The 255,470-nt window shown below is 43.2% G+C and overlaps 2 protein-coding genes across 6 annotated transcripts; one reads left to right on the forward strand and one right to left on the reverse strand.

Moving 5' to 3' along the window:
• The first annotated feature begins 6,652 nt into the window (after positions 1–6,652).
• On the forward strand, positions 6,653–7,827 carry ANKRD63 (ankyrin repeat domain 63). The gene has a single exon (XM_082275123.1). It carries the CDS (start codon positions 6,831–6,833, stop codon positions 7,770–7,772), a length of 942 nt encoding a protein of 313 aa, XP_082131249.1. The 5' UTR covers positions 6,653–6,830; the 3' UTR covers positions 7,773–7,827.
• A 34,754-nt stretch (positions 7,828–42,581) lies between these two features.
• PAK6 (p21 (RAC1) activated kinase 6) lies at positions 42,582–229,792 on the reverse strand. Of its 5 annotated transcripts, none has more exons than XM_082275195.1 (10): positions 229,739–229,792; positions 133,066–133,186; positions 70,860–71,080; positions 68,681–69,295; positions 59,450–59,914; positions 55,345–55,478; positions 54,981–55,107; positions 52,007–52,132; positions 51,554–51,688; positions 42,582–43,835 (listed from the first exon to the last, which is right to left on the reverse strand). In XM_082275195.1, the coding sequence occupies exons 3-10, from the start codon at positions 71,061–71,063 to the stop codon at positions 43,668–43,670; spliced, it is 1,974 nt and encodes a 657-aa protein (XP_082131321.1). In that variant the 5' UTR covers positions 71,064–71,080; positions 133,066–133,186; positions 229,739–229,792; the 3' UTR covers positions 42,582–43,667. The 5 variants fall into 5 exon arrangements, with proteins under 5 accessions (XP_082131321.1, XP_082131320.1, XP_082131324.1 ...); XM_082275194.1 differs by lacking the exon at positions 229,739–229,792 and adding an exon at positions 159,492–159,634; XM_082275198.1 differs by lacking the exon at positions 133,066–133,186 and having other exon boundaries at positions 229,739–229,758.
• Between the last annotated feature and the right edge of the window lie 25,678 nt (positions 229,793–255,470).

The raw sequence follows: 255,470 nt of genomic DNA on the forward strand, positions 1-255,470 counted from the left end.
ATTAGTGAAAGAAGAAGATTTACCTAGAAGTCAATGGAAATTGGCTAAAGTTCTAGAAGTTCAAAAGGATAAAGACAGACTAGTAAGAAGAGCATTGTTACAAATAGGAGACTCAAAACTTGACAAAAAGGGAAAACGTCTCACTACTCCACTCAAGTTGGAACGTCCTATACAGCAGTTAGTTGCTCTACTTGAAAGTGATAAAAGACACTTGGAAGTTGAGAACCTGATAGAAAATTCCCCAAATTCATGTTCAAATCCTACTATAGAGAACATAGAATTATAGGTAATTTTGGTGGGAGTGTAGCTGGCCAGCTAGAACCTGTCCTAGGTTGCTAATATGACCTACATGTATATACAACTAGACCTGTTATTAACCTCAATACAGTGCATATGCTTATATGTGAGAGACAAAAGCAGAGTTATTTACTGTGATTTCATGTTTGGATGTCACATAACAATTGTATATTGTGTTCACAGAAGCAAAGGAAAAATATGCCTGTAAGATTCATTTGTATGCATGTAAGGTAAGCTCAGACACAGCAGAGTTGAAACCAGAAAGCACAGAGTTAAACTTTATTACCCATAAGGAGTTTGTGGCCAATCACAGCCAATCTCACACTCAGCAACAGTCTTGGCCAATTACAGCCAGCCTTACACCCATTTTTTCTCTGAAGCCTCATGCTTCCAGCCAACCTTCTCATTCCACTACAGAACAAGAGAACTGAATAGACACACAGATCCACAGAGCAGTTTTATAGAAGCAAGTGGCCAAAAATAGGTAATTAACAGTTATACATGTTCCTATTGTTAGTAATGTGATTAGAGCTGTATACTGAACTAGTTATGTGTTCACTTGTAGTTCCACCAAACTCGAACACGAAATCAAACAAACAAACTGTCAAACTTCAAAAGTTATATCGAATTCAAACTATCAAACAAACCCAAACAACTCTAACAACTCAAAACCAAACCCAAGCAAACAAACTCAAACAGCAAACAGCAATAGAGAGAGAAATATATCCACCATTTGTTATACTGTATTCAGCACATGTTGTACATGGACTGTCTGCTGCAAAAGTGTCACTGTTATCTATGAAGAAAAGTTGAAGTTAATAAAGAAGAAATCTTAAGCGTTTGGTGTGCTCTTTAAATCTACCGCTTTCCATAGAACGGTATTAGAGGAATTTATAGAGTAACAGACAGTCTGGTTAGACTGAAGTCAGAGAGATCCAATTCTTCTAATGCCACAGCGCATAAGGCACTTTGTAGTGCTGCGCCTGCCACACTGCTGGTGTAAGGGATAGCTGGTCACGGGTAGGTATTTATTATGGTCTAGCCATCCAAGGAAGCCTAAGGTAATAAACTATATCCCTTCAGGTAGCCTGACAAATATCTGTATATCATGTTCGATAGGTTTTAGGAAGGGCCAGATTTACCATCAGAAACAGTAGACCTGTGCCTATAGATAGCAAGGACAAAAGGCATAATTTCTCTATAGTTATGAGCCACATTTTATAACCGGAACAGTTTTATGTGAGTTTATTTACACTTTGTCCTAATGTTCAAAGCCATGCTACGACCGGTAAGACTAGGACACTTTCTGCATAAAAGAGGTGGCCCTATCAAAGTTGATTTCTTTAGGTGCCAAAGGTTGTGTACCTCCAACCTCCAGGGATGGTGGGTCGGCTCTGGTGTTGAAACATCTGCTTTGCAGTTTTACGTAGATAACTGTGTTATATTGTTACAATATTTCTAACTGTACGGTATTGCCTTGATCTGTACATCCCCCGCACTGGCGTGCGCAGCCTATGGCATTAGGATGTGCACCTCAAACCAAAGCTCAAACACATGTGCGTGTGTATATGTGTATATATATATATATATATATATATATATAAATATATACACACTTTTATAAATAAACATAAACTAAAATGTAATAATAAATGTAAACTAAAATATAATCTATGGGGAAACTTCTCTAAAGGGGGAATCTATGGAGACCCTGCTCTAAAGGGGGACCTATGGGGACCCTGGCCTGATCTAAAGGGGATCTATGAGGACCATGCTCTAAAGGGGGATCTATGGGGATCCTGCTCTAAAGGGGGATCTATGGCATATGGCAGGCCAGGGCAGGTTCCCCATAGATCCTCCTTTACAGCAGGCCAGGGTGAGATGAGGTCCCCCATGTAGATCCTCCCTTACAGCAGGCCAGGATGAGGTGAGGTCCCATATAGATCCCCCTTACAGCAGGCCAGGGTGAGGTGAGGTCCCCCATATAGATCCCCCCTTACAGCAGGCCAGGGAGAGGTGAGGTCCCCCATATAGATCCCCCCTTACAGCAGGCCAGGGTGAAACGAGGTCCCCCATATAGATCCCACCTTACAGCAGGCCAGGGTGAGGTGAGGTCCGGGTACCTCACCTCACCCTGGCCTGCTGTAAGGGGGGATCTATATGGGGGACGGGACCTCACCTCACCCTGGCCTGCTGTAAGGGGGGATCTATATGGGGGACGGGACCTCACCCTGGCCTGCTGTAAGGGGGATCTATATGGGGGACCTCACCTCACCCTGGCCTGCTGTAAGGGGGGATCTATATGGCTGGCACTGACTTCTCAGTCACTAGTACTGTACAGTCAGTACTACTACTCTAACTCTTACCTTTTTTTCACCTGTCCCCAGGCATTGAGGCAAGGTTTTCCTGCAGCACCACAGACCGACATCACCACATTTCAGGCTCTCTGGCCTCTCCCCCTCCTTCTTCTGCTGTTTCTCTGCTGGCCTGGTTTTCTCCCGTGCTGCGCTGGGCGGCCACTGCAAGTCCCTCCCCCAGACAGTCCCTCACCAAGTGATCACACCGCACCGCACGCCTGTCTCCCCCACCACTCCACAGTGGGTGGCACCGGCTGGATCGGATTCGTCTGGAGCTGAGCGGCTGAGCCACCAAGCCGAGGCCAGCCAGTGAGCTAGGGGCAGAGCAGACTCAGCGGCGGGCCGGCGGCCATAGCGGGCACAAGGGTAATTAAGGTGTGCCTGGGCACACCCCGTTCGCATGCCTATGGGGTTATATGTGTATATTATATATGAAGAAGTGAGGGAGAAGGGTTATATGTGTATATTATATATGAAGGGGAGAGGGAGAAGGGTTATATGTGTATATTATATATGAAGGGGAGAGGGAGAAGGGTTATATGCAGTGGTGGGATTCAAAAATTTTAGTAACCAGTTCCGACTTTCCCAGCAGAATGACCAGCGTGCCCCCTTTCAATGCACAGTGACCAGCGTGCCCCCTTTCAAAGCACAGTGACCAGCGTGCCCCCTTTCAATGCACAGTGACCAGCGTGCCCCCCTTTCAATGCAGAGAGACCAGCGTGCCCCCTTTCAATGCACAGTGACCACAGCATTGCCCCCAATCATTGCAGAGTGCCACAGCATTTCCCCCAATCATTGCAGAGTGCCAGCCACAGCATTGCCCCCAATCACTGCAGAGATCCACATTATTGCCCCCAATCATTGCAGAGTGCCACAGCATTGCCCCCAATGATTGCAGAGTTCCACAGCATTGCCCCCAATGATTGCAGAGTGCCAGCCACAGCATTGCCCCCAATGATTGCAGAGTGCCAGCCACAGCATTGCCCCCAATGATTGCAGAGTGCCAGCCACAGCATTGCCCCTAATGATGGCAGAGTGCCAGCCACAGCATTGCCCCCAATGATGGCAGAGTGCCAGCCACAGCATTGCCCCTAATGATTGCAGAGTGCCAGCCACAGCATTGCCCCCAATGATTGCAGAGTGCCAGCCACAGCATTGCCCCCAATGATTGCAGAGTGCCAGCCACAGCATTTCCCCTAATGATTGCAGAGGGCCAGCCACAGCATTGCCCCTAATGATTGCAGAGTGCCAGCCACAGCATTGCCCTCAATGATTGCAGAGTGCCAGCCACAGCATTGCCCCTAATGATTACAGAGTGCCAGCCACAGCATTGCCCCCAATGATTGCAGAGTGCCAGCCACAGCATTTCCCCTAATGATTGCAGAGTGCCAGCCACAGCATTGCCCCCAATGATTGCAGAGTGCCAGCCACAGCATTTCCCTTAATGATTGCAGAGTGCCAGCCACAGCATTGACCCCAATGATTGCCGAGTGCCAGCCACAGCATTGCCCTCAATGATTGCAGAGTGCCAGCCACAGCATTGCCCTCAATTATTGCAGAGTGCCAGCCACAGCATTGCCCCCAATGCCCAATGATTGCAGAGTGCCAGCCACAGCACTGCCCCCAATGATTGCAGAGTGCCAGCCACAGCATTGCCCCCAATGATTGCAGAGTGCCAGCCACAGCATTGCCCCCAATGATTGCAGAGTGCCAGCCACAGCATTGCCCCTAATGATTGCAGAGTGCCAGCCACAGCATTGCCCCCAATGATTGCAGAGTGCCAGCCACAGCATTGCCCCCAACCATTGCAGAGTGCCAGCCACAGCATTGCCCCCAATCATTGCAGAGTGCCAGCCACAGCATTGCCCCTAATGATTGCAGAGTGCCAGCCACAGCATTGCCCTCAATGATTGCAGAGTGCCAGCCACAGCATTGCTCCCAATGATTGCAGAGTGCCAGCCACAGCATTGCCCCCAATGCCCAATGATTGCAGAGTGCCAGCCACAGCATTGCCCCCAATGATTGCTGAGTGCCTATATGAATAAGAGAGGGAGAAGGGTTATATATATATATATATATGTATATATATATATTATATAAAAAGGGGAGAGGGAGAACGGTTATATGTGTATATTATATATGGAGAAGAGAGGGAGAAGGGTTATATGTGTATATTATATATGAAGGGGAGAGGGAGAATGGTTATATGTGTATATTATATATGAAGAAGAGAGGGAGAAGGGTTATATGTGTATATTATATATGAAGAAGAGAGGGAGAAGGGTTATATGTGTATATTATATATGAAGAAGAGAGGGAGAAGGGTTATATGTGTATATTATATATGAAGGAGAGAGGGAAAAGGGTTTTATATATACAGTATATATATTATATATGAAGGGGAGAGGGAGAAGGGTTATATTATATATATATATATATATATATATATATATATATATATATGAAGGAGAGAGGGAGAAGGGTTATATATATATATATATATATATTATAGATGAAGGGGAGAGGGCGAAGGGTTATAATATATATATATATATATATATATATATGAAGAAGAGAGGGAGAAGGGTTATATGTGTAAATTATATATGAAGGAGAGAGGGAGAAGGGTTATATGTATATATTATATATGAAGAAGAGAGGGAGAAGGGTTATATGTGTATATTATATATGAAGGAGAGAGGGAGAAGGGTTATATGTGTATATTATATATGAAGAAGAGAGGGAGAAGGGTTATATGTGTATATTATATATGAAGGAGAGAGGGAGAAGGGTTATATGTGTATATTATATATGAAGGAGAGAGGGAAAAGGGTTTTATATATACAGTATATATATTATATATGAAGGGGAGAGGGAGAAGGGTTATATTATATATATATATATATATATATATATATATATATATATGAAGGAGAGAGGGAGAAGGGTTATATATATATATATATATATATATTATAGATGAAGGGGAGAGGGCGAAGGGTTATAATATATATATATATATATATATATATATGAAGAAGAGAGGGAGAAGGGTTATATGTGTAAATTATATATGAAGGAGAGAGGGAGAAGGGTTATATGTATATATTATATATGAAGAAGAGAGGGAGAAGGGTTATATGTGTATATTATATATGAAGGAGAGAGGGAGAAGGGTTATATGTGTATATTATATATGAAGAAGAGAGGGAGAAGGGTTATATGTGTATATTATATATGAAGGAGAGAGGGAGAAGGGTTATATGTGTATATTATATATAAAGAAGAGAGGGAGAAGGGTTATACTGTGTATATTATATATGAAGGGGAGAGGGAGAAGGGATAGATATATATATATATATATATGAAGAAGAGAGGGAGAAGGGTTATACTGTATATCTTATATACAGTATGAAGGAGAGAGGGAGAAGGGTTATATGTATATATTATATATGAAGGGGAGAGGGAGAAGGGATAGATATATATATATATATATATATATATATATATATATATATGAAGAAGAGAGGGAGAAGGGTTATACTGTATATCTTATATACAGTATGAAGGAGAGAGGGAGAAGGGTTATATGTATATATTATATATGAAGGGGAGAGGGAGAAGGGATATATATATATATATATATATATATATATATATATATATATATATATATATATATATATATATATATATATATATATATATATATATATATATATATATATGTATATATATATATATATATATATGAAGAAGAGAGGAAGAAGGGTTATATGTGTATATTATATATGAAGAAGAGAGGGAAGAAGGATTATACTGTATATATTATATATGAAGAAGAGAGGGAGAAGGGTTATATGTGTATATTATATATGAAGGAGAGAGGGAGAAGGGTTATATATGTATATATTATATATGAAGAAGAGAGGGAGAAGGGTTATCCTGTATATATTATATACAGTATGAAGGAGAAAGCTTGGTGTATGGACCCTCAGCTCTCAGTCCTCGGTTGATCCTGGCACACCCTGTCATTGTCCCCCTCCCGGTGGTGTCCCCGCTCTGACACCGGAGGGAGTCTCCCGTAGCCAGCAGCATCACGGCTGTGGTCACCATGGTAACGGGGGCGGTATAAATGTCGGTGTTCCCGTTGATCTGGCACACACATCGCTCAGCATGCTCCGTCCCCGGGATCTCCGGCGTAGTTCGGGCACTCAGACATTCCTGGATGCCATGTACGGGGGGAAGGTACACCTGGCCCGCTTTGTACTGGATGCATTGGATCGGAGGATAGTGAACACCCCCGCGGGGGAGCAGGCGCGGACCCCTCTAATGCACGCCGTGTGTCTGCGGGAATCCGAGCTCCGGAGCCGCTTCGTCCGCCTGTTGCTGGATAAAGGCGCTGATGTGAACGGACAGGACGAGGCGGGGAGGACGGCGCTCAGCCTGGCCTGTGAATTAGGACACCTGGATGCAGTGAAGCTGTTAGTACAGCACAGTGCGGACCCGGAGATCGCGGACCGGGCAGGGAACCGGGCTCTTATGTATGCCGCCTCCTGCGGGCACAGCGCCGAGCTCATCTTCCTTCTCCGCTCCTATAAGAGGTTCGGGCTCCGGCTGGACGCCACTAACCGGGCCGGGGTGTCCGCTCTGGATGCCGCCCGGGTCTCCGGTCATTGGGAATGTGAGAGAGCGCTGAGCGCACACAGCCCGGAGCCCCGCAGGGGAGGAGACGAGCTCCGCAGTCCCAAGCCGCGGTCCCGACAAATGCTGGAGCGCTTCGCCCGACCCTTCTCACACCGCCGGGAGGAGAGGGATGTCATCTTCCTCCGCTCCTCCAGCAGCTGTTCCTCCGCTCCTCCCGGTACACAGGACGGCTGGGGACAAAAGGAGGAGCTCAGAGTTCCTGAGCCCGGAATACAGAGAGCACATAGCTGGGATGGACCGGTCCGCGGGGGCTCACCTACCGCACCCTGCAGCCGCAGCCTACTCCGCCGGGTAACCTCACCCGACTTCTGCCAGGGACTCACCGACCACACCCTGAACATGAGGAGGGACAGCATCTGCAGCCGTAGCCTGCTCATCCTTCCCAGCAACAGGCAGGCCCTGGCCTTGTGACCCTATGGGGCCCTGAATATTTTCATCTTACTGTGGCCCCATGGGGACCTGTGTTGAGAACACTGCAGGCTCCCTGAGATGGACTGACTACAGCCTCACTGTAACTTGTGATGGACAGATTGCAGCAACCTTCATGTGGCCCCATGGACACCTTGTGATGGTCACTTTTTAAAGCCTCTATTTAACCTCTAATGAGAACACTACAGACTTATTGGACCTTGTGATGGGCAAATTGCAACCTCTCCATGGCGACCTATGATGGGCACACCACAGCCTCCTTGTAACTTGTGATGGGCAAATTTCAACCTTCATGTGGCCCCATAAACACCTGTGAGGGTCACACTAAAGCCTCTATTTAACCTCTAATGAGAACACTGCAGACTTATTGGAACTTGTGATGGGCAAATTGCAACCTCTCCATGGCGACCTTTGATGGGCACACCACAGCCTCCTTGTAACTTGTGATGGGCAAATGTCAACCTTCATGTGGCCCCATGGACACCTGTGATGGTCACACTAAAGCCTCTATTTAACCTCTAATGAGAACACTACAGCCTCATTGGAACTTGTGATGGACAAATTGCAACCTCTCCATGGTGACCTTTGATGGGCACACCACAGCCTCCTTGTAATTTGTGATGGCCAATTTCCCACCTTCCTGTGGCCCCATGGACACCTATCATGGGTATACTACAGCCTCAATTGAACTTTTAATGAGAACACTGCAGCCTCATTGAAACTTGTTCTGGGCACACTGCAGCCTCCTTGTAACTTGTAATAGGCACACTGCAGCCTCCCTGTGGCCCCATAATGACTTTTGATGGGCACACTGTAGTTTCCCCTGTATCTTGTGATGGACATACTACATCCCTGTGGTCCCATAGTGACCCATGATGGCACTCTGCAACCTCCCTGTTATGGACATACTACGGCCTCCCTTTGGCCCCCATAGTGACTTATGGAGGTCACCAAACACAGGGGGGGGGGTTCTCCCTACCAATGGGAAGTGTGTTTGCATTGTGGGGCCCCAGTGTCTTGTACAACTATGATGCTCATTGGCTGCACTGATACTGCTGATGAACTGAGAGGAAGATCTGCAGCAATACCAGGAGGACTTTTAGAGAATAAGTAAGAGGTGTCATTGGAGATACAGGACTGACAGTTCTGGTTCTGCCATGATGTCATTAAACGATAAGTGACAAGGACAATAATGTGTCACTTGACAGGCAGATGCTGGGACATTGCGCACTTCATCATCCGGGGGTAGACGGATCTCTCAGCAGGGACTGTCAGGGGGGATGGTAATTATCTGCACATCACCTTTAGATGACTGATGAACAATTTGTTTTGTCCTTTACCTAGAACATAGGTTGATGTATAAATATTAGTCTTAGTCATTTTTGCAATAATCTTTGTAAAACCAATCATATTTTACTAGAATTTAGTGCAAATATTTGGCTGATTTCCAAAATGCATCATTTTAATAAAACTGCAAAATTAGCGAGTAAACAATAGTAGTTGGATTCTATGAGGATGGAATATTTAATTGAACCATGGATCTTAAAGCTGATTTCAGAAAACTTTCAATAAATGGGTGACAGGTTCTCCCCTAAACATCTAAGGCTGACAAGATGGGTTCAGTTCATCAGACTATGGATTTGGGTGTCAGGCTGAATCAAATGAAATGTGTGGCCCTAAAGAGGACCTTATTTATTTATTAGAGGTATTTATACAGCACTGACAATGTACATAGCGCATTACATTTTATACAGTCACATCAGTCCTGTAAAGAGCTTACAATCTAAAGCTGGCCATACACACATAGATCTTTGTCATTCATCCTGTGGGAATCTCCCTCTGGGGCTATTTTATTCTGACAGCCATCAAAATACCCGAACAGTACCTGCATCTAAATGGATGAAGGTGCTTTTCAGCTGACAATTTTCCTTCGCCTCCTTCAATTTTTCAATCAGATGCCAACAGGTCTGCCCAGGGAGCAAACACATCAAGATCCGGCCAAAATTTGCACCATGTATGGTCAGCTTTAGATCCTTATCTCACATGAACATATGAAGAAGAGACAGAAGCCAACTAACCTACCAGCATACACAGGAAAAATGAGACAAAAGCCAACTAAACTTACCAGCATGTCCATGGAGTGTAGGAGGAAACCATGCAAGCACAGGGAGAACATGCAAACTCCATGCAGCTGGTGACTTGGTTGGGATTCAAACCGATAACCCCAGTGCTCCAAGACAATGTTATACCACATAGCATGCCTTTGTACTCAAAGACCAAACTGATGAGACCTATAGACTTTAGATGGTTGGGCAATGCAGACAATTTAGGTTAGATTTGATGGAAATCAGCAAACAATAACTGTGAGCTGTCATTCTTGGGGTAAGGGATCCCTAAAATCTCCTGTTTGGATGTTGGTAGCAGCAGATAATCCATGTTGTGTTCCCCCAGATCAGTCCAATGTCTGGGTTTTATGACTCCCCATCCCTTTACATAGATGCTGACAAGCGTGCTCAGTTTACACAAGCAATAGGTGGAATTAAAAGTGTGATCATGTATTCTAGGGCTAGGGTGACCTTAACATTTTTTTTTTCTTTTCAAAATAAAAAATCAAAGTGTAGCAGAAAAAGTTACATTGCCTGTTGACATCATTACTGAACACAATGTAGTCACCATAAAGTAATACATAAAGCAATATTCTTAAAGGCTCCATTCACCTCTGATTGCGGGAGGAATTCCCACGATTCTGCCCGTGCTTGCAAATCGCTTTGTGACGCCATTACTTATCACGCCGCGATTTAGCCATGATTGTCACTATGTCATTGCGGCAACACATGGTGCGGTTGCCCAAAAGTAGATCATGTTTCTTTTTGATCGACAAGTGTCGTGCATTGTGATTGTAGCATGATTTACCGTGCGACAATCATAGCAAAATTGCGACACAATTGGGGTGCCATTTAGAAGTAATGACATCACAAACGCATCTTCCATTTTGCATCGATTTGAAATTGGGTGTCAAAAGATCTTTAGGCTACATTCACACTTGAGCTGAGCACTTTTAGGCATTTTTTAAAGTGTTTTTTCTTTTTTTGGCGTTTTTGAGTGTTTTTTTTTTTTAGCAGATTTGTAAATAATATAGGGTTTTTTTTCAGGTGTTTTTGTGTGTTTTTTTTTTTAAGCAGATTTGTAAATAATATAGGGTTTTTTTTCAGGTGTTTTTGTGTGTTTTTTTTTTTTAAGCAGATTTGTAAATAATATAGGGTTTTTTTCAGGTGTTTTTGTGTGTGTTTTTTTTAGCAGATTTGTAAATAATATAGGGTTTTTTTCAGGTGTTTTTGTGTGTTTTTTTTAGCAGATTTGTAAATAATATAGGTTTTTTTTTCAGGTGTTTTTGTGTGTTTATTTTGAGCAGATTTGTAAATAATATAGGGTTTTTTTCGGGCGTTTTGAGTGGTTTTTTTTTTAGCAGATTTGTAAATAATATAGGGTTTTTTTCAGGTGTTTTTGTGTGTTTATTTTGAGCAGATTTGTAAATAATATAGGGTTTTTTCAGGCGTTTTTGAGTGTTTTTTTTTTTTAGCAGATTTGTAAATAATATAGGGTTTTTTCAGGCGTTTTTGTGTGTTTTTCTCGAGCAGATTTGTAAATAATATAGGGTTTTTTGCAGGTGTTTTTGTGTGTTTATTTTGAGCAGATTTGTAAATAATATAGGGTTTTTTTCAGGCGTTTTTGTGTTTATTTTAAGCAGATTTGTAAATAATATAGGGTTTTTTTCAGGCGTTTTTATGTGTTTTTTTGAGCAGATTTGTAAATAATATAGGGTTTTTTTCAGGCGTTTTTATGTGTTTTTTGAGCAGATTTGTAAATATTATTCGTTTTTTTTTTTCAGGCGTTTTTCATTTAGGGTTTTTTGCTGTGGCCAATATAAACCTGTTTAAGGTGTGGAGTGATGCTAAATAAGCGGAGGGGAGCTGCTGTTTGAGCTGAAAACGCCGGAAAAAATGCTCATTTCACACAGTTCAAGTGTTTTCCATTGAAGCCTATGGGGACAAAAATGCTAAAATCTGCCTGAAAAGTAGTCCATCCACTTTCTAAGCGACAGGCGTTTTGCTACAGGCCACAAAACACTTAAATGTAAACAGGGGCCATTGAAATTAATAGGATTTTAGCGTCAAGCTTTGAGCTAAAAAAAAACTTTGAGCTGAAAAGTTGAAAAAAAAAGTGTGAATGGTGTCCTTAAGATAGAAGACAGTGATTGTGATCATGCTGCTAGGGAGAGGATCTGTCATTGAACATCGTATAACTGACATGAGCTGTGAATACATTTACAAATTTAATTATAGAAGATATTTATAGGACATCAGAGATATTAATATACAGTATATCAGCAGCACATATGGATTTTTGTATCATGTTTATTATGTCACAAATGTAATCCCCCTCTTCTGATCAGCTGTGAGTGAAATTCTATCATTTCCAGTCCTTTCAATCCGTAATCCTGCTTACAGCATGCAGATTTTAGGGTTGAAAGCAGACCTATGATTAACCTATAACAGTACTAAAAATTATAAGCTATGATATACTTGACAAAGCTGACATTTAGTTAATGAATGACATTGCTGTCAGTCGAACACAGTCAGAATTCTTTCACCCCATGCACTGTAGGCACACCCTTACCCACAGTACACAGGGCAGTACCAGTGCCAGTCTGGATTTGTTTATGGCTATTTTAATACTTACTAATAGAAAGCTGTCACTGTTTTCAAAGCTGATTCTGGAGACCCTCAGTGCAGCACTTTGAAATCAGGTGAACATATGGATATATATATATATATATATATATATATATATATATATATACATGTATATTTTTTTTAAATAAACATATGTATATATATATTTTTTATTTTATTTATTTATTTAAAAAAAAATACATATATGTAAAAAAAAAAAAAAATATATATATATATATATATATATATATATATCTCCATAGAGTTTAAATCTCATGACAAGCACTGAAAAGAACATGCACCATCATTTTAGGCACTCTATGAACTACTTCTTTTTGGTACTTTCATCCCAGCAAGACTGTTAACAAAGCTTTATGTTAACACTATGGGGGGGTCTATGTATAAAATATTCACTGTGCAGATGTCTCCAGCATTCGCACGGACACAACAATATATTATTGTACTGTTTATAATATGCTTATCTTCTGTGACCGTCAGCTCCTTCTAGGGGCCATAATGCTATATTTTTCTGAAATCCCTCAAAAAAAATAAAAATGAATAAAAATATGGCCACTAGATGGAGCTGAAGTACATAGGAGATAATTATATTACAAAATTCATTGTGCCAGTGTAGATGGTAAAGACATCCACACGTCAACTTTTGTACACATAGACCCCTTAGAATTGGCCTTTTTTAAAGTGAATCAGGGCCTTCAATGATCCCAGAGTAGAGTAATCTGACTCATCCCTGCTCACAAAGCAGGTGAATAATTGTGACATTGAGCTAGTGTCCAGAATCCCAGCATGTAGTTGTATTGTTCTACATATGACAGACACCCAAATGGATTTTGGGTGTTTCCTATATACTAACTATTATTGTGCAGCACTAGAAATCTCCTGCCTTCTTTAAACACAAGGCCTTATATACCAGTATAGCACAAAGAGGAATAGTGTACAGTTACTCATTTCTATCCTAGTTGGGCTCTGAAGAAGACCTGTCAGCCATATTTATTAGCTGAAATCAAAAGTCCTACCTGATAGTGGCTTCATGAGGCGTTTAATGCCTTTTTAAGCCAAAAGGTCTCTCCTATGTTCCTTCTCTAATTTAGCTTTACTTTGTTTCTAGGGACCCAAGTTCCTTGACCTTGTGTTGAGTCCTTACCTCTGGCCACCTTCCCAGTCCAGTAAGAGTACTTCAGTGGCTATTAGCTATGCTGGTATTGGACAAGGTGCACATAGAGGGGCTCATGCCAAGTCAGAGAAGTCTGACCCAGTATCAAAGTAAAGCTCAGGAGTCCATTTAAAAAGCAGTGGTATGTCTCCACCACAGGCTATAGTGCTGCTTACAAGAAAATACCTGGCACATTTTATAAAGCACAATGGTGTGCCTTAGAAATGTACTTAGGGCTCTGCAGGTTTTGGAATTCTGGAGTCAGGGGAGGGCTATTAAAATTAATGAGTAAAAAAAAAGGAAGGGAGAGCCTGGTCATGTGACCTGTCAAAGTAAACTAACTGGATCTCCTCTTATCAAAGTAGTTGATATTGCATTTCCTTACGCTGTGCTGCAATACATGTTTGACAGCAAAGTGCATTGGGAGTGACACCACATTGCTCAAAATGCATGTTACTGTGTATTGTGTTATTGTAATATCGTAAATGGGCCCTTGTGTAGGATTTGCATGTGTAAGGTCTGTATCTTCAGTATCTCACAAAAGTGAGTACACCCCTCACATTTTTGTAATAATTTTATTATATCTTTTCCTGTGATAAAACTGAAGAAATTACACTTTGCTACAATGTAAAGTAGTGAGTGTACAACAGTGTAAATTTGCTGTACCCTCAAAATAACTCAACACACAGCCATTCATGTCTAAACCGCTGGCAACAAAAGTGAGTACACCCCTAAGTGAAAATGTCCAAATTGGGCCCATTTAGCCATTTTCCCTAACTGGTGTCATGTGACTTGTTAGTGTTACAAGGTCTCAGGTGTGAATGGGGAGCAGGTGTGGTAAATTTGGTGTTATCGCTCTTATTTTCTCATACTAGTCACTTGAAGTTCAACATGGCACCTCATGGCAAAGAACTCTCTGAGAATCTGAAAAAAATAATTGTTGTTTACGTAAAAATGGCCTAGGCTATAAGAAGATTGCCAAGACCTTGAAACTGAGCAGCAGCATGGTGACCAAGACCACACAGTGGTTTAACAGGACAGGTTCCACTCAGAACAGGCCTCGTCATGGTCAACCAAAGAAGTTGAATGCACGTGCTCAGCATCATATCCAGAAGTTGTCTTTGGAAAATAGAGGTATGAGTGCTGCCAGCATTGCTGCAGAGGTTGAAGGGGTGGTGGGGGGTTTGCCTGTCAGTGCTCGGACCATACTCCGCACACTGCATCAAATCGGTCTGCATGGCTGTCATCCCAGAAGGAAGCCTCATCTAAAGATGATGCACAAGAAAGACCGCAAACAGTTTGCTGAAGACAAGCAGACTAGAGACATGGATTACTGGAACCATGTCCTGTGGTCTGATGAGACCAGGATAAACTTATCTGGTTCAGATGGTGTCAAGCATGTGTGGCGGCAACCAGGTAAGGAATACAAAGACAAGTGTGTCTTGGCTACAGTCAAGCATGGTGGTGGGAGTGTCATGGTCTGTTGCTGCCGGCACTGGGGAGCTAAAGTTCATTGAAGGAACCATGAAAGCCAACATGTACTATGACATACTGAAGCAGAGCATGATCCCCTCCCTTCAGAGACTGGGCCGCAGAGCAGTATTCCAACATGATAACGACCCCAAACACACCTCCAAGACATCCACTGCCTTGCTAAAGAAGTTGAGGGTAAAGGTGATGGACTTCCAAGCGAGTCTCCAGACCTAAACCATATTGAGCATCTGTGGGACATTCTCAAACGGAAGGTGGAGGAGCGCAAGGTCTCTAACATCTGCCAGCTCCGTGATGTCTTTATGGAGGAGTGGAAGATGACTCTAGTGGCAACCTGTGAAGCTCTGGTAAACTCCATGCCCAAGAGGGTTAAGGCAGTGCTGGAAAAAAATGGTGGCCACAAAAACTATTGTCAATTTGGGCCCAATTTGGAGATTTTCACTTAGGTGTGTACTTGTACTTGTGTGTCACTTTTGTTGCCAGCGGTTTAGAGTTTAATGGCTGTGTGTTGAGTTATTTTGAGGGGACAGCAAACTTACACTGTTAGGCCCCTTTCACACAGGCTTTCCGATCAGGACCGCCCGTTCGTTTTTTCAGGCAGACCTGATCGGATTCTCCATGCATCCCCATGGAGCGTCGGATGTCAGCGGTGACATCTCTGTTGACACCTGCCCCTTTCCAATCCGATCCTGTCCGTGAAATCCAGATGGATGGAAACCCTATTTTCCATCCATCTGGAGGATCGGATGAGATAGGATCGAAATGAACACGGACAGGCAGTCCGTTATCATCCGTTCTCCCATAGAGGAGAGCGGGTATCTGACAGGTCTGTCTCTGCAAAGTAAGCGGAGATGGACCTGTCATCCACCTGCTCAGCGGGGATCAGCGGATCGATCCCTGCTGAGCAAAACAGAGTCCGCCGGGTGGAAAGCCCGTGTGAAAGGACCCTTATACAAGCTGTACACACATTACTTAACATTGTAGCAAAGTGCCATTTCTTCAGTGTTGTCATATGAAAAGATATAATAAAATATTTACAAAAATGTGAGGGGTGTACTCACTTTTGTGAGATACTGTATGTAAAGTAATAATATTATATTTTCAATTTTTCTGTAGCGATTTATATAATACATCTGTTTACATTTCTTTGTGTTTTATATAATCAGGCTGCATTTTTTTTTTCTGCCGATTTTTGGATGGTTAGTATAGTGCTTTCGACAGCCGGTTACGAATTTTTGTACAACAAAAACTGAAGGTGCGGGCTATAAAATTTTTATCGTACATGAACACAACATCTCATTTTCATTTATCTGATCATGTGTACGAGGCTTTACTTTTGTTTTCCTGTGTCCCAGAGACAGTTTATAGTGGCCTATTGCCCGCTATCAGCTGATGTCACAGAATCGCTTCAGGCTCTGGAAGGATCCTGACCATATTGTTGGTATCCACCAAGCTGCATGTTTAACAACTGGCTGTGGTGCCTGGTTGAGAGCCAAAGGCAGCTGTGCCCGAGCAGGGGACGGTGACTGACAATCTCCACTCTCTCCTCTGAGAAGACCGAGAACTAAGTAATCAGTGAATGTGGGATGGCTGAAGCATAGAGATGAGTATGAAGGTTTACAAAGACAGAAACGAAAGGCCCATGGGATTTTGAAGAGACACACAACAGATATTAAAAATACATCAATTTTTTACATAAAAGACTACATACAAAAATGCATATACATTTTGTTTTTTACAATATATCAATAATGAGCATCAGTAAAAAGGAATATAAATACATACAGATGGTCACATATATATTTCTGACATTCCAATGCTATTGTCACTAATCAATCTGTGCTGTATAGATCTCAACGCATTTTGCAAATTCAATAGTTCGCTTCTTCAGGAGAAACACAGATATGAATAGTTAATGACATAATCAAAATCCTCTCATATGCCCACTAATGCTTCTCGATGTCCATACGACTGTACCGATGGATAACATTGCATAATAAAAGAAAAATCCTTCCTCCTCTCAAAAGTGCAACTCTTCTCACCAGGAGGTGGGGAGAGAAGGGATATCGAGCCGGAAAGAAAGACAAGTGCAACCTCAGAAAAAAAGGGCCAGAAGGTAGGATCCTAGGACTCGGCAGCCTAGATTGGAAGAGATCTGGCAAAATAACATCACCAAGATGGGCATATGAGAGGATTTTGATTATGTCCTTAACTATTCATATCTGTGTTTCTCCTGATGAAGCGAACTATTGAATTTGTGAAATGCGTTGAGATCTCTACAGCACAGATTGATTAGTGACATATCATTGGAATGTCAGAAATATATATGTGACCATCTGTATTTATATTCCTTTTTACTGATGATCATTATTTATATATTGAAAAAAAAAAATCTGTTCCTTTTGGTATGTTGTCTTTTATGTAATAAATTAATGTAATTTTAAAATCCATTGTGTGTCTCTTCAAAATCCCATGGGCCTTTAGTTTCTGTCTTTGTATACATAATTGGGGATTGAGAAACACTTGGATTCCACATATATCAGCTTGGTTTCTTGGTGAGTATGAAGGTTTGTTTTTATGGACCCCAAACTTCTTCTTTAGGCTGATCACAACCTTACAATTTAAATTGCTTCTTTCAAGTAAAATTAGAATGTATGACATGTGGGCCCTATTCTTGAAGGCAGAGATAACCAAAATATCCAGGAAACCTAACAATTCTACTGTGTTTTATGTAATCCAGTTCAGGTAGATTCCAGGAAGCCTCCACTTGTGTTATTAGGTGGGAATGATCACCTCTTTGTCACAGGTTTCCATGTTGTAGGACTTCCTCCCTCTTGTTCTTATTTCAGTACATTTACCAGTCTTCACTGTATAGGACAAGGATCAAGGATACTGGGCCTACATATTCACATGGCTGGACAGTCGGTGTTTCTTGAACCCCAGATATCTTGAAGGGAGGTGATGTGAATGCAAAAGAAAAAAACTTTTGTTATGTTTGCATGACATATTGTAGACAAACAAATACTAGTAGCTGCCTATGTGTGCTGACTGCTGGGTTGATTGACAACAGGTGCAGAACTGTTCCCTTTGAAAAGTGAACATTTCATCACCTTATTTAGGCTGGCCATACACTATACAATTTTCTTGTTCAACTTTCCTTTAGATTTACCAAAACCATGTAATATAGGGTCAAACCTAAACACTTTCAATTTGTATGCAATCAGGCAGGCCCTTGCACTACATAGTTAAAGGTAAATCTAAAGGAAATTGAATAAGAAAATTGTATAGTGTATGGCCAGCCTTAGTCATATTCACTATGTCTCTGACACCTGTGCACTTTAGGTCTGGTGCTGTAAAAAAAAAAAAAATCCTGCTTGTTGCATCTTTTATGCGCTTTTATCAAAACACGTTATATAAGGTTTAAATTTTAACGCACCAAAAACTCCCATTAAACACAGCGCACAGATGTGAACCTTTCTCCCTACTTTCTAATTTAGACCTTACTCCTTTAGTAAACCAACCCCTATGTCTATAGCATATTCAGATTTGTTTTGAATTTGTTGCCATTGCAAACCAAATGTTGAACTGGAACATTGTTTTGCTGTGAGACAGATTGGGGTGAATTTACTAAAGGCAAATAGATTGTTCACTTTGCAAGTGCAGTTGCACTAATTTTCCCCAAAGTTTTGTTAATGTGTGAATATTTTGTAAAAAAAAAAAAAAAAAAAACACCCAATCAGGTGCAAGGAAATTAAAAAAAAACAGCATTTTTTATGCACATGACTGGATGATGGAAATCAGCAGAACTTTACAACATTCACTGAGTTCTGGGGGAAAGGAGTGAAAAGTCTGGTGCAGCTCTGCATAAAAAAACAATCATCTTTAATTTTTTTTTGTCAAAGCTTAAATAAAAAAGCTGAAGTTAGAAGTTGATTGGCTACCATGCACAGCTGCACCTGGATTTTGCACTCCCCAGTTTTAGTCAACCCACCTCACTGTTTTCATAGGAAAGCAGATATCTGCTTGGTGTGTATTTCGACTTCCTGCCTTGTCCGAAGTTGGTAATTAATCTGTAATTTCATTAGTGCCAGGCTACAAGGCTAATATATTATACAGTCAGACTGACCACATGGGATCTGCTCCGAATGCCCCGTGTGTTGGACTCATACAGCAAACCATAATACAGCTCTCTTATTACTCAGTTATACAGAAGGTTCCCTTTAAGGTTAATTTTTTGTAATCTTAAACAGGATACACACTATAAAATGTTCTGTAGCTTTTTCCTTTAGATTTACCAAAACCATATAATATGAGTAGGGTTGAGCGAACACCTAGATGTCCGTGTTCGACGGGTTCGGCCGAACTTTAAAAAAAAGTCCGGGTCCGTGTCCCGGACTTTTACCGAACTTTTCCCGGACACCGAACCCCATTGAAGTCAATGGGGACCCGAACTTTAAGGCACTAAAATGGCTCTAAAACACCAAAGGAAAGGGCTAGAGTGCTGCAAATGGCAGCAAAACGTAATTAAGAGCATGGCAAGTGCTCTGCAAACAAATGTGGATAGGGAAATAACTTAAAACAACAAAAAAAAACAGAAAAATAAAACAATGTTCTTCTTCATCTCTGAAGGACGAGGCCCATATGGAGTAGGAGGGAGGTTGAGGTGGTGGTGGATGTGGCGGTGACTAGACATATGCCGGTTTTCGGTAATTCGATATATCGCGGTATTGCATAGCCACGGTATTGTTATTGTGGCATTTTTAAAATACCGAGTTTCTCTGTCAAGTCTGCCTGACTTGTGAATTGATACATTTCAGTGAGCTGGATGACTCATTCACTCACTCAGCTAACACCTTTCAGCATTAAGTCTCCTAACTATAAACAAAAATGATTACATTTGTATCTTTTCCTTCCCTCTGCCAGGGAGAAAGGAAGTTTAACCTCTTAAAGACTGGATCTTTTTCTGACACTTGCTGTTTGCAAGTTAAAATCAGTTTTTTTTTTGCTAGAAAAGTACTTAGAACCCCCAAACATTTTATATATTTTTTTAGCAGAGACCCTACAGAATAAAATGGCGATTGTTGTAATATTTTATGTCACACTGTATTTGCGCAGCAGTCTTTCAAACGCAATGATTAGACTTTAATGAATAAAAAAAAAAAAAAAAACGTAACAGTAAAGTTATCCCAATTTTTTTTTTTTTTGTTACACAGAGAATCGTGAGAGAATCGTGATCTTTATTCCAAGCTAAAAAATCGTGATTCTCATTTTGGCCAGAATCGTGCAGCTCTAATAAATATATATATACACACACACACGCCTAGCAGCCCACATTACATTATTATATAGCCATCAAGCAGTGTCTGGCCTACCTGGTGATGACTGGTCCTGGCGCTCTGATCCGATGGCCTGGTCTTTAAAGGGGCAAATCCTTGCGATCCAGAAGTGGTTAAACCTGCAGGAGGACCGGTGTTTTTATCTATTAATGACTTTACTATTGCTTTAGGCCTGGTTCACATGTATGCGGGTTGGTGGTTCACATGTATGCGGGTTGGCGGTTCACATGTATGCGGGTTGGCGGCCCACATTTGCACAGGCATAGCAGCCCATTGATTTGAACGGGCTGCTATGCCCTCATTTTCCGCAGAAAAAAGGTGCATGCAGCATTTTTTTTAAATTCAGTGGCCTTGAAATCCATCCTGCTTTTGCACCATGCGACTAACCTGCAGTTCCTGCTCTGGCAAGCTTTCTGCATTTTTTGTATACGTGGGCACGGCATTTAAAAATAAACAGTTTGCGTGTGCAGCAACGGCAGGTAAGTCGCATGGTGCAAAAGAAGGATGGATTTCATGGCCACTGCATTTTTTTAAATTCTGCATGCACCTTTTTTCAGCTGAAAACGCAGGCATAGCAGCTCAAGCCCATTCACATCAATGGGCTGCTATGCCTGTGCAAATGTGGGCCCCCAACCCGCATACATGTGAACCAGGCCTAAAGCAATAGTAAAGTCATTAATAGATAAAAACACCGGTCCTCCTGCAGGTTTAACCAATTAATGACTTTACTATTGCTTTAGGCCTGGTTCACATGTATGCGGGTTGGGGGCCCACATTTGCACAGGCATAGCAGCCCATTGATGTGAATGGGCTTGAGCTGCTATGCCTGCGTTTTCAGCTGAAAAAAGGTGCATGCAGAATTTAAAAAAATGCAGTGGCCATGAAATCCATCCTTCTTTTGCACCATGCGACTTACCTGCCGTTGCTGCACACGCAAACTGTTTATTTTTAAATGCCGTGCCCACGTATACAAAAAATGCAGAAAGCTTGCCAGAGCAGGAACTGCAGGTTAGTCGCATGGTGCAAAAGCAGGATGGATTTCAAGGCCACTGAATTTAAAAAAAATGCTGCATGCACCTTTTTTCTGCGGAAAATGAGGGCATAGCAGCCCATTCAAATCAATGGGCTGCTATGCCTGTGCAAATGTGAACCACCAACCCGCATACATGTGAACCAGGCCTAAAGCAATAGTAAAGTAATTTATAAACAACACCTCCTTCAGGTTTAACCACTTCTTGACCACAAGGATTTGCCCTCTTAAAGAGGTTGTAAACCGAGAAAAAATTTTTTTCTCTTCTTTACATCCTGAAAGAGAAACCCATAATGAGCTAGTATGCATCGCATAGTAGCTCATTATGAAATACTTACCTCAGAACGAGCCCCCGCCGTGCCGTCCGCTTACCTGTATGACGGGCGACATGTATAGTCGCCCGTCTTCCGGGATCGCGGCATCCGGCCATCTGATTGGCCGGAGCCGCGGTGACGTCACTCCCGCGCACGCGCGCGGGAGCCGACGGTCACGGCACGGGGCTCTGAAGGAACGGCACGATCTGCCGTTCCTTCAGAGCGCATGCGCCAGTGACGTCACTGGCTGCATTAAAGGTAAATATCTCCTAAACGGTACATGTTTAGGAGATATTTACAGTACCTATAGGTAAGCCTTAATATAGGCTTACCTATAGGTACAACTTCCTGAGGAGGGTTTACTTCCTCTTTAATGACCAGGCCATCGGATCGGAGCCGAGCGCCAGAACCAGTTATCACCAGTTAGGCCAGACACTGCTTGATGACCTATTTTAGGCCTGGTTCACAGAGTCTGTACTGACTGACTATATAATAATGTGCATAAGTGAACCAAAGCCCCTAAATTCAGCAATGAAATTGAAGTGAGGTGGAAATTTAATAATTTAAATTTAATAATAGAATACCGTGATAATACCGTATACCGTGGCAAAACCTTAATCAATTAATCGCAGCATGAAAATCTGATACCGTCACAAGCCTAGCGGTGACATAGGCGTGCGCACAGGGTGTGCTGGGTGTGCCTGGGCACACCCTAATCACCTAGGGCACATAGCATTGCCAGTGAGGAGATGGGAAAGATCTCCCTGGGACCTGCTCTGCTCTATTTCTCCTTGCCTACAGGTACATGGCCCCGATACATTACTCTCCCTGCTGGCAAACACATGCATGTGTATTTCAACTTTGGGGTGCACACCTTAATGCAATAGGCTGCGCACACCTATGGGCGGTGTAGGTGGAAGCGGCGGTGGAGGAGGACCAGGGCCGGATTAACAGCATCATGGGCTTGGTGCTGAGGATTTTGAAGGGCCTTAAGGGCCGTGCCTTGCCATGCACCCAGAGGAGGAAGGGTGCAGCCATGCATGCCTAATTCAACATGGGATGCTGTCTCTGAAGCCCATAAACACATCCATGCATCGCCAACTGTCCCTCCTTGTCCGGCCTTCACGCTGTGTGGGGAGGTTCTGAGGGTGCTGCCTGGGGAAGCGAGCATAGAAGCCAGACTTCTGTGTTTACAAGTGACAGAAGAGCGGTAACAGTGAATATGGCCAACCCGGGGCCTATATAAAAGGTAGGGGCCTGGAGCTGCAGCTCCAATAGCCCCTACATTAATCTGGCCCTGAGGAGGAGGACGAGGTAGCCAACACTGCTTCTTTTCAAAAATTTTAAATGAGGGTACACCCCAAAAGAGTGAGAAAGAGCAAAAATGGAACAATGGGTGGGTAAGGTCGGTATCCATTGCTATTCTGCATAAGGTACGGAAAAGTCCCGTGGGATCCATGCCTGGTTCATTTTAATGAACGTGAGCTTGTCCACATTGTCTCTGGACAGGCGGCTGCGCTTGTCTGTTATAACGCCCCCAGCCGTGCTAAATACCCGTTCAGATAATACACTGGCTGCAGGGCACGCCAGCACCTCCAAGGCGTAAAGGGCAAGCTCAAGCCATGTGCCCAATTTGGAGACCCAGAAGTTGAAGGGGGCAGACCCGTCATTCACTACATGTAGGCGTGTGCACACATACTGCTCCACCATGTTGGTAAAATGCTGCCTCCTGCTAAGACGTTCCATCTGAGCTGCTGGTGCTGCTGTTTGTTGTGGCGTGCTGACAAAGCTTTTCCACATTTCGGCCATGCTAACCCTGCCTTCTGAGGTGCTGGCGGTGCCCTGGTTGCGTTGGCGACCTCCTCCTCCTCCTCCTCTGCCTTGTGCTTCCACTGTGGCCCCGCTGTCAGATGGGAATGCCAGCAGCATGGCGTCTACCAGCGTGCGCTTGTACTCGCGCATCTTGCGATCGCGCTCCAGTGAGTGAATTAAGGACGGTACGTTGTCCTTGTAACGGGGATCCAGCAGCGTGGCCACCCAGTAATCAGCACAAGTTAGAATGTGGGCAACTCGGCGGTCGTTGTGGAGACACTGCAGCATGTAATCGCTCATGTGTGCCAGGCTGCCCAGAGGCAACGAAAGGCTGTCCTCTGTGGGAGGTGTATCGTCCGTGTCCTCTGTATCCCCCCAGCCACGCACCAGTGATGGCCATGAGCTGGCCTGGGTGCCACCCTGCTGTGAACATGGTTCCATCTCCTCCTCCAGCTCCTCCTCCTCCTCATCCTCCTCATCCTCCAGAACTGTGCCCCTGCTGGACAATTGCGTCCCTGGCGTTTGCGTGTGCAGGAACCCACCCTCGGAGCCCCTTGCGAATGACTGCCCTGAAAGCCTTGGAAATGTTACCTCTTCATCCTCCTCCTCCTCCTCATCCTGTGCCACATCCTCTTCCATCATCGCCCGAATTGTTTTTTCAAGGAGGCATGGAAGTGGGATAGTTAAGCTGAGAACGGTGTCATTGCCACTGGCCATGTTGGTGGAGTACTCAAAACAGCGCAACAAGGCACACAGGTCTCGCATGGAGGCCCAGTTAAATTAAATAGCGGAATAGAAAATATGATCCAAAAAAAGTGTATGTATATCACACGTACACAACCACACTGGGCCCCAATTACTATTGTTTGTACCCCTAAAAGGCTAGATGAGGAGTAGGGGGAGTATGGAACAGGCAGCACCCTCAAACCTTCAGAAGTATGAGATGAACCCCAACAACTTGGAAAGGTGGATCTCTCTCACACGTACCGACACAGACTATCCCGCAATTCAATTGATCCTCAAAGGTTTTTATTGAATAGCGGAATAGGAAATATGATCAAAAAAAGTGTATGTATCTCGCACGTACACAACCACACTAGGCCCCAATTACTATTGTTTGTACCCCTAAAAGGCTAGATGAGGAGTAGGGGGGGTATGGAACAGGCAGCACCCTCAAACCTTCAGAAGTATGAGATGAACCCCAACAACTTGGAAAGGTGGATCTCTCTCACACGTACCGACACAGACTATCCCCCAATTTAACTGATCCCCAAAGGTTTTTGATTAAATAGCGGAATAGAAAATATGATCCAAAAAAAGTGTATGTATATCACACGTACACAACCACACTGGGCCCCAATTACTATTGTTTGTACCCCTAAAAGGCTAGATGAGGAGTAGGGGGAGTATGGAACAGGCAGCACCCTCAAACCTTCAGAAGTATGAGATGAACCCCAACAACTTGGAAAGGTGGATCTCTCTCACACGTACCGACACAGACTATCCCGCAATTCAATTGATCCTCAAAGGTTTTTATTGAATAGCGGAGTAGGAAATATGATCAAAAAAAGTGTATGTATCTCGCACGTACACAACCACACTAGGCCCCAATTACTATTGTTTGTACCCCTAAAAGGCTAGATGAGGAGTAGGGGGGGTATGGAACAGGCAGCACCCTCAAACCTTCAGAAGTATGAGATGAACCCCAACAACTTGGAAAGGTGGATCTCTCTCACACGTACCGACACAGACTATCCCCCAATTTAACTGATCCCCAAAGGTTTTTGATTAAATAGCGGAATAGAAAATATGATCCCAAAAAAGTGTATGTATATCACACGTACACAACCACACTGGGCCCCAATTACTATTGTTTGTACCCCTAAAAGGCTAGATGAGGAGTAGGGGGAGTATGGAACAGGCAGCACCCTCAAACCTTCAGAAGTATGAGATGAACCCCAACAACTTGGAAAGGTGGATCTCTCTCACACGTACCAACACAGACTATCCCCCAATTTAACTGATCCCCAAAGGTTTTTGATTAAATAGCGGAATAGAAAATATGATCCCAAAAAAGTGTATGTATATCACACGTACACAACCACACTAGGCCCCAATTACTATTGTTTGTACCCCTAAAAGGCTAGGAGTAGGGGGAGTATGGAACAGGCAGCACCCTCAAACCTTCAGAAGTATGAGATGAACCCCAACAACTTGGAAAGGTGGATCTCTCTCACACGTACCAACACAGACTATCCCCCAATTTAACTGATCCCCAAAGGTTTTTGATTAAATAGCGGAATAGAAAATATGATCCCAAAAAAGTGTATGTATATCACACGTACACAACCACACTAGGCCCCAATTACTATTGTTTGTACCCCTAAAAGGCTAGGAGTAGGGGGAGTATGGAACAGGCAGCACCCTCAAACCTTCAGAAGTATGAGATGAACCCCAACAACTTGGAAAGGTGGATCTCTCTCACACGTACCAACACAGACTATCCCCCAATTTAACTGATCCCCAGAGGTTTTTGATTAAATAGCGGAATAGAAAATATGATCCCAAAAAAGTGTATGTATATCACACGTACACAACCACACTAGGCCCCAATTACTATTGTTTGTACCCCTAAAAGGCTAGGAGTAGGGGGAGTATGGAACAGGCAGCACCCTCAAACCTTCAGAAGTATGAGATGAACCCCAACAACTTGGAAAGGTGGATCTCTCTCACACGTACCAACACAGACTATCCCCCAATTTAACTGATCCCCAAAGGTTTTTGATTAAATAGCGGAATAGAAAATATGATCCCAAAAAAGTGTATGTATATCACACGTACACAACCACACTAGGCCCCAATTACTATTGTTTGTACCCCTAAAAGGCTAGATGAGGAGTAGGGGGAGTATGGAACAGGCAGCACCCTCAAACCTTCAGTATGAGATTGTGTTCACTGTACCCCACAAAGATTGAGTTCACTGCACCCCACAATGATTGTGTTCACTGCACCCCACAAAGATTGTGTTCACTGCACCTCACAAAGATTGTGTTCACTGTACCCCCCAAAGATTGTGTTCACTGCACCCCACAAAGATTCTGTTCACTGTACCCCACAAAGATTGTGTTCACTGCACCCCAAAAAGATTGTGTTCACTGCACCCCAAAAAGGATGTTGTTCACTGCACCCCAAAAAGGATGTTGTTCACTCCACCCCAAAAAGATTGTGTTCACTGCACCCCACAAAGATTGTGTTCACTGCACCCCAAAAAGATTGTGTTCACTGCACCCCAAAAATGATTTTGTTCACTGCACCCCAAAAAGGATTTTGTTCACTGCACCCCAAAAAGGATGTTGTTCACTCCACCCCAAAAAGATTGTGTTCACTGCACCCCAAAAAGATTGTGTTCACTGCACCCCACAAAGGATTTTGTTCACTGCACCCCAAAAAGATTGTGTTCACTGCACCCCAAAAAGGATGTTGTTCACTGCACCCCAAAAAGGATTTTGTTCACTGCACCCCAAAAAGATTGTGTTCACTGCACCCCACAAAGGATTTTGTTCACTGCACCCCACAAAGATTGTGTTCACTGCACACCAAAAAGGATTGTGTTCACTGCACCCCAAAAAGATTTTGTTCACTGCACCCCAAAAAGATTGTGTTCACTGCAGCCCAAAAAGATTGTGTTCACTGCAGCCCAAAAAGATTGTGTTCACTGCAGCCCAAAAAGATTGTGTTCACTGCAGCCCAAAAAGATTGTGTTCACTGCAGCTCACACACAGAAAAATGGATGTGGATCACTGACACCTGCCTATCTCCAATCCCACACCACACAGCAATATCGATTGTAGTTTGTAGAACACAGTTTCCCTAAAATTCAGCAGACTCTGTCCCTAACAGGATTGAGAAGAGATCGTAGATCAGGATTGAGTGCAGACCCCACCCCCCACACAGCAATATCGATTGTAGTTTGTAGAAGACACTGACCCTATATAATTCAGCAGACTCTATCCCTAAAATGCCTACAACTCGCCCTGCCTAAACACTCCGACCTGTCCCTCAATTCTATCCGGACACAAATGGTTTTTTCCTGCCTATCTTTCCCTAATCAGCAGCCAGCACGTTGATGTGTGCTCTGTCCCTGAATCTAAGCAGCATAATGACGCCGCTGCGGCTGCCTCGAACTTATAAAGACTTGGTCACATGCTTCAGACGGCCAATCACAGCTACTGAGACATTTGCAGGCATGGCTGGGATGGCTTAAGGCACACCAGTTAAACGATTGTTGATTGGCTGTTGAAAGCCCGCCATGAAAAGAGCGCCAAAGCATGCAAAACCCGGAAATAAAACGACCGAACACGGATTTTTACCCGAACATACAGTAAAGTGTCCGTGTCCGTGTTCGGGTACAAAAAATCCAATTATTCGGTACGAACACGAATAATACAGTCCGTGTTCGCTCAACACTAAATATGAGGTCAAGCCCAAAAACTTTCAATTGGTATGCAACCAGGCAGGCCCTACACTATATAGTTGAAGGTAAATCTAAAAGAAATCGAACAACAAAGGTTGTATAATGTGTATCCAGCCTAATTCTGAGGAAACTCCACTAACAATCTTTTTGGGGAAAAGGGGGTCTATGAATGTTATAATGCGTATGGTAACACAGCAATGTGTATAGATAGATATGTAATGCACCAAAGAAATGAATTTTAAAAATAAATAATATACACTAAATGTGTTAACAATGAAATATATAATGTGAAGAGGTACACTATATTGTAGTGGTGCTGATGTAATAGAAGAAAATAATCACAATATTACAAACCAGTGTGTCCGTTGTCACACATAGTAAATTGTTCAAAAATAAACTTAGCTAAGTGTTAAATATGTTTTATGCAGATTCTATTTTTCTTTTTATTGATTATCCCCTTAATCCATATTGTAGTGCTTATGAAGATCACTATTACATCATTGGAAATCGTTTTGATTTTGCTTTCTTCTGTTTAGTAGATGGCTGATAGTATTCTTAAAATCTGACATGTCTGTTCCTTATAGCAGTGTTTCTCAACCATTGGGTCACAGCCTTCTTCATACAACTTGCCTGCTTGGAGGCTGTCGGGAGCCAGTGTCCTGTCAGAATACCGCTACCCATCAGAAAATGTAACGGAAGTGACGTTCTGAGCAAAAAATGCTTACTGCGCATGCACCATGCATTCCAACATGGCCGCTATGCATTCTAATTAGTTACCTAATCTGACAGAACATGAAGGCATCAGTGGACATCTTCTTACCCCCAGGCAAGTCTTCAATTTCACACTTATTTTAGTAGTAAACTCATCTTATATACTGAAATACAGTATTACATTTTTATTATTATAGTATTTTAGTAAATACAGCGACAAGCCTGCAGGCAGAAGGTGGGGATGGCCATCTTGGTACACCCCGCACATATAGTGAAATTGACTATTTCCCTGGCAGTGAAATAGTCTATTTCAGTATATAAGGTGTATTAACTGCTAAAATAAGTGTGAAATTGAAGACTTGCTTGGGTGTAAGAAGATGTCCACTGCCGCCTTTGTGTTCTGTCAGATTAGGAAACCTATTGAAATGCATAACAGCCATGTTGGAATGCATAGCACATGTGCAATAAGCAATTTTGTTCGCAACGTCACTTCCGTTGCATTTTCTGATGGGTAGCAGTATTCTGATATTACACCAGTGATTCTTTTTTTTCTGTATGCCCACACTAAATGCCCCCCCCTCCCTCCGCAATTTCTCTTTTTGCCCTCCCTTTCTTCATTAAGTATGTTACCCCTACACATTTTTGCAAGTATGTGCATTTAGTCTTTTTATTTTGAATTCACTAAATGATGGGTTGATCCTGCCAATCCCCAATCCTCCTCATTGTAAACCAACCAGACAGAGCACTGAAGCAGATCCTTTCTTGTGTGGCCAGTTGGCGCCCCTAACATCGCTGCTGGGAGAAACAGGACGGTGTGCCAACGTTTTATTTATTACTTTTGGGGCAATAAAGATTTCTTTTAAAATTGAATTTGCGTTGGTCTCACAGTGGTTGAGAACCACTGCTTTATAAAATGAGTAATTAGAGATTAAATAGTTCTCTCTCCCCAAAAACCGACCTTTCAGTTCTAGGTGGACACTACAGGCTTGAATCTCTGGCAGCTTCTTATAATATATCTATGGCTAGGCTTGTCTGCGGTGGATCTGTTTTTAGAGGCATTTGACAGGCGATGACATGTTGCCTCCTCAACACCTGTAAATGGGGGGGGGGGGGGGGTAATTTTTGCCCCAGCCCCATGGCCTTTGCAGCTTAATAGGGAGGTAAAAACACAGTTAAACCACCCGTTTTTACGCCAGGCCCCCCAAATGTAAATAACCCCTTATAATTTACAATGGTGAGATTTTCCCAGCAGTGGTTTTATTCTGTTCCCACAAAGCCAACAAAGGTGTTACTGGATACAGGACACATGAGAGGCAGCTTGGATCAGTCAACGAGTTACATAAATATATTATCTGTGTGAACATTGTATCATTCAGTCTATGACTTCAATGTGCTACTTGTAACATTCCAGATTCTCTATAGGGCATCAGTACAATAATGAATTTTAATAATAATCACAGCGGGCAGCACTATCATTGGGATACGCTCTTTTTCTAATGGACCTTGCACATTCTATTATTGAGATTTGGTTCCAGCTGGAAGTTTTCTAGCAGCAGTGGAATGTGGATGAAATCTCCTAATCTTTCATGGACTTCCTGTCTGCGTCTGAAGGCTGCAGAGGTTTATAAAAGACAAATCATTTCTGGAGAATGTCTTCATCCAAGCAGAGGTCTGGCTCAGGAAATAGGAACTGGGGACAGGCAGATTCTAAACATTCAATTTATACAATCAGATAGGACCAGGGGGCCTTGACAGACCATCAAAGCTTTATTAAGAAAACATTTCTGTTCAAAGTGCTTGCTATGGAAATAATAACATTTGACAGCAGCAACTCAGGAACCCTTATACTTTCCAATAAGGCCCAATGAGACAGTAAAGCTGGAGAATTAAAGTATATTTCCTATTCAGTTATAGGTTTGTTATGTGTTCCCATTCACACAGCATACCAAAAAAAAAATGTTTAATATTTATTACCTTTTTTTGATTTTTCTCAGAAGGTGTAATATCTGTTTTTTTAACAGTGTTAGAGTGAGCCTGTCCCAGGTCTGTCCTCATTAACTCACAATGCAAGAAGCCCAACCTCCTTACCTTTAGTCCTTTATTAGGACAGACATCATGTTCATATCTAGTTACAATTAATAATTAATGTCTGTCTGCATAGTACAGACAGAGTTAAAGTGGTTGTAAAGGATGAAGGTTTTTTACCCTCTTGCATTCTATGCATGAAGTTAAAAAACCTTCTGAGCGCTGCTCCCCCCCCCCCCCCACAGCCCTCCTAATACTCCTCTGAGTTTCCTCTCGATCCAATGATGCGTACAAGAGCCTCGACTGTCCTGAGACTTCCTCTCCTCATTGGCTGTCAATCACAGCCAGTGAGCCAATAAGGAGAGAGTGGGGGCGGGTCCAGGCCACAGCTGTATGTGTCATATGGATGCATAAAGCAGCGCTTAGGAGTGAGAACACACCAGTGCACCCAAAGCAGGCAGCTTGCTATTGGGGGCACTGGTCAAGGGGGAGGAGACACTGTTTCTTTAACAGTGTTAGAGTGAGCCTGTCCCAGGTCTGTCCTCATTAACTCATAATGCAAGAAGCCCAACCTCCTTACCTTTAGTCCTTTATTAGGACAGACAGACATGTTCAAATCTAGTTACAATTAATAATTAATGTCTGTCTGCATAGTACAGACAGAGTTAAAGTAGTTGCAAAGGCTGAAGGTTTTTTACCTTCTTGCATTCAATGCAGCTTGCTATTGGGGGCACTGGTCAAGGGGAGAAGACAGGAGCACCAGCAGGGGAACCAATAAAAAGAGGATCTGGGCTGCTCTGTGCAAACCATTGCACCGAGCATGTAAGTATGAAAGTACATAGTTACATAGTTACATAGTAGGTGAGGTTGAATAAAGACAATAGTCCATCCAGTTCAACCTGTGTAGGTGTGTGTGGCCGTAATCATCTCTCATACCCCTGAATGTTCTAATCCTTGAGATGTACGTCTAAGAATCTTTTGAAAGTAGCCATACTTCCCGCAGAAACCACCTCTTGTGGTAGAGAATTCCACACTCTTGTAGCCCTAACAGTAAAGAACCCCCTGCGTTGCCTGAGGTTAAAACACTTCTCCTCTAATCGCATTGTATGCCTTGGAGTCCTTATGCAATGCTTTTGACTGAATAGCTTTTTTTCTATGCTGAGATCACCATTGAGGTATTTATAAATTGCTATCATGTCCCCTCTTAGGCGACTCTTCTGCAAATGTTTGTTTTTGTTCTTTATTTTAATAAGAGCCAAACCTTAAGGCCTCATGCACACAGGGTGTTTTTGCAGCTGCGTTTAGGAGCATCAGACGTTTTTTTTGCAGTTTAAAAACACCCCTCAATGTTATTCTATGGCCTCATGCACACAAGGGCTTTTAGGGGCTCCAAGTAGCATAGGTACACAGGGCGTCCGAAAAAATGAGCTGCAAAGCTCTTTCTGACGCCAGGAAAAAGTGGCGTCAAAAAATGCGCCTTTAGCAGTGTCTCGCATTGACGTTTAGGCGCGTTTAGGCGCGTCGGTGCTAAGCAACATTTTTTAAATAAACACAACTCTCTTCTATTTTCTACTCCCTCTGATTATAGTGACCAATCACATTTTTCATGCTAAAAAAAAAACACCTGACGCTGCTAAAATCCGATATACAGCGTATAGCCGCATTTAGTCAGGCGTTTTTACAGCTCTAAGACTGGTCCTCAGAACGTGTAGGCCCTGGATTTTTTGTGCAGCTTAAAAAATGCCTATGCCACTTGGAGCTCCTAAAAGCCTGTGTGAGGCCATAGAATAACATGGAGGGACGTTTTTAAGCGGCAAAAAAAAAGTCTGACGCTCCTAAAAGCAGCTGGAAAAGCACCCTGTGTGCATGGGGCCTTAGAGCTGTAAAAACGCCTGACGCTGCTAAACGCGGCTAAATGCGGCTAACTGCTGTATATCAGCTTTTAGCAGCGTCAGGCATTTTTTAGCATGAAAAATGTGATTGGTCACTGTAATCAGAGGGAGTGGAAAATAGAAGAGGGTTGTGTTTAGTTAAAAAAACTATGCTAAGTGCTGACGCGCCTAAACGCCAATGCGAAGCACTGCGAAAGTGCCTAGGGGGTGTTTTCTAAATGTGGGGGGGTAGACTTATGGAATCAACACAGGGACCTGTGTTCCTAAATAGGAGAAATGCAGGATCCCTGTGTTCTATACTGACAGAACAGTGGTCTGCCATGTTTACAAGGGCAGACCGCCGTTCTGTCTCCACGGGGAGCGATCGTGGGTTCCCACGCCCCCCACTAGCAGTCCCATGAAGTGACGTGCAGTTGCGTTGTTTCGTGGGACAGAGACGACCTGCCGCAGTATATGTACTGCTGGTGGTTGGCAAGTCGTTAAATGGGGGGGGGGGGGGGAGAGGTTTAGGAGCTCACAGAGGATGTTACAAGGAGGCAGAAATGCACAGTAAGAAATTATTCATGATCAAGGGATTACAGGGCCAATAAGTAGTGGATGCATATGGAATACTTTTGGACACTAAGGATATTTATTAGTGTGGCTTTTAGGGTCACTAAAACTGAGAAAAATTAGCTTAGTGGATGACCTGTCAGACACCTTCCACCCGACATCCTTCAATAGAAAAATCAAAAGGAGCCGGGCAGAATATTGTCCAAGAGCAGTTTGGATATTTTGAAAGCCACTGGGGCCGGCAGTCAAAATTCAATAAACACAACTGGAGATTAATCCACCCATGCTGTATAGATTCATAGAGATTAATGCACCCATGCTGTATAGAATCATGGAGATTAATCCACCCATGCTGCATAGATTCATAGAGATTCATGCACCCATGCTGTATAGAATAATGGAGAGTCATCCACCCATGCTATATAGATTCATGGAGAAAGACCCACCCATGCTGTATAAATTCATAGAGATTCATGCACCCATGCTGTATAGACTCATGGAGAGTCATCCACCCATGCTATATAGATTCATGGAGAAAAACCCACCCATGCTGTATAGATTAATGGAGATTCATCCACCCATGCTATATAGATTCATGGAGAATGACCCACCCATGCTGTATAGAGTCATGGCGATTCATCCACCCATGCTGTATAGATTCACGGAGATTCATCCACTCATGCTATATAGATTCATGGAGATTCATCCACCCATGCTATATAGATTCATGGAGAATGACCCACCATGCTGTATAGACTCATGGAGATTCATCCACCCATGCTGTATAGACTCATGGAGATTCATCCACCCATGCTATATAGATTCATGGAGAAATACCCACCATGCTGTATAGATTCATGGAGATTCATCCACCCATGCTGTATAGATTCATGGAGAATGATCCACCCATGCTATATAGATTCATGGAGAATGATCCACCCATGCTGTATAGATTCATGGAGAATGATCCACCCATGCTGTATAGATTCATGGAGAATGATCCACCCATGCTGTATAAATTCATGGAGATTCATCCACCCATGCTGTATAAATTCATGGAGATTCATCCACCCATGCTGTATATATTCATGGAGAATGACCCACCCATGCTGTATAGACTCGTGGAGATTCAGCCACCCATGCTGTATTGATTCATGGAGATACATTCACCCATGCTGTAAAGATTAGTGGAAATTCATCCACTCCATAGATGCGGGAATCGGTTAGATTCATGTGTATGGCTACCTTTACAGGTTTTCTCCCCCCCCCCCCACCCCCTGTTAGTGGACAGTGAATGGAGAGAAGCAGCACACTGATTAGTTGTCTGTCACTCCGCTCTTTCCTCCTATCCGCATGCTACTTGCACTGCATTACAACATATTGGCTTTATTAGTTGCTTCCCACTTCCCCCATCTAACCTCTGCTGTATAGGGGCTGATACCAAGTCAAACATAGGTTTTTAGACTGTTGGCATTGACAAAAAAAAAAAAAAAAAAAGATTAAGGTTTTAGGTTACAGGCTCTTTTTAGGAAAGGCATATTGGGGCAGAGGAGCAGACCATATTCTTCTATATCTTTAGGAATGTCACGATTCTTTCTTCCTTTTCGTTTTTAACACAGAAATAAGTAGATGTGAAGACATCATTAAAAATGACCCAATTTACCCACAATCTTCTGATTAGTATCCATATGCACAGAGATCAGTGATCTCCAGAAGAGTCGCAGTCTACTGTGTTTGTGAATTATAAATTCCTCTAATTCATTTTAAAAGAAGAGATCATTTGTCCAAAATTTAGGACATAGCAGGACATTGTTCCAATTGTCAAGAATCAAAGTTCTATCAGTTTTAGATTTCTCTAATCAATAGGGATTTCAAAGTTGCTATGTGTTTTCTTCTTTTCTTTATTTTTAACATTTGTCAAGTAGAAACAGAAGGAACAACGGTTTTCTTTTTCTTAAAGAAAAAGGCTGTTCTGGATATTATTGGTATACACAGTGCCATTGTCTTATGGGAGAATCCATCAGCTACACTCAATATCACCAGCAGGTGGTGCTGCTCACACAGTTGTAAATACATTTATATATATATATATATATATATATATATATATATATATATATATATATATATATATATATATATTAGTGGTGGTGAGGGGGTAGGAAAAACACTTAAAAAAAAAAACTCTCAAACAGGCTATTAGGATTGCTAATGCTGAGTTTTTTGTATCTGTAAAGGATTAACCTATAATTTAAATTAGAGACAAAACATCTGAAATCAGCTCCCAGTCTTTTACAGCATTAGGGTTGATTGACAAATAGGATGCTCACCTTGCAAGGGAATGTTCTTTTCACTTGTAAATGTATGTTTGCTTGCATATGATTGGATGATGGCGGTCAGCAGATCTTCACCTCATTCAGTGAGCTAAGGGAAAATTCCCTTGCAAAGTGAACAGACTTTTCACCATTAGTAAATCAGCACAATATGTAGACTTGAGGGGTTTAGGTCTCTATAGGATGTCATTGAGGACAACCTACAACTGCACCATAACCCACATTCAACTAAGTCCTGGGGTGACTGTTTAATATGCTGTTGGGAAACAAAAGACACAAGAAGGCTTTTATTTCTGTCTGTCTGACCTCCCCCCGTCTCCTGCCTTGGGGACAGGTGGTCATAGGGAAACAATGTAATGGAAAATCTAGCCATTAAGCAGAGACAGCAAAAGAAAAAAACTTTTAAGAAATGTGGATAAAGCAAAGAACTCTGAGGTTTTTACTACTGCCTTGTTCACTCTCATGCACCTCACTCTTGTCCTATTGTCACAGTAAAAAAGAATCTTCATAATGGAGTCACAGACATCAGTATGGGGTGGTGTTCTGTGCAAATGTGGCAAAAAAAGAATGTTTTTAGACTATTTCTGGTGCTGTTCTAATGTTTTTTCTTGATTTAAAATGGAAATGACCTGATTCGCCCACTAGATGGTGCTAAGTGTAACATGCATACAACAGAAAAAACAGGCGCTGAGAGCTAATTACCAAAGAAGAAACCCAAAAGGTTAACATATGGCCAAAAATGTGTTAAAAACATAGTGAAAAAATAGCATGGAAAAAAATTTTCATGGAAAAAAAAAACTGTATGAAAGAAATAGCCTTGGGTCCTGAGTCGGGGGTGCAGCTGTCTCATAATAAATCCCAAATAATAGAAGCACTGAACAAAGAAGAGTTTTTCACCAACACAGAAAAATACACCAAGGCTAAACATGATGGAATACAATGTCCCAGTTTAAAGCGGAGTTCTGGCCTCAAATACCTTTTTTAACTAAAAATACCCCTATAATACTAATCCATCGCCCTTTACAGAACCGCTGTTCTCATACTTACAAGGTGTACAGTATTGGGTTTTAGTAAAAATCTTAATTTAAAAAACGCTGTCTGGGCGCGGCCATCTTGGATGTGGGCATCTGAAGCCGCAGTGTAATCTGCTGTGTCCTTCTTCCTGATTCCAGGGAGTGTTCTGGGAGTTCTTCCTGATTCCAGCCTCCTGGGAGTGATGACAAACAGCTCCCAGGATGCAATGCAAAGGCGGAAGTGATGTCGGTGGCCGTGGCCACAGAGGGGGGAGAAGGAGGAAGTGTAATCAAAAATGCCCTGAAAATAAGGTAAGGGACCCCCGAAAAAAATTGAAAAGGTCCAATTGTTGATCAGCATAGCGAGCACTCCAGGAATCACTAAAGTTGCAAAATAGGCCAGAACTCTGCTTTAACCACTTTACCACCGGAGGATTTTGCTGCTTAATGTCCAGGCCACTTTATGCAACTTGGCACTGTGCGACTTTAACTGACAATTGCACGGTCATGCAACGCCGTACCCAAACAAAATTTACGTCCTTTTTTCCCCACAAACAGAGCTTTCTTTTGGTGGTATTTGATCACCTCTGCTCTTTTCATTTTTTGCGATATTAATAAAAAATAGAGAAAATTTTCCGAAAAAAATTGACATTTTCTACTTTGAAAGTTAAAAAATATCCAATATATTCAATTTTTGTCATATATTTAGGCCAACATGTTTTTAGCTACATGTCTTTGACAAAAAAATTCTCAATGAGCATATTTTAACCCCCTTCCTGACCAGGCTATATTTTGCTATTCGGCACTGCGTTATTTTAATGAACAATTGCGCGGTCGTGCAACGCTGTACCCAAATTAAATTTATGTTTTTTTTCCCCCACAAATAGAGCTTTATTTTGGTGGTATTTGATCACCTGTGCGATTTTTAATTTTTGAAAAAAAGAGTGACAATTTTGAAAAAAAAAAACAAATTTTTTTACATTCTGATATAGAACATTCCCAAAAAAAATTTATAAATCAAAATTTTTTAACATTTTAGGCCAATTTGTGTTCTGCTACATATTTTTGGTAAAGAAAATCACAATAAGCTTATTTTGATTGGTTTGCGCAAAAGTTATTGCGTTTACTATCTACGGAAATGATTTGTCATTTTTATTGTTTATTTTTTTTTACTAGTAATGGCGGCGATCTGCAATTTTTTTTGCGGGACTGCGACATTGCGGACAGATCGGACCCCTGACTGACATTTTTGACACTTTTGGGGGGACCAGTGACATTACTACAGTAATCAGTGCTATAAATATGCACTGTTACTGTAAAAATGACACTGACAGGGAAGGGGTTAACACTGTTGGTGATCAAGGGGTTAAATGTATGCCTCGTGCTTACTGACGTGTGTGGGGGGAGGGGTTTGTGTGACACAGACACAGATCGCAGGTTCAGCTATGCAGAATCCTGTAATCTGTCCCTGCCTGTCACATAGGAGATCCGCCTGCTTTGTTTACACAAGCGGGCCGATTTCCTCACTCGATCCCCGACGATCGGGGAAGAGCGGCGGTGATCACCGCCTCTCCTCCCCTGGCCCGGCTCCTGCTGTGTCTGAATACAGCGGGAGCGAGCCTCCGAGAGAGGGGAGAGTCTGGTGACGTAGGTCTACGTCGCCAGACGTTAACGAGCCACTTTGCCGCAGTAGCAGCACAGTGAGCAGTGGGCAAGTGGTTAATGTGATAAAATGATTAAAAACTTGTCCACGGAAGCTCCGATGGGAAGATGGCAAAAAGAAATAACCCCATCCGCAGGTCACCATAAGAAACATGGACAACTGAACAATACCTGCAGGGGTGGCTGGTGCTGTTGCTGATGTATCCAGGAAAGCCTGATGGTAAGGGTCTGTCTGTGATGTAGGTGAAGGATCACACCAGAGAGTGCAAACTGTGACATTGTATTGCAATATGTTTAGCCTTGGTGTATTTTTCTGTGTTGGTGAGCACTAAAACTCCTTCTTGCTAAGTGTAACATGAAATTCTATGACACTTTAGCACCATCCAGTGGCCAAATGGGGTATTTTCTGTTTTAATCAGTGAAAAACTTTAGAACAGCCAGGGGAAGAGACAAATAACATTTGTTTTTTGTTTGTTTGTTTTTGCCCAATTTGCACACAATGAATGTGCATGCATTTTCACTCGACACATTGAAAAATATTTTTTTAAATACACCCCTCGGCATTTGCGAGAAGTTCTGTTCTTTCCCAGTCTATAGGAAACTAAAAAATGTATATCCCAAATCCAGCTATGTATTTTAAAGTAGTGCAAATCCATTCATTTTAATTCTACATTTATAGAAGTATTAGACCACAAAAACAGTACATATAAGTACAATCTTGTGGTGACCACATTGCCACATACATTTCTTTTATTACCAATTGCCTGGTCATGAATACAAATATTTGATAACAAATAGGAAACCTGGCACTCCCAACAAAAGTTGATAAAATACAGGTTAAAAAAAACAAGTATCTTTAATTGCCTTTGTTATTAGCCAAATGTATCTTTTGTGTAACCAGGTCAACCCTGTCATTCTGTCATTCTACAAACCAATCACATTGCAGCGCAACCCAGCTCTGAACCTCAGTATTTGTCCAGGATGAGGGGGGCTCTAAGGGCACACATTAGAAAATGAAACATACAAGCCTCACAAATTGGTCCGTATGGGTGTTGCCCCGGCCTGCCCTAGATGTGGTTGTCCTGCAGCAGACCTCCTCCACATGTTCTGGTCTTGCCCCCGTATAAAGTGCTATTGGATGTCTATTTTCGCTTTTTTTAATGATAAATTACACCTGCTGGTCCCACATACTCCGGAGGTTGGTCTGTTAGGCGTCTTGAATGACTTTGTACACCGTGTTTCTGCCTGGGCCCTGATCCGCATACTACTGTTCTATGCTAGAAAAACTATCTTGTTACATTGGAAAAGTGTTGAACCGCCTACAGTACAGCGGTTCTATGTTATTGTGCGAGGAGATGTAACACTGTATAAACTGATCTATAAGAGTAGAGGGTGTCCTGGCAAGTTCTCTAAAGTTTGGCAACCCTGGCTTGATGTGGATGATTCATTTTGGGCAGATACTCCTCTGCCTTCCAGCTTGACAGCTGAATGAGACCGTGGAGATCCCATGAGAGTCAAATATTATGTGGCCTGACTATGGTGTAATGTCTGTTCCCCCTCGGGGGCTGGACTGTTGAGGGTAGGGGAAGGTGTGTGCGGGTGAGTGTATGTGAGGGAATGTGAGTGTTTGTGTGTCTTTGTCAGTGTCAGCTGCGCCTGGCTGGATGTCTTCCCTGTCTACTTTTAGTGATGGGACCGCTTATGACGCCCTCATAGGCTTGTTCCACTACTGCCGTTTCCGGCTCCTATGATACCCTGTCTTTGTGGTCCCCCCGTCCCCCCCTTCCCCCATTGGCCAGTTGTCGAATTATCTATGCTGCAAAGTCTTCCATTGATTCGTTGTATATAACCTGATCTGTTTTTCTTGACATTGCTTTGAGTTTGTTGTTCTGTATTCAAAAAGAAAATAAAACATTTCCCATACGTACCATATATAGCACCAATATATTGACCAGCACTTTACAGAATGCATGAAACCATTCACACCAGTCCCTACCAATTGTATACAGACTCCATTGCCTGTCTGGTAGGATGCCAACTAGTTTAGGAAGCATTTGGAGCATCTAAAATAATCTTATAATAAATATGGGGGGACATGTAACCTCCATGTTGGGTTTATCCTTGGAGGTATCTTGAATCCCGGAGTGTGGTTCAAGACGAAGAAGGGAATAATGGCTAATTATAAAGTTATTTGCAGACACCTTGCGGTTCCTATTTAAAAAAGCAAAATTTCTCCTTTGAAATACAATGTACTGTTAAAATTGGTTGTTCGCTTACTTAGTTTTTAGTTAAATGCCATACCTAGTGGGTCTTGAAAGAAGGAGAGCTCTTGTTCCTGCGATGCTGTGGGCACACCTAACATACAGGGGCTCCAAGATCTGTGGCAGGACAGGTTGGATCACTCACAATGCTAATTATTCAGCTAGGCTGTAGGGAAGCCAAGCTTGGTATACAGGTATAGCATTTAAACTAGGGATCAGTTTTAGGCACTGACGTCCCTTGACTGCATAGTACATTTTATTACAAAGGTGAACTTCGCTTTTAAGCTGTAATGTTAGGTATGAATTGTAGTTGGAAGAAACATGCGCACTTTAAAATACGCTAAGAGAACAGGCAACTTATAAAGATTTATGAGCAGGGATCCAATATCACTAATGCATTTAGATTTTTATATAATGTGATGCTAAAATAACATGAACCGTGTCATTTTTAATTTATAAATATTATAAATTCTGACAATATTTTATGTTACTCATATAAACAGTGATAAAACAGTTTGTGTGTAATAATTCAGATTCAATACATCACAGCAGTCTGCCAGGCAGGTATGCTTACTTAATACAGTGGCTTACTTAATAAAGCAACACAAAAGGCAACAATGTATATATGATTCCTAGTGAAATCTTACTTAGTTATCAGGTTAAAGCAGCCATTCTCAGTCAGGATTTTGTGGAAACCCAGGGTTCCTCCAGAGGTTGCTAGGCATTCCTTGAGCTGTGATTGACCTTCTGATGGTGCCTGCATAGTCCCGAAGCGAGCTCCTCTTGGCAAAGCCAGCAACATGACACTAGAGATCTTTTTAGCTGTATGTAAGTGGGGCATTCTTTCAACTGGCCATCAATGTAAGGGACATTGTTTAAACTGGCCACCGAGATAAAAGACATTTTCCAACTGGCCACTGGTGTAAGGAACATTCTTTCCTCTGACCACCATTGTAAGGGACACTCTTCCAACTGGCCACCAATGTAAGCGACATTCATTTAACTAGCCATGAATGTAGAGGACATTATTTCAACTGGCCATCAAGGTAAAGGACCTTCTTCCAACTGGCCACCAATGTAAGGAACATTATTTTAACTTGCAACCATAAAAAGGACATTTTTTAATTGACCACCAATGTAAGTAATATTCTTCCAACTGGCCACGAATGTAAAATACATTCTTCCAACTGACCACCAATGTAAGAACATTCAATAAACTTGTTACCAATGTAAGGGAAATTCTTCCAGCTGGCCACCAATGTAGGGGACATTCTTCCCATTGACCACCAACGCAAGGGACATTTCTTCCAACTGGCCACTAATGTAAGGGGCTTTTCTTCCAACTGACCACCAATGTAAGGGCTTTTCTTCCAACTGTCCACCAATGTAAGGGGCATTCTTCCCAATGGCCACCAATGTAACGGCTTTTCTTCCAACTGGCCACCAATGTAAGGGACATTCTTCCCACTGACCACCAATGTAAGGGCTTTTTTTCCAGCTGGCCACCAATGTACGGTGAATTCTTCCCACTGACCACCAATGAAAGGGGCTTTTCTTCCAACTGGCCACCAATGTAAGGGGCATTCTTCCCACTGACCACCAACGTAAGGGCTTTTTTTCCAACTGATCACCAATGTAAGGGGCATTCTTCCCACTGACCACCAATGTAAGGGCTTTTCTTCCAACTGGCCACCAATGTAAGGGGCATTTTTCCCCATCAAACCACAATCAATTGGTTTTAGCAGGGGTTCTGAAATTATTTCAAGGGTTTCACTGGGGTAAAAAAAAGTTGAGAAAGGCTGTTTTAAAGCATCAAAACAATGAAAAATGAGTGGTTATGATGAGTGGCTGCATACTGGTTCTGCTTTATTAGATAAGCCGTAACATGTGGAACAGTTTATAAAAACTCTACTTTGTACAATGTTTTCAAGTATTAAAGTGTGAAATACCAGTGCACTGGACCACTACAGACTTGAATACATTTGTCTACTTCTAAAGCCTAAATGCCACATGGATGTTTACCAAAACAGACCACACACATAACAGCTCCACAATAGGAGCAGACATTATAAGGAAAAGTGCAACAGATTCATATTGTGTTATTTGTGCTGCCGCACAATTGGCACAAATAGGATAATGGTTACTGGCTTTGATTCATCAAGCTACATTTGCACCTATGGTGTGTCCCGGCTGCCTCTCAAACATATTTATCATTTATTATTGCTTGAGGGGCTACTTTTGCATACCTAAAATGCTTATGCGGCTTGATGAATCAGGCCCACTGTCAGAGATGTGTCTTCACAGCTACACATTTCTATATTGTTCAGTTTGCTGTTTAATGCTATAAATATGGAGAAAATCTCTTTTAAAACTAGCCTCTTATGATTTGACAGCTGTCACCATAGTTATTAAATGGAATCAAATGTGGCTTTTCTGTGCATAATGTTTGCAGCTAACATATTTGTTGCTCTTGTATAAAAGTCTGTCAACAGCTATTAGTTCAGCTTGATCTTATTTTGGATTGTCTAAAAATGCTGAAGTAAACAGCACACTGCACATCCCAAAGGTGTTATTACTGATTGTCATATAGATAGTGTATATGTCTGTGTAACCATCCCCCTCTGCTGGTTATGTGAGGAAGTGCGGCCAGTACAATAGCAGCCAGATGCTGTGTTTGGATATAAGAAAATAAGGTGCCTCTGCTCTCGTCCATTGTATGTCTCTCGTTTCCAGTGTAAAAATAAATGCTTTACCATTTGCTGTCAGCAATAAAGTTTACCCATTCCAGCAGTGAAATGGCTAGTAACAATTGTAAACAATCACATTTAACCCTGTAGAACGGAGGGGGGGCTGTGTTCTCCGGTCTCGAAAGTCCAAGCAGCTTTTCCACCATCATTCTGCAATATAATTATTATTTACGTCATTGCATTTACACTTTTGGAAGTCTCGCTCCTGTCTCTGCACACTGGGGAGTCAGCTTTTAGCAGTCACTGAGTCCCTTCATTGCTTAGTAGGCAAAGACAGCGTAATACATTAGAAAATGAAGCGGAGTAATGACTTCCCAAGACTAGCAGGTAGAGTTCCTCTTATGGTATTGCTGGATCAGAGGCACCAGACACTCTGGAAGGCCGGCCTGAAGGAGGAAGAAGTGGTCTAAAAGTTCCTTGGCTGTTGCTCTTTCTGCGGCCTCCCGTTGAAGCATTCGATCCAGGAAATCTCTGAGAACTGGTGAAACCTAGGAGAATAGTAGGAGCAATCAGTGCTTAGAAATGATGTCATCCACTCTTCCTGAAGCATGTTTTAATGTGGCAGTATCTGGATAGCTTCTAAAATAGCGGATAAATAGCCTTTTAAGACAAAATGGTAGATTCTGTGGCACTACAGAGACCATGACAGTCAAGCTGCACATTTGAGGCCCCCACCTTCTCCCTCATATTCTCCTCTCTAGCCTCCCAAGAACTAGCGAGAATACAGATAACGAGAATACAGATAAGCGTGAAGGCCGAGGCCAGGGATGTAATTGCTACAAACAAAAACACAAAAAAAGGGCGCACCGACCTAGCGCATTATCCTCATTACAGGCTTTATTAGTTGAAACATAAAAATGGCTACTCACAAACGTAGGTGAAAATCAATCACATCAAACTCATGCACTTGAGTATCAGAAGTAGTCCATAGTCTCATTAGGATGACGGCTGACGCGTCTCGAGGCATAAGCCTCTTCCTCAGAGCCACTGTGGCATGATCTACTCACAGGTTTAAATACCAGTGCAAGGGCCCAAAGGCCATCCATGTGGTCTATAGAGCTCCTCCCTGTGGGGCGTGGCAGTGGTGATACTCAAGTGCATGAGTTTGATGTGATTGATTTTCACCTATGTTTGTGTGTAGCCATTTTTATGTTTCAACTAATAAAGCCTGTAATGAGGATAATGCGCTAGGTCGGTGCACCCTTTTTTTGTGTTTTTGTTTGCAGTATTGTTGGGACTGCCCCAGTCCTTTAGGGCAGCAAGACCTAAGCCATCCGAGACCCCATTTATAAAGTCCAGTCAGAAAAGCAGTTGGGGAAGCCTCGTTTTCTGAGCGCAGGAGAAAGGTGGTTCATTCTCCACATTTTGTTTGATGTAATTGCTACATACAGATGTATGGGAATCATTGGTAGGGGGAGGATATGCATTGTATTACTGCCAAGCTAGTTAGGGAAATATGTGACGTAACTGCTGTTTCATATATGCGATGTACATGCTTTTTTGCTCACTTAGCAAGCGGGCATGAGCTTTTTGCAAAAAAGATTTGATTCCGAAGCCTGAGTCCAAGAAATTCATTCTGGGTTTCAATTTATTTGCTGCAACATTACCTTCACTTCAGGATACATTTTCCTGCTTAAAGTGGAACTAAAGGCATTTTGGATAGAATAAGCAACTGTTCTAAGTTTTTTTATTTTTACATCTGTGTCCCAGTAAGGAGATTTTACTTCACTTCCTGTCCCATACTCAAAACAGGAAGTGAAAGGACATCCCTGCAAAATGAGGGAGCGCCTGGTTGTCACCAGAACTAGTGTCCCTACTGGAAGATTTCCCCTTCATTCCTGTTCTGCTGACAACTCAAAATGTGGGTTTTCACACTCCGTGATAACGGTAATCAGGACAAATAAAGAGGGTGATACTTCCTAACTAGGGCACAGAAAACAATAAAAACCCAGCAGGTGTTCTATTCCCTCTCCACTCTATCCAAAACTTAAAAAAAAAAAAAAAGCTTTGCCTTTAGTTACTGTATAGTTTAACCACTTCTGGACCGGAAGATTTTCCCCCTTAATGACCAGGCCATTTTTTACGATTCGGCACTGAGTTAATTTAAGGGACAATTGCGCAGTCGTGTGACGCTGTGCTCAAATAAAATGGATGTCCTTTATTTCCCACAAATAGAGATTTCTTTTAGTGGTATTTGATCGCCTCTGCAATTTTTATTTTCTGTGCGTAAACAAAAAAAGAGCGACAATTCTAAAAAAAAAAAAAAAACAATATTTTTCACATTCTGCTATATGACATTCCCAAAAAAATGTGACATTTTAGGCCAATTTGTTTTCTGCTACATATTTTTGGTAAAAAAAAAAAAAAATCACAATAAGCGTATTTTGATTGGTTTGCGCAAAAGTTATCGCGTCTACTAACTACGGGAAAGAATCATTTTTATTGTTTTTTTTTTTTTTTTTTTTTTTTACAAGTAATAGTGGTGATCTGAGATTTTTAGTAGGACTGTGATATTGCGGTGGACAGATCGGACCCCTAACTGACATTTTTGACACTTTTGGGGGGACCAGTGTCATTACTACGGTAATCAATACTAAAAATATGCACTGTTGCTGTAATAATTACACTGGCAGGGACGGGGTTAATACTGTGGGTGATCAAGGGATTGTGAGTCTAGGGGCGTGTTTTCTAACTGTGGGGGGAGGGACTTGTGAAATGATCACAGAGACCTGTGATCCTATATAGAAGGATCACAGGCGCTCTGTGATCCTTCCAGAGAGAAGAACGGTCAGCTGTGTTTACAACAGCTGACCGTCCTTCTCTCTTAGCGGGGAACGATCGTGGGTGTCAGGCGGCAATCGGAGCCACCGGCCCTGTGCATCCGAGTCCCCGTTGCCGAGTGGAGGCGGGAGCGCACCGCCGGCAGCACATGCTCGCCCCCTAGCTGCAGGCGCACGACCGACTTATATCTACGTCGCTTAGTGCAGGAGGGGCTGCCTGCCACTGTATAACTGCGGCGGGCGGTCCTTAAGTGGTTAAACCCAAGAACAAAATTGTAGTATATTGCATCATACCAGCCCTTGGATAAGAGGGCTCTATTAGATTGTTATCCTCAGCCCTTTTTCTTTATTTTCACTTAAAGCGGAGCTCCAGTCGTCCCTGAAGTGAAAATTAAAAGTCAGCAGCTACAAAAACTGAAGCTACTGACTAATAACAAACAGCCACTCACCTGTGCCATGATCCAGTGATGTGCTCATCCCAGTTGCAGTCTCCTTGTGTCCTCCCTCACCAGCATCTTCACTATGGGCACCCGGCTGTGACAGCTTGCAGCTTTATTGTGCATGCCCGAGCGGCACTGCGCTATGTGACTGGTCCCAAAGTCTTCTGGGACCTGTCATGTGTCCCAGATTTCGGGAGGGGGGGGGGGGGTTGGACCTTCTACTTTCGATCGCTTGAGGCGAGCAAAGCAGAAGTGGGAGTGGGTACCTATCAAAATCAGGTACCCGTTTTCCCCCTCCTCCCCAAAAGCTCTATTTCACACTCAGGAGCTGGGGAGGAGGTCTTAAAGTGGAACTCCCGCTTTTGGATGGAGCTCTGCCTAATGATCCTGCCAGTAACACACTTTTTGTCCTAGGGTGACAATGCTCACTGCACTATATCTGTAGACAAGCAGCGTTGTCACCCTAAGCTGCTCACCTGACATGGATTACAAGCACATTCCTCTTTCCCATGATATAAAAGATAGATGTTCTGTAGCCCACATATATAGCTGGGAACAATGCAACTGATAGGAGTAGAGCGCAAGCAGAGAGCATTGAAGCTATTAGCTGGCAAGATTTCTGGCAGGGTGAACATATTTTTTTTTTTTTTTGGTAATTATTGAAAAGGAAACACATTCAATTGCATTTTAAATATATCAAAAGGGACGAAATAAGAAGTTTATTTTAGCGCTTTAGGGCGGGGCTTCTTGAAGCTGAAGGAATACACCGCACAATACAGTACAGTGAGACACACGCTCGCGGCTCCTATCTACCAGCCAGAGCGGTAATTTTATGATTGCCAGATGTCCCTAGTGTCTGGTTAAGACACCAACTAATGTGAGTGTAATTTGGATGATACTTTTAATAAAGTGTTTTACAGAATTACACTATTTTCAATATTCTCTTCCCCCTCTATATTTTGGTACTCCATGATTCTGGAAATTACTCTGAGGATATGAAGAATAATTAAGGCTATTGGTGGTTACCTAGTATTTACCCCCTGGGATAAGATGACTACATTGGATAAATACATTTTATAAGTGTGGCTGCTGGTATCACCAGCTTTATTTCTGGGGAGTCAATTTAGTGAGTCCTGTGTGACACGGATGGTGGGATCCTCACGAATGTGCACTGAACACACCTACTTAATGTGATTTGTTGGCACTGGTTCTTTGCACCATTCCTGCACTGGCACTTTGGCGAAACCTTGGTTGAAGAATTGTGGACTTTTTTTCAAAGATAATATTAAAATATATTCTATTATGGTGATATATTTTGTGTGAATTTTATGAATATGGGGTTATGAAATATGACTTAAATTTTTATATATGTTTATGCACTTTATATAGAATTTTCAGGATGCTGGATAATATTTTTTTATAATTTTCTACACTTTAATTGGCATTTGCACCACAGTTGGAATTAATATATTAATTATTTATTCATTTATAGATTGCAATATGCACTTTTCATAACTGCATGTACCATTTACATTTTTGGTACACAGTTTTCATTATTTACATAGATTCATCGCACGGTGCACTTTTTTACACAATTATTTGGTCTCCAATTTTCCATTATGTATATTTTTTTAGTCAGTTTACACTGCACTACACTTTTTTTTGCACGGTGCACTTTCTTAGTAAATATTTAGTTTAATATTTTTTGGTATATAGAATTTCTAGTTTGAGTGTACAATCAGTGACATCCCATACTGTATCTTTTTTACGTATTTATAATTGGCACCCAGCACTTTCTAATACATTTGATATATATATATATATATATATATATATATATATATATATATATATATATATATATATATATATATAACACAATATTCTCACAGTAAGTGTTACCTACAATTATTTGAAATTGTTATATTGTTTTCTTCTTTTTTTTTTTTTATATTTTCACTTATATTTTCTATCTTTGAAAATAGAATTATCATCCAGGGGAATATTAAGGTCCTGCACTGATTGCCATTTCCATTCATTTTAGCGCTTACACATAAATGATCCTATTCGTAACAACATATCCTTTGTTGCAGGCTGACAATGTTAAGCCAATACCTTTCAATTAGCAGCAATGTTGTCAGCCATGTCCAGTGAACCACCAATCAAGTCTATCAGAAAAATAACCAAGCAGCCAACTATAAGAGTTTGCATGGGAGGAGGACAATGCTGATTGGCAGTTAGTGATTTAGCGCTGTCAGCCTGCAATAGAAAGTGTTGTTACTGTCTGGAATGTGCGGTTTTTATAGTGACATGTATGAGTAAATTTAGATTATTGCATAAACCCAGTCATGACAGATTCTCCTTAAGGTGGAGATCCAGACAAAACTTTTTTGTATAGTTTTAAATAGCATGTGGAAGAGTTAGAACCTTTGCTTCTGATGAGGCTTCTCTCTGGTCTCATAGATAAAACATATAATTATGTCTCATATAATTAAACTCAGCAGACACAGTAATATAAACCAGTCAAAGGTTCAAACTCTTTCCACTTTTTTATTGCGGTGTCCTTGATGGGAGAAGTTTCCCGGACGTTCCATCCTAAAGACAAAAGGGAGTGATGGGAAATCTCACTCGCTGAACACACGAATAAATGGGGCGCTCAGCGGGAAGTTTGCCTGCCAATAAGTGCCCTATAATGCACTGCGCTCTTGCAGTGCATTGATTGCTGATGATTTGCCAAAGCATGCACCTGACCTGTATGCTTTGGGCAATCACAGCACAATGAATTAGCAGAGCCATGATTGGCAAAAGGCAGGGTGCCTTTAGCCAATCATGGCTCAGGGGTTAAGTCCACGCCCCACACTATATAAGGATCCTGCTTACACGGCAGCCATGTATAGTGTGTGACAATGGAGATTAGGCAGGTAGTTAGTGGATAGTGTGTTTAGACAGCTTAGTGCAGTCAGTGTAGTGTACAGGCATACCCCGCTTTTAAAATGTATAGATATGTTGTAATCCTGGGTCCCCTCTCGGTGCTCCCCAAGTTTGGTGTCCCTGTCACTTATGGTTTGGGCCATGTCAAGCAGACCAAGATTTCCCATAGACGCCAATGAGCACTGAAAGCTGGAAATTGGTCTGGGCAGGAAGGGGGGGGGAAAGTGCCCTGTATTTAAGTGGTTAAGGGGAACCCTATGACAGAATAAAAAAAAAATTGTGTGGGGTCCCCCCCCAAAAAAAGTCTATACCAGGCCCTTTGGGTCTAGTATAGATTTTAAGGGGAATTCCACACCAAAATTTTAAAAGATGACGGCATGGGGTCCCCCCCAAAAATGATACCAGACCCTTATCTGAGCTTGCAGCCTGGCAGGCCAGGAAAGGGGGGGAGTGAGCACCCCCCCCCCCCCCTCCTGAACCATACCAGGTGGCTTGCCCTCAACCTGAGGAGGGTGCTTTGGGGTGCCCCCCCAAAGTACCTTGTCTCCATGTTGATGGTGACAAGTGCCTTATGCCAACTACCCTGGGCTGTGGGGGGTCTGTGGGTGGGGGGGCTTATTGGAATCTGAAAGCCCCCTTTAACAAGGGGGCCCCCAGATCCTGGCCCCCACCCCAAAGCACCTTGTACCCATGTTGATGGGAACAAGGGCCTCTTCCCGACAACCCTGGGCTTTGGTTGTCGGAGTCTACGGGTGGGGGGGCTTATCAGAATCTGGAAGCCCCCTTTAACAAGGGGGCCCCCAGATCCTGCCCCCCCAAATCGGTTTTATTTTACTGCTAACTTTAATGGGAAAAAATACATAGGATGAGAATTAGGCTTCTATTTGGAGCATGCTCCATGCTTTATTGTTTTTTTTTTTTTCGCTATACTGTGAATATAGGATTGTGTATATGGAGCGCTTCTATTTGTTTTTTTTTTTTTTTTTTGATGAAACTAGATGGTCTTTTTTTCAACCTAACTATTTAATGCCAACCCAACTGTAAGCCATTTTTTTAGACATTTCCAATATCTATAAAGCTTACAAAAGTGCTATACAAGCCATATTTGTATACCTTTCCATTTCAAACTGCAGCATTGTAATTTTCTGTAAAATTCAATGCTATTTGGAAACCTGTAGGCCTGTTGTACACTGTTGGTGTACAGAACACCTCCAAAAATGTAATTTCTTGCTTGTGTGATTTGCTCACTGATTTTCCCACAAGTCTGCACTAAGATTTAAAGGGTAACTTCACTTTTGTTGAAAATAAACCTTACCCTCTGGGTGATCTATGTACATTGCAAGGATTGTAACAACCTTTTTTGCAAATGCCTACCATTTGTTATTCTGATTAAATCACAGTTTGTTCCTCTGTGCTGAGTGGGTCTAATGGGAGTGGTTTCATAATTATCATTAAGCTGTGCAGCTGCAGAGCACCAATGAGGAAAGCTGCTGCCCCTGCATCCCTTTAGATGTGTTCCTATTAGAAATATCTCACCAAAAATGACATTTTTGTTGCAGGGGATGCCTGAAATCTGACTTGTATGTTAGGCAGACTTCTGGGAAAATTGGTGAGCCAATCACACAAGCAGGAAATGATGTCTCTGGGCTGTGTTCAGTGCACATTCTGTGTGCAGAACAACTCCAGGTAGCCATATTGCATTGTGTTTTCAGAAAGTTACATCTGCTGCAGATGGAAAAGGAAAGGTAATTTTTGATAACATTCAATTACAATATGACTTGTGTAACAATTGTATACGCTTTATTATTTTTCTTTATTGGCTATTTTCTTTCCCCACAAAAGTGGAGTTACCCATTAAGTCAGGTTTTAGGCATCCTCTGCAACAAACATTTTGGTGGGATACTTCCTAAGAGTTATTACTTCTAAAGGGATGCAGACACTAACTTTTCTACACTACAAGCTTGTACACATAGAAGTATGAATTCTAAATAGGTCTTAATATTTCTGATATGACATATGTAAATATATCAGATACAATCAAATGATGTCACTCACTTTGTGAGAGTTCCTCAGTTTTGGAGGTGGGTTGTCCCGCAAACTTTTCATTGCCTGCACAGGAGAGTCACTGAAATATGGAGGTTCGCCATCAACCATCTCAATTACCATAATCCCCAAAGACCAGATATCCACCTGAGGAGCCACAGAGGAAATTAAGGGCTAGTGTACACAGAAGCAAAGCAAACCCAGGAAAAAATGTATAAATGGGAGACAACACACATGTGTTTAGATTTGTATGAAAAAAAAAAAGCAAAGAAACTTGGTACAAAGTAAAATCAGAAAAGCAGCACCATTCCATAAGGATGCCCTTTACATTATTCCTAAAATAACTTCTCTTTCACCAACATCAACCTACTTATCCTACAAACAATTGATACTACTTCAATTTCTAACATCTAGGAACCTATCTGCTTGAACACCCCAAGATAGTTAAGTCTTATATGAATTTACCTCTGTGCCATATGCAGACCTCAATATGACCTCTGGTGCCATCCAATATGGAGTACCCACCAATGACTTCCTTTTAGGAACATCTTTGCTAATTTGAGCACAGAACCCAAAGTCAGAAAGCTTCACCTAGAAACAAGAAAACATTTTCTCAGTATTAGGACTGTGCTCCAAAATTTTTTTTGGCGTTTAAAAAAAACAAGAAAATGTGTTAAATTTGAACTCCTGTAGGGATCTGTATTACACGTGTACATTGGTCCAGTTTGACATGATGTAAATATTCAGACCTGATGGTCTGCTGGGGAAGCTAAAAGATTACTGTAGTTGTCTGTGTAGTCGTAGGGGCACCGACGTCACAATCTTCAACTTGTTCAACTAAAGAACAAGTTGTATTCATTGAAAGAGGCCAAGGTGTTTTATGAATGCAACGGGGCTGACTATCAACCCCCCCTGTGTTCTGTGAGCAGAGGAGAAACCACTTGTGCAGAGCACACATTGGACCTGAAAACTTCGGCTATCGCTAGTAGTGCTTACTACCTACAGAGATTTTCAGCTTCCATGGAAGCCCATCAGGTATGAGATATGCATACTTACATAATGGACCAATGTAAGTATGTAATTCCGATCATTCAAAGCCCAATTGAGCTTTCAGTTGAAATCATATAAATACAGAAGGACCCATACTGTGTGGAATTAGTGGTCTCCTTGCAGGGGTTCGACACACTCCCTACTGAGTCAAAACTAGAGCTGTCCAATCAACAGGGAGCTAAAGGTGTGATTCAATATGACTGAGCCAAAACTAGAGCTGTCCAATCAACAGGGAGCTAAAGGTGTGATTCAATATGACTGAGCCAAAACTAGAGCTGTCCAATCAACAGGGAGCTAAAGGTGTGATTCAATATGACTGAGCCAAAACTAGAGCTGTCCAATCAACAGGGAGCTAAAGGTGTGATTCAATAGGACTGATGCATGTATGATAATGCTGGACAGATAGAAATTAAAGTAGGTTCTGATGGGTCTACCCTAAAGTGACTTTTTTCTTCAAAGATACAGATCTATGGTTGAAATATAGCATAGGTGGAAGCCAAATGAGAGGAAGTAGAGAGGAGACATTGTTGGAAGTGGCAGCAGAGGAGGAGTGAGCGTGGGAGCAGGAGTCCTAAAGGGACCAACATCAAGGGATCACCTAGATACTTTGGAATAAGCCAAGATTGATGGAACATCATTCCAACACCACAACTGTAAGGCTTATATTATTGCCTTTAAAGTGAGAGTTCTTGGAGCATAGAGGTGTCATGAGGAGGTGAAAGCACACTGATTATCTGTATATATGTACGAAAATAGCCCTTTATTTGGAAAATATTGATTAAATTTGGCACATCACCGTTGAAGAACAAACAATTATTCAATTTTGTTTCATCATTTTAATACTCTTGTACAATGGACTACAATATGTGAAGCACTGCACAGTTTTATAAATTGTACACATGATTTATATTATTCCAGCGACTTATTTATATAGTATTTGGTTTTGTGATACACTTCAAGAGCCTGCGCAACACCAACCTATAAATTGTATAGGTGGACCCTGTTATGGTCCTAGACTGATTCCTCTCTGATAGCGACATATGAAGTGCTTCCAGATGGTACATTTTTGGATGTGTACTGAGAAGAGCCTGGTAGAAAAGTTTGTTACACTTGAAGAACTTTTTGGAACATTTACGGGTTAAAAGCATCAAATACAGCCAACGCGTTTTGGGGAAAAAGCCTCCCCCTCTTCAGGGCTTGAGTAGTCAATGTTAATAAAAGTATTACATAATGCATTAGGGGACCTGTGTTAAGCTTGATGAAGAGTAACATCTCCTGACAGAACTAAAGGCAGCTTGCTTTTAACCATTAAATGTTTCAAAAAGCCTTTCGGAGAGGGTCCTCCTCTGCACTATGCTGGAAGTGGATGGGATTTTGTACTCAGTCCATGGCTCCTTTCCAAACAAAAACAACTTTATAATCCTTTTGTTTAAAAAATACACAGGCATATACTTCCCTAATTTACGCTGAAAGTTAAAATTTACTATAAACGATCTCCAGTATCCAGCATACAAATATGGCAAAGAATTAGTGAAAATCCTTCCTGGGTGTAATTCTATGTCCCATGTATTTATCTCCCTTCTTACCCAAAACATCTGTTTCATCTTACCTAAAACAACATCAGTTATAACATGTACTGTATAATGCAGAGTTGTATAAAGTACTCGAAACCCATACTTGAGTAAAAGTACAAGTGTTCGATCAAAAAGTGATTTGAGTAAAAGTGGAAGTGCTCAATCAATAAGTGACTTGAGTAGAAGTGGAAGTGCTCGATCAAAAAGTGACTTGAGTAGAAGTGGAAGTGCTCGATCAAAAAGTGACTTGAGTAGAAGTACTAAAGTATTCAACATTTTTTGTACATAAGTATTGCAAGTAGTTTTTTTTTAATTTTGCTACTCAAGTACTGAAAGTAAAAGTACCAGTAGTTTTGAAAAAAAATTGCTACTCAAGTACTGAAAGTAAAAGTACAAGTACTGTGTTATGTAGTTATTAAAGAAAGAAGTCAAAAGTTTGACCATCATAATGTTTTTTATTATTTCAAATGCAGCTTTTATTTATACATACAGTAGCATTTATTTTCGTATGCGCTGATAATACACATGTTTTGAGCTTCATGAAACCTGCCATCTACTGTTCTGGCAGTGGTAATTTTTATAATAGTAACAAGTAACTATGCAGCACAAAAAAAAAATTATCGGAGTAGAAGTATTGAAATCATCGAAAAAATGTAGTGAAGTAAAAGTGGAAGTAGGAGAAAAAAATTCTACTCTAGGAAAGTACAGATACCGCCTTTCGGTACTTAAGTACAGTAGTGAAGTAGTTCTACTTAGTTACTATACATCTCTGGTATAATGTAATCCTAAAGCTGAAAAATGCAATGGCTGCTTACCCGTCCATCCAGTGTAAGAAGGATGGAGTCACTCTTGATGTCTCGGTGGATGACCCCCTGGGAGTGCAGGTACTCAAGAGCTTGCAGTACAGACTTACAGACAGTAGCAATTTGCTCCTCATTCAGCCTAGAATGGGGAAAAAAGGCGTAAGACCTCATTTAGATGTACAAGTTTATTTAGGTGAAAAAATAAAATCAGATTGGTAACCAAAGGCTAACGACTCTCTTTTCCCTTCCTCTTTTCTCACATTTAATTTAGCCAGACAAGTATCTATCCTTAATACATTTCCAGATAAAAGCTCCCATTCAGGTCCTTGTTCAGACTTCAAACACCATGACAGTAAATGTGTGAGCTTTCACATACCTGGTCTGTGACACAATGTCTGTCAGAGCACCACCTTGCACATACTCCATCATGACCCATAGTTCTTCTCCTACAAGGTAGCTCTTGTACATTTCCACAACATTGGAATGCTGATAGTCCCTCATGATTACAACCTGTGTACCAGACAAGGAACAAAATTAGGACTCCGACTCTAGGTCAAAACATATCCATAATAACATAGTAGCTGTACCGTATGGCAATCACAATAAGGAGAAACACAGAATTTATGTAGAATTAGTCTACATAAAATTAAACTAAACAAATCATTTTGGTAACTTTGCCAAGGTTTCCCAATAAAAGGAAATACAAGGAATAGTATTGATTCCTTGTATTTCCTTTTACAGAGTTGTTCAAATCAATAAATACACTTTGCATTTCAGCAATGTCAGTGTAATGTTAAAATGTCATTGACCTCATCTGAAAAGAACTGTCATTTTTTTTTTATGTTTTAGCTTTGTCCCACATGGAAGAAAAATATATTTAAAATATATTATTAAAAAAATTCATTTTTTCTCCCAAATATATTGGAAATATATTTGAAATGCTACAATTTTGGCCATATTCAATATATTTCTAAAAATTATTCCCTAAATATATTGGAAATATATTTTTCTTCCATATGGGGTGGATTAAGCCTATTGTGTTAAACCAATGGCATTGCTGGATGCCAACAGCAGTGCAAGCTATAGGTGAAAAGCTGGTATATGTAGACCCAGGTACTTCAACAACTCGACAAGACAAAGCAACTTTATTGTGTTTGATGGTCACATGACTGCAATTTAGGGAGCAACTGTAACGTCTTTAGAGGAGCCTTTTCTCAACCAGAGGTTGCTAGGGGTTCCTTGAGCTCAGATCAGTAACCGCTGACTTCAATCTATTTAGCTGTAAGGGAGAAAATTATTCCCAATGACCACATACACTATATTATTAAAAGTATTGGGACACCTGCCTTTACACACACATGAACTTGAATGGCAACCCAGCCTTAGTCCATAGGGTTCAATATTGTTTTAGCCCACCCTTTGCAGCTATAACAGCCTCAACTCTTCTGGGAAGGCTGTCCACAAGGTTTAGGAGTGTGTCTATGGGAATGTTTGACCATTCTTCCAGAAGCACATTTGTGAGGTCAGGCACAGATTTTGGACAAGAAGGCCTGGCTCGCAGTCTCAGCTCTAATTCATCCCAAAGGTGTTCTATTTGGTTGAGGTCAGGACTCTGTGCAGGCTAGTCAAGTTCCTCAACCCCAAACTCGCTCATCTATGTCTTTATGGACCTTGCTTTGTGCACTGGTGCGCAGTCATGTTGGAACAGGAAGGGGCCATCCCAAAACTGTTCCCACAAAGTTGGGAACACAAAATTATCTAAAATCTCTTGGTATGCTGATGCCTTAAGAGTTCCCACTGGAATTATGGGACCAAGTGAAAACACAACCCAACACCAAAATCCCCCCTCCACCAAATGATTTGGACAAGTGCACAAAGCAAGGTCCATAAAGACATGGATAAGCGAGTTTGGGATGGAGGAACTTGATTTGACTTGACCTCAACCCAATAGAACAATTTTTGGATGAATTAGAGCGTAGAGAGTGCGAAGTCAGGCCTTCCTGTCCACATCAGTGCCTAACCTCACAAATGTGCCTCTGGAAGAATGGTCAAATATTCCCAAAGACACACTCCTAAACCTTGTGGAAAGCCTTCCCAGAAGAGTTGAAGCTGTTGTAGCTGCAAAGGTGCAAAGGATGGGTCAACTCAATATGAAACCCTACACACCAAGACTGAGATACCATTGAAGCTCATGTGCGTGTAAAGGCAGGCATCCCAATACTTTTGATAATATAGTGTGTGTATAGTGGTAGGACTAAGGGGGCATTGACGGATAGAATAAAAGAACATGTTTACAACATAAATATATAATACAAACAGCTTCATTTATCCAATCATTTCAGACAAGCCCAACCCCTGAAAAACAACCCCACACCATAATCCCCCTCCAGCAAATGAGTTGGACCAGTGCACAAAGCAAGGTCCATAAAGACATGGATGAGTGAGTTTTGGGTGGAGAAACCTGACTGGCCTGCACAGAATCTTGACTGCAACCCGATAGAACACTTTGGGATGAATTAGAGTAGGGACTGCTAACCAGGCCTTCTCGTCCACATCAGTGTATTACCTCACAAATGCACTTCTGGAAGAATGGTCAAACATTCCCATAGACACACTCCTAAACCTTGTGGACAGCCTTCCCAGAAGAGTTGAAGCTGGTATAGCTGCAAAGGATGGGCCAACTCAATACTGAACCCTACGGATAAGACTGGGATGCCATTAAAGTTCATGTGCGTGTAAAGACAGGTGCCCCAATACTTTTGACAATATAGTGTATGTAAGGAGCATTCTACCCAGTGACTGTCTATCACACTAATGGGCCATGAGCTGTAGATATATTATTTTGGTATTTTTTTGCTGAACCAGGAAAGTTATTCAAGGGTTCCTCCAAGCTGAAAACGTTGAGAAAGGCTAATCTATAGACTGAGCAGAGGCCAACAAACATTGAATGTGTGCTTAATCATTCAAGTAATGATTAAGCACACAGTCAGCGTGTGAAACGCGTCTACCTTGTCACGATTGTCATATTTGGATGTCCAGTCAATAAATCTGGATTTTGACTCAACCTGGAGTGCTGCCAATTCCTTTTCCTTTATCAAGTTTTCACGGAGGCGAGCCGGGGCATGCACTGGTGTGAGTCATCAGGCAATCACACCACCTTGAGCAGTGAGTTCTTGTCTTTTCAATAACAAACATTGAAAATGAAGAAAAAAAATTCATTCGATGTAAACAAATATATTCAGAAAAGAGATCTATTTACTAGGCATGTTTGCACCTAGTAGGTCATTATGGCATTCCAATCATGTAATGCAAGCAGAGAGAAATGTATCAACAAATATGGACATGTAAATTTATTTTGGCAAAGTTCAGCAAGGTAACTTGAAATATGAACCAAACATTAAAGGCCAGCAAGAAGAACATGACACCATATCTCTGTCCCAACAATTTGTGGGATCATTTTAACAGTTTAGAGAATGGACCTATGCAATACTGTACAATTGTGAATGTCCAAAAAAATGTTTGTTAATATTTTGAGAAGATACAAAGTATATATACATCAGTAATATTTGCTTTGGCATATGTTTATTTGCCTGATTACAAGGTGGCCACCTATCTAAATGGTATGTAGGAGGAGTGTTTTTAGAGCAGGCTTTTTCAACCAGGGTGCCCACCTACCAATAGGTGGTTTGCCACAGAATGTCTCTAGGAGCCGTGAGCCTCTAGAAATCCTTTGCCCTTGCAGAGCTCAGGCTGCTGTCCTTTTTCCCTATATCAACTGTTAGAATTGTGAAATTTGATGGCACTTGAACACTAAACAAGAATGAAAGGAAAAGGGGAACAGTAATAAGCCCCCTTTTCCTCATGGGAGAGTGGCTGAGGAAAATAGGAAAATAGTTCATGAGGTAATATTTCCCTCCTTTTTCCCTCAGGTAAAAAGGGAGGGATTTTCAAGGTATCCAGAGGGAATAGCTGTAGTGGGCGTGGCGTTGCAGGGGTCAGAGCCCCTATAGGAATAGGTATAGTGTAGAAGCTTCTAGAGCCCTCTGAGACCTTATATAAGGTGGAGCTCCCCTCAGAGGGGCTCATTCGCCTCAGAAGATTCAGCAGTGTGAGTTCCCCACCCCCCCCCCCTCCCTTGTCGCGGCTGTATATTTAAGTGGAAGTTGATGGTTTTAAATGTGATTTTATTTATCCAGCCTGAGCCGTGGTGGCTAGGCTGTTGAGTGTGTTAATGTTTTATTATATATTTATTTATTGAAAGTTTTTAAAAACCAGTAATAAACGGCCGCAGCCTATATTTTTCCAAATAACACAGGTGTCTGCTTTTTATTTAAGTTAAGTGTTAATTTATATTGGATCCTGCCTACTGTCCCATAGAAATACTAAATTCTACAGCGTTCTCTAAGTACCACATAGCTGTTTAATACATATAAAATGCCTGAATCCACCACATACCCACATTGCACATTGCAAACACTCACCTCATTAAACAGTAATTCCCTACGTTGCTGCTTTCTGAGATCCATCATTTTAACAGCTACTTGACGCCCACTGTGCTTTTCTCTAGCAATGCAAACCACTCCGGTAGATCCTTCGCCGATTTTCATATAATCCTCTAACAGCAAACGTGGATCTCCCTTGTCTACCACCATGCGAAGTGCTGTTTTGAATTGTTCATGAGTCACTACTGTAGAGTCCTGATTAGCTAATGGGTTCTTGTTGAAGGAATCCTGACACAAATGGAGGTTGGAGGAGCTGGTCTGGATAGGACGGCTGCGAGGAGAACCTGCTGGAGAAGGTCTACTAGGTCGGAGAGGGGAGACCCGCTCTGATGGTGTCCCTGAAATAACCCTAGAAAAGTCTGGAGATAAATGGTCCGGTGGAAGGGAGGCCGCTTTAGTCAAAATCCCCCGAGCCGTCAATATGTGCCTCTGGTAGCCCTCATTCTGAAAGAAACAAACAACATCTTTTCAGTGGCTTATCATTTTAATACTATTTATTTAAATTAATATTTAATATAAAATAAAATCTAGTAGCATTTAAAGGTTGATTCCTCAGATGAAATACCCTTTCAAAGGAATTCGTTTGTAGATTTTGTATTGGCAGATTACTAGCTTACAACTATGTAAAGAAACCTTTTATGAAAAAATGCATGGGCTGCCACTGCTGACCATTGTTTCTGGAAAAGCTAGCTGTCTGCATTCCACGCTGATGCTTTTATTTCAGTTTTTTAATGACACTCATATGGAACAGGTATGAAGCATTTTGACGTTTTAATTTGTTCGTTTTTTTTTTTTTTTTTTTGCGACATACTTAATGTAATTAAGTTGCAATATTGGCAGCCAGGTAAGTAGCATTTTAAAAAGATCAGCAATAGAACCTTCTAGTTAAAATGTGTACTATAAACTTCTCACAGATTTTCCAAAAGTTGACAATAAGATTAAATACTAATTTTTTGCAGCGTAAGATAGGTAGGATATTTTCTCATTAATGACGATCTTAAAAATCATCAAAAATGAATCACATTTACCTTGATCAAAACATTTCCCTTAGAAACAATTTGTTATATATTCTGCATATGCAGGAGTGCCCGAATCCTCTCTTATACTCCACATGGTTGGCATGGCACAAAATAGACACGTTTCATTCTGATTTCTGAATAGTCATCTCTTTTCGCTTTTTTTTCTCATTTTTCTTCTTTTGGAATAACTCGATTTTCCAGAGTCTTCTGGACTGGACTTCCTTCCCTTAGACAATGGTACCTTGAAGGTCTTCACTACATAAAATTCTTAGTAGATGTTGACCATAAACAACTATTTTCTTCCAATGCAACCCTAGAAAAATGTCCATGCCTAACAACTGGCTCCTCGTTTTAAAAGTAAAATCTTATATTTCCACTGCCATTTGGAAATTATCTCGAAAGCGAAAATTTGTTGGACAAGCTCTTAGAATATTCTAAACCATATAAAATAGCCATATATCATTTCTTTTAGCAACTGCTAGAATATACCTCCACTATGGCCAGCCTTACCAAATGGTCAAGAATTTCCCCCAGCATCAAGCTGATATTTTTTTTAAATCATTATGTTATCTTGGGGAACGGATAAAGCCACAATGTACTGCGAGATGATGCTTTGGCTTTTCCACCACTCATATCTCTGCATCACTGATACCTCATCGGCCTCAGCTCCTCCTTTTGCTACCTGAAATGCAGCCATTTATATGCGAACCTGTTCCATGCTTTCTGGGCGTGCTGCAAGATGAAAGGACTTTGGAACTCTGTAGTTCACTACACTACCACACATTTAGTAAACTACTTATCTCTAACTCCCGAATGGGAACTTTTTGTCCCAATTAACCTCACAGGTCTCAAAAATCTTCTTAAGTGGGGTACACGCTAGTAGAAAATCTGCCGAAAATTCCCATCCGAGGTAAAATCGTCCGATTTTCGCATAGTGTGTACACAACTTTCAGCAGCCGATGCCGACATTTTCAATGAAAAAAAACGGAGGGACAAACACCAAAATTTTTTTTGTCCGTCCCCAGACGACTGATATTCGTTTAATGTGTATGCAGTACGTCCGTGAAAAATCGGAATACGAAAGACCGCGCATGATCTGAAGTTGCTGACAACCCGGAAGTCTAGGAACAAATGTGCCAAAAAAAAAGAAAAATCGGACGAGAAATTTTGTGAACATTTATGCACTGTCAACTAAAAACGGTTATGAATGCTGAGAAGACAGAGAAAAATCGGAGGATATTTCGTCCGATTTTTGTCAAGTGTGTATGGCCCTTTATAGTCATATCCCTTGTAGCAAGAAGAGCTGAAACCCCCCACCATTTCTTTGTTGATAGACAAACTATGTTATATTTCTGCATGGATGGGTGAAGGCCTCTTTAAGTCAAAACTATACTTCATACTATATTAACTGGGGCCTCCCCCCTTTTCTTTCACCTGCTAGTTGTTGACCCGACCGCTATCCATCTATATACTTATTATGGCTTATCCTTAGACCCAGTACCATCAGTCTGTTTTCAAACTATACTGACAAATGTTTTACTGGCATTTTTGTTTTGTCTCGCAGCCTAAAATTGGCAGTCACTCATATTGTTAACTGCACTCTTGAATTAAAATGAGAAATAGAAAAAAAAATGAATCACGTTAAGCGGATTTCCAGCACGTAATATCAGTCAGGATAAAAAATACCAGCAAGTCAAAAAAAAACTCTGATATTGTACATCAATACTATTTTTGAAAATTGTTATTTATTAAACAAGCCTGCAAGGTCCAAGGTCCCCAACAATGTAAATAATTGTCATGAAGGACTTTTTGAAGCCTTGAGGCCTTATCTGTCTGGTTTTGGATTCATAACACAGCTGGAGCTTCTGCTGTGCAGGCTTGTACAATGGCTGACTTGACATAATTCAAGGTGCTGTGTATTTTGTGAAATTTATTTTTAATTAGCACAGTTTTCCCAGCATCCTGACCAGAAATAGCTGGTACAGATGAGGGCCATTCTTACCTGCCTGAACTAGAATAGTGTAGACACCTGCCTGTCTATACTGGAAGAGGTGAGGCCCAATAGAATGTCTTCCCTTAGGATAGGTCTTTACGGTGCAAAAAGCAACATTTTTCATAATGTCAACTGCTGTGAAATACCATGCGTGAAAACATTCCTCAAAAGTTATTTGCTGTAATGTCCTGATAAGTTTTTCACTGAAAGGACCTTTCTGTCAAGCTTACACAAAGGAATAGTAGTAAAGGCTGAATAGCAGGATAATACATTTACATACATTTAATATTGGTTTTCCATGTGTTTTGGTATATTTTTACGCACATTTTGACTGGAAAATGCATGACATACATGTATCTGGTACCACATCAAAATGCAAGTTCCCCGAAAAAATCCACCATGTTCACACCAACATGCTGTGTTGAGATACAAGGCTCTGCCTGCTAAAATGTGGTGCACCAAATTCTAGCAGGCAGAGCCTTGTATCTCAACACAGCATGTTGGTGTGAATATGGTGGATTTTTTGGTACCAGACACATGTATGTCATGCAAGAAGTGCACTAGATAACCTCCATTCTACTGAGCAACTTGTAATAACATCAGTGACAGAGAATGTAAGCAGATTGAGGTTCATTTTATTTTTGCCCAAAAAGAAGAAAACTGATAGGCAAGGGTCAGTTCTCTTATAGACATCATTTATGTTTTCAAGTTGAACTCCAGCCTTACCTTCAGACTTGCACAGTGGTACTGGCTCATCCCATTAACTGAAATTGCAGGGCCAAAGCTCATTTGGCACTACTTCTCATGGGGATCACAGGAGTGCAGTTTGTTCTGCACTATTGTGACCCATATTCAGCCTACAGGGGGCAAAGCCTGCTGTCAGCTGACGTCACTAAGTTGGTCCTGACTCTGGAGAGATCCCAACCTTAATGTCAGAATCCACACATATGCCCAACTTGCAGCTGGCTGAACCTCTTTACGCTCTGCTGAGAGTCTTAGCCAGCCGCTCCCGCTTCCTCCAGAGCCCAGCGCTCCAGTGAGCACTGGAGGGGCAGAGCAGAGAGCCGGTGTCTGAGAATCTACCTCTCTTCTTGGCTGGAGGACATCCAGAATCATCTAGCTTATTTTCTCCCCAGCCTGGCTGTCTCTGGTCTGCCCCTTTCAATCATTGTAATTACATTTTTTTTTAATCGTGAAGGCTCAGTGTGATATGTGGGCTTGTTGCTTGAGAAGAAACAAAAACCCATAAATAAATCAAACTGCAGAGGTGCATTTGGGAATGTGTGGTGTGTCTAGAAACAGATCAAGGTCACCATGTTAAATAAATATCAAAATTTCTTCATTTCACCAAGGATGCGTTTCATGGCTTAAATAGTCACTTCCTCAGTTTAAAGGTGATATACAGCTGTTGTTTTCTTATTCTTCACAGGAACATGTCCAAAAGCCCCTCCAAACAGACATGTTCCAGTGAAGCACTATCTATGTATCACCTCTACACAGGGGGAGACTAAGGGGGGAGGGGAGTAAGGAAGATATATACAGATACTATATGACAACTGACATGTATATTAACATAGGTACAACCATCCGAGGACTTGTGGTCACTGATGATGCGGCTTTCTCTCATCCTGGCGAGCAGCACATGGCGTTAGAGGCCGATCCGGGGTTTTCACTGGAATACTCTGGTGGCATTTTCCTGAAATCTTAATCTATCTAGTTTTTGTGTGCTCTGGTGACCATGGATTCGGTTTCTGCAGGTCCCGACCCAGACGCTCCCCAGGGATCTCTGGTTTCTTTAACATGTTTATGTTGACATCAGGCTTGACTCAATGTGATGCACCTGCTCCTGAGGAAGTGGAACGTATTCCACGAAATGTGTAGAGCTTGCTTGTGATGCATCTTTTATTTTCATACCTTTGGATCCTTCATGTTTATGGACTATAGTGCTCCATTTCAGTTTACAACCAGTCAGCCTCTATGTATTAACGTATTTGGTCTGTCATTATACCACTTTTATTGTACCATTTTAGCTATGACATGATGTCATTTAACGTATGTTGATCAATACAATTAAAATTGTTTCTGTACGATTATGCGATACCCGCCTTGAATTATTTTATGGATTTGTCTGCTTCTGTACCATTATTTTTGCACACCTCATCTAAAGTCCCAAACGTCCCCCCCTCCTTTACCCCATTTTTATCTTTATTTACAACTGGCTTAATAATATATTAATATATAACTTTCTGATTTATATGGTTGTACCTATGTTAATACACATGCCAGTTGTCATATAGTATCTGTATATATATATATATATATTCCTTACTCCCCTCCCCTCTTAGGCTCAAATAATAGGGATGGAAACATGTTTTCCCAACTGGATAGTGCTTCATTTAAAGTCCCAACATTCTTTCAATTGATTGTCTTCTTATCAATCAATTTTTTACAACGTTTTCTACACAGGGGGAAGTGGCACATTTGAGCCAAAAAGTGAAATTTAAAAAGAAAATTCAACACGATCCTGATCCGCTTCTAGACACACCACACCATATATAGCTACGGGCACCTCTGCCGTTCGATCTTTGGACAGGACTTTTGTCCCTTCTCAGCCAGCCAAATATCCCCATGTTGGTCCCTTCAAGAATCTAAGACCAGGACATAAGGCATTGAAAGTAACCAGCCCTATCCTGCATGGATACAGAAATATTCTCCACTTGTGCACTAGGTAGCTGGCATGTTTTACTTGTTAGAGTCAATGCAACCTCATCATACTGAATGTAAGTTATGATTTTGAATATTTTTATATATCCGATTCCTACCCGAACCCTGAGGACCACCACTACACAAAAACTATCACATATGGACGATACCCAAGGTGATCTTTATGCAAAAACAGCCTAAAACAGTATTAGTGGGAAGGGGGGCTCTAAAGCCCAGTCCTTAGTATAAGTCTCATGATAGGTAGACGGTGATGTATGACAGCCAGGCACTTAGGCAGCTTTCAAAGAGTAGAGACAAACTCTATAAACTAAAAAAAGAAATCGCCTCTAAGTGCAGTAGCAATTTTTTTTAACAAGACAGATTAAAAGCACTCTCAATGTAAATGGTGTAAAAGGCTCATCAGATTAAACAGACCACTCAGGGTGTCCAATATTCATGGCTTCAGCAGGGTACCTGATCCTCCATGCCATCCTGGAGCACTGGGACTCAATCTCTGGCAAGAAGTCCGCTCGGTTTTCAGAACCAGTGTGAAATGCAAAGTGACGTCACACGGCGGGGATCCCAATGCTGCAGGACGGCATGGAGGATCAGGAATTCTGCTGAAGCTGCAGACGTTGAGCACATTGAGTGGTCTATTTAATCTGATGAGTCTTTTAAACCATTTTTATTGTGCATGTTTTTAATCCCTCTTGCTTTTAATAAATTATTGCACTTAAAAGCCCCCCCCCCCTTTTTTTTTTTTGCAAAAACAGCCTGCCTAAGAACATCTACTCCTCCAAACTGACATCCATCCATCAAGGGTTTTTGATATTTGCATAGCCCCCCCCCCCCCCAAAAAGCCAGCCTACTGCTTACCCAGGGTGCTGAGATGTTTTCAGGAAGCCAAGTACAGCACCCTGGTGGCCCCTCCCACCAGAAATTATCTGCTTGCATTGCATAGAGATGATGTTGCTGGGTATAAAAAGGGTATTTTATTTGAAATTTTCTAGGTAAGGCAAATTTAAGGAGATTACATTTCAGCTTTAATAAGTCATGAGTAACTAACCAGTCCTAAAGGTCTCCGGACTCTGCAGAGAGACAGTAAGGCTGGCCATACATTACACAATTTTCCTTTAGATTTACCAAAACTATATAATATGAGGTCAAACCCAAACACTTTCAATTTGTATGCAGTCAGTCAGGCCCTTGCACTACAGAGTTGAAGGCAAATCTAAAGGAAATTGAATTAGAAAATTGCATAAGGAAATTGAATTAGAAAATTGCATAATGCTGGGCCAGCCTAAGGCAGCCACACACAGAAGACAATGAGTAATGTGCCACTTCACAGAATATTTACTGGATGTCCCTGTACACAGATATGAATCAGAGGAAGCAGAGATTGTCATGGATCATTTTTATCTTCTTACTCGTACCCACTTCTACGCCCCTTTTTTTTTTTTGCGTCCAATTTCTTTTCTATATACAGCAAATAAACTATTGTATATTACTTCTATACACTGACAATTAAATATTTTGGTCAAAATCTTAACATTATAACAATCATTGGCTTATATTCACAACTTTCCTCTTAAAACATTGCCCTGGAGGATGATTGTTGTAAATCATAGCAAAATATATTTGTCATTTTGAAGACACCAGCAAGTGACCATTAATTGTAGCTAAGAAAACCCTAAAACATGTTGACACAGAAAAATAATTTTTAAGTCTTGGCGTACATTCTTGTTGATAGCCGCAAGAAGGTGGGCTGATTTACTCAAAACAAGCTTAAGGCTAGGTGCACACTTCACGCACGCTCCTGCTATACATAAAAACGTGCAGCCTTTTTGCAGACACACAGTAGTGCCATTAATTCTTAATTGGATCCCCACGCATCTTGCTAATGCGCACACCAAATCACGTTGTAACTAAGTACCTTGTGTTTTGGTGCGGCATGATTCCTAAAAAAGGGTCATGCACTTTCAATACTTTTTTTACACAGAGGGCAGTCCCATCATCAAAATGAATGAGCTGCACAATAATATTTCACAAAAATGTGTCCCACCATTGCACCCGCACCATAGGAAAAAAAATGTAATATATATTGCTGTATACCAGTCCTTAGATGTGGTGGCTACATTAGAGTTCTGTTTCTTAGGTTAAAGGAGAAGTAAAAGCTATTTTGGCTGTACTTCTTTTATGGACCACAGGAGTGCAGTTCATTCTGGAACGGCAGCTGGCTTAGCCTCTCAGTGTGCCGCTAAGAACCTGCGCCAACCGATTCTGCCCACTTTACAGCACAGCACTCCAGTGAGTGCTGGAGGGGCAGAGCAGAGAGCCAATCACTGGCTGTCTGGAGGCTAAAGACAGAGAGAGAGGCGATCAGCAGTCTTTAATTGCTCAGTTCACAGTCTTAGAGGCAGCGAGGAACAGCTGCAGCTGGGAACAGTGCATCCATCTTGGTGAGTATGACTGTTTTTTTTTTTTAAGCCATAGTTCTCTTTTAATTTGACCTGGCAGTCCTGCCATTAACAGAATGTGCTGACAATGTTCACTCACCTTACTGTATCTATGGGAAGCAGCATTTTCACCCTAGAACAGGACTATAGAACACTTACCCCTCTCCCCATCTCCATACCATAGGGGGAGGTGTTCTTTAGTCCTCAGAGATAGCTGGGAACTGTGTAATTAATAACATTCAGCATGTGTAGAGAGCATAAGTATATATTTTTTTCGTATCCAAAATATTTAACAAAACGCTTTTAATAGTATGTTTAACAGACCAAAAGGGAACAAAAAAGGCAAGTTCAGTAGTGAGTAGTACAGGACCCGTTCTAATAGGAGCGACACAAGTCGCTCCGACTTAGAAAAAGGGTCCTGTACTACTTTGGGGCAACCTGGGAGCAACTTGCATAGACTTCCATTATGTGAAGTCCCTGCAAGTCGCGCCGAAGTCGGTGCACGCGACTTCACAGGTCGTCCCCCGAAGTCGGATCGCCTCAGTGTGAACCGGCTTTTAGAGTTGCACTTTTTAAAAGATAAATAAACTGAGTATTTCAAACTAGGCATAGAATGAGAACATGCAGGAGAGATCAACGTGTAAACAGCATGTCAAAATCATCTGTAGGACCCGGGGCTTTTGGCAGCCTGAATTATATGCAAATCTTGGCTTTTCCTGTAAACATTGAGTGTACCTCCACCCAGTTCTGCTCCAGAGCCTCGTTATTGGTTCTCTAATGAGAATTTTTGGCCTCACTAACCAACAAGAAGACTTAGAAGGTAGAAGGGGATAAGCTAGCCCTTTACTGGAAAAGTCAAAACTTGTAAATAGATTCAGCTTCCTCATATTTTTTGACCTATTAATTGATTTTACATTCAGTTTTCTGTATAGGTAACCTATGCTGATGAATGTTCCATCATCTGCTCAGTTTGAATTGCCCAAGTTTATTACAGGTAAAATATAAACAGAAGTATAAGAAGTAAGAAAAACAATCAAACCTTTATCTTTTGTGCTGGAATGGGTTCTTCTGTTGTCTTCCCATCAACTGAGGATGTGAAACCACTGTGTAGATGTTCAAGTTTTGAAATGTTCTCTGCGGGTTTTGGCACAGTTCCTTCTTCTAGGAGTGTTTCGTGGGATAACTGTCTCCTTGTTGTTGTATGTATACGTGTGGTCTCATCAAAGCTATGACCTCCACTAATGGTTTTGTGAAGACTGCCAGGTGTTGTTTTGGCCTGGGAAATATGATCCACTGTATCCTGAAAGTCTCCAGGATCTAGAGACTTTGCTTTACAAACAGGACCATTAGGTTTGGATGGGCTGTCCTCTGTTGGTTTATAATCTGGCCACATAGTCTGCCGCCTGATAGCCTTAGAGTTACCATTGCAGTTGACATAATTTCCATACTTGTCTGATATGTTCTGCTCTGTAATAATATACTGTCCATTGTTTAGCCTTTCCTCACTTAGAACTCCCAAAGACTGAGCTCTCCTTCTCGTCAAAGGGCTTCGTCCTCTGAGGGTGTTGGAACTACTTGCAGAAAGTTTTTGAATATCATTCAATATCCCGGAGATATAGCCTTCCAAACAGATGGTACTACCACGGACAACAGTCTGTTTAAAATAAGATAGACATTTTTAGAACTATTATTATTATTATTATTATTATTATTATTATTAATAACAATTTACAAAAAGAGGGCCCATAATACTGTACACTGCATATCAACACACAACTGCCACCTATTTGTGAATTGCAGGAGGCATTGGGACAGTTGTTTGCATCAGTCTAATGCAGTGGATTTCTGTCTGCAATTTAGCCTGTCTGCTATGTGCAGGAGTCATTTCTGATAGACTGTGCCGACTCCAAGGGATTGAGGGGAGCAGGAGCTCCAGCTCAAAGCAGGTATTTGACAGCCTCAGTTGTGATTGTTTCCCTGTGAGACTGTGTGAGGGTGGTGTGTTAATTTCCTCCACTCTGGTCTCAGATTACACTGAGCTTTACACTGATGTGGGTGACATCAGATCCCCACCCCCTGCCCTGTAAGCTCAGAAAAGCTCTGTAAATTATAGGCTTTGAACAGCTGTAGAGAAGAGAGAGCTGCAGATAAATAAGTACAACTTATGTAGGAAGATTTGTTTTATTTCTGTTTATCACCTGAGGCTAGTCACTTCATTGGGTATATGTAAGGGTTTACAGCCACTTTAACCAAGTTGCTCTTTGCCAGATTTCACCTGATTCTAAGACACTGGCTAATCAGTGGATATTCATAAAGTACCTGAAACAATACAATCCTTAAAGGGATTGTAAAGGCAGAATGTTTTTTTGTTTTTTTTTTAATCTTAATGCATTCTATGCATTAAGATAAAAAAAAAAACCTTCTGTGTGCACCATCCCCATTAGCCCCTCTAATACTTACCTGAGCCCATATATGTCCATTTAATCATATTAGTCCCTGCAGCCCCAGAAAATTACAGCTGTTGGAAGTATGGGGAAGAATTTTAAGTGCAATCAGCAGTACAAGGGACACTTCTTGTTGAATGTAAATACTGTCCCTTGTGCTGATTGTGCATGTGCGCAAATCTGAATTTTTTATCCTATACAACTGACAGTCAAAATTATTATTTTCACAAAAGAGCCCAGTCATCTGCCCTGTGTGGGTAGCATGATATACATTGCTATATCTGTAAATAAATGCACTCAAGGTTACAAAAGCAAAGTTTTGGTTGGATTTAGTTCGTGTTTTTCTTTTTTTTTTGTTTTTTTTTTTTTTAAGATTAGGAACGGTTTTAGGAACTGTCTTCCATCCTGGACTAGGAATAGGAACGGTCTTCCATCCTGGGTTTTAGTAGTTAAAAAATGTGTCTAGTATGATAATTTTCCCAAAAAGTCATTCTTTTCCTTTTTGTGTAAAAGCTATTTTGAGTACACATCATCTTTTATGATCCTTAGAGCTTTCCAAACAAATGTTGAGAAAATTATAAATTATGGATCTTTTTAAGCTAATTTCCCTAAGAGCGTTAGCTTCACTTTAGCTGAGCCATGGCATAGCAGTTAATGATGTGTTCAGATTTCCAGGTAACAAACATAATAATTTAGCTCCTGTACAAACCTAGTACACACTGTTTATGAAGGCTGTGATAAGTGATGCTGGAAAATGCTATTCCCACAACTCACCTTCATAGGCTTTAGCTGCACTGGAGTGATCCTGGAAGGGTCCACTACAGGTTTGGGACGTCGAAGGGTGTCCAGTACATTTTGCCATTGTGGAGGTAATCCAACAAACTTCCCTTCCTTGGCATCAAAGGATGTATGTACACGATGCTGAAAGTTCAGAGGAGCAGAGATCTCCGGTCGTTTCTTTTTCTTTTTTCGAAACATGGCCTCAGAATGAAACGCTAAAGAAAAAAACACATATAGCTTGTGAGGAAACATTGAAACGCTAAAGCATATAACACATATATGAGGAAACATTCTTCTAAAATTATACATAGCGTGTATCTGAGCAGTTAAAATCAAAATCCGGCTTGAATTATTGTTGAAAACTAAGGGTAAATTTAAAGGGTGGTGATAAATGGGGAGTACTCGGATTGGGCGGGTGTGGAAAGTGGGGTCCCCCAAGGTTCTGTCCTGGGACCAATCCTGTTTAATTTTTTCATAAATGATCTAGAGGAGGGGATATCTAGTACAATCTCAGTATTTGCAGATGATACTAAAGTAAGCTTGCCAATATCTTCTATGCAGGATGTGGAAACCTTACAAGTGGACCTGAACAAATAACGGGGTGGGCAACTACATGGCAGATGAGGTTTAATGTTGAAAAATGTAAAGTAATGCACTTGGGCGTCAGAAACACGAAAGCAAGCTACTCACTGGGGGGAAATCCTCTGGGTGAATCTACGATGGAAAAGGACTTGGGGGTACTGGTGGACAACAGGCTTGGCAGTGGCATGCAATGCCAAGCCGCTGTAAGCAAAGCCAACAGAATACTGGGATGTATAAAAAAGGGGATTCACTCCAGAAATAAAGAGAATATTCTCCCACTCTACAAGACTCTGGTCCGGCCACATCTGGAGTATGCTGTCCAGTTCTGGGCACCGGTCCTCAGGAAGGATGTGCTGGAACTGGAGAAAGTCCAGAGAAGGGCAACAAAAATAATAAGGGGAATGGAGGACATCAGCTATGAGGAAAGACTACAAGCATTGAACTTATTCTCTCTGGAGAAGAGACGATTGAGAGGGGATATGATATCAATGTACAAATACTGTCAATAAGACACGTGGCCACTCACTAAAACTAGAGGAAAAATGGTTTAACCTTAACATACGTAAGGGGTTCCTCACTGTCAGAGCAGTAAGGATGTGGAATTCTCTTCCACAAGCAGTCGTATCAGCAGGGAGCATCGAATAGTTTCAAAAAACTATTAGATGGGCACCTTAAAGACCACAACATACAGGGGTATTCAATGTATGGTTAACAGCAAACACACACACACACACACATCATAGGTTGAACTGGATGGACTGATGTCTTTTTTCAACCTCACTAACTATGTAACTATGTAAAGGTAGCTAGAGTGTGCAATAACAATTCGTCACAATACTTTATTTGGGAAGAGATAAATTATCTGGGACAAACAAAAGCAGAAGAATGTTAACGTGTTTCAATCTAACCCATGGTTTAGAATGAAAGGTCAATACACACCATAATGTGTTTGATGAGCACAGGTGAACTGATGTACATAGGCATGCTGCATTTAATTACTCTTAAGGCTCCTTTCACACACTCCGTCCGTTGGACGGAGTCCGTTTTTCTCAGCGGGGGATCGAGCCGCCGATCCCCCGCTGAGCAGCAGGAGGACAGCTGTGTCTCCGCGCTGTGTGCAGAGACACAGCTGTCAGTTCCCCATGCATCTCTATGGGGGAAATCGGATGGGAACGGACCGTCAGTCTGTTCTCACCCGATCCCATCCGATCCGCTGGACGGATGGAAAATAGGGTTTCCATCCGTCCAGATTTGACGGATCGGATCGGGTCGGATGTCAGCGGACATGTCTCTGCTGACATCCGATGCCCCATAGGAATGCATGGGGGACCATTCAGATCTGCCAAAAAAACGGACAGGCGGATCTGAACGGTCCGCCTGTGTGAAAGGGGCCTTAACATTAGCTTTTCTCCTGACTCCCTGGAAGCTGCACAAGGTCTAAGACAGGGGTAGGTAACCTTAGCACTCCAGCTGTGGGGAAACTGCAAATCGTATGAGGAATTGCAAGACTGACAGACCAGAGGCAAGGGCGTGATGGGATTTGTAGTTTCCCACTGCTGGAGCGTTGAGATTGCCTACCCCTAATCTATAGCATAACAGAGAATCAAAACTTGTGCTGGCCTGCTCTGATGTCTGTGCATTTGTGGGCATTGCATTGACATGCGTTAAAGGTGCTCCATCATACTGAAAACAGTGGGGCTTTCTCTACTTTTTAGCATCACATATAAACCCAATTCACCATTGTGAACTGCTTCCATTAACACACCTTATTTTTCACAGGTCTTTGTGTGGCATGTGTTGAAAAAAATGTGCCAACCTATCTGGTGGGAATGAACCCTAAAATGAAGATGTGCTCTACAGTCCTGGTAAAATACTTATAAAGACTGGCCATAGTGAAGAGCTCACTTCACTTTGCTCTGTGGCACAACTTTAGCAGAAGGTTTCAGTGCTAAATGAGATACAGCCTGGAGCCAGAGAAATGCAAGTCAGAACACTGCTGGTTTCTTATATCTATTGGGTAAGATATCACTACCAAAACTCCCTGTTTAGTCCAGCTGCTATCTTATTACAAAACCACGTTCTGATGTTACCCAACATACAATTGGTACCTCCGCCTTGTTAGACACCTGAAAGTACTCAGCTGCACTTGTTGGAATTTGTCCATGTAGGTGTAGCACCCTCCTAGGTAAGTGCTAGGAAAACACATTTGGTGGCTCTGTTCTGCTTATCAGGAGAGACAGACCAGTTAGTTTAGCCTGTCCCATGTTTCCAGGTGTGATTTTTTGGGTCTAAGGGAGTCTCCCCACTGTATCCAATAAGGGAGCTTGTTGGACAGTGGAGGAAACCTAACCAAGAGTGCACCAGGGTTTATGGCTGTCCAAGTGGGTGGGCATTGCTGCAATGCATCCTGGGATTGGTTATAAATCTGGAGGGAGCATGTGACAGGGTGTCTTTTGGCGGGAGCAAAGTCCCAGGAGGAGGTGGGCGGCTGTCACTCCTCCTGCTGATGCGAGGAAGGTGGTTCAGGCCTATTGAACCAGGTGTGGAGCTGGGCTGCAGAGAATCCAGTGTGCTGACCAGTTCGGCAGAAGACTTTGGGAAAAACAGTATTGTGAGTACTGAGGGATCTGCTCAAGGGTCTGCCTAGGAAAGGAGACCACTCCAGAGAAGTCAGGGGATCAAGGAGCCAGCTCACACAGAGTGTTACAGGAAAGGGGGTGCCAAGTAGTTAACCCTGAAGATTAGGAACAAAGGGGGTGCCAGGAAGGGCCCTGAAATTGTTCAGCAGTACAGTCTACCTCAGAGTACAGCTTACCTCAGGATACAGTTTACCTCAGGAAGCTTTATCACTTCATTCACAGCCAAGGGCAAAGTGAAGCAACGGCCTATCCGTGACTAGCTCTATTCAGCATTACTCAGCGTTATACAGTGTTAATCAGAGCTATTCAGCTCTATGCAAGCTGTCCCAGCCTATTGTGCAAAGTTCTTTAAGTTAAAGTTCCAAATAAAACCGAAAAACCAAAGATACTGGACTGCTTCTTGTCTGAGGTAAAACACTTGGAGAGAAAAGCCAGACTGTTCTGTTGTTGCTAATGGTAACCCAGGGAAACCCACACACAGTAGCTGAGTAGTGCTACATAGGTTAGGTTCTTATCCTTACCCTTCTTTGGAAAGAGTGAAAAAGGAAAATCACATGTTCTTCTCCTACATTTACAGTACTTTGTTTAGTTTTGTTATATTAAAACCTGATACAGTACTAGAGTTGTAAATTCATTTATTCATTAATCTACACTCAGTGCCCCATAATGACAAAGTGAAAACAGAATGTTAGAAATGTCTGTAAATGTATTAAAAAACTGAAATATCACACGTACTTAAGTATTCAGACCCTTTACTTTGTTGAAGCACCTTTGCCAGCAATTACAGCCTCAAGTCTTTTTGGATATGATGCAACAAGCTTTGATCTCCTGGATTGGGGGATTTTCTGCCATTCTTCTTGGCAAATCCACTCAAGCTCAGCCAGGATGGATGGAGACTGTTAGCGGACAGCCATTTTCGAGTCTCTCTAGAGATGTTCAATAGGGTTCAAGTCAAGGCTCTGGTTGGGCCACTCTAGGACATTCTCTACGCACTCCTGTGTTGTCTTGGCCGTGTGCTTAAGATCATTGTCATGTTGGAAGGTGAACCTTCAGCCCAGTCTGGGGTTCGGAGGAGCACTGTGGAACAGGTTTTCAACTAGGATATCTCTGTACTTTGCTCCATTCAGCTTTCCCTCAACCCTGACCAGTCTCCCAGTCCCTGCTGCTGAAAAACACCCCCACAGCATGATGCTGCCACCACCATGCTTTACTGTGGGAGTGGTATTGGGCAGGTGATGAGCAGTGCTTGGTTTCCTCCAGACAAAGTTTAGATCTGAGGCCAAACAGTTCAATCTTGGTGTCATCAGACCAGAGGATCTTGTTCCTTACAGTCTGAGAGCCCTTCACATGCTTTTTTTGCAAACACAAAGTGGAATTCCACCTAGCCACTCTACCATAAGCCCAGATCGGTGTAGGGCTGCAGTGATGGTTGTCCTTCTGGAACTTTGTCCCATCTCCACACAGGATCTCTGGAGCTCAGTTAGAGCAACCATTGGGTTCTTGGTCACCTCTCTTACTAAGGCCCTTCTCCCCTGATTGCTCAATTTGGCCAGGCGACCAGCTCTTGGAAGAGTCCTGCTTGTGCCTGTAATCCTGTCTCTGCGCTCTGCCAGCAGATCCTTTAACTTTGTGGCTTTTGCTCTAGAACAGGGATTCTCAAACTACAGCCCTCCAGCTGTTGCGGAACTACACATCCCATGAGGCATTGTAAAACATTCACAGACATGACTAGGCATGATGGGAATTGTAGTTCCAGAACAAATGGAGGGCCATAGTTTGAAGACCCCTGCTCTAGAACAACCTGCATTGTCAGCTGTGAGCAGAGATGTATAGTAACGAAGTAGAACTACTTAAGTACTGTACTTAAGTACCGAAATGCGGTATCTGTACTTTCCTAGAGTAGAATTTTTTTCTCCTACTTCTACTTTTACTTCACGACATTTTTTCGATGATTTCGATACTTCTACTCAAGTATTTTTTTTTTGTGCTGCATAGTTACTCGTTACTTTTAAAAAGATTACCACTGCCAGAACAGTAGATGGCAGGTTGCATAAAGCTCAAAAAAATGTGTATAATGTCATTTGTAAATCAGCGCATACGAAAATAAAGGCTGTGTATAATAAAAGCTGCAATACCAAATCTTTCCAATAAAAAGAAAATATGAAACAAACAAATAAATGGTGCTACAGCGCTTAAAGTGCATCAAGAAACTACTAACAAACACAGGTTAATCATTTGAATAAATCATTTGAAATAATAAAAACAATATGATGTTCAAACTTTTGACTTATTTCTTTAATAACTACATAACACAGTACTTGTACTTCTACTTTCAGTACTTGAGTAGAATTTTTTTTTCAAAACTACTGGTACTTTTTACTTTTAGTACTTAAGTAGCAATTTTTTTGAAAAAACTACTTGCAATACTTAAGTAAAAAAAATGTTGAATACTTTAGTACTTCTACTTAAGTAACTTTTTCTGCGAGCACTTCCACTTCTACTCAAGTAATTTTTTGATCGAGCACTTGTACTTTTACTCAAGTAGAAATTTCGAGTACTTTATACAAGTCTGGCTGTGAGGCCTTTTATAATAGAGGTGTGTGCCTTTCCAAATCATGTCCAATGTAATTTACCACAGGTGGACTCCAATCAAGGCGTACAAACATCTCAGCAATGATCAAAAGCAATGGGAGGCACCAGAGCTAAATTTCATAGATCACTACCTAATCTTTCAAGATTACTACCTACATTCTCTGGGAGACATTTGCACATCTATGGTCAGTCTAAGAAGGGAAGGGTAAGAAGAGAGAAAAGAGCTTCATCTAGATTTTTTGAAGAATGAGAAATGATCTGAAGAATGGAAGATCACTTTGCGTGTTGTTTCAACAATATGCATGCGCAAAAACAACTACTGTACACAGATGCCCAGTGCAGTATACTAATATCCTAGTGACAATTACTGTAGTCAGTATGAAGCTCTACTATAGAGACATTGCTTAACCACTTGCCGACCGCTCACTCGAGCTCTACTGCGGCAAAGTGGTTAGTTCCCATCCAGCGACGTAGACCTACATCGCTGGACTCCTCCCCTTGTGGGCGGCACACGCGCGCCGCCGGAGGCTCGCTCCCGCTGTATTCGGTCACAGCGGGAGTCGGGCCAGGAGAGGAGCGGCGGTGATCACCGCCGCTCTTCCCCGATCATCGGGGAATCGAGTTTGGAGATCCGCTCGCTTGTGTAAACAGAGCGGGTGGATCCCCTAAGTGACAGATTGCAGGGTTCAGCATAGCTGAACCTGCGATCTGTCCCTGTGGCACTCAGTCACCTCCCCCCACACACGTTAGTAAGCACCAGGCATACATTAACCCCTCTCCCTCCAATAAAATTAACCCCCTTCCCTGCCAGTGTCATTTTTACAGTAACAGTGAAAATTTATAGCACTGATTACTGTAGTAATGTCACTGGTACCCCCAAAAGTGTCAAAAATGTCAGTCAAGGGTCCGATCTGTCCGCCACAATGTCGCAGTCCCGCAAAAAAAAAAAAAAAAAAAATCGCAGATCGTCGCCATTACTCGTTAAAAAAAAAAAAAACACCAAAAATGACAGAAATCTTTCCCTTAGTTAGTAAACGCAATAACTTTTGCGCAAACCAATCAAAATACGCTTATTGTGATTTTTTTTTTTACCAAACATATGTAGCAGAAAACAAATTGGCCAAAAATTAAAAAAAGTTTACGCTCTTTTTTTGTTTATAGCGCAAAAATTAAAAATCGCACAGGTGATCAAATACCACCAAAAGACAGCTCTGTTTGTGGGAAAAAAAGGACGTAAATTTCGTTTGGGTACAGCGTCGCACGACCGCGCAATTGTCAGTTAAAGTTGCACAGTGCCGAATCGCAAAAAGTGGCCTGGACGTAAGACAGCAAAATCCTCCGGTGGTAAAGTGGTTAAAACCCTCTCCTTATAATTACATAAAAGAAAAAACTAGGTAGAATTTTTAAATAAAAAACAAATATTTTTACAAAGTGGAGATCTTGAAATCCCAACTCTGCCTCTCCACCTTTTCCAATCAGAGAACAATTTGCATTCATGAGAAAAGGAAAAAAGATCTTTGAATGGCACCCATGTCAAATAAGTGACCCCCTATGTTCACAATGCAGCAGGGCACGGGGTTCAGAAGCTAGTGGAGATCATTCTAGTAGCTAAGCCTACTACAGTGATTACCAGTTCCCGGGGGAATCCCACAGGTATGGAATATGCAGAGTTACATTGGTCCAAACTGAATCAATGTAAAAATATCCATACCTGGAATTCTTCTTTAATAATTTGTGACCCGGGACTTTCAATTTACAGGAAAATACAAAAAACACTTTCTAACAGCCTACTGACCTTGAGTCTAATTGTTTCAAATCTGAGTACTAATGATACTCGCATGCTATTCTTATGATATAATCCTATAAAAGGCAAAACATGAGTTGGTTATAGGTAAAAAGTTATTCGCCCAATGCTCCAAACACAGAACCCAGTAATTTGTTGCTAAGACATAATGAGTATTAATTAAACATCATACACAATTCATATCCATGAATACATTGTTAAAACAATGCATCACAAAAACATTCTAATACTTTAATGAACCCCACATTGTAAAAGTGTATTTATAGTGATAATAATTGCTTAATATTTACCATTAATGGTCAAAATATTCAAGGCATGAAAGTCCAGCAATAACCTAACCAGTCCTCCAGCTAGAAGCTCTTATTATTCATTGGTATTTATGTAGAATCTGCATATCTCACAATACTTTACAACAGAGTATAGCAGCCATGCAATAATAACAGTACAGAATCGGGACCCCCAAGTCCTCTGTGGACTCCATACACCTCCTCCTAGGTAATGGAGATTGTGAGAAGGAGGGGTGTTTGTAGTTCAAACCTGGAAAACGGGCGAGGGGGACAACTCTAATTCTCCATAGATACAGTACAAGTGAGTGTTGTCACCTCATACCAGGAAGTGTGTTACTGACCGGGTCACCAAGTGAAAATAAAAATAAATAAATGCATAAATAAATAAAAAAGAATGAATACAGCCACTACATCTAAGGAATAGTAAGCAGCAATAAAATAAATGTATGTTTTTGGATTTAAATATGCTTTAACCCTCACCCTGCCTGAACTGTTAACCCCTTAAAGTGGTATTAAACCCTCATTTTTTTGAGCAGCTGATTTAATCACCTACTTCATTGTCAGCTTCTACAGCTTTTAATTGTTGCCCATGTTCCAGTTTAGACATAGGACATGATCACTGCCCCAGGTTTCCTTTTCAGGGTGGCTCCTTTCTCCTGTAGTATCCTATGTAGTCACCCTTGTATGCAGGTAGTCGACTTGAGTCTGCCTATACTGTATGCATCAATAGAAACACACAGCCCTGTAACCAAGGATGGCAAGTCATTCCCTTGCTCCTCCCTCCGCCAAGCTAAGAGACTGACTGGAGTTTGCAATGTCCGCTTGTTAGCTGCTTTATGTATGGTTGGTTCAGCTGTGGTTAGAGAAAATAGAATTGTGAGCTTCCAGGGTCAGATTAGAAACTCTAAACATGGCTAAATGCATGTATATGCATCTAGAAACAGCTAAACCAGTTTTTCCTGCGTTTCGATCTTCCTGTTTTAAAGCTGATCTGGGAATTATAAACATTGTTAATTCTTCCAAGATCACTTCACCTGCATGTAGAAAAGCTAAATGCAGTAGTGCCAGTGTGAATGAGACCAATGACCTAAAATCTTCTGATTTGTGACCATTTCTTAAAGGGTAACTCCCATTTTGTGGGGAAAAAAATAGCATATAAAGAAAAAATAATATAGCGTATACAATTGTGACACAAATCATATTGTAATTAAGTGTTATTAAAAATTACCTTTCCTATTCAATCTGCAACTGCTGTAATTTTCTGAAAATGCAATGCAATATGGCTACCTGGAGCTGTTCTGTACACAGAATGTATACTGACCACACATCAGAAACATCATTTCCTGCTTGTGTGATTGGCTCACCAATTTTCCCAGAAGTCTGCCTAAGATACAAGTCAGATTTAAGGCATCCCCTGCAACAAAAATGTCATTTTTGGTGAGATACTCCCAATAGGAACACGTCTAAAGGGATGCAGGCCCAGCAGCTTTCCTCATTAGTGCTCTGCAGCTGCACAGCTGAATGATAATTATGAAACCACTCCCATTAGACCCACTCAGCACAGAGGAGCAAACAGGAATTTCTTCAGAATAAAAAATGGTAGGAATCTTCAACACAGTTTGTTTTAATCCTTGCACTGTACATAAATCATCCAGAGGGGAATGTTTTTTTCTCAACAAAAGTGGAGTTACGCTTTAAAGTGGAAGTTCACACTAATACTAAAATCTCTAAATCTACAGGTATCCACGGACCTATAAAGAAGAAATCCCTATACATACCTTTTCTGAAGCCGCTCCGGTCAAGTCTCCAGCAGTGGAAGCTCTGCAGAAGAGACAGCAGACAACTGCTGGGAAATGCCAGGGAAGTGACGTCACCCATAGAGTTACTAGGAGGCTTCTATTGTCGGTTGCCTCCTCTGCAACTGCCATCACACAGAAGCCGCAGCTGACAGCTCAGCATGAGACTGGACCAGAGTGGCTTCAGAAAAGTATTTATAGTGATATCTTCATTACAGGATTAGATAGGTGAGTCTTAGATTGTAGATGCCAGCAGATTTAGGCTGGGTTCACACTGTATGCGGACGCGGCTCACAGCGGGGGTCTGGTGCGTCCCTGTTCTCTGTTTCAAGGACGAATCAGGCACAAATTTTTGCCTGAATTCAGGCCTGAAACGGAGCCAAAGACGCACAAGACCCCTGTGCAATGCCCTCCGCGGCCACCCTGGAGATGTGTGAACCAGGTCCATTGAGAGCCGGCCACAGCCCCCTGTCATGTGAATTAGATGCGGGGAAACTCGCATTCAGTTCGCATCAGTGTCAACCCAGCCTTGTTTAGCATTAACATAATGCATAAACTAAGCCTAACACTAAAGTAAACCCCCTTCCCATTTAATGAACAAGCTAACAGAAGCGCAGGAGCCTCATTAGAATGACAGTGTACATTTATTGAGAGGAAAAAAAAGTACACTTGTGGTGACCTCTATGTGCTGGTGGAATGAGGGGGGCTGTAACATGTTTAGAAGGAATCCCTTTGTTTCTCAGACCTGTTCTCGAAACATGTTACCAGCATGTAGAGGTCACCACCAGGTATTAGGTAACAGCACAGAACATGGTGAGTACCTGGATAGAGAACTGGCTCCAGGGGAGGTTGCAAAGGGTGGTGATTAATGGGGAGTACTCAGATTGGGTGGGTGTGGAAAGCGGGGTCCCCCAGGGTTCTGTCCTGGGGCCAATCCTGTTTAATTTATTCATAAATGATCTAGAGGAGGGGATATCGAGTACAATCTCAGTATTTGCGGATGATACTAAATTAAGCATGCCAATATCTTCTATGCAGGATGTGGAAACCTTACAAGCGGACCTGACCAAAATTATGGGGTGGGCAACTACATGGCAGATGAGGTTTAATGTAGAAAAATGTAAAGTAATGCACTTGGGGGCCAGAAACCAGAAAGCAAGCTACTCACTAGGGGGGAACCTCTGGGTGAGTCTAGGATGGAAAGGGACCTGGGGGTCCTGGTAGACAACAGGCTTGGCAGTGGCATGCAATGCGAAGCCGCTGCAAGCAAAGCCATCAGAATACTGGGATGTATAAAAAAGGGAATTCACTCCAGAAATAGACAGATTATTCTCCCGCTCTACAAGACTCTGGTCCGGCTACATCTGGAGTATGCTGTCCAGTTCTGGGCACCGGTCCTCAGGAAGGATGTGCTGGAACTGGAGAAAGTCCAGAGAAGGGCAACAAAAATAATTAGGGGAATGGAGGACATCAGCTATGAGGAAAGACTACAAGCCCTGAACTTATTCTCTCTGGAGAAGAGACGATTTAGGGGGGATATGATATCAATGTACAAATACTGTACTGGCGACCCTAGCATAAGGAAAAACCTATTCAGAGAAAGGGAATACAATAAGACACGTGGCCACTCACTAAAACTAGAGGAAAGGTGGTTTAACCTTAAAATACTGTAAGAGCGGTAAGGATGTGGAATTCTCTTCCACAAGCAGTCGTATCAGCAGGGAGCATTGATGGTTTCAAAAAACTATTAGATGGGCACCTTAAAGACCACAACATAGAGTTGTATACAATGTACGGTTAACAGCAAACACACACACACATCATAGGTTGAACTGGATGGACTGATGTCTTTTTTCAACCTCACTAACTATGTAACTATGTGGTTTGTTGGTGGTCTTTTTGACAGCTGTCAGAGCAGGTCCCTGTGATGCCAGCCAGAAGATCTGGAGGTGTCATTCCTCCAAAAAGCCTTGCTCTGTATCCATCTTGATGACTCAAACTACCCATGCTGATTTTCAATAATTTTAACTGTAAGTGTACTATGTTTTTCTCTCAATAAATGTATACTGTCGTGCTAATAAGGATCCTGTGCTCCTGGTTTTTTTTTTTTATTGTTTGAGCTCCCTTGGATCATCCCAGATCTTCACTGGAATTTGCAAGATCCTCTCATTAGAAGCCCCTTTTTGATCGGATTGCATTTTATTGATGTTACTGACACTGGACATTGAAAGCTGGGACATGTAGTGCGCTTTTCTGTTTTGTGGATCTACTTTTACTTTTTGGCCCTTCCATTTCAATGGGAACAACAAATCCACTGGCACTCAGCAAACAAGGAGAAGGTTATATTCAACATTTCTCACAATAATTATTCAAAATTCCAAGAGGTATTAAATTTTGCCACCATCTGCTGTGTATAGACTATATTGGGAATCAACTGAAAAAAAATAAGCACACTGTGAAGTACATAAGGCATTTAAAAATACAAGTTAAAAACACTTACAATTATTTTTTTAAATTGGCTTGAAGGTCAATCTATAGAGTGCTCCAGTCATAGGATACGTGAACACTCCAACATTTCTATAGACACAGCTGTCCCCTCCTTAGGTTTCACCCAAGAGGTAGCCCGTGTTCTCTATACTCAACTCATCCTGGGTCAGTCGCAGCTGCATCAAATTAAATTACTTACTTATAACTGAATGATATCCACGCCTGTTACGGAGGTGTTAACCATCCCACAGATTACAAAGGGAAAGAACTGGTTGGGTCTAACCAATATTTGCCATGCACGCAGATGGTTAAACTGAGCCATTATCCTGTTTGCAAAAAAAGTTTTTAAGTGTATTTAATGAAATGCTTTCAAACAATAGAGAAACAATTTCTTAGAAGATGTATATAGCTTCAAAGTGAATGTGAACGCCAACACGTATTTCTGAAATCGCACTAATGGTAGTGGGAACGTAAAAGTTTGATGAATAAATTAATTGGAAAATTTTGCATGTCAGCCAATGTTTGGGGATTAAGTGTCTGAGTAACACACACAAACCACGGATGCTGCAGGCTAAATCCCAAAGACAAAGAAAGGTGACTTCATTGTTTTATGAGTTTGAGAGAAGTCACTTCCTCGTTCCATGATGAATCAGCCATGTGATTACGTTGTGACTACAGGCAATACAATAGGTGATACCTAATGACTCTTGCTTCTCAATATTGCTGTACAAGTGTACAAATACCAGCATAGAGCACCTCATTGGGGGGAATCTTCTTCTTTTAGAAGTGTTTTTACAGTTATAATTTGTACTTGTTTTTGAATTGCTTATATGCTCTTAGGCAACCTTAAAGAGGTAGAGATCTATCTGAACAACATGGGAGAAGTCAAAGATCACCAGGCACAGTGTCGCCTCCTCACACCTGGTTTAAACCTCTAATTGCCATACTATCATGTCACAATCACCTGCTTTGCACAGCAATTATGGTTTAAATCAGGCAAGCCAGGAGGCAACATATCGCTTCCTCACCACCTGTCAAACACACTGAGATGCTTTTCAGAGGCGCAGCAGTACCTGCTGAACTTGTGAATGAGCCCTTAGTTGCATTCCACAGTGGCACCCTTAGAACTGGATCACACAAAGTTGGGGGCTGGTAAAGAATTTAACCCCTTGTTTCTTTTGGTAGGTGATGCCACCTGCCAAACACAACTCATTCAAGTATATAGGGCCAGTCTGCAAGCGCCCCGCACCTGCATGCTTCTGCAGGGTCAAGGGGTTAAAGCAGGTGGTAAGAAAGCAACACAACACTGCCTGCTTTAACCCCCTGTTAGCTGTACTTTACAAGGTTACAGGGTATTTGCAGAGCAGCCTCATTCACTTGAATGGGTCATGCTTGGCAGGTGCTACAACCACCAGTCATGACAAGGCATATAACTACTGTATGTAACTATGTATGTACTGCTGCAGCTGCAACATGTGTACACCCCTGGCCACCACAGCTAAAGGGGGTGCAAGTGGCGGTGGTAAAAACACATCTTAACTCTGGTGTTTTTTACCACGCCCCAAACTGCAAATGTATATGGACCCTTGCTGTTCTGACCCTGCTCGAAGAGTGCTTTCACACGGATGTGCTGCGGTTTACCTGCACTGCAGTACATCTGCAACTTTTTTGGGTTAGCTGCGCTTTGCCATAGACTTCTGCTAAATCCAGTAGGTGTGCTGCACTTTCTGAAAGCGCACCAAAATTTCTGCTGCTGGTACCACTCTGGAGACCCCTAGCTGGGATAAGAGGTGGTGTACAGTTAGTATCACTCCGCATGGGACAGGCGCCAGCACTACGGAGGAGGCATGGGGTTATGCGGCTCTGTTTAATGCTCTGGGATAGCAGGTCAGCAAGCCCAGACCACGATCTACCAGTCACCTGTTGGGATAGCAGGTCAGCAAGCTCAGACCACGATCTACCAGTCACTACTGGTAGATCACGATCTACAGGTTAGGTTGCTGACCCCCACTCTAAGGCGACCTACAGGCTACATTATATAATGTTGTAGTATGATTTTTTACATAGAAACGACAGTTGAAATTATTTGCCATAATGCACTCCTGGGCTCTAAATGTACAACTAGTAATAACACAAGATTGTACAAAACTAAGCCATCAAGCTCTCAAGCATGCCAAGGACAATGTGCTGTCTAAATACAGCCCTGCCAATACACATTCAATTTAACATTTTTCATCCTCTTGAAATGTTGCAGGTCAACAGACTGCAAGTCTAGAAATTACAATTAGTAAAACATTCTTAATTAAAAATCAGAGTGCAAGTGAAAAAGGAGATTAAATAGATAAAAGCATTTCTAAATGCAAAAGCAAAAAGATAAAGGTGCCTACATTCATTTTTATACTCAGGCCTTTTTCCCTTTATTTTCACCTGGTCATCCCATAATTAAGATACTTCCTGTCCCTGGATAGCTACACTCATTCACGCCACTTCATCCTTGGAGGGAGCCATCCAGACTGGACTACAAATGTATAGAGTGAAACAAGCCAGCACTACAATGAAGATCTTTGGTATCCTTTATTTTATCAAACAGCTAAAAACAGCCTGATAGGGGCACCAAAGACCCGTACACACGATAAGAAAATCGGAAGTAATAATTTGTCCGATGAACGATCTGTCGATTTTTGGATTGTTAGTATAGTGCTTTCTACAGGCGATTACGAATTTAGAGATGAACCTCACAGTGTGTAGTGTTGAAGTGCAGAGTTCTTCTGACAGGTGGTTTATCCTGTGTTGCTACACACTGTACTTGAATGTTTTGCATTAGGAGGGACATGCTAAGCCTGTGCCAACTCCACCAGTCCAGTACCCTCTGTTACCTCATTCCCAGTAACAGAATGGGTCCCACACATAGCACAGACCTCATGCGTGCTCATGAACTCCTTCCTTCCAGTACCTTGTGATCAGGCCTGAGATCTCCGTAATGCTAGTCTGCTCCCGGTGATCATGGGAGATGGACTGCTAAGGAATAATGATGGGCTCAGGCGTAATCAGATCATACCCACCAGGAAGCCATCACTGCACATCGCTAATCATAGGCAGCGTGTGAATGTGCAGCTGCAGGCTGGGAAATGCCTCGCTGCCTATGATTGGCAGGTGTGCAGTTGACAGCTTCCTGGTGGGTATGATCTGAACACGTCTGAGCCCATCCGTAGTAGGGAGGTAATCAGAGCACTGACTCCCTCGCTACCAGAGGACCTGACACCTACCAGGTATCGCGCCTAATGTCTGGTTGCTTTTTAGCGTGTTCTTCCCTTCAAATACCCATGGCAACTTCCTTTTCTTCCTTGTCTTGCCAAGTTAACCTCTCATAGCGATTTTACTCATACCTCATTTTGCTTTACAGGCCCAGATTCTTTGGAATATGCTAAAACCAACATACACTCCTTTGAATAACTTCAGGCCAGGCTCAAAGAGGTTGAAACAACTTTACTGTTGGAACTTTAGCAAAACAGCATAACCGCAAAAGTCCTTCTCCTAGCTAACCCTATCGGTGGGAGGCGGTAAAAACATTTACCCCTTTCCCTCGGCTAGGACAGCCAAAGCTGACAAATTAACTCACAGTAGGCATCCTGCCTACATGTTAGTATCCCTGTCAGACTGTTTTTAGCTTTTTGACATAATAAAGCACGCCAAGGATTTTAACTGTAATGCCAGATTTTTTCGCTTTATATACTTTATTTAGACTTGCTTATGGAGGCTAAATTCATGCACAGCTGTTCCCGCCGGTTGTTTGAATAACGTGATCGAGCACTGCTTTCCTTTTGTTTATCTGACTGGACTACAAACGTCTACCTTTGTTCCATTATGAACAACTACTAATCTCCAGTACTTGGGGTATGAGGAGATAAGTAGTTCAGAGAACACATTCAGTTCAACTCATAGGAGGTGACACGGAAACTGCATTTCTGGTTAGATCAACAGCTATTTTTTGTACTTGCTGAAAATGTCCTTATTTTAAAAGGCAGAAAACGAATGCAGCCACCACATCTAAGGACTAGTAAACTGCAATACATTACATTTTGTCCTTGGGTTCAGCTATTCTTTAAAGAGCAAAATAAAATATAGCTAAAAAAAAAAAAACATATGTACCATTATCATGGAGTCAGCAAACAAGATGAATGCATCACTTTACACCAGATACTTCTTCTAGCTGCTATCATGAGAACGGAGTTGTTGCACGTGTACAAAGATGGCACAGCTCAACTGTAATCTGGTGTAGACAAACAAGTGTGTGTTTTCATATGTCACCATCTCATTGTTTATGTTCTGTTGCAATGCTGTCCATCTTTACTGCTCATATGCTGTGTACAAGCCAGAAAATTATTTTTTATGGTGCACTAATCCCATCTTCCTTGCTAATTGAAGGCACTGAAAACTAGGTGGATTGTGACTCTCGAGGACTCAGATAGCTTTAATAAACAGAAAATCAATATTATTGTGTTCATATACAATGCCATGGGATTTAGGATCTGATATCACCCTAGGGTCTCCGCTGCCTAGCACTGATAAATATCACTGCACATCTTCCCTTGGCTGTGCTACATTTTTAAATGAAAAGATTTATAGAGAACAATTATAATGGTTACAAAACATCCTGAAGATATAGTAACGAAGGATGTTTGTCCACCAAAAACACCCTCTAATTGGCAGACCTGGCAGAGTCTACCATTCATTACTGTTGAGATTTTGGCTTAACAGTTGTGGAACGGTAAACTCACTGACCTTCTTCAATTTCCTCTGTGCACTTTCTCGCCTCTCTTTTATTCCTGTATCAGTATGACAAAATATGATAAATGAGCTGCTTACACTACAATTTCCAAAGTTCACGATTTCTGAGTAGCAATGTAAAGAAAAATGAGGAAGGGAAAAATATAGCCCAATAAATCAGCATTATCCAATGGGATTTCGTTGGTTTGTACAGATAGATACAAAGAACAACACGCTGAGTAGCATAGGTGGAGTAGCATGATCAGATGATCCTTGTGATGGAACACCTGAGATCCCTAACCTCACCTATGGCCATGCTGAGTAACAACTTCAAGATTGTATAGCTAGAAGTTGTTGTCCACAGGTGGCTGGCCTGAAGGTTTCAAGAAAATGAATAACGGTCATCTGATCAAAGCAATTATGACAAACTGAAATGATTATTGACAGTCTGATACTCCCAAACTGAAAAAACTCTATGATCTCTTTAATTAAAATATATACACAGAGAGGGTAAGCCCAGGCAAAAATAGCCTTAATCAATATTCTTGAGAGCATATTCTTAAAAGAGATGCTAACACCAAAATACAAAAGAAAGCAGGTATAAAGCGTATGCACTTAAGAGATGCTTGCACATAAACGAGTTTTCATTGCCTTCCCCTATGCCTGAACGCCAGTCATTCTGATTCACAGTGCTCTGGATGCCACTGGTAAGAGGAGGCCTGTAATGCACACAGTGCTCTGGATGGTGGTCTGAGGGGAGGCCTGTAATGCACACAGTGCTCTGGATGCCACTGGTAAGAGGAGGCCTGTAATGCACACAGTGCTCTGGATGGTGGTCTGAGGGGAGGCCTGTAATGCACACAGTGCTCTGGATGCCACTGGTAAGAGGAGGCCTGTAATGCACACAGTGCTCTGGATGGTGGTCTGAGGGGAGGCCTGTAATGCACACAGTGATCTGGATGGTGGTCTGAGGGGAGGCCTGTAATGTACACACTCATGTGCTCTGTTCTGGATGGTCGTGAGTCTGGACTCTCGTCGAGAGGCCTGCAATGCACAGTGCTGCTCTGGACAGGCATTTGAGGCCTGTAATGAACAGTGCTGCTCTGGATGGGCATTTGAGGAGGCCTGTGATGCTGCACAGTGCTAACTGCTAAGCATGGAGCTCTGTGGAAACCAAAAGTTCACAAGGGTAAACGTCCCTTCCTCACATTTTTGTTTTGTTTTCCTTCACTAATGAAAAAGGAATTGATTTTCGTTATAGTTTTAGTCAGTGGACAAAATGTGGTGTTCATTTCGTGTAGTTTTTGTCACTGTAAAAAAGGCCGCTGGCTAAATATTTTTGTTGACGAAAATTACCACTGGCATTGCTTAATGCAGAAGACAGAACTCTGTAACTGGAAGTGACAGGATATGGGACTGGACTGTCCCCCAGTATGTGTTTTACGCAATTTTTTATTATTTTTTTTTTAAACTCTGATACAATGCTTCTGTATACTGACTGAAAGCACTTGAGGGCTCATACACATGGGTGCCTCACATGAAATCATTGTGGTGAGCTCCACACTCTTTAGTCCCCATTCACACTAGCGCGACTTGTCAGGCGACTTGGTCGCCTGACAAGTCGCGGTGGGTCGCCTGCCATTGATTAGCACAGGACCCGTTCTAATAGGAGCGACACAAGTCGCTCCGACTTAGAAAAAGGGTCCTGTACTACTTTGGGGCGACCTGGAGGCGACTTGCATTGACTTCATTGATATGAAGTCCGTGCATGTCACGCCGAGGTCGCGGTGCACGCTATGCACCGCGACTTCGAAGGTCGCCCCGGCAAGTCATGTCGCCCCTGTGTGTATGGGCTCTTAAACAGGCTACAGTGTGGTTTAAACACATTTAAATAATTACAATAATGTGTCAGTGCCCTTTGTTTAGCTCAAAAATATTTTATTTATACATAACTTACTTACACACCCTACAGTCACCAATAGTGTGGTGGCAATGATCTGCAAGCACACAGAGCCAATGCGCTATTGCTACTACACTGCACAGGGTCCCCTTCTTCAAAGTACATAAGCCGTGTCTACACATGGCTTACTGTGAAGCAAATCCCCTAACTGATCACTACAGCCTGGGTTGGTTACATAGTTACATAGTAGGTGAGGTTGAATAAAGACAATAGTCCATCTAGTTCAACCTGTGTAGGTGTGTGTGGCTGTAATCATCTCACATACCCCTGAATGTTCTGATCCTTGAGATGTAAGTCTAAGAGTCTTTTGAAAGCCACCATACTACCCGCAGAAACCACTTCTTGTGGTAGAGAATTCCACAATCTTGTTGCCCTAACAGTAAAGAACCCCCCGCGTTGCCTGAGGTTAAAACGCTTCTCCTCTAATCGCATTGTATGCCCTCGAGTCCTCATGCAATCCCTTCGAATGAACAGCTTTTTTTCTAAGCTGGGATCCCCATTAAGATATTTATAAATTGCTATCATGTCCCCCCTCAGACGTCTCTTCTCCAGGGAGAATAAATCGAGCGATTGTAGACGCTCTTCATAGTCAAGGTCCTCCAATCCCCTAATTAGTTTAGTTGCCCTTCTCTGGACTCTCTCCAGCTCCAACACATCCCTCCTGAGGACTGGCGACCAGAACTGGACGGAATACTCCAGATGCGGTCGGACCAGAGTTTTATAAAGTGGAAGGATTATAGTCTTATCTCTGGAATGCATCCCTTTCTTTATGCATGCTAATATTCTGCTGGCTTTGGCAGCTGCCGCTTGACATTGCATGCTGTTTCCTAATCTATCATCAACCAAGACTCCCAGATCCTTCTCCATTTTTGATTCCCCCAAGGGCTCTCCTCCTAACGTGTATTGTGTTTTTATGTTTTTAGCCCCCAAGTGCAAAACCTTACACTTCTCCACGTTAAACCTCATTTGCCATGTCGTTGCCCACTCTGTTATTTTGTCCAGGTCATTCTGTAGGATATCTGCTTCATGTTGTGAAGTTATTGCCCTGCCCAATTTTGTGTCATCTGCAAAAACTGATATCGAACTACTGATCCCGACCTCAATGTTGTTTATGAATAAATTGAACAAGGTTGGTCCCAAGACTGAGCCTTGGGGGACCCCGCTTACCACCTCAGACCAGTCTGAGTATGCGCTGTTTATTACTACCCTTTGGACACGCCTTTTTAGCCAGTTCCGTATCCAAGAGCAAACCCTGCTATCGATACCTGCAGACCTTATTTTATAAATTAAGCGCTTGTGGGGAACTGTATCAAACGCCTTAGCGAAATCCAAGTACACCACATCCACTGGTCTCCCCCTATCTAGCTCACAGCTCACCTCCTCGTAGAATGTTAGGAGATTGGTTTGACAAGAACGCCCATTTGTAAACCCGTGCTGATTACTGCTGATGATGTTGTTGTCCTTAGCAAACTCTACGATATAGTCCCTTATCATCCCCTCCAGAAGTTTACATACTACTGATGTCAAACTGACAGGCCTATAATTTCCCGGGATATGCCTCTGGCCCTTTTGAATATTGGAATCACGTTAGCTTTCTTCCAATCCCCTGGTACATCTCCTGTCCTAATACTGTCAGCAAAGATCAGGAACAGTGGTCTCGATATAACTTTACTGAGTTCCTTGAGTACTCTCGGATGTATGCCATCCGGTCCTGGTGATTTGTTTGTGTTAAGTTTATCCAGCCTTTCCCTGATTTCCCCCTCTGTTAGCCATGGTGGCAAGTCCTGTTTATTACTACTAACCATACAGTCATGGTCAGTGTACCCCTCCTTTTCCTGTGTAAAGACTGACGAGTAAAAAGCATTCAGCACGGTTGCTTTTTCAGTGTCCTCTGTAACCATCCTCCCATCATTGTTAATTATGTGTGCAATATGCTCTGCCTTAGTTTTTTTGCTGTTGATATATCTAAAGAATTTCTTTGGTTTTTTTTTTACTATCCTCTGCTATTTGTCTCTCAAAGTTGATTTTAGCCATCTTGATTTCTTGTTTACTTTTCTTATTTGCCTCCTTGTATTGCTTGAAAGCCGATACTGTGCCCTCTGATTTATACTTCTTGAAGGCCAATTTTTTCCCCCTAATAAGTTTTTTGACGCTACAGTTTAGCCAGCCAGGTTTGGCTTTGTCTCTTCTAAATTTATTTCCCATAGGAATGCACTGCAAGATGCCTTTGCCTAATATGTTCCTAAAGCATTCCCATTTTTCCTCTGTGGTCAGGGATCCCAGGGTTTGGTCCCAGTTTACCCTTTCCATCATTGAGTACAATTTTGGAAAGTTTGCCCTTCTGAAGTTTAGGGTTCTTATGTTCCCCACTTGCCTTGTTATATTGTTATTTACACTAAATGTGATCATCCTGTGATCGCTAGAGCCCAGGTTGTCCTGGACTCCTACCTCCGAGATTATGTCTGGGTCATTAGTGAGCAATAGATCCAGGACTGCGTTTTCTCTGGTAGGGGAATCCACCAACTGTGACATGTAATTATCCAGTAAGGTTTCCATGAATAGGCGGGCCTTCTGTGAGTGTGCAGTCCCCTCTTCCCAGTCAATGTCGGGGTAATTGAAGTCCCCCAATACGATGACTGATCCCAATTTTGCCACTTTACCCATTAGTGCTAAAAATTCCAGCTCTACCTCCTCCCCTTGGTTAGGTGGCCTATAGCAAACCCCCACAATTACTTTCCCCTTTTCTCCTTCCCTATGGAGTTCAACCCACACAGATTCTAAATCCATGCTCATCCCATCCGTAATGTCACTCCTTTCTATCACCTTTATATTGTTCTTGACATAGAGACATACCCCTCCCCCTCTTTTTCCTACCCTGTCCTTCCGGTACACCGAATACCCTTGGATATTGGCCAGCCAGTCATGTGAGGGGTCGAACCAAGTCTCCGCTATTCCCACAAGGTCTATGTCCTCCTCATGTACTAACATTTCCAACTCATCCATTTTATTAGCTAGGCTCCTGGCATTAGCATATACCCCTCTTAGTCTGGTGTCAGGGCTAATCCAGTGGGGTTCATGTACTGTCACCTCAGCTTTTTCAGGCCATCCCGCCAGGCTGTGCAAAATGGATTGGAACTGTCAGTCAAGGATCTGACCTGCCTGGTGTGAAGATCAGATCCTTGACTCACAGCTCCATTCTGCTTTGGGCGGCCTGGGGTGAGAGCCTGAAAAAGCTGTGGAGACTTCACAGGACAGGTGACTCGCTCCAGTTTAGCCCTGCCCCCAGCCCGGCCTTGCTGCAGTTAAAAGGGAAAAAAAACAACATTTGACTGCAACTTAAAAGATAAAAAGATATTTAATACTAAATTAAATTTAAAAAAATTCAACGTAAATCAGTGGCTGCTAGTGTGCTTTATCATTTAGATGTGGGCGTACTATTATGGTTTAGAACCACTTGAAAATTTGAAGGACTAACTGCTTGTTTAGGTCTAAGGGGCATAAAAAAAAAAGAGACTCTTACCTGATTCTCAGCTCCTCCACTGTCCATAGCTCTACATTGGATGAGATGACACAAAGGAACCACCAATGGAGCATGAGTGATCGCCATGTCAGGGGAAAGGAGGATCAGGTAAGTAAAAATGCTTTTACTTTCTTCTAGGCCTAAATGAGCAGTTAACCCTTACATGATGGGCACAACCCCCACTGCTTGAAGGAGTTTTTTCAGAGTTATTGGAGTTGGGCTTTAGGAGCTTATTCTGTAATAACGTGGCTGATATGTATGCATCAAGGATCTGAAGGTCACTGAAGCTTTAAACTGGCCCCATCAGATCCTTTGCACCTAAAGATTAGGCTACTATACCTCTGTATTACAATATATGAAGAAATTGCATATCCCAGCTGTACTCCATCAGGATATGACCATAATCATTCAAGTGTTCTAGCAACTTAACAGTTTTCACCAGCTTTAAACGAGAAACAGGTGTCACCAGCACAATGTTTAAAAACTAATCAGCATTTAATCACATGCATAAAAATTATCAACACAAACCTGCAATGTTCGAGGGCCATATACCTGTAGGCAGGTGTAGTCTGCTTTCTCCATTGCAGGTGATGCTCAACCTTAGCGGCACTGCAGAGGGAGAGGAAGTGAAGAGGAATCTTGTTCCTCTATGGTTTCCTGGATCACAGAGGACATCTACCTGATCAGATGGTGGCGCCCCATGTTACTCTAGTGGCCATCTTTTGTCAGGCAGTGTCTATTTTAGACCCTGGCTCCTGGGTTTGGTGCACATTTCGCATGTAGCTAGAGTAGGGACAAGTTGCCCGTCTGGCAAGGAAAGTGCTCAGCGCCAGGGAGAGGTTCCGGAGGACTAGGGAAAGTGCAGGGACACGCCATTCTATCTAGAAGCGTACTTGGGTACGGACAGGCCAGGCCGCATTCTACCCCTCGAGACAGATGCTGTTGGCATACAAGGTCAACTTTTACTGACACATCTTCCCAACCCCCCCCCCCCCACCCACTGGTGATGATCGACAGCAGCAAAATGCATGAAGGTAAAAAACCTTCAGCCAATACAACCACTTTAAAGCAGACCATTTATTGCAAGCAGTACAGACATGAAAGTCAAAGAGAAAAGTCTAACATTCCAGAGAAAAGGTCTATTAAGATTTAGTGCTGTATTCAGTGCTACCAAAATGAAGGTCATTCTGTTCATGCTAAATGCTGCTCTTAAGATTCAGTAGGTTTCCTATGGTGAGAACAGCTGTCTTTTTGGAGTGTAGGAGTGCTGAACCTTATGGTGACATGGTATAACCTAATGGGTGGTGTGTGGTCCTAGAGGCTGGTGACCAGCAACTGTGGTGTCTTCCTTGACATTGATTCAGAGAGCAGCATTTGACTTTGCCAGATAAATTGGCTCCCTTCTACTCAGCACCGCCAAAACAAATGGCAGAGGACCATCCAGAAGATTGCATATTTATTACCAGATCCAATCCAATGCCAAGTGAGAAAAGGCAAGTTAAAATTAAGTAATATAAGGTAAAATATACAAAGTATATTGCACGCACCACGTGAGGAGACCTATGAATGTTTGGGACCTAAAATAAATAAATTGTTGAACTAATCACTTTCATTTTTTGGACATTTCTGTCAAGAAGTCACAAATGTGTTAAAATTTCTTTTGCACTTTTATTTAATTGCCCGTTTATTTAACAATTTTTTCTGCACATGAACTTTAAGGACTTTTTTTGAGAGTGATATACATACATTTTTTATACATTTTACATATCTGTTTTATCACGGATTTTCATTTTATTTTCACAGCATATATATTTATTATTTTTATTTTCAGCTTTACTTAATTGATTTATTTCACGGAATTTTATATGTAATTTATTAGATGTTTTATTAATTGAAGCAAGCGCTATAGGTAATCACCTATTCATTGATTACTTCACTCACAAGTTAAAATTAAGACTGATGTAGAAAAGAATATAATTTTAGATATGAACAAAATGACTATTCAAATTACAAAACCAGTCTTTCGCAAGTAACTGCTATTTCACAGAAAATGGTAAAAATTATTCCTGGAGGTCAGTGGTTTAGAAAAGAGGTACAAAGGAAAGATGTCCTAAAATAAGAATTGCAGGACACACTCTTAGCTTAGAGAGTGAAGTTAAACTGTTTTTAGGGCAAAAGATAGTTCAACGATGACAGTGGATATGATAGTTTCTTTACATATTCCAAAGCTACCAAGTAATGGAATAGGGGCAGTTCCAGACCACAACGGAGAGATTCGATTTCAGAGCATACCTGGTAACACCTTGAAATAGATAATAAACAGCTCATGTTCAAAATATGGGGACAGCTGAAATAAATCTCTCAGTCCCCACTAGACCCAGTGCATGGAAGTGAAGAATCATCAGTGATTATGATAATGGGGAGCTTTGCACTGACCTGTGCAGAGCGGTGAAGATTGCCTTAGGGTGGCTTGATCAGTACATGAAAGGAAATCAATTTAATATGTAACAATATATCTGTGAATCTATGCAAAAGGCAGCAAAGAATCTTGTTCAGCAGGTATGCTAATGAACCAGTTCAGTACCTTATAACCTGAAAATGAATTGCCTACAAGGTCAAAAACTAAATTGTAGGGTTTGTATACAGTTTGCAGTTCGAGAAATTGCAAAGTTGTATAGGTTTGAATACCAGTATTAGAAAGAGTTGCTAGATCTGAAGAAATAATTTATTGGTGAATAAAAGTTATTCCGTTTTTGTGAAATTTTATTTTTACACATAACAATGCAGTAACATATAAGCAGAAGTAAAATACAAACCATGGAAACTACATCAGGTGCTAAAATGGACCTACAGTTGAATGTTAATATGTATGAATTCCAACACTGAACTTTTTATTTACTACATTTTGGTCTGTTAAATATACCATTGAATGTGTTATGTTATCTTTTGGATGAGTGCAAAAATTACCTGTTGATCATGTCAGAAATGTATAGCTATCCCGTGTTTTGCATTGTCTCAGTAAGTCTAATTAGTCCTCCATGTTCTTGCCTTGAACTACAGAATAATTAGGGTCTATATTGTAGAGGTGAAAGAGTAGGAGGATTTGAGTGGTTTAGCACAAGACAACTGTTGTCAGCCCACAACGGGATTTAGGAATTGGATTTAGGGAGTGCATTTCTGGTAAATCACTGGAAATTTTCCTGCTCTTGCACTTCCTTTAAATCAGAGGCGTAACTAGAACCTTCAGGGCCCCGGTGCAAGAAACCATGAAGGGCCCCCCAAACCCCTGGCGAGGCCCTTCCCTTCAAGCCTGGGGCTCTTCCCACTGATCCTGGGGCCCTTTACTCTCATTGCGGGACCCTTTCACAAGTTCTGCAGTGGGCTCCCTTCCTGCCATCTTGGGTCCTTCCCATGGTGGGGGAATGCCAGGGCCTGGTCGCAACCTTTGACCTTTGCGATCCTGCTAGTTCATCCACTGGTGTCAGTAGCTTTTATTTTTTGGTATTTTAATTGTATTATTTTTTATCATTTTATTTTATTTTTTTTACACTGTCACTGACTATGACTCTGTCCATTCAGAAAAGGAAGCAGCTGGTAAATTACATATTTACAGATCCTTTCCTGGTTCTCTATTGTGACATCCTATCCTATCCAGGTGTACAGGGGAGCCGCACAGGCCCCCTGGAGCATGGGGCCCAGTTGCAATTGCAACCCCTGTAGTTACGCCCCTGCTTTAAATGGATAAAACATGGGGGCCTGTGCATTTATTGCAGAGGTGTACTGTATGTTGAGCTAACATTCTCTTTAAATCTATGTTAACACTATTGATGAAATCAATGAATGGACTAGAAAAGCTCAAATCTTTGCCTTTTTACTGGAGATGATGCTGCTGCATGCTCTCTTCAGTGATAGTCACATGAGAGTGAAGGTATATAGACCTTTAATCATGTAACCCCTGCCAAGAGAAGGATCATACTTTGGGTTGGAAGATCCTCTCCTTTAGACCAAAAATTATCCGGTAGCAACTAAAGCGGCCATAGAGCAGGATTTTCTCCCATGAAAGGAATTCCATCCCTTCTTACTCCATCTCAGCAATACTGTTGTCTTCATAGTCTTTTATAGGTATATTGTAGGTTATTGTAGGATGGATCTATGCAAAACATACTAAAAAAATTAAACATCATAATTTTATTAATGTTAACATGTCTATTATGTAAATCCAAAACTATATGAACATAGCGGGGCTCCACAAAATAGAACAATTTATCAAATATTAGAGAAATTGTGTTTGTTCAGCTATAGGTGTCAGGATGAGTTTTGCCAACATCCCTAGTAAGATATCGAAAGAGAAGATTTCCCCTGGTGGCAGGACTTTAAGGGCAACCAAACATCCAAAAAAGTAAAGTACAAGTATGTAAAAATGATAAAAGTTTATTAGTTAAACACAGTAAAACCGCATACAGCGGTGCATCGAAGAATACATCACATATAGAGAACCAGGAGTTGAACGTATGAATTCCAGAAAAGACCTGGAATTCTGGAATTCATACGTTCAACTCCTGGTTCTTTATATGTGATGTACTCTGTAAGCTGTATAGATGTCTGTTTTTTCATAGTATCTATTCTTAGATGCACCGCTGTATGCAGTTTTACTGGGTTTAACTAATAAACTTATATAATTTTTACATACTTGTACTATACTTTTTTGGATGTTTGGTTGCCCTTAAAGTCCTGCTACCAGGGGAATTCTTCTCTTTCGATTCTATCAAATATAGTCTCCAAAAATGTATAAATAAAAAATAATATTTTTGTATAATATATTTGCTGAATTGTCATATATTGTGGAGCCCCACTATGTTCAAATATTTATGGTTTTACATAGTAAACATTTTAATTGACAATAATACAATTATGTTTTATTACATTTTTGATTGTGTTTTCTGAGATTTATCATACAATAACCTACAATTAGGGATGATCGAACGGTTCGGGTCGACCATCGGTTCGACCCGAACATTGGCTGTTCGAAATTCGGCCGAATTCCGCACTTTTTGCAGTAAAAGTTCGGAATTCGGCCACCAGAACCGCCCAAAATGCAATTGGACAGGAACTGGGCTTTAAAATTCCGTTATTGGCCCAGAAACATCAGTAAAATGTGATTGGAGTGACTATGGGGTCCAAAGGCCAATCAGGAGTGAATACGCCCCCCCCAGTATATAACATAGCCCCGCCAAAACTCTAGCACTGTAATACAGAGGCTGTGGAAGAAAGTGGAAGCAGTTGTGTTTCTCCTGCTGCTTGTAAAGCTCCAGTGTCATTTTTCAATTATTAGTGTGAGGCAAGGCATATGCAGTGTAGTAAGGGTACTATATACCACTATAGTTAGATTCAATAATCTAGTTTTTGTAGGGACAGCTTTAAGTGTCAGGGTGACCGTAGTGTAGTTTAGGTGACCTGACTCTGCCATGTCAGGGTGACCGTAGTGTAGTTTAGGTGAACTGACTCTGCCATGCCAGTGTGACCGAACTCTGCCATGTCAGGGTGACCGTAGTGTAGTTTAGTGTGAACTGACTCTGCCAGGGTGACCCCTCTATGCAGATTTTGGGTTAGGGGTATATATATATATATATATATATATATATATATATATATATATATATATATATATATATATATATATATGTGTGTGTGTATGTATATATACACACACACACATATATACACACACAGATATATATATACATATATATATATATATATATATATATATATATATATATATATATATATATATACACACACACACACACACACACACACACATATATATATATATATATATATATATATATATGTATACACACACACACATATATACACACACAGATATATATATATATATATATACACATACATACACACACACACACACACACACACATACATATATATATATATATATATATATATATATATATATATATATATATATATATATATATATATATATATATATATATATATATATATAAACCCCTATACAGAAGTTAAAAAAAACTCCCAAAAAACGCCTGAAAAACACCTGATACAAAAACGCACAGGTGTGAAAGGAGGGTAACACCATCCCTGCGCTACTGAAATTCTAATAAAAATAATCTGTTTTTTCTGGTTCTGGACATGCTAAAACTAAAAGCTAAAACTAAAAACTAAACTAAACTAAACTAACTAAACTAAAAACTAAAGCTAAAACTTCACAGGTACCACCCAGACACTAAATCCAAAGAAATCTCATTTTTTTTTTTCAATAATTTTTTCAATAATTGGCTCTCTATGAAAAACCACAATTTTTAAGAACATTTTTTTTGCCTGATTCATAGTTCCTGGGGCATGACCCAGAACCCTAGGCACTTTTTAGGGTCATTTATTGGGTTTTAGGGCTTCAAAATGGTATTTTTTGATTGCAGAAGTTTGGGTCCTATTGATTTCAATGGGGTTCTGGAATCCGAACCAAACTTTCGGTAAATTCCGGTGTTCTGGTCGAACCAAACTTTTCAAAAGTTCGATTATCCCTACCTACAATATGCAATACATTTATAAAGCTGAGGATCCTTGCTTCTTATACTTTACTTAAAGAACCTTCTGATTTATCCTTATGCTAAAGTTTAATGGCAACATTTGATAACAGGTTCAATATAAATATATTGGGCAAATATTAACACACATCCTCCTACTTGCCATATCTTTTTATGGGCAAGAGGAGTTGCTCATCACTTTGAGTGATCAACAGGTATGTGCAGCAGGGCAAAGGGTTTGCTGGTTAAGCAGCCCAGATTTCAGGGAATACTAAAAGATTTTCTATTGGTTGAGCCAGATGGACTCTTTTTTTCAACCTGACTAACTACATAGCAGGCTTTTTAAGTATTTAAATGTAACCATCTATTTAGAACAATTAAACGTTTGCAGTCAAATTTGAGAAACCCCTACTAAACAGTATGTTTGCTATGTGTTTCCGACACACAACATACCTAAAATAATGTAAAAAATAGTTCTTACCTTTCTAGTTGTTTCTTTGGACCATGTTTATACATAGGACTTTATAGTCAGCTTCTATGGTTTAGAATAGCTTGCAATGTGCAATTAGGGGACAGAATGAGAGACATTGTTTTTACAGTGCGTTAACAAACAATGTATCAACCCTTTGTAAGGTCACACAATGTGCAGGTCATTTACAACTGATAATGAGATCTGATAACACAGTACAGACAGGGATAGTTATGGTAAATATAACCCCCAGTCCCCCTCCTTAACATTACATAAAAGTAGAAAGCTAAGTAGAATTTTTAAAGAAGAACTGCAGCTATGGATATTTTTACAGAGTTACATTGGGCAAGCCTGGATCAATGTAATTATGTATATAGAAGCTGAAAATCACTGTAGCAGACACCACTACTCCATTGGTCTTCACAAGCTTCCAGGTCCTGTGCTGAACGGCTTCCCTGCTGCATTGTGATCACAGGAGTTTTGTCGCTGGGCATGGGCACCATTCAAACATTGCATTTTCTCAATTAATACCTATTCTCTGATGGAATACGGTAGAGAACGATTTTACTGACCCAGGAATATCCCAAAAATATCCAAACCTGGAATTCCTTTTTTTTTAACCGCTTTACCCCCGCTCACATTGCTGCTACTGCGGCAATGTGGCTTGTTATCGTCCAGCTGGACTCCTCACCTTGTGGGCGGCGCGCTCGCGCCGCCGGAGGCTCGCTCCCGCTGCGTTCAGTCACAGCGGGAGTCGGGCCAGGGGAGGAGCAGCGGAGATCACCGCTGCTCTTCCCCGATCATCGGGGAATCTAGTGTGGAGATCCGCCCGCTTGTGTAAACAAAGCGGGCAGATCTCCTAAGTGACAGGCAGTGACAGATTGCAGGGTTCAGCATAGCTGAACCTGAGATCTGTCCCTGTGTCACTCAGTCACCTCCCCCCACACATGTCAGTAAGCACCAGGCATACATTAACCCCTCCCTCTCCAATAAAATTAACCCCTTCCCTGCCAGTGTCATTTTTACAGTAACAGTGCATATTTATAGAAATAAACTGCTTACAAGCACACGGATACCAAACTAATTGCAAGCAACCAAGCGCTAAATGAGGAAATATCTCTCAACAATGGTGAGGTATATGCTGCTACTTATTAAAATATACATAAATAAAAGAATCAAACACACATAGGTAAAATATTCCTGTAGCGCAAGGGGAGATCGATGGTCCAGCCCTTACCACTTTGTCAGCAAGCACTGACAGAAATAAATAAATAACACCAATGAGGTACAGTTCATAAATGCTATGAAATACAGATCCACAAGCATCGGTTAGGAGGAGCAGATTGTGGGTGCAGATGTGTGGGGTCACCAAACCATCACCAATGTGCTCTGAAGGGGGATAGGCAATACCCACTCACCAGCTCCATAGGCTCAATCACTCTCATGAAAGAGCAAACAAGCAGATAGTAAATATCTTCCCTTAGACTTCCGCACCGGGACAGCAACTCGGGACCAATCACATATGAGGCATGCAAAGGAAGAGAAATGCTCCACTAGCGTGATAACGTTTCAGCACTTCACTTTATTAATACATAAAACATTGCACTCACATGTCACAAGTGCCACAGTATATAGTCGTGCTGCGGTCGGCAAGTGGTTAAGCTGCTGCAGGGAGAGACACAAACACAGGGCATCATTCCTGTAATTGCTTCAACACCGATCCCCCTCCCTGTTTTGCCTGCTTCTGATCCCCTCCTCTCTGTGTGCCCCCTTTTCACTGTAATGCTGCCCCCCGCAGCGCTGCAGGGATCCCTGTCCTGAAAAGTTCAAAGGCAGTTGATGTTTGGTGGCCTCTTTGTGGACAGATTGACAGTGGACTTTGGAAAGTTGCAGCTTGACTTCCAGAAAAAGTTTTCTCCTATTTGTCCATTAGCCACGTGTAACCTGTGATGTATTTCAGTTTTCTTTCAAACCTGGCCTGTTAACGTTCCCTGAGGACCAGAGTTGAGAAACACTGGCCTAGAAAGATGTGGCCCTCTCTATTCCCACAAGCATAAAGAAGCTTGTGGGAATAGAGAGGGCCACATCTTTCTAGGCCAGTGTTTCTCAACTCTGGTCCTCAGGGAACGTTAACAGGTCAGGTTTGAAAGAAAACTGAAATACATCACAGGTTACACGTGGCTAATGGACAAATAGGAGAAAACTTTTTCTGGAAGTCAAGCTGCAACTTTCCAAAGTCCACTGTCAATCTGTCCACAAAGAGGCCACCAAACATCAACTGCCTTTGAACTTTTCAGGACAGGGATCCCTGCAGCGCTGCGGGGGGCAGCATTACAGTGAAAAGGGGGCACACAGAGAGGAGGGGATCAGAAGCAGGCAAAACAGGGAGGGGGATCGGTGTTGAAGCAATTACAGGAATGATGCCCTGTGTTTGTGTCTCTCCCTGCAGCAGCTTAACCACTTGCCGACCGCAGCACGACTATATACTGCGGCACTTGTGACATGTGAGTGCAATGTTTTATGTATTAATAAAGTGAAGTGCTGAAACGTTATCACGCTAGTGGAGCATTTCTCTTCCTTTGCATGCCTCATATGTGATTGGTCCCGAGTTGCTGTCCCGGTGTGGAAGTCTAAGGGAAGATATTTACTATCTGCTTGTTTGCTCTTTCATGAGAGTGATTGAGCCTATGGAGCTGGTGAGTGGGTATTGCCTATCCCCCTTCAGAGCACATTGGTGATGGTTTGGTGACCCCACACATCTGCACCCACAATCTGCTCCTCCTAACCGATGCTTGTGGATCTGTATTTCATAGCATTTATGAACTGTACCTCATTGGTGTTATTTATTTATTTCTGTCAGTGCTTGCTGACAAAGTGGTAGGGGCTGGACCATCGATCTCCCCTTGCGCTACAGGAATATTTTACCTATGTGTGTTTGATTATTCTTTTATTTAAGTGCATATTTATAGCACTGATTACTGTAGTAATGTCACTGGTACCCCCAAAAGTGTCAAAAATGTCAGTCAAGGGTCCGATCTGTCCGCCGCAATGTCGCAGTCCCGCAAATAAAAAAAAAAAAAAGCAGATCACCGCCATTACTCGTTAAAAAAAAAAAAAAAAAAATGACAGAAATCTTTCCCTTAGTTAGTAAACACAATAACTTTTGCACAAACCAATCAAAATACGCATGTTGCGATTTTTTATACCAAAAATATGTAGCAGAAAACAAATTGGCCAAAAATGATAAAAAATTTAGATTTTTTTAATTTTTGGGGGGGGGAATTTCATATAAAAAAAATGTGAAAAATATTGTTATTTTTTCAGAATTTTCGCTGTTTTTTTGTTTATAGCGCAAAAAGTAAAAATCGCATAGGTGATCAAATACCACCAAAAGAAAGCTCTGTTTGTGGGAAAAAAAGGACGTCAATTTCATTTGGGTACGGCGTTGCATGACCGCGCAATTGTCAGTTAAAGTCGCACAGTGCCGAATCGCAAAAAGTGGCCTGGATGTAAGACAGCAAAATCCTCCGGTGGTAAAGTGGTTAAAGCCAGTAAAATGTAAGCTGCGGATTTTAAGTATTTTGCTTAAGTTATGCAACTTGCAAAAGTGGAAATACACGTACAAGTTTAGCACAAGTTTGCAGTAATTGTGCTGCGTTCAGCTAGACAAGTGACATCACATTCTGACTGTCAGGCAGCAAAGTTGAAGGACATGCCCCGAAGCTAAAAGAATCAGTAGGAGATTATGTGGCAGACCTTCTGTAAAGTCTTGTACTATCACCACCTTTTTGCATTTGATTTTGAAAGTCCAGTACACAGTCATTATTTGGATATAGCTTTATGGTTTTCAGAATGTAGAAAAATATTACTACTTTGTCATTTCTTTGTATCGTATATCTGAAGCCAATTTTTTTTTTGCAAGTAATGGTAAAAACTTCCAAACAAAAAACAGATACCGTCTTATTGTTGCAATAATCTTGGATACATCAAGCCTGCTGTTTTTTGTGTATGCCTTTTGATGCCTTTCTGAGATTTGTACTATCCATTCTGGCACTGTTTGTGAACTTATGTTGAATAATTAAACTTAAAAAAAAAAAAAATCTTGGATACATCATATTTTTGTCTCAAACTTCTAATGCAGCTATTTTTAACCTTCTTATTTCAAAGAAACCCTTTAAACATTTCTTAGGTCTTGGGAAACCCCTGCAAAAAATATTTATACATTCAGTCCATGATACATTGCCATGATCATTAAATTGTAAAACGTTTTGTGTAAATATATAATATGGCATGCCTAGCATATTTCACCCTCTAGGCAGATAATTTTGACACCCCGATACCCTGTACAACAAAATTTTTAATAATAATTTTGAAATGAGGAAAATAGAAATAACAGAAAAGAAATGCGGACAGTAAAAATTGTGGTATCCCCCTAACATTCGTAGTTACTGTAGAAGTATCTCCTTGTATTGGTGGTCAGTGTAGGTAGATCAGTTAGACAATGTCCACCGCTCTAGGATTCCCTAGCAACCACAGAAAGAACCCTTACTGAGAAATGGTGCTCTAATAAATAGGGTAGAACTATAGGCAAAGGTTCTTTTTCCCCCATGTTCGATAATGTAATGGAGGGTTATAACAATATTTTTTTGCCATCTGTGTCCCATTTCCTTTCCCTTCCTGTCCCATAGCCAAAACAGAAGTGAGAGAAAATCCCTCCAAAGTGAGGAGATCCCTGGTTGTCACAAGAACTAGTATTCCTATGGGAAGATTTTCCCTCTATTATTGTTCTGGGGACAACCCAAAATTTGGGATTTGCTTTTATTGCCACTTTCAGTGATAGAGGGTGACTCTCACTAAACTCTCACTAAACAGCAAAAACAAAAATATGTTCTAAACCCTTCACTTTATCCAAAAAAAAAAAAAAAAAAAAAAAGGTTATGCCTTTAGTTAAATTTTTTTTTTTTTTCAAATCTAACATCAGTTGAAAAAAATAAATTAGCACACAAAAAAGTGCACAAGTTGTACATTTGTTCCTTACTGTACCTGGACCCTGGCCCTGGTCCTCCGGGCCACAGGACTCCTGATGCGGACAGGGGTACTTGTGGCCTCCTCCTTCAGTAAATTACTGAAGACAGGAGCTCAGAGAGACGTCAGTGTCTGTCTCTCTGAGCTCCCGTCTTCAGTAATTTACACTGCTGGAATAAAAGGTTGCGGATACACTTTGGGGCACATACTCCTGGAGCATCTTGTTTGAAGTACCAGTCATTCTCCTGACCCCAGGATATCATACCAGTGATAAGATTGCAGTCTGGTAAGGGGCTTATTTATCGGTGGTGCATTGCTTGCCTGCCTATTGATGTGTTTTCAAGCCTACCATTTTTTTACTTCTGGTAAGGAGTACCTGTGCCTCTCCTCCATTTGGGTTCACTCCCCTACTGTACATCTTTTTGTTTGCTAATCCGTTGTTCTGCTAAGCAGCTTGATTATTGGCGGCGGATTTCCTTATTCACAATTTTCAATCACTTTGGCCCATTAAGGATTTCGTTTTTTGCCTTTTTGGTTTTTTTTCACATTGGTGTTTGAGTTCACTGGTTTTTATTTTATTTTGCATTTTTTGCCAAAGTATTATCAGTACAATTCATGTATTGTGGGGTTTTACGCTATGGCGTTTTTTCTTTCCTTTGATATAGGACTTCATGCCATTTAATTTTGGGAGTTTTACCAGGGATATCTACAAACAAGTTGTCAAGATCCTTGATTTGGATTCCTTGCTTCATACAAATTACGTTCTGGTAAGCGTATTACCATTGGGAGTCGGGATTGACATCAACTGTTTCTACATATCACTTACAAACTCATAATATATGGACTGTTATGGACATTTATTTGGTCTATGATCAATTAAATACATTTTGTGATTATTGGTCCCTGATTTTCACATATTTATAATTTAATTATTCACCAGGTTTATGGACATTAATTTGGTCTATTTAAAGATGAGCGTGACTTGATTATCTATAGTTTAGTTACCTACCAGTAACATTTTCCTCCCATCCTAGTAACACCCATGAGACACTGCTTGAATTGGAGGCAGAGGGAGTCTGGTGGGGTTCCACTTGTATTATACCATGGAGCTTTCCCAAATTCAGCTCTCCCAACTACCTATACATTACCCGAGCCCCTGTCCATTAGCGGTTATTCCCCTACATATCATCCCCGTTATAGTAGGTTCAGAAATAACAGATATTAAATCAAAGATAGTCAAACAGCCACAAAGGTGGACAAGCCCCTTAAATCTGGTCTTAGCAATTCAAGTATCGAGGAACACTGACAAAGGGAGTATTTTATGTAAATGTCTAGTTCTAGGTTTTAACAGCACAAAGACATGGCATCTGCTTAGCATTTACGACCATGCATTACCATAGCAACAGAAAAGTACATGTGGAAAGAGGAAGCGACTTTATCATCTTTAATGATGACCTTGAGAAGGTCAGACTATGTACTGCTCTAACAGCAATAACCAGGGAGATGTATGGCTGTCAGAACCCACACCGAATGTATGCACTCTAAACTCTATTAGAGAAAACCTTGTCACTGATAAGACAGGACAGAACTCTGTGGTCAATTACTGCAGGCAGCAGCAATAAAGGTACAAGCCATTATACAGATTATTGCTATATCGCCTACTTATCTAGGATTTCACAGTCTACCTGTGCAATCTTTTTATAATGTGACCCAAATAAGCCAGCTTGTATTTTCATTATGATGATCTATTCTAGATGTGTTACTGCCCTAAACGGTTAATCATGACCCCTAATTATCATCTTCTATTATTTTTATTGTGACTAATTGCAATGTCAGGTAAAGAGCAAGCAAGAAAAAGCATACATATCTTTATCCTGTCCCAGAAAAGCCACACATGCTAATTTTATGTGGTGAGTCCATTGTTCCTAACTGTCCTCAATTTCCACTGACAGCCCCAGATTTTCAGGGTTTGTTTGTTTTTTTTAAATCACTGAGCAAATGTAGCAGGAATTTTTTTTTTTTCATTTTATCTTCTCTCTTTGAACAATTATTGGCATTCTATTTATAGATGCAAGACTAGATCAATACCTAAAGCATATCCAAGCCCAAATTCAAAATTATAATATATTACTTTTTACAATTCCTTAGATGTTGGGCTGCATTTGTTTTTTACTTTCAAGCGAAGAACATTTTCAGAAAAAAACTACACAAACACTCAGGGGCGGACTGACCATACGGGCATTTAGGGCACTGCCCGGGGGCCCGGGGCCTGTAGGGGGCCCCATGACGCTCACCATCTTTGTATATTTAGGGAAGCTGTCAGCATGGTAGTGAAGCCGAGTATAACACGAATGGACTATTTGGTGTGAGCTGGAGCAGGCAAGGGCAGAGGAACACACAGCAGCTCTGTGCTCCAAGGTTGTGTTACACTTTGAGCTATGGGAGAGTAAAAACAACATCTGATGTGGGAGTGCAGAGACAGTATTTCAGATTTGATGGACCAGCAAGCTGGAAGTAGAATTGAAAGTCGGTAAAGCTCTCTGCTCTCTGTATGACCGCTCTGACTTTCTGACATCCGTGGAAGAGCTCTGAGTGTTAACCATTGCTTATATGCTGCAAGGAAATGCTACACTGCTGCTATCCTCTGTTCTTGCATTAAAGCATATGTAAAGTGAAAATCTTGCCTCTGCTTACTGATTTTCTTACACTGAGCATAAAAAGCTGACTTGCTATATGCTTGCTGACAGAGGCATAACTAGAACTTTCAGGGCCCCAGTGCAAGAACCCATGGGGCCCCCCTGACCCCCAGCCTGGGCCTATCACACTGATCCCTGAGGCCATTTGCTCCCATTTCAGGTTTCTTTATTACAATCCAACAGCGGGACCTTTTCACATGTTCTGTAGCGGATCTCCTTCCTGCTGTTTTGGTCCCCCCCCCACGTTAGCAAAACACCAGAGCCTGGTCGCATATGCAACCTTTGCAACCCTGGTAGTGTCAGTCAGTAGGGCAATGGATCGTGTCAGTAAGGCCGTGGACAGTGTCCACAGGGCAGTGGACAGTGTCAGTAGGGCAGAGGATGGTGTCAGTAAGGCAGGGGATGGTGTCAACAGAGAAGTGGATGGTGTCAGTAGGACAGTGGATGGTGTCAGAAGGGCAGAGGATGGTGTCAGTAGAGCAGACGACAGAGTTAGTAGAGCAGTGGATGGTATCAGTAGAGCAGTGTACGGACGGTGTCAGTAGGGCAGAGGATGGTGTCAGTTGAGCAGTGGATGGTGTCAGTTGAGCAGTGGACGGTGTCAGTTGAGCAGTTGACAGTGTCAGTAGAACAGTGGACGGTGTCAGTAGAACAGTGGACGGTGTCAGTAGAACAGTGGATAGTATCAGTAGAGCAGTGTACAGCCAGTGTCAGTAGAGCAGTGGATGGTGTCAGTAGGGCAGAGGACAGTGTCAGTAGAGAAGTGGACAGTGTCAGTAGGGCAGTGGACGGTGTCAGTAGGGCAGTGGACAGTGTCAGTAGAGCAGTGGACAGTGTCAGTAGAGCAGTGGATAGTATCAGTAGAGCAGTGGACGGTGTCAGTAGAGCAGTGGGCGGTATCAGTAGAGCAGTGGGCGGTATCAGTAGAGCAGTGGGCGGTGTCAGTAGAGCAGTGGACAGTGTCAGTAGAACAGTGGAGGGTGTCCGTAGGGCAGTGGAGGGTGTTCGTAGGGCAGTGGACTGTGTCAGTAGAGCAGTGGATAGTGTCAGTAGAGCAGTGGTTGGTGTCAGTAGAGCAGTGGATAGTGTCAATAGAGCAGTGGATAGTGTCAGTAGGGCAGTGGACGGTGTCAAAAGAACAGTGGATGGTGTCAGTAGAGCAGTGGATAGTGTCAGTAGAGCAGTGGATAGTGTCAGTAGAGCAGTGGATAGTGTCAGTAGAGCAGTGGATAGTGTCAGAGCAGTGGAGGGTGTTAGTAGGGCAGTGGACGGTGTCAGTAGGGCAGTGGACGGTGTCAGTAGGGCAGTGGACGATGTCAGTAGGGCAGTGGACGGTGTCAGTAGGGCAGTGGACGGTGTCAGTAGAGCAGTGGACGGTGTCAGTAGAGCAGTGGACGGTGTCAGTAGAGCAGTGGAAGGTATCAGTAGGGCAGTGGATGGTGTCAGTAGGGCAGTGGATGGTTTCAGTAGGGCAGTGGATGGAGTCAGTAGGGCAGTGGACGGTGTTAGTAGAGCAGTGGACGGTGTTAGTAGAGCAATGGACGGTGTTAGTAGAGCAGTGGACGGTGTCAGTAGGGCAGTGGACGGTGTCAGTAGGGCAGTGGATGGTGTCAGTAGGGCAGTGGAAGGGGTCAGTAGTCTTTTATTTTTGTTAATTTTTTTACCAATTTATTTTATTATTTTGTTTTACAATTTTATTTTTTATTTTATATTACTTTATACAACTTTTTTTAGGAGCCCAGTTGGGAGGCTTTGGTGATATACCAGGGTTCTAAACAGACCTCTAATCTTTCACCTTGGATTGAAAATAAGAATGAGGACACAGCCAGGGCTGGTGCACGGATTCTTGACACCCTAGGCGAAACCACATTTTGCCACCCCCCCATTGGCTCTGCCTCTGACTCCATCCCCTTTTCCCTGCCCATGTATACAGTGGCAGGGGTGAAGATTTTTTGTGGCGCCTCTCTACCTATTTCTTCAGCCGTGGTCCCCAGGCCTGCACCTGCTCTTCTGGGCCCAGACTGAAGACAAATAATGGCAACACCGGCTCGCTTCCTCACGCCAGCTGTGGTCTGCAGGTATACAGACAAGCTAGGGAGGTATACGGACAGGCTAGGGAAATATACGGACAGGCTAGGGAAGTATACAGACAGGCTAGGGAAGTATACGGTAAGGCTAGGGTAGTATACGGACAGGCTAGGGTAGTATACGGACAGGCTAGGGTGGTATAGGTGTAGGCTAGGGTTGTATACGGACAGGCTAGGGTAGTATAGGTGTAGGCTAGGGTGGTATACGGACAGGCTAGGGTGGTATACGGACAGGCTGGGGAGGTATTCGGACAGGCTGGGGTGGTATGCGGACAGGCTAGGGATGTATACGGACAGGCTGGGGATGTATATGGACAGGCTGGGGATGTATATGGACAGGCTGGGGATGTATATGGACAGGCTGGGGATGTATATGGACAGGCTGGGGATGTATATAGACCGGCTGGGGATGTATATAGACAGGCTGGGGATGTAAATAGACAGGCTGGGGTGGTATACGGACAGGCTTGGGTGGTATACGGACAGGCTGGGGAGGTATACGGACAGGCTGGGGAGGTATACGGACAGGCTGGGGAGGTATACGGACAGACTGGGGATGTATATAGACAGGCTGGGATGGTATGCGGACAGGCTGGGGTAGTATACAGACAGGCTGGGGATGTATAAGGACAGGCTGGGGATGTATACGGACAGGCTTGGGTGGTATACGGACAGGCTAGGGAGGTATACGGACATGCTAGGGAGGTATACGGACAGGCTTGGGTGGTATACGGACAGGCTTGGGTGGTATACGACAGGCTGGGGAGGTATACGGACAGGCTGGTGTGGTATGCGGACAGGCTGGGGATGTAGACGGACAGGCTGGGGTGGTATACAGACAGACTGGGGATGTATATAGACAGGCTGGGATGGTATGCGGACAAGTTGGGGTAGTATACGGACAGGCTGGGGATGTATAAGGACAGGCTGGGGATGTATACGGACAGGATGGGGTAGTATATGAAAGGCTTCCCCTATGTTGTTCCATAATCAGAGTATATTCCTGTGTTCAGGGGATTTCTATGGTATTCTACATATAATAATAAACACACAGTTCCATGTTGGACTGTCACAACAAACAGTCAGGTGACTGCTTCTGCCAATCAGGTCCCCTCGGCCCTATGACCCTCAGTACAGAGCCCAGGAGGTACTTCTCCCCTCTGCCCCTCATTACATTCCCTCCAGGCTAATCTCCCCAGACAGGTCCCACAATAAAGAGCACTGACAGCACGTGCCCAGCAGCCCTTCTGCCGGGGGGGGGGGGGGGGTAGCGCGGGGGCAGTTGTCAGTCCGCCCCTGCAAACACTCCTATCATCCGTGTGTAAAGTACTAGTCTCACCAACCCACCAGGCTATAGGGATAAACCAAGGCAGACATGTTGGAAGTCCAGCCTGGGTGGCAACCATGGCTCCCTCCATAGATACAGGGGAGGAGTTGCTATAATCTTGGATACATCCCATTTGTTTTTTACAGATTTGAGAAGTGAAAATAAAAGGGAAAAAAAGCATGGAATAAGAAAATAAATGCAACCAACCCAATTCAAGGTCTGGTAAGCTGCAACATTTTACAATTTATTTTTTGGTTTAAAGTATTCAGTAAGTCAAAGCCTCTTTTTTTCAGTTGGAAATAGTTAAAAACCCCTTCAAGCCCTTAAAAAAAAAAAAAAAATATATATATATATATATATATATATATATATATATATATATATATATATATATATATATATATATATATATATATATATATATATATATATATATATATATATATATATATATATACACACACACACACACTCACTGGCCACTTTATTAGGTACACCTGTTCAATAACTTGGTAACAAAATTGCTAATCAGCCGAACACATGGCAGCAACTCAATGCATTTGGGCATCTATACGTGGTAAGAGACGAGCTGAAGAATTTCAAATTGAGCATTAGAATGGGGAAGAAAGGAGATTTAGGTGACTTTGAACATAGTATGGTTGTTGGTGCCAGATCCGCTGGTCTAAATAATTCAAAAACTGCTGACCTACTGGGATTTTCATGCATGACCATCTCTAGGGTTAACAGAGGATGGTCCAAAAAAGAGAAAATATCCAGTAACTCAAATAACCACTCATTATAACCATGGTATGCAGAATACCATCTCTAAAAGCACAACAAATGGAACCTTGAAGCAGATGGGATACAGAAGCAGAAGACCACACTGGGTGTCACTCCTGTCAGCTATGAACAGGAAACAGAGGGTACGAATCATACAGACTCACCAAAATTGGACAATAGAAAAATGTTGCCTGGTCTGAAGAGTCTCGATTTAAGGTACGACATTCCGATGGTAGGGTCAGAATTTGGCTTAAACAACATGAAATAATGGATCCATCCTGCCTTGTATCAATGGTTCAAATATAGTAATAGTAAAAAGGTCAGGTCTGAACATGTAGGCCCTTTACAAAATAATCAGGAGTGAGTGACTGGAGACAAAGAGAAGGCAAATGTATTAAATACTTTCTTCAGCTCTGTGTATACAAAGGAGCATGGGGGAGCTCATGACCATAATGAGGATGGTATTGACACCACCCCAAATGATCCACAATGGCTCAAAAGTGATATAGTCCAGAAATATTTAGACAGAATAAGGGTGTATAAAGTGCCTGGACCAGATGGCATCCACCCACGCATCCTAAAAGAATTGAGCGCTGCAATTTCTAAGCCTTTGTTTCTAATTTTTAGGGACTCGTTAAGGACTGGAAAAGTACCATTGGATTGGCGTATGGCCAATGTGGTCCTATATTTAAAAAGGGATCAAAGTCTTTGCCAAGTAAATATAGACCTGTTAGTTTAACTTCCTGACTATAGAAGTTAAACTAACAGGTCTATGGAAAAAATATTTTAAGCAACAGACAGCATGGATTCATGAAAGACAGAAGTCGTCAAACAAACCCGATTTCTTTTTATGAGGAGGTAAGTAAAACCTTGGACAGAGGGGTGGCTGGGGACGTAGTATACTTGGATTTTGCAAAAGCGTTTGACACAGTTCCCCACACATGGCTAATGTGTAAGGTAAAGTCTACAGGCTTAGAAGGATCGGTTTGTAATTGGATAGAAAATTGCCTAAAATATAGAATTCAGAGAGTAGGGGTTAATTATTCTTACTCTGAATGGTCTAAGGTTATCAGTGGTGTACCCCAAGGTTCAGTGTTGGGACCCTTACTTTTTAATATCTTTATAAATGATAAAGGGTCTGGGACTAAAAGTAGCATTTCAGTCTTTGCAGGTGACACCAAGCTTTGCAGTGGAATAACTTCTTTACAGGATGTCTCCAACGTACAAGCCAACCTCAATGCACTGTTTCATTGAGCAACTATGTGGCAAACGAGGTATAATGTTGATAAATGTAAAGTTAGTTATGCACTTGGGGGCGAAGAATATGCATGAATCATACATACTAGGTGGAGAAAACCTGGGGGAATCCATAGCGGAGAAGGATCCGGGTGTTCTGGTAGATCAGAAGCTTAATAATAGCATGCAATGCCAAGCTGCAGTTTCCAAAGCAAGCAAAGTCCTTTCTTGTATTACCAGAGGCATGGAGTCCAGAGAGAGAAATATAATTTTGCCCCTGTACAAATCATTAGTAAGACCTCATCTGGATATATGCAGTTCAGTTTTGGGCACCAGTTCCTAAAAAGGATATTGGGGAACTGGAGAAAGTGCAGAGAAGGGCAACCAAACTGATAAGAGGCATGGAGGAGCTCAGCTATGAGAAAACCTTAGAGGAACTGAATTTATTCTCTCTTGAGAAGAGGAGATTAAGGGGGGGATATGATCAACATGTATAAATACATAAGGGGTCCATATAGTGGACTTGGTGTTAAGTTGTTCACTTTAAGGTCACCACAGAGGACAAGGGGACACTCTTTACTTCTAGAGGAAAACAGATTTTTGTCTCCAAATACGGAAAGGTTTCCTCACAGTAAGAGCTGTGAAAATGTGGAATAGACTCCCTCCAGAGGTGGTTCTGGCTAGCTCACTAGATTGCTTTAAAAAAGGCCTGGATTCTTTCCTGGGTGTACTTAATATAAATGGATACTAAAATTTATAGGTAAAGTTGATCCAGGGAATATCCGATTGGCTCTCAGGGCATCAAGAAGGAATTTTTTTTTACCCTTGCTGTAGCAAATTGGATCATGCTTTTTTTTGTTGTTTTTATTAGTAATGGCGACGATCAGCGTTTTTTAGCAGGACTGCGACAAATCTGACGCTGACACTTTTTGGGGACCAGTGACATCAATACAGTGATCAGTGCTAAATAATATGCACTGTTACTGTATAAATGAGCCTAACTTGTGTTTATATGCAAAATCTAAAAACCGCAGAAGTGATCAAATACCACTAAAAGAAAGCTGTATTTGTGGGGAAAAAAGGACATCAATTGCATTTGGGTAGAGCGTCACACGACTGCGCAATTGTTAGTTAAAGTAATGCAGTGCTGTATCGCAAAAAATGGTCTGGTCATTAAGGGGGTAAAACCTTCTGGGGCTGAAGTGGTTATTAAATCAGTATGCATTTTCTTAAATGGTCTCCTGAAATTCTGACAGCAGAGTCAATTGTATTTTTAACCATTACAAGAACAGGTCTGTGCTCAGGGCCAAGACACCCCCCTCCCATTTCCTAACCGTCCCTAGATATTTGGAGGTTGTCTGTGAAATACTCATTTTTGAAATAATGCCACTTTGATAAATATGTGTTTGCTATGTTAACATTCCTAGATGACACATATCAAGTGATTGCTGGCAGGGCTGCTCACTCTGTTACTATAATTACGCCATAATTACAATTTAGATAGAGGTTTAATTACTCTGCCAGAAATAATTTTAGGAGGTATATTTAGTAAAACTGCTTTCCTATTTTCTTTCTAAACAAGTTGTATGAATGGTGTTAGAAAATTCAGCTTTAAAAAATGCTAATGATTTTTATAACAAAATAATAACAAAGCCATAGAAATTCTTATCTTCAGCTTTAAATTAATAGTTGAACCCGATCATACAGCAAAGTAAATACAAATTAGGGCCCATTGAGATAATTGTGTTGTTGTTATGCTGGGTAAAAGGCATGTTACCCATCATGCAGTGGCTTATGCACTGTGGTACGGTATGTGGCGGTGGCACTCATTTTAAATGACACCCGTGTTGCTGTAACACAGGTGTGTGTGAATGGACCCGGAAAACATTTTAAATATAAAGACTTTTTAAAGTGTATGTTAACCCTAATAATGAACATCTATTTGCTACTGTTTAAGCAGGGCACACACAGACAGAAAATCGGCCAGTTCAACAGGAACTGGCTGAATTTTGCTCTGCTTGTACCCCTGTGGGTACTGGTTTGTGAACAGTCCAACTGGAAAAGCGGCATTCGATCAGTGCATGCATCCATTGCGTTGATCTGTGTATTCTGAAGGGGTGGGGGGTTCACGCTGTCAGAATACAAAAGCTCAGCCTGTATTCTTAGCTATTGCATCAAATGTTTGTTGATGAAGGGATCTGTGATTTGTATTTATTTATTTATTTTTTATTTAAAGTGTTTGTTACCAAAAAAAATAAAAAAAATATTATATATATATATATTGATCACCTCTTTCTATCACCTGAAATACCTGGCTGATCCTGCCTGGTTCTTCCCTCCCCCCTGTAAACTGACCATGGTTTATCATGGCTGCTGAACCTTGACACAGTGGTCAGTTTACCAGCCTCAATCATCTGCAGCTCTCCTCTGTCCTCCCCCTTCTTCCTGCCTGTCAGCTAGTGGCAGTGCCTGCCCCTCCCCTCCTGCTGCTAAAATAACTTTTACATTTTCAAACAATCCTCTGTGTCTGAAAAGGTTAGGTTCCCCAGTGTGTATGCCTAATAAAATAAAAATGCCGTTCTAGATCTTATTTCAGAGCGCCGATTGGCGCTCAGATGACCGGCCGCCTTTCTCCCCCCCTCCTCACAACTGACGTCAGCAGGGGATTCTCGGACCCTCCCACTTTAGCTGTGTGATCGAGAGAGGGAAGAAGTGGCCAATCACGTGAGCGCTGATCAGCGCTAAAAAATAAGGTACCATATATACTCGAGTATAAGCCGTGTTTTTCAGCACATTTTTTTGTGCTGAAAAAGTCTCCCTCGGCTCATACTCGAGTCATAAATAAAAAAAAAATGTCCGCGGCTGGCCCGACATGCATGCCGCACATGCGCGGCCACCGCTTCCCAGGAATAGCCGAACGTGTACGGGCTTTCCCAAGCGGCGATTACGTTTTGGCGCCAGGCAGCGCCATTTTTACATCTAAGGCGCCTCAGGAACCGGTAGGCGAGACTCCTCCACAGCCGCACTACCTGCCTTTATGTGGGCTTACGGGCATACTACAGGAGATGAAGTGCTGCGGGCATGGTACACCTGTACCATGCCCACAGCCCTGCATTCTCCTGTACCATGCCCAAAGCCCTGCATTCTACTGTACCATGCCCAAAGCCCTGCATTCTACTGTACCATGCCCAAAGCCCTGCATTCTGCTGTACCATGCCCACAGCCCTGCATTCTCCTGTACCATGCCCACAGCCCTGCATTCTCCTGTACTATGCCCACAGCCCTGCATTCTTCTGTACCATGCCCACAGCCCTGCATCTCCTGTCCCATGGCCACAGCCCTGCATCTCCTGTACCAGGTCCGCAGCCCCTGTTTTGGGTCTCGCGGTGTTCCAGTTGGGTCCAGTAACTGCTGCATTTCCCACCCTAGGCTTATACTTGAGTCAATAATTTTTTCCATTTTTTTGTACTCGAGTATATACGGTATATAGCGGCATTTTCTTTATAAATCACAGACACTGGGGCACCTAACATTATCAGACACAGATGATTGCATGGAGACAATACAGTGGCTTAACAACCACTTTAACCTACTGGTTGATTGAAAAAAAAAACTCAAGGTGTATAATATACCCAGCTTTAGTCCGATAAATAAACAATTGAACACGTTTTATCCGTTCATGCACAAAATACCTTTGGATCCTGACAGAAATCCAATGCTTTTCTGTGCCTTGTGCGATTTGCAGTGTTATCCCATGTACTTTTTTCAGTCCTGCCCAGGTCACCTCTGAACTACAGAACACCTAGCCGCTATGTAATAAAAAATGGAGGGGGGGATGTGTTTTGTTGTCCTGAAACACCTGTCCACTTCCTGCCCTAAGTTAGCAATGCTGTCTTTATCACAGATAACTGCACAGAGCTTCAGATTGTTTGGTAAGCCAAATAATTTCTCTATATAATTTCATTTTTGTATGTGGCTGCTTGTATGGAGTTGAGCTTTAAATCCAATTGTGGCCAGCAAATATCCAGTAATGCTTTTCCTTGTAATCTTTTCCTTCCTTTCCCTTTTTATAGATTTTAGTTTAGTTTTAGTTTTATAGTTTTATAGATATTAGTTTATTTTTTTTTAGTTTAGTTTTAGTTGTAAAACAGCATATCCCTATCACTCCGAAGGATACAAGTAGTGCTATGGCTACACATAGGGTTGGGACTGACAATAGGATAGAATTTGTGTTATTGCTAAGTTTACAGCGAATATAATCACATAGTGTATTTATTTTTGGCTGTGCCATGGCAATTTTTGGTGCCCTCTTCCTTTAGCATCACAATGGAATACATTTTCATGGGATACTACAATTTAAGAAAAATAGCACTAACCTCCTGTGCTTGAAATATGACTAACAGCAAACCGATTTTTGGTGTTGGATGGAGTAGAGAGGAATAAGAACACCTGTCAGTTTTAAAGCGGAGTTCCACCCAAAAGTGGAACTTCCGGTTTAAATAGTCCTATCCCCATTTTTTTTTGGGGGGGGGGGGAGCGGGTACCTAGTTTTGACAGGTACCCACTCCCACTTCCGCTCAGAGTGCCGCGGCGCCCTGAGCGGAAGTTCTCCTCTCTCTCTCTCCCTCCCTGACATGTCCCAGAAGATTGCCGGCCAATCACGATGCGTAGCGCAACTCGCGCATGCGCAGTGCGTACCCGGCTGTGAAGCCGTAAACTGTAACAGCCGGGTGCCCTCATCAGTGATGCCAGCGCCGCAGAGCAGAGAGGGAGAAGACGGCACATCGCTGGACCGTGGGACAGGTGAGTGTGTGTTTAGGCTGGAACTCCGCTTTAAGTGCTATCTGTTCCCCCATTAAGCAAATTCACCTTATTTGTCACTGTTACCATTCTCACCAAAAGTAAAAGAAAATCCAGAATTGTGGGTTGTCCCCTGAAGAGTAATTCAAATGAGGAGACTAGTTCTGGTGACAACCAGCGATTCCCTTACTTTGGAAAATATCCTATCACTTCCTATTATGGCAATGGGACAGGAAGTGATGGAAAATCTCTCCAATAGGACACAGATGGCAAAAAAAAATAAAATAACTGACCGGTTATAACCTTCCCTTGCCCTATCCAAAATAAAAAAGATTTGTCTTTAGTTCTACTTTAAATGTCTGAAACATACAGCTTCATACAATGCTGTTAAGGTATGAAGGCATTTGTAGGTTTGCTTGCGTTAGCCAAACAAACTCAAATTTTATATACATGTATTGTGGCAATTTGAAAGAAAAAGTTATATAGTGGAAATTCTGTTCCTGCACATAATACTGTCAGAGGATGATTCCTCCTTACGCTTCATTACTACCCCTAAATCACTCAACCTTCTAAAGTCTGTACACTCCGAAAAATGGATACATTTCTGCATTGCTCATTCCAGATCTCTGCCATTGCCTTATGCCCAGGGAAACAATGGCTAAATTAGTAATAATTGTCAAGATTTTTACTTTTTTTGCAGAACAAAACAGTAGACAGATGGTACAAAACAACACCTGCATGCACCAATCCTTGCTTTACTAATGGCCCACGCAGCCAACATTGGCCTCCATAAGTAGAAACAACAAGCTTTTTTGACAGTGATACTTGAGTGAACATTTTCCAACTTGCACTGTTTGTTTTGACAAAAATGGTATGACTGCAGGGCTGCCTTTCCCCGACTGCATTAATAAGAGGAAAACATTCCATACCACGATTCTTTCAACATGTGCTGTCATTGCAACATTAGTCAAATAAATGTGCTGCATGAACATCAGTAGATATCATGAGGAGCATCTACACACAAGCTTTTATCCCAGAGGAACCCTTAAAATAACTTTAGGTCTTGTGGGTCAGTGAAGAATTGCCCCCCTTCAGTAGTAGTCAATATGCCCACTTAGAGACCGACATCTAAAAATTGAATTGGTGTCCTGCAGCTTGCTCTGCCAATCAGTGTTGGCCCCACAACTATGAGGGCACCAACAAGTAGGAGATCAATCAGCCAGAACTCAGGGCACCCCTAGTAACCTCTTCAAGAACCCTATGGCTGCTGTATACAGTACTAAAGAGAAAATAATTTGTAATACCTACAGCATGCCATACCTCATTTCTATTATCTGCCTTTAATTTTAGATGTACTGTCTGGATAAAAAAATAATGTACTTGGCCAAGTATTGGCCTCCAACAGGAACAGAAGCGCATTTAAGCAACGATAGCCTCTGTTTAGCTTACCTGCAGGATGAAATACTTACCTTGTAAATTTCCTGTCCAGCGCTGCCATCTCCGGTGTGGGCAGCTGAAGCCAGAGCGTCCCTCATCACGCCCCTCTTCCTGGATGTCGGAGTCCCAGAAGGCCATGCTCGTCATCCTGCGCATGTCCAGAAGCTGTTCTAATGCATTCAGCAGGGAACGGCACGCCTGCCCGGAAAGTGACGAGGTACACCGGTGCAGGTGCATTGACTCCTGGGATTGATGACGCTCATCTCCCAAGAGTCAATGCAAAGGAGGAAGTGATGCCAGGGGCCGCGGTCGCAGAAGGAGGAAGTGGAAGGAAGGTAAGTAAATTTTCAAAAAAAATCAGGTAAGTGAAACAAAAAAAAAAATAATAACTATCCAATTCTTTTTCAGGTTGTTTTCATCTAACGGAAACTGCAAAGTGGAAAAATAGGGTGAAACTCCTCTTTAAGGCTAATTTGTATTCTGCTACATATTTTTGGTAAAAAAAATCCCAATAAGAGCATATTGATTGGTTTGTGCAAAAGTTATCACGTCTACAAACTAGGGGAAATATTGATGTCATTTTTATTTTTAATTTTTTTTACTAGTAATGGAGGTGATCTGTGATTTTTAGCAAGACTAGGACATTGCCATGGACAGATCGGACCCCTAACTGACATTTCTGAAACTTTTGGAGGGACCAGTGACCACAGTAATCAGTGCTAAAAATATGCACTGTTACTGTACTAATGATACTGTCAGGGAAGGGTTTCACACCAGGGGCGATCAAAGGGTTAAATGTGTCCATAGGGGATGCTTTCTAACTGTGTGGGGGATGGACTTATGAAACAAACACAGGGAGCTGTGTTGCTAAATAGGAGGAACACAGGATCCCTATGTTCATTGCTGACAGAACAGCGGTTTGCCGTGTTTACAACGATAGACCGCCGTTCTGTCTCCACGGGGAGTGATCGTACCTTTGCGGGAGCGCTCGTGGGGGCGCGCGCATGCCCATTCGCTAGAGTGGAGGCTGATCTGCGGGGCCAGCGGCTGTGATTGCCGCCGGCCCCGCAGGTTGGCTTCCACTCTGGCGAATAGGCGCACGCTCCTCCTCAAAGCTACGTACGGGTATATGTACGGCGGCTGGTTGGCAAGTGGTTAAAGTTCATGTGCGTGTAAAGGCAGGTGTCCCAATAATTTTGACTTTATAGTGTATGTATAAAACAAAAAGGTGACAAATGGATGAGACTACAAAGCTCAGTACTGAATCTATAATGTAGCTATATATTTGTGAACAAAAGCTCCAGGATGGTGTTAAGATCATGAAAATGATGTCTCTTTACAGGTGTTTTCCTAAAAAGGTACTATAACTGTGTAAGTGCTGTACAATATTACACTATTCGGGACAAAGTAACTCCGGTAAAAGAGATCACCTTATAGTAAAGGTATGAACCGCTGGCCGACCGCCGCACGACTATTTACGTCTGCAGTCAGCCCCTCACAGGCAAAGCGACGTGGCGCTACGTGGCTAGCCTGTGAGGCTCTAGGGAGCGAGCATGTGCCGCCAGAGGCGTGCTCCCGCGTGGTCACAGACCCCCCCGCGCGTGTGCCCGGCGGACCCGATGTCCGCCGGGCACTCGCGATCTTCCGTTACACCGGAAGAAAGGTAGGCAGCTAATGTAAACAAAGCCCCCTGTCATTCTTCCCTGTGTAAGAATGGAGATCACACGGTTCTACTATGTAGGACCGTTGATCTCGGTTCTTACACTAGTAGCCACAGCCAATCACAGTTAGAAACACGTCCCTAGGGACACACTTAACCCCTCCCTCTCCAATAAAGTTAACTCCTTCACTGCCAGTGTCATTTTTACAATAACAGTGCATATGTATAGCACTGATTACTGTAGTAATGTCACTGGTACCCCCAAAAGTGTCAAAAATGTCAGTCAAGGGTGCGATCTGTCCGCCGCAATGTCGAAGTCCCGCAAAAAAAAAACGCAGATCGCCGCCATTACGCGTTAAAAAAAAAAAAAAAACAACAAAAATGACAAAAATCTTTCCCTTTGTTAGTAAACGCAATAACTTTTGCGCAAACCAATCAAAATACGCTTTTTGCGATTTTTTTTTTACCAAACATATGGTAAAAAAAAAAATTGGCCCAAAATGTTAAAAAATTTAGATTTTTACATTTTTTTTGGGGGGGGGGGAATTTCATATAAAAAATGTGAAAAATATCGTTATTTTTGCAAAATTTACGCAATTTTTTTGTTTATAGCGAATGATCAAAAAATCGCACAGGTGATCAAATACCACCAAAAGAAAGCTCTATTTGTGGGAAAAAAAGGACGTCAAATTCGTTTAGGTACAGCGTCGCAGGACCGCGCAATTGTCCGTTAAAATATGCAGTGCCGAATCGCAAAATAGGCCCTGGTCAGGACGGGGGTAAAATCTTCCGGGGCTTAAGTGGTTAAACAGTTAAGGTCATGAAGGAGTTTTTGTTACCTGGTCAATTTAAAGATTTCAAAAATGTATATAAATGCACACATTAAAACGAGTGTAGTTTCTTTTGTATTAAAAACACTTACATAATTAAAATATCAGGTAAGAAACGAAAACAAAAAGCATTTAATATAAATTGCCACACTGCATTCCTTCGCCTCCAACGCTAAACACAGGACCTCCACCCATACCCAGCAGGAGATCCTCACCCTGACCTCTGTACATCCAATATCACATGGATTGAAGGGATTTATATCCGAGTGTGCTGCCTTTACATAGTATGCATTGACTGTATATGCTATATACTAAAACAATCACTATGTATAGTAGTAGTTCAGAAATAAATTTAAAAAAAAATACAACGTAAAAAAAAAAAAAAAAAAATACAAGGTAAAAGGTGTAAGAGCGCACACAACCAGCCTTCGCCTCTACTCCTGAGATCTCCACCTATACTAAGCTGGAGCTCCTCGCCGTGCTCTTTGTACTCATCACACAGGATATATATGTTGCAGAGTTCAGCAATATTTACCAAGGTAACATAAAATGCATACAAGGCTGAAAGCAGGGAGTAAATCTCTTACCTGGACGGCGTAGCTTATGCCTGATCACTGACGTGAAATAATCCACTCACTGTAAGGAAAGTTTGAAAAGACAAGAATAGAGGAGGGAAAGAGCGCGGGAGAACGGGGAGGAGAGAGGAAACCTGACATGTTTGTACAATCTTACCTGGCTGGGAGTTTGATTACAGGGTGGGGCCTATCTGACACAGGTAGAAGAACCTTGAAGATGTAGGACTGTCTACAATACAGTCTTAGAGGATCAGTGGCATGGCTGGAAGGTCATTGCACAGTCATTGAAAACAATGGTAAAGACAAATATTTATGACAAACATGACTGATCCTTTGTGGAATGGCCTTTGTGGAACTGATCCTTTGTGGAATGGCCTCTATGGATTGGATTTAGGAGATAGTTTAGAGGACTGAGAACAACTGTATTAAATCTCTGCACTGAAATGGATATCTGAGTTGGACATCAGTAGGAAGAATCACCTGCTGGCTCGTGCTTACGCTGGTAACAGGATTGTTCCCACAATAGCCTGTCTTTCCTGGTCCCAACAAGGACATAATGAAGGTGTCACTCAACTGCCCTGCATTCATTAATATTGGGTTTCTTTCACACTATGGAGATTAGGTCAGAGACATTGACAGGATAATCTGGCTCTGTAATGATTGCAGCAGTCGGGTGGAACTTGGATTTTTAATAGGGACATCTCTCTACTAGATCCCCTCAGGCATGTCCAACCTGCGGCCCGGGGGCCACATGCGGCCCAGAACCCCAGGCAATGCTGCCCACTGCCTCCCTGACAATTTTTTTTTTTTTTTGCTGGGGAGGAAGGAAGTTGGGTCGGGGGCACGGCCACATCAGCTTTCAACTAACTGTAGGCAGAGGCTGCCTCAGAGGGGAGGGGGGGATGTGAGTATGTGCAGTGTTTCTGACTCCTACCACCATGACTACTTCAAATCACTGAAGTGATCATGGTGGTTAGAGTGTTCCTTTAATATCTCACAGAAGAAGTAAACCTCCTTATACTGATTTCATTTCATTATCCTCTGATTGTGTTAAATTAGTGCGGGGGGGTGCGGCCGCGCGGGAAGAGCGCAGCGGGATTTTATTACTTATATACCTTAACTATAGTATATATTTTATATGCGGCCCGAGAAGCCAAAAGGTTGGACACCCATGCATGTATTTGAAATATAAACATTTCTGATTTTAAACATATATGCCCTGAAACAGTCTTTATTCTCCTATGATTTTGAGAGATCCCCTGCTGCTCCACTTTATCATCATTTACATTTCTTTTTATAATTATTAAATTTTATTTTAGACAGTAGAAGACCCAGCTCTCACTCCATTTTACGCCTCTCTTTTTTTTTACTTAACCACTTAAGCCCCGGAAGATTTTACCCCCTTCCTGACCAGGGGATATTTTGCGATTCGGCACTGCGTGACTTTAACGGACCATTGCGCAGTCGTGCGACGCAGTACCTAAACTAATTTGACGTCCTTTTTTTCCCACAAACAGAGCTTTCTTTTGGTCAACTGTGCGATTTTTTGATCATGCGCTATAAACAAAAAAAGAGCGTCAATTTTGCAAAATAAACAATATTTTTCACATTTTTTTATATGAAATTCCCCCCCAAAAAATGTAAAAATCAAAATTTTTTAACATTTTCGGCCAATTTGTTTTATGCTACATATGTTTGGTAAAAAAAAAAAAAAAAAAAAAAAAAAAAAAAATCGCAAAAAGCGCATTTTGATTGGTTTGCGCAAAAGTTATTGCGTTTACTAACAAAGGGAAAGATTTTTGTCATTTTTGTTGTTTTTTTTTAACGCGAAATGGCGGCGATCTGCGATTTTTTTTGCAGCACTGTGACATTGGGGCGGACAGATCGGACCCTTGACTGACATTTTTGACACTTTTGGGGTTACCAGTGACATTACTGCAGTAATCAGTGCTATACATATGCACTGTTACTGTAAAAATACACTGGGAGTGAAGGGGTTAACTTTATTTGAGAGGGAGGGGCTTGTGTGTCCCTAGGGGCGTGATTCTAACTGTGATTGGCTGTGGCTTGAGCTGTAGGAACAATGATCAACGGTCCTACATAGTAGAACTGTATGATCAGTGTTTCTACACAGGGAGAACTGACAGGCGGCTTGTTTACACTAGCTGCCTGACTTTCTCCCTCTGCAGCGACGATCGCAGAGTGACCGGCAGACATCGGGTCCGCCGGTCACACGCGCGGGGAGGTCCGTGACCGCGCGCGCGCTCCCCAGAGCCTCACAGGCTAGTGACGTGTATATATACGTCATATATATGTGAGGGAACAGTATAATACAGGGCAGCCAGGAGGGAACAGTATAGTACAGGGAAGCCAGGAGGGAACAGTATAGTAAAGGGAAGCCAGGAGGGAACAGTATAATACAGGGAAGCCAGAAAAAAAACTGTATAGTACAGGGGAGCCAGCAGGAGAGAAAAGTAAAGCATAGTGCAGAAAGGGCAGGAGGGAACAGTACAGTGGGCCCAGGAGAGAAATTGATCAGCCGTAACAATTTATCTCCTGGACCCCTGTACAGTTCCCTCCTAGCCCCCCTGTACTATACTTCTCTCCTGAACCCCCTGTACTGATATCAGATATCTATATCAGATAGGGGGGGCAGGAGGAAACTCTATAGTACAGGGAGGGCAACTGGAGGGCACAACACTGGGATCTGTAGTGATTAAGCTCATGCAAAGTAGCTTAGGGAAGCTACTGGATGGCAATCGTATCTCGCGCTTCGATTCCGACCTGCCTGCCCTCCTCTCCCATCCAAGAGGATAACCAAGAGGGGAGGGCCGCCCGGGATAGACACAGGACAGTGATGTCACCTCAGATCTTTGGGGATGTGATCTATCGCTCATTTGATTGCGAGTGGCAGATCGTGACGGAACCCATGGGGACTTCTCGCGGAACCCTATCTGTAGGTACAGTAAAAATCTCCTATTCATGCACCATTTAGGAGATACTTTAGTATCACCAGGGGGTGAAGTCACCAGTGCATGCGCACTGCACTCTCAGTGTAGAGCATGCTGTCCATTCAGAGAGCTTTGCCACAGTCGTGACCTACATATGCGCAGGAGAAACATTACCGCGGCTCGGCCATTCCAATAGCCAAAGCCCGCGAATCCGGAAGACTGGGTGAAGATGGAGGCCCTGGCAGGCAACTTATCTGAAGCCATTGGAGGCCTTTGTTTTAAGGCGAGTCTGTCATAATGTGTTAGTTGCAGTGCATAATAGTACATTTTGACATTATCCCGCAGCTTCAAAAAAACACACAAGAGAGTGCAAACTCCTCATCCATTACTTCCAAACAATTTATTAAATCCCAACAACCAAATGGATACTTACAAACATATAAAAACAGCAGGCATATAACATGAATGCGTCAACCATGAACGATACCGCCCAACATAGGTTGGAAATCTGATGCGTCTTGGGAGACTCACTCCCTTCTTCAGAGCTCTTGCACTATCCTGCCGGGCCCGTTTTTTTATTTATTTATTTTTGTGATTAACTACTGCTTGAATGCATTTTCTGCAGGAGTGGAGAGTCCTGCTGGGGGATCCCAGAAGAGAAGTTTGGGGCCGCTCTGTGCAAAACCATTGCACAGAGCAGAGCAAACAAGTGTAGCACCCTCCTAGGTAGGTTCTAGGAAAAAGCATTTATATGGCCCTGTCTGCTTATCAGGGGGGCCTGATCATTCAGCTAGGCTGTCATGTGTCTGTTGAGTCTGGGGAGTCTCCCCACTATGTCCAATGAGGGCTCTTGTTGGGCAGTGTAGGAAACCTGGCTAATAGCGTCCTGGGACTTGTATCTATCTCAGTGGACAGAGTCTGCCGCAATACATCCGTGGATGGGGTATAAGTCTGAGTGGAGCACATGACAGGGCGTCTTTGGCGGGAAGCAGAGTCCCAGGAGGAGGCTGCCAGCTGTCTCTCCTCCTGTCAGAGCTAGAGAAGGTGTCCTGGGCAGTCGGCCTAGAGGACAAAGGTTGAGCTGGGCTGCAGAGATGGATACAGAGTGCTGTGGACCGAGTGGAGTTGTGAGTACTCAAAACTGCCCAGGGGTCTGCCTAGGAGAGGGGACCACTCCAGAAGGTCAAAAAGGATCCGGGAGCCAGCTAACCAGTAGAAAAGGCTTAGAAAGGGGGTGCCAGTGTCTAAGCCCTGAAGATAAGTGAAAGGGGGCGCCGGTGCAGGCCCTGAATTGTTCAGCAGTGCAGCAGTGTATACAAGTAGCTACCTCAGCAAGGAGTGCTTAAGAGAGCTTAAAGAGGACTTCTTTATCCAGGAAAGTAGTCAGAAGTCAGTTCAGCGTTAACAGACAGCAGGCCAGCGTTAACCAGCGTTAATCGGCGTTGACCGGCATCCAACCAGCCTCAAGTCAGCATCAATTGGCATTTTTCATTTGTCCCTAGCAATTTGTGCATAGTTTAGCCCAATGAGTATCCCACTCATCCCTTCTCCCATCCAAGTTACAAAATAAATACAAGAACCCAAAGATACGAGACTGGTCATTGTCTCAGTGCTCACACTTGGAGAACATGCTTAAATGTGCTGTTGTTGCTAGCGGTAGCCCAGGCAGACCCACAGCTGGGAATTGTGCTACAAAAGTATATCTTTTTTATTTTAGGGAAAAAAAACATTAAAGCCCCGTACACACGTACCGATGGTCGGCTTACAAATGTTCCTCTTTTCTCCCCGGGATGTCGGTGTCTGCTGAAAAGTGCAAAGACAGCACAAGGACAGCACAAGAATTTTGTCCGCCGACTGCAGAAGTGATGTCATGTAATGGTTAACTTTCCCTGTGTTTTCTATTTTCTGAGCATGCCCAGTCTTGCAAATCTGCGGTCTGTCGGCCGAATTGTGTACTGACAGGCGAACAATCGTCCGTTCTGGTGTCGGCATACAAATATTTTCATGTTTGCACGAAAGACTTTTGTCCGCGGATTGTGCGCAGACATCTGTCGGAGGCACCATACTAACACACGTACAATCGGCAGATCCTTCGTCCACCGACGTTTGTATGCCGACGATCGGTACGTGTGTACGGGCCTTAAGTTTTACAACCACTTTAAGTAGATGAATATGAATTATCTAAGTTATTTAATTAAAAAGTTAACATCCCCACTGTACCAACGTCAATCAGAAAGTCTGCTGCCTTTAGTTTTCCATGCACATTGCTGTAATTAGTGTCTGAAGAGCAGACAGGGTCACATTCCTCTGCAGCAGGTATGAAGAACAATTACTGGAACAAGTAATGTGTACTGGTGTCAGATTCACAGGTTTTTATAAACACTGCACATAACACAAACCTATTAAGACTCCTAACAGCTCTACTGATCCCACGTGTACCATCCTGCTGGATATTCTACGTCTGTGTCACACCATCCCATGACTCACTTGAAGGCTATGGAATTCAACATTAACTATAGATGTGGATGACCTAGTTTGATGGCTGGATAAAATGCTGACTCCTCACTGAGTAAACTTCAATCTGAAGTGACTCAGGTCCTTCTTGTTTAACCGGGAGAAGACCGGATCCAGGATTTTGTGTAGACTTGTTTTACCCGTTCCACATGACTCACTTCAATACAAAAGAAAGCAAAATCGAGTACAATCCAATAAAAAGTGAGGAAATATTCCTCTATACGGGCAGTAAAACGTATTACAGTCTTTGTAACTCTTTGCTATGACACTGCTACTTTGATAGAAAATTTTACAAACCATCATGTTATATTCCTTTACACTTTATTTCTTTAAGGCAACACTGATCAACCAACATGTGTCAGCAGAACTCTTGAAGAATTACCTTAATGAAAGTAACTCACGGAAGATAATGCAAATTATCCAAGAAAGCCATTTATAGTGTAATGGTGGTAAAGAAAGACCAGTATATCATACGAATCATGGGTCCGTCAACCCAACCCAGAGGCGTAACTAGAACCTTCAGGGCCCCAGAGCAAGAAACCATGAAGAGCCCCCTGGACCCCTGGCTGGGGCCCTTTCTTTCAAGCCTGGGGCTCTTCCCACTGATCCTGGGGCCCTTTACAGTCATTGTGGGGTCCTCTATTACAATACCGCAGTGGGATCCTTTCCCAAGTTCTGCAGTGGACCCCCTTCCTGCCATCTTGGGGCCTCCCCACGGTGGTGGAATGCCAGGGCCCAGTCATAAGTGTGACCTTTGAGATCCTGGAAGTCGTAGTTTTTATTTTTTGGTATTTTAATTATATGATTTTTTATAATTTTATTTTATTTTTTTACAATGTCACTGACTATGACTCTGTCCATTCAGAAAAGGAAGGAGCTGGTAAATTACATATTTACTGACGCCTTCCTGGTTCTCTATTGTGACACATCCCCTGCAGCAGCCGGCAGGAGAAGGGAGCGAGGGGGACCTGGGGAGCACACAGGGGCCCAGAGACAGCAGAACACAAGTGAGCTGGATAGGAGGAGCGGGGGGGGGGGGGTTCAGCAAACAGAGGAACCAATCTCCTCCATGCAGCTACACGAGGAAAAAGGAGGACAGTGATTTCTCTACATGCTGCCCCCACCGCCCCTCCTATCCAGGTGTACAGGGGAGCCGCACAGGCCCCCTGAAGCATGGGGCTGGCTGCAATTGCAACCCCTGTAGTTACGCCCCTGACCCAACCTGATAACAGCTTATTCATCTGACAATTTCTAATATCCTTGCATACCCTGTTAGTGAGACCTCCTATGTCTGCACATCTATTAGGGTCATGATTACTGATTCCCATGCTCTCTGTTTAAATTTTAATTCCTATTTACTATGCAGAATACACTCATTTGCAACTACAGCAGGGGTCAGTCACTGGTCTGCTTGTTTGGTATTTTGCAGCTGTTTCACATACTTGTTGAAGTGTTTATTGTCATTTTTCATTCTGATTGTTGAATTATTGTGCATTGTTGTAATACAGTATATAGCCACCCCTCAGCTCTGGTGTGTCAGAGAGCGTGCTGCTGCTTGGAGAGTCCTGGGCACTGGGAACAGGGGACCCGAGAAAACAGAGGCCCCTTCAGGGGTAAGTGTTACACACATATAATTGAACTGCTGCATAAAGTATCTTAATAGCCAGCTACATGTTCTGTGCCTATAGGCCAGCGACTTTGCAGATAATTAAGGAAAAGGCCACACAATTTTTTTTAGAACTAGTCAGAACAGTGACTGTAATATGCACAGTACATAGTTGCATAGTTAGGTTGAAAAGAGACACTAATCCATCTAGTAAAACCAATTAAAAGAAGAACCCCACACAATTACAAAAACCTCCATATACACCAGCCGTCACTAAATGGCGGCCCGCGGTCCAGGAGCGGCCCGCACGAGGCTTCCGCCCGGACCCGTCAGGCCGCCACCGTAAGTAATCATTGGTTTGCTGGGACCGCGGGTGTCCCAGCAACCAGTGACATTCCGTGTGTGCGCCCCGCCCCCTGCTTCTTTCTTCGGCTCCCTCCCAGCCAGCCGCGAGTTTGGGCGTGACGTCAGGTGCGTGCCCCGCCCCCCTGCTCCTAACTGCGGCTCCTGACTCTCACACTCAGCCTAGCCGCGGGACATCACATGCACGCCCTGCCCCCCTGATGTTCGCTGCTCCTGGCTCCCACATTTTTCGCTCCCAAAGGTATGTGGGGCACAGTTTTATAAAATACAGACTGATGGGCATATTTTGTTAAGGGGCACACATTTGTGTCCATTAGAGTGCCCCATAAAATAAAATATGCCTATTAGAGTGCCCCCTAAGATAAAATGTACCCATCAGCTTGCGCCTTATTTTATGTTAAGGGGCACTCTAATGGGCATATTTTATGTTAAAGGGCACTCTAATGGGCATATTTAATGTTAAGAGCAACACTGATAGACACGTTTTGTTTTGCCCATCAGCGTGCCCCTTAACATAAAATGGTCCCATTAGAATGCCCCCTAACATAAAATGTGCCCATCAGAATGCCCCCTAACATAAAATGTGCCCATCAAAGTGCCCCCTAACATAAAATGTGGCCATCAGAGTGCCCCCTAACATAAAATGTGACAATCAGCGTTCCCCTTATTTTATGTTAAGGGTCACGCTGATGGGCATATTTTATGTTAAGGGGCACGCTGATGGGCAAATTTTATGTTAAGGGGCACGCTGATGGGCAAATTTTATGCTAAGGGTCACGCCGATGGGCACATTTTATGCTAGGGGGCACGCTGATGGGCAAATTTTATGCTAAGGGTCACGCCGATGGGCAAATTTTATGCTAGGGGGCACTCTGATGGGCACATTTTATGTTAAGGGGCACTCTAATGGGCATATTTTATGTTAAGAGCAACACTAATGGACACGTTTTGTTTTGCCCATCAGTGTGCCCCCTTACAAAATGTGCCCATCAGCGTGCACCCTAACATAAAATGTGCCCATCAGCGTGCCCCCTAACATAAAATGTGCCCATCAGAGTGCCCCCTAACATAAAATTTGCCCATCAGCGTGCCCCTTATTTTATGTTAAGGGTCACGCTGATGGGCAAATTTTATGCTAAGGGTCACGCTGATGGACACATTTTATGTTAAGGGGCACTCAAATGGGCATATTTTATGTTAAGAGCAACGCTGATGGACACGTTTTGTTTTGCCCATCTTTCTGAGTCATAGCACAGACTTCAGATTCGGACCTCGGCCCAAAGAAAATGTTAGCGACCGGACCTCCTTGAATTCTAATTAATTACCCCTGATATACACTATCCTATACACATAGTTGATCCAGAGGAAGGCAAACCCCCCAATCCTGCATGATCCAATTTGGTCCAGTAGGGGGAAAAAAAATCATTCCTGATGCCCTTTGGAGGCAAATGGATATTTACTGGATCAACTACCCCTGGCATTATTACCTCTGAAAGTTAGTAATCCAATTATATTTTTTGCATTTAGAAATGCATCCAGCTCTTTAAAACAATCTACTGAGCTGTCCAGAACTAGTTCTTGAGGGAGTCTATTCCACATTTTCACAGATCTTACTGTGAAGAAGTCTTTTTCGGATGTGAAGGCTTTTCCCCCAGACGTACAGACTTGCCCCCTTTTCCTCTGTAATGACCTGAAAGTGAATAACTCAACGCCAAGTTCACTACATGGACCAATTAGGTATTTCTACATGTTGATCATATCCGCCCTCATCTCCTCTTCTCAAGAGAGAATAAATTCAGTTCCTCTAAACTTTCCTCATAGCTGAGCTCCGCCATGCCTCTTATCAGTTTGGTTGCACTTCTCTGCACTTTCTCCAGTTCCCCGATATCCTTTTTGTGAACTGGTGCCAATGCTTTACTGTATATTCCAGATGAGGCCTTACTAATGATTTGTACAGGGGCAAAATTCTCTCTCTCTCTCAGGAGTTTATACCTCTTCTAATAGAAGAAAGGATTTTGCTAGCTTTAGAAACTGCAGCTTGGCACTCCATGCTAGTAGATCTCTGATCTACTAGAACACCCAGATCCTTCTCATCCCTCGACTCCCCCTAGTATATATGATGGTATGTATGATGTGTGCATGTTTTTAGTGAATAACTTTATATTTTTCAACATTAAAGCTTATTTGCTACATAGTTGTCCAATTAAATAGTGCATTGAGGTCGGCTTGTAAGCTGGAGACCACCTGTAAAGCCATAATTCCACTGCATAATTTGATGTCCTTTGCAAACACTGAAATAGTACTTTTAATCACAGACTATATCATTTCTAATTATGTTAAAAGCTAGGGGGCCCAACACTGAACCTTGGGGTACACCACTGATAACCTTAGACCATTCAGAGTAAGACTCATTAACCACTTCTCTCTGAATTTGGTCTTTTAGCCAGTTTTCTATCCATTTACAAGCTGAATTTTCTAAGCCTGGAGACTTTAACTTACATATTAAGTGCGTGTGGGAAACTGTGTCAAACGCTTTTACAAAATCCAAGTATACTATGTCCACAGCCACTCCTTTGTCTAAGTTTTTGCTTACTTCCACATAAAAAGAAATCAAATTTGTTTGACAACTTTGGTCTTTTGTGAATCCTTGTTGACTATTGCTTAAAATATTTATTTCTGAATAACAGGCAATAATGTTGATGTGCTTTCAGCTTTTTAGGGACTCCTCAATCATGTATCAAAGCAAAACCATGGAAATAATCACCCACTTGCATGGATCATACATTAAATCACGTTTACACAATCTTTAGGTTTGTGAACTGGGAGTTGCCACACTACCTGCTTCGAAGGTTAGAAATCACTTCTCAGCTGGTGAATTCAGGTTCTCAGTCAAGGCACTTTGTTGATGGCGGGAGGTTTCATCATCAGATGGCACTGCATTGTATTTGATCCGTTTTATCTGTAGCAGGGAAAAACTTTAGTTAGCAGGCCTTACTACACAATCAATACTTTTTGCAATATGACCTTTTCCCCAAATTTGAAATCAAATTAATTAATAGGAATCTAATTAATGCACATTAAACCCAGTGTTACTAAACCCAGAACCTGCATGCACTATATCTGGTCTCCCACAGTACACAGAACATGGAAATGCAATTGTTTTAGTAAATATAAACTGCTAAATGCCTTTTCTCAGCAGCAGTATATAGCAGCCTGGTGGCTTCTATTAATCTCTGCCTAAAGCTTGTAGGAGTTTTCATTTTCCCCTGACCCTCTGTCTGGACAGTGCTGATTGGCCCTGTGCTGATCACATGCACTCTCCTAAGACAAAAAAAAAAAAACAACTGTCCAGCAATACACCCAAACTGAGCATGTGCAGCCGGACTCCTAATGCTCTTTTCTATCAAGAGATGAGTTGTAGTCAGTTAGAGAAGAGGGAGATCCAAGAGACAGGATTACACAGCCTTTATATACAATGAAGATGATTAACCCCTTAGGTTCCGCAGTGAGTATAACAAGCATGCTTTACTGCATATACACACTGATATTGTTGTGGGTTTAGAAACACTTTAACAACACTGACACATTTTAAATTCCAACACCACAATTAGGGAATTTCCTTTTTTTTTTTTTTGATTTCTGCAACACAGACAAACATACGGTTGTACTGGCGCAGAACTAATTGCTTGCAGCTCAGCCCACTCACTGCTTAATGTCACCATTATGTATTAACAGTGCTTAACAGAGCAACACACTAAAGGATTTCAAAATATGGCGAATTTATAGTTCTGTACGCAGCAATTTATACTGTAAAAACCTGATCTATGATTGATGAAGACTTCATGCACACTGTACACCTTTGGACAGCTATTCTCCTTATAGGAGAAATGCAGCCTAAAAAACAAGGTAAAAGCCATCACAAATGTTTAAGCACATTCATGCTTGACTGTAGGCAAGACACACTTGTTTTTGTACTCCTCACCTGGTTGCCACCACACACGCTTGACACCATCTGAACCAAATAAGTTTATCTTGGTCTCATTAGACCACAGGACCTGGTTCCAGTAATCCATGTCCTTAGTCTGCTTGTCTTCAGCAAACTGTTTGCGGGCTTTCTTGTGCATCTTCTTTAGAAGAGGCTTCCTTCTGGGACGACAGCCATGCAAACCAATTTGATGCAGTGTGTAGTGTATGGTCTGAGCACTGACAGGCTGACCCCCCCCCCCCCCCCACCCCTTCAACTTCTGCAGCAATGCTGGCAGCACTCATACCTCTATTTCCCAAAGACAACCTCTGGATATGACGCTGAGCACGTGCACTCAACTTCTTTAGTCGACCATGGTGTGGCTCGTTCTGAGTGGAACCTGTCCTGTTAAACCGCTGTATGGTCTTGGCCACCGTGCTGCAGCTCAGTTTTAGGGTCTTGGCAATCTCCTTATAGCCTAGGCCACTTTTATGTAGAGCAACAATTCTTTTTTCAGATCCTCAGAGAGTTATTTGCCATGAGGTCCCATTTTGAACTTCCAGTGACCAGTATGAGAGAGTGAGAGTGATAACACCAAATTAAACACACCTGCTCCCCATTCACACCTGAGACCTTGTAATACTAACGAGTCACATGACACCGGGGAGGGAAAATGGCCAATTGGGCCCAATTTGGACATTTTAACTTAGTGGTGTACTCGCTTTTGTTTCCAGCGGTTTAGACATTAAGGTCCCTTTCCCACTAGTGGATCGTTCAGATCCGCCTGTCAGTTTTTCAGGCGGATCTGAACGGATGTGTCATGCATCTCTATGGGGCATTGGATGTCAGCGGAGACATGTCCGCTGACATCCGATCCGGTCCGTCAAATCTGGACTGATGGAAACCCTATTTTCCATCCGTCCAGCGGATCGGATGGGATTGGATGAGAACGTCCGTTCTCATCCGATTCCCCCATAGAGAACAGCGGGGACCTGACAGCTCTGTTTTCGCACACAGCGCGGAGACAGAGCTGCCATCCGCCTGCTGATCCACCGACGGACTCTATAGTGTGAAAGGTGCCTAATGGCTGTGTGTTGAGTTATTTTGAGGGGACAGCAAATTTATACTGTTATACAAGATGTACCCTCACTACTTTACATTGTAGCAAAGTGTCATTTCTTCAGTGTTGTCACATTGATATAATAACATATTTACAAAAATATGAGGGGTGTAATCACTTTTGTGAGATACTGTAGGCTAACATGGAGGGGCGTTTAAAGGCAAAAAAACTAAAAAAATCTAACGCCGGTAAAACAGGCAGTTTTTTAGCTGCAGTGTACATGAAGCCTTATGGGTCACTGCACAGCATTGCTCAATTTATTATATTAATATATAAACCTGTATAATCTTTGTGAGTTTAGATTGAAGATAACACGTTTTGTGTAGGTAACAACTCTGGGTTTGTAATCCCAGATAGTAAACGGCAATGGTTTTGCATAGACATGGGCTTTATCATAGCTAAATTGTTTCAAAACTTCAGCCTTATCGCTTTATGTCCCATTGGTTTATTCGGTGCTCCTTGTATAATTGTGTTTCTGCTCTATGTGCTTCTTAATTTTCATAGAAGGACATTGCAGCAGATGTACCTCCTGTTTGTATGACCCTAGCCTCCTACAAGCCTCGATAATCAACATAGACATGCCCATGGACTACGGGGATGGGGCAGGGGGGTGTCAGTCACAGCTGCTGTGTGCTATGTACTGAACACAACTTCCATAGAGCCAGTTTCAAAGAAATTTAGAAAGCTTAGAAAGAATTAGCTACTGAGCCCACCCAGAGATATATAGTAACTAAGTAGAACTACTTCACTACTGTACTTAAGTACTGAAAGGCGGTATCTGTACTTTCCTAGAGTAGAATTTTTTTCTCCTACTTCCACTTTTACTTCACTACATTTTTCCCGATGATTTCAATACTTCTACTCCAATATTTTTTTTTTTGGGCTGCATAATTACTCGTTACTATTATAAAAATTACCACTGCCAGCACAGTAGATGGCAGGTTTCATGAAGCTCAAAATATGTGTATTATCAGCGCATACGAAAATAAATGCTACTGTATGTATAAATAAAAGCTGCATTTGAAATAATAAAAAACAATATGATAATCAAACTTTTGACTTCTTTCTTTAATAACTACATAACACAGTACTTGTACTTTTACTTTCAGTACTTGAGTAGCATTTTTTTTCAAAACGACTGGTACTTTTACTTTCAGTACTTGAGTAGCAAAATTTAAAAAAAAACTACTTGCAATACTTAAGTACAAAAAATGTTGAATACTTTAGTACTTCTACTCAAGTCACTTTATGATTGAGCACTTCCACTTCTACTCAAGTCACTTTTTGATCGAGCACTTGTACTTTTACTCAAGTATGGGTTTCGAGTACTTTATACAACTTTGAGCCCACCTCACTCCTGCCTGTGGACAAAGGACCCAGCTGCTCTGCTACATTGCGAACACAGGAGGTCACCCGCTTGACATGGACAACATTCAGAGAATGTTTTGGATTTTCTCAAAGAATACCAAAAATTTCTCTGACTGGACAAAGAGGATGTCAACGCCCCATATCTCCACCTCATCCAATCAACAAATGCTTTGCATGCATTGCCAACATGCAAAGAGATCTCTAAAAATGTCACCCTTGCTAATAAGGTGACCTCCTACAATAACAATGCAGCAGGGAAGCCGCTCAGCATGGGACTCAGAAGCTAATGGAGATCATTGTAGCTTCTAAAACAGGCTCTCTTAACCTTTTTACCCCAGAGAAGCCCGTGAAATCATTTCCAAGTGTCCGAGAGCACCTGCTAAGATTAGTCATAAGGAAATTACCTCTTACATCAGCGGTCAGTGGAAGGAATGACCCCTTACAGTGCTGGTTAGAATGCCACCCTTACAGTGAGCTGAAACGATTTTTGGCATCATGCCACCGGCTCTGCCCAGTGGAAATGGACTGGAACTATGAAGCACCATCAGATAGAAGGGCAACAACTCAATGAACCCCTAGGGGTCAATAGAACCCAGGAATGCCTTTTCTAGAGGGATCCCACAGATTTGGTATATGCGTAATTAATCACTGGACCATGTAAATATGTAAAAATATCCCAACCTGGAATGATGCTTTATCTTTGTTAAGTGGGACCTGCTACATGCTAATTTGAGGGATGCCACAAAACAACGTCTAAATTAAAATGTCATATAATGACCCCGCATTTCATATAGAATGCAATGTTTACTAGGTTTGGCTTCTAAGCCTCCATGCTTTTAGAACACTGTGGTTAAGGCACCGTGTAACAATCCAAGTAAAAAATACCCCAATACTGCTTAAAAAAATATTAGGATTTCAAAAAAATTTGTTTTCCCTGGTTGGTCTTACATATTTTCGCCTCAACAGATGTATTGAAGTGATTCACTTAAATGAATCTGTTCTATAAGTTTGCTTGTAGTGAATTCTGCAGATGGGTTTGCTTCCGGTCGCAAGGCACAGTAACACGCTACGGTCAGCAGTTCATGTGAGATAATGGAAAATCAATAAACATACATCTAACAAAAATAGTAGCGCAAAGTACTGAAGGCTGACGCTTATCTTACGCCTCTTTTTAAAGTTTTTTTTTTTTTTCAGAGAGCTGGGAAAAAGAGTTCAGATAAGAAAATGGGATTGGCCCTTAAACCCACTGAATTCCAACAATGTTAGGTGCAGGCAAATTTTGCTAGCAATTATGCAACATAGGGTGGATTAAATAGATAAAACCCCCAACTAAATGTCATTTTAGATTGCTAAGGCGTTGTATATCATAAATAATTGCTTTTTTTTTGTAATGTAAATTACTTTTTTTTTTTTTTTTTGCTTTTTTACACTTTTTGTTATTTATCAGTGCTGGTAATCTACTGCTGCCTCTTTGCAGCTACTTCCTATCTACACACACTCCATCAATGGCTGCATTACATAATGAGGGTTTCTTTATGGTGACAAAAGTGGAACATGCCTGTGCAATATGCATCCACACAGATGCTTGTAGTCTCCATTCGGAGAGGGTGTAACAAGGTGACAACTCTCAAGTTGAACAATCGGGACACAGTGACAGAGCATTCACCCCATAATGGGAAGTGTCTGTACAAGGACCTTCATGGCAGAATCATCAGATAGCAGGTTTAAAGAGATTCAAAAAGCATTTAAAATCACATTAACCCCTTACTGCCCAGCCCTAGCGTCCCTTTAACCTCCCTGGCGGTATGATTCTTTCCGATTTTAGGAGCTGAAAGCGGTACAATTATTTTGCATGTAATTCTTAAGGACAAGCAGCCCAAACCAACTATTTACATTTTTTTTTTTTTTTACTGTGCGTTCTTCTTTATAACATCTCGGGTATGATAAAGTGGCAAACACAAAATCAAAAACTATAATATAATAAATGACTATAAATAAGTATATATATACACACACACACACACACACACTATATATATATATATATATATATATATATATACACATACACACACACAATATATATATGTGCTTGCAAACAACAGGTTTATTCTTCAAACAAGTGCATGCAGCAAAAACATCAAAATAAAATAAAACAAAATAAATCCTTGCCTCTGTGGGCGGCTACCTTCTCACAACTGGAACCTGCCTAAGTGTCTGTCTCCAACCTACCGTCGGGCAGACTTCCTTGTCCTACAGCGGACACTCAATAGTCCTTTTATAATAGCTTCACAGGGCAACACAGTCCTTTTGTTTCTTTCACATCAACAGTTCGTCTTCTCACCTTTGAGACGTATTCACCCTTGGTTACCGTCCCGGGCACACATCACTCCGGGGGGTCTTCTCCCAGGCCCACACATCCTGTCGGGAGGCACACGCTGACTGTCCTCCTGCTCCCAGCCCACATGGCTTCAGGACACAGCTTCTGGAGGCAGCAAACAATAGGAATTTCTCTGAACAAATTATAGAGCCTTAACTCCCTCATTCTGAACAGGTGAAGGCCTTTCAACTTCCTGCTGGCTAGCTCTGTAGCCAACACCCTAAATTAATTAATGGACTTTCTAAATCAGGTAGAAATGTATCTCCTTCCTGTGACTACATTCCCAGATTTAGCTGACTTCCTGTTACATACCCCCCCCTCTTGTTTCAACCCTAGGGTTGGGACACAGATTTCCAGGCACGCATGTGTCAAGCACTGCTGACTCACTGATAAGCCTCCTATTATCCTCAAGCTTCCGGATGAAACTGTTTTGTCATCTTCATTGACGGATTTCTCATAAATGCCACACAGTTTGTCTCTCATCTCATATACACATTCTTCAACTGCATTTTTGGCATCATTTCGCTCCTTCTCGTTTCTGTCATCGTCATTGACAGCTTTCTCATAAATGTCAGACAGCTTGTCCCTCATAACCGTCTGTCCAATCCACCATGGAGGACCGTGATCCATAGGCAACTCAATTGGGCTAGTCTTAATGTCTTCAACATTCTTAAGACGCCTCTCTCTGCAATCCATAAATGTTTTCCACAAAACTTTGAGAACCTTTGCTTCACTAAGCTTTGCTCCAAGTAGGGACTCTTGACATCCCTCTGTGACTTGAGTTGCCTCTCCATACAGCTGTACACAATCATTGACTTTTTGTTGTAAAAGGGAATGATCTTCCTTCTTGAGCTTTGCTTGCTCTAAGATGCTGTGCAGAGGATTTTCCAATTGAGACAACAGGCTGTCACACATTTCTTCAAAGTGACCCCTGTTCCTTTTCCCAGAGATATCAATATCATTCAAACATTTCATATTCATAGGCAGATCTGAAGCATTTGCACTCATCAACTTCTTAAACTTTTCGCCCTCCTGAGCGAGTCGCAGTAAAGGCCTACTACTTGATTTGATATTCAGTTTATATTTCTTGCCAAACTCTTCACAGAAGTAGCCAACCAGAACATCATCAACTTTCCTTCCACCAACATAGGGGTCAAAGGCAACAACACAGTTGAACCCAGCGATCTGGGTGGTATCCATTATAGACCTCCTCTCTGCATCAGTGAAGAAGCATGGAACTGCAACACATTCTTTTACAGGTTTCTTCAATGCACTTTCTGCTGAACTATTTGACCGCTCAAGGTCACCTAGTTCTTTTTCTCTATCTGAATTCCACATGGAATGCATCTCAAGATCACGATCAAACTTCTGCCACCCGTCTTTCACCAGTTCCATTTTGGAAACACTCCCTGAAAGGCACTTATTCATTTGCTTCACGTTTTCACCAACAGCCTTAGTTTTCTCCACTAGGTTTTCAGCCTGAACTGAGAAATCACCACATTTCTTACTCAGCTCCTTTGTTTGCTGAAGCTCTAATGATACATTTTCCAATGCTTGAAGTTTTTGAAGGAACGGTTTATTCCAAAGGGGTGATTCAAGCCACGTGTCATCACATTTCTGAGGCTCACTCAGGACAGACCCCAAAACACTGATCCTTTTAAAAACTGCATCAGGCACACTATCCCCTCTTTGGGACAGATCCTCTGTTGCCTGGAATTCCTCTTCCAGTTCCTGCAACGGAATCTTCATCTCTTCTACTTGCTGTTCTAAGGCTCGTTTAGACTTTTCTAGCTCCTGAACGCTTTTCTCAACCTCATCCTTGTAGCTGACCACATGTTCCATCTCTGTACATAGCTGCTTGTTAACTCTTTCTAGTTCAGCCTTGGACTCTAGAGCTTCCTCCAAAGAGCGAGCCAAGAACAGGGCTTTGCTCTCGTTATCACGCGCCTCCGTTTCTGCACGGTCGCGTTCTTCTGCATATTTTGCAGACACAGTCTTCTCTTCACCAAGCATCTGATCAAACTTCTTTTTCACATCTTCAACACACTGTAATGAAGCAACGCTTTCTTCCATGCGTTTTTTCATATCCGCTATCTGAGCTTGCAATGTTGCGACTTGCTCTGATAGGTTTTTCTTTGCTTCCGCCTCCTCTTTTAATTGTTCCAGGAAGCCATTTTTCTCATCTTCCATTTGTTTGAGCTTTGTGCTAAAACTCAGCCTTTGACACCTCTCTTCCTGTAAGAGTTCCTGCGTGTCTTGCAGCTGCGATTCCAAGATAGAAAAATCTTCCGCAATTTCTCTAGATTTGCTGTCTGCTTGAGAAAGCTGATTTGTAACATTGTCCAACTCAACCTGCAGTCGGTTTGCCTTCTCTGACAGCTTAGCACACAATCGGTCACCTTCTGACACCTTGACTTGCGATTCCAGAAGCTGTGCCTCTACTTTTTCCCTCTTATGTTCACAATCTTCTTTTCCCTGCATAAGAGCCTTCACCTCATTGGCTAGCATCTGGGAATAAGAATGTAATTCTGCCACACAGGCTTCTTTCTCCTTTAACTGCTGCTGGACACGTTGGGCTTCCCCTTTCCAACTTTCACAGTCCGCACGCCATTCATCTACCACATTGCTTAAAGTAGTGAGCTCATACACAGTACTCAGTAATTTAGCCTCTCTTTCACTTTTCTCTTTGTCGCTGAGAGACAATGTCGCTTCCAGAGCAACATTCTGTTCCTGCGACTCCTGCAGGTCTATTTTTGTAGCTCCCAAAGACTGAAGACTTTTTTCCAGCTGATTACGCAACTCCAACATATCACACATACTTTGCTTCTGCAAAGTCTGAATTTCAATTTCCTTTTCCATGAGGATGGTATCTTTCTCCTTTATAGTGTCTTGACATTTTTGCAACTCGACCAAAAGAAGAGCAGTGGATTCTTCCCACTGTAACACATGAGACTTGAGTAGTTCATTCATTTCCTGCAAGTTTCTATGCTCCATTTTAAGCAATTCCAAGGCTTGTTCCTTTTCTTCCATTTTCCGTTGCAAGGCATCCAACTCAGCCCTGCACACATACTCGGTTTCCTCCAAACCGATGGCCTCCATTGGCTGCTGGCGTCTCTGTTTCCAGCCTGCCATGCTCTCTTGATGAGCCTTTTGTTGAGCTGCAAAGCTCTGCTGAAAATCCGCATTTGCCTGCTGTTGAGCTGCATTTGCTTGCTGTTGAGCTGCATTTGATATAATCAGATGTTTCAACATCTCCTCCATTTTGAGTTTACTTTTCATCTGAGCACACTGCGTCTCCATAGCAGTTTCATCAGTGTTGCTAGGGACAACAACCTTCCTCTTTAGTAGACTCTCTTTAGGCATGGATGGGGCTGGTTCAGACGGCAACATCCCCTCCATCCATAGAATCCGGTCTCTCATTTCATCTATCTTTGCATTTTTCAGGCGTTTGGACCGCCCCATCTTCAATAACTCCACAAACAAATTTTTCACAGTCCAGCAAACAATTTTCAGACCACTGTCTCTTCAACACATGTAGTTTTTCTCTCTCTTGCAGGATCTCTTTTCCTGCACACACAGTTTGTGCAGTCACTTGCACCAGACACAACAAAGTTCATCAAATAATTTTGAGACCGCTGTCTCTTTAAAACACTTTTTTTTTTTTTTTCTGTCAGGATCTTCTCTCCTGCACACATAGATTGTGCAATCTCATGCACCAGACAAAGTTCATCAAACATATGCACTCCATTGCAGGGATCTCTGCTTATGCCCACTGCATACCTCCACCATATGTGAGGGATTAGCTTGGTGGTAGGCGTAGATGACTCCTTGGGGGGTGCGTTTTCACAGAGAAATAGCCCAAAAGTGCTTGCAAACAACAGGTTTATTCTTCAAACAAGTGCATGCAGCAAAAACATCAAAATAAAATAAAACAAAATAAATCCTTGCCTCTGTGGGCGGCTACCTTCTCACAACTGGAACCTGCCTAAGTGTCTGTCTCCAACCTACCGTCGGGCAGACTTCCTTGTCCTACAGCGGACACTCAATAGTCCTTTTATAATAGCTTCACAGGGCAACACAGTCCTTTTGTTTCTTTCACATCAACAGTTCGTCTTCTCACCTTTGAGACGTATTCACCCTTGGTTACCGTCCCGGGCACACATCACTCCGGGGGGTCTTCTCCCAGGCCCACACATCCTGTCGGGAGGCACACGCTGACTGTCCTCCTGCTCCCAGCCCACATGGCTTCAGGACACAGCTTCTGGAGGCAGCAAACAATAGGAATTTCTCTGAACAAATTATAGAGCCTTAACTCCCTCATTCTGAACAGGTGAAGGCCTTTCAACTTCCTGCTGGCTAGCTCTGTAGCCAACACCCTAAATTAATTAATGGACTTTCTAAATCAGGTAGAAATGTATCTCCTTCCTGTGACTACATTCCCAGATTTAGCTGACTTCCTGTTACAATATATATATATATATATATACAAACCCAATTCCAAAAAAGTTGGGACACTGTACAAATTGTAACTAAAAAAGGAATGGACTTATTTACAAATCTCATAAACTTATATTTTATTCACAATATAATATAGATAACATATCAAATGTTGAAAGTGAGACATTTTGAAATGTCATGCCAAATCTTGTTTTGGATTTCATGAGAGCTACACATTCCAAAAAAGTTGGGACAGGTAGCAATAAGAGGCCAGAAAAGTTAAATGTACAAATAAGGAACAGCTGGAGGACCAATTTGCAACTTATTAGGTCAATTGGCAACATGATTGGGTATAAAAAGAGCCTCTCAGAGTGGCAGTGTCTCTCAGAAGTCAAGATGAGCAGAGGATCACCAATTCCCCCAAAGCTGCGGTGAAAAATAGTGGAGAAATATCAGAAAGGAGTTTCTCAGAGAAAAATTTGAAAGAGTTTGAAGTTATCATCATCTACAGTGCATAATATCATCCAAAGATTCAGAGAATCTGGAACAATCTCTGTGCATAAGGGTCAAGGCCGGAAAACCATACTTGATGGCGGTGATCTTCGGGCCCTTAGACGGCACTGCATCACATACAGGAATGCTACTGTAATAGAAATCACAACATGGGCTCAGGAATACTTCCAGAAAACATTGTCGGTGAACACAATCCACCGTGCCATTCGCCGTTGCCGTCTAAAACTCTATAGGCCAAAAAAGAAGCCATATCTAAACATGATCCAGAAGCGCAGGCGTTTTCTCTGTGCCAAGGCTCATTTAAAATGGACTGTGGCAAAGTGGAAAACTGTTCTGTGGTCAGACAAATCAAAATTTGAAGTTCTTTTTGGAAAACTGGGACGCCATGTCATCCAGACTAAAGAGGGCAAGGACAACCCAAGTTGTTATCAGCGCTCAGTTCAGAAGCCTGCATCTCTGATGGTATGGGGTTGCATGAGTGTGTGGGCAGCTTACACATCTGGAAAGGCACCATCAATGCTGAAAGTTATATCCAAGTTCTAGAACAACATATGCTCCCATCCAGACGTCGTCTCTTTCAGGGAAGACCTTGCATTTTCCAACATGACAATGCCAGACCACATACTGCATCAATTACAACATCATGGCTGTGTAGAAGGATCCGGGTACTGAAATGGCCAGCCTGCAGTCCAGATCTTTCACCCATAGATAACATTTGGCGCATCATAAAGAGGAAGATGAGACAAAGGAGACCTAAGACAGTTGAGCAACTAGAAGCCTGTATTAGACAAGAATGAGACAACATTCCTATTTCTAAACTAGAGCAACTTGTCTCCTCAGTCCCCAGACATTTGCAGACTGTTATAAAAAGAAGAGGGGATGCCACACAGTGGTAAACATGGCCTTGTCCCAAATTTTTTGAGATGTGTTGATGCCATGAAAATATAAAATCAACTTATTTTTTCCCTTAAAATGATACATTTTCTCAGTTTAAACGTTTGATATGTCATCTATGTTGTATTCTGAATAAAATATTGAAATTTGAAACTTCCACGTCATTGCATTCTGTTTTTATTCACAATTTGTACAAAGGTACAGTAAAACTGCAGGAAAGGGCACTGGGGGGCAAACTAATATCAATTTATATTATTTTGTAATGAAATCAGTGCGTTTGTGTTTTTTACTTTTCAAATTTCACGTCGCAGGAGACGGAAGCCGGGGCTCACAAGCATCGGGCGGAAGATCCGGCCGCCGAATGCCGAAGGGACACATCGTTGGATCCCGGCGACAAGGTAAGTGGCCCTCTACAAGGATCCAGCGATGCTCCCTGGCGGTACCCTGGGTGTGGCTCGGGGTTACCGCTTATGGCAGTGAAATCCCACCCCGAGCCACACTCGGGAATACCGCCAGGGAGGTTAAGGGGGTCTTTATGCCCAAGGGGAGGAATGGACTTCTTGATTACGTGACCGCTGTGATAGTCTGTCACAATGATCACATGATCAGGAGCCTTCTTGATCATGACTAGAGAAAGAGATCCATCTATGACAGCGTGGTCACTGCGCTGGAAGCACGGCGTGAGCCTGCTCTTAGCACAGAAACCATGCCCATCCATGAACGTATCTGTGGGGCGTAAGGGCATTAAAGCTTACTCTCTTTGTGCAGCACATATGGGTTACATGGGCAGGAAGAGGTTAACATATTTAATTTTAATACAAATTTAGCAATGGGTTCAGATCTTGAATCATTAACTAAGAAATAATTTGTTGCGGATAGATAAAGATCTCCAGTGTAAGTTAATGACCTGGAAAAACATTACAGGCTCTTAAAGCTGGAATTAGATGAGCTCAGCTTAGACAGTCTTAAAAATAACTATTCTCTAGAGTTCCTATGTACTCCCCAAACCCAGGCAAAGTAGATTGCTGGCCATTAGCACAGCACACAGGTGCAATGAAGGCTGCCCAAGATTTGAGAGTTTTGGCCAAACTCTTGAAGTTAGGGAACACATACTGTACAGCTTTTCTGGCAGAAAGGACGTTTTATTTCCTCTTTCTAAAGAATGTTTTCCGTTGCTGAGATTTTGTTTAGTGAAATCATTAAAATGACAGTGTTCACACAGTTTACTTTTGCAAAAGTGTCTTCCTTGTAAATAGAATTGCATCATTTTTTAACAGTTAACTTGTGACTTTTACACTTAGAAAGTATAATTGCAATTGTTACAGGCGAGCTCCATAACTACTTCCTGGCATATACAGTGGAAAATCTCTTTAGAATAAGAGTCTTCTCTAACCATCTTATTTGTACACCTAACAGCACAAGATTTATTCAGAACAAAATCTCTGTGTAATTATTTGCTGTATGTAATTACACAATAGACTTGGCCGTGGTAGCACTGTAGCCCTGTGAGCGTCTGAACTCCATGGTCTAGTGGACATAGATGGAGAGATATTTTGCAGATTTTCTCTACTTCAGTTCTTTATCTTTTCAAAAACAATATATGTTTGTTTCAGTTATAAAATTTTCTATGATTAAAGCCCTGTACACACGTACCGATTGTCCCTCCCCCCTGTAAACTGACCATGGTTTATCATGGCTGCTGAAACTTGACACCGTGGCAAACCGATTTTTGCTGTTGGATGGAGTAGAGAGGAATAAAGCCCCATACACACGCACCGATTGTCAGCCGAGCGATTGGCCGTCTTTTGTCCAGTGTTGTTTTGTTGGTTGAAATGTGCTCTAGACTGCACACGAATTTTGTCGGCCAACAACAACCAACTGCAGAAGTGATGTCATGTGATGGTTTACTTTCCGTGTGTTTTTTCTTCTCTGAGCATGCCCAGTCTTGCTCATCTGGCTTTTGTCGGCCGAAATCTGTACTGACTGACAAACAATCGGCCATTCTTTGTTGGCCAACAAAAATTTTATAGCATGCACACCAGATTTTGTTCGGCCGAAAAGTCGCAGTCGGTTGTCGGAAGCATCCGACAGTTGGCCGAATATTTACGGCCGACAATCGGTACGTGTGTACGGGGCTTAAGCCTTTCTCAACCTTTTCCCCCCTGAGGAACACCTAGTATCATTTTCCAGTCTCAGGAAGCCCATGCTAAAACAAATTCATTAGAGGTGAATGGCAAAAGTATCTCTCAAATTTGTGCTCCAGGGGCTGACTGGCAATCTTCGGCCCAGGAGTCAAGTACAAACCAGAAGCCCATGGTGCAGCAAATCGGCCCCACTCCCACTATCCCTCTTCCCGGCCCCCTCCTGACCCCCATTCCAGGCAGAAGCAGGAGGAACACCTAGTATAATTTTCCAGTCTCAGAAAGTCCATGCTAAAACAAATTCATCAGAGATGAATGGCAAAAATCTCTCTCAAATTTGTGCTCCAGGGGCTGACTGGCAACCTTCGGCTCAGGGGTCAAGTACAAACCAGAAGCCCATGGTGCAGCACTACCACTATCCCTCTTCCCGGCCTCCTCCTGAACCCCATTCCAGGCTGAAGCTCCACTCTAGGTACTCACCGGCCAAATCTGGGTCCCTGACCTGGCCAGCAGGGGGTGGTTGGGGGGAGCTGGGACAGCTTGATTTGGGCTGGCTGGGGGAGGAAAGTCTGCAGTGGTGCATGGAACTGGCCTCTGTTCAGACACAGTGCTGGGAGGGAGGCCTACGCTCTGTCCTTGTCTTTATCCTGCACTCAGTAGGTCAGCGGTGGAGGCTTTTTACTTCTCTTCACCAAGCAACCTTTAAGCATGTCTGTGGCAGAAATGGTGCAGCCTTTTTACGTGTCATCAGAGTGGCCACCTGGCCCAGTCCTTCCCTGTTGTGGTCTGTAGGAAGAATGCTCCCCTAACAATGGTGGAGAATGATCTGAGTGTTTTGTTAGATCATAGACTTAAAGTAGAGCTATAGGCAAAACTTATTCAAACTTTTTCATTTTGGAGAGTGTTTGGGAGGGTTATAACCCCTGTCAGATTTTTTTTTTCTCCATCTTTGTCCCATTGCAGAGATTTTCCTTCACTTCCTGTCCCATAGCCAAACAGGAAGTGAGAGGAAATCCCTGCAAATTAAGGGAATTCCCCCAGATCACCAGAACTACTGTCCCTGTTGGAAGATTTCCCACAGACAGTGAAAAAAGATGACAGAGAATCTAATCCCCCTACACTCTATCCAAAACTTAAAAAAAAAAGTTTTACCTTTAGTTATAGTTTGAAGTTGGTGTAATCTCCCTTGGTTGATTTTTGCCTATAATAAGGCTTTTCTATAGCTACAGTAAGTATCTCCTAAACTTGCACCGATGCGGCGTAAACAGTGACTGCCATGCGCATGCGCGAGAGTGATGTCATTGTGGCTCGGCCATTCACCTTTTGTGGCTCGCCCGGGTCTCCAGTCCCACCGGGAAACCTGGGCAACCAGCCAGCATGGTCACCGAAGACCCGATCAAAGCCATATTTGGCTCTGATCGGGTCGCCATGCAAAAACCCCAAAGTGTTTCCGGGTACTGGCGCCAAATTTAAAAAAAATGACAGCATTCAAAAACAGCCAAACTTGGCATTTTTTAATGCTTTTAATTGCAGAGGAGGGGTTTTGGGATCTTTTAGACCCCCAGATCCCTCCACAAGAATACCTGTCAAGAAAAAAAAAAAATTTTTAAATGTACGAAAATATTAGCCAATATCGGCTGATACCGATACGCGATGACCAAAATATCGGTATCAGCAATGAAAAAAACAATATCAGTGGATCATTACTCTCCATGGTCGACCAAAGATGTTAAGTGCATGTGCTCAGAGTCAAATCCAGAGTTTGTCTGTAGGAAATAGACATATAAGTTCTGCCAGCATTGCTGCAGAGGTTGAAGGGGTGGGGGGGGGGGGGCAGCCTGTCAGTGCTCAGACCATACGCTCAGGGCCAGATTAACGTAGGGGCTATTGGAGCTGCAGCTCCAGGCCCCTACCTTTTATATAGGCCCCGGGTTGGCCATATTCACTGTGACCGCTCTTCTGTCACTTGTAAACACAGAAGTCTGGCTTCTATGCTCGCTTCCCCAGGCAGCTCCCTCAGAACCTCCCCACACAGAGCGAAGGCCTGACAAGGAGGGACAGTTGCCGATGCATGGATGTGTTTATGGGCTTCAGAGACAGCATCCCATGTTGAATTAGGCATGCATGGCTGCACCCTTCCTCCTCTGGGTGCATGCCAAGGTACGGCCCTTAAGGCCCTTCAAAATCCTCAGCACCAAGACCATGATGCTCTTAATCCGGCCCTGCATACGCCTCACACTGCATCAAATTGATCTGCATGGCTGTCGTCCCAGAAGGAAGCCTCTTCTAAAAGATGATGCACAAGAAAGCCCGCAAACAGTTTGCTGAAGACAAGCAGACTAAGGACATGGATTACTGGAACCATGTCCTGTGGTCTGATGAGACCAAGATAAACTTATTTGGTTCAGATGGTGTCAAGCGTGTGTGGCGGCAACCAGGTGAGGAGTACAAAGACAAGTGTGTCTTGCCTACAGTCAAGCATGGTAGTGGAAGTGTCATGGTCTGAGGCTGCATGAGTGCTGCCGGCACTGGAGGAGCTACAATTCATTGAGGGAACCATGAATGCCAACATGTACTGTCTCATACTGAAGTAGAGCATGATCCCCCTCCCTTCGGAGACTGGGCCGCAGGGCGGTATTCCAACATGATAACGACCCCAAACACACCTCCAAGACGACCACTGCCTTGCTAAAAAAGCTGAGGGTAAAAGTGATGGACTGGCCAAGCATGGCCAAGCATGTCTCCAGAGCTAAACCCTATTGAGCATCTGTGGGGCCTCAAATGGAAGGTGGAGGAGCGCAAGGTCTCTAACATCCACCAGCTCCGTGATGTCACCATGGAGGAGTGGAAGAGGACTCCAGCGGCAACCTGTGAAGCTCTGGTGAACTGCATGCCCAAGAGGGTTAAGGCGGTGCTGGAAATAAATGGTGGCCACACAAAATATTGACACTTTGGGCCCAATTTGGACATTTTCACTATGGGGTGTCACTTTTGTTGCCAGCAGTTTAGACATTAATGGCTGTGTGTTGAGTTATTTTGAGGGGAACAGCAAATTTACACTGTTATACAAGCTGTACACTCACTACTTTACATTGTAGCAAAGTGTAATTTCTTCACTGTTGTCAAATGAAAAGATATAATAAAATATTTACAAAAGAGATACTGTATACCAGAATGTACGTGTAAGTGGGTTGAAAATAGCGAGTTAGGTGCGGTCTTAGAAAGGAGAGTAAGAGTTAATGCCTTCCCAGTTCTTTGGTCTTTAGGTGGGTCTTTCTAGGTCCCATCCACTGGTACTGTGCAATTTAAAAGTGATAAGGGTCTGTACCCATGGCAGGCTGGGATTAGAGAGCTAGGACATCCAAGGGGGTCCCAGAGCCCATAATAGGCCAAATATAAAACTGAGAATGTGCCCATAAGGGAGAGAGACAGAGAACAACTCCCTATGGGAGCAGAAGGATGACGCTTTACTACCTGGATGTAAAGTCATCAGAACCTGGGGTTCACCCCGAAGACACCAGCTGCTGGAGTATGCCACTGATTGACTCTGTATTTTACACGAACACTACCCTTGCAGGTATGCCAGGGCAGCACATAGCCTGGGTTAGGGCATTAGGAAAGACTTAGGTCTCTGAATTCTGAACTTTGTAATGCCTTTTGCACTTTTTCAAATAAAGTTTTGGAAACCTTATTCCCGCCTGGTCTGAAGTTGTTGAAAGGGGTGTAATGCAAGTAGCTGGCACCATTCCACATTTCAGGTCACTAGGTACTTGGGGTATGAAGACATCAGTATTAAAATATTGAAGTGTGTGGTTGCCTAAGGCATGGGTTCTCAACCTGTACACCTCCAGCTGTTGCCGAACTACAAGTCCCATTATGCCTCTGCCTGTGGTAGTCATGCTTGTCAGCCTAGCAATGCCTAGAGGCATACCTAGAGTCTCCAGCGCCCTTGGCGAGGCGCTGTATCGCCCCCACCATGAAAAAGTAACAACTTTAATTTTTTTTTCTTGTTTAGATCAATTTAAATAATTTTATACATTTTTAAAAGGTGATGTTCCTATAATAGTTCTCCACCATGTAAAGGGAAACTAAAGAAACATATGTAGCATTATATTTTGTTTCCTAATCCTCCCTGTCCCATTAAAAAAAAAATGTATACAAGGGAATTGAAAGTTTCTCAGGTGTCCCTTGTTTGCCCAGTATAGAGCTCTCTAGATGGGCAACATTGTGCCAGGTGTGAACAGCAAGAGAGGGGGTTACAGAGAGAGAGAGAGAGGGGGGGTTGACAAAGAGAGAGAGGGGGGTTTGACAAAGAGAGAGAGGGAGGAGGTTTGACAGAGGGGGTGACAGAGAGAGGGGGGGGTTGACAAAGAGAGAGAGGGGGGGTTTACAGAGAGAGAGAGGGGGGTTTGACAGAGAGAGAGAGAGAGAGAGAGAGAGAGAAAGGGGGGTTTGACAGAGAGAGAGAGAGAGAGAAGGGGGTTGACAGAGAGAGAGAGAAGTATTTAAAAGAGAGAGAGGGTGACAGAGAGAGAGAGAGAGAGAGGGGGGGGGGTGAGAGGGGTGACAGAGAGAGAGAGAGGGGTGACAAAGAGAGAGGGGGTGACAGAGAGAGAGAGGAAGGTGACAGAGAGAGGGAGAGAGAGAGAGAGCGGGGCGACAGAGAGAGAGAGAGGGGGGTGACAGAGAGAGAGAGAGGGGGGTGACAGAGAGAGAGAGAGAGAGGGGGGTGACAGAGAGAGAGAGGGTGACAGAGAGAGAGAGGGGGGGTGACAGAGAGAGAGAGAGGGGGGTGACAGAGAGAGAGAGGGAGGAGGTTTGACAGAGGGGGTGACAGAGAGAGAGGGGGGTTGACAAAGAGAGAGAGGGGGGTTTACAGAGAGAGAGGGGGGTTTGACAGAGAGAGAGAGAGAGAGAGAGAGAGAGAAAAAGGGGGGTTTGACAGAGAGAGAGAGAGAGAAGGGGGTTGACAGAGAGAGAGAGAAGTATTTAAAAGAGAGAGAGGGTGACAGAGAGAGAGAGAGAGGGGGGGAGGTGAGAGGGGTGACAGAGAGAGAGAGAGAGGGGTGACAGAGAGAGAGGGGGGAGAGAGAGAGAGAGAGGGGGTGACAGAGAGAGAGAGAGAGAGAGAGAGGGGTGACAGAGAGAGAGAGATAGGGGGAGGTGAGAGGGGTGACAGAGAGAGAGAGAGAGAGAGAGGGGTGACAGAGAGAGGGAGAGAGAGAGGGGGGCGACAGAGAGAGAGAGAGAGGGGGGTGACAGAGAGAGAGAGAGAGGGGGGTGACAGAGAGAGAGAGGGAGAGAGAGAGAGGGTGACAGAGAGAGAGAGAGAGAGGGGGGGCGACAGAGAGAGAGAGAGGGGGGTGACAGAGAGAGAGAGGGGTCCCCCAGTCAGCCTTTTCTTTTGCGCCTGGCAGTGGAGAGGAGATTGAAGTCTTGCTGAGCGACAGTATGGGCTCCTCTGACAGCCCCAGTGCACTCACTATCCCCACTCAGCCTGCCGCCGATTGATGATGTCACGGTCATGTGACCACTGACTGGCCGCATCTGTGGGCGGAGATGGAGCTCCGGAGAGCCCAGCACTGCTGCCGCCTGGACTGGACACAGAGCTCCGGGATTGGAGCTGCACGCTGTCTGAGGGCGCGGGGGGCCCAGGCTGACCTGGGGGAGCAAAAATCACTAACCCTGCCTTTTTTTGGCGCTCAACCCCTCAGGCCTACGCTTCTGGCGGGCACCGGTCTCACTAACCCCTTGGTACGCCCCTGGCAATGCCTCATGGGAGTTGTATTTCCACAACAGCTGGAGGGCCACAGGTCGAGCCCCCATAACTTAGGGTAAACGGAAGTCTGACAAGCAGCTTGTCGGTAGCGTGTACCTATCACAGGTGGAATGGCCTGTAGCAGTGAGGGAGAGGTTGTCGGCTCGCTCTGATAGGTTCCCATCCTGCACAGAGGTATAGACTTAAAGAAAACTTTCCCCCTTCTAGATAAACAGGGACGGAGGCAAACAAATACTATTTAGCTTTATAAAGGATCAAACCAACCCCCTCTATAGACTTAAAGAGTTAAGTGCACGCGTGCAGCCCACGCAGGGTGTCCAGTGGGGTTAACTCCGCTACTGGGGAATGGTAGTGGAAAACGGTGGACAGGTGGATGTGGATAAGGCTCAGCGTATCCCTCCTACAAGCAAGTTATGGACAAGGTGTACATTGTCATGAAAATCTGAGAATTAACTGAACAATAGTTACAGTGCAAGTGTACATGACTGCAGAGGCCCGCCTTAAGGTTGAGCATTCCTCCACGGCAGCTTTAGCCTTGTCTCAAGAGCACTGATGAAAATGGCACAATGTATAGAAAAGTGAACCTGTTATAGGTCCCTAGCGTAGCCTAGAAGAACCCAACCCAGTGTAGGCTTCTCATGTGCTTGGTACCCAATGAGGGGGGAAACATGGAGGATGTGATGATCACCCTGACCTGCCCACATACTGGTTAGGCTGTTCCTACACTCCAGCCATTCTTAAAAAGTTAAACCTAAAAATAAAACTGTAATAACTGTAATATATTGCAGCTAACCAGTCCTTAGTTGTGATGGCTAAATTATTTATCTTTTTTCCCTTATGTTCACCTAGTGACCCTGTCAGTAACAGACTTCCTGTTCTAAGGTGATTACTCCTAAATCACTGCATTCTATGCATTAAGATAAAAAAGCCTTCTGGATGTAGCATGGTTTCTCAACCTGTAAAACGACAGCTGTTGCAGAACTACAAGTCCCATCATGCCTCTGCCTTTGGGAGTCATGCCTGTAACGGTCAGCCTTGCAATGCCTCATGGAACTTGTAGTTCCACAACAGCTGGAGGGCCACAGGTTGAGCCCCCATGACCTAGGGTAAACGGAAGTCTAATAAGCAGCCTGTCAGTAGCGTGTATATTTGGCATGTGGAATGGCCTGTAGCAGCGAGGGAGAGGTTGTCGGCTCTCATTCCACCCAGGGCTGTCTTACTGAATGGGCACGCTGGGCAGTTGCCTGGAGGCCCCACTTGCCTGGGGGGCCCCAACTGCCCAGTGACCCAGTCCCAGCCAAGCATTAGTCTCGACTCCCATGTGCATCCCGCCGCTGAACTTAGCAGGTGGCAAGCGCCTGTCACCCTGCGCTGCTGTCAGGCCACTGGGGGCGTGGAAGGGGAGCCCACAACTGCAGACATGCCTGTCCACCTCCACCTCCACGGGCACAGGCACACACAGGACAGTCAAGCTCCCGTCCATGTGTGCAGCCCATTCAAGGTATACAGTGGGGTCCATTCCGCTACTGGGGAATGGTAGTATAAACTGTGGACAGGTGGATGTGGAAAAGGCTCAGCATATCCCTCCTAAATGCAAGTTATGGAGAAGGTGTACATGGTCATGGAGACCTGAGAATTAACTGAAGAATAGTTACAGTGCAAGTGTACATGATGTAAGTTCATCTCTAACTGCAGATGCCCCCTTAAGATTGAGCATTCCTCCACGGCAGCTTTAGCCTTGTCATTGATGAAAATAGCACAAGAGTAAAGGTACCCCATGTATAGAAAAGTGAACCTGTTATAGGTCCCTAGCATAGCCCAGAAGAACCCAACCCAGGGTAGGCCTCTCATTGGCTTGGTACCCAATGAGGGGGGAATCATAGCGGATGTAATGATCAAACCGACCTGCCCACATACTGGTTAGTCTGTTCCTGCACACCAGCCACTCTTAAAAAGTTCAACCTAAAAACAAAACTGTAATATATTGCAGCTAACCAGTCCTCAGTTGTGATTAGTGATGGGCCGAACATCCCCCTGTTCGGTTCGCACCAGAATATCTTAAACAGGGAAAAGGTTCTAGGGAACATGCGAACTCTATTAAAGTCTATGAGACGTGAACATGAAAAATGAAAAGTCCTCATTTTACAGGCTTATATGCAAGTTATTGCCATAAAAAGCATGGGGACCTGGGTACTGCCCTGGAGGGACATGTATCAATGCAAAAAAAAATGTTTTTAAATTATAGTTTTTTACAGGAGCAGTGATTTTAATGACGCTTAAAGTGAAACAATAAAAATGAAAAATTCCTTTAAATATCATGCCTGGGGGGTCCCCTTAATGTACCTGTAAAGTGGCACATTTGTACAATGAACCTGCTGCAGCAATACTGACATTTCTAAAGGAAAAAATGTTATTTAAAGTTGAGCGCAGCTGTAATTAAAAAAAAATGAAAAAAAAAAAACAGCGTAGGGTCTCCCCCCAGTCCATACCAGGCCTTTCGAGTCTGGTACAGACTTAAAGGGGAACTCCACGCCAACATTTTTGAAAAAAAATGGCGTAGGGTCCCCCCTAAAATCTATACCAGACCCTTATCCAAGCATACAGTCTGGCAGGTCAGGAAAGGGGGGGAGGATGAGGGAGCAGCCCCCTTAAACCATACCAGGCCACTTGCCCTCAACATGGGGCGGGTGCTTTGGGGTGCACCCCAAAGCACCTCGTCCCCATGTTGATGGGGACAAGGTCCTCTTTCCCACAACCCTGGGCTGTGGGGGTCTGCAAGTGGGGGGCTTATCGGAATCTGGAAGATCCCATGTGAAGGGTACATATTACCCCTCCTCATTCACCAAAAAAGTGTAAAAAGTAAAAACCACAGAACACACAGGGTAAAAAAATGTTGATGTCTAGAAATCTTTCATTCAAGCCTTGCCTAGTGATACCCAACAATCCCTAGTAAAATGTTTCCAATAAACTTTATTATATCAAACCAGATTAACCGATGACCCACCTAAACCTTTCTATCCTATTAACCAAGGCCTTCCCTCCCCTCTTCTTCCATTTGCTGGATAATAAACTATGGGTATAAACTTCTGGGTGTAGCAGCGTCCCCAGCACCCCCTAATCCTTACCTGACCCCATCTCTGTCAAGCAATGTCCACAAGTCCCTCAGCTGTCCAGGACTCTCCCTCCTCATTGGCTGAGACACAACTGTGGCGCCATTGGCTCCCACGGCTGTCAATCAAAATTGATTAGTCAATCAGAAGAGAGAGGGGATGAGGCCAAAACACAGTTTTGTGTCTGAATGGACACACTGAGCTGCAGTTTGGCTTGGGTGCCCCCATAGCAAGCTGATTGCTGTAGGGGCGCTTGACAGGAGAGAGGGGCCAGGAGCAGCAACGAGGGACCCAAGAAGATTGGATCGTGGATCGGGTGGACAGATTATTGGGTGGGGCTGGGGAAGACCCAGCTGTCATGGTACACGTGGGTACCAATGACATAGGCAGAGGAAGATGGAGAGTCCTAAATGATTTCAGGGACTTAGGAGCTAAGTTGAGGACTAGGACCTCCAAGGTAGTATTTTCAGAAATACTACCTGTACCTCGAGCCACACCAGAGAGGCAGCGGGAGATTAGGTAAGTTAACGAGTGGCTGAGGAGCTGGTGTAGTAAGGAGGGTTTCGGGTTCCTGGAGAACTGGGCCGACTTCTCTGTCGGCCACCGGCTCTTTGGTAGGGACGGATTGCACCTAAATGGGGAGGGTGCAACCGTACTGGGTGAGAAGATGGCCGAAAAGTTAGAGGGGCTTTTAAACTAGGTGATGGGGGGAGGGTACAGATGTAGAATTAGCTTGGAAAGCAAGATTCAGAGGGCAGAAATGGGGGCGTTAGCGGTAGGGTGTTCGGAGCTCCTATACCCAGGGTGGGTATGGGGAAAAATCAAGAGAGCAGCCTAAAAACATCAAACGAGGATATATGTAACCGATCAAAATTACGAGGTTTGTATACCAATGCCAGAAGCTTGGCCAACAAGATGGGAGAGCTGGAGCTGCTGATGTTTGAGGAGGACTTAGATTTTGTGGGGATAACTGAGACTTGGTTTGACAGCTCTCATGACTGGATGGCGACCGTTCAGGGGTATTCCCTTTATCGCAGAGATAGAGAAGGTAAAAAAGGGGGAGGGGTATGTTTGTATATTAAGAACAGTATACAGGTAAATATGAGGGATGATATTAATAATGGAGCTATGGACGAGGCAGAATCCCTATGGGTAGAACTTCAAAGGGAAGGCACTGTGGGGAAGGTAATATTGGGTGTATGCTATAGGCCCTCCAACCTGAGGGAGGAGGGGGAGGCGGACCTCCTTTTACAGATAGGATTGGCAGCAAGGATGGGAAATGTCATTATAATGGGGGACTTTAATTATCCAGATATAGACTGGGCAGAAGGAACCGCGCATTCAGCCAAGGCTCGGCAGTTCCTAAATGTTTTGCAGGACAATTTCATGGGTCAGATGGTGAATGCACCGACAAGAAACAATGCGGTACTTGACCTACTGATTACCAACAATACAGACCTGCTCACTGATATAGAAATACGGGACAACTTAGGAAACAGTGACCATAGGTCAATTAGTTTCAGTATTAATTATAGTAATAGTAAACACAAGGGTAATATAAGCAAGCTATTCACTAGAGGGGGGGGGGGAGTCTAGGATGGAAAAGGACTTGGGGGTACTGGTAGACAGGCTTGGCAGTGGCATGCAATGCCAAACCGCTGCAAGCAAAGCCAACAGAATACTGGGATGTATAAAAAAGGGGATTCACTCCAGAAATAAAGAGATTATTCTACCACTCTACAAGACTCTGGTCCGGCCACATCTGGAATATGCTGTCCAGTTCTGGGCACCGGTCCTCAGGAAGGATGTGCTGGAGCTGGAGAAAGTCCAGAGAAGGGCAACAAAAATAATTAGGGGAATGGAGGACATCAGCTATGAGGAAAGACTACAAGCACTGAACCTATTCTCTCTGGAGAAGAGACGATTGAGGGGGGATATGATATCAATGTACAAATATTGTACTAGCAACCCTAGCATATGGAAAGACCTATTCAGAGAAAGGAAATACAATAAGACACATGGCCACTCACTAAAACTAGAGGAAAGGCGGTTTAACCTTAAAATACGCAGGGGGTTCTTCACTTTAAGAGCAGTAAGGATGTGGAATTCTCTTCCACAAGCAGTGGTATCAGCAGGGAGCATTGATAGTTTCAAAAAACTATTAGATGGGCACCTTAAAGACCCCAACATACAGGGGTATACAATGTACGGTTAGCAGCAAACACACACACATCATAGGTTGAACTGGATGGACTGATGTCTTTTTTCAACCTCACTAACTATGCAACTATGTAAGGATTCAGGCTGCCCTGTGCAAAACTAACTGCACAGAGGAGGTAGGTATACCATATTTGTTATTTTTTTTTTAAAAGGAGACTTTACAATCACTTTAAAAGAGAAAATTCCTTGCAAAGTGAACATCCTATTTGCCCTTAACAAATCAACCCCATTATATCTATGCAATTGTATAGTCCTTGGAAATGATTACCCTCTGCTTTAAAAATATGACTCCATGCATCTGTATAAAATTTGGAGTTTAGTGGAATATGATATAATGCCACATGTAGGACAAACCTTACACATTTTATATCATTTTCTCAGGTGAAGACTACTGAAAATGGTGTGTATTGTCCCTAATGTTCATTAGTATTGACCAAAAAGACGACCTTTAATGAATTAAACCAAAAAAACAGCAGTTTGATTTCTTTACATAATTAAAAATAGACTGAAACATCTGAAACTTGTAAAAAAAAAAAATAATAAACCTAATATTACAATTTCTATTAAGCGAATGTAAAATGTTTGCCTAATTTTCTAATCACACGTATTAATTCCTGCAGTGATCTGGGCTACATTAAATGACTTTCTGAATATATGCTTTGCAGAAGTTATTATATTCAGTTAAGGTTAAAACATTCAGACAATAAATGGGAAGTTTGGAAATTGGAACATTTTGTTCAAGGCACATAAGGTCGCGATCCATAGCGGCACGACAACCCATACTTCTCGTCTAATGTTCCCAGCATTTCTATGCCAGGCCTAGCTAGATCTGTGTATTGGGGTTGGACAACCTTTCAGCTGCTAAAGATCTGCTGCAAGTCTGCAGTACCAGCAAAGGGAATGCTGAGACTAGTAGTTCCCCAGCGGTTTGAGGGTAACAACTTGCAAGACTATTTTATAGATGGCTGTTAATGATGGGAGCATTTACTGTGACATTAGAAATGGGATTCCATGTAAGAGATAATAGTGGCATCTTACTCATAAACAATATTTTAAAAATGTCTGTGTTACATGGTAACACTTATCAATAAGCCATTACATTGTTAAATGCCCTTGTTAATAAACATAAATAACATAATATACCATCCTGCTATAGATATGATTCTAGATTGTTTTGTGCATGCACCTATTTATATTCACCATACATAGAAGACTATCAGATCACAGCATGTTACCCATTATAGCATAGACTGGTGCCCAGGTGAGACTCCCCTCACCTGTGTCCGCTCCGCCTTGCCCCTTGAGTGTGGTCTCACCAGACCCTGTCATTTTGCTTACCTGAAATACGAGGTTTCAGAGCATTCACTGAGCTGCTACAAAGTGTAATCTGTAGATTGTTGAACTTGGCTGCAAGCTCCAGCCTGTCTCTGAGTAAGAGGAACGTCAAATAACTTCACACCCTCAGGGGAGACAACTGCTAAATGTCTCTTCTTAAAGGTAAAGTGAACAGCCCTTTGCTTTCCTGGCCTTCACACCTGCCAGGCCACAAAATGATCATTTTAAAGGCTGCTTGCAATTTTAGATCTTATTAGATCTTTGCTGCATACATTGTAAATTTGTAATATGTGGAAACCACACAGCACTGTCATTGGGCAGCGCCAATTCCCTACCCCTTTATATACCCAACCACTGTCATTGATTATCTGGAAGTGTGCTTATTACTCTATTCGGTAAGGGGACCAACACTGGGACATACAGGGTCTAAAAAAGTATTCACACCCCTTGAAATTTTCCACATTTTGGCAACCAAAAATGTAAATGTATTTTATTGGGATTTTATGTGACAGACCAACACAAAGTGGCACATAATTGTGAGGTGAAAGAAACATGATAAATGGTTTTCAAAATGTTTTACAAATAAATATCTGAAAAGTGTGGAACGCATTTATATTCAGCCCCCCTGTGTCAATACTTTGTAGAACCATCTTTCACTGCAATTACAGCTGCAAGTCTTTTTGGATATGTCTCTACAAGCTTTGCACTTCTAGAGAGTAAAATGTTTGCCCATTCTTCTTAGCAAAAAAGCTCAAACTCTGTCATATTGGATGGAGAGTGTCTGTGAACAGCAATTTTCAAGTCTTGCCACAGATTCTCAATTGGATTTAGGTCTGGACTTTGACTGGGCCATTCTAACACATGAATATGCTTTGATCTAAACCATTCCATTGTCGCTCTTGCTGTATGTTTAGAGTTGTTGTCCTGCTGGAAGGTGAACCTCCGCCCCAGTCTCAAGTCTTTTGCAGACTCATACAGTTTTTCTTCTAAGATTGCCCTGTATTTAGCTCCATCCATCTTCCCATCAACTCTGACCAGCTTCCTTGTCCCTGCTGAAGAAAAGCATTTCCGCAACATGATGCTGCCTCCACCACCGTGTTTCATGGTGGGGATGGAGTGTTCTGGGTAATGTGCAGTGTTAGTTTTCTGCCACACATAGCATTTTGCTTTTAGGCCAAAAAGTTACATTTTAGTCTCATCTGACCAGAGCATCTTCTTCCACGTGTTTGCTGTTTCCTCCACATGGCTTCTTGCAAACTGCAAATTGGACTTTTTATGGCTTTTTTCTTGTCATTCTTCCATAAAGGCCAGATTTGTGGAGTGCACGACTAATAGTAGTCCTGTGGACAGATTCTCCCACCTGAGCTGTGAATCTCTGCAGCTCTTCCATAGTTATCATGGGCCTCTTGGCTGCTTCTCTGATTAATGCTCTCCTTGCCTGGCCTGTCAGTTTAGGTGGACGGCCATGTCTTGGTAGGTTTGCAGTTGTGCCATACTCTTTCCATTTTCGGATGATGGATTAAACAATGCTCCGTGAGATGTTCAAAGCTTGGGATTTTTTTTATAACCTAACCCTGCTTTAAACTTCTCCACAAATTTATCCCTGACCTATCTGGCGTGTTCCTTGATCTTCATGATGCTGTTTGTTCACTAAGGCCCCTTTCACACAGGCGGACCGTTCAGATCCGCCTGTCCGTTTTTTTGGCGGATCTGAACGGTCCCCCCATGCATTCCTATGGGGCAGCGGATGGCAGCGGAGACATGTCCGCTGACATCCGTCCCGATCCGATCTGTCAAATCTGGACGGATGGAAACCCTATTTTCCATCCGTCCAGCGGATCGGATGGGATCGGATGAGAACGGACCGACGGTCCGTTCCTATCCGATTTCCCCCATAGAGATGCATGGGGAACTGACAGCTGTGTCTCCTGCTCAGCGGGGGATCGACGGCTCGATCCCCCGCTGATAAAAACAGAATCCGTCCGACGGACGGATAGTGTGAAAGGGGCCTAGGGTTCTCTAACTAACCTGTGAGGGTTTCACAGTACAGCTGTATGTATACTGAGATTAAATTACACACAGATGGACTCTATTTACTAATTAGGTGACTTCTAAAGGCAACTGGTTCCACTAGATTTTAATTAGGGGTATCAGAGTAAAGGGGGCTGAATACAAATGCACGCCACACTTTTCAGATATTTATTTGTAAAGAAATTAGAAAACCATTTATCATTTTCCTTCCACTTCACAATTATGTTCCACTTTGTGTTGGTCGATCACATCAAATTCCAATAAAATGCATTTACATTTTTGTTTTCAATTATTTTTATTGAATATTTTTTGGAAAAGAACATCAAAAGTACAAAGATTGTCATCGTTAACATAGGCATATCAGTCCCAATTATCCCATCGCAATCACAAAATAAAAAAGTAGAGAAAAAAAAAAAGGAAAAATGAACAAATGGCTTAAACTGCCACTATGCACTGCCGCCAGGGAAAAGTGAAAGCATTTACATTTTTGGTTGTAACATGACAAATTGTGAATAATTTCAGGGGTTATGAATACCTTTTTAAGGCACTGTACATAGTACGGACCGCAGAAATTACCTAGAGCTCAACCCAGGCATTCGTAAGGCAGAGCTCCACTTTTAATCCCTAAGGACTCGTTCTGTGTGGCAGTGCATGCCGCCACTCTAAAAAGCGATCTCCAGTGAACAGACAGTGATTTGGTAATGTCATTGCTTGTTTTAACCTGAAAATGCCAACCTACCATGCTGCAACCACAGTGGTAGCACATGATTGCAGGTCAGTTGTTGCAGCCACCATTTACATGAATGTGTCAAGTTGGGTGGTGGTACTGTCTGTGAAATGCAAGATGCTATTTAATTTTTGATGGGCCTGTGAGGCAAAGCATCAGGGCTATGGCATGTATACAGCCCTGAGTGGCTGCAAGCCCTTGTTTAGGTGGGGGGTAAAACTGCTGCTTGACTGCCTGCTTTTACTGCCTATCACGTACCTGGAGGTGAGCCTGAACGGTGAGGACGGCCTCTCTTACGCCTCTGACTCGGGACCCCTGATAGTGCAGACAGGAGGTGCCGAGTATAGAGTAGCACGAGTGCCTGATGTAGCTGGAAGCAGGCTGAAGTCCACAGACAGGGATAGCCGGGTAAGTCCAGAGCAGGTATGCAGGCAACAGGTGCTGGTGGCAGGAGCGTAGTGAGACAAGCCAGGTCAGAAGCCAAACGGTCATACAGGAGCCAGAAGGAGCAGACTGGAGCAGAGGTCAAGGGACAAGCCGAGGTCGGTGCAGGGGGAGAGCAGAGGATAGTGAGGACAAGCCGGGTCTGGTACTGGTAAACAGGATACAGGTAGCAGGTTCAGGTCAACAAGGCTGAAAACAAAGCAGCACTGGAGCTGAGCAAAGGCTGGGTTTTAATAGCCTATTTGGCGCCAGCATCTATCATGTTGCGTGCTTGCGTACGCGCGTTCGCGCATTCGCCAAGTCCCGGCGGGATTGAACAGAAACACAACTCTGAACAGCAAGCCTCTTCTTACACTGCCCCTGATCACCCAATACAAACAAATCCTAAATGTAAAATATAGTGCCCAATACACGTCAAAAAATGACAAAAGCAGCTTTTTTCTGCAATACTTACCTTATGTCAGATGCAGTCCCCCAAAGACACTCCACTCCGTACTGCTGGCTCTGCTGTTCTTCGGGTTTGAAAGCCTCCCAGAATTTGTTTTGTATTCTTCTGGACAAGGCAGCAGCTGTTAGACTACTAACTTGATGGACATCATTCTTTTTCTAGTCATATTAACTATAATTATGTAGCTAGGGATATTCCAGAGTACATAGACGAGCCTAAACTATTACCTGGCAATGCAGCATTTCTAACAACAACCAAGGGCAACAATGTATAACTGGAAACATGGCTTATGTAATGTCACCAAGTCATGAACTCTTACAATGTATTTGAAAACAGAACTTCCCCAATGGAAGATTTTTTTCTCTGTCCCTTTTCTGGTGACAACCGTTACAATTTTAACCCCCCTAACCATCACCATGACAATGGTTACTAGGACAAATAGAGGGATGAATCTCCTAAATGGGGATTCACAGAGTAATAAATCATAGAGAGGATCCAACCCTCACCTACTGCAATATTAAAAAGAAAAGGTTTTGGCTTTAGATTTACTTTAACACTGGTGAGTGAATTTGCCGGAATAACAGTAGTGACACATATGTGCAAAGTTTAAACTTTCTCTTGCTCACACTGAAGTTCTGGTATTTGAGAAATTTCTTCAGGTCAGTACCATTGTTCTGATTTAAGACCTGCAGCCATTTCTAAATACACAGTCTAATTACAACATATCATAAACAATAAGTGCAGCTCTAAAAAAATATAGGTGAAACATACAAGTAGTATAATATTGAACAAAAAATGCACAGATCAGTGTGCATCACCATGTGTACAAATTAGAGTCCACATGTAATAAAATTGTAAAGTGTCCAAAATGAAAAACCTAGAAATAACCAAGAAATAGTAGTCCTCCAATCATGAGGAAAAGGGGATAAGTGTAGATATGCGAACACCACCAACTTGACTCTGGGCGTAAAAACCACACAATACCCCAGTGCACAGAGAAGAGGGGGGGCTTGCCGGAAAGAGTGAATAGATTAATCCCTCTGGTCAGGTATTGTATTCTGACAACCAGTGCCACTGCAGATACCGTTTGGCCAACAATTTTACAACAGTTACCAGGAATCGGCTGACATTCGAGCAGTGTATGGCCAGCTTAGATCTTCCAAAGAGGGAACCAGTTCTGGTGACAACTGACCAAGAGGGCAATCCTCTTACTTTTGTAGCACCATCCTAGATAGGTGCTAGGTGAGGAGAGTGGTTTTGGCTCTGCCTGCTTGTCAGGAGAGCAGCAGGCAAAACATAGATGCCCTCTGCCTATCAGGGGGGCCTGATTCCTAGTTAGGCCTGTTTCATGTGCTCAGTGTGCCCCCATGTCCCCAATGGGGAGGCACGTTGGACAGTGGAGGAAACGCAGGCAAGGACACACAGGCTTTGATACTATCCCATGGGTTTGGCACAGAGAGTGATGCATATGGGATAGGGTATAAAAACCAAGGGCACATGAGGCAGGGGGTCTTTGGGCGGGAAGCCAGGGCCCAGAAGGAGGGTGACGGCTGTCTCCTCTTCTGCAGCAGTGGATGGTGGTCACAGGCGGTCGGCCTTCTGAACCAGAGTGTGTGGCTGAATCCAGAGGTCCAGGAGAAGCTGACTGGTGGAGTTGAAGGGCAACGGTGACTCTGGAAAAACAGTGTCCGTGAGTACAGAGGAACTTGCCCGGGGGTCTGCCCAGGAAGGGGACCACTCCAGAGTGTAGGAGTCAGTGGATGGGTGTCAGCTACACTGAGAGGAAGAAAGGGGGTGCCAAGTTAGAACCCTGAAGATAATAACAAGTAGTTGCACTTACATTACACTTACATTACCCTCATTCCAGTGGCATAGTGAAGCAGTGGCCTTGCCGCATCCTCAAGTCAGATGTCCTCAATACTGGGAATAGTTATTAGTTGGAGTATCCCACTCATCCCTTCTCCTATCCCAGTTCCAAATAACACTACAAAATAACATCCCCTGGACTGATCATTAACTAAAGCCCCGTACACACGTACCGATTGTCGGCCATAAATAATCGGCCGACGACTGATCGGCCGATTGTAGGCTTGTTAGTATGATGCTTCCGACAGCGCATTTTCAGCCGAACAGAATCTGTCGTGCAAGCATTAAAATTTTTGTTGGCCAACACCAGAACGGCCGATTGTTCGCCAGTCAGTACAGATTTCGGCCGACAGACAGCAGATTAGCAAGACTGGGCATGCTCAGAAAAGAAAAAAGACAAGGAAAGTTAACCATCACATAACATCAGTTCTGCAGTCGGCTGTTGTTGGCCGACAAAATTCGTGTGCAGTCTTTTGCAGTTTTCAACAGACACGACAGCCCTGGACAAAAGACGGCCGATCGTTCGGCCGACGATCAGTACGTGTGTACGGGGCTTTAGCCAAGTAATTAAAGTGATAAGATTCTGCAAGCAGTTGCTACGGGTAACCCAGAGGAATCCAGAAAGTGTTATATCCAGCAGTCCCCTAGGGGACAGTGCTACACTTTGTAGAAATTCACACTCACTTCCTGTTATATCTTTGAGGCCAGAAACAAAGGGAGATCTGGTCAGTGGAAGACAGACAGCAAAAATATTATGCCATGAGTTTTTAGCCTTCCCTTCTCTTTTCAAAGCTAAAACATGCTTTGGCTATACATACATTTAAAGCATTTCTAGTTGAGCATACCCAACTTGCTCTGATTTAGCCTGAATGAAATACGTACATTTTGAATTTTGGTGAGAAAGTAAAAACTCTCTTTGCCCTATTACATGTGGCCACTTCCTCAATAATGTCATATACACTGTGTGTCACCCTTTCACCATCTTCCCCCAATGAAGAGAATCTCACGAAATTGAAAGCAACCTGCAGAAACCTGCAGCAGAAGCGAGGACACATGGGAACCTGGTTTTGATTTATAGCCTGCACACGCCCGCAACCTATGACATCATAAACAAAATGGCAATGTCAACAGGAAAAAGTAAAGGGGCTCCAGACAGTAGTAAGGGACACTTAGATGTACAAACTATATTGCTAGACTAGATTACAGACAATAAGAGAAAGTAGTGATGTTTTGAGAATATTTTTTCAGATCAAATTGCTTTAGGCATTAATAGGGCGGGGTCACTTTTTCTTTTGAGGTGAATTGTTAAGCTGGTTTGTTAACTTGTCTTCTAAATATTGCAAATCATCATTATTTCTTTCTTCTTAAATATCTCCCCAGGGGAATCAAAAATGACTCAATCTCAACATAGGATACCTGAGAGTAGTTTTAGAAATAAACAAAAAAACTTTCCCAGAATGGTTCTAGAATAGGAAAATAACCGCGTCTGATAAAATGCTATAAAAAATAACTACATAATGGGAGGTATAAGGCTTTCAAGAAGTAACTTTTCTACTCAAAGAAATGTCTTCAAACCAGCAACACCCAGACTTCAAATCTGGAATTTTATAAGGAAGATTTACAAAGACTGCTAGGCTACAAAACATAAACCCTTAAAAAGGATAGGCCCCTATAGCCAACCTATCATAGAAAGAAAAGAAGAAAGGAAAGAAAAAGGGAAAAAATAAAAGCCGTTCGGGGTAAATCCAAACACAGAAAGAAAAAAAAATGTAATGTTAACTCTCACATAATTAGTTTTGAAGTTTTTTTGTACCATGCAGTTTTTGGATCCATATTTTTGTTATTTTTAATTCATTTTGTATATTATTTTTTTTTTTTTTTCTTTTGAAAGAACACACTATAAGCTTTATTCTCAACATTTTTCTTATACAATAAATAGAACTACCTCAGCACAAGCCATGTAAAATCCTGACCTGATCACAATATTATACAGATTGCTATACCTTTAGGCTTGGTTCACACCTATGCAGTTTGCCTTTGATCTGTTTCTGCAGTGGTTTTTGCGGTGCATTTTGCGTTTTTACACACGCATTTTTGATGCAATTTTCATATGGTTTTTGATGCTTTTTGCATTTTTTTATGCTTTCTTTTTTTTGGGCCAATTTGTTGTTGGGTGGATAAAAAATGCAAATCACAGCAAAATTGCAATAAAATCGCTGCAAAATTGCATTAAAAATGCACTACATGCTATTCTGCAGCTTCTCCATTGAAGTCTATTGAACCAAAAATGCACCGTTTTCGCTTTTAAAAAAGTCTTTGACCCTTTCCAAAAATGCAGCGGCTGAAAAAAGCATAGATGTGAACGTGTCCCATAGGAAACCATGGTAAATGGACTGTAGTGGGTTTCTGCAAAAAACATTAAAAAACCTATATGTGGAAACTAGTATAAAGCATATCTGTTGTCACGTTTAGCTGGTCTTCTTGGAAATATTGGATACTAGACTTTGGCCTCACAGTGACTGCAAGGTGTATATGCAAGTGCAATAGGACTATACATGTACACATCTGCTCATAAATCACAGAAGAAAAAAAATTGGTGGTTAGATTGTATATGCATAACTATGCCTCTGGCATCTGCTTAGGTTAAGGATTTTGGATAGTCAGAAGTCCTGCTTGCTCTGTAATGCATATTTTGTGGAAAACCACATGAGAGTGCAGTGAGCAGCACTTTTTCCACGCACTGCACGCACTTACAAAGTGTAAATGAGAAGAGAGCCTACATAAGATACTGGAAGCCTCTCAAGCAAAACTGAATAATAGTTGAAGGTTGACAAATGTGACGCGAGCCCTTAGACTAGCACTTTTTGTCCGAAAATGTTAATTAAAAGGAGATTGAATGTGCAGTTTACGCCACACATGACCAGCATATAGCTTACTATACACTTAGCAACTGGAACCTTCAATTCTATTTTTTTGTTGGACCCCACAAAGCATTTGAAGACTTGGAGGTTTATATTGTCTGGTCTTCAAAGCAAAGGGACTGAAATTGCCTCAATCAAACATGGTGGAAAAAAATCGGATCACTTTCATATTTCATAAAAGTGTCATATTTTTCCTAATTTGGATTCCATTTCAATTACATTTTTCAAAAAAACTCTTTTTAAACCATCAATTTATTGGCCAGGTTTGATATCACAGTCAACCAAATTCAGACAGCAATCTTAGGTGAGTATAACTTACATGACAAGGTCAAAAAAAGAATCAGAAAGGATGGGTAAGAAGGGGGTGGAAAGGAGTGGTGGAGGTGGGCTTTAAGCATTATGTCACTGCGATCAGGGCCATCTTACTGAATGGGCATGCTGGGCAGTTGCCCGAGGGCCCCACTTGATCGGGGGGGGGGGGAGGGGGCCACCTGCCCAGCATTAGTCCTGATTCCCGTGTGCATCCCCCTGCTGAACTTAGCAGGTGGCAAGCGCCTGTCACCCCTTGACTGCTGTCAGGCCACTTGGGCCATGGAGGGAGAGCCCAGAACTGCAGGAATGCCTGCCCGCCTCCATGGGAACAGGCACACACAGGACAGTCGAGTCTGACTCCCGTCCGTGTGTGTGTTCACCGGACCCAGCCGCCCAACTTTGAAGCGCTCATTAGCCTGGCACTGCTGTACCAATAAATATCGCCTTATCATGGGTGATTGTGTAGGCGGGGCCCCAGTGCACTGCATTGCCCAGGGCCCTTAATGCTCTTAAGATGGCACTGACTGTGATTAAAGTTCAGCTAAACCCTCCTGTATGACTGCCTAAGCAAGAGCTGTCAATCCTGAAAGCAGTGTGCAGAACTAGGTGTGGCCCAATTCTGATTGACAAGCCATATGCTGGTGAATCAGCAGTTACTACACTTAGAACCGTACCCTCTGCAACCATTTTCATTCCATTATAGTGCAAGCAGGCACATCCTACAGGAGTGTGGCAACATTGCTCTCAATTCAGTAGCAGTGCACCATTGTTGCCACACCATAATGGGAAGCTGCAGTAACAGGACTTCATTGATAGGATCAACCGGTATTCATGGGACTTTGCAGGGACATTAAGAGAAAACGTAAGTGCAGATGCAATTATATTTAAATGCTGCAGCGTACAGGTGCATCTCATAAAATTAGAATATCATCAAAAAGTTAATTTATTTCAGTAAACAAATGTTTAAAAAAAAAATAGATGCATTACACACAGGATGATATATTTCAAGCATTTCTTTCTTTATTTTTGATTATGGCTTACAGCTAGTGAAAAAAAAACAAAATTCAGTATCTCGGAAAATTAGAATATTAAATAAGGCCAATACGAAAAAGATTCTAAATACAGAAATGTTGGCTTACTGAAAAGGATGTCCATATACAGTATAGTATGCATTTGGTTGGGGCTCCTTTTGCATGGCCGCTATCAAAGCAATCTGGTTTCCCATAACCCCCTCAGCAGTGCCACAGGCTGATCGCCTCCATGCCACGCCAAATTGATGCAGTAATTCATGCAAAAGGAGCCCCGACCAAGTATTGAGTGCATACTATACTGTACATGGGACATACTTTTCCATAAGCCAACATTTCTGTATTCAAAATTATTTTTTTTACTGGTCCTATGTAATGTTCTAATTTTCTGAGATACTGGATTTTGGGTTTTCACTAGCTGCCAGCCATAATCATCAAAATTAAAAGAAAGAAATGCTTGAAATATATCACTCTGTGTGTAACGCATCTATAGAAAATATATGAGTTGCACTTTTTGAATTGAATTACTGAAATAAATGAACTTTTTGATGATATTCTAATTTTCTTGAGGTGCACCTTTGTATGTTTGTTGTTAATGGGAGGCCATAGTTCTACTTTAAAGCAGATACTTTACTTCCTCTTTGTTATCATTCAGGGTGTAACCAAAAAGAATATTATGTACCTACTACAATTTCTGTTTTCCACAGTATGTATACACACAACTGTGTATTTTAAAGTGTACAAATATTCCCCTGTTCATTCTGAATATAATAATGCAAGAAATAGATAGCATGCAAATTCAAAAGAAATAATTTGTTTCCTCTAAAACTCTGCATCTTGTATGACACCCAAACATTCATATTACAAACACACCTCACATGCACAGTAGCTGCTACAAATTATGTTTGCCTTTACGTCACTGGCCTATTGCTTGTACACCTACTTTATTTACCACCTGACAGCTGCTGGATACACAGTTATGTACACAGTCTGCTAAATTAATAGCAAGTATTACACTAAGAAACATTGTTATGATGTAAAATTCCCTTTCACATTCTAACTACAACCATAAAACTAGATTTTCGAAAAAAAAAAAAAAAAAATGCTTTCCTGCATTCGCCGATATATTGTGTGGCTAAAGCTGGCCATACAGGCATAGATTTCTCTATCCACGCTCAACAACCAAGGCAGAAGGATGAATCTACCGCACATGGCTGTCAATACCCGATTGGATTGGATGCAGTCACTGTTCAACCAACAATTGTTTTGCCTAGCTCCTCCAATCATCAGATCGAAGTTCGTTGAGCTGGATGGTGCAGGCAGGGCCTCCTACAGATCAAATTGATTATCAGATGGGAACTCATCCTTCCTGCGCTCTCCTCCATTGAGTTCTTTCACAGATTACACTGCCTGTACCCTGTTCTTGGGAGAGAGGCTGATTAGTCACAGATCTACCACAATTACAGATAGCGTTACAGTGTGATCATTACAGATAAGTAATGTAACTAAGGCCCCTTTCACACGGGCTTTCTGATCAGGTCCGCCTGTCAGTTTTTTTTGCTCCATGTGACATCTCCACTGACACCCGCTGCTCTCTGATCCAATGTGGTCTGTAAAATCCAGATGAATGGAAACCCTATTTTCCATCCGTCTGGAGGATCAGATCGGATGAAAATGGACAGGTGGTCCATTTTCATCCGATCTCCAATAGAGGAGAGCGGGGATCTGACAGCTCTGTCTCTGCAAAGTAAGCGGAGACAGAGCTGTCATCCGCCTGCTCATCGGGGATCGGCCCGGGTCAAAGGATCCTAAAGCTTTTAAAGAAAAAAAATGTTTTCAGAGAAAACTTTAGCTTTAGGAAGAGTGGAACAAATACAAGTATAGAAGTCCTATTAAGAGCTACAGAAAGCACTTAATTGCAGTTATTGGTTTAAAAGATTTGTACTATTTGATTAGATGTACCAATAATTATGTCAATGTTATATTCATTTGTTTTATTACCTACAAGAATGTCTACATGAGTGCCAGAAAGTCATCCATTACCCAGATGACTTCCTGCTTATCGAATGGCCCCACAAGCCCCCCTCAGGATTTAGACAAATTAAGGGTAGTGTTCGGTAGTGTTCAATGTGCCCATAGTGTAGCATAAAGTGGAAGGCCCCGTGCATACCATCACCTTCCTAGAAATCACCCTTGACACCTGCTCTATGCAGGCCAGCCTACCCACTGACAAGCTGTCCTGGGGCAGTCATTCATGCCTTCACCGCCTCACGAAGTTGCACAGCTGCATCCCAGTTAGGCATGCTAAACTTTGTTATGAGGGTTGTCCCTCAGGGGACGTTCTTTCATTTTTCGCCTCCTGGTCTTCCTTTCCCACGCACAGGACCCCAATCAAACCATCAGGCTAGACCAGGCAGCTGCTGCAGATCTAGCAATGTGGGACAACTTCCTTGAGAACTTGAACAGTGTAGCCATGTTCTTTCCAGCAGCTTCAGCCTCATCACCTTATATAGTAACAGATGCAGCAGCCTCCACAGGCTTCGCTGCCATTTTTGGCACCTATTGGTTTGCAGGTCCATGGCCGCAGGAAATCCCTGTGGTCCCCAAGTTCAGCCAGATGTCCTCATTGTTCGAGCTTTACCCTATCATCATGGCAGCTCAGGTCTGGGGACACACCTGGGCGTGGCAGACCGTGGTCTCCTCCACTGGCAACTTAGCCACAGCTGAGATTGTCAACAAAGGAAGATCCAAGTCCCTGGCCATCATGTCTTTCCTACGCAGGCTGGTGCAGATATCCTTTAACTACAATTTTAATGTGCACTATACTTACATACCTGGCAAGTGCAATCTCGCAGCAGGCGCTCTGTCCCACCTCAATTTTCCTTTGTATTTCTTACAGAGACCTGAAGCCGACCCAACCTCATTTCCTATCCCATCTTGGTCGCAGCCAACGATGGCCTAAAAGACCACCTTCATGACGCTACACTGCTCATAAACCGGTCACTGTTGCCCCAACACGCTGGAGGCCTACCACACCTCCTGGAACGCCTACAACAAATTCCTAGCCACATGCCCCTAGGAAACCCTCGTTCTTCACGTCCTATGTGGTCAAAGCATTGCTGTGTGACAGAAACATCAGCCCATAGCCAGTAGCAAATGCTTGCCCATATCATGTTCCGCGTTCTGGGACATGTCAGCCATCCTGTCCCGGTCCCCTTTTGGGTTGCTCCCCAGCCAGGTCATCCAAGCAGCTATCTACCTGGCCTTCTACGGCTTCCTACGGCCCTGTGAGTTCACTTACAGTGGTCACGGTTGCCAGGTCCTACACAGGTGACATCTGGCCCACCTTCAAGATCATTTTATCCTACATCTGGAAGTGTCCAAAATTCTTTAGTCCGGCTCCAGGGTCAACATCAAATTCTTCCAGACCCACAATGAATGGCGTCCAGTAGCAAGTCTGGACCAGTTGTTATCACACCTGCCGAGCCTGTCCAGCTCCAGCCCATTGTTGCTTTTTCCTTGCAGCCCACTAACAGCTAGCCAGTTTATCAGACATGTTTGCATCCTCCTGGATAATCTAGGCTCAACCCTAACCAGTTTACCGGGCACTCCTTTAGGATCAGAGCAGCCTCAGCCGCCTCCTGGCATGGGGTGCAATGTAATGTCATCACAAGATTAGGCAGATGGAAATCTGCCTGCTTTACCCGGTACATTCCGAATCTCCAGGTTGAGATGTCGCAAGCCTTCACCAAGCTTACCCAATAAATGTCATGTATACCAATAAAACAGCTTTCCCTATCCTGTTATTTTTGCCACCTTTTTGGTGTACCGACCAGCTAACCAGGGCACACCTCAGGTCTATCTTATGTTGTGAGTCTTGTGGCGTCTTTATGTGCTTTCACGTCTATCTTGGTTGGAGGGCTCCGACCATAAATTAGAAGGCCAGTATGGTGGCCTGAATTTAGGGAGGAGCCCCAGGGGAGGGGGGTATTTAAGCAGCCCACTCACTTATGTTCCTTGTCGGTACCAGTGCACGATACCCTGCCTCCCATCCCCTTTACAGGGCACTTCCTTCACATCCCTCTTCTACATTCAACCATTACTTATCTTGGGTATGCCCCCTTTTTGGTGTACCGACCAGCTGACCAGGGCACACCTCAAGTCTATGTTATGTTGCGAGTCTTGTGGCGTCTTTATGTGGTTTCACGTCTATCTCGGTTTGAGGGCTACGACCATAAATATTATTTCTTTCTCTCTGGCATACAAAATACTGTATGTCTACAGATTTGATTGGTATGCAGTGACTGAGCAAGGGTTGTTGTTGGGAGTTTAATTTCCTAACAGCAGTTGTGGCAATGCATTTTTAAAAATATTTAATCTTGTGACGTTTGTGTGTTGCAATCAAACTGTGTTTATAGAGATATGGCTGTACAGGCGGGAGGTGAGGAGCCTGTCATTGGCCTAGTCACCTTGCCTGCAGACCACTCTGCTTTTTTTTTTTTTTTTTTTTCCATTTTGTGTTTGTTTCCCCATTGATCCCATTAAGATCCCACCCAATAAGAAATGTTTTTTCAGGTAATTTACATGTGTAATATGGTAGTGTGGGTGGCTTTCTCTCTTTGGGGTCATGGGTTGGACATTGAATGAAATACATGTCACTAAGTACACCACAAACTTCGTTTGACAATTGACTAGCTGTTGTTAACAGAATAGCTATTGGAATAGGAGGAGATAACATGAGGGTCACTCAAATGTTTACAGCATGACCATAGCACCACATTTAAAAATGTGAAGTATAGCCATGTCTGAACAGATGTACTGGAGGTAAACAAACTAGGTAAGACCATGTTGCCAATGGTTTGTGCTGTTCTGGCTATGACTCTAACTTCTTTCTTGCGTACTACTTTGTAATGAGGATCTCCATGTAAAATGGGGAGATATCTAGACCACTTGAAACTGGGACTGTAAGGTGTAGGAAGCACAGCGGAGATCAGGCCTTTTTTTGTGTAGTTTGTTTTGCATCAGTTCAACAATATCACCTGCCCACCTCCAGCCTCCTGATTGGAAACTAAATCAGCAGTATCTGTCCAGGGAGTAGTATGCCAAGATAGCCCAATGACTAGAAGAGTACCATCAGAATTGCAGGCCAAATTTACAAACCCTTTAGCAGGTGAAACAGTATGCATAGATTTTATTTTCAGCTGTGCATCTAGCTGTTTGCCTGAAGAGCCACTTTAAATGTTGCAAAGAATTCAGGAAGTGTTTACTTCAAAAAGTGAGCACTTTCACCCAATCCTCTGTTGTCTGCCTAACATTAGATACATTTTTTTCTGCGTGTATTCGAGACAGCTGAATATGCCAAATATGAATATTGGCCAGCATTTGTCAGGGGTGGAGGCCCAGTAAGTTGTGAAATGCTGTTGAAGCAGCCAATAGCTTTGCCAAGGTGGATACAATTATGAGAATGTTTACATTTAAACTGCTGTGCTGATAATAGGCAAAGAATTACTGTCAAAGTTCAGTATTATATTTTTGAGACAGAAAGTAAAAAGACATTTCAAAAACTGGTTAAAATAATGGCGATCATGAAATGGAATTCATACAGTAAATGTTATTAATAACTCAGCTGCCTGTACCATGAACACTGAAGTAAATCATCATATGCTACCACAAGCATTATGCATATCATGTCCTATTTGGATTGAATTAAAACATAGGCGTAAGCTAAGAAGCATGTTTAACATTGACTGTTGAGCAATCTTGAGTATCTAAAAGTTGCATGGACCAGTACACTTGTATTACTGAGCATGCATGTCAGTACTGCAAGCAGGCACCTCCATCAGTGATGGCCAGAGATGTATAGTAACTATATACTTCACTACTGTACTTAAGTACCGAAAGGCGGTTTCTGTACTTTCCTACAGTAGAATTTTTTTCTCCTACTTCCACTTTTACTTCACTACATTTTTTCGATGATTTCAATACTTCTACTCCAATATTTTTTTTTTTTGTGCTGCATAGTTACTCGTTACTATCATAAAAATTACCACTGCCAGAACAGTAGATGGCAGGTTTCATGAAGCTCAAAACATGTGTATTATCAGCGCATACGAAAATAAATTCTACTGTATGTATAAATAAAAGCTGCATTTGGAATAATAAAAAACAATATGATGTTCAAACTTTTGACTTCTTTCTTTAATAACTACATAACACAGTACTTGTACTTTTACTTTCAGCACTTCAGTAGCAATTTTTTTTTCAAAACTACTGGTACTTTTACTTTCAGTACTTGAGTAGCGAAATTTTTTAAAAAACTACTTGCAATACTTAAGTACAAAAAATGTTGAATACTTTAGTACTTCTACTCAAGTCACTTTTTGATCGAGCACTTGTACTTTTACTCAAGTATGGGTTTCAAGTACTTTATACAACTCTGGATGGCCTGTTCTTAAAAAAACAATAACATTAGTTCAGGGAATGTCTGCCCTCAACTGGAAGGGCTTGTCCTGGCCAGAAGAAACCATACAGATCAAGTGATGAATGAAATTAAAGTATTTGTATAATCCCTTTTTTTTTTATTGCATAGAGTAGGGAATGATTAAAACTCCCACTCATTATTTTTATGGTCTGTGTCATTATTTTTTATTGAGGGGGGGGTCTTTACACTGTACATCAAAAAACATAACAGGAACGGAGAGACTAAATCTAAATAGTGATGAGAAATCCCCTCCTAGACAGCGGTTGATAAAACAGGTGCCCCAGTTAGAAGAATGGCACTCTACTCCTGTTCCAGTTGTGTTGGCGGAGGGCAGAACCGTGCAGTGTATCTTTGCCGACTACACTACTTGTATGCCCCCAGGGGTTCTTGGGCTACTCTAGGGGATGAACAGGATCACTAGCCCTGTATGTGGAGATACTTTTCATGTGGAATGCACTCATTAATGCCCAGGATCAGGCAAAGAAAAAATCTAACATTAGGACAGTTCTGCAACTTACAGAAGAGCCTTAACTATGTGCAGTAAAATAAAATACAGAGTCCTCTGTAAAGTGTCTTGTCCCATGTGACTATACACTGTCCAAGATGAAGGGTGCATTAGGAGGGATGTGCAGAGCCTTGCGCCCACTCCACCAGTCCAGAGTACCTCTGTAACCTCACTTCTAGTAACAGAATGAGGCCCCGCCTTGCACCTAGCATGGACCTCATGCATACACTTACTAGCTTCTTCACTTTCCTTACCTCATGACCAGATCATAGATCTCTATAACCCGGGTTTGGATCCAGTTGCTACTGGAAACCGACTGCTAAAGAGAGAGCCAGACAATGACCCCCTCACTCCTGGAGGACCCATCACCTTACCAGGTACCACGCCTGATGAATGATTGCTTGTATCTTGAACTTGTACTTGGTTACTCTTAGTAACTTCATTCGTCTTTTTGTCTTGCCGAGTTAACCGTTTATAGTGGTGTTATTTCATACCCTGTTGTGCTTTACAGATCCTGGTTCTTTAGATATGCCAGAACCAACATGCACCCCTCAAACCAGGCTCATAACGGTTTATGTACTTTACTGAAGAAGTGTGGCATAACATTTCTTTTCCAATAATTTTTAATAAATATTTGAAAGGAGAATACAAAGCTCCAACATTAGCATGTAAAACAGTCAATATTGCAGAAACACATACCGGAATGTGATGCATTACAAAAGGAATGAAGAACATGGTCTCCAGTAAATATATATCCAAAACATAATTTAGAGTGTGTAAAAAAAAAAAAAAAAAAAAGAGAGAGAAATATACTACAACTGTATTTCAGACACTGACTACATTGCACTCCAACCCTTGCAAAACGTCCCAAAGAGGGGTGGTAATGAGTAGGTATAACAATATTGCCACTATCATCCTTCTCACATATCGTGAAGGCGGTGGGTGAGCAATGGAGTACAAAGGTATGGCTAATATGGTTGCATAGACCAAATGTGGCTTAACATTTCAATATGAACAACTTATTTCCCCTAACTCTATAGTAGTGTGGCTGCCCAGGCATACCTCTGTAAGGTGAAAGTTCATTATTGTATTGTCCATGACTTGGATGTCCCCAAAAATCCTAGTGTCTTAAGCAGCAGTCCTGATTCCATGAACAGAACTGACCAGTACAAGAAGAAGATCCAAGCGTGCTGGACCTCAGCCTTCACCCTTTTCATAGCACAGATGGGCTGGCTAGAAACAAAAGCTTGCAAACTGAGCCTGCAAATGTTAACCCTTACCCCAGCCAGGGCCAGTTGCTATCTCACCAATAACCATACATTTCAACCTGCCTAAACAGTAGCAACTGTAAAATTTTGGATTTTGTCCAACATCTAAATGACTAGAGCCGGGTCTGTCTTTTACCAGTGTAGCACCCTGCTAGGTAGGTGCTAGAGAGAGGAGTATAGTTTTTGGGTATTTTTACTTACCAGAGAAATTGCCAGGTTATTTTATTTTGCTCTCTGCCTACCAGGGAGCAGGATCCATTAGTAAGGTCTGCTTATGGTGCCCAGGTGTAGCTCAGCTTGTCTGAAATGTTTCACACTGGTCCATAAGGGAGGCATATTGGACAGTGGAAGGAAACCTGATGAATGAGTGCACAGGCATTTGTTACAGCCCTGGCGATTGGCAGAGGAAAGTGCATCGGTGCATGCTGGGTGACTGTATAAATATCAAGGGCACATGTGCTCTGGGTCTTTCAACTGGAGAGCAGGGTCCTGGAGGGAGGGGGTGGCTGCCCCTTCTCTGTAGAAGTTGCCATGCGGCCTCAGGGGGGGTCGGCCTGAGGGCCTGAGAGTCAGAGAGAAGCTGAACCCAGAGGTTCTGCAAAACTGACTGGAAGGGAAACATTGGAGAGGATCCGATTCTGCCTACGGTGAGTACAGATTTGTGTCATGGGGCCTGTTTTGAGAAGGCCACCCCCTTCTGCTAGAAGAGTCAGTGGACGGGTTTCAGTCAAGGGGATGCTAGAAAGTATCCTGAAAATAATGTAGTTGCATCAAGTCTGCTGCTATAGAGAGCAAGAGGACTTAATTCTTCCAAGCAAGTGGCAGTATGGTTAAAGCAGTGTGTCTGCTTCCACAAATAACCTGGTGAGCCCAAGTGAGAGTTGTCCTTATCTATTGTGAATAGTTCAAGTTGGAGTACCCCACTATTCCCTTCTCCCATTTAAGTTCCACAATAAATATAAAATCAAATCCCCTGGACTGTTTATTGAGTACCGAGCAAATGGGAGTAAGGATGGATGTGTGAAAAATCTCCTAGTGACTGTCTGCAGGTAATCAGGGGGAGACCCAAGAAGTCATTGTAACGGAACAACACTGTACTTGTGGTCTTCCGTCAGTATATGGCTTCCTTGCAGTCATGAACATATATCCCAGATTTTCCTAGCCGCCCTCATACAAAGCTAGCCAGCAACTTAGCTTGTACACGTTTGGAAACCTTCTCCTTTATTGAACAGTTTCACACTCAATTTACACACACGAGCACATCCCCCTCCTGATCAAAATACCACACACAGGTCAGGAGTTGCCTGATTACATTATCTTATGCAGATGGAATTGTATACAGAAATAGAATTAACATATCTAAAGAACAACCAACACAAACAGTATATTTCCACTCAGCAATTAATAGATGACAGTGATTCAATCAACCTGAGCCAATAAGTAGCAGACTGCATGTGCAAGGTGGAGTTCCACCTTGTGGGCACGTCACATATGAGGCGGTGAGCGGGAAGGCCGAAGTTACGCTGCAGCGCTGACAGGCGAGCAGCAGCAGGGTGAGAACGCCGAAAGTGCGCACAGATGGCCCGCACTTTCTGCAGCAGCTCTGACATATCATGGTAATTTTTAAGGAACCTCTGCACCACCAAATTCAGCACATGCGCCAGGCAAGGGATATGCGTCAAACCGGCTAGGCCCAGAGCTGCTATGAAATTTCGCCCGTTATCGCACACCACCAGGCCGGGCTTGAAGCTCGCTGGCAGCAACCACTCATTTGTCTGCTGTTCCATGCTCCTCCACAACTCCTGCGCGGTGTGTGGTTTTTCCCCCAAACAGGCAAGTTTTAAAACTGCCTGCTGTCGTTTACCCCTGGCTGTGCTGAAGTTGGTGGTGAAGGTGCTACGCTGACCGGATGAGGAGGCGGTAGAGGATGAGGAAGCGGAGTAGGCGGAGTTAGGAACAGGAGGCAAACTGAAGCGCCCTGCAATCCTCGGTGGTGGAAGGACATGCGCCAAATTGCTACCCGCTTCAGGCCCATCCGCCACTGCATTTACCCAGTGTGCCGTTAGAGAGATATAACGCCCCTGACCGTGCTTACTGGTCCACGTATCGGTAGTTAGGTGGACCTTGGCACAGATGGCGTTGCGCAGTGCACACCTGATTTTTTCCCCCACTTGGTTGTGCAGGGAAGGGATGGCTTGCCTGGAAAAGTAGTGGCGGCTTGGCACGACGTACTGTGAGACAGCCACCGACATAAGGCTTTTAAAACTGTGCGTCTCCACCAGACGGAATGACAGCATTTTAAAGGCCAAGAATTTTGAAATGCTGGCATTCAGGGCCAGGGATCGCGGGTGGTTAGGGGGGTACTTCCTCTTCCTCTCAAGTGTTTGGGAGATAGAAAGCTGAACGCTTCCACGGGACATTGTGGAGATGGTTGGTGACCCAGGTGGTGGTGTTGCTGACAGATCGTCTGTTTGCGGGGTGGCATGAGGTGGATGAAGAGGACGAGACTGCAGCAGAAGAGGAAGCAGGAGGAGCCAGAGACCTTTCTTGGTTTTGAAGGTGTCTACTCCACTGAAGCTCGTGCTTTGCACTTAGATGCCTGATCATGCAGGTTGTGCTCAGGTTGAGAAGGTTTATGCCTCGCTTCAGGCTCTGATTGCACAGGGTGCAAACCACTCGTGTCCTGCCATCAGCACATTTTCTGAAGAACTTCCACGCTAGAGAACTCCTTTGAGCTGGCTTTGGTGCGCTCGGTCCCTTGCTGCGTTGGGCAGTAGCAGGCGTAGTGTCTAGGGCACGGCCGCTCCGCTTCTGCACCCTGCTCCCTCTTCTGCTGCGCTGGTGGCTCTGTGCGACCACCGCTTCTTCCTCCAAACTACTCAGGTCACCTGCATGACCTTCATTCCATGTGGGGTCAAGGACCTCATCGTCCTCCACATCATCTTCCACCCAGTCTTTACCCCTGCCCTCCTTGTCGGTCTCCACAATTTTGAGTGCCGCAGCAGTTGGCACCTGCGTTTCGTCATCATCGGAGACGTGCTGTGATGGTCCTTCCATGTACTCATCTTGAGAAATTAGTGGTTGGGCATCGCTGCACTCAATCTCTTCCACTTCTGGGGCAGGGCTAGGTGGATGGCCCTGGGAAACCCTGCTGACAGAGTCATCAAAAAGAAGAAGAGACTGCTGCATGACTTGGGGCTCAGACTGCTTGCCTGATTTGCAAGGGGGTGAGGTGAAAGACGGTTGGACATCGGCTGCAGGTGCCAACTCTGACCTTTCTGCAGTAGACTGGGTGGGAGACAATGTGAAGGAACTGGAGGCACTGTCAGCAGCAACCCAATCTACTATTGCCTCTACTTGTTCAGGCCTCATCACTTCTAGAGGCGCATGATGCCCTACCAAATACTGCTGCAGGTTCTGTCGCCTACTCACACTTGAGGAAGGTGTTTCACTTGTGCGTGTAGCTGGCACAGATCGACCACGTCCTCTCCTTGCAACAGGAGCTCTACCAGCAGCACCACGACCCAGGCCACGGCCCCTATTTGACGGTCTCCTCATATTTCTGTAATTTATGATCTTGCCCTAGAAAGGTGTTTATTGAATAGCGGAACAAAACAACAACAGTATCGCACAGGTGTATCTCACAGCCAAATATGCAAACTATGCCGCAATTTAATTTTTTTTACCCCAAAAGGGTGTTTATTAAATAGCGGAATAGAAAAACAGTATACAAATACAACGGGTGTATCTCACAGTCAAATATGCAAAGTATGCTGCAATTTAATTTTTTTCACCCCAAAAGGGTGTATATTGAATAGCGGAATAGAAAAAAAAAGGATATAAAACTGTGTATCTCACACGTACAAACACAGACTAGGCCCCGATTACAATTTTTTGTACCCTAAAGGGAGGATGAGGAAGAGGAGTAGGAGGAGTTCAGAACAGGAGGCAAACTGAAGCGCCCTGCAATCCTTGGCGGTGGAAGGAGATGCACCAAACAAATTTAAAAGGTGTATCTCACACGTACCGATACAGACTATGCCGTAATTTAATTTTTTACAATCCAAAAGGGTGTATATTGAATAGCGGAATAGAAAAAAATTTATATAACGGTGTATCTCACACGTACAAACACAGACTAGGCCCCGATTACAATTTTTTGTACCCTAAAGGGAGGATGAGGATGAGGAAGAGGAGTAGGAGGAGTTCAAAACAGGAGGCAAACTGAAGCACCCTGCAATCCTCGGCGGTGGAAGGAGATGCGCCAAACAAATTTAAAAAGGTGTATCTCACATGTACCGATACAGACTATGCCGTAATTTAATTTTTTACACTCAAAAAGGGTGTATATTGAATAGCGGAATAGAAAAACTTTTATAAAACGGTGTATCTCACACGTACAAACACAGACTAGGCCCCGATTACAATTTTTTGTACCCTAAAGGCAGGATGAGGAGTAGGAGGAGTTCGGAACAGGCAGGAGGCAAACTGAAGCACCCTGCAATCCTCGGCGGTGGAAGATGCGCCCCAAAAATTGGAATGGTGTATCTCACACGTACCAATACAGAATATGCCGCAAGTTAATTCTTTTTACCCCAAAGGGTGTAGATTGAATAGCGGAATAGAAAATATAATATAAAATTGGTGATTTTTCAATAGCACAGGTGAACACAGCAGTGTCTTATGTCACAGTCAGCTCTGCAGCAGGCTATGAAGGGGGAAAAAAAATCCCTTTTAACTTGTAGTAAAATAGATGAACGCTGCACACAACTGACTGATCCCTCCTCCTCCTCCTCCTCAGTGTGCTCAAGTGAGGGCAAAAAGATTGTTCACTGCACCACCCCCCACACAGCAAAATTGATGTAGACTATCCCTGCCTCATCTCCAGCCTGGCCCTAATATGCTCAATAAGATCGTTCACTGCACCACCCCCCACACAGCAAAATCGATGTAGATTGACCCTGCCTAATCTCCAGCCTGGCCCTAATATGCTCAATAAGATCGTTCACTGCACCACCCCCCACACAGCAAAATCGATGTAGACTGTCCCTGCCTAATCTCCAGCCTGGCCCTAATATGCTCAATAAGATCGTTCACTGCACCACCCCCCACACAGCAAAATCGATGTAGACTGACCCTGCCTAATCTCCAGCCTGGCCCTAAAATGCTCTAATAACTTTCCCTGCCTGCACTCCAACCTGTCCCAGCATTCTTTTCGGACACAATTTTTCACAGAATCACTGTCTGTCCCTAATCAGCAGCCAGCACGTATGATGTGTGCTCTGTCCCTAAACTACAGCAGAATGACGCGGCGCGCTGGGGCTCTCGAACTTATAAAGACATGGTCACATGCTTCAGATGGCCAATCACAGCTACTAATACATTAGTAGGCATGGCTGGGATGGCTTAAGGCACACCAGTTAAACGCTTGTTGATTGGCTGTTGAAAGCCCGCCATTAAAAGCGCGCCATTACATACAAAACAGGAAATAAAATGACCGAACACGGATTTTAAACCCGAACATACAGTAAAGTTTTCGGGTCCGTGTTCGGGTAACAAAAATCCAATTATTCGGTACGAACACGAATAGTACAGTCCGTGTTCGCTCAACACTACTCAAGACACTTAGTCCCCCATTCACACTAGCGCGACTTGTCAGGCGACTTGGTCGCCTGACAAGTCACGGTGGGTCGCCTGCCATTGATTAGCACAGGACCCGTTCTAATAGGAGCCGAGGTGTGCACCGCGACTTCACAGGTCGTCCCGGCAAGTCGTGTCGCCCCTGTGTGAATGGGCTCTTATGGTAACAGGGGTCACCTCAAGAAGCTCACTAATGTCTGGGCATGGTGGATGGGAGATGCCTTTATTGCAATGGTACCTGAAAAAACACAATGCTCGACTACTGCAATATCTGGGAAGTCATCTACTTTTTTTTCTTCCCTAGGACTTTTAGTCTGCTGTTTCTTAATCGGGAACCAGACCTTATTTGGGGAAAATTATTTTACCAATATATTTTATGTCTCAAGCCACACACATTCAAAATAAGGAAATTACACAATAATTTACAGAACATAACCATGCAGTCTTCAGTTCTGCATTAAAGGTTAAGAAGGCATCCAAATAAGTTGCGTCTTTTCTTTAATAGGTTACCAGAGAGGATGTCAGTTGTAAGTCAAACAAAATCTGCAATACCACCTTCATTCTAAATATATTCTGGTATGAAAATATCCTGAAACGATTACATATTAACTGGGGAATGCCAATAAAACCTCTTTTAAATTACCAAGTTTGTAAAGATTATGTAATTTATGTTTACTGGCTTTTTGAACTCTGTTATTTAGCAATTATAGTGTATGGAAGGTCAAACCTTTTTTAATTTGAGCTTTGAGTATAGTTAGAAAGTCTTAACACTTCTGTTTTTTTCCTGTTCCTTTGTCAGTCTGTGTCTGCTGGGGAGATTCTCTCTCTCTATATACAGTGGGTACGAAAAGTATTCAGACCCCCTTAAATTTTTCACTCTTTGTTATATTGCAGCCATTTGCTAAAATCATTTAAGTTCATTCTTCTTCCTCATGAATGTACACACAGCTCCCCATATTGACGGAAAAACACAGAATTGTTGACATTGTTGCAGATTTATTAAAAAAGAAAAACTGAAATATCACATGGTCCTAAGTATTCAGACCCTTTGCTGTGACACTCATATATTTAACTCAGGTGCTTTCCATTTCTTCTGATCATCCTTGAGATGGTTCTACACCTTCATTTGAGTCCAGCTGTGTTTGATTATACTGATTGGACTTGATTAGGAAAGCCACACACCTGTCTATATAAGACCTTCCAGATCACAATGCATGGCAGAGCAAATGAGAATCATGAGGTCAAAGAATCATGAGGTCTGCCTGAAGAGCTCAGAGACAGAATTGTGGCAAGGCACAGATCTGGCCAAGGTTACAAAAAGATTTCTGCTGCACTTAAGGTTCCTAAGAGCACAGTGGCCTCCATAATCCTCAAATGGAAGACGTTTGGGACGACCAGAACCCTTCCTAGAGCTGGCCGTCCGGCCAAACTGAGCTATCGGGGGAGAAGAGCCTTGGTGAGAGAGGTAAAGAAGAACCCAAAGATCACTGTGGCTGAGCTCCAGAGATGCAGTCAGGAGATGGGAGAAAGTTGTAGAAAGTCAACCATCACTGCAGCCCTCCACCAGTCGGGGCTTTATGGCAGAGTGGCCCGACGGAAGCCTCTCCTCAGTGTAAGACACATAAAAGTCCGCATGGAGTTTGCTAAAAAACACCTGAAGGACTCCAAGATGGTGAGAAATAAGATTCTCTGGTCTGATGAGACCAAAATAGAACTTTTTGGCCTTAATTCTAAGCGGTATGTGTGGAGAAAACCAGGCACTGCTCATCACCTGTCCAATACAGTCCCAACAGTGAAGCATGGTGGTGGCAGCATCATGCTGTGGGGGTGTTTTTCAGCTGCAGGGACAGGACGACTGGTTGCAATCGAGGGAAAGATGAATGCGGCCAAGTACAGGGATATCCTTGACAAAAACCTTCTCCAGAGTGCTCTGGACCTCAGACTGGTCCGAAGGTTTACCTTCCAACAAGACAATGACCCTAAGCACACAGCTAAAATAACGAAGGAGTGGCTTCACAACAACTCCGTGACTGTTCTTGAATGGCCCAGCCAGAGCCCTGACTTAAACCCAATTGAGCATCTCTGGAGAGACCTAAAAATGGCTGTCCACCAACGTTTACCATCCAACCTGACAGAACTGGAGAGGATCTGCAAGGAGGAATGACAGAGGATCCCCAAATCCAGGTGTGAAAGACTTGTTGCATCTTTCCCAAAAAGACTCCTGGCTGTATTAGATCAAAAGGGGGCTTCTACTAAATACTGAGCAAAGGGTCTGAATACTTAGGACCATGTGATATTTCAGTTTTTCTTTTTTAATAAATCTGCAACAATGTCAACAATCCTGTGTTTTTCTGTCAGTATGGGGTGCTATGTGTACATTCATGAGGAAGAAGAATGAACCTAAATGATTTTAGAAAATGGCTGCAATATAACAAAGAGTGAAAAATTTAAGGGGGTCTGAATACTTTCCGTACCCACTGTATATATATATAGCCTGGCAACCATTGTCAACGACAAAAATTTAATGAGAAATCTAAAAGTTTAAAATTGCCACGAAAACAGGAGAAATCTTCTAATATGGACACCTGTTATAGTGACAATGGGTAGAATTCCCAACTCTTTTCACTTCCTGTTGATTTCCCGGGACAGAAAGTGAAGAGAAATCTCCTGAACAGGCCATAAACAGAAAAAAAAAATACATAAATACTATTCACCATTCCCTACTTGATCCAAAACTAAAATAGTTTTGGCTTTAGAAATACCTTAAACAGCTGACCCTAATATCATTATTTCATAACACACTATCTAAAGCTAGCCATACACCAGTAGGTATATATGTAATATTTTTGAAAAAGTTTGTTTTTGAGAAGGTTTGTTCAACTTCCTAACAGTTGACGACCATTTTGGTCATAATGACAAAGTAAATAAGAAGGATGGAAGGTTTTTCTCTCCAGCATTCTGTTTAAATATGATTTTTGCTCAGGAGTAAAACAGAAAATCAGCCAAGAAGTAATATATTACAAATACATTCTTCCTGCAACCTTGATCACATTTTGTTATAGCATCAGTTTACTAGATTAAACAAAAAGATATGGTTTTCATAATGAAGGGACTATGTTTTGTCTTACTTGTACATTATCTACAACAGGTATTTATGGTTATAAAGTGTAGCATATTCCCAGAAGTCATATTCAAACCAGAGCTGATAACGAACTGCCTGTGCTCCACCCTGCTTTATCTCACTAAAAATTGAAGAAAGAGAAAGATGGGGCTTTACAGGCCGGTGGGAGCAGAAGGATCAGATGCAAAACCAGTATTGTAAAACCAAAATTACATTTTATTGATAAACATGAAATAAAATACGCATGGACAACCATGCATACTTAGAAATGACAGACTAACATGTATAGGTAAAAACATATAAAGTCACTAGTAATACAGAAACAATCCCCAAAGGGGATATGACCACAAAAGCCTGTGTAGGATGGAAAATGGGTCTCAAGTTGGATTCGGTCAATGTAGGTCCCCAGCAAGCCGACGCGTTTCGCTCAGGGCTTCCTCAGGGCCTGAGAGACCATAACAGACCGGTGTTTCCTTATTGGTAGTGACTCATGCTAGGCGACAAGGTTGTAGTGATGACAGATGCTGTTTGGAAGATTTTACTTCCGTATTTCCGATAAGAATTCTTATACAAAAATCATCGACAGATTAATTGCACTGGATCCAATACTTTATAGTCCCCACTGCGTCACCAATGCCAGGGCTTCTAGGTTTACCCTCACTGTAATCTCTTGACCAAAGAATCGCAATCAGAAAAGGCAGTAGTCCTCTCCTTGGCGTATTTCCAAATTTATATATATATATATATGTTCATCAAATAGGTATGATGGATCTACTTCTACATAGGAGTGGCTTCAAACAGGACAAGAATCAACCTTCTCTTTGCGATTCAAGAGATGCTAATGTTCACGGTCTAAAGGCCCTGGATAGTGGCAGTGAATGACCTCTTCTTAGTGTGTAAGGTACTCCAGGCAGGAAGGGGGATGCTTGTGTGTCTATTTTTCATTTATATGGACAATTGGTCCTGGGCTGATTAGCCCTCCATCTTCAACTCTTCAGACAGCCTGCCTTTATCTCACAGCAGAAAGCACCGGTCATTATTCTTAATGTTTTGAGCCAATAAGAGAGGCCTGTCATTTTAGTACTCAGTGAAATGATTCCCTAGGGGCTGGTGTCAAAGATCATAATATAGGAAGGATTTTTTGTTACCCCACAATCCTTGTTTAATTTTCAGACATGGACTGCAGAAGTGACAAATAGAAGATAATGATTTTTTTTCTATAGCATATATTTCATGCATCAGCCCCTTTGTGTTAAATATTGTCCCCCTTTACAGTAATGCTGCAAGCGGTCACTCTTAGTGCACCAAAAGGGGAAAACACATTTATTACATTGAGCCATAAATCGTAACTCCAGCCAAAAGGTTTTTCTTAGAGTTAGAGTTGAAAGGTTTGAACCTCTGTCATGTTTTTAATATTGTCCCCAAGGAGGAAATTTCCTTGGACTTTCTGTGCACACAACAGGATGTGTAAAGCCCCGTACACATGTACCGATTGTCGGCCGTAAATATTCGGCCAACGACCGATCGACCGATTGTAGGCTTGTTAGTATGATGCTTCCAACAGCCGACAGCGCATTTTCGGCCGAACAGAATCTGTTGTGCAGGCATTAAAATTTTTGTATGCCAACACCAGAATGGCCGATTGTTCGCCAGTCAGTACAGAATTCCGGCGACAGACAGCCGATTAGCAAGACTGGGCATGCTCAGAAAAGAAAAAACACACGGAAAGTTAACCATCACATGACATCACTTCTGCAGTCGGCTGTTGGCCGACAAAATTCATGTGCAGTCTTTTGCAGTTTTCAGCCGACACGACAGCCCTGGACAAAAGACGGCCGATCGTTCGGCCGACATTCGCTACGTGTGTATGGGGCTAAAGACATCTCCCACTTCTGTTCTGGTGATAACTGAAAAATGTGAGATCCCCTCACTTTCTCCCCAAGTGCAAAGATCTCCAAAACAATTACAGTATATAGCTATGTTCTGGCAAGAGTTATACTTTGAATCCCAACTCCAACCAAAACAATTTTTACATTATATACAGAGGGAGTAAATACTTATTGGGAGCTTTTACATTATATACAGAGGGAGTAAATACTTATTGGGAGCTATTCTGTAATCTTGTCCTTAAAGTAAATGAAGGGAAATATCTCTGTTATAGCTGCAAAGGGTGGGCCAACTCAATATTGAACCCTACGGACTAAGACTGGGATGCCATTAAAGTTTATGTGTGTAAAGGCAGGCGTCCAGTTCTTTTGGTAATATAGAGTATTGCACAGCCATGTTTTAGTCTTTAGAAATTATCCTTGTATTTGAAAGAGGTGGTGTTGAGTGAAAGGTCCAGCAAGAAACAAACTTGGTTTGACTTGAGTTCTGTCTGGCTGTCAAAAGCTTTATCTAATTTCAGATGTTTCTTTAAGGTCTTCACATTTTCTGTATTTGGTAAATAGGTGAAGTCCCGGTTCACACAAATGCGATGCAGGAACCCTGCGAATCGACTGCGGTTCCCCGCATCGCATTCAATGCGCAGGCAGTTCCCACTGCCATATGCGAATCACTGGGGGTGTCAATACAAAGTTAACGACACCCCCAGATCAGTTTGCATAACGCAGTGCGAACTATCACCTATGCGATCCAATTCTGGTGCGGACCCAAGAAAGGGTCCTGTGCAAGTTTGATCCAAATGCAATGCAAATTCAGCCATACAATCTGTATGGCTAAATTCACATCACACAGACATTGCATGTTTTTCAGAGCAGTGCGTTGTGACATGTGTCCGTTGACACCCACCTGGCATACGATCCGACAGGATCTGCTGCAAACTGACATATGGCAATACGTTCACCATCCGTCCAGTGGTTCGAATTGGGTAAACACGATAGAAAACTAAAGCCCCGTACACACACGCAGATCGTCGTCATACAAATGTTCGTCTTTTCTCCCCGGGATGTCGGTGTCTGTTGAAAAGTGCAAAGACAGCACAAGGACAGCACAAGAATTTTGTCTGCAGACTTCAGCTGACTGCAGAAGTGATGTCATGTAATGGTTAACTTTCCCTGTGTTTTTAATTTTCTGAGCATGCCCAGTCTTGCAAATCTGCGGTCTGTCGGCCGAATTCTGTACTGACAGGCGAACAATCGTCCGTTCTGGTGTCCGCAGACAAAAATTTTCATGTTTGCACGAAAGACTTTTGTCCGCGGATTGTGCGCAGACATCTGTCGGAGGCACCATACTAACACGCGTACAATCGGCAGATCTTTCGTCCGCCGACGTTTGTATGCCGACGATCGGTACGTGTGTACGGGCCTTTAGAGGAGAGCAGGACTCTGACACTTCTGTCTCTTCACAGCTAGTGGAGACGGACCTGTCATCCACCTGCTCAATTGGGATCAGCGGAGTGATCCCCGCTGAGCAAGCAAGTCAATCAAAACGGATCCACCCCGTGTGAAAGGGGCCTAAAGGACCGTACACACGATAGGAAGATCTGAAAGGAAATTTCGCCCGACGACCAATCTGCCAATTTTCGGATTGTTAGTATGGTGCTTTCGACAGCCGACTCCGACTTTTTGGCCGACAAAATCCTGATGTGCAGGCTATATCGTTTTTGTCGTCCGTCAAAACAACGTCCGATTTTCGTCTCATTAGTACAGATTTCGTCTGAAAAAATCTTATGAGCAAGACTAGGCATGCTCAGAGACGAAAGAACACATACAAAGCAATCCAACACATGACATCACTTCTGAAGTAGAATTCTGTCGTACGGGAAAATTCGTATGAAAATAACCTCTTCATTAGCATGCCACAAAAAACGGACGACAGATCGTTCGATAATCTGATCGTGTGTATGGGGCATAAAACTTAAATGAAAGGCAAAATATTTTTGTATAGATATAAAAAACATTATAAATTCATTTTTTCCTGTTCTCAGCTGCATAAGTGCTGTGGGGGGGGGGGGGGGGGGAGAGAAGCAGCAGCACACTGAGATTCCCAGTGAATGGCTGTGCAGCGAGGGAGTGTCAGGAGAAGTCTGATCATTGGAGGAGAGCATAGCTATGGTGTGCTCTCCTGCTTAGTGTGGTCAGTTTTTAATAGGAAAGCAAGGGGAGTAGAAGGAACACCAGGGATTTCACATAAAGGAAGAAATACAAAGAGAACAGGATACTTTCTTCAGACAAGTACATGGTGCAGGAGGCACATATCAGGAATATGAAGTGTTGGGGTAACAAACATTTAGGACAATGAGTCAAACCTTTTATTGTATGGTACTATTATTATTATTATTATTACTAGAAGTTCGCATCAACTGAAATTTTACTTTAGTAGATTGTGTTTCCAAGAAAGCAACATACCAGCAACAAATTTCTAGGCACCAAACTATGAAAAAAATCAATAACAAAAACCTTCCCTTTCGGCATCAGAGTCTATATGCAAGTTCAGGATTATAGATTTTATAAGAACTTTATATAATATATTACATACTTATACATGTTAAACAAAAGTGTTAACATTTCTGTTTAAGGGCAGCTTCACACTGCCCTTCTGGGCTTTGTCAATCTGATTAGTGATATTTTGTTCCTCTGACAGGTAAACAACTCCCAGTTTGTTATAAAATACATGTGATTACTACTGTAGCACTGCCCCCTTGAGGACTGCTGAATTCTTCACCTTTTTGGGTCCCTCTGGGTTACCGTTAGCAACTGCATGCACAAATTTGAACACTTTACTTTCCAGCTCAGTCAATAATCAGTCTAGGGGTTGTAGTTGTTTTTGTTGTTTTATTTTAATATAGGGATGGGAGAAGGGATAGAGTGGGATACTCCAGAATTGAACTATTCACAGTTGATGAGGACTCCTATCTGAAGATGCAGCCAAGCTGCAGATTTACCCTGCCACTAGATGAAGGTAAAGTCTCTGTAATGAAGACTTGATTGAGTAACTATCTTCATGGTCCTCGCCTAGCACCCCTTTCATTCCACCAGCTGACACCTGTCCTCTGACTACTCTACTCCAGGGTGGCCCCCTCACAGGTCAGACCCTCTGACACGATCCCCTGTACTCAAGATACAGTTTTTCCAGGTTCTCCAGTGTCTCAACCCCTCTAGTCAGCTCTCCTGGACCTCTGGGTTCAGCTCCTTCCTTCTGGTTCACCAGGCCGACTGCCTGTGACCATGTGCCACCAATGCAGAGGAGGAGACAGCCGTCGCCTTCCCTCCAGGACTCTGCTCACCAGCCAAAGACTCCGAGCACATATGCTCCTGGCTTTTATACCACAACCCAGAATGCACTGAGACAACCAGTTTGTGCCAATCACTGAGGCTGTATCAAAGCCTTTGTACCCATTGGTCAGGTTTTCTTCACTGTCCAATATTCCTCCCTATTGGACCAGCGTGAAACATTCCCTAGACCAGATGAATCACAGACTGAGCACCATGAGCAGACCTTACTCACAGATCCTGCTCTCTGTTAAGCAGAAAGCAATATAGATTCGCCTGCTCCTGCTGCTCCTCTGATAGGCAGACAGAGCCAAAACTATACTCGCTCCCTAGCACCTACCTAGGAGGGTGCTACATTACTATATAATCTTTTGGATGTTATCTAAAATTGCAACCCAAGCATAGAATAAGGGCAGCTTCACAATACCCTGCTGCACTTTTTCACGTGGGTTAGCTGCACATTCTCATAGACTTCTATTATGCCCTGTGGTTTTGGTGACTGCTGCATACAGGACTTTAGGTGTACTTTCTGAAAGTGCAAATGAAGTCTATGGGACAATGCAGCTAACCCGCACAAAAAACGTGGGTTAGCTGCACTTTAGCCAAAGTGCAGCAGGGCAGTGTGAAGCTGCCCTTAGTCTGTGCTTGGGGTGCTGTGCATACAAAAGGTTATAAAAACATAATCACATATATATAATCAACATATTTGTACCTATCTACTTGGAAAAAGAACAAAATATCAGTAAATAAATGCATATTTTTTGTTAGTAAAAAAATGTGAATTTAATATTTTTGGTCTCTGGAGCCTGTGAAGCATTGCACCAGAGATCAGCAGATTGCTGGTGCCATGCAGGTCTCCTGCAGACCTGTCAGTGCATCTGTGTTCCCATAAATCATACGGGCAAGCAGAAATAAACAGGAAGACTCAATGAACTACCACATTGCTCCAGTGCCATGGTAGTTCATTGAAAACTACAAGCCAACAGCTGCGAAGGCTGTCAGGACTTGTCGTTTTCCATTCACAGAGGACTGTGAGTGAGTGACTCCACCCATCCAGGCCACTTTTTTAAAATGGTAACAGCTGGGTGGGGGGGGGGGTGGAAAATTCCTGTCAGAGTGGGGATTGGGGGGGGGGGGGAGCAAGGGCCAATCCGTTTGTAACATGTTACACCCTGAATATGAGTGTAAGATGTAACATGTTACAAAGGGTGAACTTATACTTGAAGAGCTAGGTTGGTGACCTCACTTTTCTCTAATAGAGTTACAGGATACAGCTTGGTCACCACTTTAACCGCAAGCCTGTGATTGGACAATAAATAAGGAGAAGCAGACATGTGGGTGGGGCCAAGAGCTGAGGTACCCAAAATAGGGAGAGCACACTCAGAGACCAAAGAGAGATACAAGTTCCTGTATTGGAAAAGTAGTATGGGCCGCTGAGTAATATGTGTCCTCTGGGAGTGCCCTGACCTTGTAAACACTTCAACCAGTTCTGATACTCTATGTTCAGTCAGAAGTTTTTGCAAAAAATGTTCAGTGACCTTGCAGCACGTAATACCCAGTACAGAATAGAGACAATAAACATGAACTTCAGTCAACACTATTGTATTATTACTTCAGCGTAGATCAGATTGATAAAAGAAGACAATCAGTTTGAAGCAGCGCTTGGTCAAATAACATTAGAAAAGTAGGTGACCTAAAACAAGTTACAAATAGATCACTGGGTGGGAGCAGCATAGACTATAACAGTATCCCTTAGAGATGCAGCATTGACCGTGGAAGAAGGCCTGCTACTACAGCGCTCCGCACACGCGTGCATACCTAGGACTGCCAAGCCTAAACTGTATGGGATACCATTATGGAGGGAGGGTTAGTAGTTCTATACTGGTGGAGATGAAGCACCTCTGAGTCTTTGCTAGATATCTTGAGAAGAGTCAGTTCATGCTTGAGGCCGAATCTTCTGCCAGTAGGGTTAAAAGTTGTGCATATGTGATGACAACTAAGGACGGCAATAGGTGGATAGAATCCTGCTGAACCGCTCGATATTTGAACCAAGTATGGGCAGGCTGATTGTACCAAGTTGATCAATTGATCAACTTGGGTACAACCACCCTGACAGATTTTGGCAAGCCACTAGTATAGCAACTAGCAATAATCACTGTCTTCTCCCGGCAGGGACGGCTTCCCCCACCTAGAGAAGACAATGACTTGGAGGGAGGGATTCCCCTGTCAACACTGGCTGTATTGATGGGGGAAATTGACTGAAGTTCTTTCCTGCAGCTCATGGTTGCAGGAAAGAACTTCAATCCATGTATGGCCTGCATAAGTCAAGGCTGCATGCATTGAAAGTAGGGAGTAATAAGATCTCCTTAGCTAAGATGGGATAAAGGTGTCTGCTAGCAGTGTTTACGTGTAACAAGCATAGTTAAGGCTGGGAAACCCTTTTTCTCACCAATGCTGGGTGAAGGTATTACTACAGTACAAGGAGGTGGGGTAAGAAACTCTGGGTCAGCAGTAGGATTAGGTGAAAGATGCGCAGTGGGCTGCGGTGGAGTTGGCGGGAAACCATGGATGGTGATCAGTATGGGTGTCTCTGTGCTTTTGATTGCTGCAGAATGCTGTGTTGCTGGGTATTCAGCACTGATGGGTGCAGAAGAGCTGTGTCACTGTGTCTCTATGAAGGTGCAGCAATGGTCAGAACTACGGCACCCAGCCAGGCTCTCAGATGTTCACAGGCCACGAGGGCGGGCACATCAGTTGCATTTGACTTTATAGACTCCCCCAGAATCTTCTGTTGCCCTAGCTCCCATGGCAATTAAAGTCTCTGGGCTACCTTATTTCACAGTGAGCACTAACTGAGGGACTACATGCCCATGGTACTTTGCTTTAGGTTCAGAAAAGGAGTGGCCTCCACCTTGAGGCAGGAAGAGGATACAATGATCTGTCCAAGAACACAATGGCCAATGATCTGTCCAAAGAACACCATTACTTAGTATCCCCACACCAGGCTACACATACTTTACCCAGGACAGCATTTGCTAGAGGGGTGGCTGACTTGCGGGTTTGCAAGGCTCAGATGGCGGATCTCAGAAACCATACAGAGGGTTGCAACAGCAGTTCTGGTGTCTGGTGACTTGAGGGATGTGCAGCGGTATCTCTATGCTAGCCTTCCTCAGGCAGGAACCTTTCCCTAACACTATATTTCTCTCCCTATTTAGAAGGGTTGCTCCACTTAAGTAGTGATGTACCGAACTGTTCCCCGGCGGACAGTTCCCGGCGAACTTAGCATGTTCGCGTTCGCCGCTGCGGGCGAACATATGCGATGTTCGGTCCGCCTCCTATACATCATCATTGAGGCAAACTTTGACCCTGAATCTCACAGTCAGCAGACACATTCCAGGCCAATCAGCATACCTCCCTCCCACACCCTCCCACCTCCTATAAATAAGCAAGGGCAGCATCCATCTTAGATCATTTCTGAAGCAGTGTGTTACTGAGAGCAGGGAAAGTGCTGCTGCTGCTGCTGTTATAGCTAGGGACAGTTAGTCAGTGTTCCCGGTCTTGTTGTTAGCCAGTGTTCTTGGTACACTCCTGCTGTAAGGACAGCACCCCAAAAAGCCCTTCCTAGGGCTGGTATTTGAGGTTTTTTTTGGATATATATATATATATATATATATATATATATATATATATATACAGTAAAACCTTGGTTTGAGAGTAACTTGGTTTAAGAGCGCTTTGCAAGACAAGCAAAATTTTCAAATAAATTTTGACTTGGTTTACAAGCGATGTCTTGATATACAAGTAGCTTCAAGTCACAGCTGAGTATAAAAGAGAAGAGAGGCGCCTCTAAGTGTAGCAATATGGTTACATTTAATGAAGGTACAACATTTAGCAACTCACATGGTTGATGATTGGAACAGGCACATCTAAGTATGCAGGCATCCAGGCTAAAGCTGTCCACATAGACCATCCTCTGCACCGCCATCTACGTCATCCCTTCCATGCTGCCCCTCGCTTTTAGATCCCTTTACTGCAGGGTGGTCTTCCCGGTCAGGATTACAGACTGGCAGCCGGGGGTGCAGAAGATAGTCCATGTGGACAGCTTTACCCCGGATGCCTGCATACTTAGATGTGCCTGTTTTATTCATCAACCATGTGAGTTGCTAAATGTTGTACCTTCATTAAATGGAACCATATTGCTACACTTAGAGGCGCCTTTCTTCTCTTTGATACTCTGTAGCTCCTACTGGATTTTGCTTCTTATCCCCTTGTGGAAGTGGCTATTTGTGGATGGACATTTTATGGTTATATAACCTATCGCAATGCTATAATCTTTTTATATGGACTATAAACTGAAGGACTTATGAATAAATGGTTGTGGAACGAATCATCTGAGTTTCCATTATTTCTTATGGGGAAATTTGCTTTGATATAAGAGTGCTTTGGATTACAAGTATGTTTCCGGAACGAATTATGCTCGCAATCCAAGGTTTTACTGTATATATATATATATATATATATATATATATATATATATATATATATATATAGTCCCCAAAAAGCCCTGTTTAGGGCTGGTATTTGTGTAATTTTTTTTGTTCTGTGATATATCTATTGTCCCCAAAAGCCCTTTTGAGGGCTGGTATTTGAGTATTTTTTTTATATATATATATATATATATATATATATATATATATATATATATATATATATATATATTATATTGTGCACTGCAGTTACCTGCCCGCTGTGTGCGAGAGGCCACAGACCCACCACAGACTGTACTGTGTGCACACCACACTCATTTCGGGTGGCACAGGCACAGTACCTTGCATTTAAAAAAATATTTTTTTTTTCCTCTGTCATAATTGCAGTGAGTGTTGTGTCAGGTCCACAGAGTGCACTGTACCCACTGCAGTGCACTGCCCACCACTGATATATATACGGTGGCACAGCATCTTGTTGCAAATTGAAAAAAAAAAAAATATTTTTTATTATTGCAGTTGCCTGGGCTGCCAGTGACTGTCAGGTCCACAGAGTGTACTGTGCCCACTGCAGTGCCACTGCGTGCCCACCCACCACTGATATATATACGGTGGCACAGCAGCTTGCAAATTAAAAATATATATATTTTTTTTTATAATTGCAGTTGCCTGGGTGCCAGTGACTGTCAGGTCCACAGTGTACTGTGCCCACTGCAGTGCCACTGCCCACCCACCACTGATATATACGGTGGCAGGCATGACTTTTTTTGGATTAGTGTCTGGGGGGGTCTAAAAAGCGTACCTGTGAAGTTTCAGCTCTGTAGCATGTCCAGAACCAGAAAAAAAAGATCATATAGTTATAAAAAGGAGGGTTCCCACCATCCCTGCTCTACTGAAAAATTATATTTTTTTCTGGTTCTGGACATGCTACAGAGCTGAAACTTCACAGGTAGACCCCCCCCCCCCCCCCCAGACACTAAATAACACACAAAAAAAAAAAGTTCTTAAAAATTGTCATTTTTGATAGAGAGCCAATTATTGAAAAAATTAAAAAAAAAAAAATAATTCTTTGGATTTATTGTCTGGGGGGGGGGGGGTCTAAAAAGTGTACCTGTGAAGTTTCAGCTCTGTAGCATGTCCAGAACCAGAAAAAAAATTAGAATTAGGGTTAGGGCTAGGGTTAGGGTTAGGGTCAGGGCTAAGGTTAGGGTAATTTTTAGTGCTTAGGGTTAGAGTTAGAGGGGTAGGGGTAGGGTTACTAACTCTAACCCTAAGTATCTCACCGTAACCCTAACCCTATCGACCTAACACTAAACCTAACCCTAACCCTCTAACCTTAACCCTAACCATCTAAGCCTAGCCATAAAAATAACCCTAACCCTATCGACCTAACACTAAACCTAACCCTAACCCTCTAACCTTAACCCTAACCATCTAAGCCTAGCCATAAAAATAACCCTAACCCTAGCCCTAGCCCTAACTGGTAATTTTTTTCTGGTTCTGGACATGCTACAGAGCTGAAACTTCACGGGTACACTTTTTAGACCCCCCAGACGCTAAATCCAAATACATTTTTTATTTATTTTTATTTTTATTTATTTTTTTTAATTTTTGCAATAATTGGCTCTCTATCAAAAAAGACAATTTTTAAGAACTTTTTTTTGTGTGATTCAGGGTCTGGGGGGTCTAACAAGTGTACCTGTGAAGTTTCAGCTCTGCAGCATGTCCAGAACCAGAAAAAAAATTAGAATTAGGGTTAGGGCTATGGTTAGGGTTAGGGCTAGGGTTCGGGTTATATTTAGTGCTTAGGGTTAGACGGTTAGGGTTAGAGGCGTAGGGGTAGGGTTACTAACTCTAACCCTAAGTATCTCACCGTAACCCTAACCCTAGCCCCTAACACTAAACCTAACCCTTAAAGCCCAGTTCCTGTCCCATTTTGGTCGGTTCTGGTCTGTTTGCGGTTGTTTGCGGTGCGTTAAACGGGGAGTTTGGTCTGTCTCTGTGAAGCGGGCGTAACCCTTACACTACCTGATCGATACAACATCATACCTGATCGTATACACACACTGGATGTTTTAAAGCACGTTATTCCAAACAATTTAGGAATGTTAGGTGATTTATGCCCTTTATGGAATAAAACCCGCCTCTGCGTCAACTACGTAATTTTCCATGGGAGTTTTGCCATGGATCCCCCTCCGGCATGCCACAGTCCAAGTGTTAGTCCCCTTGAAACAACTTTTCCATCACTATTGTGGCCAGAAAGAGTCACTATTGTGGCCAGAAAGAGTCCCTGTGGGTTTTAAAATTCGCCTGCCTATTGAAGTCTATGGCGGTTCGCGAACATTTTTTAGGTTCGCGACATCACTACACTTAAGATGGCCAATTGAAGGTCACTGGAAATCACAGTGTTTATTCAGACAGCTGCTTTTCCTTTGAGGATTACGGAGCCTTTAGAGTCCTCTGAGCCTTGGCACCATCCATACAGTGGCAAGGCGCCACCTGCTGGATGGAGTGAAAACGACACCTGCTTACAAACTGGTGGTGCTATCTCTCTCTATCTCTCCTTTCTTCTCTATTCAGCATGTTCCTCATCAGTACATGTGCTTCCAATAATATACTGTTCTGACCCTACCCCTTCCAGTTTAAAGTCGATTTCCACTTTTGATATGTGTTCCCATTCACACAGCATACCTAAAAAAAAAATGTTCTTAATATTTCTTAAAGGAGGAGGAGGAATTGTGGTTGATTGCAAGGTTTTTTGAACAATGTTAGTGTGGGCCTGTCTAAAGACTATCCTCAATAATATACAATGAAGGAAGCCCAGCCTCTACACTTTTAACTCTTCATTAGGGCAGACAGGGGTTGATTTACTAACATTGGGGAGTGCAAAAACTGGATCCAATCAGCTTCTAACTTCAGCTTGTTCAATTAAGCTTTGACAAAATAAACTTGGAAGCGGATTGGTTTCTATGCAGAGCTGCACCAGATTTTGCACTCTCCAGCTTCACTAAATCACTAAATCAACCCCTTAGACTGGGTTCACACAGATGCGGTGCGGGAACAACAGCGATTCCTGTGCGGGTTCCCTCACCGCATCGGAAGCACAGGCAGTTTACACTGTGCTCTGCGAACCTCTGTGGGAGTCAATTTAAACTTAATGCCACCCCAAAATCAGTTCGCAGAACGCAGTGCAAACTGTGAAATTAGATGGAATCAGATTGCATGGGTCTTAACACCCATGTGATCCGGTTCTAGCGTGGACAAAAAACAATACAGACATGGTTAATTACAGCAAACACAGATGTCCAGCCCCATCATAAACAAAGAGAACTACCTAGCATTGTTCCTTGTTGGAGGGCCCACAATATAGCATCTAATAAAGCTGTAATTTTTATTTTTGTTTTCATTTATGCCATGTGAATAGGGACATGTAAAAAATATAAAAGTAGGCGTTATCCCAGTTTGGCTGCAAAAGTAAAAATAAACTTTATGCTCTGTTATGGATAGGGATTATAGGAAGCGGATACGAAGGTACATACAATAAAAACATAAAAAAACAAAAAAGATGTACAGGTATTGATTTGAATGAATATATAACTTCATTCTTTTTTCTATATCTCCCTCCAGGTTAAGATTAGATTCCATAATATCCTGACACAGAGGTCTCACCTTCAGACCCATCAGTTTGTTGCTGATAGCTCTGTGCTTCAAACCAAGCTTTGCACTCTTAAGCCCCGTACACACACGCAGATCGTCGTCATACAAATGTTCGTCTTTTCTCCCCGGGATGTCGGTGTCTGTTGAAAAGTGCAAAGACAGCACAAGGACAGCACAAGAATTTTGTCTGCAGACTTCAGCTGACTGCAGAAGTGATGTCATGTAATGGTTAACTTTCCCTGTGTTTTTTATTTTCTGAGCATGCCCAGTCTTGCAAATCTGCGGTCTGTCGGCCGAATTCTGTACTGACAGGCGAACAATCGTCCGTTCTGGTGTCCGCAGACAAAAATTTTCATGTTTGCAAGAAAGACTTTTGTCCGCGGATTGTGCGCAGACAGCTGTCGGAGGCACCATACTAACACGCGTACAATCGGCAGATCTTTCGTCCGCCGACGTTTGTATGCCGACGATCGGTACGTGTGTACGGGCCTTCAATAAGATTACCAGTCTGAGGACAGAGTGCATATGCAGCCTTTCCTTCAACACTTTTTGCAGCTAGAATAACATGTCAACGATGGATGAATAAAATAAAGCCTTGAATGGAAAAAAGAAGAAATATATTGTTGCCATAGCTGCAGAAAACAGGAATACAAGCAAAAAGATTAAAAAAAACAATGCAAAATACAAAGCTTATTTTTCACAAAAACCACTGCTTTCAGCAAATGGCTTAGACAGCTAATGCTATCCAAAGGCAACATCCCAGTACCATTTGGTGCATATTGATTTTTCTATCATATATAACTTAACCTCTTGACGCCAGCCGCACACATATATATGGCCACTTGGTGAGTAGGCCTTAACACCGAGCAGTCGCATATATGCGGCCCTGTTACAACAACTTACCGCGCCAAGAGCACGCTCCCTGCAATCTCCCAGCATGGTAGCCAGCGGGGATCGGTAAGCTCCCGGTGCATACTTGCGATTGGGAGCTTTCCGATCATGTGGCCACTGTGACAGCCAACTCTTAAAGAGCTGGTAGGCGGTCAGTGCGAAGGTGTTAAAATAAATCTGAGAGGATAAAGCTGGCCATACATGTTAAGATTTCTCTTGTTCAGGCCAATGGGCTGAACAGGATAAATCAGTTGATTTCCCCATCAAGGCTAAACAGCATGGATGGATAAGCCTGTGTTACCAAGTATCATATTCTGATCGCTGGCGTCCGTGGCTGTAAGAATACTCTATGGTCTTGATCCCACTAGAGAGATTTCTTCTACATCTGTTGTTGCACTGTGATGCAGGACAATGGAAATCACATAATGTTCTATGATGCCTATTCATATCAATCCAACATGGGACAGTGCAATGTAAAAAAGGTGCAGGTGCTTCTTTTGGTGCAACATATTGCGTTTTTAGACCAACAGACTTCAATAGTAGCATATGAAAAGGCCTGTACGTGAGTTTATGGCACAGTTTAGCAGGGTTTTGTGCTTTACAACCAGTCTCATACATGTGCAGAAAAAGTGAAAAGCATGAAAAAGCATAAAAAATATGCACAGAAATACGCTACAAAAACACACTGAAAATGTATGATTATGCAGCAGCACAATTACAAAGCTAGGCTAACTGAGCATGCACCTGGTTGGATGCAGGCGCTGTTTAGCCTAGAATTTCCTGCCCGACTGGTATGGCCACTCATGGAATGAATTTTGTCCAATTCAGCAGAAATTTGATCCATGTATGGCTAGCCTAACATGGGAACTGCCCTTAATTAATTGTTTTTATTGGTGCAGACTGTGATACTGTCATCCTGATCTCACTTTCATAGCCTAGCCAGTCCTTGACTGGATTTTTATCTAGCCAATGTGGGCTGCGAAGTATTAAATTCTGTCATGCATTGACTTACTAAGAGGCTAAGCCTGGGTCATCATCAACAACCTTGAGCCTACACCTTTAAAATCAGTCAGAAATCAATGGCAGCTTTCATGTTCACTTTGACCACTCACCTACAGTGCACTTTCACCCCCTTCCTGCCCAGGCCAATTTTCAGCTTTCAGCGCTCTCACACTTTGACTGACAATTGCGCAGTCATGCTACACTGTACCCATATGAACTATTTATCATTTTTTTCACACAAATAGAGCTTTCTTTTGGTGGTATTTAATCACCACTGGGTTTTTTATTTCTTACAAAAAAAAAAAAGAAAAAGACAGAAAATTTTGAAAAAAAAGAAAAGTTTTTCTTATTTTCTGTGAGTAAAGTTTGAAAATAAATAATTTTTCTCCTTCATTGATGTGCGCTGATGTGGCGGCACTGATGGGCACTGATAGGCTGCACTGATGGGCACTGATAGGCTGCACTGATGGGCACTGATGAGGTGGCACTTATGGGCACTGATGAGGTGGCACTTATGGGCACTGATGAGGAGTTACTAATATGCCGCACTGATGGGCACTACTAGGTGGCACTCATAGGTGGCACTGATGGGCACTGAGAGGTGGCACTGATGGGCGGCACTGATGGGCACTGATGGGAAGCACCATCAGTGCCCACAATCAGTGTCCATAGTGCTGCCAGTCTGGACCCAATCAGCTCCTGATAAGCAGAAAGAGCCACTTAATATGTTTTCCAAGCACCTACCTAGGAGGGTGCTACAGACATATAAATAAGCAAATCGCTCTGAACCCTTAGCAACCAATCATATATATACAAAGTATGTTTGGTGTAGTCCCTAGTGCTACTTGTATTTACATATATTACTTCTTCTACATTGCCTTTGGGCTCTTTCAGACAGGCATTGAATTATAAAGCAGCCTTAAAGCGTATTAAACGCACCTATAGCATTAATGGGTCTTTTGGTTGCGTTGTGTCAGGCAACCCTGTGAGATGTGTTTTGTATGTTGCACAAGACTAAAATGGGAAATTATCACTCGATGCTTTGCAACTGCACCTTAAGCGCACTGTAAATGCCATAGGTGCTGTTATATTCTTCATTTTAAACTTCAAAAACAAAACGTATGTAAAGCTGGCTGTACATTAGTGGATATTTGTTCAAGAACATTTGTTTGATTTTTATATGATTAGTGGGGTTAAATTGACGTTCATCTACCACAGTGGTGAGAAAATTTGATGGAGCAGGATGGAAAGTTTTTCTCGAACAAACACATTTCTAACAGTGTGTGTGGTTTTCCTAAAGTCCATTCATCCCAAAATCAAAACCTTGAAAGCAAACAAAAATTTTAACTATATTCAAACAACATTTGTCAAATTGTTGAATATATTTATTTGTGTGTTTATACAATAATATATACAAATGTTTGTTTGAAAATCTACTAGTTTAACATTTTCACCCAAAGAACTTCTACTCGCTAAACTTTTTTTTTCTTTTTAAGCCATATTTTCCTAACTCTGGAGACTGTAGTGCAGATCAGAAAGTTGCTGTTATAGTAGATTGTCACTGTCACTGTCAATGCCTCAGGCCCTGCAGGAATTATTTTGGGTTAAGTATTAGGTTGAAGCAAACCTGTAGTGAGAGAATATGTAGGCAACCGTTGTTGAACTACCCTTTTGAAAATGCTTGTTGACTGGTTGTCAGGTTAAGTCAAAGGCTTCAGGGCTTCCTGAACCATTGACCTGGAACAATCGGGTAGATCAAAAGTTCGAAAATCCCTCTGACTTTATAATTGATCTTCTTGGTCAATGGCTAAAAGTAATGAAGTCAGAAAAAGCCAGACAACTTGCATTATTTGGTTCAACAAAATGAATCTGTATTTCTCACACTACAGGTTTCTATTGTAGCAGGATTCCCAGCCATGTTGCTGGATGTGGGTCCGCCAGGGTTAACGCCTAGCAACAACAGCACATTTAAGCATGTTCCCCAAGTGTGAGCACTGAGACATGAAACAGTCCGGCATCTTTGGTTTTTGTATTTATTTTAGGAACTTGGATGGGAGAAGGGAATGAGTGGGATACTCCTCTGGAACAAACGGTCAAGAGGGAAAAGAACCGCTCAAGTGAGGGGATAGTTCCAAACACATCCAACCCAGGTGCAGGCACGGATCCGCAGTCCTGATAGCAGCAAATGGAAGAGCACAAAAAGCCGCACAACCGGTTGAAGATACAAAAAGTTAAAATCCAAATTTATTTTGCAGGCAAAAAGATAAAATCATCCAAGATGAAACCAAAACAGTCGGAGACATGGGGGGGAAAAGGGGAGCACGGCGGTTGACGCGTTTCACGGAGTCTTCCGCTTAGTCGTAACCATGCTGTACAATACAAGACACTGCTATATATAGAGGAAAAGGCATTTCAAATAACATGTACCTCCCAGAATGTGCTTGATTGAGCCCACACAGCTGCAGATACTAAATCCCAATTAAGGGCACACAAACAGCCCAGCAGGAATTGTATGTTTGCTTTTGCTTCACCTTTTGTCCAAAAACGCATAGCAAAAAAGTTCTATAAATGCATATGCGAAAAAGCTTTCAATAAAACTAAGGAAAAAACAGTAGTGATAATATAAAAAGACAGCTGGTAGAAGCCAAAAAACTAACAAAAACAAAGTAAAGGGAGAAAAGAAAAAAGAAAAAACGAAGAGAAAAAAACGAAGGGGAAAAAAAAAAAAAGGGGGAAAAAAAAAAAAACAAGAAAAAGAAAAAAGACAAAGAAAAAGTAAACAGTAAAACGGAAGCATATAGATGTGTTCATACCCAGATGGAACTATGGTATAAAAAGAAATGGTGTATAATATAGTCATGAAGAGCATATATGTGTAAATATATAAGTGGTACACATAAAAATAATAAATGTGTAACCACAAACACATACATCACGTCCATATAGCATATGAAACAAATAGATAAATGGGGGGGGAAATTGTACACATATGTAATAGGTATGAGCACAACCCCCAAAAACGTATAACCCCATCCATTGAGTGGTATATCTGCAACTGTGTTCACATACATAGGGCAATCCACCCAATCGAAAGAATATAAAAATAACCAATGAGATATGTAAGAACACTAAACATTACCATAAAAATAATAATAAATACATAAATGCATAAACATAGAAGTCCTGTGTGTCTTTATCAGCATAATGGTATTATTATCCCCTATAAAGATATAAAAATAGGGACATTTAAATGGATATATACCCAAGACATTGGTAACATCTCAGGCATATCCCACATCGATCTAACAAAAAAAAAAAAAAATATATATATATATATATGCTTACGTGTACATGTCGACTTAGATCATACTGAACACAGAGTATAGCATGCACATGTGTGAACCACCGTGCATATAGCACAATCAATATCCATAAAGGAATCAGCCACACATTGCATAAATATATAGCCATGGAGGCAAGCCGAACGGAACAACATGCATATATATCGATGAACACATGCATTCCAAAAAAAAAAAAAAAAAAAAGATGCAGAGACCGAAATGGGACAAAAGGGAAGGAGAAATGAGAAAAAAAAAAAAGAGAAAAGAAGAAACAAAGAAACACTAAGACATAGAATGGCCAATCAAAGAAACATGTACCATGTATGTGTATGGGATACAGGTAGCCCTCTCTGTATGTATAGTTAAATGTATGTACCCACGAATAGATACATGAATCATTACTGGGAATAAAAGTGAGTAACATCCCATTCAAAGTTTAAACCGCCAGGTAAGCGGGTCTGGAGTTTATGAATCCAGAAAACCTCCCGCTTACACAGAAGGCGGAACACATCGCCCCCTCTTACAGGAGCAACCACACGTTCGATCACTTGGACCGATATCAAAGACAGATCACCGTCATGTTCTGAATTAAAATGTCGGGCCACATTCGTGGATTTCCTCAATCTGACATCACTAAGGTGTTCCCTAAATCTGTCTTTAAGTTTTCGTGTGGTGCGACCCACATATTGTACAAAACATTCTCTGCAAGTAATGAGATAAATAAGGTATGTAGTGTTACAATTAAAAAACCTGTTGATTTTGTATGTTTTGTTCTCAATAGAGGATTGAAAGTTAACACCACACCCCCTAGAATATGGGGACATGTAATGCAGTCCTTAGCCCCACATCGGAAATTACCTTTCAGATGCAACCATGTTTCTGATGTATTTTTAATTGTAGTGCTAAACAGACTTGGGGATAACTGGTTTCCCAGTGTTTTGGCCCTCTTGGCGACAATATTCACTCCTCCCTCTAAGATCCTGGCACAGTCCTTATCACCATACAGAATGGGAATATGTTTATTGATAATTTGTTTGATCCTGTTAAATTCCAAACTGTATGGGATGGTGAGATTAATGGAGCCATTATTGCCAGAAGTCTTAGATTCATTGAAATGTCTCTTTGGTGTAAGGAGGCTTTTCCTGTCCCTATTAAGGGCAATAGAGTATGCCCTGTCAAGGGTCCATTTTGGATAACCCCTAGCCAAAAAGCGTCTATACAAAAGTGCTGACTCTTTATTGAAAACGTCCAAGTCACTGCATATCCTTCTGATACGAAGGAATTGACCTACCGGTATACCCTTTCGAGTATGAAATGGGTGACTGGAGTCAGCATGTAACAAATTGTTACCAGCTGAGGGTTTCCTATATAGGCTAGTGACCACCTGATTTTGTCGATGCTCAAGGGTAACATCTAGGAAATCAATCCTATCAACATTGAATTGGCCAGTAAATGCCAGATTGTAATCATTGCGATTAAGATATTCCAAAAATAGGTCAAAAGGAAGGCCTTGTCTAGTGATAAAGATCAAATCATCTATATAACGAAAGAATATGACAATTTGATTCCTGTAGGGGTTACTATCTCCAAAAATGTGGACCCTCTCCCACCACCCCATGTAAAGGTTGGCCAGGGAGGGTGAAAAAATAGCCCCCATGGCTGCCCCACACTTCTGGAGATAGTAAACCCCATCAAACATGAAATAATTGTGCCCAAGGAGGTATTCCAAGACCTCCAAAATGTATGTCTTGGCCACCTCAGCCAGATCAGTATAGTGGGTAAGTGAAAAACGTACAGCTACTAGAGCTAGATTGTGGGGAATTGAAGAGTAGAGACTCACTACATCACAAGTCATCCACTGGTAATCTGGCTGCCAACAAATCTCACTGGTGATATTTAAGAGGTGCATAGTATCTCTTAGGTAACTGGGTAGAGTGTGCACAATGGGTTGAAGCTGGCCATCAAGCCACTCTCCCAGTCGTTCATTGAGAGACCCGATGCCAGCGACAATGGGCCTCCCCCGAACCGGGCGTGCCTCCTTGTGCACCTTAGGGAGGTGATGAAAAATTGGGGTGATGGGATATTCCGGTATCAGTTTATCAGACTCCTTAGGGGTAAGGATACCCATAGAGGCACCTCTATCAATAAGCTCTCGCAAAATGGCTCTGAACCTATTCAAGGGGTCACCACTTAGTCTTATATATGTATCCGTATCAGACAATTGCCTGAGAGCTTCCATTTTGTATTCACCTTTGTCTAATATGACTACCGATCCCCCTTTATCCGCATTCCTAATAACAATAGAGTCATCCTCCATCAAAGATATTAAAGCATTCCTTTCCTGTACATTCAGATTGTCATTTCTCACCTGTACCTTATTGGGAACCGTTTGTTTCAGTTCAAAAATGTCCTCTTCGATTCGTTTTTGAAAGGTGTCCATCTGGGGTACCCGTGACTGAACAGGATAAAAATATGAGGGTACTTTGAATGAAACTTTGTTGACATTATCCTCTTTCTCCTGTACAGCATCTCGATTTTCCATCATTAAGTCCTCCAGATCGATGGTCGCACAATGTTCTCTAAAAGATCTCGGTGATTCTGGGCCATTATCCCCCAATATTGTCACAGGTTGATCCACACCCAAACCATTGTCCACATCCTGAGAAACCTGTAAAGCTGTATCATCCTTCAGAAAATGCTTGCGTAAGGTCAAGTTCCGGACAAATTTATTAATATCCAAGATCGTGGAAAACGGATCGAAATGTGTATGAGGGCAAAAGTTCAATCCTTTCGATAAAAGGCTCAATTCCCCCACGGTTAGGATCTTTTGTGATAGATTAATCACATTGTTGCTTGTCTCATCCTCATGTTTTATTTCCTCTGAGCTCGCAATGAATAGTGGTGATCCCGTTGGCCTCCGGTGCTTCTTTCCTCCCCTCCTTGTTTTCTTTGCGTTTTTTTCTTTTTCTGGGGCTTTTTCTCCCTTAAATCATACAAAAATGTGATGCGCCAGAAATATAAAATCAAAAAGTGATGACAATAAATCATATCCAGTTCATAAGGCACATAGCAATGTGTGTGCTTCCAATAAAATGATATAAAGAGTGTCCCGTGTTCAGATGAAGAAAATCCAGTGATGAAAACAACTTGTAATCACCAATATAGTGAATCCCTCCACCAGGTGAATCAGCCTCTCACCTTTCTGAAGGACCCAAACGGGCCAGCAATCACATGTATCATTGATCAGACTTCCAGGAAAGAGCCACACTATATTGCACCTCGAGGGATCCCGGGACATATAGAAAACAGATGAAGAAATCTAGTGCTCTCCGCTTACTAATGAGGGTATGCTTTATTAGAGAAAGACAGATCAACTCACATTTGTCGGGCACTCAGCTGTGCCTGCTGTATAATCGATGTCAGCGATCTGTTACCAGAGAGAGACTCTGCGTCGGCCACGCACGCTCCGCCCCCCTATACGCGTTACGTCGAGCGTAATGCTCCTTTGACTTCCTCGGTAGGGGTGGCTAGTGCGTGCCAAGCCTCACTTTAAATACATCAACTCTCAGGTGGATTGGCCAGCAGATCTCAGTCCCTCCCCCCGCTCATAGCTCAGTACAGGACACTGGAACCTCCGAACCAGGCATGTTTACGGCGGTGTCACTGGCTCATATCGCTAATGGGGCAATTTTATTGTATGGGCATTGATCAGATTACTATTGCACATTTGCGGAGATCGCGTGGTGGCGCAGACATCTCTCTGGTTTACATTAAAACAGCTAAGACACATAATCACAAAATCTCATACCATAATTATCACATATTAAAAATAAGCTAAAATCTGGAATAATAAATGTTGGCTATTAAAATTTATATTAAAAATTCTTCATCTGAACACGGGACACTCTTTATATCATTTTATTGGAAGCACACACATTGCTATGTGCCTTATGAACTGGATATGATTTATTGTCATCACTTTTTGATTTTATATTTCTGGCGCATCACATTTTTGTATGATTTATAGTTTATTGTGATTTGTGAAACACGATTGGTGCATGCTGCCGGACACCACTATTGATTTATAAGTTCACACACCTGATTTATGCACAGTGAATTGGTGTTGAGTTATTTTATCACATATAATAGGTTTGCGCTGATAGTTTTTTTGTATTTCATTTGATTGTGTCTTTCACTCACCTATTAGCAGCAACCATGGATATATTTGATTATTTTGACAATAGGAATATTATAATTGATGACATCTTCTCAGGAGATAAAAACAGAGGCAGATATGAGGACATTACACAATCCTTTAAGAAATTAGGTATCCTTATGGAAAAGAAAACCAGGGCTTGGTGGGACATTGTGTCATTTGAGCAGTATATAGCCCACCAACTCATCCCAAGACGTCTGAGGTGGGAAGTCCCCCCTAATGACGGACTTGAGGATGATGAGTCATTAGATGAGTGGTTTATCTTTTTCAATTCTAAAGGACAAGACCTCATGAACTTCCTGCTTATTCGCAAACGCAGGAAACTTGCGATAATCGAATCGCATATAGCTGAGCTCAAAAAGAAATTGGAGTCACTAAAAGATTCTCCTGAGTTCAACCAACTAGCAGGAGAACTAAAGAAAAAATTAGAAAAAACAGATAAAGAAACTCAGGAAAAAAAGAGAAAGAAGTTCATTAGGGATATGAATGATTATAGAGGGAATGAAGTCTTTAAGTGGCAGAAAGATCTTCAGAGCAACTCTATATTACCATCCCGTGATAGTACACCGGAGAGAGTTAATATGACACCCCCTGTATGGAGCAGAGCGCCGCCTGCTCCTGCAAGGCGGGAATCTAACAACACTCCTGCACCCACCTACCATGCACCACAAAGAGGTAATGGAAGGGGGAGGAGAGCAGGAAGAGGTGGACCAAGAGGAAGAGGTAGAGGTCAAGGGAGGAACAATGGTGGCCCTTATCATCAAACACAGGGAAATAGCGGCCCATATCAACAGGCACCCAGGAACAGTAATGGCCCGTATTTCCCAACACAAGGGAACAGGAATAGTCCCTATCAGGCAGAACAAGGGAATTGGTACCCCCAGGAACCAAGGGGCACACATGATCAACGACAAGACAGGAGGGAGGAGTCAATATATGACTCCCCTCGCCCATCTACGTCATATAATATCCCCACCATGAATAGATTTACCCCACTCTACCCGCCAGCCGTAATCAACAATCCCCCGGATGTTTTTTTAGAGAAACCCAGTGCCCTGTGGGGGTACAAGGGTCCAATTGGAAAACAATCTGGGGAAAAAAGAAAAGACAAAGAGGACGACGAGCAGGTCGACGCCTCCAAAAAAAGCAAAACCCAATAGGAGCAGGCATATTCAACATCAGTGGCATACCTTTGACCAAGGAGGAGACGAAAGTCTTAGATAAAGAGTTAAAATATGCCCCAGTGAAAAACCTAAATAAATTCGACACATATGTTAGCTTACAGAAATACATGAGGGGTTTAAATCAGAAGAAGTATTTCCTATCTAAACCAGACAATCGCCCCACGAATAGTGAGAGAACACACCACTCGATGTTGAAAAACAAATCTGTGTTCAATCCACCAAATAAGGATAGCAAATATATGGAGGTTTTTAAAAATCTGGTGTCACAAGATATTGAGCAATTAAAAGTTAGGAAAATTCAAGACCCCCAATGGATCAAAAATGGTATTACTAGCCTGGAAGCTAATAAACAGCTGGTGATAAGACCAGCGGATAAAGGGGGGGGTATTGTTGTCATGAGTAAAGAGTATTATAATAATGAAATGGAAAGACAACTTTCAGACCCGAATACATATTGTTGTTTGAGGGGTAACCCACTCAATGCATATAAAAAAGAACTGGATGTACTAATTCAAAATGGGCTGGAGGACGCCATTTTGAATAAAAAAGAAGCACTTTATCTAAACCCTACGGCCTGTCGAACCCCTATTATATATTTTCTCCCCAAAATCCATAAGTCTGTGGAGAAACCTCCTGGGAGACCAATCATTAACGGCATTGACTCCCTGAGCTCCAGATTGGGCCAATACATTGATTTTTACTTGCAGCCATTGGTTACCCGGACACCAGCATATACAAAAGATACCAAACATATCATTCAGGACCTACAATCCCTCCCTATCTCAGAGAACTGCATTCTGGCGACTGCAGATGTAGGTTCTCTATACACGATCATCGGGCATGATGCCGCCATGAGGGCCGCATCATGGGCCCTGGATGAGTCGGGATTGGATGGTGATCACATAGAATTCCTGTTAGAAAGTTTGGATTTTTGTTTAAAACATAATTATTTTTGGTACTCAGGGGACTTTTTCTTACAAACCAAAGGCGTGGCTATGGGGGCTAGATTTGCCCCCAGTGTAGCCAATTTATTCATGGCCCAATGGGAAGCAGAAGAGGTTTTATCCAACAGACCCCCAGAACTGATCTTTTACAAGAGATTTATAGACGATCTGATCATGATATGGGAGGGAGATTTGAATTCTTTTAATGATTTTAAAGCTAGAATGAATTTTAACAATAGGAACATTGTTTTATCATGGACTGAGAGCAAAGAAAAGATACAGTTCCTCGATTTAGAGATTTTTGTTCTAGACGGCCAGTTACACACTAAAAATTTTTTTAAACCTACTGACCGTAACTCGTATTTGTCTATGGACAGCTGCCACCACAGGAATTGGCTTTTTAACATTCCGAGGGGTCAACTGATCCGTATCAAGAGGAACTGCTCTAAGGAGGAAGATTTCAAAGCACAGTCCCAAATACTGGTAGACAGGTTCAAAACGAAAGGGTACGATATGAAAAAAGTGTCTTCTGATTTACAACAAGTATCCAATCTGAGCAGAACAGAACTTTTAGCCAACAAGGCTGTTACATCCAGGGATGATAATATAAACAACAACAACTTTAAACTAGTGCTGGATTACAACGTTCAGCATAAACAGGTTGAACGTATTGTAAGAAAGCACTGGGGGGTGCTTAAACAAGATGGAATTTTAGGACCCCACCTCCCGGAGAGACCTGGCTTCATATATAGGAGAGCCCCTATTTTGAAGGACAGGCTGGCCCCGGGAGTGATAGATCCCCCTAGACCCAAGAAAAATACTATTTTTCAGTTCTTGTCTGGATTCCATGCGTGCGGCAGATGTGGTGTTTGCCAGCAGACTAAAAAGAACACCAAAAAGAAGAAAACTTTTATATGCAATAGCACAGGTAAAGAATACCAGATCAAAGACCTAATAACATGTACCACAATTGGGGTTGTTTACATGATGGAATGTGGGTGCGGACTCCAGTACGTAGGACGCACCTCCAGAGCCCTAAATGTGAGGATAGGGGAACATATCTCTAACATAAAGAAGGGGGAGGTTTCACACAACGTATCCAAGCACTTTAAAATATTTCATGATAAGAAACCTCACTCCCTGAAATTCTGGGGAATTGAACATGTCCAACCACACTGGCGAGGAGGCAACTATATTCGCCAGCTAAGTAGAAGGGAATCCTTTTGGGTCTACGAGGCCAAGGTGTTGGCACCCAGAGGTTTAAATAAGGATTTCGATCTAAATTGTTTCATTAGTAATAAATAACACCCCATCATGCATTATATGTTTTTATCTGAGACTAAAACATTTTTTTATTTTTTTTTTTTTTTTTTTTTATAATATATTTTTAAATTTTTTTTTTTTTTTTTTTATAAATTTTAATAGCCAACATTTATTATTCCAGATTTTAGCTTATTGATGTATTTTTAATATGTGATAATTATGGTATGAGATTTTGTGATTATGTGTCTTAGCTGTTTTAATGTAAACCAGAGAGATGTCTGCGCCACCACGCGATCTCCGCAAATGTGCAATAGTAATCTGATCAATGCCCATACAATAAAATTGCCCCATTAGCGATATGAGCCAGTGACACCGCCGTAAACATGCCTGGTTCGGAGGTTCCAGTGTCCTGTACTGAGCTATGAGCGGGGGGAGGGACTGAGATCTGCTGGCCAATCCACCTGAGAGTTGATGTATTTAAAGTGAGGCTTGGCACGCACTAGCCACCCCTACCGAGGAAGTCAAAGGAGCATTACGCTCGACGTAACGCGTATAGGGGGGCGGAGCGTGCGTGGCCGACGCAGAGTCTCTCTCTGGTAACAGATCGCTGACATCGATTATACAGCAGGCACAGCTGAGTGCCCGACAAATGTGAGTTGATCTGTCTTTCTCTAATAAAGCATACCCTCATTAGTAAGCGGAGAGCACTAGATTTCTTCATCTGTTTTCTATATGTCCCGGGATCCCTCGAGGTGCAATATAGTGTGGCTCTTTCCTGGAAGTCTGATCAATGATACATGTGATTGCTGGCCCGTTTGGGTCCTTCAGAAAGGTGAGAGGCTGATTCACCTGGTGGAGGGATTCACTATATTGGTGATTACAAGTTGTTTTCATCACTGGATTTTCTTCATCTGAACACGGGACACTCTTTATATCATTTTATTGGAAGCACACACATTGCTATGTGCCTTATGAACTGGATATGATTTATTGTCATCACTTTTTGATTTTATATTTCTGGCGCATCACATTTTTGTATGATTTATAGTTTATTGTGATTTGTGAAACACGATTGGTGCATGCTGCCGGACACCACTATTGATTTATAAGTTCACACACCTGATTTATGCACAGTGAATTGGTGTTGAGTTATTTTATCACATATAATAGGTTTGCGCTGATAGTTTTTTTGTATTTCTTTTTCTCCCTTCTCTGACCGTTTTTTGAAAAAGGGGTATTGTACGGTGTACCTCCTGATCTAGGGAGTTGAGCATGATCAGGAGAGCTATCCGAGCCAGGTGTACCATAGGGACTCTCTATGACGCTTGTTTCTGGATCGGAAAAGCTCACTCTTTTCTTAAATTGGTGGCGATTCCATCGCTGCGATTTTTTCCACACATATACATTGTCCATTTCATAATCCACTTTATCACGCTGAAACTTTTCTTTTTTGCCATTCATGATCTCCTTTTCAAATTTGTCAGTTCTAGCACTGAGATTCTGATCAAACTCCGAAAATGAAGGCAAATCTTTAAAAGTGGATAGCTCCTGTTGTAACATTGTTATATCCTCTTGTAGCTTTTTTAATTCCAGGGTTCTAGATGTTATGATTATTTTCATTAGTTCAATAGAACAAGTAGAAAGAGTATCTGTCCACAATTTTTTAAGATCCTGGTTGAAAAGATCAAACGTTGGAAACTTCTTAATTCTCAAGCCACGAGGGATACGCTGAACCTCTACATACTCCGCAAGCGTAGTTTTCTCCCAATAGGCTTTAATCTCTTTAATTATTAGTTTTTCCAGTTTTCTGAAAGAAGCGTCCATAGGGGCCGAGGAATTATCTGAGTCTTCTCTCAAGAGAGATGTTGCTCCTGTTCTGAGGGGGTTAGCGTCATGCGTCAGCGTCCTGTTCTGAGGGGGTTAGGATACTCCTCTGGCTCAACTATACACAATAGAATGGGACCCTGAGAAAAATGCCTCTTGCAGGTGGCTAAATGCCGGTCAACGCCCGTTGGTGCTTGTTAACGCTGACTTGCTGTCTGAACTTGAACTGAGTTTTGACACTTTCTTGTGACTCAAAAGTCCTTTGTACTGCTCCCTTTAGCCTTCATGGCCGAGGTAGCTGTTTGTAAGCACTGCTGCAACTCCTAACTCTTCAGTGCCCAAACACTGGCACCCTCTTTCTCTTCAGGGTCTAAACACTGGCACCCCCTTTCTATAACTTCTGCACAGGCTAGCTGGCTCCTGGATGCCTCTGACCTTCCGGAGTGGTCCCCTATCCTAGGCAGACCCCGGGGCAGTTTATAGTACTCACGACACTGCTTTCTTGGAAACTCCGGCCCGCACAGCTCTGCTTGGTTCTCAGCACACTGGATCCCTCTCTGAAGCTCAGCTCTGTCCTCTTAGGCCAGCCACCTAGGACACCTGTTCCACGCTGACAGGAGGAGAGACAGCCGTCACCTCCCTCCTGGGACTCTGCTTCCCACCAAAGACATCCTGTCATGTGCTCCCCACAGACTTATACCCCTTCCCAGGATGCATTGCAGCAGAATCTGCCCTCTGGGATGAATACAAGCCCTGGTGTGCTATTGGTCAGGTTTCCTCCACTGTCCAATGAGAACTTTCATTGGATACAGTGGGGAGACTCCCCAACTCAACAGTCACACCTGAGAACACATGACAGCCTAGCTGAACAATTGGACCCTGCTGATAAGCAGACAAGGTCTCCCCTATAGGTTACCTAGCACCTACCTGGGAGGGTGCTACACTATTAAGGGCAACGTTATAATTCTTGTAGGGTCAATGTCTGGGGAATCAAGATGAAAGTATTTCTAAAGCCAAACTTTTTTTAGTTTTTAGATAGAGTAAAGCTGGCCATACATGGATTGAAATTCTGACAGTTCAGCAGGGACTGGTCGAATTTTGATTCATGTATGGGCATGGTGGTTGTACAGAAGCTGATCTACTGATTGCTTCAGTGCAATCGCCCTTTCGGATTTTTTATTTTTTTTTAAATACTCTTTATTGCAAAATTTAACAAAAAATAAATAAATAAATAAATAATAAAGTAATGCTGCCATAAAGCATCTGCTTGTACGTAGGCAATATGAAATGTGCTCAGCCTATCCGGCTCTGAAGACTTATTATTATTATTATTATTTCTCATCTATTTTTAACTGATTGGCATAGTAGAGCCTATTTTTAAGTAATTGGCATAGGGGAGTTTAACAAAACAAAACAAAAAAAAAGAAAGTAGCACTGCCCCCTTGAGGGTTGCTGTTAAGTGTATGTTTTTCTGCACTGCTCTGACTCCGTGAACTGTCCAGCCCTTCTGACACACTAGGTTCAGACATGCTGTATGCACCTTTAAATAATACACTGACACAATATAAATTAGCTTTACCTTTTACTCAGATGATAACTTGTAGAATTCTTGTCAGGCAGCTAAACCTTGAATAAATAACTAGAGTTCAGCGAAACTGACATCAAAAGATAGCAAGAAGCAGACTTATTATAACATCAAACGATATCAATAAACACAATCTCTCAATTATTCATGTATTAATATTATGCAGTCAGACTAAAGGGGAACCCCAGGCTGGCCTATACCACCTGTATCCTAATGAGAGATAAGGTAGTTATTTACCATTAATGTGTTCCCTTTAGGAGTAACAGTATAATAATTTCCCACTTGCAAGGCCTTGCTAAAGTCTTCACCGACAGTTGGAGCTCATGTAATAACCAATAACTTTCCAGTGTATAGCAAGAGATGCAGGGTAGCTGTTCTCATCCCAAGAGATTTAGTAATCGATTCAGTTGCAAGGTGTCAGTATTCAGTGTAAATTAAAAAGGGGGATTGTGCACCTGTGCCTATGGATCACCTCTAAAAATTAAATACGTGCACCACAAATTTCCATAAATTATTAATAAAGTAAATAAAGATGGTGTGCAGCTGCAAAAAACTCCTCCTGCCACGGAGATAGGTAAGATTAAAAGTAAAGAATATTTAATTTTTATTTAATTTAATATTTATTAAATATACCCCACGCTTATTGCGCTTGCAACAAAATATGTGAAAAAAATCTGATATAATACAGACGTAAAAATTGTACAAAGCTCACATGCACCATAGGCACCACTACAATATATAAATCAATCCAGCTGTAAACGGAAGAAGTGATATAAGAAATCCTTTAAAAAGTAATAGTGTCCACAATATACAAGTCTATGTTGGGTGTAATATTACACCATGCAGGGGTGTAGATCCAAGGTAACAGCCCAATAGAGACAATCCAGGTGGGATAGTGTTTTGGCAGAGAGAGGCTAGGGATCACCACAGTGCTCGGGGGGGGGGGGGGGGTGTCAGGAGACTCACCAGAAAAGTTGGATCCCATCCTACCTTATGGCAGGGGGATCATTCAAGCTTATAGAGAGTAAGTTTCTTCCCCCAAGGCATAGACTGTGCTGATGGTCCTCCCGCTGTTCCTGGTTGTAGATTCCTCTCCACACTGTGCAGCTTCCTATTACAACAATCCAAAAAGAGAACTGTGACAAATGTGGTCTGAACCTCTGAGCAGGTGCCCTCTCACCAGATCCTGATGTCCATCAACAAGGGTCCTGGGAAAACAAGCGATGCGATCCTCCACTCCCTGTGGCCTCAGGATGGCTGTGCTCTGCTATTTTAGGGTGTTCCGCCACTCCACCCGATCAGTGATGCTGCTAGGATGTATGCAATACTGTGATGGACATCCATTCCGCCGGGGCTGAGTCTGTAAATGCATTAGGCGGGGTGCAGTAGGCCGCAATCTGTTGTCTCATTCTCTGCACGGCAGACTGATGTGCCCACGATGGGTTCCAGGAAGCAAGAGGCCCCAAACCTGTTTAGCAGATGCCTTTATAGCCTCTTCCAAGATGCTCCACTGTTCCAGGGATCAAAAAAAAAAAAAAAGAGCATGGCCGCCCTAGCATAATATTGTTTTATTGTTGATGTAGCACTGCCCCCTTGGGAGCTGTTGAGAATGGATTCCCCTTGGTTACCCTTAGCAATAGTCAGTTAAAAGTATCACTTTAAGTCCTTGGCTCGTTCAATAAACAGTCCAGGGGATTTGTTTTTTTGTGTTTTATTTGTAACTGGGATGGGAGAAGGAATGAGTGGGATACTCCAACTTAGCAACTATGCACAATTTCTGAGGAAATCTAACTGCAGTGTGTGCGGCAAGACCGCTGCTTCACTTTGCCACTGAGGTGAAGATTCAAAGGTGAACTATACTTTAGGTTTCTCTTCAGGGTCTAACTTGGTAACCCCTTTCTTACTTGCTGTGTGTGCTGGATCCTGTCCACTGACTCTCCTAGAGTGGTCCCCTTCATAGGCAGACCCCTGGCAAGGTCCCTGGTTCTCACGGACACTGTTTTTCCTAGGACGCTCTGCCAATTTCTCCACCGTCAGTTTCTTCTGGACCTCACAGCTCAGCACCACACTTCTGGTCCACTAGGCCGACTGCCTGTGACCACTTTCCACACGGACAGGAGGAGAGTCAGCTGTCACCCTCCTCCTGGGACCTGGCTTCCCGCCCAAAGACATCCTGTCAAATATGCCCCCCGGCTTTTATGACTAATCCCAGGGTGCACCACTGTTGTGTCCTCCCACTGGGACAGCCACAAAAGCCTGTGTGTCACTGGCTGGGTTTCCTCCACTGTCCAACAGGCTCCCCTATTGGATACAGTGGGGACACTCCCTCAGACCAGGTGAATCACACATGGACACATGCAACAGGCCTAGCTATCGAGCAGGCAGAGCAAAAACTATGCTTTTCCTAGCACCTATCTAGGAGGGTGCTACATTGACATAAAAGAAACTTGGTAATTACTGCACTCACATAATCCAAAACGATGTTGGGTGTGTACAATCTATTGTTCCCTTCTCCTCTCCTGGATCCTGGATCTCCTTCAAGAAGTCTGGAGCTCGCTTGCTACTCCTAACAAACCCGATGGCAGGATCCTGGGTCCTCCTGGATAGAGCTCTGATGTGCTCACTCTAATGCGCCTGCGTCCGGACCAGTTGACACAGTCGACACTGCGCATGGACGTCAGGGACTTCCCGGAAGACAATAGAGAGACAGAAAGATCGGTACGCACCCACGTAGGTTGCTATGGTGACCTGAGGAAGGAGGCCACGCCTCCGAAATGCGTCATCATAGCAACATACGTGGGTGCGTACCGTTCTTTCCATCTCTCTCCCCACCACCTATTGTCTTCCGGGAAGTCCCTGACATCCATGCGCAGTGTCGACTGTGCCGGCTGGTCCGGACGCAGGCACATTCAAGTGAAATTTTTTTGGCAAAACACTTTGTGTATCTGTATGTTGTTTACATGTATGTTTTATTGTGGCATTTATCCAATTGGGAGTATTAAAACTACAGCCCAGCCCATTGTGGGAGGGACCTGTGTTTTAGGGTCATTTAGGTATGACAATTTAAAGATCAGCTGCCCACACTCCAAATCCAGCTCTGATGAAGAGGGGATACCCCTCGAAACGCATCATTCCCCTTTGGAGATATCCGTTCCATGACTGTCATTCACCAGCAGGCCTTGCTAGGAGGAAATCTGAGTTTATTTTACATTTATCTGCTTGAATTGTCTATCTTATTTGTGAGTATGATGTGCATATTTGAAATAAAACTTTTTTCTTGCAAAGGTAATGCGCTAGGCGGTGCGCCCTCTTTACTTTTTCTTTCCAGAAAAATGAAAAAGATCCATGTCCTTTTTATGAACCTAACCCTGACAGATGGAAGGTGGTTTGATGTAAACAGATATAACTCTACTGACAGTACGTCATCTGTACCCATTGGTCTAATTTGAATCTGGAAGCTCTTGCTGCAAAAAACTGGATAGACATGGAGATCACAAAAGTGATGTTTGTTCCTCTCTGCTCTGATTCAGATTAATGTTTGGGGATTATAATAATGACAGACCCTCACACATTAGTTTGAGACAGGACAGCAATCACCGTAGTTGAAAGAATTTTAGGAATCTGCAAAAATCCTTGCAAATATATATAGTTTTCCTGAAGTAGATTGTTCAAATGATAGGTTCAATTTTCTAAATCCAAAACTTTTTTTTTTTTGTAGTTTTAGATTGGAGTATGGAAAAGTTTATCCTCTGCCACATCTGTGGTGTCTGTGTCCCCTAAGGGAGCTTTTCTTTCACTTCCTATCTCAAGGCACAGCAGGAAGTGAGAGAAAATCTCTTCAACAGTTGTCACCACAACACATTTCCCTACTAGAAAGTACCTCTTCTTCCAGTGACAACTCAAACATTTAGATTTTCCTTACTTTAAGTCACAGAAACAATGGTCAGCCAGTCAAATATAAAGGGTAGATATTATTAGTGGGAACACAGAAACCAAAAACCTTTCAGGGCTTTTAACCCTACCCCAAATGAAGATTAAATAGCTATAGATTCACTTTACATGGTTACGATTCATTTTAAAGGTTAGGCTAAGATCGTCTGTTAAGGGTAGATTTTCTGGATTAAATTCAAGATGACAAATACACCAATGAAACACATTTTTGTAAAATGATTTTTACCTTTCAAATGATTTGTAATTCTATACAGCCAGTTCTACATTTCAGACACTCCTATCGGACAATATTTCCAGATTCTCAACCTTCACTGCAGCATATGTTGGTCAAAACAGTGTTTGCACATGGGATAGTGAATGAGAAGCAGCACAATGATGAGATCATCTGATTGGGTCTTGGTGTCATCCCTTCCTCTCTCAGTCTCTGCTGCACAGAGTATTACTAGCTGATATGTCAAATTCAGGTACGTATTTTGGCCGAATATAAAAATGAAGGCCTCTTGACCCCTGTAGGGAAAGAGAGCCTTTACTGATGGGGGCATGGCCAGGAGTTGGGACCAAGCAGGAAGATATATGGATCAAATGGATTGGACGGAGCCTTGGGTATGGGGATGGGCCTGAGCTCAGTTAAGAGGACCTTCTCAAGGAATTCTGGGTCCTTTTGAGAAGAATTGCGGTGAAGAGCTGCCCACCCCCCACCCTATCGTTCGGTCGGTCTGTCACAGCTTTCGTGGCGGTTTTGACCTTGCCAGCGCTAAAGTTCCGGTAATGAGTTATGCCATTGTTTGTAAATTGGGGGGTAGGCTGTCCGTCATGCACTGATGGTAAGGACAGCCCCTTCCCCCTTACCCCCTTTTGGAGGTTATGTTAATGACTAAGAGTGCTCACAGTACAACTGTGACTGACACTGGTCTAGACGTGTTCTGGTTTATTATTGGAAAATAAATAAAAGCTGTGGCCTTGCCCTTTCCAACTTAATTGTGGTAAGCATGGTTTTTTATATGGGGAGGGGGCAAGGGGGTGTTGGGTCATTACGTTAACTTTGTTTCTGGGCCTATGCGCCTCAGCAGTCATGTTGATTATTTAATTGCATAGTTACATAGTTAATTAATTGTGTTTTTATTTCTATGGCTGAAGTCTGAAGTCCAGCTTTACATCTTAGGGTTTAGATTACAGTTAAGGACTAGGTTAGAGGGATATTTAGGGACATTGCTTTTTTAGACGTGTATTTAGCACCCTACTTGTAGTTTCCAGCAGGGAAAGGAAACTCACATGGAGGCTGGTTGATGCAGCAAGGAATGTTAACATAGTAATGTCAAGATAGAACAGCAAACTTTGCAGAAGTGGCCATGCCAGACCAAAACATTTACAAGGAACCAGACAGAGTACGTATCCCACTGGAGACACCAGACAGCATCCAGCATGGGAGGCAACGGGAAGACAGACCGAAAACTGGGCCCAACACAGGAAGACTACTGAAAGTGCACAGCGACAGTCCCTAGCCAGCGGGAGATCTGCCCCTAACCTGTCCAAATGCTGAATGTGCACCAACCTGAAGTGGACAGTGCTTTTTATAAGCACTGCCCACCTCAAAAATGGCTGCTAGGTCAACCAGGGCAGCAGCGTCCATTCGGACAGCTGCTTCCCTGAAGAGACCTACGGAGGCCTCAGATGGTCCTGATTTCCTCCTTGTCCTCCACCCTTGCAGAGAGGTGCCAACCCGAGGGGACAGTGCTTTTTTAAGCACTGCTAACCTAAAAGGTGGCCACTAGGTCAACCAGGGCAGCAGTGTCCACTCGGACAGACCTACAGAGGATAACAAAAACAAGAGAAGGACACACCGACCTAGTGCAATTCCATTAAACATTTATGTCATAAATCATACTCACAAAAGCATGTAATCAATACGCATGTCAAAGCACTGTAAGGATAGATCTCCTCCAGGACATGGACAATTTCAATGCTGCAAGGAGGTCAGATGGCATCTATATAGGTTGGCTAAAGACTTTTAGGTGCCAACGAATGAAGTATAAGATACAATTCCTTCTCTTAAAAGTATAACACCTGAGCGCAGGAGAGTACATTTTTGGAGCCCTACGGAGGGTACCCCATTGTCCTCCACCCTCTGTGCACAGCAGCTACCAGATAGTGCCACCGTTGCAGGGAGGCTGCACTGCACGTGCCTACACACTTATTTCACACATCTTGCACTATTAAACCCCTTTTTTTCAGAAGAGAAGGCCCACAGTTACATTAGCTGATTGCCTGTTTGCACGTGTTTCCTTTAGCTAGTTGGCTGCTGTGAAGACCCCCGTGTGTGAGTACTCACATCTGGAACTTGAGCCAGGCTGTGAATGTCCCTGCTCCCTTGTCCTCCCAGCAATTTGACTGATGGCAGCAGAAGCTTATTCCTCCACAGGCCTCATTGCCCTACTCTATAACCCAAAAGTTCAAGGAACCATGCAGATTATCGTCGACCCAATGTCAGTGAGAAGGAAACGCATGTAAGTGTTTGGGGATTGGGGGGGGGGGGCATAAAAAGGTAGTGGGGTGTTTTTAACCTTAAAGTGTTACTAAAGTCAGAGTTTTTTTTTTTTTAAATAATTAAATATTTAATAATTACTAATAACAAACATGTTATACTCACCTGCTCTGTGCAGTGGTATTGGTAGTGGTCCTCCTCTTCTCAGGTCCCCAGCAGCAAACTTGACTCCTCTTCTTCTTTTCCCATCCCCATAGCAAGCACTATAGCAAGCTGTTTGCTTTGAGGACAATCGGTGTGTGCTCGCTCCTGACCTGTGTTTGTCTATGGAGCCGCGCTCTATAGACCTACACAGCGGAACTTAGGCCCGCCCCCCACTTCCTCTTCACTGCATTTGATTGACAGCAGTAAGAGCCAATTGCTCCTGATGCTCTCCAATGCTGTGTGAAGAAGAAGAAGTAAAGGAAAAATAGATGCAGCCATGCACAGCGCTGATATCTTCGCCCCTCTCTTCCTCCTCATATGGGTAAAGGGAGGCATAGGGAAACTGAAAATGTTTTTTACCTTAATGTAATCAATGCATTAAGGTAAAAAGCGTTTTCAGGTTTAGTAACACTTGAATGTAGATAATGAATTAAAGAAAATAAACCCCTAACATTTAGTACTACCTTAAGGCTGGGTTCACACTTAACACGGATGCAGCTCACAGCAGGGGTCCAGTGCATCCCTGTTCTCTGTTTCAGGGGTGAATCAGGCCCACATTTTTGCTTGAATTCAGACCTAAAACTGAGCCAAAGACGCACAGATCTCCATGGTGGCTGCAGGGCGGAAGTGTGAACCGGCTCCATCCTGTCATGCAAATTGGATGCGGGGAAACCTGCATCCAATATGCACTAGTGTAAACTCAGTATAAATTAGGTTGCATAATAACTGGATCTCTTGACCATATCTGCAAGCTTTAGGTACTACTATATGATTTATTGTTTGGATAAAAGTGCAGAGCTACATCCACACAAGCACACAGTGGCAGTCACTGGTGACAATCAGTAGATTTTCATTGGGGGTTCTAAATGCTGCAGCAGCTGTCAGATATGTACTGTGTTGCAAATCAATGGCTGGTGCCACAGCTGTTTGCCTGGACTCAGCCATAGAACAGTGTTGCGGTGTCCAGAGGCAGTAAACTAATCGCATCCACGTGGCTGTATGAATGTAGCCTTAAAGTGGAACTTTAATCACAATAGGCCATGCTAGATCACTTCAGGCTGACCCCTTTTCCAGGTATAGCTATGTAAAACATTAAAAATAAGTGGCTATACTGTTTAAAATCCAGTAATACACTGTCTCACCCTGCTCTGCAAATGCTCAGTTGCTCTCCATTTTTGGCATTGTGCCAAAAATTAGAGCCACTAGAGGCCAATCTGCTGACAGCCTAAAGATTACTGCTGCTCAGGGGCTCTGGGCTTCAGCAAAATGGCAGCCTCAAGCAAGAAGAGACAGGAACAATGCTGGAGGCAAATTACAGCAAACACTCATTTTGGTTGCATAATTATTAATGCGGAATGTAGCATAATTATTAATGCGGAATGTAGCATAATTATTAATGCGGAATGTATGTTCCTTGCTAAGTAAAATTATTTTTATCAAGTTGTTATGAGTAGAGTTCTGCTTTAACCACTTCCTGCCCGCCCACAGTGATTTTACTGCAGGCAACTACAGGCCAGGCATCATACCTGTACATCGCCCGGCATGTGTGCACTGGGGTGCCCCCTAGGGCGCATACCGCACTACTTCCATGACCGCTGTGTTCACTGAATACAGCAGATTGCAGCTCCCAGTACCCAGCTGCTTTGAGCGGCCGAGGTATCACATGATCACAATGCAAACACAACTCTGATGAATTCTTTTTTTTTGTGCTTTTTTTTGTGATGCTGTGATTGGCTCACAGCTATCACATGGTACCTCGGTCAATTACAGCACCCTGTACAATGTGATTAGCTGAAGCCAATCACAATAGTAATCCCAGCTGTTATGAATGAAACCCATTCACAACAGTTGAAGACATTACTATTATAGTGATCACCACTGTAACAGCAATGAAGGTGTAAAAAAAAAAAAAAAATCCCTGATCACCAGACTGTGTGTGTATACACAAACCCGATTCCAAAAAAGTTGGGACACTTTAAAAATTGTGAATAAAAACAGAATGCAATGATGTGAAAGTTTCAAATTTCAATATTTTATTTAGAATACAACATAGATGACATCAAATGTTTAACTGAGAATAGGTATTATTTTAAAATGGAAAAATTAGTCGATTTTAAATTTCATGGCATCAACACATCTCAAAAAGTTGGGACAAGGCCATGTTTACCACTGTGTGGCATCCCCTCTTCTTTTTATAACAGTCTGCAAACGTCTGGGGACTGAGGAGACAAGTTGCCCAAGTTTAGGAATTGGAATGTTGTCCCATTCTTATCTAATACAAGCTTCTAGTTGCTCAACTGTCTTAGGTCTTCTTGGTCACATCTTCCTCTTTATGATGCGCCAAATTTTTTCTATGGGTGAAAGATCTGGACTGCAGGCTGGCCATTTCAGTACCCGGATCCTTCTTCTACGCAGCCATGATGTTGTAACTGATGCAGTATGTGGTCTGGCATTGTCATGTTGGAAAATGCAAGGTCTTCCCTGAAAGAGACGACATCTGGATGGGAGCATATGTTGTTCTAGAACTTGGATATACCTTTCAGCATTGATGGTGCCTTTCCAGATGTGTAAGCTGCCCACACATCAGAGATGCAGGCTTCTGAACTGAGCGCTGAGAACAACTTGGGTTGTCCTTGACCTCTTTAGTCCGGATGACATGGTTTACCAGTTTTCACAAAAGAACTTTAAATTTTGATTCGTCTGACCACAGAACAGTTTTCCACTTTGCCACAGTCCATTTTAAATGAGCTTTGGCCCAGAGAAAAAGCCTGCTCTTCTGGATCATGTTTAGGTATGGCTTCTTTTTTGGCCTATAGAGATTTAGCCGGTAACGGCGAATGGCACGGTGGATTGTGTTCACCGACAATGTTTTCTGGAAGTATTCCTGAGCCCATGTTGTGACTTCCATTACAGTAGCATTCCTGTATGTGATGCAGTACCGTTTAAGGGCCCGAAGATCACAGGCATCCAGTATGGTTTTCGGGCCTTGACCCTTACGCACAGAGGTTGTTCCAGATTCTCTGAATCTTTGGATGATATTATGCACTGTAGATGATGATAACTCCAAACTCTTTGCAATTTTTCTCTGAGAAAATCATTTCTGATATTGCTCCACTATTATTTTTAGCCGTAGCATTGGGGGAATTGGTGATCCTCTGCCCATCTTGACCTCTGAGAGACACTGCCACTCTGAGAGGCTCTTTTTATACCCAATCATGTTGCCAATTGACCGAATAAGTTGCAAATTGGTCCCCCAGCTGTTCCTTATATGTACATTTATCTTTCCTGGAATCTTATTGCTACCTGTCCCAACTTTTTTGGAATGTGTAGCTCTCATGAAATCCAAAATGAGCCAATATTTGGCATGACATTTCAAAATGTCTCACTTTCAACATTTGATATGTTATCTATATTATATTGTGAATAAAATTGAGATTTGTAAATTAGTATTAGTAAATTAGTCCATTCCTTTTTTACTCACAATTTGTACAGTGTCCCAGCTTCTTTGGAAGTGGGTTTATATATATATTATACATATACACAGTATATATAAAAAATAAAAAAAAGTGGTGATCAAATACTACCAAAAAAAAAATATTTGTGTAAAACAAATTAATTTGCTTACAGTGTTGCATGACCGAGCAATGGGCAGTTAAAGTTGAACAGTGCTGATTAGCAAAAAATGGCCTGGTCAGGAAGGGGGTAAAATCTTTTAGAGGTCAACTGGTTAAAGTATAACCAAAACTTTTTTTAGTTTTGGATAGTAGAGGGGGATTAGAACACGTCAAGTGTTTTTTTATAAAGATGCTTTTTATTATTCTGGCAGATTTGTATTGCTGTCTATATCCCTGTTAGGAAGAGTCACCCTCTCTATTTGTCATGTTTACCATTATCAATCATCAAGAAAAGAAAATCCCAAATTTTGGGTTGATCCCAGAACAAAAATAGTGGGGTTATCTTCCAACGGACTAGAAACTAAAAGAAGGGGTGGCGCATAGAGGTGGTGTATGTGGATAAACACCCCAAGAGAGAAACACAGTCAGTGGGGGATAACCAGTAAAAAATGATTCATGTTACCAGATAAAATGAAGGAACAGTGCTTGGTCCTCAAAATCCTAGGTGTCAGATGAAGACGTTGTATGGGTCCCAGAAGGGTCAAATGGAGTTTGATAGCCCCATTGAAAAAGCCTCTTGGGGGAACAGATGGGGGGCCCCGATTGGTTATTCCCCAAATGACTGTGTTTCTATCTTGGGGTGTTTATCCACATACACCACCTCTATGCGCCACCCCTTCTTTTAGTTTCTAGCTCATTGCATCTACATCCCATGCCAAGGACTGGCTGCACTGTGAGTGGTGTACATTACAATAACTTCATTAACCACTTGCCGACCGCCGCAAGTACATATACTGCGGCGGTCAGCCCCTCCTGGGCAAAGTGACGTATCGGTACGTCACTCACCCACGAGCCAATAGTGGGCGAGCACGAGCCGCCGAAGGTGCGCTCCCCCCCCCCCCCCCCCGCTCGTTTACAGGGATCCCCGCGCGAGTGACTGGCGGCTCCGATGTCCGCCGGTCACTCGCGATCTCCCGCTGGAGAGGGAGAAAGGCAGGCGGCTAATGTAAACAAAGCCGCCTGTCATTCTCCCTGATGTAACTGCAGAGATCATACGATCCTGCTAAGTAGGATCGTATGTCTCTGTGGTTACATCAAAAGCCACGCCCCTTGACAGTTAGAAGCACGCCCCTAGGGACACACTTAACCCCTGCATCACCAATAAAGTTAACCCCTTCCCTGCCAGTGTCATTTTAAAGTAACAGTGCATATGTATAGCACTGATTACTGTAGTAATGTCACTGGCACCCCCAAAAGTGTCAAAAATGTTAGTCAGGGGTCCGATCTGTCCGCCGCAATGTCGCAGTCCCGGAAAAAAAAAAAAAAATCGCAGATCGCCGCCATTACTAGTTAAAAAAAAAAAAAAGAAGACATAAATCTTTCCCTTAGTTAGTAAAAATAACTTTTGCGCAAACCAATCAAAATACGCTTATTGCGATTTTTTTTACCAAAAATATGTAGCAGAAAACAAATTGGCCTAAAATGTTAAAAAATTTAGATTTTTACATTTTTTGGGGGAATTTCATGTAAAAAAAAAAGTGAAAAATATTGTTATTTTTTCAAAATTGACGCTTTTTTTTGTTTATAGCGCAAAAAATAAAAATCACGCAGGTGATCAAATACCACCAAAAGAAAGCCCTGTTTATGAGGATAAAAAAAAGGATGTCAATTTAATTTGGGTACAGCGTCGCACGACTGCGCAATTGTCCGTTAAGATCACGCAGTGCCAAATCGCAAAATAGGCCCTGGTCTTTGAGCAGCCAAATCCTCCAGGGCTTAAGTGGTTAATATTGCAATCATTATCAGTTTATATATATGTGGTTTGTGGATTGAGAACCCCAGGAATTGGTTATCTGGAAGTCCAGCGCCAGGGTTATTCTGGTTTCTTATCTTACAATGGGGACACTAGTTCTGGTAACAACCAGTGATTCCCTTACTTTTCTCTCACTTCCTGTTTTTGCTCTGGGACAGGCAGTGAAGAGAAATCTTCCAACTGGGGTACAGATGACAAAAAAAAGAAACCTTAAAAGGAGTCTTAAACCTCCCTAAGGCCCCTTTCACACAGGTGGACCGTTCAGATCCGCCTGTTTGTTTTTTTTTGGCGGTCCCCCCATGCATTCCTATGGGGCATCGGATGTCAGCTGAAACATGTCCGCTGACATCCGACCCGATCCGGCAAATCTTGACGGATGGAAACCCTATTTTCCATCCGTCCAGTGGATCGGATCGGATGAGAACGGACCGACGGTCCGTTCCCATCCGATTTCCCCCATAGAGATGCATGGGGAACTGACAGCTGTGTCTCCGCACACAGCGCGGAGACACAGCGGTCATCCTCCTGCTCAGCGAGAAAAGTGGAGTCCGTTTGACGGACTACAAGTGTGAAAGAGCCCTCACACTTTCTAAGGCCCCTTTCACACATGCTGTCCGTTTGTCCGTTTTTCATCCATCCGTTGACGGATGAAAAAACGGACATCAATGTATCTCTATGTAAAAACGGATGACAACGGATGATCATCAGTTAACATCCGTTTTCATCCACTTCTGTCAATGTCTGTTTTTTTGAACGGATGAATGCCCTATTTTTCATCCGTCAAAAAAACGGATTGGACGAAAAACGGATGATAACGGATGAAAAACGGATGTCAACTGATGACAACGGATGTCAACTGATGACAACGGATGAAAAACTGATGTCAACTGATGACAACGGATGAAAAACGGACGACAACGGATGAAAAACAGATAACAACTGACGAAAAACGGATGAAAAACGGATGAAAAACGGATGACAACTGATACATTTGACGTCACTGAACTGATGAACTGAACGGACCATATGTGTGAAAGGGTCATAAAATGAAAAAAAAGCCTTTAGTTCTACTTAAACAAGCAGTTTTACCTAATATAGAGGCCAATGATTGTAAACAAGAACCATATGGTTCACACAACCGTATGTACCATAAAGACAACTACTATACATCCACACAGGAAAGTTGATCTCAGTGAGAAGCCTTTGGAATAGTAAAATAGAAATAAACATAGTTTTACCAGCTAATCAATACAAAAAGGAGGCACGAGCACACAGCTCTCCACAACACATATATATATTACTTCCGTCCTGCTACTGGTACCAATCACCTGAGACAATGGCCCATTACTTTTTTGGGGCCTTGTAACAACTGAACGGTTTTGTAAAAACTGAAAACTACCAAAAGTTGAGAAACGCACGTCCCATGTCAAATAGGGTAAAGCATGTGATTGGTTGCTCTGATTAACCTCTCCAGTTTTCATAACCCTTGTGCTTCACAGCAGAACACTTTAAAATGAATAACTTTTCGCAATTTCTGTAGCACCGACCAATATAGTAGCATTCACCATGTAGACAATGACATGTAATTAATATGTAAATTATTTCATAGCTACAAAAAAAAAAAAAAAAGAAAAAGCTTGTTATATAATTAATACATAACCTGCTCTAATAAAGATCATTGGATATTGTGTTTAGGTCTGGCATGCTGTTATCATCTTTATTACATTGAATCATTCTAGAAATGAAAAGAAAAGGCAGTTGTTTGCCACCATCCATCCAGTGCACTGTACCTGTGTCCCAGAAGAATGAAGTGCTGGATCCCCTACACAGGCTGCAGGATCCCCTACAAAGGCTGCAGGATCCCCATTCTTACATCACAAACAAGTGATATGAAGGCAGAGCTCAGGAGTGCAATCCAGAGATGGTTCCTCATCCTGAGCCAGAACACCTGCTGAGTTACTTCTCTCCAGGCAATCATCGAAGGTCAATCCACCTTCCCTCTACTGGGGACAAATCAGACACAGCCTCAGATCTTTTCCTTAAAGGACACAGCACCAAGCATCTGTCCATCCACTCCAGAGGCGCGTCCCTTGCCGTCGTTAGCCAAATAAAAAAATCCGCTTTCTTTAACGACTCTTATCCAACCTGCTCTTTTTTGGCATCGTCTGACTCAAAAGGTTGCCTGGGAATTTTACTACTGCCTCCAGTTGCCATGGGGAGGCAGCTGATGTCATTGGCATGAATGAGACCCTGCAAATTCACAACTCAGACAGGAATAGAAACGTTCAGCCTCCACTTAACCCCCTCGCTCCCTTTCCTTGGGGGGTCTGCAAAGCCATTGTCTGAAGTGAGCCATTGTCAGTCCGGTGATGAATGGGTTAAGCCATGCTGACCCCTGGAATACGGAGGTATAGTTCAATTCCCAGTGGCGTGCTTGTGATTGAAATGGTGCACTTTTCCATGGAAATCACAAAAAAAAAATATATATATATATAATTTTTTTTTTTTTTATTTGACACCAACCACAAGAATATTGTCCTTATTTATAATATGTAGGCAGTGTCATAAAAAATGAATTTCTGAAGACAGAGGTACCCTGCCCTCTCCATTCTACATGCTGAACATCGAACAATGAAGAATCTTAATATCAACAGAGAGTTAAATTGTGAATTTAAATGTACAGAATAATGGCATTCAAAGAAGAGTCACTATCCGGATTTTTAAGCCTATAATTACGATACAAAAAAATCCACTTGACACAGTTTCTAGGCTGTTTCTATAGTAACCACTGGCAGATACATAAAGTCAGCAGTTGAATATAGAATACACAGATGTATTGGTATATATTTTATACATCACATGGTGCAATACAACAGGAGAGGAAGGGGCAGGCAGCCTGTGTATGTTCTTTTCATCAAATGTGTATATATATATATATATATATATATATATATATATATTTAGCTCCCAATATTTTACCCAACCTAACCCATATACATAAAATTTATAGATATTTTTTTCTTTTCTCTCTACTGCATATATATATATATATATATATATATATATATATATATCAGACACTTCACTTGGTAAAGTATTGGGAAATTAGGTACATGATTGGTTGATTGCAGTGCAGATACCATGGAGAGGGGAATTGGGGGAGACTACATGGATCATCAGTCCCAGAAGGAAATCGGGGGGCCAGTTTTCTGAAACACAGTGGCCTGTGTTGACCATTTAACACAGTGGAACCCTTAAAATAACCCTTAGGTCTCAGGGAACCCCTGCCAATAATTATTATATCTACAGTACATGGACTTTAGGCTCTATTCGGATAGCTGCGGCCACATTCTGCATGTAGGGCAGTCCAGTCGTTTCAATGGGCTGCGCTGCTTGCAGAAATGTGGGGAGAAAAGTCCCCAGCCCTTTTTTTAAATTGTGGTGCACCTAGCTGCATAGCGTTGCCATGCTGCATTTGCCAATGCGTGGGAGTGCCGATATGAATTAATGGCACCCCCATATGTCGGCTAAAGAGGAGCGCATTTGCCTGCATGTCGGAAACACACAATTTTGCGCGTGATCCCGACCCACAGTGATGTGAACCTAGACTTAGCATGAACAGTGAGTTGCAGATATAAGAATAAATAAAAGAATACGACTTGTGACCTACTTAGCATATTTGACCTCCACAGCTCCTGCACAATTAATTTTTTTCCAGTAATAATCATGAAATTAAACAAATATAAATTATAAGAAAATAAATGCTGACTGTGAAAATTGTAGTGATCGGGGTAAAAACGGCACCCTTACATTGGTGGTCAGTGGAGAAGGGCCCAATACGCTGGTGGTCAGCGGAAGTACTGCTCTTTAGACTGGGTGTCAATGCGAAGAACGTCCCTTACGTTTGTGGTCAGTGAGAAGAATGCTCTTTGTATTGGTGGTCAATGGGAAGAATTCCTTTTACATTGGTGGTCAGTAGGAAGAATGCTCCTTACATTGATGGTCAAGTGGAAGGAATGTCCCCTACATTGGTGGTCATTGGGAAGAATGCTTGTTGTATCAGTGGTCATTGGGAAAAATTACTCTTACACTGGTGGTCAGTAGTAAGAATACTCCTTACAGTGGTGCTTAGTAGGAGGAATGTTCCCTTACATTGATGGTCAGTGGGAAGAATGCCCCTTACATTGGTGGTCAGTGGGAAGAATGCCCCTTACATTGGTGGTCAGTGGGAAGAATGCCCCTTACATAAGTGGTTAGTGGGAAGAATGTCCATTACGTTGGTGATCAGTGGGAAGAATGTCCCTTACATTGGTGAGCTGTGGGAAGAATGCCCCTTAAGGCCCGTACACACGTACCGATCGTCGTCATACAAACGTCGGCGGACGAAAGATCTGCCGATTGTACGCTTGTTAGTATGGTGCCTCCGACAGCTGTCTGCGCACATTCTGCGGACAAGAGTCTTTCTTGCAAACATAAAAATTTTTGTATGCCGACACCAGAACGGACGATTGTTCGCCAGTCAGTACAGAAATCAGCCGACAGACCGCAGATTTGCAAGACTGGGCATGCTCAGAAAAGAAAAAACACAGGGAAAGTTAACCATTACATGACATCACTTCTGCAGTCAGCTGAAGTCGGCGGACAAAATTCTTGTGCTGTCTTTGCGCTTTTCAACAGACATCGACATCCCGGGGAGAAAAGACGAACGTTTGTATGACGACGATCGGTACGTGTGTACGGGGCTTTACATTGGTGTTCAGTGGGAAGAATGACCTTTACATTGGTGGTCAGTGGGAAGAATGCCCCTTACAATGGTGGTTAGTGGGAAGAATGCCCCTTACATTGGTGATCAGTTGGAAGAATGCCCCTTACATTGGTGGTCAGTGGGAAGAATGCCCCTTACATTGGTGGTTAGTGGGAAGAATGTCCATTACGTTGGTGATCAGTGGGAAGAATGTCCCTTACGTTGGTGAGCTGTGGGAAGAATGCCCGTTACATTGGTGTTCAGTGGGAAGAATGACCTTTACATTGGTGGTCAGTGGGAAGAATGCCCCTTACAATGGTGGTTAGTGGGAAGAATGCCCCTTACATTGGTGGTCAGTGGGAAGAATGCTCCTTACATTGGTGATCAGTGGGAAGAATGCCCCTTACAATGGTGGTTAGTGGGAAGAATGCCCCTTACATTGGTGATCAGTGGGAAGAATGCCCCTTACATTGGTGATCATTTAGAAGAATGCCCCTTACATTGATGGTCGTGGGAAGAATGCTCTGAGCATTGGTGGTAAGTGTGAAGAATTACATTTGCGTTAGTGGTCATGAGAAGAATTCCCCTTACATTGGTGGTCAGTGGGAAGTGAAAATGCTACCTCCACAGAAAGCCAAAAAAGATCATGGATGTCACTTTATATGAGAACTAGAAGTTGATTATTGTTCAAGGAAACCCAGGTAACCTCTGGAGGAACCCTAAGAGTCCACCGAACCCTGGTTGAGAAAGGCTATAGTAGAGAGTAATACTTTCCCGCAGATAGATCTTGATCTGTTGGACACCGATGAATATATAAACATACAGATTTTAATTTATATGATAAGATATACAGTAAGAGGTTTCTGCAAGCCAAGGGTTAAGCTTGCATCTGTCCTTATAATGGTTTGAAGCAATTTGGAGCAGTTTCCATAGTAACTCCTTTAGCCACATTAAATATCAAGAATAAAGGTGGGAAAAAAACATGTTAAGTTTTCTTTTTACCTCTGACAAAAGTGCAGGAATCATTTCCCACCCTGACAACCTCCATTCACTTCATTTTATTTTAATAAGAATTTCAAGTAATACTGATGTCATTTATGATGAAAGCCTTTCTCTATCCAAATGTCCCATCACTCAGCAGTTTGCATATGAAGCTGACACATCGTCTAGTCAAAGTGATGGAAAGGGTTTTCGCTTAGCATGCTTTTAGTGATGGTCTTCAAGTATTCATTATGTGGGCAAACATGTTACTCCTCAGAAAACTGTGCTAATTGACTGTCTAGTGTGAAATGGACGCCTGAGAGTTTGTATCTGTCAGCGGTTTGTTTAGAGATAAGTGGATGTTAAGAATCATGGCCTACAAAGCCTGCCCTTTTTTTTCTAGCACCAAACAAAGTGGTAGAAGATCAGAAAAAATGTAATCATCCTGACCAAGAACAAAGAGCAGTAATGATGATCTGCAATGTGAAGTCACCCGTAGGAGCAATATTGCTTCTTTTAATTTGTCCAGTGCTCTTTGCATTATTAAAACTGATCTCCAGGCACGATATTTTTAATATCTTTTGATTAGATAGATTTCAATTACCCGTGCAGAGTGGCCTTCTTAGTTTCCTTTCCTCTAATAAGCATATAAATCCACCTGTAAGCTCCTCCTTAAAGTAGCTCTACCTCTGTACTTCCTGCTTCACAATGGACTCCAGCACTGCAGTTGGCTCTACCCCTCACGTGCTCTTTCCTATCCAGAACAACCAGACTGCAATGATGCTGCAATGTCCTCACAGGCTGGGGTTTTTGAAAGAGAACAAGCACACGGGGAGCAGAGACATGACTGCAGTGTTGGAGTTGATGGCAGCTATACTTATGGAAACTTAAGCCCCGTACACACGTACCGATTGTCGGCCGTAAATATTCGGCCGACGACCGATCGGCCGATTGTAGGCTTGTTAGTATGATGCTTCCGACAGCCGACAGCGCATTTTCGGCCGAACAGAATCTGTCGTGCAAGCATTAAAATTTTTGTTGGCCAACACCAGAACGGCTGATTGTTCGCCAGTCAGTACAGATTTCGGCCGACAGACAGCAGATTAGCAAGACTGGGCATGCTCAGAAAAGAAAAAAGACAAGGAAAGTTAACCATCACATGACATCACTTCTGCAGTCGGCTGTTTGCCGACAAAATTCGTGTGCAGTCTTTTGCAGTTTTCAACAAACAAGACAGCCCTCGGACAAAAGACGGCCGATCGTTCGGCCGACGATTGGTACGTGTGTACAAGGCTTTAGTGTTGGACTCCACCAGCGGATCCACCTGCTCTGCAGAGAATCTGTCTGCTGATCCCTGCTGAACAGGCAGGTGACCAGTCCGTGTCCGCTCAACTTATGCAGAGTGGACACAAACACAGCCCACTCTTCTCTATGGGCCACCTGTCTGTTTACATTCAAATGTCATCTGATCCACCAGACGGATGGGGAACCGGTCTCCCATCCCCCAGCGGATAGGATCGGATTGAATGTCGACAGGTTGTAAACGGACACATATCCGTTTGCATCGACCACTCCATAGAGGGCAATGGATGGTCCGATCGGGTCCACCTAAAAGCTGACAGGTGAAAGGGGCCTAAGAAAAAAATTTAAATCAACAATATTTTCAAAATGTTGTGCCGGGAGTTCAGCTTTAATGTGAACTTGTACTAGTAAATTGTCCTCCTTGCAAGACATCTGGTCTCCTTATATACAGACAGGATAGCATTTTCTGAGATTGGGACTCTGAGACTCCCCAGGAGCTCTCATTTATGTCTACTTTGTAAATCCTAACTTTCACAAAGTACAAGTACATAGATGTTGTCCTTCCCCTGATCTCACATGACAATGTCTGGGCCTACCACCACTAGGTGGTATGCAATGTGGGGTATGGGATAAGCGGTATGTAGGCAGGTGCAACCTGGCCTCCATTCAGTAGATGGTTCTATGCCACTATACTAATAGATTGGCACCTTTAGAAGAAGATTGTTCCTTAAGAGATCCCATTGTTGTTACAGAGGTTGCAGTTGTCTGATTGGACGCTGCAACTTCTGAAGACCGCAGGCAGCCATCTTGGAGGCACTCTATAAATTGGGGTGCTTTCACCATTTGGGCATGCCTCAAGAAAGTGGCTAGGGGAGGGACAGAGACCCCTGTTTGTTAGGAAGAGTAACAATGCAGAGAGAGGTTCCTGGTCAAGTAGGAACAGTGCAGGGACATTCCGTGTTTTTCACAGGCGTTCTGGTACCTAGGTAATCTTTTCAAAATTTTAGAGTGCCGCTTTTTCACACTCCAGTTCACCACCCCTCCAACAGAAGCCTTCTTCTGGTAAGCAGATTAAAGCGGTTGTATCCCGCTTTTTTTCACTTTTACCTACAGGTAAGCCTAGAATAAGGCTTACCTGTAGGTACAAATAATATCTCCTAAACCGGCACGGTTTAGGAGATATTTACAGTGCATGCAGCCGCTCGCGCGAGCGGCGCATGCGCTCTGAAGGTCCGGGGGGACCTTCAATTAACTTGCCGGGAGCTTGCCGGAAAAATCACTCCCGCGCGCGTGAGTTCCGTCATCGCGGCTCCGGCCAATCAGCGCGCTGGAGCCGTCTCTTCCGGCCAATCAGCGCGCCGGAGCCGTCTCTTCCGGCCAATCAGCGCGCCGGAGCCGCCGAACCCGGAAGAGACGACGAGGGATCATGGCAGCGCCCGCATCGATGTCCGGGGGTCCGTGTCGGGGCTTCGTTTTAAGGTAAGTTAAACATAATGGGCTAGTATGCGATGCATACTAGCTCATTATGCCTTTGTCTTGCAGGTTTTTTTTTTATTTATTTTTTTCATAGGGTTTACAACCGCTTTAAGTCCAGAACACCACCCGAACTGTGCATTATTGAGTGATATACCGCTGCAATACTGTGCCATTGTGGAGTAATCTGCAGCTGCCATTGTCAAGTAATATACTTCTGCAACACTGTGCCTTACTAAGTGGTATTGCAACCGTGGGAACATCCTACAGTTTGTTACTTGAATAACAGTGCCTATAGTTACTATCTGTAAATACCTATGTTAACCTTATTACAATATACAAGGTATTATACAATTTCCTGGACAGTGTGTGTGATATTTTCCAGACTGGGTAGCCCAGTGGTACCTCTGGGGGAAGCTCTGGCACTGACTCCAAAATTTATTGGAATGAATATTTCCTTGGCAGACTGGAGGGTGCAGTACAGCTCTGTTAGGTCCCCACAAAACATTTGCCAGTTTTAGCTATTAAAGTGGTATAAAACCCTGAGTCAAAAATGCAGCCCCTATACTTGGAGAACAGATTGGGTGACACGGCTCACACCTTCCCAGTATCTCCTCTCTGTGATCACTGCTCGCAGCACCACCTCTTCAGGCCCTGCCAGCCCTCCTGGCTACAGCAGTCCCTTTCATTAGCCCTCCAGGCTAACTTCTCCCACAGTCCTCTAGACTGACACTCTCTCCACAGTCCTCCCAGACTGAACACGCACCAGCCCACCCGACTGACTCCTCAGGAGATTACCTGGACATGCGGACCTGCTCCTGCTGTCCTCTCACTTGCTCCAATGCGTCCATGATAGGGTCCTTCCAGCACCCGAGTCTCAGGCCCCTCCCCTAGACTAGGAGGTGCCCTCAAAGGCCACTGACAGCCTCCTCAGCATTCTGCCTCCCTCTTCCACCCGACTGCCCCTGCTGGCATGACTTATGCGTATTTATGAGGCGCTTACCCCCTTTTCACTGGGGATTTGTCAAGGACCTCATAAATATGCTGAAAAGCCCCTCCTAGCCTCCACCCACTACATCTAAAACCTTCTCAAGGGTTCCAGAAAACAGGGAGAGGCCCCAGAAGAGCTGTCTACTGAGTCATCCAGCCACCCAAACCTGACCCAGATTCAACCCAGGCTTGGCTCTCAGCCAAACTAATTTACCTACACTAATTATATATACAAATAGCACACTAGCTACAGGGTGCTGCACACGCAACCCCATATCACCATCAGGGTAACAATTTAATTGCACCCTACTTAACATACTGAGACCTCTAGAGCCAGGACATCAAGATCATTGGACCAAGTCTGTGGGAGAAGTGGTTTGGGCCTACAGCCATTCAGTGCATAATGCTCCTGGATATACACCTTTCTTCCTGGTGTCTGCATGTAGTGGCCTCCTGCCTGTGGACTGGTTGCTGGAGAAGCGAAAGTCTCTGTCTTCTTGTACAACAAATGACTGGGTTCAGGAGCAGTAGAATCACTTGAAAGCAAAACAAGTGGTTTTGGAGTGTCATCAGGACTTGGCAGATGAAGCTGCTGTTGGCAGGTTACCTTTAGGGCTGGGAGGCAGGGTGCTGGCCAAGAGCTCAAAGTTTGAAAGGGGCAACATATTGGAATGCAGGTTTGAGACTTTCCCGTACCAAATGGAAAAGAAAACATTTCTGAATTCTCCAGTTTATGACGTTGTAGCAGAGGGTCAAGGAAGTGTCTGAAAACGTATTCATTGGAACTTGTTGAGGCCTTGTGTCTTTGGTGGAGACTTCCCTAATAGACCTACTTCAGTCTAGGGAGATGATGGTACCATGGATATTGCATTAATTCAGGAGGAGCCTGTGGAATGGTATCTGCCACCTATTAGAATTTGTCCACTAAACCTGGATTGTTCCACTGCTTCAACAGAACGATCTGTGGACACTTCCCTGACACCTGAGGCCCCTGAGCCACTGGTAATCCTGTTTAATGAAACTTTGGAAAATGACAAAATACACTGTCCTGCTAGGACCATCAGGGGACAGTTATCTGTTAAATATTCAGATTATGTTGTGTAATGTTTTCATTGTTATGTTGCTTTTTCTCGCTGTGTGAAAAGGAGGATGAACAATGGAGCAAAAAAACAAGTCTCAACAGGAGCAACAACCCAGGAAAAGACAAATAACCATGGGATAAAAAACTTATCCCAACAGCCAGAGGTCCCCAACAAGGGACCCTAGGGAATTGCCGCACTAAGAACCTTGCGGCCAAAGGAAGCATCCGCCGATGCCTAAACATCTACTTTGTAGAATTTTGTGAAAGTGTGTACGGTCGACCAAGTCGCCGCCTTAAACACCTGGGCTACAGAAGCCCCATGACGACAGGCCCAAGACGTACTCAGAGATCTAGTAGAGTGTGCCTTCACAGGCACAGGGGGAACCTTCCCCTGCAAGGCATAGGCCTGTTCAATGGTCGGCCTGATCCATTTGGCCATGGTAGAGGCCGACGCCGCCATGCCCTTCCGAGGACCCTCTGGAAGAACAAACAAGGAATCCGTCTTTCAAAAAGACTCAGTCGATTTAAGATAAACCCTTATCGCCCGAACAACATCCAGAGAGTGTAATCTGACCTCCTTTGGATGTTTAGGCTTCGCGCACAGCGAAGGCAAGACAATATCCTCATTAAGATGGAATTCCGAAACTCTTTTCGGAAGAAAAGAAGGATTAGGTCGCAAGACCACCTTATCCAAATGAACAACCAGATACGGAGACATGCAGGATAAAGCTGCCAGCTCCGACACTCTGCGAGCCGAAGTGATCGCCACCAAAAAGGCGACCTTTTTGGACAACATAGACAACGAGATCTCCCTGATCTGTTCAAAAGGAGCACGTTGCAACACAGACAGAACGAGATTCAAGTCCCAAGGGGGCAAGGGATCCCTCCTAGGAGGAACCAGATGCCGCACACCCTGAACAAAAGTGCCAACCAAGGAGTTGGAAGCCACGGGACGTTGAAACAGAACGGCCAGCGCAGACACCTGACCCTTAATCGTAGCCAGCGCCAAACGCTGATCGACACCCGTTTGAAGGAAGGACAGCACTCGGGAAACCGAGTACGTGCGGGGTGAAAACCCCCTGGACTCACACCAGGCAAAATAGGCCTTCCAAGTACGGTAATAAACCTTCCCCGAGGAAGACTTCCTCGCGTTGATCAAAGTATGAACGACCTCCGGGGAGAGACCCTTCTCCTTCAGGACCTCGGTCTCAACAGCCAGGCCGTCAAAGCCAGAGACTGTAAAGCAGGATGGTATATCGGTCCTTGAGACAGGAGATCGTCTCGAAGAGGCAGACGCCACGGGGCGTCGACCGCCAGATTCACGAGGTCTGCGTACCAGGACCGGCGAGGCCAGTCCGGTGCCACAAGAATCACCGTGCTGCATTCCGAGTGTAACCTGCGAAGGAACCTGGACAGCAACTGAATCGGTGGAAACGCGTACATCAGCCTGTACTGATGCCACGGGGCCACTAACGCGTCCGACGCGTCAGCCCGAGGGTCGCGCGTTCTTGCCACGAACCTTCTCACCTTGTAGTTGAGACGAGACGCGAACAGGTCCACATCTGGAAGACCCCACTTCGCGCACAACATCTGGAAGACAGCCGGGTGGAGAGACCATTCCCCCTGATCCAGGGTCTGGTGACTCAGATAGTCCGCCTGCCAGTTCTCCACCCCCGGAATGTGAACCGCCGTTATCGCCGGGACATGAGTCTCGGCCCAAGACAGAATGTCGGCCACTTCTCGAGCCGCTCGGGCACTCCTGGTGCCCCCTTGGTGGTTGATGTAGGCCACCGCCGTGGCATTGTCCGTCTGCACCCGAACCGGGCAGCCCTGCAGCCGGTCCGTCCAGCGATGAAGACAGAGACTTATCGCACGCAATTCCAGAATGTTGATCGGAAGGGAAGACTCCCCCTCCGACCAAGTTCCCTGGGCGGACAGAACGCCCAGAACACCACCCCAGCCCGACAGGCTGGCATCCGTGGTGATCACCGTCCACGAGATAGGACGAAACGACTTGCCCCCGGACACCATCGGGGACTGGAGCCACCACAGAAGGTCTCTTCTGGTGCGATGACTCAACGAGATTTGAAGATCCAGAGATTGAGGTCGCCCGTCCCACATGGACAGGATCTCCGCTTGGAGGCCCCGCGTGCGAAACTGGGCGAAGGGAATCGCCTCGAAGGCAGAGACCATCAATCCCAGACATCTCATGCACGTCCGCAGAGACGAGTGCGGAACGTCCCTGAGGGACCTGACTTCCTCCTTGTTTCCTGCCGGAAGAGTTTGTCTTCCGGCAGGAAGACCTTCGCCTGCACCGAGTCCAGAATCATTCCCAGGTAGGGAAGACGAACCGACGGACTCAGTGTCGACTTTGGAAAATTTATCGTCCAACCAAACTCCTGCAGAGTTTGCATCGTGACAGACAGGTCCTTCTCCAGACCCTGGCTGGTCGCAGACCGAACCAGAATGTCGTCCAGATACCCCAGGACAGAAATGCCCTGGGCCCTCAATAATGCCAGAACCGGTGCAAGCACCTTGGTGAAGACCCGCGGAGCCGAAGCGAGACCAAAAGGCAACGCCACGAACTGGTAGTGATCCTCCGCAATGGCAAATCGAAGGTACCTCTGGTGACCCTCGAAAATGGGGATGTGAAGATACGCATCCTTCAAATCGATGGAGGCCATGAATTCCCCCGGAACCAGGGCAGCCACCACCGACCGCAGGGATTCCATGCGGAACTTGCGAACCCGCACAGAGCGGTTCAGAGCCTTCAAGTCCAGAATTGGACGAACCTTGCCCTCCTTTCTGGGCACGGTGAACAGATTGGAATAAAACCCCCGAAATCTGTCCCGATGAGGCACCGGAACTACCACTCCCTGAGCCCTCAGGTCCCGCACCGCCAGGTGCAGGTCCCGTAAACGCTCTGGAGACAGTTGAAGATTTGAGGGAAAAAATCTGCTCTTCGGCCGAGAGAGAAACTCGATCTTGTAACCAGATCGAACGATCTCCTGAACCCATCTGTCCCGCACGCGGGCCAACCAGGGCTGAAGAAAACCGAGCAAGCGTCCCCCCACCCCAAAACTGGGTGAGGGCGCCCCTTCAGGCCGCACTGTTATGGGCAGCGGATCCGGATTGACCGGACTTCTGTTTTCCAGACCAGGGCTTCTTCTGAGAGCCTTGACCTTTGAACGGTTTGCCCTTGTAGTGCGACCGAAAGGCACGAAAGGACCCCTGAGGGGGCCGAAAATTAGCATGCTTCTTCCCAGAAGCCCCCTTAGCCTTGGGAAAATGGGGCAAGAGAGTGCTCTTACCTCCGGTGATCCCCTTAATCAACACATCCAAGGACTCCCCAAAAAGGCGAGACCCATCATAAGGCAGATTGGCTAAGGTCTTACGTGAAGATTGGTCCACCGACCAACATTTCAACCAAACCAGGCGGCGAGACAACACCGCCACGCTGTGCACACGTGCAGCCAACGGGACTAGGTCCAAGTCCGCATCACACAGATACACGACACCCTGGTGGATTTGATCCACCATATCCAGGGTCGCCGGCGAGGCCGAATCGGCCACTAGGAAGCGCCGAAGCATCTGCGTCCAACTTGCGACCGCCTGGGCCGCCATGAGAGAGGCAAACAGAGCCTTAAGCATAGAACCCGTAACAGAATAAGTATGACGGGCAAGAGACTCCAATCTCCTATCCGTGGCATCACGGAACACAGGGGAATCCTCTGCAGGAATCGCAGTGGATTTGTTTAAAACCGCAATTGCGTGATCCACTGGGGGTGGCACACACCACCTTTCATCAGTGGAAGGCGAGAAAGGATAACGCAGCTTGAACCTACTTGGTACAGCAAAAGGTTTGCGCAGATTGCGCCATTGTTCCTTAACAGCGCGCTGAAAATCATCATTGCAGGGAAAAACCTGCGGCGTCCTGCGTTTTCTCTGCGTCCCATAAGCCGCCAAGGCAGCGGGGGGACACACTTCATCCTGCAAACGCAGCGTTTGTTTTATGGAAGCAATCAATTCATCCATGATTGCAAGCTCTTCAGGCGAGCCAGGGGGAGAATTATCAACCCCTTCAACGTCAGCCTCCACCTCGGACCCCACTAGATCCAGGGAGGAGCGGGACCCCGATAAGGAGGCCCCCGCCATAACAACCCCATCACCTTCACCCTCAGAATCAGAGGAAAGAGCAACTCTGGGTCTTTTAGTAGATTGAGCAGCCACCAGCATCTGCACCTGAGCAGCAAGGCCAGCCACAATAGTGGCTAAATCCCCCCCGGGGGGGAAACAGCGGTCCCCTGGCTTTCCACCAAGGCGGTAGGAAATTTGCCCTCCTGAGAATCCATTGCCCCTATAACAAATGCCGGATAATAAAGGGTTAACTGCCCCCTTAACACGCGCGGCGAGCGCAGCCCACCGCACCACACACAAGCACAATGAGACCCCCACAGGGACAATAAAACTGACACAGGCAATGGATAGGAAAGATATAACCTGAGGAGACCCTCGCCGCTGCTGCCTCGATCGGTGTTCCTGGAGAAGAGGAAGTGATGCTGCCAGGGCGCTCTATGAAAGCCTATGGGAGGCTACAAGAAAATGGCCGCCATGCATGTAGAACATGCGGCCGGAGCGAGTGTAGGCAAAATGGCGCCGTTTGGCGCCGAAACCGCCGCTCCACAGTACAGTAATGCACACATGTCTGTATATAAAAAAACATGTCAGATCGCCGCAGCGATCGCTGTATAATGCCCAAACATGCCACAAAACATGCCCCACAGCACACAGCTTCTCACACTGACAAGGCTGACACACACAGTGTCACACAGCTCCCCCCCCCCCCTTGCAGCCCACAGCATGCAGCCGAGAGATAGGGAGACAAACAGTGTGAATAGAGGCAGGTTACACAGTCCCAGACTGACACCCCCCCAGACAGACAGGTCCCCACATAAATACACTTACCTCACAGTGGCGTGGGGGACCCGCACAGGCGAACAAGCCGCTGCACATGAGGCAGGGAGAGTCGCATACAAGACGCACAGAATGGGGGTTAAGAAACCGCACAGCGTCCAGTGAGGTAGCCACCTCACCAATCATCCCTGCACCGAACAGGGATGGGTCGTTCACTGTGCCAGGAGCGTTACCTGGCTGAACGCTCGATGGCAGGCTGGGAAGCCACTGACCCACGACCTGCGACCAGGGGGATCAGCCCGAGACCCAGCCCGCATGATCCTCTTCATCAGAAGAACTAACTAAAGCTGACAAAAAGAACAGCTAAGTAAAGGTAGAGAGAAAACTCAAACAAAAAATCAAAAAAGAAGAAAGAGTCTGGGGCACAAAGCCCCAGCACAGAGAGAGCCAGCCACTCCTGACAAGCTAGACATTAAAACTGAGATATGGTTGCAGGAAGTAGGAGGGTATTGACTGAGGGGACCACCCCTTGAGGGTGGGATATGTTAAAAGCTTTAATGTTAACATATTCTGTTGCCTAGCTACTCCTTCGGAGCAAAGTCTAATACCCCCATATGTGACGAATATGAAGAGGCGGCGACTGTCGGAGGACGTAAGAGAAAAGGGTTTTTGTTTGTTTGGTTTTTTTTTTGCACTACACATGACTAGGGTATCAAAGATGTCCCGTCTCCTGGAACACCACTGCGAAAGACACCAAACAACATTAATAAACAAGCATGAGATACAAATTGGAGTTTAATGGCCAACGCAGCCTTATATTATTAAACATCTAAATAACTGTGTATAAACAAATAACATGAATGGAGCCTATGGTCACCTTATATAAAACTCTGTATCTGCATAAAGCCTCCAACTGCCCAACACTGACTGAGACACGTTGCACTATTAAATGCAGATACAGCCATAACCATCTTCGACTATACATAATAAGAGGTGCATTTACTAAGACGGTCCCTACTGAGTTTACATTTAATTAAAATGACTGCCTTCAAGGACTTCGTGACCCTGCCTAAGCTATTCTATGTTTTTGAAACTCTGGAGGTAGGCTCAACCAATCAAGCAAATGCCCTGGACATTTCCCTATTATCAGAAATGCTAGCTTCATGCCAACAAACAGTATATTCTTATTTAACCACTTGCCAACCGCCGCAAGTACATATACTGTGGCGGTCAGCCCCGGCCAGGCAAAGTGACGTACCGGTACATCACTAGCCTACGCCACTCTGGCGTGCGCACTCCCGCGGTCCCGCCGATGACTCGATTGGGTTCAGAACCGATCAGTCATCAGGTCCAGGCCAATCATTTTTGGCCTGGACCAGTTGATCGGTCCTGCCCAATCAAATTACATTCTAAGCCTGTGAAATGTAAACACAGGCTTAGAGAAGATGTGCCGTGCCCTCCCCTCCCAACGTCCTTTTTGGATCCAGCGTGAGAGGAGAGCACATCTAACTGTAAGTACTGCACCAAGCACACACAGGTAGATAGGCACATTTAACCCCCGATCGCCCCCCCAATTAACCCCTACAGCCCCTGACAACACATACAGGTATATAGGAAAATGCTATATGCTGTATACAGTGTGTGATGTGTGGTCAGGTGTAGCGCTTGCAACCCCCCCTTTTCCACTTAAATTACCCCCCACCCCCCAATAAAGATTCAACCCCCTGATCCCCTCCAGTTAACCCCTACCCCGCTGTCACATTCAACACTAATACAAACGTAATATACTGTGTTTTTGTATTTTTTTTTATTAGTGCGATTGTGATCAGAATTAGCGCAGGCGACTAAGTTTCTGTCCCAAGAAGGTTTAGGGTCCCCGCCACCCCCCCAATAAAGATTTAACCCCCTGACCCCCCCCCCTGATCACCCCTACACCCCCTGCCACAACACACACCGTATACAGCATTTTCCTATATACCCGTATAAGTGTGATTTGTGGTCAGGTGTAGCGCTTGCGGCCCCCCCTTTTCCACTTAAATTACCCGCCACCCCCCCCCCCAATAAAGATTTAACCCCCTGACCCCCCCTGATCACCGCCAGTTAACCCCTACCCCCTGTCACATTCAACACTAATACAAACGTAATATACTGTGTTTTTGTATTAGTGTGATTGTGATCAGAATTAGCGCAGGCGACAACGTTTCTGTCCCAAGGAGGTTTAGGGTCCCCGCCACCCCCCCAATAAAGATTTAACCCCCTGATCACCCCTACATCCCCTGCCACAACACACACTGTATACAGTACATATCATTTTCTATATACCCGTATAAGTGTGACTTGTGACCAGGTTTAGCACTTGCCAGTTTCTTTTATCCGTAGGATACCTGCCAGCCCCTCCCAATGAAGATTTAACCCCCTGATCACATCCAGTTAACACCTTCCCCCCTGTCAAATTGCACACTAATACACACATAATAAACTGTTTTTACTGTATTTTGTATTAGTGTGCTTGTGACTTGAGTTTGCGCTAGCGAGTTAGTTTCTATCCCAAAAGGAGGTTTAGGGTCCCCGCAGATCCCCGACGCATAGTTAGAAATAACCCCTTGATTACCGCACACACAAACACACACACTTCTATTACTAGTATAGTGTTTGATCAGATCAATATCTGATCAGAACTATACTAGCGCCCCCATAGTTTAGGGTTCCCAAAACGCGGTGTTTGCACGGTCAGCACTGATTCCTGCCAGCGCCTGCGTTTAACCCTTTCACCCAGGCAAGTGTAGTAATCAACAGATTACTGTCACTTACAAAAAAACACAACACACAAAACCGCTGTGTTAGCAGAGTCAGGCCTGATCCCTGCTAGAATTAGCAGTTTTTTTGGTAGCGCTTGAAATAGTCCTTGACAACCAGGTGCTTTTATTACCCGTGAGTCGCACCACTGTACCGGTAAATTTAGTTACCAAAATGGCCAAACGTTGGTACAGTGGTGAAGTGGTATATAATATACAGGCCGTGTCAGATGATAGCGATGGGGAAGCTACACTGGCAGAATCTGAAAGTATATGAACCAGATGACGGCAGCGGCTCCCTGACAGATAGCTCTGACGACAGATGGGTCCCTGTTAGACCCAGGCGTACCCGACCCCATTCTGGAGTTCTTGAGATGCAGGAATCGCAGGGTGCTCGTATGGAGCAGAGTGTGGTTACTAGTGCCGCTCATCCTTCTGGCGACCTGGCAAGCGCCAGCGGCCTAGTACAACCAGCACTGCAGTATCACCTGGTGACGTGGCAAGTCCCCTAAGTGCAGTTGAAGCTGGTGCGGTGGGTAGCACAAGTAGTGGCCCGCAGCCACCGCGTATTCGAAGACAGGCCCGTAGAGCCCATAGTGCCCTCCCTGATGCGCTGGCATTTCCTAATTGGCAACCCACCGATACTACAGCGCCAGTACTTCCCCCATTCACCGCCCAACCTGGAATCCACGTGGAGACAAATGGATTTTTGTAAGAACTTACCGTAAAATCCTTTTCTCTTAAGCTCATTGACAGACGTAGTCTTCTTGATTCTCAAGAGCTGGGTTATGTTGTCTCCGCAGGAGTAGGACTAGGCAGAATGACAAAAACGTTCTGGCTCCACCCTAGGGGGCAGTCCCTGAGGGTATATCCTCCCTCTCTCTGCTACAGGGAATCAGTTCTGTTTAAAGCAGTACAGAGAATTAACCCAACCCAACTCAATGATAGAGGGGCGGGTACTACGTCTGTCAATGAGCTTAAGAGAAAAGGATTTTACGGTAAGTTCTTACAAAAATCCATTTTTCTCTATCGCTCATTGACAGACGTAGTCTTCTTGATTCTCAAGAGCTGGGACATCCAGAAGCAGTGCCACAAATGAGGGGTGGGATTGACAAAATCAAATCCAATCTAGTAGGCCCAACCGGTGCCAAACTAGAAGTTTTAAAGGCTCATTATAAACAAAGAATGAGACTAAAGAAAAATTTTCCAACGGAAAAAACCCTCGAGGTAGACCACTGGTCTCCTCAAATTGCGGCCTGCAAAACCTTGCGGCCAAATGAGGCATCAGACGATGCCATTACATCAACTTTATAATGTTTAGAGAAGGTATGCACCGACGACCAGGTAGCCGCCTTGCACACCTGGACCACTGACGCCTGATGGCGAAAGGCCCATGACGCACTAAGTGCCCGAGTGGAGTGCGCCTTAACAGGGAACGGGGGCTCCCGACCCTTAATAGAATAAGCCTGCACTATCGTCTGTCTGATCCATCTGGAAATGGTCGCGGCAGATGCAGGCAACCCCTTTTGGGGTCCATCTGGGATCACAAAAAGTGAATCCGTCTTGCGAAACGAGTCTGTCGTTTTCAAGTATACCCTGATCGCCCGGACCACATCCAAGGAGTGCAAAGCAAATTCCCGAGGATGACTGGGCTTAGGACACAGGGAAGGTAACACAATTTCTTCATTCAGATGAAATTCTGAAACTACTTTTGGTAGGAAGGATGGATTCGGACGAAGAACCACCTTATCTCTATGAACCACCAGATATGGTGAACGACAAGATAATGCGGCCAGTTCTGACACCCTGCGTGCAGAAGTAATAGCCACCAAGAAGGCCACCTTCTGGGACAACGTGGGTAGAGGAATCTCCCTAATATCTTCAAAGGGAGGTTTCTGAAGAACCGACAACACTAAATTAAGATCCCAGGGGGGTAACGGCGCGCGCACTGGCGGAGCCAGATGTCGCACCCCCTGGATGAAATTCCGCACCAAGGAATGAGTAGCCAACGGCTTCTGAAAGAAGATGGCTAATGCTGAGACCTGACCCTTGATAGTACTCAAGGCCAGTTTCTGCTCAACCCCTTGTTGCAGAAAAGCCAATATTCGACTAATCGAATAAGACCGAGGACGGAACCCCAAAGGTTCACACCATGCAATGTAGGACTTCCATGTGCGATAATAAATCTTTCTGGAAGTCGCTTTCCTTGCTTCAACTAGAGTAGGAATAACTGAAGCTGACAAACCTTTGTCTTTCAGCACCTGGGTCTCAATAGCCAGGCCGTTAAAGCCAGCGATCGTAAAGCAGGATGGAAGATCGGTCCCTGAGACAGTAGATCCTCTCTGAGAGGAAGTCTCCACGGGACGTCCGCCACCAGTCTGACCATGTCGGCGTACCAAGCTCGACGAGGCCAGTCCGGAGTTACCAGGATTACTGGGATTCCTTCCTCCTCTACCCTGCGAAGAAGTCTTGGCAGTAACGCGAGAGGAGGGAAGGCATATATTAGCTGGTATTGCCCCCACGGGGCGATCAGTGCGTCTGCGGTTTCTGCTAGAGGATCGCGGGAGCGAGCCACGAATCTCTGAACTTTCCTGTTGAATCGTGATGCCAACAGATCCACATCCGGGGTGCCCCACCGTAGGCACAACTGGTGGAAAACGTCTGGATGGAGGGACCATTCCCCCTGATCCAGGGTCTGACGGCTGAGATAATCTGCCTGCCAATTCTCCACCCCCGGAATGAACACCGCAGAGATTGCTGGAACAAATCGTTCCGCCCAGCGAAGAATGCAAGCCACTTCTTTGGCCGCTCGGACACTCTTGGTGCCCCCCTGGTGATTGACATAAGCCACGGCCGTGGCATTGTCCGACTGGATCCGAACCGGGCTGCCCTGGAGCTGCTCGGTCCAGTGAATCAGACAAAGTCTGATCGCTCTCAGTTCCAATACATTTATCGGTAATCTGGATTCTTCCGGGGACCAAAGTCCCTGGGCAGATAATTGACCGAGAATTCCTCCCCATCCGGATAGACTGGCATCCGTGGTCACTATCGTCCAATATATTGGCAGAAATGACTTTCCCTGGCTGAGCATTGGAGACCGAAGCCACCAAACCAGAGACTCTCTGGTCTGTTTGCTCAATCGTATCTGATTGTCCAGGGATTCCGGATTCCGATTCCATCTGAGGAGAATCTCTTGCTGAAGAATTCGGGCATGGGACTGGGCAAATGGGACTGCTTCGAATGAAGCCACCATCAACCCCAGAACCCTCATGCAAGTCCGAAGGGAAGACCAGCTGTTGGACAGTAACAACTGGACTGCTGATTGAATCTTTCGAAGTTTCCCTACCGGAAGAAACACTCTTGTCCTGACTGTGTCTAGAATTAGACCCAGATATTCGAGCCTCTGGGTGGGAACCAGAAAAGACTTTTGCTGGTTCACCAGCCACCCGAATTCCTGTAAAGAAATCATAGTAATTTCTATGTTTTGTAGCAAGGTCTGAGGAGACTCTGCATGAAGCAGAAGATCGTCTAGGTAACCTAGAATCGATATACCTCTTTGGCGCAGAAGTGCCAACATTGGGGCCAACACTTTTGTGAAGACCCGCGGAGCCGTGGCGAGACCGAAAGGTAATGCCACAAACTGATAGTGGTTCTCCTCTACGGAAAAGCGTAGAAAACGCTGATGTCCTGCGAAAATGGGAATGTGAAGATAGGCGTCCTTGATGTCTATGGACGCTAGGACATCCCCTGGATGCAGGAAGGCTGCTACCGTGCGAATGGACTCCATTCTGAATCTTCTTATGTTGACGAAAGAATTGAGTGCTCTTAAGTCCAGAATTGGACGCACTTTGCCCTCTTTCCTGGGTATTGTAAACAGGTTTGAATAAAACCCTTGAAACCGTTCTGTCCAAGGAACGTGGACTACCACTCCTTGTTGTAGTAGATCTGTGACTGCTCTCCGCAGATCTTCTAGACGATCCGGAGATAGTCGGATATTGGAAGGGAAGAATCGCGCCGGTGGGAGAGATCGAAACTCGATCTTGTACCCTGACTTTATGACTTCGCAAACCCATTTGTCCGGGATTCTGGAAAGCCATGGATCCGGGAACCGGCGAAGACGTCCCCCCACCCCAGTTATGGGTGGGGGCGCACCTTCAGGCTTTGGATGGTTTATCTTCAGGTCTGGAGGGGGCGGGCTTTTGCTTGCCCGACCAACGACCCCTGATGCCTCCTGCAGGAGGCTTGGAGGACTTAGTTTTTTCACCCGCTGGACGAAAAAACCTCTTGTGAGCAGAAAAAGAAGGCCCTCGTCTTTGACGAGTTCCTCTACCTTTAAAATTTTGCGGTAAAAAGGTGCTTTTTCCACCGGTGAGATCCTTAATGATCTCATCTAAGTTGGCTCCAAATAGACGTTCTCCTGAAAAGGGGATATTAGCCAATGCTTTCTTGGAACCTTGGTCGGCTATCCAACCTTTTAGCCACAGTGTGCGCCTGAGAACCACTGCTGAGACTGATGCTCGCGCCATTAATGGAGTGGCGTCTAACGCCGCATCACATACAAACTGTAACCCCTGTATCATTTGTTCCAACAAATCTGATACCGCCTGAGGGACTTCTTCTAAGTCCCGGCGTAACCACTTGGTCCATTCAGTTACAGCCTGCGAAACCAGACCAATAGCAATTATTGGCCTGAAAGCTGATCCAATCAAGGAAAACATGGTGCGAGACATAGCTTCTATCTTGCGATCCACTGGATCTTTAAAAGACGGAGCGTCTTCCAAAGGAATAACCGTGGCTTTATTCAATCTAGCAATTGGTGAATCCACCCCAGGTGGTTCTGTCCATTTCTTAATAAGGGTTTCCTCAAACGGATAACGCCTGTCAATGCGTTTGGAAATATTAAAAGTGCGTTTTGGCAGACGCCATTCTTCATCGATTGGATTGCCAAAACATTTGGGCAATGGAAAAACCTTTGCCACTTTGATGCGCTTTTTAGTCCCAAAAGGGATCTCAGTTTCAGCTATTTCTGATGGAATACCCTGTAACCTTAAGGTCTCTTGAACAGATACAATGAGTGCGTTTACCAACGCTTCCTCTCGGGCTATGGCTGATGCCGAAACATCCTCCTCACTGTCTGAAGAGACAGGACCCGAGACACCAATACCAGATGAAGTACCTGCAACTGCAGAAATAGGCTCAGAGTCTGAATCCGAGGTTTCAGATAATAAGGGGTTAGGCGGGGGTCGCTTTCTTGCGCCCTGTCCCTGACAAGCCACTTCCACCCGGGACACAAAAGTTTCCATAATGGCTGACAAAGATTCAATTGTCAATGGGGTGCTGGAGGATCCCGCAGACCCCTCGAGGGGATCCGGAGGAGATACATGAGTGGCAGGGTCCATGTTAATACAGGACACTTTTGCCAGCAATAAACAAAAAACTTCTTTTTTTTTTTTTTTTTTTTTTGTGTGTCTCCCCCTAGCGCAATAGCGCCCCTCAGAGTACCTGCTTCTCGATCCCAGAGAGAGAGAGAGAGGGACCCCCAAGGCTCACCAACCGATGCAGAGCAGTTTCCAACAAACTGCAGCCAGCGTCTGTCTTACACAGACTGGAAGGAGCTGTTTGCTTTTTCCCGGGCAGAAGGCGTGGCTCCGCCCCCTGTGTACGCCTTCCGGCGTTCCCAGCCCTCCACGAGGACGCTGGGCTCACAAAACATGGCCGCCCCCATAGAAGAGACATAAGACTCCAAAAACATGGCGGCCGGCGTGACCTGAGGACATACATGCATTCGGTCTACGGCAAAATGGCGGCGGACCGCCGATATCGTCTTCCCAGCACATCCACCTGCACTCTGCTGAGAGGTGACATATGGATCTACAGAGATACACTGCACATAAGGTAGGATTATACCTCCTATGTTTGCTGTAATGTTACAGTCTGCTGGGTAGAGTGCTAGCTCTTGAACCAAGTCCACTTCCCACAAACACATGCTGTATTACAAGGGGGACTTGTAAGTGTCAGATATATACTGACCATATATGGAGGGGCCCATAATATATACTGCCTCATAAATGAGGAAAAAAGGGAACGTTTTACTCACCATACCGAACCGACAGGCACCCTCTCTTCATAATACCCTCTCCACCGAGGTGGGGGTTTGTGGACGCCTCGACTCTCTGGTCCTGGCGTCCAAGCGAGCTTTTAACTCGCAAAGTCAGTCCCTTAACTGGGACTCCGTCGCGGCCGACTCAGCGCACTGGTCTGCACGCGCTTTTTAGGCAGAGACCGGGGTGACCACTGGATCTCACATCCAGCCCGTCGCCCGGCCCCGCATACTTACTTGAATATGTCGCGGCCGACCAAGCGCAATGCCTGGTCTGCACGCGCTCGTAGGCCGGCTGGGGTGACCACAAGTGTCGCCCAGTCCGGCATTTTTGCTTGAAGATCTCACAGGAAAAAAACACTGGAGAAAACTACCTAAAAAATGTCTTTTTCTTAAAGAAAAAAAAGTCTTGCCAGGACCAAAAGATCCCAGCAAGGAACTTAGGTCCTTACTCCTGACTAGACAGAAAAAAAACTGATTCCCTGTAGCAGAGAGAGGGAGGATATACCCTCAGGGACTGCCCCCTAGGGTGGAGCCAGAACGTTTTTGTCATTCTGCCTAGTCCTACTCCTGCGGAGACAACATAACCCAGCTCTTGAGAATCAAGAAGACTACGTCTGTCAATGAGCGATAGAGAAAGCTGGTTTTACACCCCTGAACTTTGAGCTGTTCTTCACGGAAGATCTTCACAGATCTATTGTGGATCAATCAAATTTATATGCACGACAATTCATCGCCGCCAACCGAAATTCGCCCCTTGCCAGACCATTCGGCTGGAAACCTATAACGGTTTCCGATTTTAAAATCTTTCTGGGCCTTTCCCTCCACATGGGCATAACTAAACAGAGTGAAGTGCGGCTATATTGGTCCACTAGCCCAGTTCACCATATGCGCATGCCTCCATGTCCAGGGCGAGATATGAGCAAATTCTGCGATTTATGCATTTTAGCGACAATGAACTCTGTTCTCCTCGGGGAGACCCTGAATATGATCGGCTCCGCAAAATTCGGCCCCTCATAGACCACTTCAATCAGCGGTTTGCAGCCTTGTTCACCCCTGAACAAGTTGTCTGCATTGACGAGTCCCTGATTAAATTTACTGGCCGCCTTGCTATGAAACAGTACCTCCCCAGCAAGCGTGCCAAGTACGGGGTCAAGCTGTATAAATTGTGTGACAGGGCCACAGGTTATACAGTTAGTTTCCAGGTCTATGAGGGAAAAGATAGCTGTGTGGAGCCCCCCAACTGCCCAGACTACATAGGGAGCAGCGGCAAGATTGTTTGGGACTTGGTGTCACCCTTATCCGGAAAGGGGTACCATTTGTACGTGGACAACTTTTACACAAGCGTGCCACTATTTAGTCATCTCTCTGAATTACAAATTGGCGCATGTGGCACCGGGCGACCTAATCGACGGGGCTTCCCCCAACGGCTTGTAAATTCCCGTCTTAGTCGGGGGGCGAGAGCCTGCTTGAAAACGGACAAATTGCTTGCGGTGAAGTGGAAGGATACACGGGATGTTTATGTTCTGTCCTCCCTTCACGCAGACACGACGATCCAAATCCCTACAGCAACTGGCGTTATGGAGAAACCCCTCTGTGTCCACAAATATAACCTTAATATGGGAGGGGTGGACCTTAACGACCAGCTTTTGGCGCCGTATTTAGTTGCCCGTAAAGCCAGACGCTGGTACAAAAAAGTGTCTGTTTACCTTTACCAATTGGCTATGCTGAACGCCTTTGTCCTATACAGGGCATCAGGACGAACTGGATCCTTCCGGGAATTCCAGGAAGCGATCATCCTTGCCTACCTGTACCCAGGAGGCATGCCTGCCCAACTTCCCCTTCCAGATGCAGTGAGCCGGCTGCATGAGAAACATTTTCCTTATGTCCTCCTGAGTACCCCTACCCAAAGACGACCCCAAAGACGATGTTGTGTCTGTAGCAGGCGCGGATGTAGGCGTGACACCCGTTATTATTGTCCCAAATGTCCTGACCAACCTGGTCTCTGCATCGGGGAATGTTTCGAGCGCTACCATACACTAGTGGAGTTTTAGTGTAGGGCACACAAACACAGGGTCTCGAAAGATGTTGGATGTCCATCGACATTTTGAGAGACCCAAGCTGGAAGATCACAGTCCCAAATCAAGGAACAACAGTTAGAAAGAAAAATAAAAGGATCCAAAAACTGTTGTTGTGTCAGTCATTTTATATGTTCTTCTACTCTTCCTACTGTACGTTTAATGTACTTTGTTTTTTCATTCTTTTGTGACCTGTTTCTCTTGCAGGTACTCGTCGGCTGCCACGACATTGATTTTATATATTCTGACACAAACAGCGTTTGCGCTCAGCATATATGGATACCTTTGCTAATAGCAGCTGTGGTGATTTTCTGATTTCAGCACTGCAGTTAAAATCCTATTTTGGTATACGTGGATAGTGTCGTGTATACCCATCATTAAATTCAGTGGGTGGTTGTTTGGGCGGTTAATGATGGCGGTTAATGATGGGCTGCATGAAAAAAAAAAAAAACCTATATGCCAAACAAGGACCAGCGATGTACTGGTACGTTGCTGGACTTTGAGTGGTTATACCAGGATGATGCCTGCAGATTTAGGCATCATCTTGGTATCGTTTTTTACAGCCAGCGGTCGGCTTACATGTAAAAGCAATCCTAGCAGGTAATTGGCCGCTAGACTACTTTTACATGCAGTGGGAGGGGACATTTAAACAGCAAATTTTTAAATGTACTGTTTTAGGAAGAAAAAAAAACAAAAAAGGTAATTTTGAAACTGATGGCAGCAACAAGTCTCAAAGTTGGGACACTGCCATGTTTACCATGGTGTAGCATCCCCTCTTAACAACACTTTGTAAATGTCAGCGAACTGAGATCAGTTGTTGGAGCTTTGGGAGAGGAATGTTGTCCCATTCTTACCTGAGCATATACTGCTATAAAACCTGGATATATCTTTTAGCATTGAAGGTGCCTTTCCAGATGTGCAAGCTGCTATTCTATACGCATAAATGTATCCCGTACCATCAAAGACGAAGGCTTATTTGAACTAAGTGCTGACAACAAGCCAGAAGGCCCAGAACTCTTTTCAAGGCCAGACAAATTTCAATTTGTCTGACCAGAGAGAAGGCT

Source organism: Pelophylax lessonae (assembly GCF_965119305.1).
Source record: "Pelophylax lessonae genome assembly, chromosome: 13".
NCBI classification, from domain to species: domain Eukaryota; kingdom Metazoa; phylum Chordata; class Amphibia; order Anura; family Ranidae; genus Pelophylax; species Pelophylax lessonae.

Bases quoted from the DNA above. Each gene is read 5' to 3' on its own strand.
- ANKRD63 (XM_082275123.1), top strand. From the start codon at position 6,831: ATGCTCCGTCCCCGGGATCTCCGGCGTAGTTCGGGCACTCAGACATTC.
- PAK6 (XM_082275195.1), bottom strand. From the start codon at position 71,063: ATGTTTCGAAAAAAGAAAAAGAAACGACCGGAGATCTCTGCTCCTCTG. The intron at 52,133-54,980 runs GTAAGCAGCCAT...TCTTGTTTCTAG, and splicing joins TTCTTACACTGGATGGACGG to GTGAAGCTTTCTGACTTTGG. The intron at 51,689-52,006 runs GTAAATTCATAT...GTGGCTCCTCAG, and splicing joins GGTCTGCATATGGCACAGAG to GTGGATATCTGGTCTTTGGG.